The 278,414-nt window shown below is 50.7% G+C and overlaps 9 protein-coding genes, 2 long non-coding RNA genes and 2 other non-coding genes across 40 annotated transcripts in view; 9 read left to right on the top strand and 4 right to left on the bottom strand.

Moving 5' to 3' along the window:
- LOC109689469 (death domain-containing membrane protein NRADD) overlaps positions 1–539 on the bottom strand; it is a 2,973-nt gene extending 2,434 nt beyond the window's left edge. Inside the window, exon 1 of the mRNA XM_020168340.2 lies at positions 1–539. This exon is cut by the window's left edge and continues 751 nt beyond it. The gene's annotated coding sequence lies outside the window, so the exon portion shown is untranslated.
- An 807-nt stretch (positions 540–1,346) lies between these two features.
- On the bottom strand, positions 1,347–30,313 carry Nbeal2 (neurobeachin like 2). Of its 8 annotated transcripts, none has more exons than XM_020168333.2 (54): positions 30,018–30,312; positions 21,850–21,938; positions 21,637–21,765; positions 21,463–21,544; positions 21,249–21,373; positions 21,012–21,094; positions 19,110–19,195; positions 18,726–19,008; positions 18,489–18,595; positions 17,934–18,014; positions 16,493–16,576; positions 16,035–16,133; positions 15,090–15,691; positions 14,877–15,009; positions 14,674–14,793; positions 14,145–14,451; positions 13,861–13,943; positions 13,651–13,743; positions 13,275–13,449; positions 13,016–13,149; positions 12,584–12,743; positions 12,292–12,394; positions 11,996–12,149; positions 11,743–11,901; positions 11,426–11,585; positions 11,209–11,294; positions 10,532–11,041; positions 9,451–9,629; positions 9,202–9,361; positions 8,742–8,879; positions 8,298–8,657; positions 8,065–8,214; positions 7,778–7,935; positions 7,501–7,625; positions 7,290–7,425; positions 6,677–6,837; positions 6,261–6,577; positions 6,063–6,158; positions 5,588–5,712; positions 5,361–5,501; positions 5,088–5,218; positions 4,866–4,975; positions 4,647–4,764; positions 4,456–4,553; positions 4,269–4,385; positions 3,604–3,693; positions 3,408–3,517; positions 3,051–3,223; positions 2,841–2,935; positions 2,494–2,610; positions 2,239–2,397; positions 2,009–2,157; positions 1,575–1,710; positions 1,347–1,482 (listed from the first exon to the last, which is right to left on the bottom strand). In XM_020168333.2, the coding sequence occupies exons 1-54, from the start codon at positions 30,066–30,068 to the stop codon at positions 1,381–1,383; spliced, it is 8,229 nt and encodes a 2,742-aa protein (XP_020023922.2). In that variant the 5' UTR covers positions 30,069–30,312; the 3' UTR covers positions 1,347–1,380. The 8 variants fall into 8 exon arrangements, with proteins under 8 accessions (XP_020023922.2, XP_073915552.1, XP_020023924.2 ...); XM_074059451.1 differs by having other exon boundaries at positions 4,647–4,701; XM_020168335.2 differs by lacking the exon at positions 30,018–30,312 and adding an exon at positions 22,516–22,602.
- On the top strand, positions 5,125–9,353 carry LOC141418547 (uncharacterized). The gene is made up of 3 exons (XR_012443179.1): positions 5,125–5,241; positions 8,757–8,945; positions 9,217–9,353. It is a non-coding gene; the product is annotated as an uncharacterized lncRNA (long non-coding RNA).
- Positions 26,448–28,151, top strand: LOC141418546 (uncharacterized). 2 transcript variants are annotated; one of them, XR_012443178.1, is made up of 3 exons: positions 26,448–26,821; positions 27,309–27,380; positions 27,842–28,151. It is a non-coding gene; the product is annotated as an uncharacterized lncRNA (long non-coding RNA). The 2 variants fall into 2 exon arrangements; XR_012443177.1 differs by having other exon boundaries at positions 27,294–27,380.
- A 2,457-nt stretch (positions 30,314–32,770) lies between the features above and the next one.
- Ccdc12 (coiled-coil domain containing 12) lies at positions 32,771–82,642 on the top strand. The gene is made up of 7 exons (XM_020177941.2): positions 32,771–32,931; positions 64,109–64,176; positions 79,586–79,665; positions 80,921–80,982; positions 81,206–81,240; positions 82,126–82,202; positions 82,296–82,642. The coding sequence occupies exons 1-7, from the start codon at positions 32,836–32,838 to the stop codon at positions 82,376–82,378; spliced, it is 501 nt and encodes a 166-aa protein (XP_020033530.1). The 5' UTR covers positions 32,771–32,835; the 3' UTR covers positions 82,379–82,642.
- A 12,452-nt stretch (positions 82,643–95,094) lies between these two features.
- Pth1r (parathyroid hormone 1 receptor) lies at positions 95,095–119,738 on the bottom strand. Of its 8 annotated transcripts, none has more exons than XM_074059458.1 (17): positions 119,582–119,738; positions 116,973–117,029; positions 114,537–114,656; positions 104,445–104,547; positions 102,236–102,370; positions 100,670–100,780; positions 100,443–100,561; positions 100,171–100,265; positions 99,752–99,947; positions 99,267–99,420; positions 98,633–98,731; positions 97,847–97,907; positions 97,472–97,538; positions 97,111–97,205; positions 96,329–96,470; positions 96,199–96,240; positions 95,095–95,724 (listed from the first exon to the last, which is right to left on the bottom strand). In XM_074059458.1, the coding sequence occupies exons 3-17, from the start codon at positions 114,609–114,611 to the stop codon at positions 95,341–95,343; spliced, it is 1,878 nt and encodes a 625-aa protein (XP_073915559.1). In that variant the 5' UTR covers positions 114,612–114,656; positions 116,973–117,029; positions 119,582–119,738; the 3' UTR covers positions 95,095–95,340. The 8 variants fall into 8 exon arrangements, with proteins under 8 accessions (XP_073915559.1, XP_073915562.1, XP_073915560.1 ...); XM_074059461.1 differs by having other exon boundaries at positions 97,496–97,538; XM_074059459.1 differs by lacking the exon at positions 119,582–119,738 and adding an exon at positions 117,286–117,548.
- LOC141418730 (small Cajal body-specific RNA 3) lies at positions 110,945–111,085 on the top strand. The gene has a single exon (XR_012443376.1).
- A 15,265-nt stretch (positions 119,739–135,003) lies between the features above and the next one.
- Myl3 (myosin light chain 3) lies at positions 135,004–139,957 on the top strand. 3 transcript variants are annotated; one of them, XM_020186458.2, is made up of 7 exons: positions 135,004–135,224; positions 137,192–137,219; positions 137,313–137,354; positions 138,121–138,294; positions 139,390–139,467; positions 139,573–139,611; positions 139,731–139,957. In XM_020186458.2, the coding sequence occupies exons 1-6, from the start codon at positions 135,084–135,086 to the stop codon at positions 139,599–139,601; spliced, it is 492 nt and encodes a 163-aa protein (XP_020042047.1). In that variant the 5' UTR covers positions 135,004–135,083; the 3' UTR covers positions 139,602–139,611; positions 139,731–139,957. The 3 variants fall into 3 exon arrangements, with proteins under 3 accessions (XP_020042047.1, XP_020042046.1, XP_020042045.1); XM_020186457.2 differs by having other exon boundaries at positions 135,006–135,224; positions 137,313–137,462; positions 139,716–139,957; XM_020186456.2 differs by having other exon boundaries at positions 135,008–135,224; positions 137,313–137,462.
- A 7,834-nt stretch (positions 139,958–147,791) lies between these two features.
- On the top strand, positions 147,792–223,709 carry Prss46 (Putative serine protease 46). Of its 9 annotated transcripts, none has more exons than XM_074060303.1 (13): positions 147,792–148,660; positions 189,165–189,321; positions 189,685–189,950; positions 193,946–194,296; positions 196,227–196,253; positions 199,822–199,972; positions 200,468–200,742; positions 201,578–201,741; positions 202,002–202,101; positions 209,257–209,434; positions 209,633–209,892; positions 210,670–210,833; positions 223,455–223,709. In XM_074060303.1, the coding sequence occupies exons 1-13, from the start codon at positions 148,588–148,590 to the stop codon at positions 223,707–223,709; spliced, it is 2,421 nt and encodes an 806-aa protein (XP_073916404.1). In that variant the 5' UTR covers positions 147,792–148,587. The 9 variants fall into 9 exon arrangements, with proteins under 9 accessions (XP_073916404.1, XP_073916406.1, XP_073916410.1 ...); XM_074060305.1 differs by lacking the exon at positions 223,455–223,709 and adding an exon at positions 215,774–215,974 and having other exon boundaries at positions 147,793–148,660; XM_074060307.1 differs by lacking the exons at positions 147,792–148,660; positions 189,165–189,321 and adding an exon at positions 191,422–191,535 and having other exon boundaries at positions 189,817–189,950.
- Positions 223,710–225,422: 1,713 nt separating this feature from the next.
- Positions 225,423–231,353, top strand: LOC141418627 (probable threonine protease PRSS50). Its single transcript, XM_074060312.1, has 6 exons — positions 225,423–225,578; positions 225,689–225,844; positions 227,323–227,485; positions 228,455–228,735; positions 230,034–230,194; positions 230,597–231,353. The coding sequence occupies exons 1-6, from the start codon at positions 225,449–225,451 to the stop codon at positions 230,831–230,833; spliced, it is 1,128 nt and encodes a 375-aa protein (XP_073916413.1). The 5' UTR covers positions 225,423–225,448; the 3' UTR covers positions 230,834–231,353.
- Positions 231,354–232,062: 709 nt separating this feature from the next.
- Tmie (transmembrane inner ear) lies at positions 232,063–240,946 on the bottom strand. The gene is made up of 4 exons (XM_020186461.2): positions 240,488–240,946; positions 236,786–236,903; positions 233,554–233,703; positions 232,063–233,229 (listed from the first exon to the last, which is right to left on the bottom strand). The coding sequence occupies exons 1-4, from the start codon at positions 240,710–240,712 to the stop codon at positions 233,129–233,131; spliced, it is 594 nt and encodes a 197-aa protein (XP_020042050.2). The 5' UTR covers positions 240,713–240,946; the 3' UTR covers positions 232,063–233,128.
- Positions 240,947–246,524: 5,578 nt separating this feature from the next.
- Als2cl (ALS2 C-terminal like) lies at positions 246,525–268,543 on the top strand. Of its 3 annotated transcripts, XM_074060157.1 has the most exons (27): positions 246,545–246,613; positions 247,739–247,820; positions 249,884–250,012; positions 250,605–250,803; positions 251,140–251,205; positions 251,610–251,775; positions 252,277–252,408; positions 253,028–253,147; positions 254,374–254,432; positions 254,563–254,629; positions 256,671–256,867; positions 257,824–257,889; positions 258,205–258,303; positions 258,400–258,561; positions 259,109–259,220; positions 260,288–260,365; positions 261,103–261,233; positions 262,427–262,600; positions 262,695–262,788; positions 263,049–263,206; positions 263,697–263,762; positions 264,517–264,690; positions 265,555–265,597; positions 266,598–266,659; positions 266,763–266,912; positions 267,219–267,315; positions 267,700–268,543. In XM_074060157.1, exons 3-27 carry the CDS (start codon positions 249,910–249,912, stop codon positions 267,775–267,777), a joined length of 2,853 nt encoding a protein of 950 aa, XP_073916258.1. In that variant the 5' UTR covers positions 246,545–246,613; positions 247,739–247,820; positions 249,884–249,909; the 3' UTR covers positions 267,778–268,543. The 3 variants fall into 3 exon arrangements, 2 of the variants coding, with proteins under 2 accessions (XP_073916257.1, XP_073916258.1); XR_012443266.1 differs by lacking the exon at positions 247,739–247,820 and having other exon boundaries at positions 246,525–246,613; positions 266,746–266,912; XM_074060156.1 differs by lacking the exon at positions 247,739–247,820 and having other exon boundaries at positions 246,525–246,613.
- A 7,060-nt stretch (positions 268,544–275,603) lies between these two features.
- On the top strand, positions 275,604–275,679 carry Trnaa-agc (transfer RNA alanine (anticodon AGC)). The gene has a single exon. It is a non-coding gene; the product is annotated as a tRNA-Ala (tRNA).
- The last annotated feature ends 2,735 nt before the right edge of the window (positions 275,680–278,414 follow it).

The raw sequence follows: 278,414 nt of genomic DNA, 5'->3' as shown, positions 1-278,414 counted from the left end.
GACCTACTTCCTGTAGGCTCTGAGAGGTCCCAGGTTGGGGCTGAGGGCCAATCTTGCCTGGAGCTAAGGAATGAAAAGACCCATGAGAAAGCTTGCAAATCACCATATATGCACCACATAACTGGAGGGTCTACCAAACCCTGTGCAGGTGGTGCAGTTGTTAGCAATCCAGTGCAGTGGCCAAGCAGGTCTGAGACTTGAGCTGTGGTGGCCCTTGCCACGTGTTGGGTGTGTAGGGTTTTATGTCACTTACATTCTGGGAGTGGGGGAGAGCCTTCCGAGTTCCTGGTTGGTGGGTGGGCCTGAAAACGGCACAGGCTTGGCATTCACTATGAGCTGCTGGATTGGAACCTCTCTCAGCCTCCCCACCCTTCTGTAAGCCCACAAAATTCGCATAAGGCAACAACCGCACGCCCACACCACCCTGACTTCTCACACACACCGACGCTGGTACACATGGCTCACGGGGCCCCACAGTGGAGCACAGGGACAGCTCTAGCTCCCTGGGCCCAGAAAGTCCTCGGCTCTGACCCTCCCCCCCACCCTCCACTCCTGACCTGCGGTGGCCGCCTCTGAAAGAGGGCCAGAATCCACTCAGTTGGGCAGGACAGGGGCCTCTGAGGCCACGGGGACTGCCCTGGATTCGCAGAGAAGGCGACGGGAAATCCCTTGGAGAGGCTTGGTTCTGGTCCACCCGCTCTTAGAAGAGCAGCACAAGCACCGGCCCGGTGGAGGGGGTCCGGGAAAGGGGGGGGCAGGACAATGAGGAGGCGGAGCTGAGCTCCAGGGCGCGGTCTCGCCCCCGCCCTGCGCAGGAGCGTGCACCAGCGCCATCGGCATTGGCCTGGCTGGCAGCAGTGGGCGGATGGCATGCGAAGGAGATTCCGAAGAACTACGAGCTGGGAGATGGCGGACAGAAGGGACCCCGAAGGGCTGGGGAAACTGAGGCCCCACGTTAGACTCGGAGGCCAGACCTGGGGACAACGATCCTAGGATCTTGGCCATAGCAGGCTGAGACGCGGGGGCGCACCAATACACAGAGGAGCATCTACAAAACTAGGCCAGGTTTATTGCTGAGAATGGGCGGGCGAGGGCCACCTTTGGGGATTAAGGCCATGGGCGGTCCGTGCGCTCCGCCGGGACGTGGGGCTTGGGAGCCTGGGACCCCCGCCCCAGTCTGTGCAAACTGTACTGCAGCGGCCACAGAGGCCGGTGCTGGATCTCACTGCCCCTCAGCCGGCAAGGGGTGGGACTTCCTGGTGACGCCATCCGCCAATCCCTGAGCTGGGGGCTGGGCCCCGCCCACCCCCTGGTGCAGACGACTCCTGGGCGGGGCCTCCGTTCCGGGGGGGCAGGGCCTGATGGGCGGGGCAGCCCAGGTCAGCGAGCCTCGCCAGGGTTGTATTCGGTCTCTCCAGACGACACCTGGGAGATGCGTCTGGAGGACCGCCACAGCTTCCGCGCGAACTGGCTGCTGCGCACCTGGAGGGAGCAGCAGTGGGGTAGGGTAGGGTAGGGTAAGTCGGGGCCACCGCTCTCCGCCGGGTTGGAGGCCTACCTGTCCCCATGCTTACCTCAGAGGGCTGCCCTGCGCCCACTACGATCAGCTTGCCGTCCTCCAGGCCTACCAGCACATGGCTACGTTCCTTGGTCACGGCGACACTGCAGACCGGCACTTTCATGGGCAGGGGAGGCACGGCCGGGCACAGTCTGGAGCAAGGGAAGGGACACTTGCAACTGCGGGGGGCTTTGCATCTACAGATGTGTGTCTCTTCATTATTCCACATACCCTCTCTGTCCTCATTTTAAGGATGGCTAAATTGAGACCCAGGCTCATAAAGGCAATGTATATAATTGTTGCTGAGGGAGGCCCAGGTCAAGATCTCCCCATGGGGAATTGAGGTGATAGGTAACACACCTAGAAGAGAATGTGCCCAGCAACATATACAGTGTAAGACTTGACAAGGGGGCACTGCCGATAACCATGAACTCATATAGTGGGGCTCACCTGTTCAGGTGGAGGATGTGCAGCGCACATTGAGCAGTGCCCAGTAAAACAAAGTCCTCTGTCACTGCCAGGGCTGTAGGTTGCTCTGCCAGGGGTAGTGAAGCCCGCAACCTCCCATTCACCGAGTACAGGTGCAAGGAGTAGGTGACCTAGAAGAAGCAGGGAATGTCAAAACCTCCCCAACTGTCCCAACTGTGCTACTGTCTTTCCTGAGATGTCTTTCCTCATACCTGGGCCCCAGGGCGCTCCCATGCTGAGCTCTGTACCACAATCTGGCCTTCAGACCCTAATGCCAGGTGGAACACAGGTCCAGGTAACATGGCACCTGGAGGCCGTAGTGCTGCCACAAACTGGCCTCGGCGTACAGTGTGTATGATCACAGTTCCATCCTGCAGAAAGGCAGCTTAGGATACTGGACAGGGGTTTGAGGGTTCCAGGGGCAGTGCATAGCCAACAGCCTCCCTGGGGCACACGCTCACACGCACCTCGGATCCAGACACAGCCATATCGAGTTCTGTGTTGATGGCCACACAGCTCACTGCAGCCTCGTGCCCAAATAGGACCTGTACAGGCTTCGATGCTAGCCCTACGGACAAACCACCCTGTGGGGAGGCGGGGCTTGCTTAGGACTGGCCCCTGGATGAGAAGGCCCAGGTTCAGGAAAGTGAAGGCCTTCCAAGCCCAGCGCATTGGAAGGTCATGAAGCAAGACTTGCTCCTAGTAATGGGGGGGGAAGGAGATGGCAGGAGACAGGACTGGAGGCTCCCTGGGGGGTAGATGGGCTGGCAAGTGAGGGCTTTAGGAACCCCACACAGCTGCCTTTCAGGCATACCTGCTGCAGAAGTCGCCACACCAAGCACGTGGTGTCCCGGGAGCCTGAAATGAGGTAGATGCCAAAGGTGTCCAGCGCAAGGCAGGTCACTACGTCTGTACCAGGAAGGGAGGACACAGGCAGAACAGAATTGTCACACCCTCCTAGGCCAGCCTCAGAACCATACCCCACACCTGCCTGTCTCCTCCCTGGTGCCAAGGCTGCTCATACCAAGGTGGCGGTTTAACTGGTTCAACAGCTTGCCTCGGGGTAGCGCAGTCACTCGCAGGCTGCCATCCCAGTAGCCACCGCTGAAGAGCAGTTTCCCATCAGGGGCCACTGCCAGTACTTGCCCACTCACGCCACTGCCAGGCACCCATGGGCCACTCAGCAGTCTCTGCATCCTGACCCAGTGAGGAAGGCAGTAAGTGAGGCTGGGCCACAGAGGAGAGACCCAGGCCCTCAGGGATCTTGGCCAGCCCTCTCCCTTGCAGCCGGCCCACATCCTGCTTGGTGGGGGGAAGTGACTCCAGGTATAAGGCACTTATGCCTCCCCTCCTTCCCGCCCCCGCCAGCCTCCTGTCCTACTTGGGGCTGCCTATTGTGGTGTCTTTGCTGAAGCTGAAGTAGTTGTTTATGTTTCGGTCGTAGGGCAACCAGCTGTGGGTGCCCAGCAGCCCACTGGCACTCACGGTCACCTGTGGGCAGGAGGGGACAGAAGTTGGCTTGGAGCAGAGCTGGGGGTGGTGGGGAAGCTAAGATGGGGCCCTGCCCATGTACATACCAAAAGGTCTGAGGAACCCTGGATGATGAAGGAGTGGGGCTGCCGGTGGGGGACCAGGGCCAGCACCAGGGGCACACCATCACTGATAACCTGTGGGGAAAAGTGTGTGGCTGGCAATGCTGAATGACAGCTCGAGCCCCAACTACATAATCTGCTCCCTGGGTACCATCCCCTCCTGTGACCCCAGGCCCCCAGGGGTCATAGAGTAGGTGCCATAGACACAGAGGTCCCTCCTAGAAAAAGGCACAAGATCAGTGAGCAAGCAAGAGGACATCTCAGAAAGTGAGTAAGAAGCTGGAGTGGTCACAGAAGATCCTTCCAAAGTATCAACCTTGGTTCTCCCAGCCCAATGACAGGAGGAGGGATGCCTAAAAGAAAGCTTGGAGGCGACATTTGAAGGTACAGGCAGGAAGGGGTCCAAGGCCAGATTCCCTCCATCCTGACCAGCCTGAGGTTTTCAGAGATTGTTCGGACCTTATCTGGCCCTCACAGAAAAGGCACTGCTCCCATCCCCGTACTCCTCCCATTTTTTGTTCAATTTCCAAGGTGCCTTGAAATCAGTGACCTTGATTTAGGATTTGCCCTCTACCCCAAGAGGCTGGGGAGGATAGAGGAGTCAAACCCATTTCACAGACTAGAAAGTCAAGGCCTTGCCCTCCTCTCACCTCTGCAAAGAAGGCCTTGAGCTGGTCCAGGTGCTGGAAGATGCTCGGTGAAGTAGCGTCCGTACGTGCAAGGCGATGGGCTGCTTCCTCAGCTGAGAGCCGGGATGGATGTGGCTCCTGTGGGCAGGTGGCTGGTAAACACCATGGTGTGGGTATCCTTGACCGCTGTCCTCTAAGCTGTTCTTACCTTCAGCAGCTGACAGGGAGTCTGCCCAAAGTTGCTGATAATGCCCTCCAGAGCCTTCCGTTCCCGTTCATCAGCTACATGGTCCAGGTCCACAGCCCCTGGGAGGGAAGCGGGCCAGTCAGGATTCCCTGTGCCCCCTGTACCATCCTCTGTCTACACCCTGGCCCCGACACGTGCAGCATACTGCTCACCCTCATAGGTGCAGTAATAGAAGACATTGAGGGCCTCCTCGGCTGCTGGCCCCCGCTGCTTGTAACCAAAAATGAGATCAATCCACTCATGCAGGTGAGCAGAAACATACTCTGACTCCTGACAGTAGGGAGGGGACAAGGTCAGTTCAGGGACAGCTGACTCCCACCATGGCCCGCAGCCCTGGCTGCCCGCCTGTCTGTGTGTGGTCACCTCCTCACCAGAGCCCGGCGGTGCTGCTGGATGAAGTCCTCAGGAGAGCTTGCCCACGGGGGCAGCACCACATCGCCCACCTTCTCGTTGGTCAGCTGGAGGCAGCCCAGGTCAAATCCTGGCAGAGGACCAGGTCAGCTGTGTCCCTGTGCAGCCTCACCACCCCTGGACACCCATCTGTATGCTTGCCTCCAGGCCCCCACTCCCACAGCCAGCGCTTCGTGTGCTACCATTCTGGTTCTCCAGGAAGTCAGGGAAGTAGAAGAACTCTGGAATGAGCTCCTTCACATCGGCGGGGCTCTCCAGGCGCGCCTGCCAGGCTGCTGCCACTGAGTGGAACTGCCGGTCAGAGCAGTCGAAGCTGGTGGAGGGGCACAGACCAAGGTAAGGTGATGGGGAGGGAGAAGATGTGACTGGAGGGACAAAGGGAGCCAGATGCAGGCTCAGGAGGGCCTGCCTCCTTCCTTTGTGTCTCTCCACGTGTCCCCCACCCCTGAGCGCACCGGCCACTCTGCAGCTGGACATGCAGGGAGGTAAAAGGCTCCACTCGAATGAGGTAATGCATCACGCCCGCTGCATTGGAATAGTGGGTGCCATAGTGGAACTTGTCGATAGTGCCTGCCGGGTCCTCAAAGCTCTCATACCTGAGGTCACAGGGAGGGCAAGTCAACAGAAGCCCTCCCCTTGCTCACATGCAGCCCACCAAATCCTACCCTGCCCAAATGCTTACTTCTCCCTCACAAGCTGGGCATGCTTGGGGTTCACCACACCGATGGGTTTGGAAAGGTCCCGGAAAACAGCCGGGTTGCTGAGGTCCAGGGTTGGTGACACATAATCCTGCAAGACCCAGGGGAACTGGCCACCCACCCAGGGAAAGAGCTGCATGAGGGCCCTGATGGCTGGCTGGCCCACTATGCCCCGCTGTTAACCCTCAGTAAGATAGGCAAAGACCCCGTTCGCAGGCTGGGGGAGGCACCACTCGGAGGGACTACCGGGGAGTAGGACAGACTAGCCAAGACAGACATTCCTATCGGGGAGAACAAGGGCCAGAAGGGGAGGGGCGATGGCTAGAGGGCGTGACAGGGTGGCAGGGAACAGAGGCCAGGTCTTAGTCAGAAGCACACTACCAAGGACCAAGCTCAGGCTTTGCCCACTGTCATGTTCCTACACTTGGGAGAACCGAGGACTGGGAGAGGAGTCCTCACCACAGGGTACTGAGACAGGTCATTGTAGGTCCGCCCCGCAATGGTATTGAGCTGCATCAAGTACTCGAAGTTAGATATCTCCCGCTGTACCCATTTCTGTGGAGCAGGGATAGGCAAGAGGTGAGCCGGTGGGCTGTCCAGCACTTTCCTACTCTTAGGACTCATGTCCTCCCACCACCTCACACTTAGGACTCTCACCTGGGTAAGGCCTGAAGCACGCAGCATCTCCTGAGGGGAGCGGCTGCTTAGGTAGCCTTGGGTGGGTGGCCGCAGGCGCAGAAGCCACGAGTACACTTGGTTCCGTACCTGAGTATGGGGAGGGATGGGGTAGGGCTGGGGCCTGGGAGCCTGGCAAGGAGAAGAGGCTGAGGGCCCAGCCACCTTGCATGGGAAGTTGAGGAAGTAGTTAGACTGATCAATGAAGAAGAGCTCAAGGGCTGAACGGCGTAGGTTGAAACGCCGCAGGTGGACCTCACGCAGCTGGGCCAGAGGGCGCCGGAAGTCATGCCCAATGCCTGCAAGACCGACAGTGGACGTGGGAGTTACTGGCCCCAGTCCCATCCCAGCCTCAGTCATTCCCTGTAATCCCTCCAACCTGCTCCATCAGGACACACCCTCCTCAGTTTCCACACGCTCAGTACTGCCATCATAGAAGTACACATGCTGCGTGGTGACCTCCAGCAGTCCTGGGACCACAGCCACCACTGTGACCAGCTGGCACTCAGCTGACAGCACCAGCTTCTCATGCTGCTCATCCAGTTCTGCTGCTTCCATCCTGTGGGCCAACACACGTATCAGCTAGGGACTGGCACCCCCTTCCTGACAAGCTCAAGGGCCATAGGTTCTGAGGTACAGGAGCTGCCCAGGGTCCATTACCCACTGCTCTCCCTATCCCTATGCTTCTGCGTATCTTGCCAGGACACCAACCCCTATCCTCTGCTTCTCTTCCCACAGCCCCTGCCCGCTTGCTGGGCCCCCCTCCTGCTCTTGTTTGTCTCAGCCCTGCTCTGGGATGCCTCTGCCTCGCTATTAAATACTAGCTATCAGCCCTTCCCAATGACTCTTCCAAGCCCCCACTTGGTTTGGGACAGTCCTTTCTGGGAGCAGAAGAGGGTACAGGCTCCAGAAGTCAATCCCATAGCAGGCATGTACATAGTGGAGTAGATGCCTTGCCTACCACCCCAGTCAGCTCTCCAGGGCCCTAGAGCCCCCCTGCCACCCACTCACGGAGCCTCCAGCACAGCCAGCTCATCCTCGCCTAGCTGGTCGTCCTGTAGCTCCTCATGCGGGGTGCTGACTTTGGCCTCTTTGGTCACTGCCAAAGGCAGCGAGGCCTCCTCGGTGGGTGTCAGGGGGACCTCACCTGCAAGAGGCCAAGGAGATTCAGCCAGAGTGAGACAAGATGGGAACTACCAGTTTCGTGGACACAGCCTCTCACCCAGATTGTCACGTAGGGCACTGGCTTCCAAGTGAGGGTCGAAGTGATGGTTGGGTACCAGCTTCAGTCGCATGCGCGAGTATGTCTCAGCGCTGGACAGCTTCCAGTGGGGAGTTGGAGGGTCCCTGTAGATATGCCCCCACAGGTGGTCACGGTTGGGCAGAAGGCTGCAGATCGCCCCCCCATTCCTCCCAGGCTCTCACACCAAAGGCAACGTGGCACTCCATTTTGCTTCCTCCCCACCAAGTCCTACCCTTCCACCCTGAGTCCAGCCCACCTTAGGGCCCAAGCCCCACAGGGGCTAGAGAGCTGGTGCCACAGTGCCTCCCAATGCAGCAGGGCCGTCGAGTGCTGGGCTGCCTGCTGCTTGAGTGCTGCTGCATAGCGCAGCCCCTCCAGGCGTGCCCGCCGCTGCACAGGTTCCAGCACCAGCTCCTGCAGTGGGGGCAATGGGTCAGTCCCTCTGGCTGTTGCCTTTCCTGCCCGTTTGTCCACTCTGCCCTGCCAGCCGTCCCCAAGGCACAATGTAGAACAGCTCCCTGTCCCCCACCATGGGCTGTGCACCTGGAAGGCCCGTCGACTCTGGGTGCGTTCCTGCTGGTGCCGCTGCCCGCTGCTCATGAGCGTGTCGTAGCAGGCATTCCAGAAGCCTGACATGAGGTCATGGCTCTTAGCATATGTGTCCATTTCAAACTGTGACATAGTGGGCTGCACCTGGAGGACCAGCAGAGAGAAGAGACCAGTGCTCAGTGTGTCCCAGCCCCCACTCCTCTTCTTGGGTAACCGCCTCCAGCTACCTGTTTGTCGATGAAGTGGCGCCATTCCGGTGTGGCACAAAAAGCCTGGAAGTCCTCAAAGAACGTAGGGCTGCCGTTGGTGGGCGGCAGGGAGGGCAGCCCCCACTGCAGCCCCAGTGGCCCATAGGCTCGGTCCAGCAGCGTGCGCACCAGCGGTACCAGCCACGAGCAGCGCTCTGAGGCTGCTGCAGGCATGGATGTGGGCTGTGCGTGCTCAGTGGCCGTCTCAGAGGAAGAGGCATTCAGTGCCCGGCTGAGTGCGGCCTCCAGCTTGGAGAGTACATAGCAGGCCTCTTCGCGGCGAACTGGCACTGCGGTCTGCAGTAGCATGTGCAGCTTCACGTAGGCCTGGGCATGCAGCTGTGGGAGCAAAGGAAGTGAGGGTGGCACTCAGCTGCTCCTACCTGCCATACCTGTCCCCACCTTGCCCACTCCCGTGCTCACCTGTGGGTCCTCCAGCAGGATGTAGCCGAGCACAAGACGAAGACCTATCTGCGCCATTTCACGGAGATCAGCTGTGCTGTTGGCCAGATGCGGCCATGCGCCCAGGCGATCCAGCAGGCTGCACACACCTTCAAATATCTGTCACACAACACAATACTGAGAGATGTCACCATACAAGGCCAGGGTCTCCAGGGAGGGAGCAAGGTAAAGTTTGGGCTGGGAGGCCAGGAGGGTTTATGCAAGGTCCCTGCCCTGCTGCCTAACATAGTCTGCAAGGTACACCTGGCACACCCCTGCCCCTGGTATCCACCCCAACCCTTGGCCAGACAAGTCATGCTCACAGACACCCAGGCTGATGTGCTCAGGCCTGTGGTTATACTCATCCACCCTCCAGACAAGATGCCCACGGACTCATATGAACACAAGTGCTCACTGGCTTGTGCCCCTCTGAGCCTCGCACCTTCTCACTCCATAGCTCCTGGTTCCCATGACCCTCAGCGCACAGGAAGTCCTGCAGCAGACGGAGCAGCCAAAGCGCCTGCTGGGTGAGGCTGGCCAGGACCCCAGTGGGGGCCTCCTTAATGTCGGTCAGGGCTGACTCCAGCATCATCTCCAAGAGGCTGGGGAAGTGAGGAACTGGGTGTCTGCCTGATGGCCTTTTGCCCCCAGGCTCTTCGAGACCCTTCACCCTGCCAAGCTGCCCTCTCACCTGCGTTTGATGCAGTCTGGCGGGCGCACCAGTGTGGCTGAGGCCCCCAGCTGCGTGAGTACTGAGAAGACCTGGCCTCGTTCCCGCCAGGCAGACTCGTCACTGCCCTCTACGCCCCGCCACGTCACTGAGAACAGCACATTGGTGAGCAGGTTGCACAGTTCCTCCTCAGGGGTTTGCTGTGGGCACAGACGGGTGGTGTGGGCTGGGAAGGGAGGGCATTGGATCAAACCCCCAATCCCTGCTCAGCATCCCTGTCTACCAGCTAGTAGGCATGGCAGGAAGGAGAGCATTCAACTACAAGTCACTGTCTGAACTCGGGAGAAACCTGTGATCTTACTGGACTCTTGAAAGGAGATGAGCCATTCAAACATATTAACCCACAGTCCTCAAGACTGTTAGCCCAGTGTGGTGACTCATGCCTGTAATCCCAGCTACTCAGGAGGTGAACACCAGAAGGAATGGAGTTCCATGACAGCCCAGGAAAAAAGTTGGTGAGACTCCAATCTCAACCAACTGGGTGTAGTGGCGTGCTCCTGTTATCCCGGCTATGCAAGAGGCATAGATAAGGAGGATCACAGTCCAAGGCCAGCTCTGGGCAAAAAAATGCAGAGTCCCTATCTGAAAAATAACTAAAGCAAAATAAGGGCTGGGTGCATAGTTCAAGTGACAGAGCACCTGCCTACCAAACGTGAGGTCAAGTTCAAACCCCAGTTCAAACAAACAAAAAAATAAAAGACTATCTAAGAATTCTATAGCAGAATGCCCTGGATGAGCAGAGGCTCATCCCCAAACCAAAAGTGCAAGTAAGACCCTCGGAGCTATGCTGCCCTATAAAGCCCCTGCTCTCTGGAGGTCCCACCAAAAGCTGGCTGGTGTCCCTTGTTCTGGCTCAACACAACTCAACCTGTTTTAGGACACCCTGGGCACACAAGTGCAGATGAGAATTACAAGGGGAAGTACCAGGCCTAACTGGTGGCTGCAGCCCCAGTGTCAGAAAGTCATAAGCTTTGGAGAGGCCACACTGCCAGCTCTGTGTCCCAGAAGCGTCAGCCCCAGGGAACCATGCAGGGCACCTCACCTGAGGGTTGCTGGTGTTAGAAGTGTCATCCCCACTGACGCCTGGGAGGCTACCGTCCTCCAGCACGTTGGAGAGACTGGAGCTGTGGCGACCATGGGGAGCAGGGAAGGGCCGCGGCCCATCCAGTGGGGAAGGTGTGCCAGGCTGGCTGGCTGGGGTAACGGTCCCGCTGTTGCTACCACCACCTACAGTGTTGCCTGAACCCACACTGGCCCGCTCCAGGCCCAGGTCAAAGGGCGTGCAGAATGGGGATAGGGCATGATAAAAGGAATCTGGGTCAGAACAGGGGGCCTCTGAGGGCAGGAAGACGTCTGAAGGCTCAGGAGGCGACTCAGTAGGTGGTGGGGACAGGGCTGGATCCAGGGAGGTGGGTGGCTCTGGAGGAAAGGGTGGGGGACCACTCGCTGTGGGGGCTTCCAGGACATACAGCCGGGTCAGCACATCCTGCCAGCCGGCCTGTCGGGCCAGTAGTCGCACTGTGTCTGGCTGTCCATAGATGAGGTGGAAGAGCTGCCGGACCAAGGCATGGCAAGTGAGAGGTCAATCACTGCCTGCTCCAGACCCTTGTCTTGGGGCATTTGCAATGGGGCCTCCAGACACCCTCATCACAAGTCAGGCAAAATGAACTCCAGAGGGTAGACGCCATCTCTCTGTCCCAATACTTTTAACTCACTAACCTGGCGACAAATGTCTAGACGGATGCTGAGGTCAGCCTGGAGGGACAGCTGCACCACAGCCAATAGGTCTGAGAGGTTCAGGCAATCTGGGGAGAAAGCCAGAGGGGGCCTGAGGGACTGACTCCAGTAGGAGAGGCCGGCTCAGTCCTGGCCCTGTTTTCCTGAAACATTGCCCACCCACACCTGGCCTGACTCTTGACCCCCAACTAGGTCCTACCTGCCCCAAGGAACAGCTTATAGAGGCCCTGGCAGAGCTGGGGGGAGATGGCCCCCTCAGGCAGGCAGGCGACCAGACCCTGAAGACCGCTGTCCCTCAGCCGGAGCCGCTGACGGCTCCGCTCCGGTAACCGCTCGTTCTGCTGCAGCTTGCGCAGGATCTGTGTGCAGCCAATTGGGGGGCTGTCGTCATGGGGAAGTCAGCACACAGGCATGTGGCTCATTAGAGGCCTGTGAAGGTGGTGCAAGGCCTCCCTGGACTCCAGACAGGGGCCCTAGTGAATGTCAGGGATAGGGCCAGGGATAGGCTGGGTGTACCTTGCAGACTCGGTCAGGCAGCAGGGGCAGGGACCTTGGCCGCAACAGCAGAGCGTGCAGCACCTCGAGGTTTCCTGGCTCCAACAGGAAGACAGCCAAGGACTCCTGAGCCGGGGAGCCCTGAAGCAGGGCCAGCAGCAGGTCCAGTGCGCCCACCGCCTTGGAGAGACAAAGTCTCATTCTGGGCTAGGCTTCCCACCCTGTCCACATACCTCTCCCACCCATGCTTCTCCCTCCACAACCTCTAGCATACCTGGCCATCATCACTAGTGGCTGCCAAAAAACTCAGCACAACCTGCAAGTCATCAGCAGAGAAGCTTCGTACCAGGAACTCCCGAGCCAAGCCCAGGAGGGAAGTCTGCACTGTGTGGAGGTCGTCGGCCGCAAGGGGGCGCTCCCGCTGTGGGCTGGCCAGTACAGCAGGCATAGCCAGCAGGTCCAGCCAGGAGGAGAGAAATCAGGAAGAGTGGGCAGGTGAGCTGGGGCCTGTCCCCAAGGCTAGGGGATGCTCTATCAGCCTTCTGCTGCCCCTGCTCTCACTAGCCTCACCTGTAGTGGGTGCGCAGAGCATCAAGGATGAACTGGACCCCATACTTCTTCCGTAGCCGCTGTCTGTGTTCACGAACTATGCTGGACATGTACTGGATGTGGCCTGAGTGGACATTGGCAGAGGCTCCTTTAAGTCCTCCAGGGAAGGGCCATGCCCCTGCTAGATCTCCCACGGTAGGGTCATATCCCTTAAGACACTCCAGGGCAGGACCCCTGTCAGGTATGTCCCCTCAGATCACCAAGAGGAGGGCTCTAACTCCTCACCCCCACCAGCTCTGCAGCCAGCCCCTACCAAGGCGCACAGCGAAATCACTGAGGGTCCAGAGGTGAAAGTTGAAGAGCAAATGCTGGTAGAGCAGGTATAGGAGGGGCCCACTGTTCTCAGCTGCCACCTGCTCCATTAGCAGTTGGGCAGACATGAGCACATTCATGTCCATAGCCCAGCTGGGGACCTAGGGTGGGAGAAGGACCTGGGCTAAAACAGTGGGCCCTGCCCACCTGCTATTCTAGTCACTCAGCTCCTACCCTTCCCAGCATAGGCATGACAGACACAAACATGACCATCCTGCTCAAAACCCTACATCTCTGAAGCCCAAGTCCCCAGCCTGGGCCGGTCCCAGCCTGGGGTGCCCTTTCCCCACCTTCCCTCAGCCAAACACTGCCCAGCTTCTCAGCCCTCACCCAGATGCCACTCTCCAGGAGGTTTCACCTCTTGGCTCCCCACCTTGTGCAAGAGAGCCCCAATGATGGCAGGCCCCTGGCACTGCACCAGGCTTTCCTGGTTCACAGTGTGGCCCTGCAGGAAGTTCCGCACCATCAGCAGAAAGGCAGCCACTGCATTCCGTTCCATCCGCTCCTCTGTTGGCCACCAAGAAGGGGACAGATGTGGGTGAAGGGCCTGCTGGTGGCCACCACCACCTCAAACTCCAGTCCCTCGTCACACAAAGCTTCTCTCCCTCAACTCAGGTCCCAGAGATGCTTACCTGAAGACTTGCCCAGTGGGAGAAGCAGGCCCTGGGTGTTGTGGCCTGAAGTCAGTTCAGGCCCCACAAGGTCATGTGTTTCGGCTGGACCTGCCTCGGCCTCTTGGGGCTGCGTGGCCACTTGCTCCAACAGGGGCATCAGGGCACCCATGCCCCCCACGCAGTTCAGCACATCCTGGAGGAGGGCATGGTGGTAAAGAACGGCTCGGGGACAACATGCTGTTCCACTTCACCCCAGCAGACTGTCCAGTCTAGGAGCCTGGGTCCTGGGTATTTAGTTCTCTTGATCAGGTCTCCCCAAACCCTTCTAGCCCACCCCATTACACCTGTGCCCGACACCCATGCTGCAGCATACTGTCCATATGTGCACACACACCTTCACGTCCCATGTCTCTACCCTGTGGCCCGTCAGACGGCCATCCAGCCCCTGCCCAGGGGACAGGTCCAGGCAGATGTTGTTCTTACAGGCCTAGGGGGAAGGAGATGAGCAAGCAGCATGGGTTAGCTGTAGGAAGGGATGGCAGACAGAGTGGGGAGCCAGGAGGAGGTAGTACAGTGGAGCCACCCACTCCCCTCCCCCGAATACCTGAGGTGAGTAATGAAGGAGGAGTTTGGCCCCAAGCTCATATAGTTCTCCCTCAGGTTTGAAGGGTGCCGGCTCATTGGGCCCTAGGTGAAGTGAGGGCAGGCTTTCAGATGTTGCCTAGTCTCCTCCCAAACCCCATTCTGAGCCTGCTTCCTCCCTGCCTGTCCAAAGGACTGACTACCAGAGTTTCCTTCTGCCCTCTTGGCCCCTAATCGCTGGCCTGAGCACTTTATAAACCCCTGGGACACGGGAGGGGGCTGGAACTGTGGGAGTGCACTACATACCCAGTGTGCTCAGACTGCGCAGGGCAGGTGCCTGCAGAGCTTCATGGAAGATGGCCACAGCGCCCAGCTCACCCTCCAGGGATGTGGGGCTGCCCCACTGAGTGTCCTGGGTTCCTGCAAGGGTGGAGCTGATGCTGCCCTCCTGCAGGGGGGCCACCAGCCCAGACCCCCAGCCCAGCCCTGTGGAGGCTGGAACCGACTGGGAGCGGGTGAGGGAGGGGTGAGTGGGGACTGGTGGCGCAGGCAGTCCTGTGGTGGTGGTCGTTGTGCGGTGCCCAGCAGAGCCAATACAACAGGAGGAGAAAGGCTGCAGAGTTGGGGTTGGGGGATTGGTCAGATCACAGCACAGCCTGGAACCTCACATACATCCAGTTCCTCATGGAGACCCCCTATGGCTGCACAGACCCCAGAGGCTGAAGTCTGAGGCCTAGGGGAGTAAAGGGCACACAGGAGCTCCAGGCCCCACCCCATTTACAGTGCTCCTAGTCCCCCCACTGATCCAAGGCCTCCCACACCTTGCCTGACACACCTCACTGAGGGAGGGACAACGAAGGGGAGCGGTTTTGACCAGATGGCCATCTTTGTAGACATGGACTAGGTTCTGGCTGAAGGGCCGGCGCCCAGGCACATGGACGATGGCCACACAATGCTGGAACAGAAGTCACAGCATTAGACCATACTTGGGATTTGGTACCTTCTCAGCTGGGCTGTGTAAGAAAGAGGGGGGCTCACCCATGCAGAGTCAGCAAAGGACACTTCAGGCAAGCTCATGGTCATGTACTCCTTCCGTGTGCACACAGCCACCACCAGGGTCCCAGCTGCAGTGAAGAAGGCCTCAAATCCCGAGCCACTGCTGGTGAAGAAGCTGGGGACAGGCAAGCCGGTTATGCCTGATTCTTCCCGATCACTCTGGCAGTGGGTCCCTGGCCCCTGGCAGTCACCCACCTGTACAGCTGTTTTCGCTGGAAAGGCCGGGTGGGAGCAGAGGCAGGGGCTGCATCCATGGAGTGCAGACAAAGCCAGGCATGGAAGGTGAAGCCAGGTCCTGGCCATCGCTGCACAGGGGGCACCATGATGCCTGCCATGCTGGGTGTGAGGTCAAAGTAGCGCAGGGCACGTGTACGACCCTGATGCCGGGCCATTCCTGACAGTGCTCGGATGATGGCACCTGCATGTCGAGCCTTCTGAGCCTCAGTTCTGCCTGACCCTGAGTCCAGCCCTGGTGGGGGGTGCAGCAGGCGACGTAGCTCCGAGGGCCTTAGTGACACACGGCCCAGAGCTTGCAGCAATGCCAACAGTTGCTCCTGGCAGCGAGCCCCCAGGGCTATCCCTGTGCCAAGGGCTTCCAGTAGGTAGTCCACCAGACCTGCTTGCACACAGGTGGCACGGCTGGCAGGGCGGCTGCCACAGAGCCACCAAAGGCGTTGTGCTAAGAATAGGCGCAGCTCAGTCGTGGGCAATGCTGGCAGCCACTGCATCAGCACCAGCACCGGCTGCTCGTTGCAGATTGGTGGAGGCGGGCATAGGCTGTGGTCACCCTCCACAGCCTGCGGGTGAAGAGAATGTGACAGTTCCTGGTCAACTATGGCACCCTGCCAATCATGGGACTTCCTGTCTTGGTTTACTTGCCTACAGTATGAGAAAGTCACATGTGCTCACAGAGTCAGAGGTATATGGGTAACCATGACCATTATCAATCCTTCAGCACGGTCAACCTCCCTGTCTCCAACTGCCCATTCCCAAGCTGATCCTGGGGATGGCTAACACAGCAGCTTCTAAAGCCCCACCACCCAGAAGCCTCACCCCAGGGACACAAACATGTGGCTGGCCCACAAGGCCCTAACTCAGTCGGCCAGCTTTGAGAGCCTGGCCCCCCAGCCTTGCCCTCACCATGTTGAGCAGCTCTTGCAATAGCCGGTGGGTGGGGGTCCCATGGCTCTGCAGGACCTCTTGCAGGTGCTGGTAGCCAATGCGTTCCTTGAACACCTCCTGTGCAGCAGTGAGGAGAAAGTGAGTACATATGCTGGCCCCAGGGGAGACTCACCCATAGGAACCATGGTGGCATTGTATTTCCAGAGTCCCTTGTCTAAGTCACAATGCTTGTAGGGACAAGGGGCAGTGGAGAGACAGGGGACCCTGCATTCACCTCAGAAGGCTGGGAAGTCAGTCTATCCCTGACCAGAACATCCAGCTCGTAAGACAGACTAATGACTACCCCCACTCAGTGTACTGTGCTGCACCCCAGAAGGCAGTGTGGTCACTTGCTCTGCTCCAGGGAGAATTCTTACAGGCCAGTTCTGGGGCTATGTGGCCAACTATACCTCAGACTCCTATGGAGGCATCCTTACCTTGGCTGAAGGGGAGCCACTCATGATGCAAGTCAGCACCCTGACCACATGGACTGCAATGGCATCTGTGTCCTGGTCCAGTACCTTGGGGTGGGGAGGGGCAGTCAGGAGAGGCAGGTGCCATATGTTGCAGCTGGCAGCACCCTGCAGTAAAAAGGGTGCAGGGCCAGGCACCCTAGAATATATAGCATGTGTTTGATCAGCAATCCTGTCTGGAGACCAGCCCTCTAGTTGCCCCAACTGCGTGAGCCTACCCTGAACCTGGGCTTTCTCTGAGCAGCTCGGCAAGACCTGCTCTGCCAAAGAGGCCTGAGAAGAAACCAAGGCTGGGAAGGGCCTCACTGGGGCAGATCGACAGGAGATTCTCCCACTGCTTTACACACCCATGCATTCTCTGGTGGACTTACAGGTCCCAGCCTCTTACATTCCCACCCAAGCCGAACACACATGTGCAAGCAGGCCAGCAAGTGCCCCATCACCCATGATGATTGACAGAGGGTTGAAGAATACAGGGACAATCAATCACAGGATGTTAGCGCCAGAAGAACCTTCGAGACCTTGAAGTCCTAGCCTATCCCTCCCCGCTAGATCCAGGTGGGGACACTGGCTCAGTCTGTCTGAACCTGACAGCCAAAGGCATGCTGCTCATTCCTCCTGCCCCAGCCTGAAAAGGATTAGACTTTATCAGAGGTACTAAGTCATATTTTGGCCCCAGCTCTGCCCAACTTCCCAAGTGCAACCTCAAGCAATCTCCTTCCCCTCTCCAGACCTGTTTCCTTATCTATGAGAACAAAGAGAAAAGTTACCTTCCCCTGCCTACTTTGTACCTGAATGGACACATAGGCTCTCAGAAAATGACCATGTGCAATGGGCACAAGTTGTCTCATGAAGACCAAGTCAGGGTAAAGTCTCTGGAGGTTGGGACCCAGAATGGAGCCCCCAGGTGACCCCCTGCAGCTTCCTACAGCGTTCCTCCTCCATGCAAAGTGAGGCACGGTGAGCGGGGTGGGGCCCTGGAAAACTCCCAGTGACCTGTTTACGTGGGCATAAGGGGCCATGAAAAGAAATGGCCCCCTGTGGAGGACCTCTGCCTCTGTGAGTGACTACAGCCAAATCCCTGAGTATCTGGGTTTGTTTCCCTTTCCAAGAAATGAAGGTGGGTGACTGAGTTTCGAAGGTTCCTTCCAGCTTGGCAGAGCCACAACCCAGCATCTGATTCTAATACCAGGCAGGCAATAGAAGACTTCCTGCCCCAGTCTCTAGGATGGGAACTTGGAAGGGTTAAGACAGCATAGGTGACCCACCCCTACTGTCAGGCCATGCCAGGCCTCACATATCTACTCATGCCCCCTGCCAGAGTGCAGGAAAGGATCAAAGAAGGAACCCGGTGGATGATGACCCAGGGAGGTGGTGCCTAAGCTGATTAATCCCAGGATGGTACCTTCTGAACATCGGGCTCGGTCAGTAACCGGGTAGCCAGGTCACTGTCCCCCTCAGGGGGCGCCCGGGCCTGCAGGTATAGCTGTGGGGTAGGGGGACACAAGGTGGAGGAGGCAAAGGAGAAAAGAGGAGGAAGAGGGGAGATGGGGTTAGACCAGGACCAGGAATAGCTGCTAGGGCTCTGCCCCAGAGGGAAGTGGCACCCTGAGTCCCAGGCAAAGTAACCCCACCAGACCCTAGGGAAGAATGAGCCAACCAGGCTCTGCTAAGATGAGTGAGTGGGGCAGACACTGCATCCAGAAGTAGCTGAGCCCCTTCAACTCTGGTGCTGGGACCTGGGTAGCTCCCATAACACTCCCCTCCTGTGGGGCACAGAGCCATTCTGAACCTCAGGCTAGCCCTATAGAAGCCCAGGAAGGCAGACCTTGTCCATGTCCCATTGCCTCCCACTGAATACAGATCATGGCTATGTTGGCTCAGCCACAACCTGGCACCTCCACATAGTTCTCCCACCTCTGGATTCCAGGCCCTCTACCGCCAGCCTCAGCCCACCAACCTTGCTGTTTTGGATGAGGCGAATGAGGTGTTCAAAGCAATTGTTGCTGAGGAAGGTAGCTTGCAGCACTGGCCGGTCCTCACATGCCAGCATCATGGGGATGGCATCTGCAAGGGCCAAGGTCAGGCTCTACCTGACCCCCCTCCAGGCGGCCTTAAACCTTCTTCCCCCTGCTGCCCAGCCCAGCCTTTCCATCATTGCTGCCCCCTCCCCAAGAATCTGGGAGCCCATACCCACCGAGCATGCTGACCCGCAGGGTGACAAGGGCCTCTTCAGGGCCTGAGCTTGGACTAGCTGGCCAGTCAGCATTAAGGACTCGGAAGTAGCCCTCCAGGAGGGCACGGAGTTCTGGCCCACGGGGAGGTGCGCGGCTGGCGTGTAGGACATGCACTGCACCCACCAGTGCCTCCAGGGCCAGTGGTACAACGCGGGAGTCCTGGGGTGGCCCATGGCCCCAGCCCCACACCACACCCAGCAGGCCCTGCACAGAGCCGGCACTCACAGCCATCTGCCCATTCTCCTGCAGGTAAGGGCAGAGAGGGGCAGTGGGTAGAAGGCTCACCCAGCAGCAAGGCCCTGAGACACCCACCCCCTGGCCCACAGGTTCACCTCCCAGCCTACCTTTCCTCCTGCAAGGACAGCACCAAAGAGGTGGATGAGCCGCAACAGTAGCACCGTGGGCAAGTGGTCTGCATCCTGCAGGCTCTCTGGGTGGTGAGCAGGACAGAACAATGTCACCAAGGTGACTCTACAAGAGGTAGGTGTCCCAGCATGTGGTGTGGGGTGGGAGCTGGGCTAAGTAAGACCTGAGAGAGAACCCTGCCCTGATGGTCTAGGGGGCTGGGAGGGACACAGCTGGATTTGAGGGGCACATGGCCCAACCCTGAGGACCTGGGAAGGTCCCTAGCTCCTTAACCCCAAAGTAGGGGCCCAGGGTGAGCACATAGCCCCTTTACTCCCCATGACAACCCAGAGTTTAGTTTCGCAGATTAAATCTGCTCCCATTGATGCAACCCCTTCTGCGTCCTGCTCTGGGGACGCTGCTGTATCTATTACAGGCAATGTCCTCCCACTTGGGACTTCTAGGGGCTTTCACAGCCTCTTACGTGGGAGGCCCACCTGGCCCTGGCTGGACCATGGACTGAAACCCAGAGAGCAAAAAGGCCAGTCCTGGGTCACATGTAGGGGAGGAGGGCTGGTGTGATTCAGGCAGGCTGGGGTGGAGGCTTCCCTGAAAGGGGCTACTAACATTCTAGGAATAAGGGAACAGGAGTGGATCTGGGGAGCAGGCTGTGAGGAGCAGTGGGACTCAATCCTGAGGGCACGAGGCTACCTCCCAGGGGTCTATGGCAGGAGGATCATAGTGGGAGGGTCTAAGAGAAGCACCTAGGTTAGGTGCATATGCCTCTAATCCCAGATACTTGGGAGGTGGAGGCAAGAGGATCACAAGTTCAAGGTCAAACCAACAAAGTTAATCAGATCTTGTCTCTAAAAAAACCAAATACAAACAAAAGGGCTGGGGGTGTGGCTTGCCTATCAAGGAGCCCCTGGGTTCAATTCCTAGTACTGCCCAAAAAAAGAAAAAAGAGAAAGAAAGGAAAAGGAAGGGAAAGGAAGGGCAGGTCAGGGAAGGGAAGAAAAAGTACCTAGGTTGTGGGAATGGAGGCAGGGAGCAATCCAGGGCCCTCCTCTCCTGGAGTTGCTGACCCCTCTCCAAACCTAGGCCCACAGCTCCAAGGGCATCACAGAGATACTGACACACTGAATACACCAAAAGACTTTATCTTCCCACAGCCAGTCCTGCCTGCCTCTGCTCAGGCCACTTCCTGCCCTGAACCCATCTCAAGTGCTAGTAAATGTCTCTTCAATGAGAGGAGAGAGGAGGTTACCAAGGAGAAGAGGTAGCTGAAGGTGTCCTGGGCACCACTCTGCCAGGAGAGAAGGAACAAATGGAGACAGCTAGTGTAGCCAGAGTCTTGAGGAGGGGGTAGAGACAAGATGGAGGTTACAGGGACCAGGGAGTTTTCAGGCTGACTAGATCAGAGCAGGGGTATAAGTGACTGAGAGGACCCAGGAGGGAAGGAAATTGGGAAATCCAGGGGGCAGGTCAACCCCCTGCCTAAGAAAGAAATTACTTTATTTTTTCAGTCCTGGGGTTTGAACTCAAGGCCTACACCTTGAGCCACTCCACCAGCCCTTTTTTTGTGAAGGGTTTTTTTCAAGAAATGGTCTCACAGACTGTTTGCCCGGGCTGGCTTTGAACCACGAGCCTCCTGATCTCTGCCTCCTGAGTAGCTAGGATTACAGACATGAACCACTAGTGCCCGGCTAGAAGAAATTACTTTGCTGAGACGTGCCTTTTCTTTTTTCTCTGCCCCTGAACATCTATCTACTTGGTCTTTAGACATGTGTGGCTCTCCCAGGCTTGCAAGCAGCCACCAGTCTAGTGCATGGGATCAGTGAACTGCAGGAGGGGAACTAGGTTTGGGGGTGGGGCCAGGTAGGGCAGGGGCTGAGCCTGACCTTGGAAGAAGGCGCTGAATTCAGAAGGCAAAGTTGAAGGAGGGAACTTGTATTTGCTCTTCTCCTTGGAGCTGATGACTTCCCTGTGGGATGGGGAGGTGAGGCCAGGCACTGGGCTCCATAGCTTATACACAGGCCCAGTCCCATCCACCTCCACACCTTTGCCATAGGACTTTAGCCCAAAGCCCATCTTCTCCCCAGTTCCCTCTGGGTCCCTGCCTGAGGGCTGGCTCTCACCCACTGTGCTGGCGTCGCCAGGTCTGGTAGGGGTCAAAAAGGCTCTCACAGAGGAGCAGGGCATGCAGGGCCACATTCTCCAGCTGGGTCCCACGGTCCTCCTGTGGTGGTGGAGGTCCTTTCAGCTGCAGTGTGGGGAGGAGGGAGAAGGAGGGTTAGCCTTGCCACAGACACAGCTATTGCTTACCCCTTCACCCAAGGGGGCCCACCTCACCTCAGCCACCAGCCCAGTGAGCAGCGCCAATACACGAGGTACCAGCACCTGGCCCCAGCCTGCCTCTACATTGTCCAGGTTCCTGGGGGCAAGAAGGATGGGAGAAGTCACACCAATGTGCCATACCACCTACTCCTCCCAGGCCCACATGGGACAGACACGGAGAGGGAGCACCTGCATAGAATAATGAAGAGCTTGAGCACCAACAAGGCTTGCTCCAGGTCCCCCTGGTCCAGCTGCTCGGCCAGCACATGCAGGGCATCCAGTGGTAGCAGGGGAACCTCTGCACCCGCCTCCTCTGGCCTGCAGAGAGGGAGAGTCACTGGGGAGCTGAAGACCCTTCTGCCTCCCTGCATGGCTCTGCCCTCTGTACAGATTCAGCCTCACCTTTGTGGCTCCAAGGAGGACAGTAAGATGCTCTTCTCGAAAGCTCCCACGAAAGCCTTCAGCCACTGCTGCAGGTAGCCTAGGTCCTTCTGTAGGCAAAGGATTTGGGGGGGTTGGGGGGCAGAGGCATACAGTGAGCAGAAGAGAGACAAGATGTTGACAGGTGGAGAACAGAGGATGGAAAGGTTACAAGCAAAACAGTGGGGGTGAAGAGGAGGGAAGGGTAGGGTGGGGGAGACAGGAAGTTGGAAGGTCAGCACCAGAGGGTTGTAGTAGGTTAACCACTCTTGCAGGACCCCATCTGCTTTTCTCAGCCCCACCCCCAGTCTCTGCCTCCACCTCCCTATTCTTTGGCCACCCAGAAAGGACTGACAGACAGGGGAGGGACTTAGGTGGGTGTGGCTGTGGCCCACAGTGGTGCTGGGGCAGGAGGTCTCCCACCCACCAGCTTCCCCCTACCCTCACCCTTGAGCTGGGTCCTGCACTGCCACCTTCTCTCAACTCTGCAGCCACCACTTCCAAGAACCCTCCTCCACTGTGGATCCTAGGGCACATGTGCACTGTTGGGAAGGCACCCCGAGCATACCCACACTACTACAGGCTAGCATCCCTGCTGTAGAAGGCCCCTCCTTGCCCTGGGAACCTCCTCCCACCCTTGCTGGTTACCTGGACCCCGGGCCCCAGAGCTGGTTCCATGGACAAGGGGGACAGCGGCTGAGCCCGAGTATGGGCGCCACCAGGGAAACTTTGGTGTGAACGGGGAAACTGTCTCCTCCCGCCCGGCAGGGGCAGGAAGCGCAGAGTCACGGTGGGGGAAGGGGCCTCTTCCTCCCGGCAGACCGCAGGGATGTGGGGCGGGCGGGAGCCCGGTGCACCCAGGGCCCCCGCCCAAAAGGCAGCTGGGGACCAGGCAGGCGCTGGGGGCGGTGCCTGGAGTACTGAGGGGCGTGGTCACTCTAGCCTGGGTGGGGCTAATTTTGCAAGCAGTCTGAGTTTGGGTTCCCATACCTGCTGTTAAGGTACCCTTCATGCAAAGTTCCCACAACTCCTCAGCCTGGACATAAGGCCTCAGGCCCAGGGGCTAAAGGGAGGATTCACCTAGACCTTTGACCCCTCCCATGCCCTGACCACTTCCATGCTCTGAACTCCAAAGGTCTGTGCTCTGAGACACAGCTGGGTAAATCCTAGCCTGCTACTAATCTCTGCTAACCTAAGGCCACTTGCAGGGCAAGGAGGTAGGTCCTGACCTCTACACTAGCCCCTCCCTTATTCCCCTCCCTGCTGGCCCCACCCAGGGATCCCAACCACTTGAGTCCAGAAAGCAACCTGTGAGGTGTATCGAGGCCTGAACTGGAAAAGGATGCGGGGGCAAGGCACCCATCACGGTCAGCACCCACCAGGCCTAAGGCTCTCCCAGGAGCCATGCACCATACAACCAAGGTCTCCCTTTGGATGGATGGCTTGCTTTTCCTGCCTGTAGTCCCCATACACAGGGCCAGACCTGGATGGACCACAGTGGACCTGGGGCAGGCCCACAAAAAACCTAGGCAGAACAGCCGTCCACTCTGTGGTTGGGTCCCTTCCTTGTGCATTGTAGCACAAACCCAAATGTCAGGCAACCCAAAAAGGGACCATGATCACCAAAGAGCAGGCCCACATCGCTGCAACTTTTTGTCTCTCGGTTACCTTTGTTGACCTCTGCACCCCCTGCTGCTGACAGCCTCCCTCCCCAGTTCCTGAAACACCAGAGGAGGCCAGATGTTATGGTTTGGATCTGGAATATCCCCTAAAAGCTCACGTGTTGACAGCTTGGTCCCCGATGCAGCAAATGTTTAGAGGTTGGGTTTTGGAACATGAGGGTTCTGACCTCACCAACAGATGAATCCATCAATGGCTTCATAATTTGATGGGCCACTGGGAGGTAACAAAAACTTAGGAGGTGGGACCTAGTTGAAGGGAGTGGGTATGGGGGCGTGCCCTTGAGGCCTATGTCGTATCCCTAACCCCTTCCCTTCTCTCCCCCCTCCTCCTCCTTTCTCTGCTTCCAGAGATTGCCATCAGGTGAGCAGCTTTCCTCTGCTGTGCCCTTCCACCATGATGCTTCCGTCATGCCACAGTCCTAAAAGCAAGGAGTCAGCTGACCATGGACTGAAACCTCTGAAACTGTAAGCCAAAGTAAAACTTTCCTTATTAATTAATTAATCATTGGCAGTACTGGAGTTTGAACTCAGCGTCATGCGCTCTACCCCTCGAGCCATGCCCCCAGACTTTTTTGCCTTAATTTCACGTAGGTTCTCATGTTTTGCCCAGGGCCAGCAATCCTCCTACTTACTGCCTCTTTGTAGCTGGGTTCAAAGGCATATACCACCATGCCCAGCTTATTAATTAAGATGGGGTTCTCACTTTTTTCCTGGGCTGGCCTCAAACCATGATCCTCTTGAGTAGCTGAGATACAGGTGTGAGCCACTGCAGTGGGCCAAACTTTTCTCCTTTAAGTTGATTCTGTCTCAGCAATGGAAAGCTAATAGGCCAGGGCTCCTGAACCATTTCCTCTGAACCTTCCCATTACAGGTAGGTACATGGGAGACCCCAGAGGGGCTTCAGTGTACCTTTCAGGATGCTAGAAACCAGACCTTTGTTCGAGGCCAGGACCGCTCAAAGATGCTAGTCAGTCTAAGCTAACTGTGTGATCCGTGACCTCTACAGCTCAATGCCTTTAAAAAATGTTCCAACAGGGGCTAGCCTAGCAACAAAGTGCTCGCCTAGCAAAGGTGAGGCCCTGAGTTCAAACTCTAGTCCTGCAAAATAAATAAAAAGTCCTACACTGTCTTCCCTCTTCTACCCCAAGCCACTCCCAGTTAAGCCAGTCCTTTGGGCCTTTTTGCCACCACAGCTCTGTCCCTGCCTCCAGAATAAACACTCACAACTGCTGAGCCTGACACTCCGAGGCCTCCTGTCCAGCCTCTGCCCATCCTCTTGTTCAGGCCTCTGCATGCCCTACCCTCACTGCCATGGTGACTTGGGCTTTGGGTACTTAAGCAGGAAGGAACCTGCCACCCTCTTCATGGGCATCACCTGGGTAGGTCTTCCCAGATCAAGGCAGGTCCCTGTCCCTTTGCACACTCCTTTCTGTCCTGGAGCCACATCCTTGCTCTGTCCAGTCCTGTAAACTTCCAGCAAATAGAAGCTGAGCTGGGTTCAGAACTGGGGTACTCAAGACAGCCTTCGTGGGCTCTTGGGGAAACATGAGAGGGTCTCTAAAGCATAGAGCTAAGCAGCAACGTAGTAAATACCTGTCCCACCTCTCTGGGTCTCACCTCACCTTAAGAGGCCATCTCTGACCTGGTCTCTGTGTCTTAAGGCTGCAGCGCTAGAGTCCCTGCAGGAGACAGAGCAAGGTGGAGCACGGGAAGGATGGCCTTGCTGCATGTGAGGGTCCAGATCCTAGACGGTGCAGCTGTGGTGCCTGGGTTCCTTGTGCTCCTCTCAGGACCTCTGCCTAGTTGGTCCCTCCTACCCTGTCTAGCTCTGAGAAGGAATATGGATACCAACCCAACGCCCCACTGGGCTCAATCCTCAACCCTGCCCCTTGTCTGAAACACTAAGGTAACCCAGGAAAGGGCAGGTGGCCGTGGCATGGGGGGAAGTTGGCTGTCTGCCAGAGGGACAGTGCCTACTAAGCCGCCTGGCACAATGTTGTCCCTGGACTCTATTTGACCTAGTCCAAGCCCAGCACACAGAGGGCCTCCAAAAGACATCAGTCACCCTCACAGGGTGGCTGTCCACAGCGTTCCCTCACATCCAAGGCACTGCATGGGTGGTGTCTCTTCATCTCCAGCCTAGTACCTCAAACCCACTGAATGCCCTAGTCCAAATGCATTACTTGGTCTGCCCAAGCTTTTTCCTCCATGTTAACTCTGCTGAAACACCAGGGCCAGCAGTCTTCCAAATGCCACCTCATTTGGGGCCTCAGAGGCTGAGTTACTAACAGAATCAGTGCTGACGGAATAGGTTCTGGAGTCCAGTCCCTGCTCAATTACCAGGCAGCTGTTAAGTTAATGTGAACCTCTCAGAGCCTCAACTGCCTCTTTAAAACAATTCTCATTGGGTGCCTGTGGCTCATGCCTGTAATCCTAGTTACTCAGGAGACAAAGAGCAAGAGGATCGCAGGTTGAAGCCAGCCCCAGCACATGGTTCTCGATACCCTATCTTGAAAAAAACCCATTACAAAAAAGGGCTGGTAGAGTGGCTCAAGGTGTAGGTCCCGAGTTCAAACCTTGCAAAAAAAAAAAAAAAGGTAAATAAATTTTTTAAATCCCCTTTGGGGCTGGGGATGGGGCTCAAATAGAGCACTGGCTTAGCAAGTCCAAGACTCTGAGTTCAAACCTCAGTATTGCCAAACAAAAAACCCAATCCCCCTTGGAGCTGGGGGCATGGTTCAAGTGGTGGAATGTTAGCAAGCATGCAAGGCCAAATTATTTTTTTAATTAAAAATAAAATAAGCCGGATGCTGGTGGCTCACATCTGTAATTCTAGCTACTTGGGAGGCTGAGATTGGGAGGATCATAGTCTGAGGCCAGCCTGGGCAAATAGTTCTCGAGACCCCCACGCCAAAATAACCAGAACAAAATGGACTGTTGCTGTGGTTCATGCAGCACAGCACCTGCTTTGCAAGCACAAAGCCCAGTCCCACCACCACCAAACAAATAAATAAATAAAACAAAACAATCCCTTTGTTCACTGCTCTTCAGCCACACCCACCCAGCACAGCATGGGGGTGGAGCAACCAGGAGTTCCTCCTCACTGTCTGAGGCCTTCTGGGTTCTCCCAGGTAGCTGCTTTAGGTAGAGGAAGTAGAATGCTTGTGGGTCCTAAGAAAGAGCTTGGAACAATCACGCTCAACAGGGGTCAGTGCTGCCTGGGTGGTACTGAGTGCCCCATCTCCAGGGACAGAGAAGCAGAAACGGGACAGGTGAGACGGATCTGTTCAGGCCTAGGGGCACTCACCCAGCATCATGGGGGCAGGGAAAAATCAAGCCAAAGGAAGCTTCTGGTTACCTCACAAGGACTGGAGACCAGGCTTGGAAGACTTCAGGCCATGGGATGCAGCAGGAAAATGGGAACTTTACCATGGGCAGGCACGAGTGAGGACAGCGGTCTAAGTGCCTGTGTGGCTGGGCCAATTTCTGGCCCTTATCTGGAGAAGGGTGCTAAAAGGTGTTCTGATCCCAATAACACCTCCTCCCCACCCCCCAGACTTAACCATCCCCTGTCTTATCACTATGGAAACTGGGAATTTCCTTCCAGGGTGCCCATAGCAACTGACCCTGTTTCCATGGGGACGCTACACTTCCCCATCAGCTCCTCAGTTGCCATAACAACTCCAAGGATTACCAGCTTCTCCTCCAACCCTAGGCTCTGTGCTAATCTCCCCATTACCTCAGTCCCTCCCTCTTCAGTTACCTTGGCAACAGAGGCAGGAAGAAACCAGTTACCACTCTGGAGTATGAAGGGGACCAAGTATACAGAAGGTGAGTCCACCTCCCCTTTGCCCATTTCAAGAAGGTAAACTGAGATCCAGGAAGAAACTGGACCCAGCTAAGAACCCAAGGCAGCGGAGGACCTGACCAGGTTTCCATGAGGTGATGGAGCCCATGGTCAGGGACTGGAGTGAGGGGTGGTGCAGGGCAAGGTCAACTCCTGCTCTGACCTGACCTCCTGGAACCCTGAGTCTTCAATGGTATAACTGGAGAGTTCAGCATGGACTTCCCACCTGGATCCTGAGTGTTTGTCCTGCCCTGGACCCTGAGTGCCCCTTCGCTCTTGGTACTCCCCCTCTCACTGGGGGACAGCACCATTGCTCCAGCCTGCAAAGGGGCTGCTCATTTGCATGCTATTTTGCATTAACTTGTACATGCTGCCCAACTGCCAGCCTGTTAGGTGCTGTCCCAGTCCCCTTGTCCTCTCATGTCCTTCCTTATGCCCTCTCTAGGGATGCCTGCTGGGTTCCAAGTCTGCAGGATGTGTCTTCACCCATCCACCAGGTGTTCTGGGCTACCTCTGCCCTGCCACCTGCTCCTGACAACTTGCTTCTTGTATTTCCCACTGCCATGTGCTTGCTCCTGCTGATCCTGTCCCTTTATCCCTTGACACTCCAACTCTGGGATAACTTCCTTGATTGGTCACTACTGTGGGGACCATCATCTCCTCATTCACTAAGCTAATGTCCAAGGAGTACTTACTAAATCTGAGGTGCCAGAAAGCAAGGAGAAATAGCCTGTGCTGTCGCAGGTTAAGACCCACCCGAGGTTTCCTGCCCACAGACTAAACTTTTTCAGGCTAAATAAAACTCTTCTTGATCTTGGTATGACCCTACTTTTGTTTTTCCACCAGAGCCCTGATAAGTTCCAGTGGTGTCCAGGGCACTTTGACACTCCCTCTCTTTCCTTCACTCCATTGCTTCCCATAGCCCCCAGGACAGCAAGGTCCACTGGAGTAAGGCAGACCCAAATGTGGGGTCTTTAAAGGGAGAGGAAGGGTGGCGGGTTGGGCAGGCACTAGATCTAGGTTCTGTCCTCAACCAAACCCACAACTGGGGAAACAGGTTTGCCAGCTGATGTCAGCTTTCACTGCTGAAGGGAGGGGCAAGGTGAAGCTGGCTGGGTGGCCATAGCCACCAACAGAGGGTCTCTTAAAACCCTGTATCAGCTCCACCCTGAACTTTCACCCCCCCTTCCTAAGCACAAGCACACGAGGGCACGTGCTCACGCGCGCGCGGGCACACACACACACACACACACACACACACGTCCTTAGCAGGGTTCAAAACTGCTGTCCCTCTCTGGGAGTCCAGCACACAGGGGTGGGCTGGTGTCCCAGAAGCAGGAACTGGCGGGCAGGAAGGTAGTACAGGGAGGCTGGCCGGGCTTCCTCTCCCCAGGAAGACTGGCCCCACCTAGCACCCTGGTTTGCTCTCACATCCTGGATTTGTTGGCCTGGCCCCAGGCTGCCCTCTGGCTGCCCAGGCTTTCAAGACTACCAGCAGCCCAGCGAGGTGAGGAGCTTGGGCGAGATGGGGGGGGGGGGATCCAGCACAGATACAAGTGCTAAACAAATCAATCATGATGGGGTAGAGGGTGACCATAAGCAGAGCTCAGCTGAAGGGCATTGGGAGGTAACCCTGCTGGAGGTCCAGTTCCGGGAGGCTGTACCAAGACCTGAGTGGAGTAAAGAGGCAATGTGTGGCCCTGTGGCTTGCACTCTAGGTCCCCAGGAGACATCAGTCAGTCTCTTCACAGGGGGCCAGCTGGTGTGAGCATGAACTTCCCCCAGTGACAAGCTGTTCAGGGGCACACAATGGTCCATTGTGCCCAGGGCACACCTGAGCCAGGAGCACACCACGGTGCCAGGCAGGTGCAGAGAGGGAGTTACCCTGGGATCCCCCCTCCAGCTGCCAGTGCAGAAGGAAAGTGGGGCTTATGCGTGTTTGGGGGACACCAGATCAGAAACACCAGGGGCAGAGTCACTCCCCTCACCTTCTGAAGTCCCTGAGATAGTCTCTGAAACAGGAGTGGGGACTCAAGAGGAAATGACCTCCCTCCATCCCTTTCAGGCTCACCCTACACGCACCCTGCCCACTCCAGAGTCGAGCTGGGGCTGCCTCAAGTACAGGAGGAGCTCATCTCTGCCACTTCTGGGATGGGGGAAGGGGGGATTCTGAAGTGAATTAAGTCAGACCTGCAGGAGGAACCCAGCCTGCGGCAACCTCCAGCCCATTCAGACACGACCACATAATCAGGCTGTGCTCACAGTCGAGGCAGCTCACATGCAAACTGAGTCCCTCTCTCCTTTTCCACTTAGTCGGTCTCTCTCCAAGCCTCAGTTTCCCCAACTGTAAAAGGGGGAAGTGCCCGGTCAGCACGACTCAGGCTGTGCGGTTCCTCTAGAGGGCTTGCCGTGAAGGGCGCACCCGCAAGCGATGTCCCCCAAGTTATAAGTGCCTAAGGCACCCGACGGGCCGGTGGACACACGTGTGTGCAGAGCCGGGGCTCTGTGCGCGCGCTTGTACGCGGCCCGCGCGCGGCAGCGCGGGGCGCAGGTGCAGCAGGCACACGGCGCGCAGCGCTGGGGGCGCGGGGACGCGGGGGCGCCGGGCGGGGCGGGCTCACCTGAGCGTAGTAGAGCAGCCACAACTCGTACAGCCGCTCCGAGGCGGCCATGGCCTGACCCGGCTCTGGCCCTGCTGTGCGCCACCTGTCGCCGCCTCCTCCGCGCCGCCCGCCGGTTGCCTCCGGCCAGGCCCATGGGCGGAGGGCGTCACTCCGGGGCGGAGCGGCGCAGTAGTGCTGGGGGGAAGTCCGCGGCTCCGGCCCCAGCCGCACTGAGCTACCAAAGTCTACAACGCTCCTCCTCCTCCCGACCGGCCGCCGCCCGGCTTCCTGCACTCCGCTGCCGCCGCCGCCGCCGCCGCCGCTGCCGCCCCGCCTCTCCTGGACCGTGCAGAGGGCGGGGAGCTGGGCGGGAGGAGGAGCCTGAGGTCAGGGCGGCCCTGGAGGTCGTCCTGCCGTCCCGCCCCCAGCAGGCCGCGCCCCACCAGCGCCTCTGCAAGGGTCATTCAGCTTCCCCGGCCGGGGTTGGGGGTAGCGGTCATGGCTTCCTTGGGTCTGGATCTGCCGGGTGCACAACACTCCTGGCCTGAAATTACTGCCATTCTGGGAAGGGGCTGCAGGCCGCGTGGAAATGGTCAGGGTCCTTGAGATGTAATAACCACCACCCTGATGACCACCTGCAGTGCTAACCACGTGCCAGCTGCTCTTCTAAGCGCTTTGTGGGAGGATCCATCTTTGATTCTTTAACCTCATGAGCTGGATGCCTCATGGCATTTTCCAGGTGGAGAAACTGAAGCCCAGACGGGCCAAATGAGGACCATAAGAGCTGTAGGGACAGGAACCAAGACTTGACTGAGTCTCTGTTGGGCCATTGTCACCATCACCCTGGGTCCCCTTCCCTGTGCCCAGTCTGCTTGTGAAGTGAGGGGCCCCCTGGTGTTAGGCCGGGATCAGGCCCTTTGGAGGGGGGAGTTTGCCAGGCCAAGAGAGGTGCCATTTTCCCCTAGGAACTGACCAGTCTAGAGTCCCCTAGACTTTGGGTGGCCAAGAGAAGAAAGACCTGTTCCTATCCCTGACCTGTTTTGTCCTCATGGTTTGGGTGGCCCTTTCAGTCATGCTTTTTCTCCTCTCCATCCATCCTAGTTCTGAGCTGAAATTTCCTCAACATCTAAAACCTGCATGTCAGGCCCTGGCAGGGCACCCTACCCACTGATGGAGAGGGCCTAGACAGAAGCGGGTGAGTGGGGTCAAGAGAGTGGTCAGGGGTATGTGGCATTTGGACTTCTCTGAAGGGATTTGGGAAGAGGAGGAGTGGGCATCCACTTGCCCATTTGCAGCCAGTCTGATAAGGGAGGCCCAGGCAGAGAACATTCTTGCAAAGAGGCTAGTCATCCTTTGGAAAGGGGAGTGGGGGGAGGAGGAAAGGGAGGCCTGGCCTAATCTCTGGCGTGGGCATGGCTTTGGGGACCTCCACACACTGATAGAAGAACATGACTTCAGCCCAGGTGTTTTGTTTATCAAGACGTGCTGATTTAATGCAGGAAACAAGACCTTGACTTTTTGGGGTGTGGGAAGAGGCATACACTGTGACCACCTGCAGCAGTGCAGGCCAAACCAACTCTTCCTGGGCTGGAGGCATGGCTCAAGTGATAAATTACCTGCCTGGTAAGTGCAAGGCCCTGAGTTCAAATGCCAGTATCGCCAAACCAAACAAGAACAAAATACACAAACCAACTCTTCCTAAACTGGGAGGAGGGAGTTGTTCCTTTGGGCCCACTTGGCATAGGTTGGCTTTTGCTCTTCTGCAGGGCAGGGAACCTGACTCTGAGTACTTTAACGGTCCAGGAAGGGCTGGGGACAAGAGAAGATGGTCTGGCGACAAGAGAAGAGGGTCTGGCTTATAAACCAGAGGAAAATGACTATACTGCCAGATCCCACACTGTGCAGGCTTTGTATGAGCTAAGGGTAGACAAAGAGGGGAGCACTTGGTCAGGTAAATTTGAGGATCCCTGACAGCTGTATAGGAGGGGAGAGGCAGACCTCATATCGGATCCTCAAGTGGGATCAGAGCAGAGAGCCAGGGAAGGTTTCTGTTTAAAAAAAACAAAAACAAACAAAAAACAGAGTCTTGCAAGGTGCCTGTGGCTCATGGTTGTAATCCTAGCTACGCAGGAGGCAGAGATCTAATTGCGGATTGAAGCCAGCCCTAGGCAAATAGTTTGTGAGGCCCTATCTCAAAAATACCCAACACAAAAAACGGCTGGTGGAGTGACTCAAGTGGTAGAGGGCATGCCTAGTAAGTGTGAAGCCTTGAATTCAAACCTCAATACCGCCAAAACAAAAACACAAACCAAAACAAACAAACCTGGATCTTAACTATATAGTCCAGGCTGGCCTGAAACTCCCAGGCTGACCTCGAACTCTCGATCCTCCTGCCTCAGCCTCCCAAGTGCTGAATTACAAGCATGGCCACCATACCCGGGAGTTCAGAGATTTCTTAAAAGCATTCGCGCTTCTGGACAGTGAGTAAGGATGGGTCAGGGCATTCTAAGAGTCCGGAAGAGACAGAGCCGAGATTAAGGCTTAGCCAAACCTGAGTTATCGATGCACAATATTCTCTTTCTCTAAGGTCTGATTGCTCTTGCAGCTTTCTCTCCCCCTCTGCCCCCCTCCCCCTCTTGCCTCTCTTTTTTTTTTTTTTGCTGGGTCCACACTAGCGTTGCCAGTAGTCCAAGAGCAAAAGGGCGGGCCTCCTACAGCAAGTCATCACTCATTGGCTCTGGGGCTTCCTGCTCTCCTATTCTCGTCCTTGGATTGGCTGAGACATCTTTCTATTCCTGCGTGACGCCTGACGAGAGAAAAGGGGGTCGCAGGCAAGATGGAGGCTGCTACGGCCGGTGTGGGCCGCCTAGAGGAAGAGGCGCTGCGCCGAAAGGAACGGCTGAAGGCCCTACGGGAGAAAACCGGGCGCAAGGTGAGGAACGCAGGGTGACGGCTACAACCAAGGTAGTCTGCGTAACGAGTTAGGGGACTGCGGGAGGGCTGGGGACTACTAGGGAACGAAAGCTGCCGAGACGCGCATGCGTAGGCGGCCAGAGCGCATGCGCGAGGTGACGGCACCCGCCCCCCACTCCAGATTTGCCTCTGCGCGTGCGTGCAGGCATGGCCGTGCAGCGGCGCGTTAGCCTCCTTTCTGTCAGGGTTGTTGCTAGCTCCACTTCTAGTTTCAGATGCCTCTTGGGCTAGGCGTGATTTGTTCCGTTTCTTGGTGTCCCCGTCGACTTTTCACTCCCCCCCAGCTAGATTTTCTGAGTCTGGCAGATCCTTCCCTGTCTACCTGTGTCTGGTCTGGGCGCCCAGCAGGAGTCTTTGAAAATGCAAAAGAGGGATTGTTGAATGGAGCAAAGTAAAGTATCCCCACAGCGGGGACACGTGAAGAAGTCCTTTGAACATCAACTCAAATATTAATAATGAAAGACAGGACTGTAAAATAGGTACAGTGTGTGTTTGGGGGGTTACTAGTGAGAGAGGGGAGGGTGAATGAAGGAGGCTAAGGTGAGGGTATATGGTTGATTAATTTCATGTACTTACATGAAATACAACAAAGAAACCTTTTGCAATTGCTTTAAGTGGGGCAGGGAGTGGGTTGAGGAGCAGAGAAATGGGGTGATCTAACCAATGTGCACCTAATCGGAACTGTCATTATGAATTCCCCCCGTATGATGAGTATATCCTAGTAAAATTCTATTTATAATAATAAGAAAAGAAAATGCAAAACAAAAAATGTGTGTGGGGGTGGGGAGTTGCTGCAGGGAAAGAAGATATGCTTATTTCTTCCACAGACTGTTTCTCTGGCAGTGGGTTTAGTAGTCCTATTAGTTGCCAGATTCGTGAGCACTTCACTTTCCCTTGCTTTCGTTTGCCGCCCAAATAGTCTGAATCTGCTTTTACTTTCCAAAGTAATGGCGTAGAAGGACAACTCTGAAGTTCACTGCCAGTGCGCAGACCATGAACTTGGGACAAGTTGCTTCATGACCCTGAGTCTGGGTTTCTTCGTGTCTCTAGTGGGGAAGAAAAACCCCTACACATTCATTTTCACTTTTTTTTTTTTGAGATCTAATTGGATAAGCTATATTGAAAGGGCACTAGAGACCACAGAGAGTGGAGGTTGTTGGCTTTGTCGTTGGATGCACAAAAGCTGTGTCCTTCGCTCTAGGAAGTACAAAGAATATTCAATATCTAGGGGTGGCAGAGGTGAGGGAAAACAAGGAGTCCCTCCCATCTTGAGCTTCAAAAAAGAGAAGCGGGCCCTTGAGTGTCAGTCTGGCCTGTTTTCCTTTCTGCTTAGCTGTCTGATGTAGTGTGGGAAGGAGAAAGAGGAAGCAATAGTGAGAGCTGGCCAGATTGGCTTCTGCTTTTCTTGGCAGCCTGTGGAACCCATCAGACAGTTATCCCCCAAACTGCCTGCCCCAGGGAAGCTCAGGCTCCGCTTTTCAAACAGTAACTAGTCCACTGGAGCTGTTTGGATTCAGGGCTCAGTTATTGGGGTAGGGTTTTAGGTCCCAATACAAGAAACAAGGTAGTGTCCTCAAAGCCATTGCCTGGGTGTGCCAGGCCCTCTGGAGAACTGACCTTTAAAGGAATTTTTGGGCTGAGGGTGTGGCTCAAGTGGTAGAGCACCTGTGTAGCAAGTTCAAGGCCCTGAGTTCAAACCCCAGTACTATTTAAGGAAAAAAAAAAAAAAAGGAATTCTTCTCAATGAACTAGAAGTAAGGCTTGTTATTTTTTTCTCTGTATTTTTTTAAAATTATGGTCAAATATATAAAATTTATAATTAAAAATCTTTTTTTTTTCTACAGACATTCTCACTTATGTAGTCCAGGCTGGCCTTTAATTCATATCTTCTTGCCTCAGCTTCCAGTGTGTTGGGATTACAGGTGTGCACTACTGTGCCCAGTTTTTTTTGTTGTTGTTGTTGTTTTAAGTGGGAACTCAGGGCTTCAAACTTGCAAAGCAGGAGCTCTACCACTTGAGCCACACCTCTGGTCCATTTTGCTCTGGCTCTTTTGGAGATTGGGTTCTCACAAACTGTTTGCCTGGTCTGGCCTTGAACCAAGATCCTCCTGGTCTTGGCCTCCCAAGTAGCTATAATTGCAGGCCGGAGCCACTGGCGCCTAGTTTAGTGTGCAGTTTAGTAGCATCAAGTATGTCCACAGTGTTATGTAACCACAGCACAGTTTATTTCCAGAATTTTTTCATCATCTCAAATAGAAACTATACATTAGACAGTAATTCATCATCTCTCTTTCCTCTCAGACCCTGGAAACTCCACCATTCTACTTTCTGTAGGTACCTTATGTAAGTAGAATAATAGAGAATTTCATTTAGCATGGCTTCTTCAAGGTTCATACATGTTGTAGCATGTGTCAGGATTCCTTTTGAAGCCGAATGATACTCTGTTGTGTGTTTATTCCACATTTTGTCTATCCATCTTTTTTTTTTTTTTAAAGATAGGGTCTCGATGTAGCCCAGACTGGCATTGAACTGGATTTTCCTGCCTCTTCCTTGACTTACAAGTGCTATAATTACAGACCTGTGCCACCACATCCCCTCTGTGTTTTCACTTTTTGAGGAACCACCATCAGCTGCACAATTTTACATTTCCAGCAGCAGTGGGCAGATTGCAATTTCTCCACATCCTCCCGAACACTTGTTCTTTTCTTTTCTTTTTCTTTGTGGTACTGGGGATTGAACTCAAGATCTCATACTTGCTAAGCAGGCAGTCTACCACTTGAGCCACTCCACCAGCCCTCCTTTTTTCTTTCTTTTTTGATGGGATTGAGGTTTGAACTCAGGACTTCATGCTTGCAAAACAGGTACTCTACCCCTTGAGCCATACCTCTAGCCCTTTTCTTTTTTTTAAATTACAGCCTGTTTTTGTTGTTGTGGTGGTGGTTTGTTTGGTTAGTTGTGTTTTTTTGAGACCTGTTCTTGCTATGTCAGCCTTGCTGTGTTGCTAGGCTGACCTTGGACTCATGATCCTCTGGTCTTGGGATTCTAGGGCATATGAGCCCCTGGTTCTCTTTACCTACCTTTTAAATTTAGTTGTGATAAACTTTTTGTTTTTGTTGTTCAATTGTGAGAATTCTTCATATATTCTGGATATTTACCCCTTATCAGATACATTGTTTGCAAGTCTTTTCATTTTCCTAATGATATCCTTTAATACATGAAATTTTTATTTATTTATTTATTTTGACAGTACCAGGGCTTGAACTTAGGGCCTACACCTTGAGCCATTCTTCATTGTGATGGGTTCTTTTGAGATAGGGTCTTGAGAACTATTTGCTCAGGCTGGCTTTGAACCACGATCCTCCTGATCTCTGCCTCCTGAGTAGCTAGGATTACAGGCATGAGCCAGTGGCACCTGGCTGAAATTTTAAATTTTGACAGTCTAATTTACGTATTCTTTTGTTGATTCTGCTTTTGGTGACATACCTAAAGAAACCATTACCAAATCCAAGATCATGAAGCTGTCCCTCTTTTTTTTTGATACTGGGATTTGAACTCAGGGCTTACACCTTGAGCCACTCTACCAGCCCTTTTTTTGTGGTGGGTTTTTTTGAGATAGGGTCTCATAAACTGTTTCCCCGTGCTGGCTGAACTCTGCCTCCTGAGTAGCTAGGATTATATGCGTGAGCCACTGGTGTCCAGTTCCCTCTGTTTTCTTTCTTATGAGAGTTTTAGCTCCTGTACTTATGCTTTTGATCCATTTTGCTAGGTAAGCACTTCTTCACTGAACTATATCCCTGGCCTTTTTTTTGTTTTTTTGTTTTTTTTCTTTTTGAGACAGAGTCTCATTATGTAGTCCAAGCTGGACTGGAGCTTGTAATTCTCCTGCCTTGGCAGGAGTGCTGGGCCACATAGTTTTCTTATAATGTCTTTTTCTGGCTTTTGGTAGGACACTTGAACAGCCCTTTTCTGTGTTGGGTATTTTCTAGGTAGGGTCTCAAGAACTATTGCCTGGGCTGGCTTTGAACCATGGTCCGCCTGATCTCTGCCTCCTGAGTAGCTAGGAATTACAGGTATGAGCCACCTGCACCTGGCTTCCAGGGGCTCTTGATTTTGCCACTCTTTTTAGTCTTTTTCCTGATTAGTAAAGGGAAGTTAGCATATTTTTCTTGACCCTTCAGTTTCTAAGCTCTGAAGTCATGTTGTTTGGCAAACTGTTGTTTGGTTTGGTTCAAAATGGGTTATTGGAGCTGGTGACTCATTCCTTTTACAGTTGTATATTGAGTACCTGCTGTATGCAAGCATTCAGGTGCTGGAGGTCCAGCATTGAGCAGACAGCCTGCCCCAAGTAACTTCCATTTAATTGAGAAGACAGTAGTCAAGCAAACTATGTCTAGTGTTAAGATGGAGATAGCCCACGAAGGAAAGGGAGGTGGGAGTCCTGTTTTTCTCTGTAGCTCTAAGGACTTAATTTTCTTTGTTAAAGCCACCAAGCATTTTCAGAGTTAGCATGGTGAATGATATCACCTTCCTGGCTTGTCTGGTCTTATTGATGACAACCCTGATAAGTAGGTAGGGCAAAGGTTTTTCTGTTCATTTATAGGGAGAAGCACCCAGGCCAGGATTTGCCCATAGTCACATGACTAGGCGAGTGTTAGGGGCAGAGAGAAACCATGAGAACAGGTGGTAACTCTTCTGCACACTGAGTTGAAGTGGTTGCTAAGATGCAGGTGGGATTGGGTTGAGAAGCTCCTCATGATAGGCTTTTTTTTTTATCTTTCTTTTTGTTTTAGGGTGGGGGGTGGAGTGGGTGGGCAATGATGACTTGAGCCCAGTCATCTTGTGCATGCTTTGCAAACACTACCGCTGAATTACATGCCTAGCCACTATGTGCTTGGGTTTTGTGAATTATCTGCTCAAAAAAAAACAGTCCCCAATTTACAATGGTTCCACTTTGGTTTTTTTTTTTCCCTTGGTTCTGGGGTTTGAACTCAGGGGCTACTCCACTAGCCCTTTTTTGTGAAAGCTTTTTCCAGAGAGGGTCTCACCAAGTATTTGCCCAGGCTGGCTTCAAATCACAATCCTCCTGATCTCTGCCTCCTGTGTAACTAGGATTATAGGCATGAACCACCAGTGCCTAGCACTTTTGGCTGTACTGGGATTTGAACTCAGGGCCTCACACTTGCTAGACAGGCGCTCTACCACTTGAGCCACTCAGCCAGCCCTTCACTTCGAATTTTTTACTTTACCATGGTGTAAAAGTGACATAAATTCTGTCGACGTACTTTAAATTTGAATTCAGATCATTTCCTGGGTTAGCTGTGTGTAGTCCAATCCTCTATTAATGCTGGGCAGCTCAGTGAGCCACAGCTCCCGCTCAGCCAGGTGGTCAGAAGGGAAACAACTGATGTCCTCCATGGTATTGTGTTGCCAGTGGTTTTTGGCTACAGGTATTTGGTAAATTCCATGAGTTACCCAGTACTTTATTATAGAATAGGCTTTGTGTTAGATGCTTTTTTGCCCAGAGTAGGCTATTACAACATGTTCAAAGTAGATTAGGCTAAACTTTAATACTCAGTAATAAGGTGTATTAAATGCGGCTTTTTTGTCTTTTTTTTTTTGGTGGAACTGGGGTTTTAAATACATTTTGACTTAATGATATTTTTAACTTATGATGGGGTTTTGTTGGGGATAAATCCCATCATAAATTCAAGGAGAATCTATATAGAAAATGCCCCAGTATAAGCTGCCTGATCCTTTGAATTGTTTTCTTGCCCTCCGTCCACTGATAAGGATGACTGCAGTCTTGCAGTTTCTGTGTTCCCTCCCCCCACCTTCTGTCTGTCTCACATTTGTTTTTACTCTACCATTTTTTTTGGGCGAGAGGGTGCTGTGGATTGAACCTCCAGGCTCAGACATGCTAGGCAAGCACTTTACCACTGAGCTACATCCCCAGCCTCTGTTTCACTTTTTGAGGAACCACCAAACTGCCATAACACCTATACCTTTTTATATTCCCATCAGCGATGCTCAGGATTCCAATTTCTCCCCATCCTTTTCAACTTGTTACTTCCCTCCTCTCCCACTTTTTTTTTTTTTGTTTTGTTTTGATTTTAAAATTATACTAGCTGGGCGCAGGTGGCACACACCCGTAATCCTAGCTACTTAGGAGACAGAGATCAGGAGGATCACGGTTCAAAGCCAGCCCAGGCTGGTGGAGTGGCTCAAGATGTTCGACCTAAGTTCAAGCCCCAGTACCGCAAAATAAAATAATACTCATCCTACTAGGTGAGAATTTCCTGGTTTGTTTTTCCCTGGTAATTAGTGATGTTGAGTATCTTTCCACATGCTTATTTGCCATTTGTGTATTGTCTTTAGAGAAGTGTCTATTCAGGTTCTTTACCTTCTTTTGCAGGCACTCTACCACTTGAGCTGTACATACCTCCAGTCCATTTTCATTTTGGTCTAGTCATTTTGGAGATGGGGTCTCTTGAACTATTTGCCCGGGCTGGCCATGAACTTTGATCCTCCCAATGTGAGCCTCCCTAGTAGTTAGGACTATAGGCGTGAGCTACCTGCACCCAACTAACTTTCTCTTTCTGTTTTTTTTTTTTTTTTTTTTTGAACTGGGGTTTGAATTCAGGGATTCACACTTGCTAGGCAGGCACTGTACTACTTGAGCCATGCTACCATATGCCTATTTTGCTATAGGTATTTTTTGTATAGGGTCTTGCTTTTATGCCTGGGCCAGCCTGGACTGTGATTCTCCTATTTATGCTTCTTGCATAGCTGGGATAGTTGGGATGACAGATGTGCCCCACCACACCCAGTTTTGTTTTCTTTTTTTAAATTGGTTGAGATTGAGTCTTGCTAATTGCTTACCCACTCAAGCTGGCCTCTAACTGTGATCCTCCTGATCTCTGCTTCCCAAATAGCTAGGATTATAGGCTTGAACCACCATGGCTGGCCTTTTTTCTTCTCCTTTTTGTTTTCCACACATGCTAGGTAAATGCTCTGCCACAGCCTTCAGTCTTTAAGTGACTTTATAAAAGTAAATGCCTGCTGAACGATAAGCAAGGGTTTAAATTAGTCTGAGTTAATTTTCCGGCCCACCGTGGCTTCTTGCTGAACAAGTAAGTGGGAAGTCTGGGGAGGAAGTGTGAGCTGCCTGCTGTGGCAGATAAGACCCTGGGAGCCTCCTCCCTCAGGAAGGAAGTGCTCCACGTTTTTTAGTTCAGTCTTTTGATGTGACAACAAAGTCCAGGGTTGAGCACTGTCTTGACCTGTACAGTGGAACCCCTGTTTGCCCTGTGGGTTCTGCTCCTTGCTGGTCCCCTAGCACTCAGTGGCAGGTCCTTCTCTGAGTTCTTTAGTTTTGCTGGGGACCTCAGGATTTTGGGTGTGGAATCAGTCTCCCTCACAGTTTTATCTTCCTCTCCACCTCCACCAGACTATAAAATCATGATTTAGTGGCATTCTAGATGAGTCAGAGTCCTGAGATTGTGGCTGAGGCAGAGAGGCAAGATGAGGGGCCGCACTATTTCTGTGTATCATTCAACATAAAGCTGTGGTAGTCACACAAATCTGCCATTTTACAAAGCACTTCCCTTCAGCCCACCTGTGAGGGGAGCAGGCAAGAGGCTCAGAGGTGCTGGGAGGCCTGGGCTCCTGGAGGGGAAGTCAGTGACATCTGGAATTCTACAGAATTCCCCTTCTCAAGGGGTTGGTTGCTCTGCCTGAACCAGCGTGTGTGGTTTGGTCAGCCAGCCCTGGGGGACAGGTGGAGAGACTGTATAGTATTAGACTGCTGCTGGGGCTCGCTGCTTGGGAAGCCAGGTCAGGTTTGGGGAGCTTCATGGGAACTTGAGCTCAGCCAGAGGGCAGGGGTGAGGGAGCTGGAAAGGAAAGTGTTCTAGGAGAGCAGTTCAGAGGTGAGAACATTCAGGGGCACAGGTGACAATGGAGATGCTGCAGGGGGGTTGACAGCAGGCGCTTGGCAGGATTGGGGCCAGGGCACAGTCTGAAAGTGCAGGTCTAGGTTTTTTCGTGGCCAAGTTCCACAGAAGCCAGTTCCGCAGGGTTTCTGGCCAGGAGAAGGCCAGCCTAGGCACACTTTCTGTATTGTGTTTGAAATACTTTTTCTGATGTTCTTCCAGATGTTCCAAGCTGAGTGAGTAGGTGAGCTATTCTGAGGCTGTGTGGATGAAGCTCTGTGGCATCTCTTTCTAATGCTGTTCAGCAGGGCAGCGTGAGGCCACTTTGTCCTTCTTTTACCTCTTTCTTTCTCAGTGGCCAAATGGAGGCGCTCTAAATGTGATTAATTTGGCACAGCCACCCTTTGGCTGCTGACTTTCTGGAGCATTTGGCTGCCTTGAGGTGGAAAGAGAGGCCAACCTTCTGGCTGACCAGCCCCTCAGGGTTGGACGTGACTTCAGAGCCGAGAGCTGGTTGTCAGCTTTCAGGTTCAGCAGCAATTCCTGAATTTCACCAGCGAGAGACTAAAGCAGGGCTGTGCAGTAGAACTTTGTGCAGAAATGGGTTTCTGTAATCTATACTGCCCAGCAGTAACCACAAGCCACATGTGGCTTTTGAGCCCTTAAAATGTGGCTAATATGACATTTAATTTTAATTAACTTATACTTAAACAGCCACATGGCTACTTTATTGGACAGTGCTCCCCTTGCCTGACTCCTGGGAAACCATGTCTCTACCTGAATCTCATTTATTGAGAGCTGAGAAGAGAGAGTGGTTGGAGATCCAGAAGGCCATCAGACCAGCCTTGGGAACCTGGGGTTAGAAGTCTGACTTCATGGCTGCCTCCAGCAGATGATGATTCCGGGCCTCCTGTGTGTGTACCCTGTGGAGTGGAGTGCTGTAGTTGGGGTCTGCACACTTAGGAGATGTGCAGCATGGAGAATGGAGCAGTGCGAAAGTAGAGGGCACACACTAGTTAGTACTGTCTGATGGGGACACCAGGTCCCTGGCCAGTGTGGGGGAGGGCAAAAGGAGCCAACGGGAGAGCCAGAAAGTGTTGGATGAAGGAGGGAGGGCCATGGTGAGAGGGAAGGGGGCTGTGGAGAACAGCTTAGTGTTCTGGGTGAGGAGTTAGACTTATCCCTGGCCTGCCTGTGCCTCAGGAAGTTGTGTCCGTCCCCACTCTGCCTGACCACATCCCCATGCACAATAGCATGGTTGCAAAGTCAACCCAGGAGGTCACCACATACTGACCTGGGAGCCTATTGCAGGTCAGCAGTCCTGACACTTGCATGGCCATTTGAGGCAGAATCTCACTCTGTGTTCACTCCAAAGCAGCTCTTTGAGGTTGGTATTAGGTTACTCCTGTTTGTTTGTTTGTTTGCTAGCTAGGGTTTAAACTTAGGGCTTACACCTTGAGCCATTCCACCAGCCCTTTTTTGTGAAGGGTTTTTTTGAGATAGGGTCTCACAAACTGTTAGCAGGCTGGCTTCAAACCTCAGTCCTCCTGATCTCTGCCTCCTGAATAGCTAGGATTACAGGCATGAGCCACCGGTACCTGGCTAGTTCACCCCTGTTTAATAGAACTGGAAACACGGGCTGAAGAAACCTGCAGTGATGCTTTGAGTTGTCTCTGACCCTGGATTGTTTCTGAGGGCCTGATCTTCACCTCCAGGTGCTTGGGAATAAGTCTACAGGAAGAGACTTCCTTCCATTATACACAGATTGCCATCAGAATACAGGCCTGGGGTGTAATGGAGAGAGCTTGGGCTTTGGAGTCAGGCAGATCTGGTTTAAACCTCAGATCCATGCATCATATCTGGGAACCTGGAGCAATCTTTAAAGGTCTAAGCCTCCTCTGCTTATCTGTAGAGTTGAAATTTGGCTTATGACCTCATTATTAGCTGTTAGATAGAGAAGAATATATAGCAATATGTGATGTGTCTAGCACAATGACCTTCTATGGTCATGGATTTCTGTCTTTTCTGCTTCACCCTCTCAAAAGTGGGGCAGTCCTCTAGCCTTTTCTGCTGGGTGAGAGGGAGTAGAGCTGGCCCCGGTTCTGCAGGGAACAAAGCTGAGATCCTCCTGGATCCTGGCTTTACTTACCCTAGCCCTGGTTCTTTGAAGGTGGAGTTCATTTTTAGGGCAAAGTGTTACATTAAGAAGAAAGTAGATTTGCAGAGCTGCAGCCAAGATGGGATATGTAGTCCCTATCCTTGGTAAGACTGGCTTCTTCTCAGGTTCTCAGATCCAGATCTTGGAGGCAGTGAGAGAGAACCTTGTGGGTGGCAGGTTTGGGGCCCCCAACCCAGACACCTGTTTATGAGTCAGTGTTGAAACCTTGGGTAGAGGGCCTCCACATATGCATGTGTGAAATGAAGATATTAACTGACTCAGAGGTTCTCAGACCTACCTGTGTGTCATGATCATCTGGGGAGACAAATTGAAATCCCTCTCTGGCCCTTCCTCACACTTAACTGTCAGGTCCTGGTAACACAGCCTGAAAATGTATTTTTAAAAGTTGCCCAGGTGACCCCAGTATTGCATTTTTCTGGGACTCTCTGGCCATAGCCTGACATTCTTACTGGAAGTAGACCACATTAGTTCCCTGGAGCAGTGCTATCTATCCTCAACAGCAGCCAGCCACCAAACAGGTATTTATTGAACACCAGCTGTGTGCCAGACCCTGGGGATATAGCCATAAACAACATGGCCTCCCTACCTCAAGGGCATCTGTGGGAGGCATGGGCAGATAGTGAGAACAGGGAAGATAATGTCAGGAACTTGGGTAGGGGGAGGTTTTATGGAATGGATTGCACAGCTGCCCAAGGCTGAGCAAACCTCTCTGAGTAGCAGATTTGAGGCAGGGATGTGGGAGGAGGGGTGAGATGCCAAGATCTAGGGAGGAACATTACAAGCTGAGCAAAAACTAGTTTGGCTTGTTGCAGGGGCAGAAAGAATCCCTGGAGGGGCAGGGGTGGAGTGGGCAATGGGAGGTGGGTAAGGACTGAGGGAGAGAGGTTCACCCTTCAAGGAGACCAGTGTTTCTTCCCAGGGCATCAGACCAAGCCAAAGGCCCATTCTATTTCTTGTAGCTCAGACTGGCCTTGAACTCTTGAACCTTCTGAATGCTGCGGAGCCCCTCCAGCACAACTCTGAGTAGGGCCAGCACCGGTTCCACCCCAGATTCAGCCAGGAGGTAGGCTGCCATCTTTGGAAGGATGAGTGTGGTCAGAGAATGGGAGTAGGTCCTGTGTGTGTGTGTGTGACTCTACACTATCCCTTGCGTCTCCGGATTTCAGCTATGCCATCTATAGTAAAGGAGTAAAATAGAAAGACAGCAGAGAGAACAGATACACTTCAACACACTCCCCATCTCTCAACTTCCTTCTGTACACACCATCTCACTTCATCTCTACCCTGGGGCATTGCTACTGTGGCCATCTTCCAGCTGAAGAAGTGCAAGTCTGAGGACAAGATGAGACTTATCTACTTATCTATGGGCCCAGAGTTATCATAGTGGCTGAACAAGGTGGCAAAAGCAACACCTAGTCTCTGGTGAGAGACTGGAGAATCAGTGAATCAGCCAGCTAGCTGACTGAGAGGCAGAGCACAGCACGTGACTGGCACAGCCCTTGGGGGGTCTGCCCTCCTTCAGAGACTGGGACAGAGCAGTAAGTAATCTGAAAATCTGGGAGTGAGCCACTCCTGGGCACCAGCAGGAAGGCTCCTAGTACTGCAACACTGGGTGAGCCCAGAGTCAGGCTGGAGTCCCTGAATCAGTGGAAGAGAGCCTCTATTCTTAGTGGGTCAGTGGCTGCCATTCTGCACTGAAATCTTTTATATCTGCATTCTTTTGCCCACCATATTTGTGAGTTGTTAGCAGTGGCATTCTTAGTGCTGTACAGTATTCATTGTATGCTGGGTTTTTAGGCTGGAACTGTTAGGAATTATGCTGCTATTCTGAAACTTGTGTATACATGCAGTAGTAAGCACATGTATGTCTATGTGCGCACACACACACACACACACACACAGTGTATGTGTATGTATTGGGCATATGTGATCAGTCTCTCATACTAGCCGTGCCAGAGGAGGTGTAGTAGTATCCCTTCGTGGTTGAAGCTTGCATTTATCTTCCTAAATAATGAAGTTGAGTATCTTTTTCAAATGTTCATGTGAAAGCCAAGTCTTTTGCCTCTCCCTTTTTTTATTGGGTTGCCTGGTCCTTTTTTCTATTGATTTCTTGAAATTTGGGAGTTGGTGGGGGAGGACATTGGTGGGGATTGAACCCAGGGCCTCTTGCATGTAGGCACTTAAGTACTCTACTTAACTTAGGAATTGTTTATGAGTCCTTGTTCATGTGTTTATATATATTGTGACTGCCTCTTCTCCTGCTCTGGATGTTGACTTTTCAGCTTTTGATTGTATTCTTTGATAAGCAAAAATTCTTAATTTAAGTATTGTCTAATCTATTAATTTTTACACTGATACCTTTGGTGGCCTGTGTAAGGAAATGATTGTATATACCTAGGTCATGATGATTTTCTCTCATGTTATGTTCTAGAAATTGTATCTCTTTACCTTTCACTTTTAACTCTCCAGTCCATCCAGAATTTAGTTATTTTTGTGTGGTGTGAGGCTGAGATTTTTTTTTTCTCATGTGTATAACAGCAACCCAGCACTATTTATTACTATTTATTAATTGACTTTTTTTAAGAAAGAGAACCCTTTCCTTGTGAATGGTTATCATGCAGTATTCCTTTTTTTTTTTTTTTAATTCTCTTTCTCATTTTTTCTTTTTTGGTGGTACTGGAGTTTGAACTCAGGGCTTTCACTTATAAAGCAGGTGCTCTACTGCTTGAGCCATGCCTCCAGTCGTAGCATACAGTATTCCTGATACTGCTACTTGCCTCTCATAACATCTTGATAATAATTGCAGGATTTATTTATTTATTTATTTATTTATTTATTTATTTATTTTTTGGCTGTACTAGAGTTTTAATTCAGGGCCTCATGCTTGTTAGATAGGTGCTCTACCACTTGAACCACTCCACCAGCCCTTTTTTGTAAAGGGTTTTTTTGAGATAGGGTCTCTCAGACTGTTTGCCTGGGCTGGCTTTAAACCTTGGTCCTCCTGATTTCTGCTTCCTGAGTAACTGGATTACAGGGTATGAGCCACAAGAGCCAAGCTGAAGAAAAGCTGCTTTTTTTTTTTTTTTTTTTTTTTGGTGTTGGGATTTGAACTCAGGGTCTCACACTTGCTAGGCAGGCTACTCTGCTAGCCTTGTTTTGTTTGAGTAGGGACTTCAATATGTTACCTAGTCTGGGCTTGAACTTGAGATCATCCCTGCCTCAGCCACCAAAGCAGCTGGGATTGTGTGTACCACCACTCCTGGTCACAGTATAGTAGTAGTAGGAGGAGGAGGAGGAGGAGTAGCAACTGCTTTTTTTTGGAGGGGGTAAGGGAAGGAAGGTGCTGGGGTTTGAACTCAGGGACTTGTGCTTGGTAGGCAAGCACTCTGTCATTTGAGCCACACCCCCAACCCTTTTTGCTTTGGTTTTTTAGGTGGGGTCTGGTATTTTTGCCCAAGGTCAGGTCTCAGACTGTAGCCCTCCTACCTCCCATGTAACTGGAATCAGAAACACATGCCACCATGCCTTGGTTGTTCTTTGCTGTAGGGTTTTGCTAACTTTTTGCCTGGGCTGGCCTCAAATCATGATCCTCCCTCTTGTCTCCCAAGTAACTGGGATTACAGGCGTGAGCCCCTATGCCTGGCTATTTTTCTTTTTAATATTACTAAGTCCCAGTTCATGCCAGCTCCTCAGAAGATAGGGAGCTCCTTATAAGCGGGGACAACTCTGAAACTTGAAATGTTTAGGCCCCATGGCAGTGGCACTGTACTGGGTATGCCATATCCATTACTTCTGAACCTCTAGGTTTTGTGCACCAGAGGAAGGACTCTAAGGGAGGACAGGGACCTGCTAAACCAGCTCCCCAGAACTGCTTTCCTGACCTGCCATTCGTATTCTGTCCAAGCTCTGGATCCACTGACCAGGAGTTCTGACTAGAAACAAGTTGGTTCTAGGTCATTTGTTTCAGACTTTCGCAATTTTGTCTGTCTGTCTGTTTTCTGAGACAGGGTTAGCTACACAGGGTTGCTGTGTAGCAACTCACCCTCCTCCCTGCCCCATTCTCCTCAGTGCTTGGCTCAGGCAGTGTGTTTTAAATGCTTATGGCTTTTTGTTGACCCCTGAAGACATTTGGACCAGGATGTGGTTGATGTGTGAACAGGCACTGAGAAAGATAGTATGGAATTGAAATGCCATTTATGTAATTCATTGTTTCCAGGGAAGATGTGTTCCATTTATCATCTTGGGTTACTGAGGAATACCTCCTCCCAGCCTACCACACATATTTTTGCACAAACCTCCAGCAGCACACCCAACCCACCTCCCACACATGTATACATACACATTCAACATGTGTTCCCCACAACCTCCAGTCCATACCCTTCCCTCACTGCCTCCCAGACCTCACTCTTTCCCACCCCCACAACAGGACTGAACGCCCCCAGCTCCCTACCCAAAACAGCGCCTCCCACCTCTTAGACTACCTTCACTCCCTGTATACCCACAATACCCTAACCCACACCTACGCCCAACCCCCACAAGCTCCATCCATATCTCTACTCCCTCCCTAAGCAGCTGAGAGGGACTGATCTGGGGTCAGAGTTCTACAAGACCCACAGCAGTGCTGATGTGGTTCTGTTGTGGGTGGCCCTTCTCCTTCCTTCATGGCCTTACCCTTGACCCCAGTGCCCTGACTTGTCCCAGATTTTGTTTTGGAGGGAAGCAACACTTGTACTCTTGAAAGAATTCCAAGAGGAAAAACAGTTGCTGTGGTGACAAAGCCCTGTGGGGAATAGAATTTCCATGCCAGAGCTGTTTCAGTTCAGAGTCTGAAGAGCTGGTCTGTGGAGAGAAAATGTGAGGCTGGAGCAGGATGCATTGGTGCTTTCAAGGAGAGCCCCTGGCCCCCATTGTCTTGGGTGAGATTTCCTGCAGGAGAATTCTAATCCTAAGGAAATAACACCTGTGTTTGATGCCTGGGCCAGGCTTTTCTGCCCTTGGTCCTAGAGTTGTGACTCTGGCAAATCCTTTCATGATAGGGATTTGAGTGAGTGCTGGGGTCACTCTTATGAGGCTCCCATTTGCTGTCATCACTGTCACTGTTGAGTGCCACTGTGTACTGGGCCTGGAAATGAGGTCAGGCTGGTCCCCATGGGGAGGTTGGCTTGTGTGCCCCCAGTTATAATACAGTCCACTTTCTGGCACAGTGGTGGTTTATGTGAGTGCTGTCAGTGTCCTAATGTGGGTGCTTGCTGCAGGGTGTGGGGGTGACATGTGCATGCAGTGGCTGAACCACCATGGTTGGGTGTACCCACTTTTTCTCATTGTTTGACTTAGGGGTCATGTCCCCTTTTGAGTTGTGTGTCCCAGGCTGTGTAGTTCACAGAAACTGACCTGGCCAAGGGACAAGAAGACACTTGAGGGATTGCATGGAGGGCATGAGGAGGAGGAGGAGTTTCAGTGTGAGGAGGGCAGGAGCAGAGCAGGCAGGGCTGAAGGAGCTCCGGAATTAGGAGACCATCTGTGGATGACCCCCGCCCGCCTCTCTGGTCCCTGCACACTGTGAGTAGCCTTTTCAGAATTGGACTCAAGTTCTCCACATGCAGGAAGGATCCGCCCTTCTGATCTGCCGTTAGCTCCATGACAAGGATGGGTCTTCCTCCCAGTGACCCTGGTGGCTACCCTGATGGATGAGGCATGAATTAGAGGAGCTGTTATGTGACCCTTGTGAAGAAAGTGGGAGGGCAAGAATGTCACCCTCCCTCCACTGTCAACCATCCTGGTGGTTGGTGCCCCCGACTGCGGGCATACTTTGTGTCAGACACAGTGCAGGGCTGTTGCTTCATAGACATTTCCTCACTTATGCCACTGTGCAGTTGGAGAATCTAAAAGACTTGCCCAGAGTCTCACAGCAAGCACTTAGCAGAGTTGAGTTGATCTCCCTTAACCTTTCAGTGGACTTAAAGAAGAAAAAAACCACTTTGCTTCCCAAGGCATAGTGTGTAGGTGAGGATTATAAGACCTTGTCTAAGCAGTGCTCCCCAAATAAATGTGCAAGTTCTGGCTTGTGGTTTAAATTTGGTTTTTTTTTAATCACTTGTAGATCACACCAGAGAGGAGACAACTGTCTTAGCTTTACTTCTACTCAGAGTTCTGACACTGCGAGAAGCAGCTGATCAGAGGTTGAAATAGCTCCTAGGAGACTAGGAGCTTCAGCACACTTTTGTTGCTGTTAACCTCTGACTTGCCTGGAAATTGGCTTGTAAAGAGGCTTGCTTTTCAAACTTGAGTGCTGATGTTGGAGCCCATAGATTTCCTACTCAGCTCTGTGTTGGATGGAGGAGATGGAAAGGTGGTCCACAGGCCAGGTAAGGGCCTTGGCTAGCTTGCAGCAGCACGGACCTTTGTGGTGGTTGTGAGACTCGGGGAGCTTGTAGGGACCAAGTGCACACAATACTTAACATCCTGAGCTTCAGCTTCTCCATCTGCAAAGTGGGCATTTTAAAAGAAAACAATTACGTATATATGTTTTAAAAAAGAGAGAGCCAGTTTTGGAGACACATGGCCAGAAAAAAAACTCGGCATTCATAGGAAGGATGAAAAATGCTTGAAGAGGAAACCATTAGTGCCTTCAAGTACTGAACTCTGCAACTTACTGTGCTGCTTCTGTGCCCTGGAACCAGTCTTGAATCGATCTTCTTGGGGCTGCTACCAGAGAGAAGTCTGTGCCCCACTTCCCTCTAGGACACCATTCACCACCCCAAGCCTCCTGTAGGTGTATTCAATCAGTAGGGTCAGAGTGAGTGTGGCTGGGGCACTTTAGGTTTCTATAAGATGGGTGCTTTCTCCCTGAAGGATCAAGGTAGTGCCTGCCCAAGTGCAGGGCTCAGCATTGGTTACCCTGTAGAATAATTTGGAAGCCCAGGGTCCAGTCCTTCTCCTCTATCACTTCAGACAGCATGGTAAAGTGGGCAGACCAGTAAACTTGAGGCCCAGAGACATGAGGTCTAACCTTATTTCTCCTCTAGTTGCACACCTTACCTACATCCCTGTGGCCCTTGAAACTACATTAGAAGAGTGGTTTCTCTGTTTGTTGTCATCCTGTCTGCCTGGTGTCCAGAGCCCACTCTGGTAACCATAGTAGCCTGCAGCTATCCACTTCCTCCTCTGGGTCAGCCTCTTGAAAAGGAGGGAGGCACTCTGACTCAGAGGCTCTTCAGCTGGGCCATGCGTTAGTGATCCATTGAACACTTAGATCCCCAGCTGTTAGCGAGGGAGGTTTTGAGTTGGTAGGTACTATTTATAACATGTTCCCCTGGCCACTACATCTAGTTCACCCTACACCAGATGATATCTGAGGCCTTTGTAGCCCTAATAGTTTATGGATTTCTTATTTTTCTCATTTGGCCCAAGAATGGATATAGTTATGTTTCTGGATATTGTGCAGAAAAATATCCAAACCTTGGGGCTATTTATCTGAAAGAGTTTTTTTTTTTGAAGCGGTGCTTTTTTTGTTTGTTTTTGTTGTATTGGTGTTTGAACTCAGGGCCTCATGCTTGCTAGGCAGGTGCTCTACCACTTGAGAAATTCCTCCAGCCTGATTTTTTATTTTTTGAGACAGGTTCTCATAGCCTAGGCTGGCCTTGAACCCATAGTCTTTCTTCCCTCGTTTCCCAAGTGCTGGATTACAGGCATGAATTACCAGCCTAGAAGATGAAATAGTTTTGAAAGCATCTTGCAGTCAGGAAACCTAGTTTACATACTGATCCATCTTTTATTAGCTATGAGTCATGAGTTAAGTCCTTAGTTGTCCTGAACCTGATTGTTTAGATAGGAGATAGTACCTGATGCCAGGTAGGTGTAGGAGCCAGTGGCCCTGGTGTACCCACCAGTGAGGTGTGAGGAGGTGTGTGAGCTATATCCCACACTGTGTGGCTGGAAGGGGCCTTCCATCCCAACAGACTTGAGACAGCTCTTTCTGCTGTCCTTGGGTAAGAAGGTACCTCTGCCAAACCACATCCGGCTCGTTCTTTAAGTGGCTTTAACCAGTGACCTTTGCCCTTTCCTTTCTGGCCTTTCCTAATGCTCCTTATAAATAGTACTCTAGTCACATTGTTGCTATCTGCCTACCTGACTTCCCACTTCTGCTGCACCCCACTGCATCTAGATTTTGCTGGCTTCTCAGTACTGGTGGGGCCAAGTGCAGGCTATGCAGGCCCTACCCACTGTGCCAGTGCCCTTGGATGTCATCGCACTGTCTGCCTGGACACTGGACTCAGCCTTGTCACATCTGCTTCTTCCTGTGACCCCAGAACTCCTGGCCCTGCCCACCTGGCCTGGATGTTCCTTCTTCCCTCCCTGGCAGCCTTCCTGCCCACCAGGTGGGAACAGGTTCCATCTTTTCCTTGGATCCCCACCACACCCATTCACTGTCTCCTTCCCCTAACCTGTCCCCAGACTCCCAAGGGCAACAGGTTGCCTAAGTCACCTTTCTGCCTGCCACATGACAAGACTCAGAAGCATCTAGCCAGTGCATGAATTTAGGAGTTGGCTGAGCTATGATTTTTCTCAGGGTAAAGCAGACTTGCCCTTTGGACAAGTCCAGAGGCATATTAAAAAGTCTGCAGGCTGCAGTAATGTCAGCAGAGCAAGATGAGCTCCACGGAGGACTGTGAAGTTAGGCAGTTAGGGATCCACAGTCTGTGGCTCAGGCATGGACCGGGGGCTTTGGCAGTTGTCCACATGGAAGACAACTGGACATTTTAATTAGTCCCAGGCTTTAAATAAGCTGGTAGTGTGGTATGGATGCTCTCACATGGTCCTAGCTATAGTGTTGGCTGGGAAATACCTATCCTTTTAGTAAATGTTAGCCCTTACTATCTATCCCTTGACCCACCCCATTCAAAAGTGATTCTACCCAGGTTGCAAATGCTGTGGAGGTTGGTGCCTATGTTGCCAGACATGAGAAAAGGCTTTTGGCAGCTATCAGGGGACTGTTTGGAGGGACCCAGAATTAGTGTAAGCAGACACATATGGCTTGGTTGTGTGTGGGAAGCAGAAGGGTGTTTTTTGCAGGCCACTTACTGGGGTTTTCAGATCCTTGCTTGCTGTTTGCATAGGATTCCAGGATGGTGAACACTGTAGATGGGCCCCTCTTCCCTCCCTCCTGTCTGAGCCTCTGAATCCAGCCACCAGCCATAGCTTGGGGAGAAAAAGTAAAGCCTGATTACTCTCTAGCCTGACACATCTGGAGAGAATCAGATACCAGCTCATGTCCTTAGGAACAAAAATTCTGGGTGGCTGCTTCAGTCCCCAGAACTGACCAGCTGCCCCTACCTGATGACCCTAGCTGTCCACTATGAGGCCTGGGGCGGGAGTGTTGCAAACTGCAGCTGCGAGGCCCTCCTCAGAACCTTTGTGACTGGCTCACTCATGCTTCAGCTGAGAATTTAGTGGGTGAGGAAATTCTGGTGGCTGAGTTCTGCCTTGTGGTGGCAGTGGTTTTTCCCTTCCAAGAAAAGGGAAATGGTGGGGTAGGTAAGAGGGTTGGGGGGTGACCTTGTTGCTTAGCATCAGTTAATTTCTAAACTGAAATTTTTTAGCCCTGCATGGTGGAGATGTTTGTCCCCATTTAGGGGACCTGACCTGCAATGTGGCTGCTGGGTTTGCTGCTATGTGTAGTCCCAGGCTGAAAAGGGATGCTGATATGTGCAGGCCTCAGTTGACCCTCTTCTTGTGCCCCAGCAATGCTGGTCTCTTTGGGTGGTGGTGGTTGTTGTTTTACAGTGCTGGGGACTGAAACCAGGGCCTTGCTCATGCAGGCAAGCACTATGCTAATGAGCTACATTCCCAGCCTTCGGTTTTTTGAGATAGTCTGGCTGTGCAGTCCAGGTTGGCCTGGAACTTGCAGTCCTCCTGCTTCAGCCTGCTGGTTGCTTTTGTTTATTAGTAAATCATTTTGACAACAGCATTAAAATGGAAAAAGATACTACCCACAGTTGTGTTGGGTGAGCTTGTGAAGTATCCAACCATTTGTAAGCATGGTGTTGCCATCATGGTTCTGCAGTGTGGGACTGTGCTGCCCTCTCATTCCTGTGTGTCTGTTTCATGAGCTACTCTCAGGTTGATATTTTAATGACTTCTCTGCCCTTTAACTGAGTGGCTGGCCTTCCCAGCTGTGCCCAGCAGGGTAGACACACTGCATAGTTCTTTTCTCTGTCAGGAGAAACACAGTTCTGAACACCTTCACAGGCATTTCTTTGTGATTTTTTTTGAGATTGGAGTTTCCAGCCCAGAAATAGCCATGTCTGGGGTTCTTGGTGGTTGGATCATTTCTCTCTGGAAAGACACCAAGAAGAGCATTCAACCCTTTAATGTGGTGCACAGGTGCTGTAGACACCAGTAGACTACCTAGTGTGCCGGGTAGGCGCTAGAGTCAGTCCACATCAAAGGATGGGGATCCAGAGGGGAGCTGCTGAGGTTTGAAGGCCATCCTTCCATTTGGCAGCCCCAGTCTGTGTGACTCTGAGTGGACTACTAAACTGTTCTGGGCCTCCATTGTTCTTGTCTGTGAAAGCAGAAAGACATGTGTGCGGTGCTTATTTGAATACTGATTATATTCAACAATATCACTGGTATTCAGTTAGTTAAGTAATAAGTTGCTCGATGTTGTTATCACTCAATGATAGCTTAGTTATTGTAGGAAATCCACTAGAATAGACATGATGACATTTGGATCTGGCTGCCCTCTCTGAGCTCACCTTTTAATGGGATGTCTTCCAATGTAATGGATCTAGTTAGATTTTATCCTTAGTACACACCCAGGAAGGGGGCAGGGTTACTTTTGTAGGAGAGAAGCAGAAGAGAAGACAGAAGAGACAGCTACAGGATGAATGAGCAGATATGTGTGGTAGAGTGTTGGGACAGAGATACCTAGAAAGGCCCAGTTCCCTGTCCCCAGTCTGCCTTGAGCTCTGTGATGGGAAGGGTGGGGATCTGGCATTCCCAGACTTGTCTCGGAGCCTCAGTTCTCCATCTGAGCAACAAGGCTAAAGCATGGGCACCACCAGGAAGGTGATAAAACCCCATGATGGCAAATCCAGGTAAAATCAAATGCCCAGGATGGTAATCCCAGCACTCAGGAGGTTCAGGTAAGAGGACTACAAATTTGTGGCCAGTCTGAGAGACCCTGCCTCAAAAAAAGACAAATAATATTTGTCTATGTTTATGGGATATACACACCATATATATAAGTGTGTGTCTATATATGTATACGTATATATACATATATATACACTACAGGCAGATTTAAGTTAAGCTAATTAACATTAATTGTCATACTGACCTTTTTGTGATACATTTAAAATCTTTTTAAGCAATTTTGAAACATGTTAACTGTGGTTACCATGGCGTGCACAGGTCTCTAAAAACTCATTCTTCTCATGTTAACTGGAACTTTATACCCTTATCTCCCCCTCCTCCCCCCTTGCTTGGCTTATTTCACTTTGCATAATGTCCTCTTTATTTATCTGTATCATTGCAAGTGACAGGATTTCTTCCTTTTTCAGTACTGAATAGTATTCTGTTGCGTATGTATTTGTGTGTATGTATGACGTGTACACAACCCACATTTTCTTTATCCATTTGTCTGTTTATGGATACTTAGGTGATTTCTATTTGAGCCCCAATTTTAATGAGTAAAAGGACACATCTATAGAAATGGTGCCCAATGAGAAACGGGTAATGAGTTGCATTCGTGTGAATGTTCGCAGTGTGACTGTTAAGCCGTGGCAGGTGTGTATCAGTTTCTCTGCTGCTTGGTGTGACAGTACCCAGCCTTCCGCCTTTGCCAAGGATCTGAACAGGAGTCTTGGGTGCTTACTAAGTCCGTTGTGGCTCCTGAAGCCCAGGTGACTGCTTTCTTGGGTTTTCTTCTCAGGGCTGTGGGTGGGTGAGAACAAGGGAACTCCCCATTCCCTGGGAAGGATGTAATAGCCAGGGTATAAGCCAGGCCCATCACTGTACGACAGCAGGATTTGGAATATCCCAGGGTGCAGGCAGGCTGCTTGTTTCCCCCAGTTGGCATCATGTGTGGAATTGCACCAGGTTACTTTATTTACTCCTCAGGCCCCTCCTGAAGTAGCTCCAGCCCCAGTATAACGGGACAAAGGCTGAGAGATGAGCAATTTGCCCACTGTCCCACCACGGGTAAGCACTGGCATCATGATTTCCCTACTCCCTGCCCAGACAAGGCCTATAGGCCAGCTCCCTCTATACCATGGGCTTCAGTACTGCAGAGCTTCCTACCAGGAGGGCCTAGTGGGGAGTTGGAACTTTTTGAAGCATCTGGCTGCCCAGAGGAACTGGTCCAGTTTGGTTACATGTGAAGGAAAAGGGGGGGACTGGTTTTTGCTCTGCCCTCTGCTGGACCTTCCAAGGAGTTATTTTCTGCCAGGGACTGGTGGCTTTGAAGCCCTGGGCATTGGGAAGAGCCTGTGCTTCCTCCACAGTGCTCAGATGTTCCCTGTGTTGTTCTCCCCCTACCCTTACCATTCATTCTTCACAAAATAGGACAGGTGAGGCATTCTGCAGAGACCCTCCCCAGCCACCCAAAGAGCTACCACCCTTCCAGCCATGCTTTCAACATCATTCCTTTCCCCTGAGTCCTTTGAGCCCTTGAAAATCCAAACATCTTTGGATTTTTATGCCAGAACTGCACCTTCTCACACCTGGCCTGTGAACGCGTTTGGTCGGTGACCCTAGAGTCTGTCCAGGTACCCAGGCAGAACTCCCCACCTTGCTTTGTGAACATTCAGTGCCTGTTTGTTCTTTTTCTCCTCAGCTTCCAGCTTGCAGTACCTAGCATGAGGGAGTGGTCAGTATTTGTGCTAATAAGGAAAAATTGCTAATAAAGGAGGGGTTATGTCTACCTCTCTGGATCATTGGTGGCAGGTTGCCTGGTTGTACCTGTAGCAAGAATAGGAGCAGACTTGGTCTGATGCAAGCACCCTGCATCCTGACACTAGGACCTCAGTGGTCCTGGGGCACGGACCTGCATTGGCTCGGGGACCCTCAGAGGAGTGGTCCTCTTTTCTGCTGCTAAGGATGTCCTGACAAGGCACTGGCCCTTTGTCCCTTGTCTGCACTGGCCTTGTCAGACTCTAAACACCAGGCCTCAACCCCAGTCTGCCTAAAAACACCACACCCTTTTTCTTTGTCCCTTTAACATCACCACCTCTTTTGTCAAAGGCGCCTTCTTTCTCCCAGTGAGTCACCAGTAGAATCTCAGTCCGAGCTGGCTCCTCCCTGTCTCCCCACAGCCTTGTCCTGTCCCACCACCTGACCTAGTTCCGCCTCTTATCTCAGAGCCTTATCTCCAGTGTCCCAGCTCCTGGGGAGCTTTGTTCTTCCTCATTCACAAGCGCCTAGGGAATGACTGCACCCCAGGAGAGCTGAGGCTCTTAGCTGGCCTCAGCCTCATGGGTGGTGGTCTACCCTTCCCCTGCCACTTTCTGAACCTGGCTGTCTACAAAGCCCTGAATGAGGAGTCACAAGTCCACCAACGGACTCAGCTTCTCACGCCTTGGGGAGGCAGACGTTAGAATAGGGTCCTATGAGCTCACAGGATCACTGAAAGTATGGGAAGAGAAGATGGAATGAAAGCCCACCTTGACCCCTATAGAGGCATGATGTCTGGACCTGTGGCCCACTGCTGTTTCTGCTTCCCTGGCCGGGTTCTCCCTGCTTACCCAAGCTGAAGGCTTTTCTCCTTCCTCTTTCATCTTTTCCTTCTTTGTAATAGTGTTGTGACATCACTGTGATGGTTCTTGTTTTTTATAGATGAGGAAACTTGAGACCAGGTAGGTGGTATAACCTGCCCAAGGCTATACAGCAGAATGAGATGGGGCCGGATTTCCTGTCAGGTTCTGACCTAGGGCCTCTGTGCATGTGTGTTCTATCACTGTGCTCTATTCGTAGAGCACTTGGTGTCAGGCCTGTGGTGCAGATGGTTAAGACAAGCATCTGCCTCTAAGGAACTTTGGAGTCAGTGGATGCTCAGCCAGGAAATCCTAGCAGCAGGTTGAATGCTGGGATCTTGTGTATGGAGCCCTACAGCCTAATGGGATCTCGGTCTGCTTGAGAAAATCAGAACCCACTGTCATCACCCCAACCCCTCTCCACAGTCCCTGGGTAGTATAGAGCCTGCAGTTTCTGGTCCCGGGCATGTTCAGCCCAGAGCTTATCCTTTCATCTTCAGGGTGAGTCAGGCTCTGGGTGGCTGCCTTACCTCCTAAGTGCCCTCGGAGCCCTTCTCCCAGGGCCACCGCACCCGATGGGAAGTCCCTCCACCCAAGCATGGGGCTGTATGGCTTTGAGGATGGGCAACAGGGTGAGGTTGTGGAACCTGCCAGGTTTGCCCCAGCACTGTCAGTCTCTTTCTGCCCCTCCTCAGGTACTTCATGCCCATCTCTCTCTGACTTCTTCCTCACCCAGGACTCAAGTCAGAACTAGAAAGGCTCACACTGTCACCTCTTCTAGGGTAGTGGGGTTTGGGGCCTTATTTCTCTTGATTGTTGCACAAAGGGCTGATTCCCAGGGAACTTAGAGGAGGCCTGTTCAGACGCAGCAAGGTTGTCCATCTGAGCGTTGGGAAGTGTTTTACACCTAGAGTTCCTGTTGGGTCTCAGCTGTTTCAGGAATGGTCTAAGGGTAGGTGGCACTCCATCAGCAGTTGGAATATCTGTGTCCTCACCTTACCTGCCTCTCTTCCTCCCTTCTGGAAGGGAGAGCTCCAGGCTTCTAAACACTGAGTCCTTGGAAAGTCTTAGGATGCAAGTAGGGCTTGTTCCTTGTCCCCTGACTCAAGCCTCCCTCTTTGGTACACTTGGCCATGAGCACAGTTGCCAGACCTCACTTTAACCTCAACCACCCTCCAAACACATACCACAAGTCCAGGCTGGGGGGCGGAGATCGCGCCTGACTGGTTCCCACTCTCCTCCAGTCATGCTGTGTGCAGAGTGCTGCCTTGAGGGACTCCACCCTTCACAGTCCCTGTCGCGCCTCCACCCTTTCCCTACCTCCATCTGCCTCACTGGGTCAGCCTTGGGTCTGCTCTGTAGACCCTGACAGTGCTCTGACTCTGTTCATGTCTTTGCCAAGCTGCTGCTACTCTCAGGAATGTTTTGCCTTCTTTAGCCACATGGTAACCCTGCTCCTTCCCCCCTCCTAACATCTAGACTTGAGTTTAAGGGTTACCTCCCTCCCTGACAACACTTGCCAGGTCCCTGGATACACAGAACACTCGATAAAGCTTTCCTCGCCACTCACAGCACAGTTAAGTTCTCTTAAGTCTGCTTCTTTGACTGGGGGGTCTTTGAAGGCAGGGCTCTTGTTTCCTTATGCCTAAGCCCAAGGCTGACCCAGCACAAACAGGAAACTGGGGGTGCAAGGAAAGAGGGACAGCAGGAAGAGACACAGCAACCTTCTTCTCCCTTCCTCTCTGTGTGTGGTTGAGGATTGAGCTTGTATTCAGGCAGCATTGTAAATAGATGCTGCCACCACCTGCCTGTGCCACCCAGGGACAGGACTACCCAGCTAGTGAGGGCTCCTTCCAGAAGGGGAGGCTGAGGAGCAACCCATTGTCAAATAACAAGTCTGAGGAGATGAGATGGAAGCACGTCCTAAGATTGATAATCCTCCAGCTGTCTAATAAAGAAAGAGAAAGTGAGGGAGAGGTGGCCCAAAGAAGTAAATGTAAAAATTACAAAATAAAAAAAGAGAGAGATAAGAATCTGGGTGTGGTGGTGCATGCCTGTAATCCCAATACTGGGGAGGCTGAGGTAGGAGAATCTTGAGTTCAAGGTCATCTTGGGCTACATAGCAAGACCCTGTCCCAAACAAAACAACCAAAAAGTTGGGTACAACGCCATATACCTATTAATCCCAGCTATCAGGAGGTGAATATAGGAATCTCTGTTTGAGGACAACCCAGGCAAAAAGTTAATAAGTTAACCCTATCTCAAAAACAAAATGGGCGTGGTGACACAGGTCTATAATCCCATCTACTCCAAAACAGAAGTGTCTTGGTCCAAGGATGGCCCAGCCAAAAGTACAAGACTCTAAAGCAAACCTAAAAGTGAAAGATCAAAGGCAAAAAAATTAACTTAAGTGGTAGATGACTTGCCTACCAAGCCTGAGAGCCTAGTTCAATCCTCAGTACCCAGCCCCCACCCCCCACCCCCAAAAAAAAGGAAAAGAAAGAGAAAAAAAAAAAACAAATTTTCAACATCCGTGGACATCACTACAGGTCTCACAGGTGCTAAAAGGACAATAAAGGAATATTGCAGTCTATTTTTTGCCAGCAAATGCAATAACTTAGATGAAATGGATATTCCAGGGAAGACACAAATTAACAATACTGACTCAAGAAGAAATAGAAAATCTGTTTGTTCCTATTAAAATCTTCTCATCAAAAAAAAAAAAAAAAAGGAAAGAAAAATTTCAGGTCAAGATGGCTTCCCAGAATCTAATAACATTTACGGAAGAATTAATACCAGTCCTATACAACTCTACTTTTTAAAAATAATTTTTGGCTTATTTTGGTGCTGGATTCAGTCCAGGGCTTTGCACGTGCTAACTACGTTCTTTACTCCTGACTATACCCTCAGTCCAACAACTCATATGGATGGATGGATGAAGATAGCATCTCTCTGTGTAGCCCAGATCCTCCAGGCTGGTGTCAAACTCCGAGCTCAAATGATCCTTTTGCCTCAGTAGCTGGGATTGCAGGTGGGTTGAGACTTCAGATGGGTTGGGATTACAGATTGGTACCACCATGGATTGATGGCAAAATGGTGTTTTCAGGAGACCTTGGTCCTTGCGTTTCCGTGTGGAAGAATCCAAGCAGAATGGGGTATATTAAAAGTTAGGAAAGGAAATACAAAGGGGAGCATGGTGGGGCATAGGTGGAGTCCACCAGCAGAGAGAACAAGCTTTTCTTTTTCATGTGCTTTTAAAACCTACACTAACCCATGGGGAGGGCAGATCCAGGAGATTCCCACCCAGTAATGAATGAGTGGGGAGAGGCATGGGTGGTTTCCAGCCAGCTGAGGGTAATCTGGGCCATCCCCAGGCAACCTACATGATCCCCAAACTTTTCCTGCTTCTAGCCTGCCTCACATGCACAGCTCAACAATTCTATGTTAATTATAGAAGTTTTGTCTCTTGTAGAAGGATTTCGGCTGAGTATGGTAGCCTGTGCCTGTAATCCCAGCACTTGGGAGGTAGAGGCTGGGAGGATCTTGAGATCAAGGCCAGCCCCTGTCTCCACAAAAAGAGAGAGAGAGGGAAAGAGAGAGAAGAGAAGAGAATTTCAAACATTAGGAAGTGGGCCTGTCAAGCTCTATTGGGACAAAAGCCTTCCTGTTGTGAGATCCCCCTGAAGTCCTATATCTGAAGCTCCTGCAAGCTGTAAGGAAGGTGAGGGCAGGGGTGCAAGGCCTAGTTGGGAGTACCTCTAGAAACAGGCAAGAGGGCTTTGGGGAGTGCTTCATCCAGGCCATGACTCCTGCCCTCCTGCCACCACTGAGTTTGACTTTTGGAGTTGATGGAGTTAAACTGGTGAAGAATGGAGGAGGGTTGTCTAGTCCAGGCTCTGGACTGGGCCTCAGGGTACCCCAGGAAATGCACTGCACTGGATTGGACTTGGGGAAGGGGCAACAGGGCCATGACTGAATAGGAATAGCCACTAGCCTGTGTTCTGGGCCTAGAATTAGGGCCCAGAATAAGAAGGCCCTATGCTTGCAAATCTGAGGGCTGCTTCTAGTACTAGCCAGGCTGTGGATTATCAGAGTGGACATGTCAGACACTGAGACAGAAGGATGGGTGTCAGGGTGTTTTGGACAAAGACCAGTGTGAATCAGGTGCAGAATGAGTGATGGTGCCTTGGGACACTGCATCTCCTCACCAGGTGGATGGGGCTCTTGTCCTGGGTGAAGGGCAGTGAGAGCTTTGAGCAGAGGTTCAGTGTGATTTGACTTGCATGTTTGAAGAGGAAGCCAGCGATGTGGAGAAAGGAGGGGGAAGTGTATGAGACAGCTGCATTGTCTAGAGAGCCCTGTGCGTGGTGGTAAGGATCTGACGAGGTGGGCAGGAGAGGGGAAAGAGACTCCTGGTGGTAAGGATCTGACGAGGTGGGCAGGAGAGGGGAAAGAGACTAGGCGTTGGGAAGAGGGAAAAGGGGTGAGAGACTTGGGGACCGTGCAGGGGTTAGGCACTGCCTGCTCTCCTGTTGGGTGGCCTGGTTGGGCTGCACATGTGGCCTATCTGAACCATGTGGAGAGACAGAAAAGGCTGGTGAGGTTAGAGCCATTTCTAGAAAGTTGGTGCACTCTTGATTAGGTAGGTGTCTGTTGTCTCCTTGGTGAGAACTCAGGCAGGACCAGGAGGACCTTGATCCAGACCTGCAGCAAACATGGACAGGCTCTGTGACTTTGGACAAATCTTTGCCTAAAAAGGCAAAGGCCTTTCTGACAGCCATTTCTGGTTTTCTTCCTAAGTTGAATTGAGGACCTGGGACACACCATCCTGTGAATCCTTGAGTTTTGAGCTCTTTGAATGTCTTGAGCTGGGCTGGGCTTCCAGGCTGGTGTACACCTCCTTCCAGCATTCCAGGCTGGGGTTAGGGGTCATGCCTTGTGACCTACCTAGGCCACGATGACCCGAAAGATCATCCTTCTCATGAATGCTCACTGTCCTACATGAGAGTCATGTTTTAATAGGAAGGCTGGCGTATACCTCACCCTCCACCTGTGTGGCCTAGTCATCTGTTCACCAGCTCCTGCTCTGCCTAGATGGCAGTCTTAACCTGGCGCTCTCTTTAAAGCCAGTGCTGTGTCTGCCCACCAGAGGGCTGGTGGTTTTTGAATGTTATTTAGTTACTTGGGTATTTTCTCACTTATTAATGAATAACTTGGCCTTTGCCAAGGCACTTGAGTGTCTGGGGCCTCCCTGGGAGGGAGGCAGCTGTGCAGGCAGGCAGGAGGTGTGACCTTGCCCCAGGGAAGGGGTGGGGTGTTGGCAAAGCACTCCTCCCAGAGGCTGATACCTTCCCCTAGTCCACCCCCTTTGGCCAGGTGTGCAGAGCCCCTCCTAAGAGAAGCTTGGCTTCCTGTGGAATGGGGGAGGGGCTTTGTCCTACCAGCCCATGATGGGGTAGGACATCATTCTGCTCTTCCTCCTCTGTCTTAACCAAGGACAGGCATCTCTGGGCCTTAAAGAATTCCATATCAGAAGCTCTTTGTTTGAATATCCAGGCTTCTGGATGGAGCACCAGGTCCAGCAGCTCATGAGCCACTCAAGAATGCCAACTTACTTCCCACGTGTTTATACTCCACTCTTTGTTCCCTCTCTGGTTATCATCAGGCCACACCTCTCCACTTGCCTGGCAGAGATTGGGGGCCCTCCCAGATCCCTTTGATTCCATACCTTAGAATACTGGCCAAGCCCTCTGCAATTGACCTCCATCTACCACCAGCCTTCACCTTCCCCTTCCCTCACTGCTACTGCAACCCTCTGTGTGTTCTTTGGATCACACCTTTACTGTGCTCCCCCCACTCCCAGAAATGCCATTCCTGCTCCTGCCTCCCCATCATGAGATACCCATGTTCTACCCATCCCTCAGTAGGAAGTTCTTCACCCACCCCTCACAGACCATGTTGACCTTGTTAGTGACATTCACTTGTTAGTGACACTTGCTGCTGTCACTTAGGGTTTTGCTCCTGCTTCTTCATCCCCAAGAGACTGAGCTGCCTTGGATTGAGACAGGGAGGGGACATTTTGCCCATATGAAAGCCTTTTTCTGGGCCAGGCCTTCAGCCTGACTTTGACCGTTTCTTCCCCTGTAGTTTGTGTGGCCAAGGAATGCTGGGGTCTGGTCTTCACCCTCAAGATCTCCAAATGAACACTGGCAGGAAGTGACTCATGAAGCAAATGCCACCCTGGGAAGGCACTTGTCAGCGTCAGTGGCATACACAAACTTGTAGAAGTAGTTTAGTACTTACAATTTAATGTCAACTCCAGATATCCCAGTAGCTGTCACAACAGATCCCTGGTGGAAGGACCTTTCAGGTATCTCCTGAGATCACTGCTCCAACCAAAGTCAAAGGCAAGTTGCCGCTGGTAACAAAGTGAGCTTGACTCCTGGCATGCAGGGCTCCATCCTGGGCCTTTCAGTCCATGCCCTGGGCCTGTGCATGGTCAAGTGTATTTGCTCCTGCATGCATACACCTACGGGTCAGTTTGTCTACAGAGCCGGCTTATCCAACAGCAGTAATGACAGAAAGCAAGAGCCCAGGAGCGCTTTCCCCTGTTCCAGGTAGAAGCAGCATGGCTGTGGTCTTGTCTTGTGACCATCAGGGCACCTAGAACACAAGCATACTGTGTCAAGGTTGAGATGAATATGACTTCTCTAAACTAAAAGGGAGGTGGGGGGAGGCATAAGACCCAAATCCAGAAGAAATTTTTCCCATAGAAATAGCAAACAAATTCTCCTTACCTCTGTCCTTCTGAGCATGTCACCCATGTGGGCAGCAAGTCTTGTGCCAAGTTAGGTTATTCCTAAAGAGAACCAAAGAGGTATTTCTGGAGAGGCCTCTGAACTGCAAGGGGAGTCCAGAGGCCTAAGATGTCCTGTTATTGTTGCTGGTGACCATTCTTCCCTCAGTCTGTCCCTCCCATGGCACTGACCATCTCCATTCTCACCACCAAAAACCTGCCAGCTCTTCCTGCTCACCTTTGAGGGCCATATGCCTGGGACCGGGCTCAGGTCATAGTTTTTTTTTAATTCTTCCCAGGCAGTGAGGGGAGCGAGGCTCCAGCATTGCACCCATCAGAAGCCAGAGGGCCAAGCTGGTCCTTGCCAAGCTCTCTGGCTCCTGAGAGGCATTCTGTTCTTCATTAGCTCCCTGAACAGCATGGACCTGAAGTAGAAGTGTTCATCTGAGCAGGGGACTTTCTCCCTTTCTTTGCAGGACAAGGAAGATGGGGAGCCAAACACCAAGCAGCTCAGAGAAGAGGAGGAGGAAGGCGAGAAGCACAGGTAGTGCCCACGTGCAGCGCGCTCTTCCCTGCTCTCTTCGACAACACTCATTGTTCTCTAGGTCTCCACATCCTTCCAGTCTTATGTCCAGTGGCTCTACCCTCCCGCTGTCTCCACCCTGTGGCTGCCTTGCTTAGATCTGAAATTCTCAACCCTCCCACTAGTCAAGGCCTTCCCCTCACCCTTTCTCTGTCTACTCCGAGGCTCTTAGCATTTTCCTTTCCAGCCTCATGTGACTTCTTTTCACTCTTTCCACATATCTTTCATGTTTTCTACATCACCTGCAAAATTGGGTCCCACTTCTTTACCTGTGTGTAAGGTCTGCCTGGGCCACGCGGCTTTGTCCAACCTCATCTGGCTACTTGGCAATTCCTGAACAGTGTGTGTCCCTTCATTGCTCACACCACCTTCTCGCCCTGGATTCCTCTCATCTCTTCACCTTTGACACTAGTCTTCATGTGCAGTTCAGCTTAGAGGCCACCTCTTCTTTCTCTTTGGCCATGCTCCTTCCGGCCTCCAGCTGTGCTCCCCTCTGTAGTTCATTAAAGAGTGTTCATCTTTTCCCCCCCAATAACTGGGATTTGAACTCAGGGCCTCATGCTTGCTTGCAAGCATAAAGTCTTTACCTTACCTTGTGGTTGAGTCAACTTAAGTTTCCTAAGCAGAGCACATGTGAGGGGCTCCAGCATTCTTCCTTCATGGTGGCAAGCACGAGGTATTCCCCTGACCCTATCCCCTGTCTTGAGGGTACTTCTACAGAGCTTCCCATGTGTCATTGTATCAAAAAAACCTGGGAACCACGTGGGTTGGGGAAGAGCTGTACAGCTGACCTTATGAGCCAGGGAGAGCCTGAAGTCCCAGAGGTCTCAAGGTCTCTGTGTCCTGTCTGCCCCCTGAGCTGAGGCATACTGGATGGGATCAGACTTTGCATCTTTATGGACAGGTGGCCTTGATTTCCTCTTGTCCTGAGCAGCTTCCTTCAGGCACAGGGCCTATTTAGAGGGAGATCTTGAGGGTACAGTGGACAGTGCTCTTGGGGTGGGAGACAGCAAGAGGGGAGGGGAGGCAGAGCTCTCCAGAGAAAGCTGAGTAGGCACCCAGAGCCTTCCTATGCCTCAGCCTTTATCACCTTCACCAGTGGGAAGTAACATCCCCAAGAGCAGGCCCTTCTTAATCAGTGACAGATCTCGAACTCTATTTGCAAAGTGCTTTCACACCATCCTCTCAGCAACCCTGCATGTGACAACAGCTCTATTCTAATAGGCTTCTTTTTTTTTTTGAGACAGGATCTCACTGTGCAGCCCAGGCTAGCCTTGAACTTGTGATTCTCTTGCCTCAACCTCCCTTGTGCTGGGATTATGTAAAGGCATGTGCCATCTCACCTGCTCCAAGAGGACGGGGGAATGAGTACTCTGCCACTGGACTCTGTGCCTCCAGCATATCAGGGTCCCTGGCTGGTGATAGAAGGATGAAAGCCAGGTAGTTGCTCCCTGACCAAGTGACCCCAGATTTGTGACTTAGGGGTGTGTGCCTGCACAGTCACCCTCATTCTGTGGTAACTACTTAGAAGCCCTTTTGTTTTCTTCTGGCTTGTTTTTAGAATCTCAGTTGCTGGTTAGAACCTTGAGTTCCAGTTTTTAAGCTATACTTGATTTGCTGGATGTTCTCTTCTGGTCCTCCTTCCCCTTGCTGAGAAAGAAGAGTCATTGGTTATCAGTGTTGGAAACTTAAATGTTCAGCCATCTGGTTAAATATCAAACATGGTGCTGAGTGAAGGAAAAATTACAGATATTACAATTGAGACATGTAAGCAGGAATATCTATATCAAATTTAGAAACACAAAATGATATTATATGTACACTATTCAGTCAACAAGTAGCACTTCACTGGTTGTTTGCTCTGTGCAGGACACCTCCCTGGGAGGTAGCAGTGGACAGTCCCTACCCTCAGGAAGCCGGCATTTTCTAGAGGGAGCAGACTGTTTACAAGAGGAAGTGTGATGTTAGGTGCCACAAGAAAGTGAAAGTGAAGTGAGAATGTGGGGAGCCAGTGGCATTAGATTAATACACGGGAAACAGGGAGGAAACTGATTGGGGAGGCTTTAACTGTCTGTAATGTGTGATTATTAAAAAAAAAAAAAAGACAAACCAGTCTCAATATGTAACTCTTGGAACTGTCCTGTGTGCCCAAGATAGTTCATAATAAAAACTGTAAGAAAGAAAATGAAGGAGATGTCAGTTCCAAGTTCCTGGTGAGCTCTGGATAAAGAAGGGTCCACTGTGTGAGGCCCATGCCAAGGCCCTGTACTCATGTAGGTCCTAATGGATCATGTGTGACAGAGCACGGGGCCGCTGTTCTTTTCTTACAGCAGCCTGGGGACCAGGCCTGCTGGTCAGCTTGTCGCTTTCTCTAAGTTGACCTCTTTTGAGGCAGTGGAATGTGGTAGAATGGATCTGGCCTGGGAGTCGGGAGCAGCCTTAGCCAGCAATTGTGCCTGCATTTGTAACCCCTACAGAAAAGCAGGCTTTTCTGACTTGAACCCAGAAGGTTACTCAGGAAGGCAGGTCTGAGCCTTGGTTGCTGTAACATGGGGCCAGAGCTGTTGGCCTTGACAGCTGCAGGGTCTAGGACTTGAGCTTTTCAGGAAGAGCAAGATGCAGCAGAGGGAAAGAAGAGAATCTCTCTCCTCATCTCTACTGCAAGTCTGGAAAGGGACTCAGACAAAATGCTGTGAACTGGCAGCAGACCCCAGAGGGCCCCTGGGCCACAGCCCATTTTACTGCTGGGGAGAAAGGGTAACCTTCCAGCTCTACTGGAGACATGGCCTCTGAGGCTGGACATCAGTGAGCATCTTGACTTCCTGAGCTCTTAGGGGATGAGAACAGCTTGCTCAGTCAAGGTCAGCCCGAGTTGAGCCCAGGTGCCAAGTGGGAAGCCCTGGGGGTGACAACCCTTCTGAAGTGTTGTGAGGAGTGCAGTGCCTCCTCTGGGCTGCCTTTGACTGGGGCAACAGAACAAGGCCTTATGGAGAACGTGCCTTTTGAGTTAGATCTAGAAACCAGAAGGTAAGATTTGGGTAGCAAAGGTCCAGAGGTCTGAGTCTGCAGTATAAAAGTGTGGGTGCTACAACCCTTGCTGGGAAGGCATATACAGACATCACTCTAGTCCCCTGGCCTTCACTCATAAATCCAAACCCTCTTCCCTTCTTCCCCCGTTTCTTTTATGCCCTGACCTGGAGGTCCCCTTGAGTCATCCCATCCTACACTGCTACCTGCTCTGAAATCTAACCACTGGATGACCCTGGGTTGTCTCTGAGTATCTAGCTACTGAAGAGAGCAGAATCTACCTACCCAGTCACCCTGCAGGTCACTTGGTGTCCTTGCAGAGCCCTGATGGCCTTGTAGGCACTGCACAGACACTTGGCTGGTGGCCAGTTCCATGGATTGGTATAGCTAGTTCATCATGCACTTTTTTTTTCCTAAGGAGTTAGGGAAATGTTGGGGCAGTTGGTTCAGCAGCAGGTGCTACGTAGCAGGAACTATGCAGATGTAGTGAGCTCAGGATTCGGAAGGAGCTTCCTCCCAGGTTTGAGGTCAGGCCCTGCCAATTATCTCTCTGACCCTGGGCACATTGCCTCAGTGAGCTTCTTGATCTTCAACTGAAAGATGGGGAGAAAAAAAACTTGCTTCACCTGATGTGGAGGAAGTGGGACTATCCAGCAGGATTGGAGGTAGCACCCCAGGACCCTCAGTCATGCTTAGGTCACCTACCTTCCTCCCAGCCCAGGCTCTTGCCCCACTGCTCAAGGAGTCTTTTTCCAGAATTGTTTTATTTTAGTTCCTTTGTCTTTCCTTATCAATTTTACAATCAGCTTGTTAATATCTACTAAAAAAAGAACTTGCTGGCTTTTTTTTTTTTTTGTCTTTTTTATTTCATTTTTTTTGATGGGGCTTGAGTTTGAACTCAGGGCTTTGTGCTTGCAAAGCAGATGCTCTACCGCTTGAGCCACACCTCTAGTCCACTTGCTGGCTTGATTCAGATTGCTTTGACTCTATAGATAGAATTCCTTTTTAGGTGGCTCATGCCTATAATCCCAGCTACTCACTCAGGAGGTGGAGGTAGGAGGATTAAGGTCCAAGGATGGTCCCAAGCAACACTGTGAGTCCCTATCTGAAAAACTAAAGCCAAAAGGGCTAGGGTCATGGTCGGGTATTACTGTGTTGGCCAAGTAAGCGCAAGACCCTGAGTTCAAACCTCAGTACCTAAAAAAAATTCCTTTTTGTAATTTTTATTTCTGTCCTAGAATTTTTCCTGTCCCATCCCCATGCAGTCAAAATCCCATCAGGTGAGAGTGAGTACCAGCAGTCAACCAGCCTAGGCCAGGTCTGTAGGGAGGAACCACACATCCCAGAGGGGCCCCTGCTTCTCCCCTGGGCTGCATGTTCCTTGTCCCATCCAACCTTCTTCTGGCTACCTTTGTCCCGGCAGCAGTGACTCAAGGACTTGTGACTCATCTCAAATGCAGCTCCCTTCCTTATCCCCTGCTTGTTGCCAAGATAAGAGGTGCCCTGGAAAGCTGGCCTGCAGAAAGGGGCGTTCTTGCCAGCTGATTTGCTTTTGCCCTCAGTCATTTCCTGATGGCAGGTCACTGATAGGTGCCTGGAGGGCACTTGGCTTGAATCCAGAGGTGAGAGGAAAAGGGAGGCATTGCATATCCTGTCTGGCATAGGAGAAAGGGGTGTCTTATTAAGTAACTGAATAAGCAAATTCCAAACCCCCAGCTTGCCAACTCTAGCCTCCCTGGCTTTGGACTTAGCAGTTGTTCACCATCGGGGACATCAGTGTGTCATCACATCACATCACATCATATGACATCACATCAGTGATGTGCCTGGGATGGGTGTCTGGTATTAAAAGAAACTGGGCTGGGCTCAGTGGCTCATGCCTGTAATCCTAGCTACTGAGGAAGTGAGATTGAGGTTTGAGGCTAGCCTGGGCAAAAAGTTAGCAAGACTCCATCTTAACCAATAATCTGGGCAGTGGTGATTCATGCCTGTGATTCCAGCTACCAAAAGGTGTAGGTAAGGAGGATTGCTGTCTGAGGCTGGTGTGTTGGTATCTGTAAGTAACAAGCAAAAAAATGGCAGGGGCATAGCTCAAGTAGAGCACCTGCCTAGCAAGTACAAGGTTCTGAGTTCAAACGTCATTATCACCACAAAACAAAGCAAAACAAACTAGATCCCTGACGTTCCTTTTTGTTGTTGTTTCCTGGTGGGACTGAGGTTTGAATCTGGCTGCGTGCCACACCTCCAGTCCATTTTGCTCTGGTTTTTTTGTTGTTGTTTCAGTACTGGGGTTTGAACTCAGGGCCTACACCTTGAGACACTCCACCCACCCTTTTTTGTGATTTTTTTTCTAGAAGTAAGTTCTCACAAACTGTTTGCCTGGGGTTGGATTTGAACCGTGATGCTCCTGATCTCTGCCTCCTGAGTAGCATGAGCCACCAGCGCCCGGTCTGACCTTCCTTCTTGAGTGATTGGAAAACCTATTCTCCAGCCTGACATTCATGACCCTCTTATAGAGAGTGGTCCCACCCAGCTGAGGCCTGTTGCCCAGGCTGTCTCTCCCCTGTGGGTTGGGTACTGTCTCAAGGATGGTGTCCAAGGTCATGTTACAAATCCATGACATCAGCTTGATTCAGCACAAGTTGCTCCAGTCTAGTGGTGACTACCGGGGTGGTGTCTACCCCCGCCTCTTCCAGTCATGGCAGTGGGATGGGCTCTGACTCCTTTCTCTAGCTGAATGCAGCTTGAGCCATTTTTCCTAACTTGTTTCTCAGGAACAGGCCTGGGAATGTGGGAGAATGAATGAAGAAAGGACTGGTTTAAGGAAGATGGTGAAGCCAATTCACCATGTGACTGGGCACTGGGTATGTCCATACGTAGGAGGAGGGGTGGGAGCACAGTTGTGCCTTTCTGGGTGAAAGAGGTCATGATAGCTTGTGTGTCTTCATTGCTCCTGAAATCACACCTTCTCTGGGCTTGGTGTGTGTAGGTGAGGAAACTGCACTTAAGGCAGGTGAAGTCACTCAGCTAATATTTCCCAGCTAAAAAGGGGTGGAGCTGGCACCCCTCCCTCGATCCTGTCTGATCTGCAGCCAGGTGGGAACAGTGAGCTCATGCAGACTTCTCTGTCACAGATGGGGAAATGACATTCCTACCTTCTGCCTGTGAGGTCCTAGGCCAGGCGGGGCTCTGCTCCAACCCTTTGATCCTGGTGTTTCCCCCAGATGGGGAGGTGCTATGGCCTCTGTTCCCCAGGCCCTCTTGGCTCAGGCCAGAGGTGGGGGATGTTAGGGATCTGGGCACCTGTGTGGTGAGCAAGTTTGTCTCCCTGGCAATCTATAATCCAGAGCAGCCTGATGGGGTAAAGCACTACCAATTTCCCCAAGTGGCCTGTGGGGTAGGTGACCCCAGAAGTGGTCAGTGAGGGACAGTGGGCTGTGCAGGCTCCTTGCTGTACCTTCACCATATGGGCCCTAAATAATCAACAGCCACCCCAGCTCTCATCCCTGAGGCCTTTGGGATTCACCTCAGCTGCTATAAACCTTTATTTTTCCTTTTAAATTTAAATTGATATTAAGCTTTTAGGTTTTGTGGGGGTTTTTGGTGGTACTGGGGTTTGAATTCATGGCCTCATACTTGCTAGACAGGTGCTCTACCACTTGAGCCACTCTGCCAGTCCCTAAATTAATATTTAAAGTACATATAGATTTATTTTTTTGGTGTACAGGGATTTGAATTTAGGACCTCATGCTTGCCAGGCAAGCACACTACCACTCAAGCTACTCCACCACCTCTATGTAGATCTTTTTTTAATCGTAGGAAAGTGTAAAAAATACAGATTAATGGGCAATTTATACTCTGTCTCAAAATTTTTTTTATAAAGGGCTGGGCATCTGGCTCAGCGGTGGAGAAACTCCGTAGCATGCAGTAGTACTTGGACTCCACCCCCAGCCCCGCAAAAAATCAAAAGAGATGCAGAGTATCGTATCTGTTTTGTAACCTTTTTTACATACTATATCAGGTTCTTTTTTTTTTTTTCTTTTTTTGGTGTGGGACTGGTGTTTGAACTCAGCGGTTTCATGCTTGCAAAGCAGGTGCTCTACCACTTGAGCCATATCTCCAGTCCTCATGTCCATTTTTGATAAACACTAAAAACTGTTCATGGCTACTTAATATTTCTGATACCATGATGTACTTGTTAGCCCCTGCTTTGGGAGTAGAGTAGCACTAGGGTTTAAAACCAAGGCCTTGCACTCTACCATCTGAGCATGCTTCCAGCTCTTTTTTGCTTTAGTTATTTTTGCTTACTTTTGCATGAGGCCAGCATCCAATAGGATCCTTTTACCTATGCCTTCCTTGAAACCTGTTTCTAATTCTTCCTGCTTCTTTTGTGGGACTGGGGTTTGAACTCAAGGCCTTGTGCTTGCTAGGCAGGTGCTCTACTACTTGACCATGTCCCCAGCCTGTTTCTAATTCTTTAAGTATCCATTAACTATGGATTTTCAGATGAGATGGATGCAGAATTCCACTTGTGGATGAGAGAAGGTTGGATTCTTCAGTGTCCCAGATGAGAGTGGGGCAGGCAGTGTGCCCCACATGTGTAATTCCTGTGGGCAGGGGTCTTATCAAATCAGTGCCTAGGCTGGGCCTTCCCTGGATCAGCAGCTGGCTGTTTATAAACCATCCCTCAGAGCCAGTGTTTGAGACCAGCCCAGGCTATGTAATGGTACCCTATCTCAAAAAATAAATTAATAAATAAGTCATCCCTCAGGGGTCCTTCGGTGGGCCTTGCAGCTGACACAGTTGGTTGAACTTGGGTGGCTATGGTTCTTGATCTGTTATGGCAGGTCTCCCATGTGGATCCCACTCCCAGCCCAATGCCTCTTCTAGGTTCCCCCCAACACCCGCCTTTAGCCATGCTAGGGATGAAACCCAGGGCATTGTACGCGCTAGGTAAGTATTCTACCACAGAGCCACCCCAGCCCAGGCCCATGTTATTGCTAAGCCGTTTCTCCCTTTCACAGATGTTGCCCACTATGATTTTTAAGGGCTAAGAAAGGGTTCTGATAACTGGGAGAACTGAGGGGAGGGGCATCGTGGACAGAGGAAGAAATTCCAAGATGGTGGTGAAGGGGACATGGCAGGACTCTCTCGAGGGATGTTGAGTGCCCAGAACCCTGACTGAGCCACCTGCCACCCTGGACAGGGCCCCCAGTTGAACAGCTTACTCCTCTCCAGTGATAGCTGGTTGGAAGAAGCTGGGGGAGGTTCACCTCAGGGCAGAGACTTGGCTTTGGATTCTGACTCCAGCTCTTCCCTCTACTTGGGCATATCTGTGAATCTCTGAATTTTTTCCCACATGTGCAAAATGTCAGTAACAGCCTCTCCCTGTGTTGAAGGGTGGTCCTGAGAGGCAGTGTGGGAAGTGCTCGTGCCAAGTAGGAGGACTTATCTTGTTCCTTATGGCCTGTAATTTGAAGGGTACCCTCTTTCCTAAAACCCTCCGAGGCAGCATTTACAGAGGTTGCCTGGGAGCCTCTGTCCACCTCCTTAGGCTGTGATGTGACCTGTCCTGCACATGGTTCTTTGGTTCTGTGCTATGTGCTCCAGTTGACTTCTTGGGTCTTTTTTTTTTTTGGCAGCACTAGGGATTAAACTCAGGTCCTCATGCTTACTAGGAAGGCACTCTTACTGCTTAAGCTATAGCCCTTTTTTTGTGATGGGTTTTTTTTAGATAGGGTCTTGTGCTACTTTCCCAGGGCTGGCTTCAAACCACAATCCTCCTGATCTCTGTCTCCTTAGTTGCTACCAGGCGTATACCACTGGTAGCCAGCTGACCTGGGTCTTTATGTGAGCAGAAAGACAGGAGGCCTGGGGTAGGCTGGATAGGAAAAGGCAGGAGCTTTTAGTTTTGTTTTGTAACAGGGTCTTACTATATAGGCCAGGCCAGCCTCATTTGTAATCCTCCTGCCTGCTGAGATTATAGCCATGTACCACCACATCTGGCAAAGGAGGAAACTTTTATTGCCTTGTACCTTCCTTGTCCTCAGTGGTCCCAGAGTAGCCTTGCTGGGGAACAACTCAGAGTCTCCTCTGCCTAAGAGTGAAGACACCACTGGGCTCTTTAAAAGTTTCATTGGCTGCTAAGCCAACCATTTAATGTCCTGAAGGAAAATGTTAAGCAACCACCAAACAAAAACATTCCGCTCCCTTCCACCAGCCTGTCACTTTCCAGTGTCCAGGTTCTGTTCTAACTTTGTACTTTACCTACACCGATTTTTTTTTTTTTTTTTTTGCTCTCATGGCAAGGCACTGTGATTGCACTGTTCTGAATTGGTTCTGTCCTCTGGAAGGGTGCTAGGGGGCTCTTCCTCACAGCTGTCACTTTTTATGGTGCCAGAAACATTTGCATGAATTGACCAGCTCAGCCTCTGGAGTGCCATTTGAGATCATTGCCTCTCCCCTTGTTTTCATGGTTCTCTGGGGTATGGCTGCTGGCCATAGCCAGCAAGGCCTCATTATTTATTTACATTAGGAACAAGGGGTAAGTCTCCATGTGTAGAGCCTTGAGCAAACAGGATCATTATTGTGTGTGTGTGTGTATGCTTTGGTGTCTCTGAACACTGGACACCAATGGCTCGGGCCTTTAATCCTACCTACTTGGGAGGCAGAGATCAGGAAGATCATGGTTCAAGGCCAGCCCAGGCAAATAGTCTGTGAGCTCCTATCTCAAAAATACCCAACACAAAAAAAGGGCTGGCTGAGCGGGCTCAAGTGGGAGAGTATCTGTGTGGCAAGCATTGAGGCCCTGAGTTCAAACTCTGGTACAGCCAAAAAAAAAAAAAAAAAGATTTTAGGGCTGGGTGTGGTGGCTCATACCTGTCATCCCAGCTTCTCAGGTGGAGAAGAGAGGATTGCAGTTCCAGGCCAGCTTGGGCAAAAGCACAAGACCGTATCTGAAAAAACAAACTAAACAAAAAGGGATAGGGGTGTGGCTGAAGTGGTAGAGAGTACCTGCCTGGCAAGTGCAAGGCCTGGAGTTCAAACCCCAGTACCTAAAAAAAAAAAAAAAAAAAGCTGATCTGTCTGGCTAGTGCTGGCCCTTGGAATCATGCAGGCTCATTTTGGGTAGGGCTGGGTGGCCAGCAGGTACCAATGTGGCCAGCTGGGGAGAGCTGTCATTGGGAGCTGGCCATGTGGCTGGTCCCCGTCCAGTCTTCTCTCTGCCTTTCTGCCAAGGTGCATGGTAAAGGGTAAATGTGGAGTGTGAGAAGAGAGGTTAATGCCCAAGGGTAAGGCAGGAAGCAGGAATGTAAATAGTACACATCAGCAGTGATGAGGTTGGATCAGATACATAATCTCGGAATTTCCTTTCACTTCTTGAAAAACTTCCAGGTTGTATAGTTTACAGAGAATATCAACTTCCTCCACCCCCTTCCCTTCAGTGGCACAGAGGAAGGTGTGAATAAAAACACTTAAAGGTGATTTCCCCTGAGCCTCCCCAGCCAGCCCATGCTGGGGGCCCTTGCCACTGGCTTTGAGGAAGACCTCAGTGGTCCCCAAGCCTGCTGCATCACCAGGCAGGTCTTCCTAGACACTGGCAGAGGGAGCAGAGTAGCGAAATGGATAAGATTGTTGTCCGCTTTAGGTTAAGTTCAATAGAATGTGAACTTGACCAACCCCTTGTTGCTGTGCCTTAAAGACCATGGAAATCACTCACAAGTGGGCTGGCCAACCCAGCCACATTCCTGCCCTCTGTGCCTGCAGGGCTCAACTTCTTTGCTTCCTTCCTGTTGTCTTCCCAAGTCATTAAAAGGCTCTGAAAGCCACAAGCTACCCATAAAACTTTTCCCTAAGCGCTCCTTAAATTGCTTTCTCCAGCCTGAGGCAAATATATGCTGAGCGCTGGACTAGGTCTCCTGAAGCTGTAGTGCAGAGCTAAAGGACCCACACAGCCTCCCAAGACCACAGTCATGGAGTGTGAATGTGCTGGGGAGGGAGGACAGAACAAATGGGACAAAGAGGAGGGTGGTCATTGGGGCCTTGGGGTGGGGGAGAATGTTAGGGGAGGGGTTGCCTGCATTGCTGTCTCCGTGAGCTAACTTGTGAAGCCAGGAAAGTGTGTAACAGGGCTGGAGGGGGAGGGAGGAGGACACGACACAGCATTTGTTGAGCGATCAGGCTGTGGGGCCAGGCCCATGCATGTGAAGAAGCTTAAACTTGTTTTGGGAACACTGGGGTCCCTAGGCCACAGAGAGTGGAGGCACTGAGGTGGCTGCTGTGTCTATGGAGAGATATCAAGGTTCAAATGCTGCCACTGTAGAGGGGACTTTGACAGTCTCACCATTGCAACAGTCAATGTCCTAGACGTCTTTGGGCTCCCCAGCCTGCCCTCCTTTCTGTAGGCTTCAGGGAAAGAATCCCCAAAAACATGGACTGTTCTCTACTTCCCTTTGGTCAGGAGACAGCCGGGCCCTAGGCCAAGAGACTGGGGGCCCCAGGAGCTCAGCTGCTGGGGCTGCCTGATGCAGAGCTCTACCACAGTCCTCTGTCCCTGATGTCAACCTCACTTATGCCCCTTCCTCCTGTTTCCCCTGTATGTTTCCTTTTGTCCACTTGGTTGGTTCTTTGTATTAATCAGACTCCTGATTACTTTAGAAATTCTGGAAATGACAGAAAATCAAAGAAGAAAGTAAAATTCACTCTTATTAGAGATAATCACTGTCAGTGTTTTTTCCTGTGCATTTTCTGTTAACATTTTCAGAACAGTCTTTGCAAGATTATTTTCAGTGGTTGTACAGTGGTCCAGCTGATGGCTGTAACTATTTGGGTACATCTATTTAAAATGTATTCAAAGTATCTTCCTGCCTCAGCCTCTCAAGTGCTGGAATTGCAGGTATGCACCACCGTGCCTTCCTTGCCCTCCATTGTCTTGTTTTCATACTTCCAGCTGAGAAGTCAGCTGTCAGTTTTAATTTGTTCTTTGAAAGTTGGGTGTTTTTAATTTGTTTCACTAGTAATTTGGCAGTGATTAGCCTAAATATGCTTTTCTTGTTTTTCTCTTTTTTTTTTTTTTTTTTCTGGATTGAACCCAGGGCCTCATCTATGGTAGGCAAGGACTCTACCACGTGAGCCATGCTCCCAGCCCCTTTATATTTTGTTTTTGAGATAAAATCTCACTAACTTTACCCAGACTGGCCTCGAACTCAAGATCGTCCTTCCTCTGGCTCCCAAGTAGCTGGAATTACAGGTGTGCACCACCACAGCTGACTTTTTCTTTGAGGTTCATAGTTTAATTTATGGTTTTATGATTATTTCATTCATCCTATACAATTCATTATTTCTATAAATATTTCAGTCATTACCTCTTTTAAGTATTGCTTCTGGCACTCTTTACATACTTAGGTCTTTTCATCATATTCCATATGTCTCATGTATTTTTCAATTTTACTCCTCTGTGCCTCAATCTGGGTATCTTTTGGTATATCTGAAAGGTCATTATTCCTTTTTTAGCTGTATCTAATCTGCCATTAAACTCTTTTATTGAGTTCTAAATTTTGGTTATACGTTTCAGTTGTAGAATTTTCATGTGATTCATATTTATAGTTTCCAGTTCTCTGCTGAAATTATCTTTGGTCTACTTTCCTGGATTTTATTAATTGGAATTATTAAGAATTTCTAATAATTCCAATATGTTGATCTCTTATGCGTATATATATATTTTTTCTCATGGTTTTGATTGAATCCTGGATGTTATATATGTTGTGGAGCTATCAAAAAAAAAGTTGTGGAGCTAATTTAAGGTTCTGGGTAATTTATTTTCCTCCAGAGAGAATGTCTACTCCTAGCAGGCAGTGGGGTTGGGGGTTCCCTGACCCACCCTTTCAGGGCTGGCTCTAACCCTGCTGAAGGGCGGGCCAGTCATCCATTGCGTGGTACAGGCTGTTTCCATCCTTGGGAAGAGAATCTGTTGTAGGTTCACCCCTGCTTTTAGCATGGAAAGCCCGGGGGGCTTTGCCAGGGCTAGACTCTCTCCAGCTGCATGAGATTGCAGGAAGCTCAGCTTTCCAGCCACTGCTCATAAAGAGACAGATGTTCAAGGGAAAGAGGCGCCAATGTCAGGCTCATGTTATTACACTTCTATTATCTCTGTGCTTGCAGCCCTTGAAATCCTTGTTGCCTTGGCACCTCTCCAAGGCCAATAAATAGAGGTTTAAAATATGTCTGTGGTCAGCTTGTTAAGTTGTTTGTAGAAGGGGAGTTAAATCTTGGACTCCTTTTGGGAAGGCCAGGCCCCTGAGCAGAACCCAGGGTTCCTTCCGCAGAGACGCCTGCCCTCTGACAGTTGGCTGGGGGCAGTTAGTTGGGTGTTATAAAGGGTGAGTCAGAAGAGGGCTTGAACCTAGCTTGATAGAGCTGGGCACTCCCTGCATAGCCTCTGTGTTCACAGATGTGGAAACTGAGGCCCTGAATGGGGCCATTGTTCAGCAGGGGGCACCGGATTGCTGCTCTCCTGTTCTGGCCTCCCCCTTCCCCTATGGGTTTTCCCTCATTCCGGGTTCTTCTGAAACCCTGGGTGACCTGGGGCTGTAGCATGGGGACTCTCCTCCCTCCTGCTGATTTCTCACAGAACCTAGAGCCAGGCTTTTAAAATTTTTTTGTTCTCGCTAATCCCTGCAGTTTTCTTCCCACACCCAGCTTCTCTTCCTCTTTTCTCCCCACCCTGTTATGAACAAAAGTCATTGCAGCAAGTTAGACCCACTTTCTCACCCTGTGCCTCAGTGACCTAATGTTTACCCCCAGGCCTGGGGCAGGTATTGTGGGCTGGGGACAGGATGGGGTGTCCCTGCTTCTTAGAGGAAGCAAGCTCCAGGAGTGTGGGGTGGCCTTCAACCACTCAGCCATGCTGCTACTCTCCCAGGCACAGCTGCTCAGCCCAGGGCTCTCAGGCATCAAAGGCCCTGGCAGGAGGGAAGGCGATGGTATGTTGGTATGTGAGCAGGTGGAGCTCCAAGTTCAAAGCACTGCCACTTGCTTGCTAGCTGTGTGAACACAGGCACCAGTTGCCTTGCCTCTGGGAAGGGTTGCCCTCCCTGGGGCTAAAGGAAGTCAGCAGTACTCTTACCTGGCCCAGGCAAAGGGTTCCTAGGTGACAACCTTGGGAGGCCTTCTTTGTGGAAGCCGAGGACTTTCAGAGGGGCCAGTGGTCAAGGACCCAAAAGAGGTGGGGGGATGTAGAGGGGTTACCCCTTCACCTCCTGGGGTCTAGAGGTCTGTCCAGCATTTCTGCCTTGCTTTATTTAGTTCAGCAGCTCCCAGAACTCTTACCTTGCTGCCTTGAGGAAAAACCAGGACCACCCTTCTTCCCCAGGACAACCGTGTGTATATGGGCGGGGGGTGGGGGAGGTTGATGAGAGCTGCTGAGCCAGGGAGGCCCCCAGTGTGCTCTGCCAGCCTGCCTGAGAAGACTATGATAAGAGGCCACAGCTCCTACTGTGTGTTTTTGGCCCCTGCCTCCCTTTCATGGAAGTTTGGGATCTGTCCTGGTCTCCTTCTTAAGATCTCATTCTGAGGCATGGACCATGCAGTTCCTATCACTGTCCAGCTGGTCCGTGGCTTACTGTTTTACACATGGTTACACAGGTTTCCAAATCCCTCCAGGGCCACTTCTCCCCTGTGTGGGTGGGGGTCAGCCTCTTGTGTGCTTTGTGCCTTAGTCCTGTCCACTATAGCCTCAGGCCTGGATGCCATCTTCTCCCAGAGTCCTTGGCATTCCTCACCACACGCCCTTGACCTACCACACTCAGGCCCCTTCCATTAGTAATTGAGAGACTATGTGACATTGGCCCCAGGACATAATGATCTGGGGAGGAGGTCTGGGCTTGGGGACCTAGTGGAGAGGTAGATTTTCTTTTTTGAGTGACTTAGCCTAAGAGCTCTGGCTCTGATTGGGAGTCATACCTAGGCTTAGTATCAAGTGTGCAGTCACTGCTGTGTGATTCATGATAGTAGTACAGTTTCTCCGATCTTCAGCTCCTGCACCTGTCACATAGAAAGAATCCAAGAGAGACAGAGTCAAGTGAATGCTCCCAGTCACCCTCTCAGCTCTAGGGAATCTGACTCCTTCAGTGAAGGCAGGCCTTGGGTGAGCTGCAAGTCTGGCTGCATAGAGGGAGGGCCTGGAGACCTGTCCCAGTGATGCTTCTGTTCTGTGCTTCCCTACCCACCTGGCCATCTCCAGAGAGCTTGGCCTGGGTAGACTCATATCATCTGGACGTGCAAGAGGTGAATGAGACAGTGTCCCACACTTGACTCTTTGTTTGCACATTCTCTGCTCTCACAGGGAACTCAGACTGCGGAACTATGTCCCTGAGGATGAGGACTTGAAGAGAAGGAGAGTGCCCCAGGCCAAACCTGTTGCAGGTAGGTAGGCCTCCTCTCTCCACCTCTGCTCCCTGTCACTGCCAGTCACCCTCCACTTTGGCAGGTGTTGCCGTCTCTTGAGGAATAACTGCCAGTGCTGGGCAGAGATAGGACCCTCTGTCACCATCCCATGACAGGTGCACAGATAATCTTCAGGACAGGAAAGAGGCTGCTGCTCATGCTCAGCTCAGCTCACCTCCTGCGGTGGGGGCAACCCAGGGACCTACCAGGGGTCCTGGAAGGGGCCACACATCCTCACGGGACCCCTGGATTGAGAGGTGTGGGGCCCTTGGATAGCAGGGTGGGGTGACAGTTCCTATGGGCACCAGGGTGAGAGACCCTGATGAAGGGCTGAGCATGTGAGCACTCAGCAGTGGGCAGGCAACCCACAAACCAGAGAGAGGCCTGACCTGGGTTTTCTTGCCTTTTTATGGTATAGGAACAGCACAGCAGACATGCACATGCTGGGAGCCTGCTGGGCATAGGGTCCAGATCCCTGCTCCCTGGCCTGGAGCATCTTAGTCTTTATTCTTTAGTTTTTGTTACCAATTTTTAATTGTACAAATAATCATCTTGTAAAAAAGTCAAGTTCACTCCCAGTCTGCTTCCCCACCTCTTCACTCCCTAAAAGCCAGACCCTTCCCATATGACTTGGGCCACAACTGTATACCACCTGATGGGACAGTGGCAGGGTCTGGGTGGAGTGCATAAAGCAGGACAGGGAGCTGGTCCCCTGCCGCAGGGCAAGGCCCATGGCCCCTGATGGCAGTTGTTGGAGGCAGCCCATAGAGCCTATGGTTGTTACTGCTTCTGGTACCTGTCCCCACCCAGAGGCAGAGAGTGTCTGTTAGCACATGTCTGAGGAGGGGTAAAAGAAAAGCCACCTACGGCTCTGGCCAGGCCAAGACCCAGACGACATCCTCAGAGCCTTTTCCAAAACCACACTTCCCACGTATCCAGGAAACCCTCTCATTTGATAGCTGGGGAGACAGACACCAAGGTTAGCATGCATGCTCTCTGACTAGAGGTCTGTCTACTTCAGCCGATGGATTCCTGCTGCCTCTTTCTAACTCCTGGGGCATTCTGGGAAACCCAGGTCTCTCAGAGATGCCTTTACAGGGGCTTCACCTCTGACTGATTGGGGGCCAAGGAGAAAGGAACCTGGGGTTCCTCCCCCTCCCTGGGGCCACCAAGGCTGTTGTCACTGCAGTAGCAGCTCCAGCCACACAGGCCTGTGTTCTCTTGCACCCTCTAGTGGAAGAAAAGGTGAAGGAGCAGCTGGAGGCTGCCAAGCCAGAACCTGTCATTGAGGAAGTGGTGAGTGTCAGGGCGGCAGCTTTTTCCTCTCCCACGCCCACTCTCACCCTGCCCTCTTCCTTCTCTTCACGTAATTATTCCCTTTTCCCTTTCTACCTCCTTACTTGCCCTTGTCCCCTCCTTCCTCCTCCCTTTCTTCCATTTCCCCACCTGTGTTTCCTGTCTCCCCACATCCCCTGGGGCTGGACCTTCCAGCCCTGATGAGTGTTTCCTCCCTCCCTAGGACCTGGCCAACCTGGCACCCCGGAAACCTGATTGGTGAGTATTGCCTGCGCAGGTTGGTGCAGACCAATGGGGGCCCTTGGTGCCGGGCATGGGCCTCGGGCTGGACCCTGCCCAGAGTAAGAGACAGATAATACAGACATAGAACTGCATGAGACAGTCAGAAGTAAAGACTGAGCAGGACTTGAACAAGGGACAAGAGAGAGTGCTAGGGAGGGGTCCAGGGTGGGGGAATAGAAGTCCCCTAGAGAAGCCCCATCTAGAGGGTGAGAACCCACTCTGCTCTAGAGCATTCTATTTGACCAAAGACGTCCTTTGCCCTTGGGATCAGAGTTCTGTCCATGTTTTCCTCTGGCCCCAGTTTCTCATCTGTGGCATGGGAGGCTCCTCCTTTTCCGAGCGCCCCAGCCACTGTGGGCCAGGAGGAATGTGTCTCTCTCTACCTTGGGCCAGGGATAGGGGCCATATCCCTAGTACCTGCGTCAGGTGCTTTAATTTGATGGAACTAAGCTTGAAGCATGTGTTCTAGGAACCCCAGAGCCAGGGAGAGCAGGCTAAGCTCATGTCTGCAAGCTTCAGGGGTCAGGGTGAGCCTTTAGCCAGAGGAGGAGATGGGCACACAGGGGGCTAGGGCAAGTCACTCCCTGATGGTGACCCAGTGGGATCTGACCAGGATATGCCCACCTTTGTATGCCTTGGCTCAGTCCCCCACATTGGTGGGTCTGTGGTGTCATCATTGTGTCTCTGGGATTAGGAAGGATGTCTAGATTTCAGAGGATGCAGAGAGAGAGCAGAAGCCAGCCTCTCAATAAGCAGCTGAGTGTGATTTCTAATGCCAGACAGTGGTTACAGGAGGGAGCCCAGGGCCACAACAGGAAAGCCTTTAGCACCCTCCCCACCTCTCCCTCCTTCCTGCTCTAGGGACCTCAAGAGAGATGTGGCCAAGAAGCTGGAGAAGCTAGAAAAGCGGACCCAGAGGGCCATTGCTGAGCTGATCCGTAAGTGCAGCCTTAGCAAGCTGGGTCCTGCCTGCTGGGTGGTGGCCCAAGCACAGGGTGCTTCTCCAACCTGCCTGTCTGTTCTCGCTCCAGGTGAGCGGCTGAAAGGCCAGGAGGACAGCCTGGCCTCTGCAGTGGATGCCACCACAGAACAAGAGGCCTGTGACTCCGACTAGGTGCATCTGGTGTGCTATCTTCTTGCCAGGCCTGTCCTGAGGGAAGATGGTCCATGTCTTTTTGAAAACTAAGCCAGCCCTTGTGAGTCTGAACCTCCATGGGGTGAGGTCAGTTCTTGTCTTCTGAGGGTCCCTACCACAGAGTGGAGCAGGGCAAGCAACAGCTCTGTGCACATGCCTGTGTCTGTACATATGTAAATATTTTGAACTTTTTTTTTAAATCTCTGGAAATGGAGACAAGTAAACCCCTTTGTGTGTGTAGCAGAAACTTGTCAAATGTTTCTTGGCTCCTGGGGTGCTGTGGGTTTGGACTCCCAAGACAGGGTAACACAGGAGTGGTGCTCAATGTGAATTACCTGTGATAGGCCAGACATGTTGAGGCTGGAGGGGTGGAGAAGGCCTGGGCTGACCTTCTGGGTCTGAGTCCTGTCCCCATTCATGGCCAGCAGTGATCATCTCAAACCCTTGGATAACAGAGACTGTCTGAGATAGGCCTAGGCTAGACAACTGGAAAGACTCCCATGCTGGTCCTCTGCGGGCCTCCTCACAGTATGGAGAGAGGAGGAAACTGGGCCTTGGCAAGCCTCCATGGAGGCCACTCCAGATCTGAGGACCCTGCACTGTGCTCCTGACTCTGCCCAGCCCCAGCAGCCTCTCTCCCTACTCTACCATTCAGACTGGACTCTGGCTCCCCAGCACAGGGCCCCCAACATAAGGGAGAGGGGACCATTCTGATAGAGACTAGATGTGGTAGCTGAGTATCTGGTGTGGTCTTGGGCCCTGGGCCTCCAAGATCCTGGCTGGAGGACACTGACCCTCCTCTATGGAGATGACTCTCCAGGATGACTGACTGATCACATTAGCTCTGACTCTAGGTACTTCCAGAAAGGTTATCTTCAGAACTTCACCTTGAGCCTCTTTCCCCTGGTCCTAGTCAGCCACTGTGTTCTTCCCGAAACTCAGTGGCCCAGCTCTGGCAGTCAGTGCTAAAGACTTGAGTCATGGAGGTGGAGCATGTGTGTATACAGAGACCAGGGTAACCATAAAATAAAATAATATCCTTTAAATGAAAATTAGGCAGAACTATTTAGCCAGAACTGGCCTTGAACTGGTAAGCTTCCTGCCTCCTCCTAAGTGCTGATGTTATAAGCATGTACCACCATGCCCTGCCAAACTGTAGGTACTGGGGTTCCAACTAAGGGCTTTCACACTTGCTAAATAGGAGTTCTACTGCTTGAGCCATGCCTCCATCCCAAATTGTACATTTTAAATGAATGAACTGTATTCAGTAAGACTTTAAAAAAAAAAAGACATGAACTTTCTTCTTTAGACTGACGTGCTACCTACTACACTAATGAGGCTCCCTAAACTTTCTTCTTTAAAAAAAAAAAATCTGCAGGGTGCCAGTGATGCACGCCTGTAAACCTAGCTATTCAGGAGCCAGAGATTAGGAGGATCTCAATTCGAAGCCAACTCCTGGCAAATAATTCATGAGACCCCCATCTCAGAAAAACCCTATCACAAAAAAAGGGCTGGTAGAGTGGCTTAAGGTGTAGGCCCTGAGCTCAAACCTGAGTACCTCAAAACAAAAAACAAAAAAGTCTGCTGGGTGCCAGTGGCTCACGCCTATAATCCTAACTACTCAGGAGGCAGAGATCAGGAGGATTTTGGTTCCAAGCCAGCCTGGGCAAATTGTTCTGTGAGACCCTATCTAAAAGAAAAAAAAAAAAAAAAAAATCACAAAAAGGGGCTGGTGGAGTGGCTCAAGGTGAAGGCCCTGAGTTCAAACCCCAGTACCAGGGATAAAAAAAATCTAAAGGGTGTCTTCAGAGTGAAGAGACACAATCCCAAATGAAAAGTCTTAAGGCATAAGAAGGAATGCGGAGGAGTCTTTGCTCCCATTTCTTGTGTTGGGAACAGGAAATGTTTCTCTCTTTTTCTCTCCCCCACCCGCTTGTCTATACTTTATCCTGTATACTAAAATAAATCCTTGCTAAAACTTTCAAAAACAAACAAAAAAAGGAAATGAAGAGAAAGAATTAAAATTTTAATAGGCATTGATCTTACAAAAAAAAAAAAAAAAGTCCCTCCCTCCCTCCCTTCTTTCCTCCTTTACTCCCCTTCTCTCCCCCTTACCCACTTTAGATTCCAGGGTTCCCAGCCCACTAGGGAGCTGTAAGTCCAGAATGGGAGGTGGTTGGGGTGGTCCTCTAAGAAGCTTGACAGGAAGAAGGATAAGACTGGTGTACAGATAGACATTTTAAAGGTAACCTGGTGTAAGCCCTGAGTTTGAGCTCCAATACCAGAAGGAAGGAAAGGGAAGGAGGCAGAGATTAAGGAGGGAAGGAAAGGAAGATGAGGGGAAGGTGCTGGAAATGTGAAACAAGTGGTAGAGTACCTGCCTAGCAAGCAGAAGGCTCCAAATTTGAACACCAGTAGCACAAAAAATAAAAACCTGAACAGCAAGATTGAAAGTAAAGGGACTGAAGAAAAAAAACTTCAGCAGAGAATCAGCAAAAGAAAGCAGAGGTTGCTGGAGTACTGTCAGGCAAGGGAGACTTGCAGAGCCAAGTGTTCTTAGCTGTGCTGGTATGCTGTGGGACATGGGATCTCACCCATCGCCCAAGGCGGTGGTCAGTGAGGCATCCATTTTACAAACATCGCGCCATGTGCTCACCCTGTGCCCTGGAGAACTTGCACACACACCAGGAGACAGGCCAGGAATGCTTGTAGAGTCTTCATTCGTGATAGCACGCACACACAAAACCAAAGCCAGGATGTGGTCATAAATTACGCTTCTTAAAATGGAATATTCTACGCTGTGAAATGAGCTACAGCCCCGTGCAACAACTTGGACAGATCTTGGAAGAAGCTATCCAGGCAAGAAACAGTAGGAGCCATTTGTGTGACTGAGGACAAGCAGGGTGAGACAGTGAGCTCGAAGGATACACAGGATACAGCCTCAGGCTTGTGGTCAGTTCTGCAGGCAGCTGTCTGAGGTGTCGATAATGTTCTTTTGCTTTGCTTGAGTGATGGAAATTCATTTTACTCTCTAAACATACATTTTATGCCCTCTAGTATATATGCTATATTTCACACACAGGTTTTTAAGAGCAGTTTTACCACATTGGCAGTTTCACTACAGTATCTAGATCAGAACATTGAAGGTAAAGAATATAAGCTATATGTGAAAAAAAAAAACGGCTGGATATGGTGATTCACACCTGTAATCTCAGCTGTTTCAGAAGCTGAGATCTGGAGGATTGTGGTTTGAGGCCAGCCAGGCAAAAAATTAGCAAGACCCCATCTCAACCAACAAGCTGGGCCTATTGTGGAACACCTGTGATCCCAGCTATGCAGGAGGCATTAGGTAGGAGGATCGTGGTCCAGACCAGTCCCAGGCAAAAATGTGAGACCCTATTCAAAAAAATAAGGCAAAAAGGGCTGAAGGCGTGGCTCAAGTAGCAGAGTGCCTAGCAATTGCAAGGCCCTGAGTTCAAAGCCCAGTACTGAAATTTAAGGAAAAAAAAAAAAAAGTGCAACTCATTCCTTTGTAGGTAATCAGTCTGTCCTCCATTGCCGATTGGCCATCACTGTGTCAGAGGGTCATCCTGAGCTGCAAAGATGTGAGGGGAGTAAGGGTGATTGAAGCTGGCCACACTGCCACCCTGACTGAGATTCTCTGATAAGGGAGGAAGGGTAGAGAATTCTGGGAAGGCGGCCAACAGTGTCTGCTGCAACACGCAGAGTGAGCAGGAACTGGCAAACGGAAATATCCATAAAATTGGCTAATGTCTAGCAAAACTGACAAGACAGATCATGAACACCTGAAATGAAGTAAGGGTATCATAATTCACAGACATCAAGATAAAAAATTAACACATATCATAGATCTAAAAGTAAAATGTGAACCGTAAAACTTTTAGGAGAAAGCCTTCAGGATCTAGGGCTTGGTGAAGAGTTCTTATAGCTAAGACTAAAACCACAGTTTTGGAAAGGAAAACATGATACATTTGACTTAAAGGCTTCTGTCTAAAAACGACCCTGCTAAGAGAGCAAACAGCAGGTGCTGATGGCTCACTCCTATAATCCCAGCTACCTGGGAGGCCAAGATCAGGAGGATTGTGGTTTAAGGCCAGCCCAGGTAAATAGTTAACAAGACCCCATCAACAAAATAACCAGAGCAAAAAGGACTGGAGGTGGGTGTAGCTCAAGAGCAGCATACCTATTTGGCAAGAGTGATGTTCTTGAGTTCAAACCTCAGTCTCATGGAAAAAAAAAAAAAATCTGGACTTTGTCACCATTACTGCTTTTGTGTGGGGGTAATGGAGGTGTGGCTCAAGTGGTAGAGTGCCTGCCTAGCATGAGACCCTAGGTTCAATCCCCAGTACAGAAAAAGGAAAAAGAAAAACTACAGGCTAGAAACATACTTGCTAACCTTTATAAAATGACTTGTGGATTACATAAAGAAATGTGAATTAAGATCACAATATCATTATATACCTATTTGCACAAAACAAATCGTGATAATATTGAATGCTGGCAGGGAGGCTGAGAAACTGGATCTCTTGCACATTGTTGTTGGGAATGTAAAATGCTGTAAACACTCAGGAAAAGTTTGACACTTTCTTAAAAAAACAACATATGCTTATCATATAGCCTTATATTCCTGTGTACTTTTCCCAGAGAAAGCAAAACCTACATGTACACAGAAACCTGCATACATGTTCATAGCAGTTTTATTTGTAGTTGCCAAGAGCCAGGTTGGAAACTATCTCTCAGTGGTGACTAGTTAAACCATGGTACATCTAAACCATGGAGTACTACTCAGCAATTTAAAAGGAGCAAAGAATTATTATATGCAACAGCTTGGGTGGATCTCAAGGTCATTGTGTTGAGTTTTAAGTTATCAAATTAACCATGTGTGGTGGTACTTGTCTATAATCCTGGCATTCGGGAGGCTAAGGCAGGAGGATTGTGATTTTGAGGTCAACCTGGGCTATGGAGTGAGACCCTGTTTCAACAAAACAAACAAAAAAATAGGTATCAAATGGTCACGTAGTATGTATTCCACTGGTGTGACTTCTTTTTTTTTTTGGTATTACTGGGTATTGAATTCAGGACCTCACTTTTGTTAGGCAGAAGCTCTACCACTTGAGCTACTCTACCAGCCCTTTTTTTGTGTTGGGCATTTTCAAGATAGGGTCTCAAACTATTTGCCCAGACTGTCCTTGAACCGTTATCCTCCTGATCTCTGCCTCCCAAGTAGCTAGGATTACAGGCATGAGCCACTTGGTGACCAGCCTGGTACGACTTTCTTGAAATGATGAAGTTACAGAGATGGAGAACAAATTGGTGGTTGTGAGGGTTAGGGATGGTGAGGATGCATATGACTGTAAGGGGGGCGGCTCTGAGATGTTTGAGGTAGTTGTGGTGATGGGTTCTGTATCTTGATTGTGGTGGTGGTTACATGAACCTACTTGCATGATAAAATGAAATTAACTATAGACACACATACCAATGTCACATTCCTGATTTTGATGCTGTACTGTAGCTGTGGAAGATACTATGGGGAAAATGTTACATGGGATCCTCTGTACTATATTTTTAAGTTCCTATGAATCTATAAAGTAAAAATATTTTAAAATATAAATGGTGGGGCCATGCATGGTGTTGCACACCTGTAATCTCAGTTACTCGAGAGGCAGAAGTAGGGGGATCTCAGTCCGAGGCTGGTCCTGGCAAAAGCTCAAGACCCTCTCTGAAAAACTAAAAAGCAAGGACTAGGGGCATGGCCTAGTAAGTGTGAAGCTCTGAGTTAGGTCAGTCCTCAGGACTGCCAAAAATATTTAAAGTCTGTGTGTGTGAGTGTGTGTGTGTGTGTGTGTGTGTGTGTGTGTGTGTGTGTGTGTTGAGCAAAGAAACTGACCAAAAAAAGATGTACTGTGGTTTGGATTTTTTTTTTCCACTGCTGGAGATCATCTCCAGGACCTCACGAATGCTAGGCAAGTGCTATACCACTGAGCCACGCCCTCTGCTCTTGGATCTTTTTGTTTTGTTTTTGGGGAGAAAGGCAGTACTGGGGTTTGAACTCAGAGCCTTGCTCACTTTATGCCCAGGCCAGCCTGGACCGTGATCCTCCTCCTTACACCTCCTGTGTTGCTGGGATGACAGGCATCCTCAGCCACCACACTTACCTTTTATTGGTTAAGGTGGGGGTCTCATGAAATTTTTCCCAGGCTGGCCTCAGACAGCTAGGATTACAAGCTTGAGCCTATACCTGATCCACCTCTTAGATCTTGAATGTCCCGTAGAGGCCCACGTGCTGAAAACTGGGTTCCCAGCCTGTGGCACTGTTAGAGGTTGCAGAACCTTTAGGAGATGGGGCCTAGTGAAGGAAGTTAGGTTATTGAGGCATGCCCCTGAAGGAGATATTGTGGCCCAGACCTAGCCTTTATCTCTTAGCCTTCTGGCATAGGTAGAGAGGGGCTTCCAGTCCCAGCAGCCCCTTTGTTGTGGGGCTTGAGGAAATGGACTAGCAAGTAGCAGTGCCACTTCTGGGGATGGAACCTTGGTGTGCCTGCCTCTGCCCTTCAGGACACTTGGCCTCTTCCTGTTGGGAGAGGCATCAACACATGGCTGCCCCTTCCCTGGCAGAGGACTAGAGAACACCCTGTTGGCCTGGAGACTCAGGCTTTGAGCCTCTGAGCAAGAGGGGAGGAAGGAAGAGGGGTGGGAGGAAGGGGCTGGTGTGTAGCTCAGTGGTAGCGCACTCAACTTGTCTGGCATGCACAAGGTCCTGGGTTCCATTACTAGCACCAAAAAGAAGAGAGGAGAGTGGGACCTGGGATGGTAGGGGTGTGTTTCCAGGAGTCTGGTGGACATTTGGCCAGTGCAAGGCCTTGTGGCCACAGTGAGGAATAGTGGACTTGGGATTGGCCCTGAAAGTTACCATCCAGCCCACGCCCATGCCTCTGGGGGGCTCTGTGCTGCCACTCTCTGTGAGGACCCATTATGTGAGATGCCCCCGGCAACCTTTTCCAAGGGCTTTAAGCCTTGTCCAGGGCCTGCTCACCCCTAAGAGAGCTGGGAGGAGGGGTCCATCCCTGATTCACATGTTCCTGAGGGCCTACCATGTGCTGGGCACCCACTCAGTTGCTGACAGCTCTGCCTTCCAGGACATGATTTCTCAGGAAGTCTCCGTATCTGTGCTGGGAGCCAAGCCTTTCCCCACAAATCAGTCTGAAGTACCTTACTTCCCCCAGAACCATCTAGCGGAGCACATCACCTGATGCCTAAGAGGCAAGAGCATGGAGGAGACTCCGTCCTGCAGGGATCTTTATTTCCCTGCAGTCCTCACATGGCCACTAGGGGGCAGCAAAAGATGCCAACCAGATTAGTGCTGCCTGCTCTTCCCAGTAGATCTGGTCTTCAGCAGTGCCTGTCATTGTCACCCTACTCCATGAAGCACTCCTCCCTCTCCTACAGGCCTGCATCTGTTAAGTAACTTGTCACCGGAGATGATCCAGAGAGTGGGGTCCGTTCAAACTGAAACTCAGAACAGTGGTGGCCATGCCCTGGGGAGAGCAGGTGGTAGGCCCTTCAGGGTGGGTCGGGTGTGGGTGTGGTGTATCTTAGGTGCCTTCCCAACCCTGAAAACAGACCCAGCCCTGCCGGGTCACCACAGTCTCACCCTTTATGGAGCTGTGGGATGGTGTACTTGTGGGGAAGGCATGCATGCACAGATTACCTGAGGATCTGGATCCACTGCAGCCTGAGATGACGTCCCCTGAACCTGCCTCTAACACCTGCTACTTGGCTCCAAGTTCTCTAGATGCCCAGTATCAACCCAGGGACCCACATGGGTGGAGCTTAGACGGGCACAAGTGGGTGTGCATGCTGGATCTCAGGTTACTTCCTTTCTGGATTCCGGCTGGCCTTGGTCTCTGGCAGCTGTGGGCTGGGCAGGGGTGTCTAGGCTGAGTTTCCCAGCCAGCCTGCCCTTTCTGTATGTATTTACAGGTTTTCTTTAAATGTTCCCATTACTCAGGCCTCCAGTGGGCACCGAGACAGAAATAAATCCCACAAGGCAGCCCAGCCAGAAGCCGGGAATCCGATTCCCCCTCAAAGTCCGGAAGAGGCCCCAGTGCAGAGCATGCCAGACCACAGTGGCCCACACACTCCACCGGGCCACAAATACAGCCACACCCCCACGCACACGCATACCTTTACAGGCACACTCCTCCCATGCAGACTTCACACGTGAGCACATGCAGGCAACTCATGTACATGCTAACATGTTAAGATTTGCCACCTGTGCATACTTGCCTCACACACACATGCACACATTCACACACGTGCAGAGGTATTCTGTGCACATGCCTGTGTACACACACACACTGTCTCACATCCAGTCTGGGTCCCAAACACAGCCATCCTTAAGGCCCTGGTGAGTAAGAGAAGTGGATGAGACTACAGAAGGTGAAAACCATGCTGGGGGCATGGTTCAAGGAGTAGAACTCTTGCCTAGCAAGGCAAGACTCCGGTTCAATCGCAAATACTGCAAGGGGAAAAAAAATCAGGAAGGTAGAAGGATGAGACCAGCCCTGCACAACTTGGGAGGAGAGTGGCCTCATGGGAATGCTGGTCTACAGCTGCCAGGGCTTCTGAATTTTTAAGAGAAGCTGGAAAGCTGAATTTTTATGTGAAATATCCTGATTTTTAAATTTTGGCTCAAGATGTTGAAAATACTGTGAGGGCCAAACCAAACATTTCTGGAAGCCAACTTCCACCCACAGGCGGCATTCACAGACCACGGGGTCCACACACAGACACACACGCACACAAATAGACACACACATACACAGACACACATACAAACAAAAATAGACACACTGGTGCACACACAGTCACACACAGAGACACACTAAAGGCTACAGATACAAACGGACACACAGACATACACAAACATACTATATAAATATACACAGGCATGCGAACAAACATAAACCCAGGTCTACATATGAATAGAATCACAAACAGACACAAATACAAACACACAAGTGCATACATTCCTACAAACACACATAGAAACTCGAGCACAATGCACCCTCTATCTTGCTGATGTAAGTGAGCTTGTTGGGGACAGGTAGTGTGACAGTGTGGCCTTCAGGCAAGGGCCAGGGTGTGGGGCATGCCCTGACTTACAAATGCCAGAAGGGCTCAGGAGAAGCTGTCTTGGGCTGACCAAGCACAGCATGGTGGAGAGGAGCCAGCAACTGGCCTCATACGCCAGGCAGTGGGGGGTAAGGGAGTTGGGGAGAGCTACTGGATCCACAGGGGCTGAGAAAGGGGCCTAGGAGTTCAGGAGCCCTTCCTCTCATGCCCCAGAAACCTGTCCTCCAGCCTGGTCTTGGCCCCTCCCTCCTGTCACTGGGAAGTAAAGCCAGTAGGAACCCCAGGAGACCTGGGGGTGATCCCTAGCCACAATGGTCTGTCTACTTACCATCTGGGAGAACTGAATGAAAACCATGAAGCCTTGCAATCAGCCCCCCAAAAGCCCAAGGCTGAGAGTGGGGGAAGGGCATGAAGATACAGGACCACGAAGAGGCTTTGTCTACCCCACCCTCCCCACAGGGAGGCTAAGGCCAGGAAGGACAGCTCCAGGTCTAGACTCCTGGTCTCCTGCTTCCCAGACACTGGACTCTTTCCTAACCAGAGCCATCCCGGGAGAGGTGGCTGGCCCTCAGGTCCCTGGACTAGTAGCATCTGTATAGAATCTATACCCACCATCTTGGCCTCACCGGCAGACTCACCTCCCAAGCTGCCTGGGTGACCATGATGCTGAAGAAGGGGGAACCTGGAAAAGTCTTGGCCTTGAGCCTGAGGACCTCAAGTCTGCCCAAGTGAAGGATGGGCACCCTGAGTAGCTAAAACCTTGGGGAGTGATGTAGGGTTGTGAGCCCACTCAAATCAGGAGGCCTGAGCACTGGCCTGACCTCTGAGGGGAAGCTGAGGCTCAGAGAGGGTAGACAGTTTACAAGGGTCAGACAGCATACACACTGAGCCAGCCAGGACCCAGGACCCTGCCTGGCTTTGGAGTCCCTTACCCCTCTGCCTCTCATGGTCAGCAGGACAGACACACCTCAGCCAAGGCTTGTTTCTGTTGGCCATGGTAGCCTCAGGCTGGGATCTTTCTCAGCCTTGAGCTGGCTGAGGGTGCTTTGGGCAGGGAGGGAGCTGGACCCAACCCAGCTTATGTGCAGAGCTGCACAGCAAACCCCATACCCTGAGTTCCCCAACTGGGTCCCCACAGCCACACCTCCCTTCTGACAGCCAGAGCAGAGCCAGCGTACACTCAGCCTCCTCCTGTCTTCTGTCCTCTTGAGGACTGAAGTGTGTGGACTTATCAGCCTGTCCACTCCAAGCTGGGGCCAGCTCCATTCTTGCTCTTGATAGAGGCTGCAGGCTGAGGGTGGACACAGCGACCCCCACTCTGGGCTGAGAGGGTGACTCGGCCAGTGACCCCTTGAGGCCAGGCCTATGTTCTAGGACTGGACAGGGGCGCCCAGGAGGTGCATTCCTTCCAGGGGTCTTTGGAGGTCCTCCTGGCCTAGGCTGAGGGAGATGGGCCAGAGAGGGGCAGGGCCTACCCACATGCCCAAGACAGGTGAGAGCAGCCCAAGTCCAACCTCCAGTTGGACTTGGAGTCGAGGGCAGTTTGAAAGGTGCCTGGACACCGTACCAAGGAGGCTGTGAGGTGGGGTTCTCAGCACCTTCCTGCCTACCTCCCCACTACCCGGCTCGGCTGGTGTTTACGTGTTCCCTGTGGCTTGGCTGGGCTATGAGGCCTTGAAGGGAGAAGTGACCACCTGGCTCCAGCTGACGCTGAAGGCAAACAGGGTCCTGACCGTCTGCCAGGCCTGCTGAGGGCTCCCACTTCCTCTGCCAACACCTGGACAGCCCAGGCAGGACTCCGGGGGCCTCTCTGAGTGGAAGCCAGACCAGGCCCAGGCCCAGGCCCAGGGGCTCCCGGTCCAAGGCAGGAGAACTGGTCCTGGGCTAGGGTCTTCCTTTGAATGATGTGAAAGGTCCAGTCCTATTCTGAACATCCAGTCAGGGGGAAATGGTACCCAGTTTAAAGGGGGGACCTGGACCTGTCTTGGGTACAAACATTCTGAGAAGAAGAATCAGTCCTCATCCAGAAGGTATCCAACCAGAGGTGGGGGTTTCTGACCTTGCCTGGGGACACCAAACACGAGATGGAGTCCAGGGCATATTTAATCCAAAGCAGAATAGCCCTATATTGTGGTGGTGGAGGGAAGGGGTGGCTCTAGCTAAAGGGAAGGTGATGAGGCTGGGGGCGGGGAGGGGAAGACCCAGCCCTGTCTTGGGGATGCTCAGTCTGAGTGTTTCAGGGTGAGTGAGTCTTCTGACAGAGTCTGAATTGGGACATGGGGCTCTGAGACCCAGACAACTCAGGTCAATCCCAGTGACCCTGCCTGTGGGGTGGGCAGGATGAGATACCTGAAAGACCCAGTAGTCTGAGGCTCTGTAGCTCTGAGCTGAGCTGACAGGCCAGTCCAGACCCTGGACAGGAACAATAGATATCCCTGGGGAAGGGAATGGGGTCTGTCCTGCTGAAGTCTCCTTCCCCCAGCCAGTGCCTCACCCAGGGTCCTTCATGACAACAGCACCTTCTGTCACAATCTTCCCCCCTGACCCCCGTGCAGCCTCCTCTGGCTGCCACATTGAAGCAAGGACTCTTCTAAATGTTACTCAGACTTACAGGTCTAAGCTCTGCCTCTAAAACTTGCAGTGGCTCCCAGTATCCATGAGTGTTTGATGCTCAGCCTTAGTGGCCCTTCAGGACCTGGCCTGTGCCTCTCCTTCTATTCCAAGCAAATCACATCACACAGTGCTCCATAGCTGTACCAGATCTTCAAAAGGGCAGGCAGAGCCAGGCACAGTGTGTCATAAGCTAGCTGATGTCAGAGACATGACAATCCCTCACTTATCTCCCAGTGTATGGGTTTGGGGCTGTAGGGGGGAAGAGGCTCTCCTGGATGCTGGGTACCTGGGGAAAGGCAAGGCCATTTGAGCTGGGATAGGGAGGGAGGGGGAGGTAGGTGCACTGTCTGTGCAAAAGCCTGGAAGCAGGGCTGCCTGCGCAAGTAACACGCTCATTCTGGCCAGAGCCCAGGGAGGGCATGTAGTTGGGTCAGTCCAGGTTGCCAGGCTGAGGAGCTGAGCCATTCTGGGGCCCATGTATGGCTCAAAATAGGGGTAGGTAGGGTTCAGGTGGTGGGTGGGTGTCCGGTGGAAATACATGGCAATTGTCCTTGGTGCATAATGAGTGGATGTGTCCAGACTTGCAGATTTGCACCACAGCCAGCCCTCTGGGCTCCCCTCAATCCCTGAGCCAGAGCAGAGATCGCAGCCCACATTCTACCTGCTGTCCTGGGTACTCCCCTAGCAGCTGCTGATGCTGGAGGTGGGTCAGCTCCAGTGTGAGGACAGCAGTCATGTATGAAGGGGAAGGTTTATGCCAGACTACCCCATAGTTCCATCAAGCCACTGTGTGACTCCTGCCAACTTGAGCCTTTCTGGGCCTTGACAGCATTGTCTCCCAGGCTCTTTCTGCAGGACTATGCTGAGCACACCCCCCTCCAGGCCTGTCCATCCTAGGTCATGAGAACCAAGGCCTTCACTCTTGGGGGGAACTCTCCCAAACTCCCATAGCTCCCAGACCCTTCCCTCCTTGAGTGAATCCCTAGTTGAGACCACAGGAAGCCACACACTGCTTCCTTTTCTTTCCTTTTTTTTTTTTTCTTTTTTCTTTTTTTTTTTTTCCCCTCTGGTTTTCCTCCTGGTGCAGCCCTGAATGGGCAACCAACCAACCGCCACTCTCTTGGTCCATCTGTCCATTCACCTATGTCAGCAGTCCAGCCCCTGGTGTTCAGTCACATAACTGTCTCCCACTCTTCGGGCAGCAGTGGGGGTGGCCGTGCAGGCCCAGAGGCCTCCTCATCCAGGCCTGAGCAGGAGCCATTGAGGAATCCATCCTCCTTAGGTACAGCCATGGTAACTGGTGTGGTCTCAGTCTCAATGGCTGGGGCCCCTGGCTTGGCATGTCCAGGCAGCTGGGCATGGCCATTGGTGGTGGCAGCAGGCAGCAGGCGGGGACTGAGGGGCAGGCCGAGTCCTGCACGGGGACCTACGTTGGTCACACTGGTATGAGACACCATTGGACCATAGCTGTAGCTGCTGCTCCCGCTGCGTGCCTTGCGTTTGAAGTCCAATGCCAGTGTCCAGCGGCTCCAAGATTTCTTGATCTCAGCCTGTACCTTGGGGAGGTAGAAGGGTGGAAGTTGAATGTGCTCCTGACCCCTCTTCCCCATGTCCCCACAACCCCAGCAGTACCCCATCTCTGATCTTCAATGCCCACCCAACACTGAATGAATAGGGCACTACTGGAAAATTCTAAGATCAAGTCAAGTCCCATCATCCTCAGAACGTGGTGTTCAGCTGCAGACACATTTCACACCCAGAATCCACAAGGCTCAAATGGCCCCAAAGGTGGCTGTGCCCTTCAGCCTGGGTTTCAGAGAATTCACTCTGGGTTTGGGAAGACACTGGCTGTGCCAGAGACAGAAGAGCCCACAAATCCTAGCACATCCTGAGCCTGAGTCATCTCAGCCTTAAGAACGTTCTGAACCTCAGGGAGGTTCTCGGAGGAACAAAGAAAGAACAAGGAAGAAGAACAGAGGAACAAGACTTGAGGAACCCCTGGCATCTTTCCCTGCCCTGCCCCTGCTTACCTCGCCATTGCAGAAACAGTATATGATGGCAACAAAAAATCCCTGTGGAGAGAGGTACTCAGGGTCAGGTCCAGCTCCCCCTCTACCCCATCCACTACCACCCCCAGTGGCCTTGGGCTGGGCTGTGCACCTGGAAAGAGTTGAAGAGCATCTCATAGTGCATCTGGATTTGCCAGAGCGTCCCTGAGACCTCGGTGTAGGGCAAGGCCATGAAGACGGTGTAGTGGACGCCAAACAGTGGCATGAGCACCAGCGTGGACTTGAGCAGCTTCCTGGCCAATAGGGCAGACAGGTCAGGCCACACCCCTTCCCCTCAACAAACACTGCCCCCACCCTGCCACCACTCCTCCACCCTGCCACCATACCCCTTCAATCCCAGTCTCCGGAAGCTACAGAGAGGCCTGAGGCTCTGGCCACTGTGGGAGGACAACCCAGTTCACCCAGGATGGCTACTGCCAGGAGGCAAAATGTCACCTGGGCTCTTTGGTTCCGAGAAGTGTCCTGGAGTGGACCACAAATTACAGTCCCCCTGTCCTTGGACCCTTTGCATGTGCTGGTCCCTCAGCTGGCATGCAATGCCCTCCCCCATGGCCCCTGCCTCATGTTTCACTGAGCTTTTGGAGCCAACCACTGTCCACCCCACTGTTCCTTGGCAACCAGCTCTTTGAGGGGAGGTCTGGGTTTATTTCACCCTATAAGACCCCAGCTCCAGCACAGGAGGTCCCATGTGGGATCTGGCAGGGCAGGACCCATCACTGCTGGGCAGGGAGGGCCTGGGTGGGCCAGGGTGGGGTCAGCCAGGGAGCCAAGAGCTGGAGCTTCCCCTGGCTCCCCTTGCATGCATGGTGCTGGCACTCAATGACAAACTCCACCCCAACTCTGAGGAGCCAGGGTATGGTGGGCAAGACTCACCGGTACTGCTGCCGTGTGTCACACCGGCCAGCATTGGTCTCTCGCAGTTTGGTGGCAAGCACCCGGATGATGTTGATGAAAAGAATAAAGTTGAGCTGTGGGAGGGTGGGAGGCTGCATCTTAAGGCTGCACCCTAGCAGGGTGGGGCAAGGATGGGCCCTGCCACAGGCCCTACTTTGCCACTGCATTTCCAGGTGGCTTCTTGGGCCCTCAGTTTCCCCACGTGGCCCAGAGTGTGAATCAACTGGTCCTCAAGTCTTTGGGGCTCTGGTGCCTAGGGTCCAGGATAGCCTCTACATATGTCCGTGTTAGGAGCTGGACACTAGGGCTCATGCCCACACCACCACCCACCCCTGCTCACCACAACAGAGGCCAAGATGGGCACCTGGATGATCCACTTCTTGTGGCCAGAGCTCAAGTCCCAGCACCTGGGTAAAATTGAGACATTAGCCACTGGTCCCTCCTGTGCCCACACTCAGCCCATAGAGGTCCCAGAATTGTTCTGTTTTGACATTATCTGTTGAGGACACAGGACAGGGATGTTGTACGTGGCCAAGTCTGAGGCCACCCTCACAGGCCTCTTTGGAAGTAGTCTCCTGTGACTTTGAGGGAGTTTCTGGACTGAGAACTCTTGGGGCCACCAGGGCTAGGATACAGGGGGCCTCCCCATGCTTCATGGAAGAGAAGGGAACCAGGATATTTCTGGTCTGTCAGAGCCCCTGGCAGCTGAACCTACCCAGTGTTGGCCAGAGTAGCTCGGACACCGACCCACACAGCCACGAAGATGGCAGGTACACCTGTGGGCACGGGGGAGGGGGGGCAGTGTGTGAGGGGTTGTGTATGCTGCCCCTCCATGTTGTGCCCCTCATCCCTGATGCCCCCAGCTCACTGCCCCAACCCTCATCATGGAACATCATCAAGGAACACGGGTTCCTTGGTGACAGCCACACTCCAGCATGAATTGCCCTAATACCCTCCCCTGGGCTCTGGTCCATAGAGCCCAGTTTGGCCCTTTGTCTCCTTCCATGTCAGTGCCATTCTGGGCTTGAAGCTCCATGAGGAGGGAGCCTATGACAAGCATTTTTCTGTCTCCACCCCCCCCCCTCCCAAAAAAATGGTTTAAAAGGTCCTGGTTGTCACCTCAGGCTGGGCAGAGGGCATAGGGGAGTCTCCAAGTATTCTGGCCTGAGTGGCTCCAATGGCACACTGTACCTCTGAGTGAGCTGTGCCTCTGGGAAGGAAGCCCAGCCTCCCCTCCCACAACTTGATTCTAGACCTGGTATACTTTGGAGAGACAGGGAGTGACCTGGGTTTATGGTAAGAAAAAGCTGTGACACTTCTGGGCCATAGAGTTCTGTGTGCTACCTGATCCATACGTTTCCAGGCCACCTGGACATCTCCTAGTCCTAGAGTTTATGTCGGTTCCTGGAACCAGGCCCAGGCCTCTCCAGTTCTGGGACCTGCCATGGTGAGGTCAGAGGTAGGATGTGTGCCAAGGGCCAGGGAGGCTGTGGCTATTGACCTGAGGGCTTCTGGGTGCTGAATGCAAGAAGGGCTCCAGCCACCAGCCCACTCCTCTGCAGTCTGGCCAGTTGCCCCGGAGCCCAGCCAAGCTCCGGAGCTGCCAACAATAATGGACAATTATCGGTAACTGGATCCCAGAGCCAGTGGGGGTGGGAGGAGAGCTGAGTCCCAGGAACCCATTCTGCAGAGGGGCTGCTGTAGCCCAGTGTTGCTGAGCCTCTGGCCCTGGAGACTGGGACCATGGACCCACCTCCTGGTGGGGTAAACTACACCTGCCTGGTAACAGATGTTGGCCCAGCCTGGAGGACTTGGTAGAAGGGTCCAGACTCCAACTCCAGCCCTAGGCTGACCTGTGACAAGATCCCACTCTGATCTGGAGCAGAATCCTAACCTGAAAGTGCCTCCTCCCCATCCTCTGGCTGAGCCTCAACCCCTGGTACATCTGACCCTAGGTGACCCAACACCAGATGAACCCTGTCCCCGTGCCAAGCCATGTTCCCTGAACTTGCAATGGGGTCAGAGTAACAGCAGGTTGGGCAGGTCTCCCTCCTGCAGCCATATGTCAGGGACAGTACATGTGCCTTCCCACAGCGCAGCACTCCCACCCTGCCCACCACACCTGGCCTGCGTACCCCAGCCAAAGACGGTGAAGCCCCACAGGTATTTCTTCTCTGAGAAGAAGGCCATGAAGATGAGGCTGTGCAAGTACAGCCCCTCCACCAGAATCCAGTAGTAGTTGGTGGCCAGGAAGTAAAGGAAGAAGGTCACAGCTACGCGACAGCCGGCCTAGGAGACCACCTGGTGTTAGCCAGAGGGCAGGGCCTGCATCCAGCAAGTCTAACTGCGCTGGGGGGTGGGAGAGGGGCAGGCTTGGGCTGGGGCCCTGGGAGGCGGTGGGGTGTTGTAAGCGGCAGGTGGCACAGGGGCAAAGTGGAGTGGTTGAAAACGGCTGCGCTGAGGCAGGAGTGTGGGAGCTGCAAGCAGAGTGGAGCAGTGCAAAGGTCCCTGGAAGATGGATTTGGTGGCCTGAAGCTAGTGGCGGTAGCAGCAGACCGGCAGGAGGGCCGGGCTGGAGGTGCAGGGGCGCGGTGGGACCGGCGGTCGAAGGGGCACTCACGTAGCCCACGGCGGAGGCGGCGGGTGGCGGGGGCGCCTGCGCGATGATGTGCAGCTCCTCCTCGGTGAGGCGCTCGGCCTCATCGAGCGTGAAGCCAGAGTAGAGCACCGCGTCCTTCACGAAGATGCTCGCGGCGCGCAGCATGAAGGACAGGAACATGTGCATGTGGATGTAGTTGCGTGTGCAGTGCAGCCGCCTGCGGGGTGTGCGACACCACCGTGGGTGAGGGCACGGGGACGCACGGGCGGTGGGCAGAAAGCGAGGCTGTGCGCGGTAGGTAGGGACACCCCGCAGAGGGGAGAGGTGCTGTGAAGGAGAATAAGGGAGCCACCTACCCCGACCGGTCCTGACCCCCCCCCCCCCGGACCACGCCCCCACCACGTCTCACCCGGCTTCGCCCCGCCCCTCGCCCCGCCCACCTAAAGTAGGCCAGGATGAGCACAGCCACAGTGAGGGAGGCCAGGGACATGGAGTAGCCCACGGTGTAGATCATGCCCAGGCGGTCAAATACCTCCTGTGCAGGTGGGAGACACAGTCAGAGAACTGGGACTCAGGGTGGGTGCTAGGGTAAGAGGGGTCAGGTTAAGGTTGCTGGAGGAGTGAAGGGCAGGAGTCGGGGCTAGGTCAGGGGTTGCCAATAGGGTGGAGTGGCCTTACTGGGGTTCAGAGTGGGAAGGGGGAAGGTTCGCACCCGTTCCCGAGTCTCATTGGTCATGAACTTAAGGCACTCGCTGTAGTTGGCCCAGGTCCGGTTGTGCCCAGGCACTACTTCCCAGCTGCCATTGCGGTCACAGCGTCGGTAGGCATGGCCTGTAGGTCCGTGGGAGGATCAGGGCAGGCAGAGGTCTGTCACTGAATCCTGAACTCCAAGTTCTGGTATCCCTGTGTTCTCCACCCTCCTCCAGCCAGTCTTCTTACCTTTGTGATTGAAGTCATATATGTAGTCTGGACAGGGCACACCTACAACCTCACCTGGTGCCCCCAGTGGCCAACATACGATGTTGTCCCACTCCGGCAAGCAGGGACGTCCTGTGCAGGTAGACAGATAAGTCAGGGTAGGGGATACCAAGGGACAATCAAATCCATGGGTTAGACCCAGAGACATGAACACCCCTGTGGTTATACGCACCCCCCCCCAAGACTAGAAACTTCTGGTTTGGAGCATTCTAGAGAGAATATATTGAGTCCTTCCTATGCCCTGAACCCATCTAACTTAACAGAATTTACTACAGCCCCATGACACAGGTATTGGCGTAGGCCTCATTTTTCAGATGGTCTGGAAAAGGCCAAGAGAAGTGAATAACTTGGTGAGGTCATGTATCACAGGCCATTGGCCTAAGGGCTCCCTCAGGCCTCACTCCTTTCTCTCTGTTCTTGGTACCACCGTCAAGGTGTCTCCCAAGAAGGGCAGTCTCTCAGACTAACTCTCCCCCAGCTTGGAAGTTCCCTATGTGACCCTTTGCTAGGGACAATGAACAGCAGGCAGGAAGTTTAGTTTCTAGTGCTAGCTGGACTCCCAAAGACACAGGTGTCTCTGCATTTCGGGTTCCTCATTGGGAAGTTGAGATTGGCTATATCAGTCTGAGCTCCTACCACCATCTAGGCCTGCCCTGAGTACCTGCTGTGAGATTCCCATAGGAGGAGAAGATGCCCCCAAATCTAAGTGCTACTGATGAGATTGAAAGCAAGGTGATACATCTCACTATGGAGCCCCAACCTCACTGCAGAAATGCTAAGTGATCTTGGGGTCCCCAGCCCCTGGATCTTCCCCATTTCGCCTCCGGCTCACAGCCGGCTTCTCTCCCCTTGCAGGGCTCCAACCACAGGCCTCTCTAGCCTCCCTGGAAGGCTGCCTTGAGGACTGGACCCGCCCAGCTTGGTGAAAGGCTCTCTGTCCTGGGCGCCATATTCCCAGCCCCACCCGGCCAGGCCCACAATTCCCTCTAGTCCCTGGGGAGCCACAGGGTGACCACAGGCTCCCAGATGTGGCCCATCTGGAATCCACTGCCCACCCGGCCAGTTCTAACCGGCCCTGTGGCCACAGCCTGGGCTCTGTGCTTGTCTCTTCTCACCTCCCTAAGGGACAAGGCAACCCTACTTCTCTCTTCCTCTTTCCTCTTCTCTACTCCTTGTCCCACTGTTTTTGTCCCCACATCTCTGCAGCTATCCTGCTCTCTTTCTCTGGCCCTCACTACTGTGTCTCTCTCTATACCTCCTCTGACAAACTAAGTCCCCAACCTCCTGGTCCCTTCTGTCTCTATGCCTCTCCCTACTTCTCTGTCTCTGTCCTTCTCCATGCCTCCCTTTCTCTCCATGGATCCTAGGTGTCCTGTAGCCTTGGGTCCATCCAGCTCACCTGTCCCCTCCTCATGCTGCCCCCTTCTGCTGTCACCTCCCAGTGCTGTGGCCTCACAGGAACTCATGTGACGGGAACAGAGCATTGGGGCAGGTGGGTCAGATGGATGCATGGGAGCACAGGCGTACCTTGGTGCCTGCTGCCAGGAGGAACCTCCTTGTTCTCCTTAGATTCAGGGTAGAGCTTTCCAGATTCTTTTTCTTTCCTGGGCTTCCCTGATGTAGATGCAGATGTCCATCCCTTGTCTGATTCCATTATGTTAGCTGGAGAAATCAGGGGAATTACAGCTATCAGCTGTGCTACAACAGTAGACCCAGGGCACTCCCCCCTTGCCTCAGTCTCCCCACTTTGTACAAATGGGGGTTTGACCCTGCCCAGGCTGCCGATACCCAGGCTGCTGTGAGATCTGAGACAAGGGGCAAAGAAATACTTCACAAACTGAATTGTGCTTGTTAGGTGAAGAAAAAAATCAGAAGATGGAGCCAGTCAGCAAGGTTGAATCAAATGGCAAGGAATGCCAAGTGAGTGTGGAATGAGTTAAGGGGCCCAGCAGTAAATGTGGGCAACCCAGAGCAGTCCAGAGCAGGAGTGGTAGCCTCCCACCCAGGAGATGGAGCCGTGCAGAAGTGAAGGGTCCACCAGGGGGCGCATGGCCAAAGTAGACAGGGGAGATAGGGCCGAGACTTCATGCCCTGAAAACGAAGCCAGGCCAGAGTGCTATGCAGGTGAGGAAGCTGGTGGTGAAGATGATAAGAGCAGGGGTGCAGTTTGTCAAGAGTGGACAGCCAAATCCACATATCCCTGCCCTGTCCTAGGATACCTGAATAAGAGGTTTCAACCCCTACAAGTGACCCTGGAGACACCACCTAAGCTGACGCCTGGCCTTTCTCTTCATTAGAGAGATACTGGAGGTCTCTCTTCCTAGCTGCAAAATCCTCATTATCTGACTTGTGTACCTTTAGCTACAGCCGAAGCCAGGACCCCTGGCCCTCCCATGTCAGGCTCTATGGAGAGCTGAATCCAGGCAACCTGGATGCCATGTGAATGGCTGTGACTGTTTTCCTATTTCCACCTTTAGGTATTGGTTGTGGGGGAGCAAGATGGGGCAAAGTGGGAAGAAAGGGGCTCCATGGCAGACGGGAAGGGGGCAGAGGGAGGAGCTCCCCAAGCACTCACAACTAGGAGGAAGACCAAGTTTAGGGTCAAGTAAGAGAGGGCTCACTTGCTCCTCACACCTTGATGTGACTGGGAGCTGCAGGTGGGGCTGTGACAGCAAAGACCTTACGAGTCTACGAGTATGAGCAAAGTTCACTGGTCCAAAGTAGATGTATCACTGTGTGCTTGAGTTCTGGGTGTGCCCCCAGCAGCCTAAGGATCAGCTTTGTGGAGGAAGCTGCTCTGAGGTAAGTCAGTAAGGGTCTGGGCCTTTTCAGGTTGATGAGATCAGCCAGACACAGATAGACATCAAAGACCTGGATGAGTGCCACTGAGGCCCCATCTCCGCTTCCAGGAAATGGATTCAAAGAAGGGGGCAGGGAGGGGATAGCTTGAGAGGGGGTTCAGGAACTAGAGACTGGGCAGTACCTCCTTTCCTCATGGTAAAGGTCTCATAGAGATGCAGTGTGGGTGGGAGGGTCAAGTCCCCCCTTCCCAGTGAATATTGCTGATGGGTGGACTCACAGAACCCATCCCTACCCCTCTATTCACCTCTCTCCATCCAGCCCCAAGGACCCCCAGTTCTCTCCAGCCTGGACCCTCTGCCTTGAGCCTTGTCCAGGTGGTGTCTTTCAAAGTCTTCCCCAACACTTCAGGACTTGGCTTGACTATCTCTTCCTTAAGGAAACTGGACCTGCTCACCTTTCAGGGGCCTGTCATCCTCCTCAGAGCTCCTGGTTCTGACTCCCCTCTTTGAATCTAAGCCCACTGCAGGCAATGTGGCCTGCAGCTGCCTTCATACCACCCTACCCCCACCTGGAGAGGTGAGGTCCATGCGTATTTTAGCCAATCCTGCCAAAGGCTCTACACACACACACACACACACACACACACACACACACACACACACACACGTCTTCCTTAGCGTAGCGTGAGGGTGTCTCAGAGTCTGAGGGCTAGTGGTAGGCAGGCAACACAGGGACCTGAGCCCAGGACTTATACCAAAGGCCACCTAAACATGTTGCCTGACCCTTCCCATTTTGGGTCCTCACTTTGACCTGGCCCTCCCTTTACTAGGCCCACCCTTTCCTAGCGCTTTCAACCCCTTGAGCAGCTTCTCTCCTGGGCTCCCACAAGCCCGCCCCCTATTTGACCCCGCCCACTCATTTGGCCCCACCCCACCTGCTGTGCGCAGGACTTCCTTGAGCAGCTTGTCGCACTGGGCCTGGGCGCGGTGAAGTAGGAAAATCTGTTCTTCCTTGGTAAAGACGTCATCTGCGTCCACCTGCCAAGCCAAAGGTCAGACTGCAGGCAGCACTTCCAGGTGCAGCAGTTGGTCCCCAAGCCATCCAATCTCCCTAGGGATTTCTCTCTTTTCCCAAAATTCTCACTCTAGAGGGAATATGGAAAGTCTGCGGAAAATTTGCCTTGGAGTTCCCATTTGACAAATGGGAAATTGTGGCTCCGGGGCCAGGGCTGTCCCGACTGTCCACCAGTAACCCTGCAGGCTGCTGCTACTGACATTCTCGTCCAGTCCAAGAATGGGAATAGAAGGAGTGTCCCAAGACTGACCCTGCTGGGGACCTGGGTAGGGAGGTGGGGTGGTTTAGAAGTGGTGAACTCTTGAGGAGACAAACCCAGCCTGGATTCCCTCAAGTCCTGTGGGATTTTAGGACTCATCAATTTCCAACTTGGCCCAGCATCTCAGTCAGTGCTGTCCCCAGTGAAGGGTGACACCCTTCCCCTCCCTGCTTAGGGTCTCGGGTGGCTGGGACTGGACCTGGCACCACTGCGCAGGACCCGCGTGAGGTGGGAGGCCCTTATCCCACTGGAAGCTCAACAGGTGCTTCTGATGATCTCTCTGTAGGAGTGTCCTCATTGCCTCCTCCCTGCACATCCACTGGGACCCAGTCATTTTAATGGAGGAAAGGAAAACCCCATGGGGATCAGTTGCGGGACTCTGCCTGAGCTGCTGGAGAGGATCTGTGCCTCTGTCCCCTGGCTTGGGAGGAAGGTACAGAGCAGCATCCTGCCTGGGAAGATTCACACCCCCAACAATGTGATCCATAAGGGGTTAGTGCATCCCCTGAGACCACCCAGGATAGGACTGTGATGCCCTACAACGTCCCTACCCCCAAGTCAGGGCCGTGTCTCCTCAGACCTCAGCGCAGTGCTGTGGCCCCTGCGGCTCCCTGGAGAAGGATGTATCTGCTTGGACTCCTCTGAACACACAGCCGTATCCCCTTAGACCTTCAAGGAGCTGAGCTGCGTGCCGTCAGCCACACCAAAACAGGCGACCCTTGGGGCTGAGCAGAGCCGTCGGGGCGGGAGAGCCAGAAGGCAGGGAAGGAAGGAGGCGGGTCGGGGAAGAGGCGGGCCCGTCGGGAGGGCGGGCAGGCCGGTCAGGGAGCCTGGCTGCAGGGAGAAGTTAATTGACCGCGTCTCTTGGCGGCAGCAGCGAGGGCTTCCAGGCCAAAGAGTCTCCAATTGGCTCCGCCGGGCTTGGGCTCTGCTGGTTTCACTTAGCGGAGAAGCGCGCGCATCTTTGCGCGTGCGCGGGCGAGTGGCCGCGCACATGCTGTCTGGCCAGTGTGTGCACTTGTGTGTGCCCCATTCTGCGAGACCTCACGTGGGGACTGCCCAACATATGAATTTGGGACTGAAGCCTGATATGTTTGTGAATGTGCGCTTGTGTGCTCCCTAACGTTCACGTCTCTGAGTGCCTATTGTTCTGCCTCTGGAGGCTGAGGGGGACCCTCAGATCTCAGCTGGATCCAATGCCCATGTGCCCCAGGAAGGATCCTGGCAGATTCCCACGTGCTGGCTGCTGGCCCCTCAGCTCCTCTATCTTTCCCACTGTCCCCACCACAACTATGGCTGAGCTTGTGGCAGGATGATGGCGATGAGGAAGGAGAAGTTGGCTGGCCAGGATGTGGGAGCATCTAAGACTAACCTAAAGTTCTCCTGTGCCTCTGACACTGGGGATCCAGGCTGCTGAGGGGTCTGATCTCTGCCCACCCCACCCCATTCACTACCATTTCCATCCCTGAAACGAATATGTCTATCAATAACCACAATCACCACCAACACAGTCATCATCAACCTCTCCCAATATCACTGGCACCATCAATGGCAGCACCATTCCCACCAGGAACACTGCTGTTGCCATCAACATAACCACCATTACCACCATCAGCACCCTCACAACTGGTACAACACCAGGATTCCCACAAGCACCATCACTACCACCTCCATTATCACCACTTACCATCAACCTCATCACCACCATCACCACCACCTCCATTATCACCACTTACCATCAACCTCATCACCACCATCACCACCACCTCCATTATCACCACTTACCATCAACCTCATCACCACCATCACCACCAGCACCGTAACCAATGTTACCATTTGCCCATAGCCACTGTCCATACCACCTCTGCCATCTTCTTGTCCTTACTCCCTCCCCACACCTTCTTTCTCCATTTGCCCGCCTCCATCCCTGCCAAGACAGATAATGGACCCTATATTCCCCAGCTCATGGAGCACCCTGAGTGACCCATCAGTCCACAAAGACTTGCTAACACATAGCCTCCTAACAGATTGACTGACCACTGATGCACTGGGGGTCTCAGCTGATGGTCTAGACCTGAGGCACACAGTCATGGGTTAAAAACTGACTGACCAGCAGACTGACGACTAGAAACGAACCGAAACACTCTCTCCATTGCCAGGAGAGTCACAGCCCCCTTTCCAGAGTCATGTCTCCAGGAGAGGGAAAGTCCATGTGCTCCCAGCTCCCTGTGGCCCCAAATATTTTCTTTCATCCACAGGGATGGTGACCCTGCCTCTGGCCTCCCTGAGCTTTTGGACCTACTTCTTCTCAGTTACCTAATCAGAGCAGTGCTGCCATGCAACAAGCACACAGATGAGAATAAGAGAGCACATTCCCAAAGGGAGGAGGCAGCCCCACACCAAAGCCAAGTGCTTCCCCCCTGCAAGCCTCAGACCACAGCTCCCTCACCCCACCTACCCCTCCCTCAGCAGCATCCTTCCCATCCCAAGAGATTCTGCCACCAGCAGGGAGTTTAAATCCTACCTCTACCACTGGGCCAGCTTTGTGTTTTTGGAGAAGTTGCTTAACCCCTGTGCTCAGGTTTTCTGTGAAGTCAGGATAACAGGGCTGTTGTGAGGATAAAGCCAGGCAGGGACAGGGCACAGGGAAGGCTGGGTGTTATCACTGCTACTGTTATCAGCGACAGCAGCAAGTCTTTCATCTGTTCCCATGGACCCCTGCTTCCAGGACACATGGGTGCCACCAGGACAGGGACCCAGGGTTAGGGGGGAGAGTCTGGGGATATGACTGAGTCTAGGGGGCCATAGTGAGGGAAGATGGGTTATAGGACCAACAGGAGAACGGAAGGTAAGGAATATAGGGAGCCTCCTGGGTAAGGTGTGCCTGGCTAGCTTTCAGGGTGGAAGGACATCCCCCAGTGGCTCCCTGAGTGTTTAGATCCATCCTGGACTCACCTAGGATTCACAGTTATTACCAGCCCCTTAAATTTGGGCTTAGGAGCAAGAGGGCCCCTCCTCTGCTTCTGGCCTGGCTGAGGAGGTCCTATCTCCGGGGGATGAAGAGAAAAGCGCTGACAGCTCTGACTGGCCTCCCAGCCTGGCGTTCCCCTGTCTGCTGCTTTTTCCCCTCACCCAGTCACCTCCTCCCCCTAGAAGAGTCTTCTTGGCCCAGCTCCAGGTACGGAGAACTCTGACTCGCATCCTCTTAGATCCAGAATTTGCACATCTTGAGTCTCAGGGTCAAGGTCAGGGGTAACTTAGTCCATACCCACCTCTGATGGAGCCACTATCCGATCAAACCCCCCCCACCCCACCCCACCCCCCGTCCCATGTTCTTGGATTAGGGCTAAGTGACTTCCTCTGATCCACCCATCACAGGGCTGGGCTTCAGTATTCCCCTCTGCAGTGCACTTTGGCCATTCAGCCTTCCAAGATGGAGCCTTCCTGTGTGTGCATATACAGAGCATGTGAACCTGCAGGGGTGACCTGACCTAATCTTAACCCTGAGCTGGCAGAACAGGGAGGGGTGTCTGTGGGGCTCCAAGCAGGGTACAGGTGGGGGACGGAAGTTGGTATGTTACTTACAAACACAGAAGCTGCTGTCTCAGGGATACACTATGTGTGGTCAAGGGGCCCAGATGTGTTTTATCATTTCCTGAGTTCAGAAGCCCAGAGAAGAAAAGCTATTTGCTCACTCCCCATCGCTCCAACATCCCTCTAACACCCTTCCCCGTGGACCAGATGCTGCTTCTTTGTTTTTCTGTTTGTTTGAGTCAGGATCTTACTTCGTAGCCCACGCTGACCTTGAATTTAAGATCCTCCTGCCTCAGCCTCCCAAGTGCTGGGATTATAGGCATGTGCCACCCCACCTGAATAAGCTGCTCCTTCTAACTTAGCTCCCAGGAAAATGCCACCAAAAATGATATAGAAGCTGGGGATGGTGGTGATGGTGGCAGAGGGGTTAAAGGTAAAGACAGTGAGGTAGCATGTCAAGGCTAGTGACCATGACAGTAGAGAGAGCCAGGTCCATCCATCATCCAAAGAGGGTCACTTCTCTCCCTTTCTCTTCTCCCTGCCAAATTCTACATTTGCTGTCCCTAGGGGAGAGGGCACATTGCTTCCTTGCCCACCTTTGGAGAACAGATCTGCCTGGTGTTTATCCCTGGATGAGGCCCATGAGAGCTGGCTGGCACCTGCTCTTCCCCAGGGGACTTACCCACTTCTCCTCTACTTCCCACCACATCCCTATTTTCCAGAAGGGGACACTGAGGCTAAGAGAACAGTTACAAAGAGAGGGCCAAGAATGGAGAAGATGTGTACTATACACTGAAGCAGCAGCCCTAGAGGAAAGGAAAGAAGAAACATCAAGCCACACAGGTCCCCTGGCACCAGTCACAAAATCTTTCCACAGTCCTCCTGGATCATGTCTTTTGTTACCGGTCAGCAGTGGAGGTGGTCAGAGGTGATGGTGGCAATGGTGTTGGGGATGGCCACTTGTCCCCAGCTCTAACTGGACAGAGGAAAATTGGGCCCTGGTGTTAGAGCAAAGAGACTGATGGTTCCAGAGAAGCCAGAGGAGAAATCCTTGGCTGACAGAAGACCTTCTCACGACCTGTAGCCTTCCTGCACCCCTTGTCCAGGTCCTACTGCTGGGACCTGTGCTGGCACCCTTGATGTCCGTCATGCCAGCTGGCTGGGACAGCTCCCTCGCCCCTTGCTGCCCTCTATCTGTCTGGCTGGCCAAGCAGGCTGGGATGGGCTCCTCGTCCTGCTCCGCCACCGGCACCGGCACCGTTGACAAGTGCTGACTTTTCCTCCGGCTTGCCAGGCCTTCCTGAACAGGCTGCCTGTGTTTGGGGCTGGGAGGGGTTGGTGGGGGGAGCAATGTGATGCCTGCCTCTCATCCAGGCCAGCCAGCGTGGCTGCCTTTGGACAGGCAATGGGTCTTCACAGGCGGCCTCTACCTGGCCAGGGGAGACCAAGGCCCCGAAGGATGGGATGGTCTAACCTAACCCTAGCCTGGTCAGCAAAATGGGTTTCCATCAGGTCTCACCTTAGGCACAAGGCTGGCCCTACAGTTAGGGTTCTAGAGGGGTGGGAGGTCTCCAATGTCTTTGTGAGCCTGGGCAAAACTTTGCACTCTCTCCTAGTCACACTCTGCAGACAATTTCAAGGGTCTGCAAAAGCCCTACCCTACCTTTTATTTTTCCTGGGTCTCTCTCTCTCTGAAATAGCTGCCTTCCTGATGTGGTGGCTGGACCAGGGAGTGTCCCCAGAAGGCCCACGACAGGAATCTGGAGGAGGTTGCTTGACGCCTCATTAAAACATTCCGAAGAAAACCCAAGTTCCAGGGAGGGCTTGCCACCCCCACCCCCACCAACTGCTCTGTCCATAGGCAGTTCTGGGAGTTGGGGGTGGGGAGGAGGAGGATGTGTTTAAGGGCAGGTGATATAAAAAGCTTCAACAAATCAATACCAACAAGATAAATAACCCACAGAAAGATGGTAATGGCTCTGAGCAAAGCTCTCTTAGAAGATGGATAATAAACAAGTATACTGTCCAAAAATCCTTGGCAATCGCTAAATTAAAATGATGAGACACCATTTTCACCTTTTCAGAAAGCAAAGGTGAAACAAAAGGCCCCTTAATAACATCCTATGTCACAGAGGACATCATCTTGGGAGAGGGGCCCTTGCGGTCAGTCTTGGTCAGTATAAACCAGCACAGCTTTTTAAAGGACAATTTGGCCATGTCTATTAAAATTTTAAAAATGTGCATATTCTCAGATCCAATAAAGACAAAATCTAGAAATATCCTACTGGGAAATAGTCACATGGGGACATAAGAGAGCATCTCAAGGAGCTTCCCTGCCACCACCTGGAACCTCTCCCACATGCACATGTGTGTGCCCACACGTGCACACACAGAGGAAAATTATGGAGAAACAAGGTGAATGTATATTCCCAGAGACTGCTTAATGAATCTCACATTTTGGAATACCATTCAGTGTTAAAAAAAAAAAAAAGACAGACTTATATTTACTATCAGGAAGCTGTCCAAGACATGCCTTTAAGTAGAAAAATGCCTGTGGCAGAGCTCTATCTAAAAACTGATACCATTTACTTAAAAACAATCAAACAAAATACCTTTTGTCTACAGAAAGCAGCGATCCTACATAAACGAGGAGGTCTCTGTGTGACTTAGAACAGCTGGCTAAGTGGGATCGTTCCCTTCCACACACTTAAAAAAATAAAAATAAAAACAAACAAACAGAAAAATAACAAAACAAAGCTCCTTGGGCAGGGATGTAGCTCAGTGGTAAAGTGCTCACCTAGCATGCAGGAGGCCCTGAGTTTGATCCCAACACCAAAAAAAGAAAAGACGAAAAAATAAAATAAGCTCTCTCACTCTCTCCTTGATATGTACACAAAGAGAAAGGTGTGGGGACCCTCCCCAGACTGTTAAAAATGTTTTTTTCTAGAAGGGGAAATAGGGCTTGTTAGTGACCAAGGAAGACTTCTGTTTCATCTCTATCACTTGACTCTTTTATAAGAGAGAACATATAGCCAAGCGCTGGTGGTTCATGATCCTAGTTTCTTGGGAGGCTGAGTTGGGAGGATCACGGTTTGAGGGCAGTCCAGGCAAATAGCTTAAGAGACCTCCATCTCCAAAATGACCAAAGAAAAATGTACTGGAGGTGTGGCTCAAGCACTAAAACATCTGTTTTCAAGTGCAAAGCTCTGAGTTCAAACCCCAATCCTGCCAAAAAAAAAAAAAGAAGAAAAAGAACATATTCATGTATTAGTCATGAAATTAAAAAATAAGAAAATAAAAGTAAAATAACAGGAGGGATCTATTTTTTGAAAAAGAAGAAAAACGGAAAGACGACCCAGAGTGAGACATGAGAATCTCTTCAAAGCAAGCTTTTGCCCTTCTTTGGAGGAAGGAGCTCAGTGCAGAAGACCTGAGTTCAAATCTCACCTCTGCCAGACTCACTGTGTGAACCTCAGGGGCCTTTCCCATAAAATGCCTGAATGAACTGACAGAATGGGAAAACATTTGTGAGAGATTCTAGCTCAGAATTTGCAGCTAGCCACTGCTTCATATATGTTCGTTCCATGCTGCCTTTAAAAGCAAGCACGGCAGGCTGGGAGGGGGTCCTCTGCACAACCAGTCCGTGAGGCCACCCCAGTCTCTGCTGAGTCCTACCCAGGGGTTGCATCTCACGCCCATGTAAGCTTTAGCTTCTCTTGCTGTAGCTTCTTCTTCCCATGCCTACGTGGTGAGGGCGTCCTTAGGGCGAGGCATCTCCACGGACAAGACCTCTCTTTTACTTCCTCACAATCTGCAGGCCCATTCCTTCCTCTAAACTTCACTCCCTCTGACCCCCACCTCCCAGTTACTTTTCCTTGTAAGGCACAAGATGGACCTGCTGAGTCCAGCTGTGGTCAGTGTTCTCCCACTGAGACGCTCTTTGGCCCAAGGTCACTGGAGAAGTGAGCTTGGTCTTGGTGCCAGCTGGGCAGATAGCATACAGGTCTGGTGACAGCTGAGGTTGGTGGGCCTGGATGGAGCAGTAGTTCCTGGGCTTAGGAGAGGGACCTGACAGGCTCCCAGCCTCTTGCAGGCTCCAGCTGAGCCCAGGGGGCCCACGGGCATTGGATGGGAGGGTAGGCTGTGTCCCTGCCCCTTGGGACATAATCTTTAGCCCTGAAGTCAGAAAAGGTTCAGTGCACTCACATGCTCCAACAAGGTCCAGAGCAGACCTACACTGGTCATCCCTCCTCCTACCCTACCTTCAGCGTTGGGCCAGTGCCAAGTCAGGGAAATTCTTGGCATATATGTCAGCTTCCCGCAGAGTAGTATGGGGCCCTGAAGACCCACACTGTCACACATAAGAGTGGCACAGGGCTTGGCACTTGTTTCGTGTGAGATAAATAATAGTCACTGTGGTTGTGTGAATGGGGTCAGTTAAAAAATGGGGACAGGGGCTGGTGGAGGGGCTCAAGTGGCAGAGTCCCAATTTAGCAAGTGCAAGACCCTGAGTTCAAGCCCCAGTACCTCAAGAAAAAAAAAAAAAGGACAGTACCTTTCTTAGTGAGTTGGTGGAAAGATTAAACTAGCTAATCTGTGTAAAGAGCTTAGAACAATGTCTGCAAGTCAGACACACTTGTTAAATACGAATAAAAACCAAGAGACCTGGGTACACACATACATACACAACTGTGCCTCTGCAAGTCATGTCCCCAGTTTCAGACGCACATGGACTCACACGTGGACTCAGACATATAATCCCACACACCCAGATGAGCCATGTCTGGAGTTCCAAAAAGCCCTGATCCAAAGGACCCACAGGCGTGTGTACTCTCAGGATACCCACATCCAACAGCGTGTCTACCCCATGCATAGGTGTGCGTGTACATAAAGTTCACTGAGGGCCGAGTGTGGAAATCCCTCCATTCCCTGTCATTCACCAGTGCTCGAGCACCTCTGCATAGGTTGGCCAGCGCCTTTGAACTTCATTTTCCCCATCTACAAGTCCTAGTATGGGACAAAGTCTTTGAGTTTTGGGGGGCCTCTCCTGGACCCAGAATTGTGAGGATATGGGCAGTGGTAAATGGGGAGTACTGAGCACCACAGAGGAAGAGTTAGACAAATGTTTCTTTCGTACTCTTTTTTTCAGACGGGGCAACTGAGGTGTGCAGAAAGACAACCCAAGGTCACACAGGCACGAAGTCCGAGCCTCTGGGTGCAGGGTCCTGTCCTGTGCAAGGAGCTATTGTTGGTCAGGACCTGTCCACCTTCTCTAGAATTCAAATGCCCCAATAGGGGCTTTAAAGTCAAACACACAGGCTGGCAGCCTCCTCAGGAATGGGCTCAACCCCTAGGACATGGTTGCTGTGGAATCTAAGGGGATGGGAGTTTCCCTCCTCCCCAAGAAATGGCTCCCAGACCCCAGCCCGAAATGGGGCCATGTCTCAGGCTCTCTGCTCTGTCTGTCTTTTCCCATTTGTCTTCCTGTTCTGGATCCGTCCAACCCTCCTGCTCTGGGAAGCTCTCATCCCACTCTTTGTGTGTGTCTCTCTCTAGCTTTCTCTGCCATTCACTCTTGGTCTCCACTCTCAGGAGAGTGCATGGTTTTTCCAAAGGAATTCCTCACTAGCATATCTCTCCTGCAGGGATGTATTGTGAACAGGGGACCTCCTTGCCACAGCACACCCGCCTCCCTGGGCAAAAGCTTCCACTCTGGGTAAAGCTGCATGCATGTGTGTGTCTGTGTGATCATGAGACCCCCTTGCCTGGGCGACTCTGACCTCAGACCCACAGCTTTGGGTACAGGATGCAAACAAAACGTTGCAGTTGGTAGCCCCCAGAACCAGAGCCCTAATCGCACAGGGCTTTCTGCTGGATGGCACTGTCACTTCCTATGCTCATAGACGCAAAGGGTATGGAAACTCCAACCTCAGATTTTCAGACCTGGGACCTCACGCCCAGGCTTCAGAAACAGAGAATTCAGCCATCTGGACCCTACTGTCCAAACACCCTAGAGAGAGCAGGCACCAAGACTCTTGGGTCAGAGAGGGCCCCATGCAAAGTTCGGGAGCACCCAAAACTGCTCCCGCAGACCCGCCCCAGGGACCCCAGAGCAACTCCGGGACTCCTGTCCTGGAGTGTGGCGGGCGAGGGACTTACCAGCGCGTATGCGGAGCTGAGCACCGGGCAGCAGAGCAGGAACGCCAGGCCGGGTGCGATCCGGGTGGCCCCCATCGCCACCGCCTAGGGCCGCGTCCCTCGGGGCAGCCGCCGCGGGCCCTGGTGGTAGTTGAGGGGTGCACAGCTGCGTCAGGCCGGGCCGCCCCGCCCACGTCCCGGCCTAAGGGACCCGGGCGTCCGGGCGGCCCGAGGCCCGGGAGCCCGGCGCGGGGCCCATGCGCCGAGGGCGAGCGAGCGCACAGGACAGAGGGAGGGAGGAGGGAGGGAGGGAGGCAGCCTGAGGCCGGGCGGGCGGCGGGCGGGCGCCGAGCGCTGCGGAGCGGCCCGTCTGCCTCGGAGCGGAGAAATCACATCCATATGGCCGGGCCCCCCGCCCCCGGCCCGCCCCCCGCTCCCCTCCCGCGCCGCCTTTTCTTTCTTTCTCTCTCTCTTTTTTTTTTTTCTTTGGGGGAACTGGGAGCTGTGGCTTCGCCCCACGCCCAGTGGGGGAGGGGCGGGGGAGGGGTCGGGGTCGCGGTCTGCTGGGGGCTAACAGAGCTGTTATTTTTAGCTCCGCGGCAGTCTGCAGTAAGGGAGTCGGGGCGGGGCAGGGGCGCGTTTTGAGCCGCACAGGGCGTGCAGCTAGGGGACGCGATCCCAACTTTGCAACGACACTGAGCCCTCCGGTTCCGACTGCCAGCTCCCGGCCTTTCGGTCTCTCGGTCCCCTCACACCCGCATCCGCTAGGCAGCCGCCTCCCGCACCTCCTCTCCATCCTCTGTGCGATCCCGCCTGCGCCCGCGCGGCATGAGCGCGCCGCGACACTCTGTCTGTCTGTCTGCCTGTCAGTCCGTCTCTAGCTCCCCCGGCCTTGGCCTCCGTTCTTCCAGCGGCCCCAAGCTCGGTTTCGGTCACTCCCTCGCTCCCTCCCTCCCCTCCCCCTTCTCTCTCTACGAAAACATTTGCAAGTTTCCAAAAAAGCCACCGAACTGAGCGGAGCGGGGCTGGCTGCTCCATCGTGCTCCGAGGAGGCGCCGCCGACTGACACCGAGACAGAGCAGCCTGGTGGCCTGGCCAGGCCCGGAGTCATTCCTGCCCAACTCCGGCCTCTTCCCCCTGGGCGCCCGCCCCCAGCCCCGACTTACTCCGAGCGCGCCGCCGCGGCCCCCGCCTTGCCATGGATGTCGGGGACCCCCCGACAGCCTCCCCAAGCCAGCGCCCCTTCGGCAGCCCCGGGGGTACTTCATGGAGCTCTCGGGATCCCCCCCTGGTCTGCCTGACTTCCAGCGCCCCCCGCCCGGCCGCTGCTCGGAGCCGCCGCCCGCCGCGCGCGTCCCTCGCCTTGGCGTCTGCCGCTCCCTTCCCCCCGCGGCCGGCGCCTCTTCCCTCCCCCGCGCCCTCCCCGGGCCTCCTCCACCTCTACTCCCCTCCGCCGCCTCCGAAGCGGGTTTGTGTGGGGCAGAGCCGAGCCTGCTGCCCCCAGCCCCCGGACATTTCTCTAAGGCCCGGTCTGGAGTCGTATGGCGGCGGGATGGATGAGTGTTTGGGGGACAGAATCTGGGGAGCTCTAACATAGGTGCCTGAGAATCGGGCCCGGGACGCTGCAGCCGCTTTATTCTCTCCTTCAGGATGGCAGACTTTTTTTTTACCCCCCTGATCGTCCCTGAATAGGGACCCTTAGCCGCGAAGCTGACCCACTTCGCGAGAGGATCCCCTGGAGAGTTCGCCCGGTATGCCGTGCGCCTCCGGCCGCTGTGCGGTCTGTACATCCGACCCGCTCCCGCTCGGGCTGGATTGGGGACCCAGGGGAGGCTCCGCCACCGGCGGCTGCGAGGCTGGCTAGGCTACTGACGCCCTTCATTCCCCGCCCTGCCCTGGCCTTGCCCCCCATCCTCCGTCCCATCCTTAAGGGGTAGATCTGCGGGACCCTGGACTCGCCCCGGCCCCTGCCGGGGTCTCCGGCCTCACGTCTGGCTCCCTCCCTGCCCGGTCTCTTTCCAGTCCGGGTCTGTTCGGACGCGACCCATTCGGCCACTGAACGGGCCTCTCCAGTTTGGCGCCTGGACCCAACCCGGGAGGCTCGAGGGGACTCATCCCGATCCCGAACACCCACCCTCGGGCTTCACCTCCTTCTCCACGCCCACCCCCAAACTCTGGAAGCCGATGGGGTCCGCAGGGGACCTTTGATTTGGGAAAAGTGAGGCGTCAGGGAGGAGTTTGCGGGGTCGGGCTTATGTGCTGGCAGGCAGGGGAGGGGACCTTGGATCCCAAGCCTGCTATCTCCCCAAGCACAAGATGGGGAATGGCGGGTGGAGGAAGGGGCTGCGGATGTCTGGAGTAGAGGGCTTGGAAGAAGCTAATGTAAGGATGGCTAGAGGAAAGTAATTTAAGTGTAGTGCTGTGGAAAATATCAGGCAGCCACGCTTGCCTACTTACCAATTGTGTGTCCTGGTTACTAGGACTCTGCTGATGTCTGGGCCCCAATTTCCTCATCTGTAAAATGGGAGAGTTGACCAACTTAGGAAGTCAAAGGGCCCTTTTTACTATTTAGTTCCCCTGAAGTTGTGTCTAGGCCTATGGGCTCCTCAGAGCCCCCAAACCTGCTCTCCATCTCAGGGGTACTCCCCTCCCCCCTTCTTCCTCCCCTCAGTGTAAATGGGTCTTCAAGTCCAGGCCTTAGGCCCTAGAATCCAGCCCTCTCTAGGCTCAAGCCCACAGCTGTATTCCCCATATATTTCTATGACCACACCTTTCTTTTGTGCCCACTGATCTAGAGTTTCTTGTCCTGGCATTCAAGAACTGCGCAGTTTGAGACATTTTCCTCCAAAGATGGTTCTTCCCAACAGTTGTCTGCTAGACTCCTGGTCTTCCCCAACACTCACTCCCTTGTCTCCTTGCTGTTTCCTCTGCCTGGGTGGCTCCTCAGCTTGGTGTGAAGGACACCCCTTTCTCCTTGTGTTCTCAGATCCTCCACTAGTGGGGTGCTGTGATTTCAGGGCTGGCTCAAATGGTGTGCATACTACTTGGGACTGGGGACTGAGGTTGAGGTGCCCAGAGGGGCACCCAAAGAAACACTCATAGCTTGTGTTTTATACACACACACACACACACACACACACACACACACATATGTTTTGACAGTACTAGGGTTTGAATTCAGCACTTGCTAGGCAAGCACTTTGCCACTTGAGCCATGTTCCCACCCTTTTTTTTTTTGCTTTAGTTGTTCTTGGCCTGCCAGGGGCAAGCCTTCCAGTAGCTGGAACCATAGGCTTGCACCACCACATCTGCCTATTGGCTGAGATGGGAATCTCTCTTGATAACTTTTTGCCCTGGGCTGGCCTCAAATTATGATCTTCCAGATCTCCACCTCCCAGGGAGCTGTGATTACAGCCACCACCCCCAATTTTAGTTTGTTTTTGAAACAGGGTCTCATACTTTTGCGTGGGCTGGCATTGAACTGCAATCCTCCTATCTCCATCTCCCAAGAAGCTGGGATTACAGTCTTGCGCCACCATACCTGGCCCTTTAGTTATATTTTGATAGTCTCAGCTTTATATCTCTGTTTCTAAGTCTTACAGGTCTGTGACCACTGACCCCTCCCTTGGTGATGAAAAAAGACATTCATGGAGGGATCAGAGGATTAAGAGGTAAATCTAGGGGCTGATAGTGCAGAGTCCTTCTTAGATTTGACACCAGAAAACTGGACTTGGAAACAAATAAGATTTGCACTTGAGAGGACAAGGGTGGGCTGTGGACAGGCTACAGAGAGGGGTGTGATGGGCTCTTGGCCCCTTAAAGTCATTCCCTTAACTATAACTCTTGTGTACCTCACCTGAGTTCTCTGCTGGACATTCCACAGCTGTGGGTGGAGCCACATATCCCCTAACTGGCCCCCAGGCCTCTGGTTAAAGTGCCACCATGGGGGTGGGGGATGGGGGTCACACATTAACTGGTAGCGCCCTAGCACCTGGCAGAGTCAGCCTTACCCTTTTGACAATCAGGCCTTAGGGCTCCAGAGTCAGTTTCTGGTCAGTTTCAGGTCAGTTTCAATGGCGTTTGGGTGGGGAGAAGCATAGCTAGGGGTGGGAGAGTGGGTCTGAGTCTCTCTCTGATCCAGGAACTGGAGGCCTAGCAGGATGAACTAAGGTGGCCACTGGAGCTCAGAACTGGAGCAGGGGCTGGACTCTGGCTCTACCCTTGCTGGTATGGCAGCCTCAGGCTGACAGGTCTCTGCTGCCACCACTATGAGTAGGGCTCTGGCCAAGGTACACAGACCCTGGGGCCAGGGTAGGCACCAAACTCAAATAAGAAAGAAAAAGTCTCAGGTCTACTCTGAGCTCTGCAGTCTGGCCTCACTCCCTCAGAAAACCTCTTGCTCCTGCCTGGGGGCTCTCTGGAACCAATGACCCACTGCTTCTGAGAATTACACACTTCCTCTCAACCCTAGTCCCAAAGTCACCTGTATCCTAAGAGATAAGCTCTGTTCCATGATGAACCCTGGCCCCAGGCTGCCCTTATCCCAGTTTGATCTCTAACCCCTGCCTGAACCCTGACCTCAGGCCAAGCATCTACCAGACCTCAACCCCAGACATCTTTCTGGTTACAGGCCCCTCTGGAAGCTTTTTGAGGCAAGGGGCCAGTATGAGAGGGGATGGCCAGGCTGTAAGTGAGGCGAGGTGCCACTTTTACAGCCATTTCGGCTGCTCATAAACACCCCCCACCTGGCTGAGTCACTGGAGGCCCCCATAGCAGCTGGCTGGGCAGCCCCCTCCCCTAGCAGCAGGCTTTCTCACCTCTCAGGAAGGGGAAGGGAGGGAAGATGGGGCTTAGGGAGCAAGGAGGCTCCAAAGGTGGTTGGGGGTATGGGCTTCCCCTTTGACTTATCTCATGGTCACAGGTTCCCTGCTGTCTTAATGCCAGGTCCACATGTTTTGTCTGCCCCATAGCACAGCACTGGTACAAAAACGCTCACACCATGGGAACCATAGCCTACCCCGTCCCAGCTGCACTCAAGTTCTGGAGCGCCCCTGGACCCCACTCACCGGGAGTCTGTAGACCTTCCAAACAGACCCCGAAGCTGTAGGACAGATTCAGGTTAGCCATGGGGAACATATGAATAGCTGTAGGGCAGCTTCTCTGGTTCAAGCCTGAGCGAGGATGTTGCTGTTGGGAACAGGGAAAGGCCTGAGTCAGAGCTTTCACTTGAAAAGAGAAATTAATTATTTTTTACCAAAACCTGCACTGGCCCAGGACTTTGTCCTGGACCCCAAGCATGCCAGTGTTGGGATGCCCTGAGCTAGGCCCTCCCCTCAACCCTCATAGGTCTATCTTCTGGGTACCAGGCCTGCTCAGTTTCCTGTGAGCTTGTGCCTATGGTGGTCTTTTCCTTGCCCTGCCCAGATTCTCTCTGACTGTCTGGGTCCCTGTGTAATCCTTCTGGCCTTTTCCACATCTCGGAAATACCAGGCTACCACCAGTTATGAGCATAGACTCTGTAAGTGAGTTCATTTAAGTTTCAGGCACCCTACAAAATCAGATGGGAGCAGGGCACCAGTGGCTGATGCTTGTAACTCTAGCTACTCAGGAGGCAGAGATCAGGAGGATCGCAGTTCAAAGCCAGGCTAGGCAAATAGTTTTTGAGACCCTATCTTGAAAAACCTATATAAAAAAAAAGGGGACTGGTGTTGTAATTCATCATCATCATCATCATCATCATCATCATCATCATAATAAAAGCTGGTTGATACCCACATCTAGGTAGGGAGTCTGAGACCTGGGCTGGGAATGTAGCTCAGTGGTAGAGCACTTGCCTAGCATGCACAAGGCCCTGGGTTTGACCACCAGCACCACAAAAAACCCCAAAAACAAACAAGGAAGAAGAGGAGGAGGAGGAGGAGAAGGGAAGGGAAGGGAAGGGAAGGGAAGAAAAAAAAGAAAAGAAAGAAAAAAGAAAACTGAGACCTCAAAAGTTCTGACCTCCCAGTACTAGGTACCCAGAGGCTCCCAGCTAGAAGAGGTATAGAGCCCCTCACTGTACCCCAGCCCTTGTCCTAATCCCTGCAGCTCCACAGCCACCCCTTATCTGACTCCTTGCCCACTGGAATGTGGGCTCCTGGTGCAAAGCCATCCAGGAAGCCCTCTCTGTCTGCCTCCTAGGCTCAGGGTCTGCTGATACACAGAGGCAGGAGACCGTGGACAGGACCATCCTCCTCTGTGGGTCTGTAGAATGAGCTGTGGCAGACCAGGGCGGGATAATGAGGATGAAGATATGGACAGACAAGGAAAAAGAAGCCACGCAAGATCCTGGAAACTTCAACCCAGGGTCCCCAGGGCCCAGTGACCCTGCTGGAGGCTGCCGTTCTGCCTGAGCCCAGCCTGAGCTGGTTTGTGTCTGAAGCCCAGGCTGGGCCTGATGAGGTGTAATGATTCACATGGCAGTGCCACTCAGCACTTTCCAGCCATAGCCTCCAATAGCCAGTACGGGACGAGGCTGGCCTCAAACCACCCTTCTGCCGCTGGGGCATGTTTCTAGGACCCCCATCTCCAGAAGCCGCCTCTCCCTTGGCCTTCCAGGCTCCTGGGAAAAGTTCCACACTTTGCAATTTCCAGTGTACTTTGTTTTGCTTTATTTGAGACAGGGTCTCACTTTGTAACCCAAGGTGGCCTCAATCTCCATTCTCCTATCTCAGGCTCCTAAGTGCTGAGATTACAGGTGTGTACCACCAGTCTGGCTTTCCAATGCACATTTTGGTTCATAAACTAGAAAAGGAGGCAGGGAGCTTGTTAATATCTAGCCTCCATGTTGGAGAAACTAATGTCCAGAAGGAAAAATGAATTGGCCAGAGCACATGGTAAGACCATGACAAACAGCATTTATGGGGTTCCTACCCCTGGTGCTGAGCTACTCCAAAGTGTGCCACTCAAGGCCTATTCTAGGAAGCAATGGCTTTTTTGTGGCCAGGGTCAGAAGGGCCCAGTTCCGTTGGACAGGTACATGGGCCGTGTGCCCAAAGGAGGAAGGACTCCCCTGCCGTCTGTCAAGTTTCCTTGCCACACCGACCCTCCACTTTAGAGTATCTCCCTCCCCTTGAGTTCACACACCCCTGCCATGCTTTTCCCACAATTCTCTACTCACTGGCCAAGGGGCAGGCGGCTGGGGACTGTTCTGCCCTGACCTGTGGGGCCTCAAGCCAGATGTCTTCTTGCTCCAGGCCTCAATTACCCATCTGCCATCAACAGATGGGCAGTTTAAGGCTTGAACAGGGCTCCATGAAATGCCCAAGCACTGTTCTTGGGTACAGGCAGCACTTTGAATCTGAGGGCTTCTTTACCCTCTAGCCTTGAGGCCGCCTGCCAGGCCAGCCTGTGCTCCTCCAGTGGGCCCCAGCCTAACTTTCTAAAGGGTGAGTCCGGCCCTCAGCCCAGGGACAGGAAGTCGTATTTTGGTCCTGGGTCCTGGGGAAAGAGGCAAGGGGAGAATGGCAGCTCAGACCCAGCCATGTTTACTCGGGCTGGGCCCCCTCAGAGCTCAACAGGCTCCCATTCATCGGGAGCCCCATAAACCCTTTGGGGCTCCCTGAGGTTCACAGTGCCTGGATGCCAAGCCTGGCTGCTGCCCCCAGATCCGCTGGGGACCATGGGTAGCAGGTAGGGCATGAGTGAGGCAGGACTGGGGATGATGGGTGGAGGTCCAGACACCTCTGCTTTTACATTTTTGCATTGGAGTAATGGTTCCGACCAACAGTCCATTGAGAAGCAGTTGGGAAGATCCAGGGAGGTGATGGAGGATGAAATGTTCCTGGCCAAGGCCTTCCGAACTGCTTTAGATCTGGCCTCTGAAGACAGAGCTGTGTCCCCTCAGACTAGACTCCTGACAGCATAGCCTCAACATGCATGACCTTCAAGGCAAGCTTGAGGCTGTAATGTCCCTGACACTGACTTCCTTGCTGAGACCCCACTGGGGAGTCCCTCGTATTCCCTGGCCCTGTCTTTCTCATTTGTTCAGTAGGAGACCCTTTTTTTTTTTTTTTGCAGTACTGGGGTTTGAACTCAGGGCCTATACCTTGAACCACTCCACCAGCCCTTTTTTTGTGTATGTTTGATGGGTTTTTTCAAGATAGGGTCTTGTGAACTATTTGCCTGGGCTGGCTTCAAACCAGGATCCTCCTGATCTCTGCCTCCTGAGTAGCTAGGATTATAGATAGCTACCAGCGCCCAGCAGGAGACCCTTTCAAAGCAGTAAAGGTGGGATTAGCTAGGTAATTGAGGGATGAAGCCTAGAGTCTGTTTACCACTCCATCCCACCCCCACCCCCACCCCCTGCCCCCTCCCCGGGTTGGGCACCTTCACAGTATCTTCAGTCTTCCAATTACACTTTCTTTGGATGTGTTACGGTCCCTTTGAATGGAGGGGAAACAGCAGCGGCATTTGATAGAAAGAACTGTGCCTTGGGGGTCTGAACCCTGTCCAGCTCTTCCATAACCTTGAAATAACCCCTCCCTACCCTGGTCTTCAAGTGCCCCAGCTGACTGAGCTTCCCTGCATGGCTGGGGAGTAGAAGAAAGCTTCTACCCACATCCCATCTTAGTAGTGCCCCCACATGCCCCCAGCAACCTGGTCAGGCACTGGGGACCCTAGTAGGAGATAGAAGGGGGTCTCGCTTCCCAGACGCCTTCCGGGTGGGGTGTGACTTTCCGCTCCAGTGCTTGTAAAATGCTCAGAAGCCTGGTGGGTCCCTAGAGTGCTGGGGGGGGGGGGTCTGTGCCTTGGAATACCCCCCTCCCAGGCGTGTTTGACACGTGTTTCCGCCTCTCCCGGCATGGGTTCCCGCAGCTGCTATTTATAACCTTTAAGAGCTCCTGCCGACTGCAAAGTTTTCTTAAACTCAAAATATCACCAAGGCCCCGGGCGCACGTTCCAGAGGCCACTGGGCCCTGTGGTTTGTAGGGAGGAGGGGCCAGGAAGGAGGAGGTGGTGGGGAGGGGGTTAGCTCAGACACTGGGTCCTTGGAGGGGAGAGGGCTGTGGCAGGGAGACGTTGAGTGGCGAACCCTAGTCTTGACACTCTGGCCCTGTTTAGCTTGAGAGACCCCCTATGTGGGTGGTCCTAGGTCATGCTCTCTTTGGGCCTCAGTTTCCTCTCATCCTGAATTCCTCAGTGAACACAGCTGGGACAAGGTGCACACTGGGAGCATCTCTGGAGCCAAAATCAGAGCTGCATGTAGCAGCTGGCCCAGAGGTGCCCACCATGGACATTGACTGAACTGACCAGAGAGAGGAAGCACTTTGGGAAAGTTTATAAAACTGTGCGTGACAGCAATGTCCAGAGAGGGCAAGGGCATGCCAGAGGTCACCCTGTTCATACAGACAGTGTTCCCAGGCATCTGGTAACCCTTTTGCCTTCTGAGGTTTCCGTTAGCTGTGAAAAGGGCTAAAGGGCCCTTCCTGGGGACAAGTAGGTCATTATGTTGTATGGGATTCCAGGGGTGACAGGGGAGTAGCTATGCATAGCTCAGATACCTCCCTGAAGCTGGAGGGGACATTGACAATCATTGGTCAGGCTCAACTAGGACAGGATGCTGCCCAAAGTCACATACCTGGCTCCTGCCTGCCCTGACCTCTTTATCCCTAGGGTCCTTCTGCCTCCCTAAGACTGGATGAAAGCCCATTTTCCCCTCAGTCATGTACTTCTTGGGGAGGCCATTGGCCTAGGCCTTCCCAGTCCTACTGCAATCCTTTCCTTCCCTGTCTTCCTGAGTGGGGGTAGGAGACACAAAGGCAGGGGCATTGGAACACTGACCTCTGGGTCATCCAGTATATTCTGTCCCCATGGGCAATACTCTCATCCTGCACAACTGGCTCTGAAAGCCATTTCCAGCCCAATGAACAGAGCCGGATTCAAGATGACTCCACATCAATCTTCTAGCTCAAACATAGTAGCCACAGAGGCCCCTTAGAGGAAGAGTGGGACCATGACGGATGACCCACTGCAGAAGAGAGGTAGGGGACAAGGCAATGCATTCTGAAAGCTCAACTGTCTCCTGTGGCTCATTGTGGTCCCATGAAGTCCCCTGGATCAGGGCGCTCATTCCCCAAACACTTGTAAACTTTCTGTGTCCTGGGCTGGGCTCAGAGACTCCAGGTTCCAAGAATGAGGCAGACATGGAGTTGCTGCCCTGCGTTCCCATTCTCTAAACTTTCCATGAGCCCTGGGCCTCTGTCCCTGCTTTGATCACTGTCTCACTTGCTTTTCCCTTCTCTGCCTGGGGTTTCTTGAATGCTCTTCAGATGTTCCCTCCTCTCGGAAGCTTTCCTAGGTCTGTAGCCCTCAACCCCCAGCAGTGAGATCTACAACTCCTGATCCTTAGCTAGGGAATTTATTCATTTTGTGGTGTTGGGGATTGAACCCAGGAGGTAAGCACACTCTACCACTCCTGGCCAGGGAATTTAGCACTTGGGATGATGTGTGGCTGTTTCTGTTCTAAGAGTCTGGGAGCTTGTGGAGCAGGGTCATCCCTGTGGCCCTTCTGAGAGTCCTCCATCTCCAGGAAGGGCACATGTATTGGTTGGAGCTTTGAACTCCGAAAACCCTGCACTCCTTACCTCTCATCTTTTAGTTGCTCTGGTGAGGGCCCTCCTCCTCCGAGCCTCAGTTTCCCCATGAGGAGAGAGCAGATCCAAGGATCTCAGGACTCTCCCCAGGCCTTTGGACTAGTCCCTGACGTAGAAAGTTCTCCTCCAGGATTCCCATGGGACTGGCTCTACCTGATGACATGTTCTTAGAAAATCAGGAAGAACCCCAGGTCAAGTTAGACTCATTCTAACTCAACCCTTAGATGGAAGACCAAGGCCTGGGAGCCCCTGGGGTTGGTAGAAGGACCCCTCCTAGTTCTTCAGCACAGACTAGGCAGCCAACTGTCCCTGCAGCTGCTGCTCTGTAGGGAGACTGGCAGGTCTTCTCTCTGGATCCCAAGGTCAGGCAAGGGGGACCTGGAAGTACCAGAGGCCCCTGACAGACACAATGATTCCTCCTTGTTTTCCTGAACTTCTTGTACAGTGATTCTGGCTAGGAGGGAGCCATGAGCATACTAGCTGAGGGGTGGGCTGGGGAACAGGTCTTGGCCATTCCCTGCTATACCCACCATAAGGCTCTCCTGCTTATCCCCTCAGTCCAGACTCCTGAAGGCAGGCCTCACTGTTCCCCAGGCTCTATCAACTTATCTGCAGCCTGGGAGGAACCCTTTGTTTATGTAGAATCCACACCCATTGTCCCTCTGTTGACAGGGCACTAAACTACAGCCCAGCCCCTCATTGAGAGCTGAGCAGGGGGCAAAGTTCAGGTCAGTGGGGAAGATTCAGGTCCAAGAATGCATGCGTCAATGGCATATCTGATAAACCACCCCAGTCCCCCAAGCATGAACACTGAGTACTCCAGAGGGGAAGGGGCTGTAAGAGTTAGTAGTGGGCTCCTGTCCCTAGCTGGCTTTGATCCTAGGCCCACATCCTAATCTATTTTGGATGTGGAGATTATGTTCCAGTGGCTTCTAACATTGTGACTGTCATCCTCAAACAGTTTATCCGTCCATCCAACCCAGCTTTCCACTGAGAACCCCTGACCTCAGTCCTGGCTCCTGGACTTCATGGGGCTCCCTGGAGCAGGGGGGTTCAAACCTTGGCACCATGGAGAGCTGGGTGCCTGACATCACTCCCTTCCATCTACCCACACTTTGGGGTTCATGGACTGTTATGAGGAGTCACTCCGCATTCCTGGGTATCTGTGAGTCTCTGAATCTGCTGTGGGCTCCCTACAGCCTCAAGGCTGGTCTGAAGGAAACTTGCCTGCCCCCAGCCATCTGCCTTTCCCTTTTGCCTTCCCTCTGCTTGCCCTGGGGTCCAAGATATGGGAAAGGAATGGGCCGGGAGCCTTCCAAAGAGTCCTTTCCCACGAGAGCCGAGCTCTGACCCCATCCTTATCTGGCCTGGATGTTCCAAGAACAACACAGATGCAGAGGCTCGCAAGCCCCGAACCCAGGGATGCTGACCTCCCCAGCCCAGCTGTTCTGCTTGGGCCTCTGTTTCCCCTTCTGTGAACAGGGTGGGGGTGGGGTGGCCTTCCAGAATGTATGGCAAGAGGCAGTGGAAAGTCCTCAAACACCTGCACACACACGTTCACACATGCCGAGGCTGAGCCAGATAGTGGATCCAATTCAGTGTGCCAAGCAGGGCACCCTGGTTTCTATTGCCTTCAGCCTTGTAACTCATTCTGTGTTGTGTCCAGCCAGAGTTCTTTCTGTACTTGTGAGTTCAAGTGCAGAGCATTAGGTGTGTGTGTGTGTGTGTGTGTGTATGTGTGTGTGTATGAGTGTGGATGTGTGTGTAAAGGCATATAAGCATGTATATACATGCATGCAAAAGTGTGTGTGTGCATGGGTCAGTGAACATACTTGCTAAGGCCTCTATCTAACATGAGGATATGTGTGCAAAGGTGTGTGCCAGCTCTTGGCACAAGCACCTGTGGGCCAGGGTTCCTGAGGATGGTGTACACAAAAACACTTCATCATGACTCCAGTTGGCCCCAGTGCTGGTAGAAAGCGACCAGAGAAGGTCACCCCAGGAAGGATGAGACTAGAGACACGTGTACACACAGCCTCTGAGCTCAGTTCCCAGCCAGTAAGAGGCAAATTCATTTGGGCAAAGGTGGAGTGGGGAGTGTCCAGGAGCCCCTGGGTATCTCCAGACACACACAGGTAGATTAGCCAGATTAGGGATCGTGTGTGTGTGTGTGTGTGTGTGTGTGTGTGTGTGTGTGCGCGCTTCAGATATAACCACACCAGATGGGTGAGGGTATATATTATAAATACCCACACAGGCAGGTACCGGAATCCACCTTAACTATTCCTGGCCGGGTGCTTGGGCCATTTTTAAAGCATCCTGAGCCACAGAGGATTTTTGTGTTGCCACTAGAGGCAAGGCCACAGCTGGTGTTGGGTGGAGCAAAGTGGGGACAGCTCTGGTTCTGGTGGGGCCACCACAGCTAGGAGGGGCATACAAGGGGACCGGAGGCCCTCCCAACCCACATTGCCCTTTCTGTTGGCATCACCACTGTTGTCCTCCTGTCACCCTCTTGACTTCACTTCCATCACTGCCATCCTTGTCCTCTGCTCTGCCTTCTTCTTTACCACTGTCCCCTCTGTCACAGCTGTGCATGCTCACCCTGCCCACCGTCTTTTCCTGTACCCTGGCTGGTACCTACTCCTTGCCCACTTGGCTGCTTGAGGGTGAGAGGTGGAATGAATTTGCCTCATGTGAGCTGGGAACTGAGCTTAGAAGTGACATCCTCTGTGTGTGTGAGCGCATGTGTCCCTAGATTCATCCTTCCCTCGGGTGATCTTTGTCCCTGGCCCACCTCAGCAACCCTTGCCACCTTGTTTCTAAATCTGCCCCTGTCTCTCCCTGCCTCTCTCTGTCCTCCTGTCTCTCTGTCCTCCTGTCTCTGCCTCTTTCTCTGCCATAATCCAGGGTCTGGTGTCTAGTTTCTCCATGATGGCTCTGGGGAGCTGGTTCCTCCTCCAGGCCAGTGTGAACTGTTTGCCTGAGACAGTCGGTCCATCCAGTCAAACAACCACTCAATTCAGACTCCTCGTCTGACTGACGGGTTTTTTTTTCCTCTGCTAAATTTACTTGCATTTTGGACTGAATTGGCCATTCAACAGAGGTTGTGTCCACATGGCCCCACCCCACCCATGCCAACAGATGAACAGGCTCACAGACAGACATGCACACAGAGCCAGGAGCACCCAGACCTACGCGTGATCACACCCTGGTGCCCACGGTGACCCATGTCAGCACACAAGACTGCATGATCCCACACAATCACACATGTGGCCCCACCCTTATGAGGATGGTCACACAAACCACACATACCATGCAATCACTCACACATTCACACTCTGTGAGGCAGTGTATGTATATATTCAGACCTGTTCTGAGTGGGGAAACTGAGACAAGGAGCAGGAAGAGCATGGCCTATGGTCCAGAGGTGCACAGAGCCTCAGCCCAGCAGCCTGGGGCAGCCACAGCCCTCTCCTCTAAGACCAGTTTACACCCTACTCTCCCTTCTCCTCCCTCAGCCTGTCTAGGGAGCTTTCTGGTCATCTCAGGCCGCTACTGGGTCCCTGAAAACCTTAATAGCAGCTTCCAGATCCTGATCCTAAAAGGGGACTCTCTTTTTTTCTTCCAAGGACAATAAATATTTGCTCTTTGGGAGACTGCTGGTGGGAGAGTACAAGGTTTGGCCCAGTGGCAGGGAATGTCCAGGGCAGTGCAGGGAGGCCACAGGCCATAATGGGGGTGGGGCCAGGTCCCATCCAGAAGCTGAACCAACTGGTAGGGGTAGGGAGCTGGGGCTCAGAGTTACAGCTCCTTCCATTCCCTCAGCCCCCAACCCAGGCTATTTTCTTAGTGCTTTCACCAGCATGCTGCTACCTGTCCTCCATACCCTCCTACCCTAGGCCTCACCCTTCGGAACCCCTTTTCTGCTTCATTCCCCCCGACAGTCCCCTACTGCTTCTCACGTACTCAGAGTACATGGTCCCAGCTCGCATTCTGACTCTCTGGAGTAAATAAGGGGTTCTACTGAACCTACTTTCCATCTGGTCCCCCAGGCCAGGTCCCTGAAACAAACCATTTCCCTGAAGGCAGAGCTGTGCCTTTCTTCCATAATGGGCCAGGCCTGGTCCAATACAGCCCCATGCTGTCCCCCATGAAGCCCTAGGCCCTGGAGGCTCCTGCCTGCCCACCCCTCCTTCATGCTGAGTTGGGCTCCCAAATATAGCAGCATGGCCACAGCTGGCCAGGACACCACAGCCCCAAGCGTCAGTCCTGGGCCGGGATCAGAGGGCCAGTAGCTGATTATAGGTCCCTGGGCCAAACCCAGGCCTTGCCTGCCAGCCCGCTGAGCCCTGCCACCCCCACCCCCCAGAACCACAAGGTTGGAGCATCTGGTCCCTGTCAGCACAGTGGGCAGAGGGAGGGGCCTGAGAATTGTGTTGGCCTGAGGACAGAGTTGTCTGTGTGTGGTGTGGGGGCTGCGAAGATGGGTTGGGACTCAGGATCAGAAACTACCCTCTAAACCCTCCTTGCCCCCACCATTGCCCATTGTATAGGTAGGGAAACTGAGGCCAGAAGGAAGGAGGACCGGCCTGGGTCTTAAGAGTATGGACTTTTCTGCCTCCCCCTTAGGCACTCTTTCCCATCTTTCAAAGCCGGGGGCTGTGCCTCCAGGACACAGGCCACATCCTGTTGGTGGCAGAGCAGCCCTGCTGGGAAGTCCTCCTTGGAGTCAGACTTTCAGCCAAGGTTCCAGGGCCATGGGATGGCGCAGACATTCATTCATAATCCATCTCCTTCTCCTGGTCCTTCTGTCTGCTTTGTGACACCTCTAGCCAGAATTGCTGGGCAGCCTTCGCCCCCAACCGGGGTCACGAACCCCCATCAGTGCAACTGAGAAGTGACCCCAGTAGGGGTCTGTATTCATGACTACCCAGCCCATGGTGGTAAGTTCATGTCTCTGCGGACATACGCACATGCATGGTGGGCGAGCTGCAGCCTGTGGGCCTTCCTACACAGGACAGGATCCCCAGGACCTGCTACACAGGAACATCTGACCTACTTCTAAGGCCCTGGGTCTGGCCCAGGCCGCATTCTCGACTCCTCTGACTCCTCCGGGAAGTGTGGGCCTGTGTCCCAGCCCAGAGGCTGGACGCCAGAAGGGGCGGGACTGGGCGGGCCAGAATGCCTGCCTGCGGCTGGGGGACAAAAGCACGTGGAGAGCTTTACTCTTCTTTCCTGACTATGGCTCTTCGGCCCAGGGGATAGCCATCCCCCTTCCCCAGTGTGGCCATCCTACCCTGAGCTCCCCAAGTTGGCTCCGATGGGACAAGAGACATTCACTGTAACTTTTGAGTGCTACCAGAGAGGTCTGCCAAGCACCCACCACTGCTGTTTGCCAAGAGCTGACCCTGCCCCTCTCCACTCTGGGTAGCATCTGCAAAGCCATCAGCCCTGTCCTGAGATCTGGGGTCTGGGTTGAAGGTCTGTGTTTGGCATCCTGCATTTTGGAGTTTTAGGTTCAAGGTTTAAGTGCCAAGACCTGGGTCTGGGTCCTCAGTGTGGAGTTTAGTTTTGGATTCTGGGTTCTGAGTTTTGGGTTCAGGTTGTGAGTCCTGAGTCTGGGCTCTAAGTTTGGGGTTCCAGGTTTCAGGTTTGGGATCTGGGTTAGGATCCAGGGCTCTGGGCTTTGGGTTTGGGGACTGAAGGTCAGTTCCCATCCCTTCTACGCCCCCTACTGGCTGGTCATCATGGTCGCGTGTCTGCGCATACTATGTGGGTCCCACTTACCTCCAGAGGCTCTTGAGAGAGTGTCAGCCAGTGGATGGAGAGTAATGTGAGGAGCAGGCTTGAATAAGGGGGGCCAAGGAGGTGACTGGTGGACTTGGGGGCAACCACCAGATACATTTCTGTCCTGGAGGGCTCTGGCAGTCACCAAAGCTCCTGTCAGTCATCTGGCAACCCCCACTGCCTCTCACCCCACTCCAGGGAATGGCTTGGGAGAGGTTTTAATCCCCCTGTGAGAGGTGGGTAAACTGAGAAATTTGAGACCTTTGTTCATTCAACATTTATTGAGTGTCTACTGTGTACCAGGCTCTGGTACACAGTAAATATCTCAGGATATATAGCTGTGAAAGATCTAAAGTTCCTGCTGAATAAAACAAATAAAATAAATTTTAAAAAAGAAAAGAAAAAGGAAAGGGGGGTTGAAGTCAGGGCCTCATGCTTGCTAGGCAGGTGCTCTGCTGCTTGAACCACTCTACCAGCCTGTTTTGTGTTGGGTATTTTCCAGATAGGGTCTCTAAACTATTTGCCTGGTCTGGCTTCCAACCGTGATCCTCCTGATCTCTGCCTCCTGGGTAGCTAGGATTACAGGTGCGTCACCGTGCCTAGCTAAAAACAAAGTTCTTGCCGTGACTTCTGACACAGCAGGGAGGGCACACCTCGGAGATAAGATAACAAAGAAATAAGACCAGGGCTGGAGATCTAGCTCAGTGGTTGAATGTTTGCCTAGCATGCTGAGGCGCTGAGTTCGATCCCTAGTACCATAAAAACAAAACAAAACAAAACAACCCAAACAAACAAAAAGCAAAGAAACAAACCCAAGTTGGGGTGTGCAGAGATAAGGAGGAAGAGTAGGGAGACAGGGGAGAGGGAGCAGGGTGGTCTGAGGAGGAGGCTTCTCAAAGGAATTGACATCTCACTGAGACCAGTGGGTGTCAAGGAACAAGTGGTGGCTTCAGTCCCAGACAGGGGAACGAGGGGAAGAAAGAGCCTGTGCAAAGGCTTAGGGGGACTGGAAAGAACCCAGAAGGCCACTGTGGCTGGAGCTGTCCTGCCTCAATCCACAGGCCCTTCAGAAATCTGCCTCTACCCTCTGCATTCCTCTTGGCATGGGGCAGAGGGAGATAAGGTGGCTGCCCTGAGAGAGGCTCTGGAACATGGTGTGTGTGAGTCTGCATCTGACTGGGCCACAACCAATCTCTATATCAGAGCTGGGGGAGCCAGAGGGGAAGAAACCAGACCCTGGCCCTCTGACTCTTCAGGTCGCTCAGGCCCTGGCAAGATCTTGCCAGCTTATCTATCCTTCCTGAAGGGCATGAGGCTTAGGCTAGGAGAGAGAGGTGAGCACTGAGCCTTGGTGTGACCTGTCCTTGTTACCCACTATGGGACTACTGCCTGCCTATCTGCCCACTGACTTGCTCCAGACATTTGACAGCCAATCCTGCTGCTAGTGGAAAGGGTAGGCACTAGGAGGGCTCCTGAGCAGGTTTGAGGGTGTTCCTGCGGGTGAGCCCTGGGTACTTGTTCCAGGAGCCAGCAAAAGCAAGTTAAGAGTCAGAATTCAGCCAGGCGCCCGTGGCTCATGCCTGTAATTCTAGCTACTCAGGAGGCAGAGATCAGGAGGATCATGATTTGAAGCCAGCCCTAGCAAAGAGTTCACGAGACCCTATCTCGAAAAAACCCATCACAGAAATAGGCCTGGTAGAGTGGTTCGAGGTGTAGGTCCAATACCACAAAAAAAAAAAAAAAAAAGTCGGAATTCAGTCGAAAGTTCAGCCCCAGTCTCCATTTGAGCACTGGTGAGGGAGTGAGATTGGCTCTGTGCACCCTGTCCCCACTGCAAGACTACACCTGTCCAGTGTATGGGGGAAGGGACCAAGACACTTTCTCCCTCTCTCCACTCACATGCAAGGAAGATGGCGTTGTGAGGCTCTGGCTGGCTGCGTGAGCCTGCCCAGCTGGGCCACAGACCTGGACACCCAGGTCACTCATGTACCCCTTTTTGAGCCAATGTTGGGTAGTTTCCAAGGGATGGCACTTGTGTGAGGATGAAAGAAATGGGGCAGGGAGTCTGGGCGGCCCTGTGTATATGTCTCCTGGTTTTGCCCTGATAAACGAAGGGATTGAGTAGTGTCTTGTTGGCTGTGCCTGTGGGTGGCTGGGGCCACTGTGGGATGTGGGATGCCCAGAGTCAGCTGTCCTGAGGGTCAGCAGGCCTGGATGATGGGGCTGCCCAGAGGTCTCTTTCTGTGGGTCCCCTTCGGGCTGTTGTCTCCTTTTGTGGTATTTCTGGCTGTCTCTGAGGACCTTCCCCCCACCCCCCACCTCTTTCTTTCTCAATACTATTGCCAAACATCTGGAAGAAAAGTGAAAAACTTGTCCCCCACCCCAGCCCCGGATGTTGTCAGATTTCCAGATGTGGGGTGTTCTGCCCTCCAGATGAAGGGAGGAATGTGTTCCATCCGGGGGGAGGGGCCCAGCCCTGGACGGCTGTTCTTTTAATGTCAGGCTGAGTGACTGGATGAGAGGGACCTAGGCTCAGCAGGAAGACAGTGGGGACACCCCAGGTAGAGGCCTGGTGCATCCTCCTCTCAGGCTTGAGCTACACCGGTCCTCTCTACTCCTTGGAAATCCCTTGAGGCTTGGGGGTGGGAGCGGTGCCTCTGAAGTTTCTATCAAAGGCTTCAGGCACTTAAAAATAACCAGGAACACCCCCTTCCCACCCTCCAGGCACAGACATTGGGCAGGGAACAGAGCCCAATGTGCTAGCAAGATGTCCCCCACTCTGTGCCTTGTGCTGGAAGGCTCTCATGCCACCTCAGCCGCCTTCCCATCTCCCCCAAATGGTGGCCCCACCAGACTGTGCTGTCACTGCCATCTGTGGAGGGCTGGACACCAAGGAGTAGCTCCAGGGCTAGGCACTCTAGGCAAGCCCTGGGGTGCAGGAGGTGGGCACTAGGAATGGGCATTGTGGGTAGGAACTTGGGTGAGTGAGCAAAACCTCCCCAGCACCTTGGGTCCCGCAGAAAGGCAGACCGTCTTGGGGCCCCCACCAAAAGTGAGCAGAGGGAAATGTGGGGAGATGGAAACTGCACCAGGTACTTTAGAAAGAGGGGCAGTGGGGCTGAGCCTCACCTGTGTCAAACACAAGAGGGCCAGGGCATTTGGGAGGAGGGTACAGTGGGTACTGTGGTCTAGAGCCAGGCCCTGGGGTGTGCAGGGAAGGTGGGGGGCTGGGAGCTGCAGGGAGAGCCAGTAGGAAGCCAGGAAATGAAACCTGAGACATTGGCCTCAGGGTCAGGCAGCTGGCCAGGGGGCTGTTGAAGTGGCCTGGATGACAGTCCCCATTCCACTGGTGCTTGTAGGGTTTCTAAAGACCCTTGGATGCAGCTGCCTACCATGGTCAGACACTCACTCATAGGCACATATAAACACCCAGACATAAACACACAGAGGCGGCACCACAGACACGCTTACATAGACCCACACAGACTTGCACGCCTGCGAACACCCAGAAGCAGAGACAATACCCAAAGACACACTGACCCTGCCCCAGACAGAAACGCGGCACCCTCAGACCTGCCACAAAGACGTTCAAGCAACAAACACAGATACAGAGACCCCCACCACATCCAGACACAGAGACCCCCACACAGAGACGCATGCTGACCTCCTCTTCCCCTGCACCCGTGTATACATGGACACAGGGGATTCCATGTTCAGGTGTGAAGTTCAAAGTACCCTTAGGTAGTCCAGGTCCTAACACAGAACACAGCATATGCTTGGTCCAACCTTCTCTACTTATTCAATTTACTGGCCTGCCAAAGGGCAGCAGGGCTGTGTGCGCATGTCTGGGCTGAGGGTAGCCTCTGTCTCCCTCCCCCTCCCTCTCCCCAACAGGTGATCAAAAGGAATGGAGAGCCCTCCCTTCTCCCCCGCCCATTCCTGGGCCTGAACAATGCCCTCCCCAGGCCCCAAAATAGCCCCTGAGCAGAGCCAATGCCCTTTTATGGCCCTGTCCCTATTGTGCACGGTGGGGGTGGGGCTGGGGTCATGAGGTGTCCAGGCAGGATAAAGGCCCCTGGGTGCAGAGGGCTCCCCTATCCTGCTCTCTGCATCCTTCTGTCCTCATTCCTTTGTGCTTACAGCTCCCATGGCCCCCAAGAAGCCAGAGCCCAAGAAGGAGGATGCCAAGGCAGGCTCCAAGGCAGCTCCAGCTCCAGCCCCTGCCCCTGCCCCTGCTCCTGCCCCTGAGCGCCCCAAGGAGGTGGAGTTTGATGCCTCCAAGATTAAGGTGGGTAAGGGAGCTGGATTGTGGCAGGAGGGCCATGGCAGGTGAGTGGATCCCAGACTGGACCTACCCATTGGCAGGTTCCAGAAGCAAGCACTGAGCTGAAACTGGTAGTCTCTGTGCAGAGGTCAGATAGCCCTGCCTGCTTCAGGCATTTGGAGGGTTGTAGCAGGAGGGGTGGTGGTCAGATGACTGGCAGAACTCATGCTGCTGAGAGCCCCGTGCACTTTAAGGGCGGAGTCTGGACTGGGGTTTGAGGGTATGTCTTTTTGGTGGTTTTGGAAGCAGACTCTCCCTTGCTCTTCTCCTGGAGTCAACTCTCCTCCAACCCTAAGACCTCAGTATTAGGTAGTGATCATTCTTGTCTGGCTGGGGTTCCCAAGTCCACACCAAGTCTCCTTGAAATGGGTAGTAGGGGGAAGCAGGGCTGCCACTCACCCCTGCCAAGATCACTGGGGCAACTGAGGCACAGGTTGGGAAGGGAAATCTGGAAAGTCATGCAGGAAGCTAGTTGTGGTGCTGTGATCAGGAGTCCCAGGAACCCCTCCTGACTGGCTGGGAATTCTTCCTCAGAGTCTAAACTTGGAGGCAAAGCCATGACTGCCACTTGTGGCATCCACATAGCAGCACGCAGCCTGCACCCTGCCTGTTCTCTCTTCTTGGCTGGCCATCAGCCTCTGCTGCCCTGGCTGTCTCCTGAGGGGTCTGGGGAGCCCTCTCCACCTCCATATGTGCAGCAAAACTTGCTCCCATCTCTACAGGGCCTCCTCCATGTCATGAACCCTTCCCATAGGCACCACCGACCCCTAGAGACATGGGTTGACATCCCAGCTCTGTTCCATCTGTGTCACCAAGCTCCTTCCCAGCTCTGAGGCTTGTTTTCTTCAGCTGTGAAATTGGACCATAAGCACCGCCTTGCAGGGCTACAGGAGACCAGGCAGAGCAGTTAGCAACCTGTTCCCCTGCCAGCCTCAGGCCCCAGGCTTGTATCCTGTAGGCCCCCTTCAGACCCATGGTGGCACTGTCCAGCCTCAGTAGGTCTGAGGTTGGCACAGATCCACCTCCCCATGAGATGGGGATAATGAGGTCCTTCTGTGTCCCCTTTACCCCAGTCTCACCAGGTCTCCTGGTGGAGAGAGCTCTCTGAGGAACAGGAATGACAACGTGTTCTTACCAACATTGGGTTGAGCCAGAAGCCAGGAGGGACACCTGGGCAGGGTGGCAGGGACACGGTGTTCCTTTGCACTGGTGTGCCTATGGAGGTTGCTGGTGCTCTGAGGGAGCCACAGTGGAGAGGCACCAGTCATGTCCCCGTCCCCCAAGCTCCTTTCCCTGGTGTGACCTTGACCTTGAGGAGAATGACTACAGTGATAAAAATAGATCTGGAATCAGGTGAGGAGGGGGACACTGGGTCCCAGGAGGCCTCCTGACCTCAGGGTGGCCCCACTGTGGCCTCAGAAACCATTCAGCAGCATAGCCCTGGGAGGGCTGCCCAGGAGCCCACAGACAGGGTGTGTGAGGGCAGTGTGGGTAACAGTGTTCAGGCTTGAGGGGCCCAAGGGGTAGACACACATATGTGAACACACATGCTTACTCCTTTGCCACGGTACCTCCTGTTTCACTCTCATTGACTGTCCTGCCCACCAAGACCCAGACTTGTGGCATTAGGCACATCAGGCTAGAACCAGAGCATCCAGGAAGGTCTGGTGTGGGCTGGGGCCTCAGGGAACCAGGCCTTCATCCTCATTGCCCCTGACTGGGGCCATCTGCATCTGGGTACATACAGATCAGGGGTAGTGGGGAAGCAGGGTGGTGTCAAGGTAGACAGCAGAAGGTCTTGGATGGTAAAGGCTTGAATGCTGAAGTAGGGACAGGCTGGGACAGCCTGAGACCTGGCTACCTCTGAGCAACCAGGAGGAGGTCTGGCCCTACCTTTGAGCTAGGTGCTCAGAGTCTTTACCTCTTTTCAGATCGAGTTCACACCGGAGCAGATTGAAGGTGAGCAGAGTCCTGGAGGGTTCAACAGTGACATGGGGGAGGAGGGTGGGCTCTCTGGGCGAGTGCCCACAGCTCACTGCTCTCTTCTGGCAGAGTTCAAGGAAGCCTTCATGCTGTTTGACCGCACACCCAAGGGTGAGATGAAGATCACGTATGGGCAGTGTGGGGACGTCCTGCGGGCCCTGGGCCAGAACCCCACGCAGGCTGAGGTGCTCCGTGTCCTGGGGAAGCCAAAACAGGAAGGTAGTAACCCTACCTGGGAGCCGCCATTAATACCAGCTCCAGGGAGACTTCAGGGTGGGCTGCCATCAGTGGTTGACACAGCATGACACTCCCTGCCCTCCCATTGTCTGGATGAGGACATGGAGACTGGCTGCAGGGCCGTGCTTACAGGGTCACAAGGAGGATAGTTTGTTGGACCATATGGCCTCATGGAGACTGAGCCCATTGCCAGCTGGCTTTCGTGACTGACAGGAGGACAGGGTACTGGCCTTGGGCCTCAGCTTCTTCTCCTGGTCTGTGCACACCTTTGTGGGTCATCATCACCTTGGCCACTTGCTTTGCCCTGGAGGAGCAAAAGCCTCCATCCCAGGTCCAGGGAAGGACTCATCCATCAAAGCGGGCGGAGAGGGAGGGCTGTGAGAAAACGACACCAGCAGAGGACAGAGCCCGCTGTGGGGTGCCCAGCAGCATCCCGTCCTTGTGGTCAGCAAAGGGCTACATAAACCGAAAACTTCTTAGTAGACTGTAAAGTGCCTTGTGATGATGACGTGCTTTGCAAATGGCAAACTCTAGGCTCTTTGGGAACTCTGGGAGAGGGGATTGTTCCTTGCTAAGACGCGGCATAAGGGTGTACCCATATCACCCCTCAAAGTCGGGACTTGGTTCCATCTCTCTGCAGAGCTTAACTCTAAGATGATGGACTTTGAAACGTTCTTGCCCATGCTTCAGCACATCTCCAAGAATAAGGACACGGGCACCTACGAGGACTTTGTGGAGGGGCTGCGGGTCTTTGACAAGGAGGGCAATGGCACCGTCATGGGTGCTGAGCTCCGTCATGTGCTGGCTACTCTGGGTGAGAACAGCCTCCTCCTTCCCCCTCACTCCGTTTCCAGGGGCGTTCTGGGAGAAAATACTAGTAGTCTGCAGCCAGGTCTGTATCTCATCTGTGAAATGGACAGAGTGACAAAGTGCCTCAATGGCAGGCACCAGAGATGTCATTTAGGTGGTGAATAAAGAAAGCCTGTTGCACAGCTTCACAGAACTGAAGGGGGCCAGAGACTGCTTCAGGGACAGGGAAGGCCTGGAAGATGCACGAGGATCAGCTTGTCCTGGTGTTCATTGCTCTAAGTGGCTAAGAAGGTCATCTGCCTGTTCTTGGTGGACTGGGTGGGGCCTCCTGACCTCTGTGGGCTCTGTGTACCTCCTACTTAACATCCCTACCATCTGGTGCCCTCGCCAACTCCTCAAGGTGCTTTTTCCTGCAGCAAACATTTACTGAGTGCCTGCTGTGTTCATCCCTGTGCTGGTCTCTGGGGTTGTGTGTGGGGTGGCGGGGGAGGGGGGTTCTAAGGGAGGTTGATGAACAGGGAAGCTGAAGTTGGCACTCTGACAAGGAACCAGAACAGCACATAAGAATGTAGAGTTAAGAAAGTGCTAGACTTGTCTGTGGAGCAGTGGGTGGCCCCTTGGTTCCCTCCACAATTATCCCCCACGGTCCTCAGCGACTACCCATGAGCTCTATCCTCAAAGGGTGTCTTCAAGAGAGGCGGGGGCCCTGGCCTCCTACTGATGGAGGGGAAGCCCTGCCAGCCTATTGGGACAGAGGATAGTAAGTATTGGTCATTTGTACACCAAGATGCCCAGACTCAGAGAAGACACCAGGCCTGAACCCCAGGACCTGCCCATTTTTTGGAGACAGGGTCTTGCTATGTAGCTCAGGCTGGCCTGGAGCTTTCAATCCTCTGCCTCTGCTTCCCTAGTACTGGGATTACAAGTAGGAGCCACCACACCTGGGCCAGGCCCCACCCTTCTTGACTTGCCACTGGCTCTTCTGGACTTGTGGGAACACTGGAGGGCAGACCCACGACCCAGAGGGATCCAGTGGGCTCCCCTCCCACCCCCATGCCCTGTCACACCTCTGAGTAGTGCTGACTTAGTCTTCTACCAGGCGAGAGACTGACAGAGGACGAGGTGGAGAAGTTGATGGCGGGACAAGAGGACTCCAATGGCTGTATCAACTATGAAGGTGGGTTCAGCGGGGTGGGGCTTTTCTAGGAGAGGTCACGGGTGCCCAGCTCCACCCTTGGCTGCCTGGCAAGAGCCCCTGCCACTCACTCTCCCTTCTTTCCAGCATTTGTGAAGCACATCATGGCAAGCTGAGCCCTCACAGGTGAGAGCCTTGCTCCCTTTTGTGCCAGTTGCTGCTGCCTCCCCACCTCTAGCAAGTCCTACTCTTGGGGCATCCTGCTGTCTCCATTCTCTGTTAACTTGCAGCTGCCTTTGCTTCAGGGAGCCCGGGGAGGACAAGCTGGGGACATCTCATCTCCTGTCTATGATGCTGACACCGGTGGCCTGGAGCTGCAGAAAGGAGGGTTGTGGACCAGATTTCTGCACACGTCCTCAGACCTCTCTACGTGGCGTGGCTGTCATCTCTGGTCCCCGTTGGGTTGTGTTTGCCTGTCACTGGTTTTCTGTCTCATCCCATGGGCCTCATAAATAAATGGCTTCTTCCTTTCTTTCTTCCCTCCCTTCCTTCCTTTCTTCTTCTCTTCCTTCCTTCCTCCCTCCCTTCTTTCTTTCCCTTCTGATTTCTTTCCTCTCATTGGCCCTCTGGCTGACAGCTATCTATTCTATGACTGGACTGGGTCCCAGGCTAAGGTAAAGGAGGCGTGGGTCCCCTTCCTTTGCTCTTGCCCTCCCTTCCACCTTCTAGAGAGGGCAGCCATGCTGGGGTCCTAACACAGAACTGCCCCTGGGAGCCTGACAGCATTGTATGAGCAATCAGGCAACCATGGGCCAGGGCCTAAAGCCACCCGTGTCATCGAGGCCCAGTATAGGAAACGATCTTGCCTGAGAGACACTGGGAATGGGTGGCAGGGCAGGAGCTGACTTTGTCCCCAGGCTGTCAGAGTTGAAGGACACTTTAGCACAAGGCCAGTCCCAGATGAAGAAACTGATGTGCACTGCCTGCAGCATGGCTCTAGAAAGAGGTGTGGGCCTTGCTGGGGTGGCGCTGGGTCCACCAGAAGGTTCCTTGGCCCAGGGTTCTCAGAAGAAGTCAGGGTCTGAAGCCCAATGGGAGCTGCATGATTAAGATTATGCAGGCTTAATGGGGAGGAAAAGCCAAACCTTGCTGAGAGGCCCTGGAGATAGAGAGTGTGGGAGAAATAGAGGGCTCAGAGGGAGAGTGGGCCACACAGGGCAGGGAACAGCTCACAGATCAGGGGGACCCAGGAGGTGAAGGAAACCTCCTTCAGGGTTCATTCCCATGTCTCTTGTGTATGCAAGTACGCCTGCTTGTGAAGTGGGGATAGGTGTGCAGGAGTCAGCTTGAAGGCCAGCATGGGCCAGGTTGCCTGAGGGTGTTGGTGTGGTGTGGGGAGACGGTGAGTACATGTGTGAGTGTCAGAGTTGTGAGAGTGTGTGTGGCTGTGAGTGTGGGAGGGATCAGGGTGTCATAGGACTCTGTTGCTTCTTCCTTTTATCCTCTCTACATTTACTGAGCATCTGCTGTGTGCCAGGCTCTGGTCCAGGTGCTGGGAACATGGCAGTGGAGGCCACAAAATCACAAAATGCAGGCACATTGTCATGGGTCAACTAGTGAGGGGGGTTGAGGAGGACCTGGAAACCAGGAAGGGACTGGGAGTGTAGTGTAGTGTGTTTGTATGTGTGTATGTTGAAAATAGGGCCTCAAACATGTATTTGTACACCCATGTTCATTGCAGCATTATCACAATAATCAAAGATAGAAACCACCTAAATGTTCATTGATGGACAAAAAGTAGTATGTACACACAGTGTACTCCACTGCATATTCAGTGCTGAGGACTGAACCCAGAGCCTCACACAATGGAATGTTATTCAGCCTTAAAAGGGAACAAAATTATGACACATGGATGACCCTGTATGAACTGGATGGTCTCAGCATCTCCTTCTGGGGATGCCATCTTGGGCTGGAGTCCTGAGCAGGGTTAGAAGCTGCTCTCAATCACTCTCCAGGCAGGAAGTGGCCCTGTCCCCATGTTCACGTGCCTCAGTCCCCAGGGCGTTTGTGTCCTGCTCTGTCAAGAATGTCTGCTCCTCCTCTGTTATTCCCAGCTTTCTGTCAAAGACCCATCCGCCCTTTTGCAGGCTCCCCTAGTTCCTGGGAGTTACCATCTGACTGAGGTTGGCTCAGTGGTGGAAGGGACATCCCATACATGCCCCCATGACACTCTGTGGCCCCCACATACCCATCTCCTTGTATAGCCCAGGAGGGGGCAGGTTGAGTGGCTGTGGAGGGCAGGGTCAGGGTGGTTGTGTCTTATGAGCCTTGCTTGGGTAATTAGGTCCCACGCTCTGAGGCTCAGCTCCATCCAGAATGTGTCTCTGTCCCTGCTATGGCCACAGTGCCATGCTGGCGACTCTACTGATCATGCGTCATTCTTGGGCTTGGGTCACTGACTGTGGGTGCCTGTGCCAGAGTAGATGGGTGGAGGCACCTAGAAGTAGCACTCAGTTGCCAAGGTGAGCCTTGCCTTGCTCAGCCTCCTCCCACATGCCTGGGGGGGGTAATATGTGTGCATTTCTGCGTGTTCCTGTGTGCTGTGTCCACAAGTGTGCAATGTATCTATGAGTGAGCGTGTGTTCCTGCTTGTATGTGTGCTGCGCATCTGTGTCCAAGTCTGTGCATGTGTAGTTATATATGTGCTCATTTATCTGTGCACATGTACATGTGTGTTTGCTGCTGTGTGTGCATGAATGTACATGTCTGCGTGCATATGTGCTGGGGGGCTCTGCTGAGTCAGCGCTGGTGCTGGGCGGGCAGCACTGCCAGCCCAGCTGTGGCCTCCCCACAGTTGCATAAACACTGGTCCCAGCTCCCTCCTCAAGCAGGGTGGTCCTGCTGCTGGTGGGAAGGGATGGGAAGGGGTAAAGGGTTTGTTATATACTAGCCTGGTCCCCTCTGGGGCTCAGGTACTGGGTCATGAGCACCGTACAGCTCAGGTCTTTCTGCCTCCCTTCCCTCACCTGGCCTAAGCCTGCCTCTGAGTTCTCCCCAAGGTGGCAGAAATAGCTGCCTCTCCACTCCTGGTTCATGTTGAAATGGAGGATCAGTGGGGGAAGGCCAAGGGTAAGGCTCAGTCTCGGGATCCAAGACAGTGCCAGACGGTCTCCCTGAAGCTGAAGAACCTAACTCAGGAGGTCCAGTGACATTGTGGGGCAAAGATATTCCAATGGACCTTCAGAACTTACTGCTTTAGGGCAGTAAGCTTGGAGTCTGGAACTTGAACACACAGGACAGAGAACTGTGGGAGTTGGGCCTGTGATGAGTCCAGAACAAATTGTCCCTCTGCTGCTCTGATGTCCTGCATGGCCACCCATGGCTCTTGGCAGCCTCCCTTACATCCTGTGTCCTCTCTTCCAGACATTATTCCCAGGGACTCTGGAGTCACCAAGGGGACATGGATAGACCAGAAATTCAGGCTGAAGTGGAATGAAGTCAGCAGGGTCTTGAGGAAGTCAGGCACTGGAGGGAAATTTTATCAGGCTATAGGAAGAACAGAAATGAGACAGCAGCTCTAAGAAATTAGCCCATGAGGCTCAAAGCACTCAGCAAAGAGGGGCTGACAGAAAGCTCAGGAAGGCCGTGGGAGAAACCAGGGCACGGAGAAAAAGGATCCAAACAAAGGAATGTATGAAATTGGGAGGAGGGAAGAGGAGGGGCCAAGGGGAATTTGCAGGACCTGATAGGCAGCCACTCCTGTTGCATAAGGGGGTGCTTGGGCTGTTGTGCTGTGCTTTTGGTCCTGAGGCCTTAGGTGGTGGTGAGGGCTGTGGGGAGGGAACAGACTCAGCCCCACCCTGGGAGTACTGACCTAATCACCTCAGAGGACAGCCAGAGAACCCAGGCCTTGAACCCATGACTGGCACAGAAGTGGCTCCCTGGCATTCTCCCGAATCCCTTCAACCAGCCCCAGTCCCGCCCTCACTCAAGTTTGGGGGTTATTTGTTTCCCCGCCTTCCCAAAGCCACACAATCCTGGTTTACCCAAACGCTGACAGAGCACAATCGGAATGTGGAGTGTGTGTGAGAGTGTGCACACAGGGCTCCCCCAGGCCCAACCGCCCAGCAGGCCCCTCCGCTCTCAGCAGCAAGGGTCCCATGGACAGAGAAGGCCCTAGAATGTCAGGGCTGCAGAGGCCCCTGCCCCTCCCCTCCTCTTGAATGCCTGTGGTTCCACCATTTTCTTCCAATCTCCACTCCATTTTCTGGTGTGGGGTGCAGGTACCTCAGGTATACACTGAGGCCTTGGTGAGAATTCATGTCCCCTTTCCTCTCCACTCCTATGTCCTAGGTCTGGGATCCTCTGCCTTCCTTCCCCTCAACGCTGCTGCCACCTCACTCCAATCCTAGTCTCTTCCCCCCCATCCCACAAAAGGCTTAGAAGCCATTTAAAGGTGTTGTAGAATGACTGCTCCAGCTTCCAGGCCAACTGGGAGAGGTAGTGAGCATGTAGTCCCAAGGTTATGCAAGCACAGGGGACTCAACTCCAACCAGGAAGGCTGCAAACGAGGTTCTTGCCCTGTGGGAATCAGAAGCACTTGGGCATCCCCAAGCTTTAGGACGTGACCTGTCATCATACCCAAGAACAAGTTTTCATGAGAGGAAAGAAGTCTCATGTTGTATGTTTCCAATGAAGTTCAATTTGGGCATCTTCAAGGTCTGTCTTTCTTTTCTTGCAAGATCACATCCTGCCTAATTTTTTTTTTCTTTGAAAATACCTTTTGGTTACAAAACAATAGTAATGACTGCTGGTAGCTGTTGTTTCTCATGTCTTTACTTTGTAAAATGAAACTTTTGAAAGCCACTTTTTAAGTTTTAAGGAAATTTGGATAGAGACCCTTGAAGTAAGTAGTTCTGTTCCAGGCACAAGGCTTCTTTGAATCAACCCATCGATTGATCCATCCATCCATCCATCATCCATCCATCCATCCATCCATCCATCCATCCATCCACCCGTCCATCCATCCATCCATCCATCTCTCTATCCACCGATGCTGATTAGCAGAAGGCTGGCCCTGCCAGTGGGAGGGTATGGGGTGGGGGCCTGGCAGGGACAGTGCAGGTGAGCCCCCACAGGCTCAGGTGAGGCTGGGGCTGAGGAGGGCTGGGCTCATGAGAGAAGACACCTCAACTCCCTATATTGGAGTATCTGGGACCCTGAGATTCTGAGTGTTCCCAAACCTCTGGACACCTGTTCCTATTTCGACCTCTGGAGCCTGCAGCTGGAGCTGGTGGCGGCACAGGTTGATGGCAGTATAGATTGATGGCAGTTGTGGCAGGAAAGCACATATTCAGTGGCTTGTAGTCCAAGGAAAGGAGGGTGCTCAGTGACAAGGGACTGAAGAGGTAGTTGGGTTCCCCCTGTATGGCCTGGCCTAGTGGAAGGACTCTGGGCTGGGAGCCCTAATAGAGTGACATGGTCAGTCACCATATCTCTAGGCTGAGATAGCTCTATTCCTGGAGAAGGAGGGAGCGGTCCACTGTGAGGGACCATTGGTGGCTGTTTCTCAAGACCGAAGACTCTGTGCAGTCTACCCTCCGAGGGTCACCTCCTCATGGTCAGCAGGTCCCTGGGTGAGTTCTGGGTAGGGTTTTTTTTTTTTTTTTGGTGGTATTGGGGATTGAACTCAGGGCCTTAAGCGTGTTTAGGCAAGTGCTCTACCACTTGATCCTTGCCCCCAGCTCTGTCCTGCTATATTCTAGGAGCACTTGCTCCAGGATGGGCCTTGCCCTCCCTAAGGTCAAGGACTCAGTGGGGGCTCAGTTTGCTAGGGCTGAGATGAGGGCGGGGACCCTGAGAATTGTCTTAGCACACACTCCAGGAGGGGGATGCCCAGGCTGGCTCTGCGTTATAGAGGGGTCACTGAGTTCCCCTGTGCGAAAAGTGAACCAGAGAGGGGTGGGTAGAAGCAATGGAGGCAGTATGGTGGTGTTGACTGGGGTGCATAGCAGGGGATAAATTCAGGTGCAGACTGTTGAGGGAAGTCCTTGCTGGTCACTGTACAGGGCTCTACCCATCCCATCTCTGGGACTTAGTTTCCCTGCTGCGGGGGACTGAAGGTGTTGGGAACTCTGGTGTTGGAGTTCCTCTGAAGAGGCCCCTTCTGGCCTCTGAGCTTAGGGCTGGGGGCGGTTGGGGGAGGCAACAGCTGCTTTGAAATGTGGAGAATAATAAAGCCAGGAATGTCTGAGCTCAGGGGAAAAAATAACCCCACCCCGCCTGCTGGGCCTCCTACCCAGCTGGGTGTAATGAATTAAGTACAGGGAGGCACGTTTCATGTGGGGGTGTGGGCTGGGGAAGCGAGAAGGCTCCTAATGAGAAACAGGGTCCTGGGTGGAACCCCTGGGAGCTGGGGGTTCTGGACCATCTGACCTGACCCCTTGGCCTGCCCCTGGCTCCTTGGAGGTCTCCCCTCAATCGTCCCTGGGTATACATGTGTGAAGGAATCCGATGCTGTCCCAACCTGTGCTGCCATCTGACCCTGTGCTACACCCTGGCACTAACAGGCCAGAAAGGGGAGAAGGTGTGGTGCACTTGGAGGGACCCTATCTTCTCATCCTCACCTTTCAACAAGCATTTATTGAGCACTGGCTGGGTGCCTCCTCTATACAGGGTGATGGAGCCAACGCTGACCTCTGCTGGGCTGATTGAACCTGCAGCCTTGCCCACGAGCCCCTGGGGTGCAAACCCCAAGGTCCTGACACCTGCTTCCAGTCTCTGCAGCTTATCTTTCCCCTGGTCAGTTCTTCTATATTCCTCTGCTCTATGTGGGGTCAACCTCCCTTCTTCCCTTATGTCTCTGGTTTCAGCTAGCACTCTCTGCCCCAGTTTTCCAGGGGGCTTGGATATCAGTGGCTCCCAGATCTAGCTCTGCCTTTCCAGTCTGCCAGTCTTTGGGGAGCTGACTTTTCCATGGATTTCCTGCCTTCCCTCTCTCCTTCCCCCAATAAACTTAATGTTCCCCCACAATGCCTCCCAATCTCAGCTCCTCAGTCATGCTACTTCCTCTCCCTTATCTGTCTGCTGGACTCCAGTCACCTACCCCAAGGGCTGCTTACTGAAAGCCCACCATCCCTGGAGCAGCAATGGGGAGGGGAAGGGGAGACAGCAGGCAAGTGAGTTAGCTGTTAGCAAAAGGGCAAATTCTCAGTAAGGGAGCTTGAGAGGGAGGAGGCACATGAGGCTGTTTCTGGGGCTCTCCAAGGATTCTCACCTCCCAGCCTCTGACAGTTTGGGGTAAGACTCCCACTTTATTTTTAAGAAGTCTGGCCCAGGATTTGGAGATGCTTTATTCTCCCCCATCATCCTTCTCTCCCCACCCACTTTAATTAAAACCATTGTTTTTCAAGCACATGTTAATTAAAAAGCAAACATGTTTTGCTAAGTAATTTGGAAGCTCTGGTTATGCAAACCATAGCCATTCCAGTTTTTTTTTTTTTTATTTTTTTAATCCATCACCCAGCTTTCCCCAGTGTCTTGGGAGCTGAGGACCTCTATGTCTACTGTGGATGGATAGCTTTTATAGTTTATATTCACCCTGTGGTGGTCAGTGTGTCCTCTGTGTCTCACACGTGGGGACGTGGAGGACCAGAGCTCTCAGCCAGCTCAGCACTACACTCTGCTATAGTGTGTGTTGAGCCCCAGGTAAAGGTGATGGATTCATGGACCCCATCCTGTAGGTAGGGACATTGTCTCAGAGTCCAGCTGTGAAGGGAGAAGGATGGAGGCGTGACAAGTCTGTGAGCCCAGGAAGGAAGGCTGGCAGTTGCCTGGATGTCTAGGGCTGCCTCCCCAGGGTCTTCAGTGCATCTGGGACTTGTGTAACCAATGCTGAGACCATAGGTCCTGTTGTGAGGGCTCAAGGCTGGCCTGATAGGTGCACAGAGCCCTGGATGGTCAGAGACACCAACTCAGCTCCCCATACTGTACCCATAGTGCCCATATTCCCACCTTGGCTCCTGGCCCTGGAAGTCCTGGGGCCTTTGAGATCCTTCACACCCTGGAGAGCACCATCAGGGCCCATGGCAAGGACCTGAGACCTCCGAAGTGCAGGGGCCAGTGATCTCTTGCTTCCTCTATTCCCTGGCCCTGACAGGACAGCTTGCCAATGGGTCCTTTCCATGTCTCGTCAATCTACCTGTCGGCCTTTCCAACTCGAATTCCTAGAATAGGCGGCTTCCTGCCTCGGTGTGCCTCTACAGAGGAATTCAGGTGTGTATCTTTCCTCCTGCGGTCTGTTGATAGCATCAGTGATGGCAGTGACCTTGGTGTGATCAGAAGGGGAAGATTGTTTGAGGTCTATGGGGGTGGTGGAGGAGGGTCCCCTGAGGCTGTAACCAGAAGAGTATGTATGGGTCCGCGGAGGTGAGTGCTGGGCACTGAGGGACAACTAGGTCGGCCGGGACATCTGCCTTTACGCAGGGCCACAGGCTCAGGGCGGCAAGCTGAGCTCCAGCCTTATGCACCTAGCCAACCTCCTCTCCTCTGGCCTTGGCCGCCTATTCTGTAAAAGGAAGAGCACGTGCCGGAGGAGCTGTGCAGCGATCCTAAGCGCAGTGCTTCCTCCGTGACACACACACACACACACAGCCAGCCCACGACCCACGGTGACAGCAGCGACACATGCTGGCGGCCGGCGCGTAGGGCTCTGCCTGGCTGGGCCAGCGCCAGCGCTCCACACTGCCTCTCTCTGGTTCACACCCACATCCCGGAGGAGCGGCTGCACGGCCGCGCTCCCCCGGCCCGGCCCTCCGCGCGGCGCTTCTGTGTTCTGTGCGCTCGCAGCCGCGTGGAAACCGCAGCGGGGCGGGCGGGGCCGGGATGAGCTCACGCCGCCGCCCGCCCGCCAGGCCGCCCAGTCCCTAACTGGCTCCAGATGCCGCCGCGGGCGGGCGGACAGGAAGGTGCGGCCCTCTAGCGCCCCCTGCAGGGCATCCGGGCGTGAGCTGCGCGCCCTAGGAGGGAGCTGCACCCCAGAAGAGCACGACCTGGTGGCCTCGCCGCTGTTTCTTAGGTCTGCCAGCCGCCTGAGTTCTAGCCCCCGCACTGCAGCTGGGGAGATCAAAGTCAAGACCCCTTCCTGGTTGGTTCGTCCTCCCTATGCTGGTGATCCGTCCTCCCGGGGCCCGGGAGCACCCCGATGCTCCGCGCAGCGCCAGGAACGCCGGAGCAGGTACTGCAGCTCAAGCCTCCCGCCTCGGGCCCTGGATCGGCCCTCCCTCCTCTTGTTCCTCTTGGAACAAACACCCCAGCTTCTACTGGGAAAGCAGCGGGGGCCTGACCACCGCCTGGTTTTAATAAGGAGCTGGTATTTCCCCGAAATCGCCGGCCCTGGCTGACCTCATGGGGATGACAACTGGCCGCGCGCCAGGGGGCGGGAGGCGCTCCCGGGTGAGCCCTTGACGCCCGACCTGGCAGAGACTTGGCAGGGAGGAGGGGCTCTGGGTTCCAGTCCTGGCCCAGCTGCTGGCGTATCCAGCGATCTGTCTGTTTATTTGTCTACTGTGTGTGCCCTGGGCCAATAGCCCTGCTTCTCAGTCCAGCTTCTGGATTCAAGATCCGCTTTACTCCTGCCTCGTGGGATCCTGGCAAACTGCTTAACCTTTCGCCTCTCATTTCCTCCACTGTAGGATGGGATTTGGGATTAGACAGGAGACCAGCGTGGGGGAGATTAGATGGGCCCGGCAACGTTTCCCGAAGGCAGGAGGAGAGGCCTGTCAGGAGCTAAAGGGCCAGAAATCAGGATTAGGTTTCCCCGTGGGAGAAATTCGTGGGAGGAATTGCCATCTGCGGGTGACGTAGTGACAACACGGTGTCCGAAGGAGTGCTTAGTGAAGGATCAGCTCCCGGGCTGTGGGAACCCAGAGGTTGGGGAGAGCGTGAGGGAAGGCTTTCCAGCAGAGGGACACTTAGCAGAGAGGTGGGGAGCCAGAGTCTTTCTACAGGTGAAAGGGTGGGCTGCAGGTTGGAATGGAACAGAGTGGGCCCAGGCACTGAAGTCCTGGGTATCCAGGAGGATGCTGCCTGAGGCACTGCTGGGAGCGAGGACACTGGTAGCTCATCTACAAGGAGGGACAAAGCCTGAGAGCCACACAGGGACACAGAGTCCAGGGGGGAGGGGTGAAGGAGCAGGGAAACAGAGAGAGGAGAGGGAGCAGGCAGAGAGCCAGGCAACTGGATGTTTCTGGTGGCTGGAAGATTATGTTCTCTCTGGTGCCTGTGCCTTCCAGATGCCTGGGGCCCCTCCCGACAGTAACAATGACAAAATAACAGTGACTAATACTTAGTGAGCACTTAGTACTGGTAAGTATTTATATATTCTATCTTCACCACAATTCTATTCATTCATCTGCTCATTCATTTACCCAACAGACGTACACTGAGTGACTACTGAGTGTCAGGCATATTACAGGTGCTGGAGATACAGCAATGAGCAAGTTGGACAAAAACCACTCATCCACATAAAGTTTACAGGAGGGGGAGGAGTTTTTGGAACAGGAAGACAGCTAATACATGAGTTAATAAAAAAAATATATATAGTATATCAGATTATGAGAAGTATTATAAGGAAAATTAGGGGGCGACAAGGTGATTGGAAGGGCAGTATGGGGGAATGCATTTTTTTTTTTTTGTGGGATTGCGGTTTGAACTCGGCTCCACATTTGCAAAGTAGGCTCTCTACCACTTTCCTCCAGTCCATTTTGCTCTGGTTACTTTGGAGATGAGGGTATCCTGAATTATTTGCCCAGGTTGGCCTTGAACCTTGATTCTCCTCATCTCAGCTTCCCAAGCAGCTAGGATTACAGGCATGAGCGACCAGTGCCTGGCTGGGACATAGTTATTGAGAGTGCCCAGGGAAGGTCTCATTGAAGAGGTTAACATTTGGGTCTAGATCAAACATGGCCCTGGTGCTGCTTAGTTGAGAATGGTTTTTACATAACATTTGCAATCAATTTCATGATAGGGAACACTAACTTTGATGTTATCCCCTGAAAGAAGAATTCCATTCTTCTTAGGAGACCTGGAGTAAAAAAAAAATCCAAGGCACCATAGAGGGTATCTTAGCCCAGTACTTGGGAGGCTGAGATAGGAGGATCACTTAAATCCAGAAGTTGGACACCAGCATGGGAAACATACCATAAAAAAAAAAGTACTTAATTCTTATTATACTTTTCATTAGTAAAAGTTTTGTGGAAAATTGTTTTTTCTCTTGTTCTTTAAGAGCCTACATAATTGCCTTATTGTCTCTTGGCACACAAAACCTAAAATATTTACTATCTGGCCTTTTCCAAAAAAAGTTTGCAGATTGTGGCATAGATCCAGGAGGACAGGAAATGAGTTGCATGCTATCTGGGCCAAAAGGAGCAACCAGTGTAAGGACCTGCAGGCAGGAGCCAGTGAGGCCCACTAAGGAGGCCAGCGAGGCTGGGTCCTGTGATTGAGGAGAGTGGTTAAGACAGGGTGAGAGGAGCCCAGCCAGGTGGCAAAAGGCCTGCTACTGATTGCTGGGTGTTTTAAAAGGAGTGTGTGGCTATCATTAATGGAATATTTTTTCTATTATTTTTTCTAATTTGTTATTGCCACTGAGTAGTAAGTAATTTGGTTGTATGCTTATCTGTTCCCCCAGTTCTCTTAGTTTATTCTACCATTATTTTAATTTTTCTTGGCAGTATTGGGGTTTGAATTCAGGGCCTCGTAAATGCTAGTCAGGTGCTCTACCACTTGAGCCCTTTGAATAGGGTCTCATGTTTATGCCTAGGCTGCCTTGGGTAGCAGTCCTGTTTATATTCCCTGAGTAGCTGGGATGACAGGCATGCACCACACACTCAGCTTTTTTTTAGTTGAGATGGGGGGAGGTGTCTCTTGAGCTTTTTGCCCAGGCTGGCCTCAAACTGAGACCTCCCAATCTTGCTTCCTGAGTAGCTAGGATTACAGGCATGAGCCATTGGTACCCGGCCTCTATTATTATTATTATTATTATTTTTAAATTTTTATTGTTTTATTATTCATATGTGTATACAATGCTTGGGTCATTTCACCCCCCTGCCCCCACCCCCTCCCTTACCACCCACTCCGCCCTCTCCCTCTCCCCCCTACCCACTCGATACTGGGCAGAAACTATTTTGCCCTTATCTCTAATTTTGTTGAAGAGAGAGTATAAACAATAATAGGAAGGAACAAGGGTTTTTGCTAGTTGAGATAAGGATAGCTATACAGGGAGTTGATTCACATTAATTTCCTGTGCATGTGTGTTAACTTCTAGGTTAATTCTTTTTGACCTAATCTTTTCTCTAGTTCCTGGTCCCCTTTTCCTATTGGCCTCTGTTGCTTTTAAGGTATCTGCTTTAGTTTCTCTGCGTTGAGGGCAACAAATGCTAGCTAATTTTTTAGGTGTCTTATCTATCCTCATATCTCCCTTGTGTGCTCTCGCTTTTATCATGTGCTCAAAGTCCAATCCCCTTGTGTTTGCCCTTGATCTAATGTCCGCATATGAGGGAGAACATACGATTTTTGGTCTTTTGGGCCAGACTAACCTCACTCAGAATGATGTTCTCCAATTCCATCCATTTACCAGCAAATGATAACATTTTGTTCTTCTTCATGGCTGCATAAAATTCCATTGTGTATAGATACCACATTTTCTTAATCCATTCATCAGTGGTGGGGCATCTTGGCTGTTTCCATAACTTGGCTATTGTGAATAGTGCCGCAATAAACATGGGTGTGCAGGTGCCTCTGGAGAAACCTGTGTCACAGTCTTTTGGGTATATCCCCAAGAGTGGTATTGCTGGATCAAATGGTAGATCAATGTTTAGCTTTTTAAGTAGCCTCCAAATTTTTTTCCAGAGTGGTTGCACTAGTTTGCATTCCCACCAACAGTGTAAGAGGGTTCCTTTTTCCACCCATCCTCGTCAACACCTGTTGGTGGTGGTGTTGCTAATGATGGCTGTTCCAACGGGTGAGATGGAATCTTAGTGTGGTTTTAATTTGCATTTCCTTTGTAGCTAGAGATGGTGAGCATTTTTTCATGTGTTTTTTAGCCATTTGAATTTCTTCTTTTGAGAAAGTTCTGTTTAGTTCACTTGCCCATTTCTTTATTGGTTCATTAGTTTTGGGAGAATTTAGTTTTTTAAGTTCCCTATATATTCTGGTTATCAGTCCTTTGTCTGAAGTGTAGCTGGCAAATATTTTCTCCCACTCTGTGGGTGTTCTCTTCAGTTTAGAGACCATTTCTTTTGATGAACAGAAGCTTTTTAGTTTTATGAAGTCCCATTTATCTATGCTGTCTCTTAGTTGCTGTGCTGCTGGGGTTCCATTCAGAAAGTTCTTACCTATACCTACTAACTACAGAGTATTTCCTACTCTTTAGAGTTAAGTGGTCTGATACTAAGATCCTTGATCCATTTTGAGTTAATATTGGTATAGGGTGATATACATGGATCTAGTTTCAGTTTTTTTATTATTTTTTTTTGATTGGTTTATTTGCATTTGTGTTAGAAGGTGACTGGGTCTTCTGTAAGTGATGTATTTTGTGTCTTCCTGTTTTATAAACCTCAGTGTCTTCCTTTCTTTCCCTTTCTCTACTCTCCCTCTCTTTACCTCTCTATTCTCATCACCTTCCTCTCCTCGCCTTCCCTGCCCTTCTTCCTCTGCCTTCTCTCACTCCTTCCCTCTTCCATCTTTCTTCCCTTCTTCTCCACTCTTCTCCTTTTCTGTTCTCTCCTCACTCCTGTCTTCATCATGAACCTTTGTTGGCCTTCCTGGGGTAGGAGACAGAAGTTTAGGCCCCTGACTGGGTGTGGGGGCTCATAGTGAATGCTTGTGTCAATCAGAAGATGCTCTGTTATGAGGAACAAAATTCTAATGTCAAGCAACTCCAAGGGTAAGGGGGACCAGTGGATGGTGTCCCAGGGTGGTCCATGGGTCAGGCAACTTCCATGAGTAATCCATAGTGTCTATTTCAGTCCTCTGAGCTCTGTGGTCCTCAGTGTCAATGCTGTCACAGGCTGTCTCCTCCTTGCAAGAGGCCTGCACCACCCCAGAGAGCCCACAAAATTTCATCCACTTCCTCCCTATCGCCCTCACCCCTTCCCTCCCTCTCTCCCTCCCTCTTTCCTTTCCCCTCTCCTTCTCTCCTTCTCTCCCTCTGTCTCCCTCTTATATTGGGACTTGAACTCAGAGCCTTGAGTTTGCTAGGCAGACGCTCTAACACTTGAGCCACACCCCCAGTCCTTTTCACTTTTAGTGTTTTTCAGATAAGTTGTGGAGTTTTTGCGCCAGCAGGCCTTAATTTTTGTTTCCCCTGTAGCTGGGATTACAGGTGTACACCACCATGCCCAGTTTATTTTTGAGATGGGATCTTTCTGACTTTTGCCCTGGCTGGCCTCAAACAGCGATCCTTCTGTCTCTGCTTCCCAAGTAGCTGGGATTACAAGCATGTTAGAGACTTCCCAAAAAGAAAGAGGAAGTCTCTTCTGAGGTCTCAGTAAACTTTCCTGGATCCTATGGACTGGCACTAGGTCACCTGCTGTTCCTGACAGTTATGGCCTGAGATGGGATACTGATGGCTGCTTCTACAGTTGGGCAGTTGGTATTTGTGATACTCAGGGCCTCCCAGAGACCTATAGAGGCCACCTTATAGAGACAAGTGGTTACAGAAAGGACTCTGTCAGGGGCTGGAGCCACTGTCAATCACTGAACTCTCAGGGAATTTCTGCTGGTCCAAATGGGATCACACTTCAAACATCATCCCCCCATTTTTTTTGGTGGGGGAGACTGAGGTTTGAACTCATGGCTTCATGCTTACAAAGCAGGCACTCTACTGCTTGAGCCAACCTCCAGTCCATTTTGCTCTGGTTATTTTGGAGATGGGAGTCTCATGAACTAGTTCCTTGGGCTGGCCTCGACCTGCAATCCTTCTGATCTCAGTCTCCCAAGTAGTTAGGATATAGATGTAAGCCTCAGGAGTGAGGAGTGCCTGACTCATATAACGTTCTTCATTTTGCATTTTTTCCTTGTTTGCCTTTAAGGTCATTCTATTTCAACATGGGTTGCTCTATTGTGTCCTTTGAACTGCTTTAGCATTTTCTCAGTATGACAATGTTTGTTAGTTTTCTACTGGGCTGTAACAAGTCAGTACCAAGTCAGTGGCTTGAAACAATGATTTTTCTCTTACAGTTCTGTAGATCAGAAGTCTGAAATGAGTCTGGTTTTTTTTTCAGTACTGAACTCAGGGCCTACACCTTGGGCCACGCCACCAGCCATTTTTGGTGATTTTTTTTTTTTTTTTTTTGAGATAGGGTCAATGTGAACTATTTGCCTGTGTTGGCTTCAAACCACAATCCTCCTGATCTCTGCATCCTGAGTATCTAGCATTACAGACGTGAGGCACTGGTGCCCGGCTGAAATGAGTCTTAGAGGGATAAAATTCAGGTGTTGGTAGGGTCTGGTTTTGGGACCACCATGTTTCTTGGTTTGCTCCAGCTTCTAGGGGTTCCTTGCATTCCTTGGCTTATCCACTCCCCCCCCACCGCCCCGCCCCGCCTCTTCTACCTTCAAAGCAAGGAGCTCTGCCTTTCTCTTGGTGGTCATGGCTCCATCTGCATACAGCCAGGACAGTTTCTTCACTTTGAAGGACTCTTGTGATTAGACCGGGTTCACCCAGATAATCCAGTATAATACCTCATCTCAAGGTCCTTAACTTAATCGTGTCAGCAAAGTTCCTTGAACAATGTAAGATAATATAATCACAGGTTTTGGGGGTATGAACACAGGTGTACAAGGATCTGTTTGAGTCCCTGTCTTCAGTTCGTTTGGGTGTCTGCCTAAAGTGGAACTCCTGGATCATATGGTAATTCTGTTTAACTCTTAAGGAACTGTTACACTGTCTTCCATAGATGCTGTTACCATTTTACATTCTCCTCAGCAAGGCTCAGCGTCCCAATTCCTTCATATCTTTTGTTATTATTTTTTTTTCTTTAAAAAGGTGTAGCCTGGGGTCAGGGCAGAGGGGGGAGGTGGCCCAAACAATGTATACACATGTAAGTAAATGCAAAAAATGATAATAATTAAAAAAGATGTAGACTACAAGCCGAATGGCAATGGCTCATATCTGTAATCCTAGGTACTTGGGAGGTTGAGCTCAGAAGGACTGTGGTTGAAGGCTAGCCTGGGCAAATAGTTCTGGAGACCCCATCTCCAAAATAACCAAAGCCAAATGGACTGGAGGTGTGGCTTAGCTGTAGAGCTCCTGCTTTGCAATCACAAAGCCCTGAGTTCAAACCACAGTCCTACCAAAAAAAAAAAAAAAATAAATAAAAAATGTAGCATACAAATTACCTACTGATTTTTTCACAAGGTATATTTTTCTAAAGTTTTCTTTAAAACCAGGTGTGGTGATACACACCTACAATCCCATTCTCAGGAGATCAAGATAGGAAGATTGTGAGTTCAAGGCCAGCCTGGGCTACATAGTGAAAACTTGTTTAAAATAAAACAAAATAAAACAAAGTAACCCCTATTCCCCCAAACCCCAACCTTCCCATTTGGGACAACCATAAAGTGAAAAAAATATTTCCTCATAGGTTAGAAAAAGTGAACGATTATAAAAAACATTAAGATTGTAGATATTTTCATCTAAACAATATTGATAAAGGCCTTGATGTCAAAGATGAACCTATTACCCCTCCAACAGACTTTTGTTCATTTCAATTTTATCCACTTGCAAAGTTTTTGAAATTTAAATTATCCATATTATCATAACTCACACAGATGTTTCAGATGATGGACATGATGAAACAAAGTGATATGATGAAAGAGAGCCACCTGAGAGTTCTTGGTTTGTCTAGCCCAGGGAGAACTTTCTCAGTGGTAATACTGAACCAAGACAGGAAGGTTCTTAAGATGCTGATGCTGCAAAGACCTGAGTGAGGTGTGTCTCCACATACAGCGGTTTGTGTCAAATACCGAGAAAAATGTGATCTTCACTTGAGCAATTACAAATATTCGCTGCAGAAAATTGCGTATTAAATATATCTATTTGGCAGCATTAGGGGTTGAATGCAGGGCCTCCCGCTTGCTTGGCGGGCACTCCACCACTTGAGCCACACCCCTGGCCTTTTTTGATTTGGTTATTTTGAGATGGGGTCTTGCCTGGGCTGGCTTGGACTGCTGTTCTCCTATTTATGCTTCCTGGATAGCCAAGATGATGGGCACACAGTCGTACCCAGCTTTGATTGGTTGGGATGAGGTCTTGTGAACTTTTTTTGCCAGGGGGATCCTCCTGATCTTTACCTCCCAAGTAGCTAGGATTACAGGTGTGAGCCATTGTGCCTGGCTTCATATTAAATATTTAAAACACATTTATACACACACACACACACACACACACACACACACACACCTTCTCTACCACCCGAGCCACACCTCCAGTCCTCCTCTTGTATTTATTAAGGTCTCTGTTTCAGAGGTTCCTATTATCCTGTGCTGAATTATGTTTGCTAGTCCTATTTAATTAGTATCATCCCAATTAAATCTTTTTCCTTCCAACTCTATATTCTATGATTATCAAGGTCTTCCTTTTAAGTTGTAAACTTTATTTCAAGAATATACTCTATTGTTTGCAGTTTCTACTTATCCTCAGGAAAGATATTTTGTTCTGCAATTTTCTTTTTCTATGTAGTTTGTGTTTTCACCATCTCATATTTGAAACTCTTTGTATCTAATGAATATATTCCTAGAAAGTGTCTGTGGGTATTTCCTTCTATTTTGGAATTATAATTTCTTCTTGAATGGATATTTTCTATCTTTCTGTGCTGTTTTTTGTTTGTTTTTTATTGTTTTCTGTGCATTAGTTCCATTCCCTTTCCTTGTGTTTTACTTATACTTTGGTTCAGATGTTCTATTTGGCATCTTTCCACTCCATCTGAGAACTGTTTGTTATACCCTTCACAGTTGTGGTTTGAACACTGGGCATTTTGTGTTCTTTTTTTTAAAAAAATAGCTTTATTGGGATATAATTCACATATCGCACAATTCACTCATTTCAAGCGTACATTCCAGTGGTTTTTGTATGTTCACAGAATTATGCAACTATCACCACAATAAATTTTAGAACATTTTCATCACCCAAGAACAAAAGTCTATAACCATTAGTAGTCATTCTCAATTTCCCTTCCTTCTCACTCCACCATCTACCCTATACCCCTCGTTCCCCCATTCATCACGTATCTACTTTTTGTCTCCATGTCTTTTCCTATTCTGGATTTCCCCTGCTATCTAACTGTAATTATAAATCCTTTGACCAACATCCCCTCACCCCAGCTACCCATGTCTGTTATAACCATCAATTTATTTTGTCCTTCTAGGAGATAGCTTTTTAAATTTAAATTTAATTTTTTATGATCCTACATATAAGTGAAATCATGCCATATTCATGTTTCTTTCTTGTGTGTATGTGTGTGTGTAACCCAGGATTTGTGCATGCTAACCACATGCTCTACCATTGAGCTACATCTCCAGCTCCCATATTTGTCTTTCTGTGCCTGGCTTATTTCAGTTAACATAATCTTCTCTAGACTCATTCATCTTGTTGCAAATAGGATTTCATTCCTTTTTTTAAATTATCAAATAGTATTCTATTGAGTCTATATGCCACATCTTCTTTATCTGTTCATATACTAATGGACACCTAGGTATTTTTCCATGTCTTGGCTATTGTGACTAATACTGCAATAATCGTAGGAATGAGGATGTCTTTTTTTTTTCCTTAAATAGGGCCTCATGACTGGACTTGTGACTTAAGCAGTAGAGTACCTGCTTTGCAAGCATGAATCCCTGAGTTGTCCCACCAAAACAAACAAACAAGCAAGCAAACAAACCTATCACCACCAACAACAAAATAGAACTTCACTATGTAACCCAGGCTGGCCTAGAGTTTGAGATCCACCTGCCTGTGCCTCCTGAGTGCTGGAATTATAGCCATGTACCATCAGGCCTGCAAAGTTATCTTTTGAAATACTAATTTCTTTTCCTTTATATATAAATATATTCCTTTGTATATATATACTATAAACTATTTATATACATATGTATATATATAATTTGCAATACTGGGGCTTGAACTCAGGGCCTACACCTTGAACCACTCCAACCAGCCCTTTTTTGTGATGGGTTTTTTTGAGATAGGGTCATGCGAACTCTTTGCCCAAGCTGGCTTCAAAACGAGATCCTCTTGATCTCTGCCTCCTGAGTCGTAGGATTACAAGCATGAGCACTGGCGCCCAGCTCCTTTACATTCATACCCAGTAGTTGGATTGCTGGCTCATGTAGTAGTTCTATATTTAATAGTTTGGGAGGACCTCCACACTGTATAATAGTCATACTAATTTTCATTCCCACCAACAGTGTGTAAAGAGTCCCTTTTCCCCACATCCTCACTAACACTTGTTATCTTTTGTCTTTTTGATAATAGTCATTCTAACAGGTGTAAGGTGATATCTCATTGTGACTGATTTATATTTCCCTGATAATTAGTGATGTTGAACATTTTTATTATATTTGTTAGCCATGTTTATGTCTTCTTTTGAGAAATGTGTGTTAAGGTATTTTGCCATTTTTTTGTGTGTGTATGGTACTGGGGTTTGAACTCAGTTCCTTCACCAATCCTATTTTTATGATGGTTTTTTTTTTCTCTATTTTGCACACTTTATTTTATTTTAATTTTTATTTTTTAATTATTCATATGTGCATACAATGCTTGGGTCATTTCTCCCCCTGCCCCCACCCCCTCCCTTACTACCCACTCCGCCCCCTCCCTCTTCCCCCCACCCCCTGATACCTGGCAGAAACTATTTTGTCCTTATCTCTAATTTTGTTGAAGAGAGAGTATAAGCAATAATAGGAAGGAACAAGGGGTTTTGCTAGTTGAGATAAGGATAGCTATACAGGGAGTTGACTCACATTAATTTCCTGTGCATGTGTGTTACCTTCTAGGTTAATTCTTTTTGACCTAATCTTTTCTCTAGTTCCTGGTCCCCTTCTCCTATTGGCCTCAGTTGCTTTTAAGGTATCTGCTTTAGTTTCTCTGCGTTGAGGGCAACAAATGCTAGCTAATTTTTTAGGTGTCTTACCTATCCTTATATCTCCCTTGTGTGCTCTCGCTTTTATCTTGTGCTCAAAGTCCAATCCCCTTGTTGTGTTTGCCCTTGATCTAATGTCCGCATATGAGGGAGAACCTACGATTTTTGGTCTTTTGGGTCAGGCTAACCTCACTCAGAATGATGTTCTCCAATTCCATCCATTTACCAGCGAATGATAACATTTCGTTCTTCTTCATGGCTGCATAAAATTCCATTGTGTATAGATACCACATTTTCTTGATCCATTTGACAGTAGTGGGGCATATGATGGGTTTTTTTAAGATAGGGTCTTGCAAACTATTTGCTTGGGCTGGCTTTGAACCATGATCCTCCTGATCTCTGCCAACTGAGTAACTAGGATTACAGGTATCAGCCATTGGCACCTGGTTAATTTCTAAGTATTTTATTTAATTGAAAGATATTGTGGGTGGAGAGAGAAATAGGAGGGGTTTAATTCAAGTGTGATATATTTGATACATTGTAAGAACTTTGGTAAATGTCAAAATGTAACCCCAACCCAGAATTTTATTATTAAAAAAATAAAAAAAGAAAGGCATTGTGAATAGGTTTGTTTTTTATGGTATGTGGGCCTTACTATGTGGCATTGTGTTTTAAAATTTCTTTTTTCAGATAGTTTTGCTATTGGTGTATATACATATTATAATTTTTATATGTTGATTTTTTTTTATCCTAAAGCTTTACTAATTTGTTTATTAGAGCCAATGGTTTTTTTTTTGATGAAAGTTTTCTACATATTTATATTCCTATATATTCTATATCTATATGTGTCATATGTAGGGGGAATTTAACTTCTTCCTTTCCAATTTGGATAGCTTTTATTTCTCTCTCTTGTCTAATTGCTCTGGTTAGGATTTCCAGTCCTATGTTAAGTAGAGGTGCTGAAAGGGGGCATTCTTGTTTTGTTTCAATTGTAAGGGAAAAAGCTTTCAGCCTTTTCCTATTCAGTCTGATGTTAGCTGTGGGTCTGTATATCTGGACTTTATTATGCTGAGATACATTTGTCAAGAGTTTTTATCATGAGTTTATGTTGAATTTTGTCAAATGCTTTCTGTATTTATTGAAATGCTCATATGATTTTTCCCCTTTCTGTTATTGTGATGTGTGAAGTTTATTGCTTTGTGTATGCTGAACCATCCTTGCACTCCTGTGATGGATCATTTGATTATGATCTTTTTAATGTACTGTTGAATTCTGTTTGCTGGAATTTTGTTAAAAGGATTTCTTACTAGGCGGGCACGCTACTGCTTGAGTCATGCCCCAGCTCTAGTTTTCTTTTTTTCATTGTCCTTGTCTGGTTTTGGTAGCAGGATAATGCAGGGTAATGCAAACTCATAGAATGAGTTTGGAAGTATTCTCTTTAATATTGAAAATAATTGATATTTTAAAATCAATTTAGTTCTTTAAGTGGTAGGATGCAGCAGAAAAACCTCAATTTCTTTTCCCCTTCCTCCCACTTCCTCCTTCTCATCCCCCTTCCTCTTCCTCTTCCTCTTCTTTCCTCTTTTTATAGGGTCTTGCTATGTATCTAGGTTGGTCCTGAACTAGAAACGCTCCTGCTTCAGCCTCTCAAGTGCTAGGATTCACCACGCTATCTGGCTGGGCTTTCCTTTGATAGAAGACTTTTTGTTACTGTTTCAATTTCCTCACCTGTTACTGGTTTGTTCAGATTTTCTATTTCTTCTTAATTCAGTCTTGGCAGGTTTTATATTCCCAGGAATTGATTCAGTTGGTTAACCAATTTCATGGGCTATAATTGTTCATAAAAGTCTCTTCTCCTTTGTGTTTCTGTGATGTCAGGTGTAACATCTCCTTTTCTCATCTCTGATTTTATTTATTTGACTCTTCTATTTTTCTTAGTCTAGCTAAAGACTTGTCAATTTTGTTTATCTTTTTAAAAAAAACAACTCTTCATTTCATTGCTCTTTTGCATTTTTTTAGTCTCTATTTCATTTACATCTGTTTTGGTTTCCTTCCTTTTACTAATTTTGAGTTGAGTTTGTTCTTGTTTTTCTAGTTCCTTAAAGTGAAATGTTAAGTTGTTTATTTGAAATCTTTCTTTTTGTTTGCTGTAGGTGTTTAGAGCTATAAACTTCCCTCTTAGAACTGATTTTGCTGTATCTCATATTATTGATATATTGTACTTCCATTTTCATTCGTCTCAAGAAAAATTTTAACTTCCCTTTTACTTTCTTCAAATTAAAAACAACAATTGGTTATCCAGAAGCATGTTGCTTAATTTCCATGTATTTTTGAATTTCTGAAGTTCATTCAGAACTTCATGGTGGTACTGGGAATGGAACTCAGGGCCTGAAGCTTAAGTGTTCTATTATTTGAGTCACACCACCAGTCCTTTTTCTTTTAGTTTGTTTTTCAGATAGGGTCTTGAGAACCTTGCCCCAGCCAGCCTTGAACTACAATCCCTCTGTCTCAGTAGAGTAGCCGGGATTACAGATGTATACTACCATGCCAGGCCTTGCTACTGATTTTTATTTTATTTTTTTTTTGGTACTGGAGTTTGAACTCAGGGTCTTACAGTTGCTAGGTAGACACTCTACCATTTGAGCTACCTTCCAGCTCTTTTTACTCTGGTTATTTTGGAAACAGGGTCTCTCTTTTTGACTGAGATTCTCTTGTTTTAGGCTTCCTGCCTTAGATGGGATGACAGGTATATACCACAACACCCAGTTTTCTTCCATTGAGATGGGGTTCTCATTAACTTTTTTTTTGCCTGGGCTGGCTTTGAACTGTGATCCTTCCAGTCTCAGATTTGGGATGACAGGTGCCCACCACTGTGCCCAGCTTTGGTTGAGCTGGGGTCTCACGAATTGTTTGCCTGGGCTGGCCCTGAACCATGATCTTCTGAATCTCAGCCTCCCAAGTAGCTAGAATTACAGGTGTGAGCCACCGACACCTGGCACAGTTTAACTTTTGTCACATACAAATACTCCAGACTTTACCTTCCTCTCCTCAATTTATATTTTGTTGCCTTAATTTACATTATTTTTTATGTTGTGTGTTCATTAACAACTTATTGTAGCTATGGTATTTTTGACCATTCTGACTTTTAACCCTCATACTTAATACTTGGAAGAGTTATGTCATCATCATAGTCACATAGTAATTTGTATTTGATTATGAATTTATGTCTGTCAGTGAGGTTTATACTTTCATGTTTTCATGGTAGTAATTGCCATTTTTGCACTTTCTTCCCTTAAGTAGTTCTCTTTTTTTTCCTTGTTGAGACATCTCATTTTGCAGCACAGGTTGACCTGGAACTCATGATTCTCCTGTCTCAGGCAGTAGTACTGGGATCACAGCTATGCACCACTGCACCTAGCTCCCTTGAGTATTTCTTGTTAGCCAGGCCTAGTGGTGATAAGTGAGTCCCCCCAGCTTTTGCTTATCCAGAAAAGACTATTTCTCTTTCCTTTCTTAAATTAGCTTTGGTGGCTATGGTATCCTTAGCTGGCAGTTTTTTCTTTCAGCACTTGGGATATATTAACCTATTCTCTCTTGGCCTGCAAGGTTTTTTCTGAGAAATCTGCTGATAGTCAAAGGGAAATCCCTGATATGTGACTTGATGCTTTTCTCTTGCTATTTTAGAACTTTTTTATTTATTTATTTTTTTTTGAGACAGGAATGTGTTATATGGCCAAGACTTGTCTGGAACTCAGTATGTAGCCTAGGAGTCACAATCTTCCTGTCTCAGCCTCCTAAGTGATGGGATTACAGGCATGTACCACCATGCCTGGCTTGTCTTTGACAGTTCATATTATTGGAGCATATTATTCATTCTTCAGAATGAATTTGGGGTCTTTTGAACTTCCTGTATCAGGATGTCCATATCTCTGCTAAGATTTGGGACATTTTCAGCTATTCTTCTATTACACAAGCTTTCTGTGCCTTTTTCATCTCTTCTTCCTCTAAACTCCCATAAAGTGAATACTTGTTCACTTAACAGTGTTCTATAAGCCCTATAGAATCCTATATAAATTTTCATTCTTCACTGAGGTTTGAACTCTGAGTGATATACTGCTTGAGCCATATCTCCAGTCCATTTTGCTTTATTTTGCAGCTGGTATCTTTTTGCAAATTATTATTACAGACATGATGAGCCACCAGCTTCCTTTTTTTTTTTTTTTTCTTTTTGCTCCCTGTTATTTCAGAAGACCTTTCTTTGAAATTCTCCTGCTGGACCCGATGTGCTGGTGAAGTTCTCTTGTATTTTTTATTTCATCATTGAGTTTTTCAGATCCAAATTTCCATTTGGTTCATTTTTATATCTATCTCTGCTGAATTTCTCATTCAGATAATGAATTGTTTTTCTGATTTCACTGAATTGTCTGTCTGTATTCTCTTACATCTTACTGAAATTCCTTAAGGTCATTTTTTAAATTTTGAATTCCTTTTCAGGCAATTCATAACTTTCTCTTTCTTTGGGGTCAGTTACTGGGGAATCATTGTGTTGCTTTGGTGACATCATGTTTGACTTTTCATTTCTTTTTTTTCCTTGACTTTTCATGTTTTTGTGTTTCTACACTTATATTGCACTTCTGGTGGAACAACTGCCTCTTCTTCTTCCTCTTTTTTTTTTTTTTGCAGCACTAAGGTTTGAACTCAGAGCCTTGTGCTTGCTAAGCAGGTGCTCTACCACTTCACCATGCCCCCAAGCCTTTTTTGACTTTGGTTATTTTTCAAATAGGGTATTGTGTTATTGTTCAGGGCTGCCTTGGACTACTTACACCTCTTGCCATAACTGGGATTACAGATACACACCACCATGCCAGCTTTATTTGTTAAGATAGAGTCTCACTGACTTTTTTGCCTGGGCTGCCCTCAAATTAAGATCCTTTTTATCTCCACCTCCCAAGTAGCTGGGATTATAGGCATGCACCACCATGCCTACACCCCCTCTTCTGTTTCATAGAGTGATTTTTGTAGGGACTTTCACTTGCTGATGGGTCTTAGGATATTGGTTTGGGTGGGTTACATTTACTTTGGTTCCAGGTAATGTAGTCTTTGAGCATTTTCTTTAGCTATAATCTACATCATTAGTACCTGCAACTACCTACATGACTTAGGCTGCAGGACTCTGGTGGTGCTGGTGCTGAGGGGTAGGGTGATGGTTTGCATGTTGAGGCAGTGCAGGGTGGGCCCCCCAGCAGTCCCAGTTTTGTTGGGAGGCAAGTTATTGGTCTGGTTTGAACACCAAGGGGATACATAGGCTCAAGAGGTACACAGACTTGGCTTCCCTGCTGTATCTGTGTTCTTTGGTAAGGGAGGAAGGGGTCAGGGTCCCTCATGGGCTCTGGGGCCAGGGTTATAGCTGTTCCACTGGGCCTAGGCTCTGCAGCCACTTATGTGAGTGTGGTGCAATGGTGACAGCACCTCATACATGGGAAGATTTCACTGCTAATGGCTCCTGAATGGAATGCCTTCTGGCTCTGGTTTCAGGACGGCATTGTGCAGTAGCAGCTTGGGTCACTGCAGTGGGGAGAAACAACATGGCCTCTGAAGCAGCGCTGCTATGTGAATTACAGACAGCTTCCTAAACTGGCTCAGGGTCTGTGAGGATTGCATGATTCTCCCGCATTAAAGACTTGGAGTGTCCATGGCAGCAATGCAGGCTGCTATGGGGGCTCCTGCTTATCTTTTCCCTACAGGGAGCGGTCCCTCCTGGTTCTAAGTCATCTTGAATAAGGTGTTTTGTTCCCTTCTCTATGCAGCCATTCTGAGTGTCTGTACTCCACTAGGTTTCTGTCACCCTTTGCTGTACTCCAGTACTCCTCTTGATTTATTTATTTTTTTTGGTAGGACTGGAGTTTGAACTCAGGGCTTCGTGCAGTACTTTCCTTTAGGTTCTAGTGGAAATATAGCTGTTTATTTATTGTTTTGGTTGTTTTGTGAGTGGTGGTGGGGAGACAAGCACTAGGTAACTTTAGGAACCTCTAGTTAACCATCTTGCTGATGTTACTCTATTTCATTTTTGTGTTACTGGAGTTAGAACTGAGGTCTTTGTGCTTACTATTCAGGCACTCTACTGCTTGAACCATACCTCTAGCCCTATTTCCTATTCCCACTCCTTTTCTTTCTTTCTTTTCTTATTTTGAATATGGGTCTTATGTTACCTGGGTTGGTCTTGAAATCGTGAGCTCAAGTAATCTTCTTGCCTCAGACTTCTAAGTAGCCAAGACTATAGGCTTACCATGTTTGTTAACTATCTTTATTAATGGGCATGAAATGGTTGTGGATTTGATTTGTATTTCCCTAATAATGTTGAACAACCTTTCATGTGCTTACTGGTCATTTCTGTATCTTCTTTGAGGGAAGCGTCTATTTAATTTCTTTTTCCATTTTAAAATTGAGTTTGTTCTATTTGTTGAGTGTGGGAGTTCTTTATATATTATGAATATTAATCTCTTATCAGGCATATTATTTCAAGTATTTTATCCCATTCCATGGGCTATCTTTTCATTCTCTTGACAGTGTCCTTTGTGGCACAAAACTTATTAATCTATTTTTGAGACAAGGTCTTGCTCTGAAGCCCAGGTTAGCTTCAAACTCACAATCCTGCTGCCTCTGCCTCCTGTGGGTTGGGATTACATGCATGTACTACCACATCCAGCCCAAAACTTACTAATTTTTATTGAGTCTAATTTATCTTTTGTGCCTATGCTTTTCATGGCACACCCAAGAAATGATTGCCAAACCCAATGTCCTGGAGATAGTCTACAGTGGTTTCTTCTAAGAATTTTATAGTTTACCTCTTTCATGCAGTTTTTGATCTATTTTGAATTAATTTTTTTTCAGTACTGGGGTTTGAATTCAGGGCCTATACCTTTGAGCCACTTCACCAGCCCTTTTTTCAAGATAGGGTCTCAAGAACTATTTTCCCGGGCTGGCTTCGAACCTCGATCCTCCTGATCTCTGCCTCCTGAGTAGCTAGGATTACAGGCATTAGCCACCAGTGTCTGGCTTTGAGTTAATTTTTATATATGGTCTAAGGGTCTAATTTTATTCTTTTGCATGTGAATATCCAATTTTCCCAGCTCTAGTTTTTAAAATGACTTTCCTCACTGAACGCTCTTAGCATCCTTATTGAAAATTATTTGACCATATGTAACAGGATTTATTTCTGGACTTTCTAGTCCATTCCATTGGTATATGTCTGCCATTTTGTCAAAACCACACTATTTTTGTAGTGTAGCTTCATTGTAAGTTTTTAAATAAAAAGTAAGAATATTCCAATTTTGTTCCCCTTTTCAAGATTTTAGCTATTTGTGGTGCTTGAAATTTCATATAAAAGTTAGAATGAGTTTTTCTATTTCTACAGAAAAGTCAGTGGGATTTTGATAGTGTTACATCAAATCTATAGATTGCTTTGGATATTATTGCTGTTAACTATTAACTCCCCCAACCCATCAACATAGGATGTATTTTCATTTAGGTCTTATTTAATTTCTTTAGGTAATGTTTTATAGTTTACAGTGTACAATTATTTCACATCCTTGGTTAAATTTAGTTTTGTGCTAGTCAGACTTTTCATCACTGTGATAAATACCTAAGAGAAATGGTTTGAGGAAATGTTTATTTTGGCTTACTGTTTCAGAGGTTTCAGTCCATGGTCACTTGGCTCCATCACTGTAAACCTGTGGGAGACAGAGTATCCTGGTGGAGAGGGTAAAGTGAGGCAGAGCTGCTCACCTCATGATGGGACAGAGAGAGAGAGATAGAGAGAGAGAGAGAGAAGGTGGGCGGGGCAGAGCAGAGCAAGGTATACTCTTCACAGACATCGGCCCAAGGTGACTTACTTCTTCCAGCCAGGCCCCCACCTCCTAAAAGTCCTTTCGGTATGAATTTACCAATGGATTAACCTAGTGAATGAAGTTAGCACCCTCATGATCCATTCACCTCTGAATGATTGGACTGGATCCACTAGCTGGGGACCAAGCTTCAGTAGATGAGCCTTTTGGGGGACATTCATAGACAAATCATAACACTTTTCAATGCTACTGGAGGTGGAATTATTTTAATTTCCTTCTTGATTATTCACTGTTGGAGTACAGAAATGCAACTCATTTTTGCATGTTGATTTTGTATTCTGTAACACTTTTGCATTTATTAGCTCAATAAATTCAGAAAATTTGTATAGAATACAAATTTTGTATGGAATTTTTACATGTAAGGTCATGTCAGCCGAAAACAGATAGTTTTCTTCCTTTCCATGTTGGATGTCCCCTCCCTCCCTCCCTCTTTTCCTTCCTTCTTCCTTAAGCCAGGACAAGCACTCCACCACTGGGCTGCCCTCCCAGTCCTCGGCATGCCTTTTCTTTAGGGAGAAGCATTGAGACAACCAAGTCAGCTTTTGCTGTTGCTATGGTTACCCTCAATAAGGTTTCAAATTCTTCTAGTGTTATTTTTTGCTTGAGTGATGGCTGGAAAGTTGGAGGGTTTTGCTCAGTCTGTTCTATTCTCAGTTATTGGTCTCCTCTTCTTGCCTATGCCTCAGAGAGGATGTCTCTCCACAGTTTTACCCTCAATTCCAGCAGTAGACTGCCATTGCTTGTTCTTGGACACTTGTTAGCTTGCTAGTTTTGGTTCGGCCTCACTCTAAGGAAGGTGTGTGCTGGCTTTCAAGGATAGGGCCTTCTCAGTGGCCTTGTCTCCCTCCCCGGCATACATCTTTGAAAGTCTAGTTCAGGACAGGGTCTTGCTCCTACCAGGGGTAATAGTTATTTTATGTTTTTTTCACCCATCTATAATGACTTTGACCTGTGCCTTGAAAGTGACAGAGTTTTCTGCTTCTCCTTCCTCCTGGCACAAGGATTTTTGTTTTGTTTTTGGAGTGGGGGTGGGGTGTTGAGAAACAAAGTAGAAGGATCCAGGCCTGACTTCATGCCTTTCTCATCTTCCTTGGCTCTTTGCCTCCCCAAAGGTTGCACTCTGAGCAAGGCTTTCATTGGTTTCTTGCCCTGCCTCTAATTTTTTTCGTGAACACCTGATGGAAGTTTGTGGAGAAGGAGCTGTGAGGGGGTACACTACAAGTTCTAAAGTCTTATACTAGGCCACACTCTGTCTTTTTCACATATTAAAAGACAACATACTGCCAGAATAGATGTTATTGAAGAAATGAAGAATATAAGGGCTGTAGAGAGGGTTGGTTGTTTATTATTGTTTATTATTTTAAAGAAAAAGGCAAACTCAAGTTTTAGTTTCTTCAATTAGAAAAGCTTCTATGATTTCCCTGAAATAATTTCATATTGTAATTGCAGGGCTGATACAGTATGCAATAAAACATAGTATCTGATCTTTTGGCTTGCTAACAGATTCAATGAAATTCTTACACAAAAATTAGGATGCTGACTGGGAAAGAGTTAGAGCCTGACAATTTAAATGGGGGACATTTGGATAGATTTAGGATCTCCTGACCCCTCAGCCATATTTTGAACCTTTCTTTGTAACAGAGGCAGTGCCTCCCACTTGATAAGTCTGGTCCTCCCTACAATGTCATCTGAGAAAGTTACAAAGGCATGCCAAATCTCTTCCTATATCCCCTCAACCAGTCTTGACTGTCTTTAGATGTACAAATAGCTAGGGTCAGATCTCAGTATGCTTTAGAGCAGGTGCAAAGTATGATCTGGGAAGAGAAGACTTCTGTATGGGAAGAACTGCAAAATTTTGCTAATATATTAGTTTTGAGGATTTTGGATTAGGTAGGCTTGGGCCCAAATTTACTGAGGGGTAAATTATCAGAAATTCTGAATTTGATGAGTTGGTTTCAGGTGGTTGAGGCTGATTGTACACATTTATCTGGTTGTTTTAAACCTGAGTTGAATGGTGGCCCACACTTGGCCACCAAATGTGATAGGTCATAAATTTCTTGTTAATGTAGGGAAAGAAATGCAAATAGCTGGGGCGCCCGTATCGGAACGGATTTGTGATGTATGACCTGCTTGCCCACTCTGATCTCCAAGAGGATCTTAGAGAATGCCCCCTTTACCAAGGCATTGACAAATAAATTGGTGAGGGGAGTGTCCTTGAAGAACACTGTAATGGCTGTCCTCTGTCAACCAGGAAAAAGTGGGAAGTATAGCAATGTAAAAGTTGTCATTGTCGTCTCCCGATTCCACCTCAAGGGGGATGACGACGCTTAGAGAGGCAGAGGCCTTGTAGAAGCAACAAAGGCAAAAGCATGAGCTACCACAGTGGACATCAGGACACAGCAAGATTGGGTAGGCCTGCAGGTATCTTCGGCGGTGGCGACATTTTTAAGACGCTCCCTATCCCCAATCTAGTTCTGGTGAACCAAGCCCTGTTTGAGCCGCCGCGGTTGTGGAGAACTAGGGCGCCTCACCTCATTCCCAGACGCCATACCGGAAGCGGCAGGGCGTCAGTCAGGAAGCGCAGGTCTCCATCGACGACGACGGTTACCTCAGAAGGTTTCCCAAACCCGTGGTCCAAGGCCCATGGTCTGCAGCAAAGATCTGCGTGAAACTGAGAACGCGACATTTCCCACCCAGGCAGGGAGCTTCGCCACGCCATGTCCCGCCATCGCTGTCCTCAGACCACCCGCAGGCGCGGCCCCACCCCCGTCTCTTCTCCCCCCGCCCCCACCGCCGAGCGCGCGGAGCCCGTTTCCCGCCAGAACCGAGAGCGCCTGAGAAGCGTGGAGGCCGCGGGCGCCGCCATGGCGTTCGCGTGGGGTAGCTCCCTGGGACTCGTGGTCTGGCTCCTGTTGCTTCAGCCCCAGCTCGGCAAAGCCCAGGCGACGCCACTGTCCCCGGCTCCTCACCCCTCAGGTGGCGGGCAAGAGTCGCCACCACCTACAGGGGTGCCGGGGTCCCCTGTGAAGGGCGGCACTTTCTCTCCCCATTTGTTGGAGTTTGCCTCAGGTGACTTTGCGTTTGGCGTCTGGACGGAGGCGTCGGGATGCCCGCAAGAGAGGCTGGGGAGTGGGCTCTTCCCAGCGCCCCTGGGGTTCAGGAGGTCATGGCCTTCTTGACTGTCCTTGGGGCATCGTGGCACCCGTGGCGGGTGAGGGAGGCAGGGCCTGACTCGGAGTTCTTCCTACACTGCCCTCATCTAGTGTGCGGCCGACCCATCCTGAAGATCGTGGGAGGAAGCAAGGCAGAGGAAGGGAAGTGGCCCTGGCAGGTGAGCGTGAGGATCAGACACATGCACGTCTGCGGAGGGTCCCTCATCACGTCGCAGTGGGTGCTGACTGCGGCCCACTGCATTTACAGGTGAGGGGTGACAGGTAGAGAGGGGAGAGTTCTGGAGTCCTCCCTGCCCTTCACAAACATCCCCCAAGTTCCATTGCCCGGGAAAATTGGTAAAATAAATAAACAAACAAAATAAAAGAAAGGGAGGAGGTTCTGCATTGATCATCTTTGTTGCTAAAAGTATTTAAGGTGGGTGGGGAGGCCAGACAATTTGGAGGGATCAGTAGAGGTAGGGTGATAGAGTGGCAAGGAAGGTTGAGGGGCACATTGGGAAACATCTGAAATGGTGTGTGTGTGGGGGGAGAAGGTCACAAAGGATGCTTACCAGGGTCTCTATAAAGGACATGACCTCTTTCCTGCAGCCACCTCCAGTACAATGTCAAGATGGGAGATCGAAGTATCTATAAGACAAACGCAAGTCTGGTGGTTCCCATCCAGAACATCATTGTCCACCCTCAGTTCTCAACATCTGTGACTGTTGAAAATGATCTTGCCCTTCTCCATCTCCTCCACCCTGTGAATTTTACCGCTACCATCCACCCTGTCTGTGTTCCTGCAGACACATTCCAGGTGGAAGCTGGGACCAGGTGCTGGGTGACCGGATGGGGCAAAACTGCAGAAGGCGGTAAGACAACCTCAAGCAAACTCAGGACAAGAAGAGAGGCACCCTTATCCCTGGAGTAGGAAGGAAGGCTAAAGGGAGGGACAAAGAGGGAGAGAGACTGCCTGGCACATGGGGAAAAGGGAATTGTTCCAGGTTGGCTTGGATGACCTAAGAAATTGTGTTGAGGTCTTTTGTTTCAACACAAACATTTGATGGCAGTCAATCAAGAAAAGAAACATATGGGCCAAGTCTCCTTTTGTCCATTTGTAGGGCACTATGCTGGGCTGTTTTGGGGGTGTTTTTATGTTCTCTGGGGATAGAGCCAGATGCTATGGAGTTCTCGCCAGGGTGAATTTCTGCTCAGGGGATGATGAGCTCCCTACCAGTAAGAGCTGCTTCTCACTGGAAGTTACCTGTGTTGGTGGGTAGGGAGCTTCTTGTCCCTGGAGACAGAGACAGAACCAGAAGACCCATGTTGGTGAGGCCTTTATTCATGGGAAGAGGTTGGATTAGGCACATTTGGGTCAGTACCTGTCTGAGAACCTGTGATTCTGTTCTAGAAAATAGATGCTTGGCTGGATGTGGTGGTTCATTCCTGAATCCCAGCATTCAGAAGACTGAGGCAGGAGGATCATGGGTTCGAGGCCAACCTGGGCTACTTAGTGAGACCTTGTCTCAAAAAAGAAAGAAAGGAAGGAAGGAAAGGAAAAGAAAGGGAAGGAAGGAAGGAAGGGAGGGTGGGTAAAGATGCTTTACTAATGCACAGGATACCCATCACTACTGACATCAGAATGACACACACTTGGTTGTCATTTCTTGGGCTGTTAAGGCCTTGCCTCTCCCTCTTCTGAAATACTCTTCCCTTCTCCTGTCTTGATTTTGCCTCTTACCCCACCCTCTCTCTTTGTTAGCTTTAGGCTTCTGTTTCCTCCTTCATCAAGGGGAGACAATAAGCAATGTCCTGCCTTCTTTTAGGAGCATTCTAGGTGCTGGAGGCCTTGCTGCCTGCTTGTGTAGATCCTCAGACACTGATCTCTCTTCATTATTGGCAGGCGTTCTGGCAGAAACTCTCCAGGAGGTAGACCAAGAGATCATCCATTATAAAGAATGTAATAGGATGATGCAGGCGGCCTTGTCATCTGTTAAAAATCTAGTCCTGAAAGGAATGGTCTGTGGCTATAAAAGCAGAGGAAAAGATTCTTGTCAGGTAAGTTCATGGGCCCTACCCCCAGTTCAGGTGGCAGGGCTTGAGTTATCTGCTACTTCCTCCATCACCTCTTCCTTGAGTTAAGGAGATTTTTGAGAGAGACCCCCATCTTTCCCACATGGTGTCCCTAGCTGGGCTAGCCTGTTCCTTGTAAAGGCAGCAGCCATCACTGTCTGGGGGCTGCTAGGGTGTTGAAAGTTGCATGGGGTAGATGATGCTAATAATGTGTTGATTTTAATTGAGTTCTCCTTCGTGGCACTCGCTGTGCCAGTGGGTGCATTACCCAGGTCATTTCAGTAAATCCACATCCCAACCCTGCAACATAGACTCCATACCTCTTATACAGATGTGGAAGGTAAAATCCAAAGACATGAATTCGAGGTCCTCCTGTGAGTACCTGTAGGACTCCCAGGCCCAGGATCTTCCCTCTTGCATCAAGCTGTGTTCTCGAAGTGTGGACCTTTGGGCCAGGTCTTAGCAGATAAGTATTTGGATTTCTTGGAAAGAGAAGAATGGCATTGTAGGGATAGGGCACAGCATGGACAGGGGCTCAGAGGTCTGAGGGCACTTCTTACATTTAAGGAATAGGTTACACATTTGGACCAATGCGGTAGCAAACATACCCAGCGAAGTGGGTCAGAGTCACTGTATGTGCTGCTGGGAGTGCTGTGCCAAATTTCTATAGTAGTCCAGCACGATCAGATTTGCCTTTCACATAAAGGACTCCTGTGTTGTGTGGTGTCTGGACTGGAGTGTGAGAACTTGTTTCATCATCTAGGAAAAGCCATGGAGTCCTGAGTGAGGCAGGGCAGGAGGTGAGGCTGGGAGTGAGGGATAGGCTCAGGAAGTCCTGTGTTTCTCATTGAGGTGATTGGTGGTGGGGTTACTGGAGCAGGTTTGAGAAAGGACATGCAGAGTTCTGGTTGAACTGGGGTGTATGTGGGATGTGTGAGAATGGAACTTAAATGCAGGGAAGCTCCAGAGACAGTTCAAACTAAATGTGAGGAACGGGGACTGCTACCCAGAGGTGATATTTGAACTCCATAATGAACACTGTGGCTGGGGAAATGACCATAATGACCTCAGAGAATACTAACATTTTGCCATTAACTTTTCACTGACCTTACTCATGTATCCAATTTTCATATTCACAGAAGTCTAGGCCTGGCTGAGCCTTTGGGGTGCCTGAGGAAGCCCCAGGCATGCCTGTCTCCCAGTGCCTTGTAGGGCACTCAGCCTACTGTGACATGAATCAATTCCATTCCTGCAGTTTGTCTATTTCTTTCTCCAGGGAGATTCTGGGGGTCCCCTGTCCTGTGAATTTAATGAGACATGGGTACAGATAGGAATCGTGAGCTGGGGTGTTGGCTGTGCTCGGAGAGGACATCCTGGAGTTTATACAGATCTTGGCTTCTACAGCAAGTGGCTCACTGCAGTGGTGAACCGGACTTCCTCTTTGTATCCAGTGGTGTTCATCTTACTCTTGTGTCTGCTGACCTTGTGACATCCTAAGGACACCATGATCACCTGGGCCCACTCCCTCCTGTTTCTGAGTCTCCCACTAGGCCTCTCCTCCGACCTCCCTTTCCTTCTCAATGCCCTTCTTCAAATTCCAGTTGGGATCCATTGCCCTGGAGAGATCCACAGTGGAGCATGGCAGGGGGACTGGGCCCTGCAAAGTGTCCTGGCCTGCTGGTCTGGTCACCCGTTGCAGGCATACCTGGGTTGTGGTCTGCCTGGTGAGAAGGGAGGGGTGAACTGACCCCAGCCAGAGGGACAGCTGGTCTGCCAGGTGGAGCACGATGCTCATGGTGGCTTCTTGGGAAGCATCTGCAGAGGATAGACATCATCAGCAGTGGAATGAGTGCTAGACCTGGCTCTGGTTTCAGGGCTCTCACCTGAGACTCTGTCACACCAACCAACTAGGTGACTACTCAGATTGAGAGAGAAGGAGGCACTGCCAGCTCCTTGCAGAGGTGCAGAGGTCGGCACTTCCACATCTTGCTCAGTGTCTGGGACTGACGGAAAATGCCCTGTACCCAGAGTGGAATCATCCTCTGGGAGTGCACAGCCTGTGGCATGCAGGCTTCCAACCCAGTCTGGCACCCCTTCCTCAGTGCCCTAGTGGCCACATCCAGGGACACCCCAAGTTGTATTGAGGCAGTTTTGGAGTGTGAAGATTTCAGACATGAACTGAATAAATGTTTCGAGAGTGTCCTGTGTGTTCGGCATCTGAATGGGCCTGGGGTATCTGAACACTACAAAGAATCTTCCTCTCATTAAGTTTAGGAAGATGTTAAGAGCGAGACTGATGGTTTTAGCTGGTTGGAGTCTGCTGCCTGTGCTCTTCATTGCCATCAGTATTTCTGCTTCAGTCTTAATAACTGAGTTTGCTAGTTCAATCCAGAAATAAAGCTCTCTAAGATGACCTATTGAGTTAGTTACAATGAGGTTTTTCAATGAGTAACTGAGACCCAAGATGATGGTGAGTTAATTAAAAGTGAAGCTTACTTCTCTGTTGGGTAAAGGGCTATAGTGGCAGCTCAACAAATCACATTTCCTGGAAACTGTTGCTCTATATTCTTAGCATGTCCACTGTTGTGATTACTGTCAGATTAGGTTTGCATGTTGCTGAACCCCAGATTTGTAATAGAATCATACAAATAAGTATTCTTTTGTGACTAGCTTCTTACCTTCCACAGATAGGAAATTCATCCATATTGCTATGTGTATCATTAATTCATCCTTTTAAATATTTTTTTTCTTTTTGCTGTACTGGGGGTTGAATTCAGGGCCTTGCACTTGCTCTAGGCAGGGAGCTATGCCCCCAGTTCTTTTGCTTTTATTATTTTTATGTATTTTTTGCCATTCTGGGAGTTGAACTCAGGGCATCATGCTTGCTAGGGAGACACTCTACCACTTGAGCTGTGCTTCCAGCCTTTTTGCTCTGTGTTTTTTTTTTTTTTTTTGGAGATAGGATCTCATTTTTTGCATGGACTGAGCTGATCTTTCTGAAGCGGCTAGAATGAGAGGAATGCCACCACTACTCCCAACTTTTTCTGTTGAGATGGGTCTCATGAACTTTTTGCCCAAGGTGTTCTGGAACATTGATCTTCCTGATCTCAGCCTCCTGAGTAGCTAGTATTACAGGCCTGGGCCACTGGTGCCAGCTTATTTTGTTTTTGAGATAGTGTCTTGCTAATTTTGCCTGGGCTGGCCTTGAACTTGGGATCCTCCTGCTTTACCTTTTGAGTGTCTGAGATTGCAGGTATGTACCACCATGCTCATTCTTTTTATTGCAGAATAATAATCCAATGCATGAATAGTTTTTGTGTTGTCTGTTCTCCTGTTGGTGATGAACATTGGGTTTTTGCAGTTTGAAGAGCTGCTAATAAACATTGTAATGTATATTTTATGCATATATACTTTCACTTTTGGGGATAAACTTAAGGGTAGAATGCTGGTTCATAGATGTTTATTTAGCTTTATTTCCAAAGAATTTTTCAAATTGATTATACCACTTTATACCAGCGATTTATGAAGATTTATGCCAGCAATAAATGAAGGCTTCAGGTGATGCGTACTTTTACTTGCCCAATCAGTACTTTTACTTGCCCAATTTGAATAAATATGGAGTGGTGTCTCATTGAAGTTTTAATTTGCATTTCCCTGTCACTAATGATACCGGACACTTTTTATGTGCTATTGATCATTTATATATCTTTTTTTTTGTGAAGAGCCTCTTAAAGTCTTTTGCCATTTTTAATTGGGATGCCTTTTATTGCTGATTTGTAAATATTATTCACATATTCTGAGTAGAGCCTTAAATCTGTGACTCGATTTGTTTGCTTTCTTCATGGGGAGTTGCAGAGTTTTGATTTTTTTTCTATAAGCTTTATAATTTTATTTTATTTTCAAAATTTTTATTGTTTTTACATTTACTTACATGTGTATTTATTATTTGGGCAACCTCCCCCCCACATTGTTTGCTGTGTAGGATATCAGGAGACATGTTTTACTACTAGCACCATTTGCTACAACAACATACTTAATTATCTGCATTGTGAAAAGAGTTTTGTATCCAATTTCAATATTTCAAATCTCTGCTGGGGTGTTGGCCACATTGCCATCAAATACGTTTTGTGATGACAGTGGAATGAAACAAATTACACAGCTATCCTGAACATCTCCAAATATGTAGAAATGAAAATATTCTTCTAAATTACCTATGTATCAAAAATCACTAGGGAAATGAAGAAATAGATATATTTGAGACATTGGGGTTTGAACTCAGGGCCTACACCTTGAGCCACTCCATCAGCCCTTTTTTGCGATGGGTTTTTTTCCAGATAGAGTCTCTTGAACTATTTGCCTGGGCTGGCTTTGAACTGCAATCATCCTGATCTCTGCCTCCTGAGTAGCTAGGATTATAGGCATGAGCCACCAGCATCTGGCATGAAGAAATATTTTGAACCGTATTATAAGGAAATCTTAACATCAAATTTTGCAGCTGGATGTCGTTAAAGCAGTGTTCAAGATATAAATAACTTGAAAGGCATACCTAGAAAAGACTTTAATTTCATCATCCAAGCTTACACTTTAAGAAGATAAAGATAATTATTCTCAACTGAACAGAGGAAAGAAATAAAAGATAGTAGTGAAAAATCAATGAAACAGTTAATGAAGGAAGAAAATAGAAAAGAAGTTCTCAAGCATTTTGGTTTCAGCATCACTTTATGCTCTCAGGAATTATTTAGGCTGGTGGAGTAGCTCAAGTGGTAGAGCACCTGCCTAGGAAGTATGAGGCCCTCAGTTCAAATCCCAGTGCTGCCAAAAAAAAAATCGAGAATTATTTAGAATCGGGGCCTGGGTTAGCTCAGTGGTAGGGTACTTGCATAGTATGCACAAGGCATGGATTCTACCTCCAGGACCCACCCCCCCAAAAAAAATTAGTGAGAGTCTTAGAATCTGGTGTATGAGTTTTATATCTAACAATTTACTGCATCAGAAATTTAAACAGCTGGGCATGGTGGTGTATGCCTGCAATCCCAGCACTCAGGAGGCTGAAGCAGGATTGTGAGTTGAAGGCCAGCCTAGGCTGCATAGTAAGTCCCTGTTTCACACACACACACACACACACACACACACACACACACAAAGAGAAAACAAATTAAAAACATAGTTTATTAAAAAAAAAACAAAACCCTGCAAGTCAACAACAATTACATCTTAATGGAAAAACCTGTCTTTCCTAAAAGAAAAAAATAGCGTGAAGAGTGGCATCATTTTATAATTTCCCAAGTTTCTTTGATGTCAAGCTTAATAGAATACAGCTACTTATATTCTATGCATTAAAATTTTAAATTTTTGTTGAAGTATATGAAGAGAACTCAACCTCAGATAGATGCACAGTTGGAAAGTGGAGTATTTTCATAGCACTTAAAAAGTAATGATATTATCGTATTGGTCAAAAGTAATGGCTGCTGTGTATATTACACCAAAGCTTGACAAGTAGTAGTTTCTTGCAATGTGGAATATTACATATTTTGTGTTCATTACATTGAAATCCATTGGTCCTTACTTCACTTTGAATGGTTCTCTTACCCATGCATAACTTTATAAAATCATAGGAAAATACTGACTCACTCAGTTATGCAGACTTTCCAAATGCTGAGACATTTCTTTTCTTTTTTTTAACCAAATCCAGGGCCTTGCGCCTGCTAGGCCAGGACTCTACCCCTTGAGTTATGCCCTCATTTATGTTTTTATTTGTTTATTTTTCACTTTTTAGCTATTTTCCAGATAGGGTCTTGCACTTTTGCCTGAGACTTGCCTGGGAATTAGATCCTCCTACTTATGCTTCCTATGTAACTGGGATTACAGCCATGTATCACCACATTAATTTATTTGTTGATATTGGGTCTCACTAAGTTTTAGTCCAGCCTGGTCTTCAATTGTGATCCTCCTGATCTTTGTCTCCCAACTAGTTGGGATTATAGATGTGAGCTACCATGCCTGGCTACACATTTCATTATATATTATAGAAAAAGGAATCGCAACCACTCATATTTTTGTTGTTCTTTTCTTTTGTTTGTTTGAGGCAGGGTCTCACTATGCAGCCCAGGCTAGCAATGGACAACTTATGTAGCAAAGGTTGGCCTTGAACTTAAAATCTTCCTGCCTTGAGATAGGAGTGTTGGAATTACAGCTGTGAGCTACTACACCCATTTTCACTCACTCGTATGACCACTGTTACTGGAAATTTTTAATAATTAGAAAGCTGTTGAGTTCACCATGGCAAATAAAAAATCCCAAAATTCAAATTTTCTCTTGAATGCTCAAATTGTATCATTGATAATAAGCCAGTTTCTCTTGAAGTGTCGGATTCTAACTTTTTATTTTTGAGAAAATGTCTGCCAAACACATAAATCTAAATAACTGGTTTGATTACTAGTCATCCTTTTTAAGTAAAAACGATGTCCATGATAAAATGATGCCCCAGGAAGAGAGAATGTTTCATGATAGCTGAACTCACAAATCAGCAATTGCAACAAGCTTTCCTGAGTCAACATCGCACTTCTGTATGTAACAAAAGTGCTTGGTGCATCACACAAATATTAAGTACTTGTAAATTTAAGGGAGAATATTTAATAAAACTAAAGCTTTTGGCAAGATCCCATTAAAGAAGTGTGTGTGTGTTTCAATACAACATGTTATGTGCCAGTTTGAAGTTTTGCAGGCCAGTATCAAGGGTCCTTGCCTTCACAGCCCAGAGAACTGGCTTGTGAGGCAGTTGATTGATTTGCGAGCCAAAGCTGGTATACAAAGTAGGATTTATTAGAGAGAAAGGAAAGGCTACAGCTGGAGCAGTGCAGTGGAGCCCGGAAACCGGTAGCTCACTGCTCAGGTGAAGGGTGGGGCTTTTGTGGGCGTTTTAACTCTGGGTTTTGGGTAAGGGTTAGGTGGGCTCTTTTTATTGGCGGTGGATTCGCAGGCTTTCTTAGATGAACTGGTCTGTCTGCCTCTTATTGGAGGAGGGGAAACAATCTTGAGAGCATTTTTCCCATCAGCCCTGTGGCAGATCTATCAGACCCTGTAGCTCCTCTTCAGGGTGCAGAAATGCAGGTTTACAACTCCTTCTCAGGATGCAGGAATCATAGTGCTGTCCATGGGGGCATGGGATACTCACTCATCTGCCCTGTAGGTCTCCAGACCCAACAAGTCCCCCTCTAAGACAAGTACCCAACTGCTGTTGGAGAGAGGAGTGATGACTCATCTAAGCTGATTCATGCTGACAATGGGGTGACAGGGGGATGGGGAGGTGGTACTTGTCTCAGGGGTTGACCCATGTAGTCTCTAGGGGCCCCCAATAGAATGGGATGGAGGGCTCATGCGTAGGCAGAGGTGAGTATTCCTTGACTAAGAGCTGGAGTTTGATCCATTGGACCTGTTGAGATATGAATCTGGAGAGAGCATTTATTATGCATTATGTATTAGTAGGAGCATAAAAGGGAGTGTGGCAAGGGCTGCATATCTAGGGATTCAGATTCTGCAAAATCCTGTAACTCCCAAGAAAGCTCCAAGCTGCTTTGTGGTCTAGGGGAGTGGGAAATGGAGGATTGGGTAGATTCCCTCATGACTCAGGGAGTGAGTCTGTCCCTTTAAGACCACACCTAGATATGTGACCTGAGGGAGGCATAATTGAGCCTTGTCCTTAGAGATTTTGTATCCCCAGGAGGCCAGAATGTTTAAAAAGGACTCAGTCGCCCTGGAGATGAGGGGCTGTGTGGCTCTTCTGGAGATGACGGAAGTAGGTCATCAACATATTGAAGAAGGGTGGCCTCCAGGTAGTGTCAATCTAATAAGTCTCTGGTTAGGGCCTGTCCAAAAAGATCGGGGCTGTCCCTAAACCCTTGTAGCAAACTGTCCAAGTCAGTTGCTGTGAAGGTTTTTGTGGGATCTTCAAAGGCAAACGGGCTGACTGTCAGGATACAGAGGAATGCAAAAGAAAGGATCCTTTAAATCTAGTACAGAGTAATATTGGGCTTTTGAGGGTATTTGAGCCACTAGAGTAGAGGAATTGGGAACAATTGGGTGGAGGGGAATGACTGCTTCATTAGTGAGCCAGAGGTATTGAACCAACCTCCATTTGTTTGGCCTCTTTTGGACAGCAAGAATAGGAGTATTGCAGGGGCTGGAGCAACTAATTAGTAGCCCTTTTTCTTTTCTTTTTTTTTTTTTTTTTTTTAAGGAATTTATGATATGTAAGAGGCCTCATTGTCCCTCAGGCTTGAGGGGGTACTACTGTTTTTGATGTGAAAACTATGAGGGATCTTTGAGTTTTATTTGAATTGGGAGGGCCATTTTGGTTTGCCCTACAGTCATTCCATTCAGTCCACACTGTGGGATCTACTTGTTCCTGAAGAAGAGGGCAGAGAGGTAGTCACCTGGTAGGAGTAGAATTTGAGCCTTTAGTTGAGATAGTAAATCCCATCCCAGCAGGGGCACTGGAGTCTCAGGGACTATGAGAAAAGAATGACAGAAGTGGACGTCTCCCTAAGAGCAGGCCAGAGGTCAGGTAAAATAGCGCTCTAGGGGCTGGCCAGATATGCCTCGAACGATTACCTTGTTATTGGACCAGGGACGGGGAGAGAAAGGTAAGACAGAGAAATGGGCTCCACTGTCTAGGAGGAAAATGACCTTTCACTTCTCTACCATTATGGCTCCTCAACATTGATGCTAAGAAGTGGAGTCTGGACAAGAGGCCTGGGACCCATCAATCCATAGGAGGTGGCACCCCACCTTCCATCTGGAGATGGGGGCATGTAGACCTCCAGTGGTTACCTTTGCAGAGGGGGCAGGGTCCTGGTGGGGGCTGGGGCTGTCTTCTGGGCTGTCCCCCTTTTGGGCATTCTCTGCAGAAGTGCCCCTCCTGTCCACAATGGTAGCAGGCTTGGGATGTAGGCCTCGTCAGGTGGGGCACTCCCTGAGAGCTATGATGGAGTCATGGTGTTTCTTTGTCTTTTTCTCTCTTTTTAGTAACATCCCAGTTATAGTATACAGACATGGCTAGCTGCATTAATTGGTCCAATGATTTTTCTCCTTCAGCCACAGACTTGGAGTTTTCTACAGATATCTGGGGCTGACTGAATTAGAAATTTATCTTTGAGGAGAACTCCCACCTGTGACTCTGGGTCCACTGTGGTATGCTTTCTGATAGCGTCCTTACACTGTAGAAAAGTAAGGGGGGTTTCTTCAGGGCCTTGTACTACAGTCACCTGGGAATAGTTTAGAGGTTTGACTTTGGCAATTTTTAGCCCTTCCACTATAAGATGGATAAAGTGGCATCAACACTATTCATTCTCCTCACTGTTTTGATCCCAATGTGGATCTGCCAAGGGGACTGCCTGTGCCCCTGTGGGTATGGGCATATTCATTCCCTCATTTCTAGGTGCCTTGGGTATTGGGGCTAGTTGTAGATGGAAATTGTCTCTAACTTGTGGGGCTCTGGCCAGGACCCACTGCTTTTCTAATGAGGAAAGGGTCTGGTCTAGTAGACGCATAATATCCTTCCATGCCAATTCAAAGGTTTGGATCACAGAGATAAAGGCTTGGATGTATTGGACTGGGGCATCAGTATAGCTACCCAGATCTTTAAAAATCTCCCTTAGATCTGATAACTGGAAGGGACATAGAGTCACCCTCTTCCTACCACTGCCTGTTGAAGTGGGAAGCATCATTAGGAGGTTCTGAATATTGGGGTGGCTAAGAAAGTAGAGCAGAGGGTGGATCAGTAGGGACGGGGACTTGTCATTGGTAAGGGGCTTTTCTGGTCCTCCTTCCCCATGTTTATCCTGTGGCTACAAAGAATGGCCAGTATTTGAATATCTAGATAGCAATTATGGAACCATTCTGGGTGGTCTCAGAGATAAGAGAAAAGTTGTATGTAGGGGATCTCAGTCCACTTTTCCTCCCTTTTACAGAAAAAGTCTAATTGGAGTATGGTATTATAATTTTAGAAACCCTGTGAAGGCCACTTCTCTTGGTCACCCAAGGGATATTGAGGTCAGGCCTCAGTACAAAGAAAATGAGGATTTTTTTTTCTAGAGATTAATAGGGTCAAGATCCTTCCAGTGTTTCAGTAGACATGCCAGTAGAGACTGCTTGGGTACCAAGGCCAGAAGACTGGAAGGGGCATGTTCCATCTACATGGACTTGTCAGACTCCCCTTTTATCAGCATCCTGACTGGGGATCAGACCTAACTAATGAGAACAGGTGTCCCAGTCTCGTGACTTCCTTTGCCACCCATGACCAGGACTGAAGGAAGTGACTGTGTTGGAATAGGCCACCTGACCGACTGACGCAGTGAGAGAAAAACTCTAGGATCCTGTCTTTTAGCCCAAAGCAGGAAGCCTCTTTAACAAAGGGATTCATCACCTGGAGAGATGCCTGTAAGGTTAGAGAAGTGTACTCAGAGGGGGTCCCAGGGCAATCACAGTGCCACAAGGGACAACTAGTGTTAATATTTGGAGGAAAAATTTTTATGCTGAGGCCAAAAGTGTAGGAAATTTTAAATGAGAAGCATAGCAATGCCCATTTTGCTGTTCCTGGAAGGTTACATTAGTGCTTTTTTTATTTTATTTTATTTTATTTTTTTTCCTTTTTCTTTTATTATTCATATGTGCATACAAGGCTTGGTTCATTTCTCCCCCCTGCCCCCACCCCCTCCTTTACCACCCACTCCGCCCCCTCCCTCTCCCCCCCCAATACCCAGCAGAAACTATTTTGCCCTTATTTCTAATTTTGTTGTAGAGAGAGTATAAGCAATAACAGGAAGGGACCATAACCTTGAGATAAGAATTGGCTTCCAAGGACTGGGTAGGTCAGGCTCGAGGTGTGAGGTGGGGCTGGGAATGGGGCCTGCACAAAGTGCTGCTGCCTTCCACCACACCCGGGATGTCCCTTTGTGTGGTTGCCAAAATGTTATGTGCCGGTTTGAAGTTCTGCGGGCTGGTGTCGAGGGTCCTTGCCTTCACAGGCCAGAGAACTGGCTCGTGAGGTAGCTGATTGATTTGTGAGTGAAAGCCAGTATATGAAGTAGGATTTATTAGAGAGAAAGGAAAGGCTACAGCTGGAGCAGTGCAGGGGCGCCTGGAAATCGGTAGCTCACTGCTCAGGTGAAGGGCGGGGCTTTTGTGGGCGTTTTAACTCTGGGTTAGGTGGATTGGCAGTGGATTCGCAGGCTTTCTTAGATGAACTGGTCTGTCTGCCCCTTACTGGGGAGGGAGGAAACAATCTTGAGAGCATTTTGGGGAGGGGGGAAAACAATCTTGAGAGCATTTTGCCCATCAGCCCTGTGGCAGATCTATCAGACCCTGTAGCTCCTCTTCAGGGTGCAGAAATGCAGGTTTACAACTCCTTCTCAGGATGCAGGAAGCATAGCACTGTCCATGGGGCATGGGCTACTCACTCATCTGCCCTTTAGGTCTCCAGACCCAACATTCATGACCTGCAATCCCAAAGAGATTACTTCGGTGGAATGACGGATTGCTGTTGTGTCCAGTTGAATTTATGATTTGGCAGGTCTGACTAACTGCCTTATGGTAGGAAGCACCATTCTCCTTGTCACTTAATGCTGTGTGATCTGGCACACAGTTGCTTGTAGAGTTCAGTAGTATACAGGAGCTACTTTTCTTTTCTTTCCTTTTTTCCTTTGGGAGCACTGGGGTTTGAATTTAGGTTCTCATGCTGCTCAGCAGGCATTCTTATTGTACTGTTTGAGCCACTCCTCCAGCCGGGAGCAACTTTTCATTGTGTATAAGTATTTTGCTGCAGACAGGGTGGTCTAGTTCCAGAACTGTAGAGATCTACCACTTTGACTCTTTGGTTAGGATATATCAGAAACATCTTATAGGTTTTTTTTTTCTTTTTTGGTGGTACTGGAGTTTGAACTCAGGGTCTACATCTTGAGCCCTTTTTTTGTAATGCGTTTTTTTGGGTCTCGTGAACTATTTGCCTGGGCTGGCTTAGAACTGCGATTCTCCTGAACTCTGCCTCTGGAGCAGCTAGGAGTACAGGTGTGAGCCACTGGCACCCTTTTTATTTTTTGAGGGACTGGGACTTGAACTCAGGGCCTCACACTTGCTGTGCTTGCTAGGCAGCTCTATCACCTGAGCCACTCCAACAGCCCCTAAATTTAAATACATATTTTTTATGGTACAGGTATTTGAACTCAGGGTCTTGCACTTGCAAGGCCGGTGCTCTACCACTTGAGCCAGTCGACCAGCTCAGTGTTTTTATTTTACCACAACAAACTCTAGCACCATGAGATTTGCCAAGTCATATAGCTCAAGTAACAAGGCTTCTACCTGCAGTTCTCTCTGTCTTTCTCTCTCTCTGGTATGGGGTTTAAACTCAGGACTTCATGCTTGTTAGGAAAGCACTCTAGCCCTTGAATCACACCTTCAGCCATTTTTGTTTTAATTTTTTTTCAGATAAGGTCTTGCTTTCTTCCCAGGCCTGGCCTCAGATTGCTATCCTCTTATCTACGCCTCCAGTAGCTGGGATTACTGGCATGTACCACCATGCCCAACCTTGGTATGCTCTCTTCAAGGAATTCTATATATAATAAATTGCCTGCAGGGAATTTATCAGAGAATATTTAAAATTTTAATAGTTGCTGAAAATTGGTTTTCCAAAGATATCTAACATCATATCTCCTTGAAGAAACTTATCACACTATATTGTGAGCATTGGACAATATAATCATCCACCTATGAAAAGATGAAATTGCAGCTTCCCGGTGGTTCTGGTGGAAAGTGTATTCCTTAACATTGCTGTGACTTGCTGGAAGTCATCAACTGTAAAGGAAGGAAGCAGCTGAGATTGTGAAAAGTGTTATTTGGCATGGCTTAATGTTTAGAACGTGGATGGTGAGATCAGACTGCAGTGAAGGGTGTTTCTTCTTCAAGGAGAGAATTTAGAATTCACAAGGAGCATTCTAGTAAGTTTTGAGATAAACAAAGTTTGCATCAGTATACTTAAAGATGAAAGAAAAGATGGCAAATTGGACTCTGATATTGAGTTTTCACTTGTAATTTTTAAAGAATTATATTTTGGGGAATGGTGCTGCATGCCTGTAATCTCAGCTACTCAGGAAGTAGAGGCAGGAAGATTGTGAGTTTGAGACTATCTTAGACAAAATTACTGAGGCCAGTTACTTGGACCAAAGTTATTGAAACAAGCTGGGTGTTGTGGTACATGCCTATCATCCCAGCTACTCTGAGAGATAGAGTTAGGATTATGGTTTGAGGTCAGACCAGGCAAAGTTAGCTCAAGACCCTCTCTGAAAAAAAGAACTAAAAGCAAAAAGGAACAGGGGTATGGCTCAAGTAGTAGAGTGCTTTCCTAGCAAGTGCAAGTCCCAGAATTCAATCCCCACTTCCTTAAAGTTGCACATACACACAAAGGGCTGGGTTGTTCAAGCAAGCATGGCTCAAGCCATAGAGCACTTGCCTAGCATGCATGAGGCCCTGGTTTCAGTACATAGTACTGTCCAAACCAAAACAAATATTTATGTATGTGTGTGTGTTTGCTGACAGACTATATTGTTACATGAAAAAGTGGAATCCAAAAATACTTGTTAACTTAAAAGATAATGATATCCTCTTCCTTTTGCTTATCTGTGTTTTCTTATTTTTCCACACTGAAAATAATTTGCTCTAATAATAATAATAATAATAATAATAATATATTGCCATATACTTTCAGTAGGTAGGCTATACTTGGCTGTTAAGACAAGATTCTAGGGTCAAAATTAGATAACAGAAATGCATACACTAAAGCTTTATGACCGGGTGTATTACTTTTCAAGGTATTTTTAAATTTTGAGATAAAAGATTCACATGCAATTATAGGAAATAATGCAGAGAGGTCCCTATACCTTTTATCCAGTTTCCCCCATGGTAGTATCCTTAAAAACTCTAGCACCATATCATAATCAGAATATCGACATTCTCTTATTCAGACTTCTCAAATTTTCTTTTCACTAATTTGTGAGGCTGTGTATATAGTGCTACACAATTTTATCACATGTGTAGGTATTTATCAAAACAGTTTCATTATCAGAATATGCTCTGTGTTGTCCTCTCAAATCCATTCCTTACCTCTCTACCTCTGGGCAGCCACTAATCTCCCTTCCCTCCCTTCCCCTCCTCACCCTTCCCCTCCCCTCCCTTCTTTCTTTCTTTCTTTCTTTTTTTTTTTTTTGAGACCAGGTATTGCTATGTGTCTTGGACTAGCTTCAAATTCTCTATTCTCTTACCTCTTCAGTGCTGAGATTACAGGCATGTACCATCATGCCTGACACTAATCTGTTTATATTTCTAAAATTTTGTCTTTTCACAAACATTATGTAAATGTAATAATGCAGCATGTAACCTTTTAGGACTGACTTTTTCCATTCAACACAATTTCCTGGAATTTCATCTGAGTTGTTGCATGTTTTGATAGTTCATTCTTTCTTCTTGATAGTAGTATTCTGTAATACGAATGCACTAGTGCTAGTGTTTAACCATTTACACATTGAAGGCTATCTAGACTCTGTAGATCTCTAGACTCTGTAACAGTAACAATTTACCACAAATTAGGTGACCTAAAACAACCCAAACTTATTATTTTGCAGTTCTGGAAGTCAGAAGTCCTAATATAAGGTAGGTTGCCTATGTTCCTTCTGGAGGCCCTAGGGGGAGAATCTGTTTGCTTGCTCTTTGCAGTTTTGAGAGGCCACCTGCATTCCTAGGCTTTGTGGCCCTTTCTTCCATCTTCAAAGCCAGTAGTAAAACATCTTCAAATCTCTTTTTCCTCTGCCTTTCACATTGCATCTCATTCTCTGATTTCAGTCCTCTTGTCCTGGACATATAAGAAATCCTGTGATTACAAGGGGCCCACGTGGATAATCCAGATAACCTTTCTCGTTTCAAGAGCCTTTATTTAATCACATTTTTTGGCCATGTAAGGTAACATTTCGAGGCTTTCAGGGATTAGAATGTATACATTTTTGGGAGACAAAGCTTTCTACCACAGGGTTGTTTCCAGAAATTGGCTATTATGAATAAAAAATATAAGCTGGGCTCCAATGACTCACACCTGTAATCCTAGCTACTCAGGAGGCAGAGATCAGGAGGATCGTGGTTCGAACCCAGCCTGGGCAAATAGTTCTCCAGAGCCTATCTTGAAAATACTCAACACAAAACAGGTCTGGTGGAGTGGCTCAAGAGGTAGAGAACAAGCCTAGCATGAGGCCCTGAGTTCAACCCCCCTAAACCCCAAAAGACAAAAATATAAAGAAAGGAAGAAAGATACTATAAACACTTGCACAGGCTAATATGTTTGTGTGTGAGAATGTAAATCCTTATTTCTCTGGGATAAATACTCAGAAATTTAAAAACTGCCAATCTGTTTTCCAGAGTGGCTATATTATTTTACATTTCCACCACATGTCTGCGATGTCCAACGCCTCTGCCTCCCGTGGGTATGTGGAGTGGTTACTATTTATTTTAGGCAGTCTGACAGGCTTGTTGCCGCATCTCATTTCGGTTTTGATTGCATTTTGCTAATGGCTAACGATCTTGAGCATCTTTCCTTGTGGATGTCGACTCTCGAAAAAGATAGCAGTGCCACCTCTAAGGCAGATCTTAGAAATGTCAACCACGGAGAGGCCTGGAGTCCACGGCGCCACTTCCACGTGGCCAAAGCGGAGGCCGGCGCCGGGGCCCAGAGGGATGAGAGGCCACGCCCCCGGCCACGCCCCCGGCCACGCCCCCCCGCGCGGAGCCCGTTTGCGGCCAGAACCGAGGGCAGTCGGGAGCCGCCGCGAGGGGGCGCCACTGAAGGGGCGAAGGCCGCGGGCGGCGCCATGGCGTCTGCGCGGGGCGGCTCCCTGGGCCTCGTGGTCTGGCTCCTGCTGCTTCAGCCCGGGCTCGGCGAAGCCCGGGTGGCCCCGCTGTCCCTGGCTCCTCTCCCTTCAAGAGGAGGCGGCGAGGAGCCCGGAGCAAGAGGGCAGGAGTCGCCATCTACGGGGGCGCCGTCACCTGTGGGGTCGCCGGCGGGTCCTCCGTCCGGGGGCATGGCGGTGTCCCTTGATGCGGTGGGATATACTCCAGGTGACTCTTGTTTCTACGAGGCTCTGTCACAGAAGCCATCATCAACAACATGGACCACAAGGACTATGAAAACTCCAGGGGAAGTTTCTGGGCCACGTTCTGCCAGAGAAATGGCCTGGTTTTGAGGGGGATGGGAGCCTGCCGTGTAGGGGGATCCCAGGGGGACACGGTCCTTGGGTACGGGGTGCTGACGCCGCCCAGCCCCAAGGATCAGGACCCGGACCTGCCCCGGGGGGTCTGCGGGTCCTGAGGATCCGGCTGTGGTGCTGGAGTCGCGCCAGCTGTACTCTCAGCCCCTACCCTTCACTGACCTGTTCCAGCGTGTGGCCACAGAAGTTCGAGGATAGTCGGTGGACGGCCAGCCGCAGAGAGGAAGTGGCCCTGGCAGGTGAGCCTGCAGATCAGAAATGAGCACATCTGTGGAGGCTCTCTCATCTCCAATCGGTGGGTGCTGACTGCTGCCCACTGCATATATGGGTGAGTGTTTGGGGCTCCAAGCCTGGGCCCCTGACCAGCCTATGTGACCTGAAACCAGCCCTATCCCCTCCTTGAGCTTCCTCTTCATCTGAAAATGGGAGTGACAGCCCCAGGGTTTTTATTCAGGCAGGTGTGTGGGGTGGGGGGTGGGAGTGAGACCTGAGTATTTGCATTTCCCAGGTGATAACTAGTCTGGGGACCACATTTGGGGAACCACCGGCTATGGTGGTCAGGGGTCCTGGAGGGGATGTGGTTTGGAGGGAGGGAGTTGGCTGATGACTGGCATAGAAATACGGGGCCAGGCTGGGAAGCACTTGGAATTGTGGAAGGGAGGTGTGTAGACCTTTCAGGATCTCTCTGCAGCCACTTGGAGTACATTGTGAAGCTGGGAGACATAGAGGTCCATCACAAAGCCAAAACAGCAGCCGCGGTCCCAGTTCTAGACATTGTTATCCACCAGGATTACTCTTCTTCCGGATCAACCTCAAATGACATTGCTCTTGCTCTGCTGGCCTTCCCTGTGAATTACTCCACCCACATCCAGCCTGTGTGCCTCCCTGAAAAGACTTTCATGGTACAATCTGATACTAAATGCTGGGTGACCGGATGGGGCAAACTGAGTGAAGAAGGTGAGACTATGAATCAAGGTTCCAGCAATCTTAGGCCAGGGAAGAGGCTACCTAATGACCTAGGTTGATCTATGAGCTAAAGGGAGGGGTGGGTAGAAGATGCTGCCAGGGAATAATTTAGCAACTGTTTATGAATTTCTGCTGGTTCATCAGGTCTTGGGGACTTGGATACCAAGCATGATGGGTTCTCTCCAGGGTGGATTTTAGCTCAGGGGATGATAGGCAGTCCACCAATTTAAGTTGTCCCTGTTCCTGGAAGCAACTGCCTTGGTAGATAGCTTAATGTTTGTGAGAAGAGGCCAGAAAACTCAGTATGGGTGCAGGGTATCCTCTTGGGAAGAGGCTGGATTTGGTACCTGTGGGGCACTACCTGTCTGAGACGCTATGATCCAGTCCTAGAAAATCAATGCTTTACTGATGCATAGGACACCCTCTCACTGCAACTAGTGATACTTTGAATGACAGATGCTTGGTTGTCATTTTTCAGGCTGACAGGACTTTGCCTTCTCTCTCCTGGGCTGTTCTTGCTTCATTGCCTTGGTTTGGATCTTAATCTCCTATACTCACGTCAGTGTTGGGCCTCATTTCCTCCAGTATCAAATGGGGAAAAACAGCTCATGCCTAAGAGGATACCTGTGTGTTAACGCACTGTATAGAGAACAAGAGGTGGTACCAGCCACTCCTGCCTTGTTCATCCACTTATGCATGTGCACTCACTCTTAAATTATCTCTTGGTAGATCCAGAAGATTTAGCACCAGCTAAGCTTCAGGAGGCTGAGCAAAGCATTATTCGTTATGAGAGATGTAATGAGGTACTCAAGGAAAAGTTGTCAACCAAGACTAACTTGGTCAAGGAAGGGGCAGTCTGTGGCTATAATAAGGAAGGAAAGGATTCTTGCCAGGTCAGTTCATGGGCTCCTTGCTGCTCTGCATTACAGTTGTCTCCTTAAAAATTTCTCATCTTCAGGCAGTAGGTTTTGGGGTGTTCCCCAGTCCATCCATTCATCCTTATTCAAGTTAATGGACAAACCACCAAGCTTGTCCTTGTGCCAGGACAAAACATCATGGCTTCCTGGGCTAGCCTGGTAAAATCCTTCAGGAGAGAGCAGCTGATGCTGCCTGGAGGAGGTAGGGGATGATCCAGGCAGGTAGCAATATGAGTTCTGGGTTTTGAGCCCCTTTTATGTGACATGCAGTGTGTTCGAACAATTTACTCACTATTTCCTCATAAAAAGTATATTATCTTGGCTTACATTAAGTTTTTAGGAATGCAGTTTTTGAATAAGTAGAAAATATTTGTTGAAAAATTACAATTCTAAAATTTCAGATCTAAATATTCACAAAACTAGAGCTGATAGGTGCCTGAGGAAGTCCCATTGTGCCTTTATCCCCAACACTTTGCAGGGGCACTCAGCCTGCTGTGACGTGGATCAATTCTATTGCTGCAATTTGTTTCTTTCTCTTTCTCCAGGGAGATTCTGGGGGACCCCTGGTCTGTGAATTGAATGAAACATGGATGCAAGTGGGGATTGTGAGCTGGGGCATTGGCTGCGGTCGCAAAGGATTCCCTGGAGTTTATACAGAAGTTAGTTTCTACAAGGACTGGGTCATTAGACAACTGAGTCAGGCTTCATGTTGGGACTCGGCAGGCTTCCTCATCTTTAGCCTGTGTCTAGTGCTGCACCTGGGCATCCTGGTGACCCCATGATCACCTCAGCCCATTCCTCTCCTGTTTCTGAGTCTCCCACTAGGCCTCTCCTCCGACCTCCCTTTCCTTCTCAATGCCCTTCTTCAAATTCCAGTTGGGATCCATTGCCCTGGAGAGATCCACAGTGGAGCATGACAGGGGGACTGGGCCCTGCAAAGTGTCCTGGCCTGCTGGTCTGGTCACCCGTTGCAGGCATACCTGGGTTGTGGTCTGCCTGGTGAGAAGGGAGGGGTGAACTGACCCCAGCCAGAGGGACAGCTGGTCTGCCAGGTGGAGCACGATGCTCATGGTGGCTTCTTGGGAAGCATCTGCAGAGGATAGACATCATCAGCAGTGGAATGAGTGCTAGACCTGGCTCTGGTTTCAGGGCTCTCACCTGAGACTCTGTCACACCAACCAACTAGGTGACTACTCAGATTGAGAGAGAAGGAGGCACTGCCAGCTCCTTGCAGAGGTGCAGAGGTCGGCACTTCCACATCTTGCTCAGTGTCTGGGACTGATGGAAAATGCCCTGTACCCAGAGTGGATCCGTCTGGGAGTGCACAGCCTGTGGCATGCAGGCTTCCAACCCAGTCTGGCACCCCTTCCTCAGTACCCTAGTGGCCACATCCAGGGACACCCCAAGTTGTATTGAGGCAGTTTTGGAGTATGGAGATTTCAGACATGAACTGAATAAATGTTTCGAGAGTGTCCTGCGTGTTCTGAAGCTCTGCTCATCTTGGGTGTTTGGTTGCACGTAACATACTCTGTAGAGAACCAGGTCCTCATTTAGCTGAGGAAGTCACTTACCGTTCTTATTAGAAGAGGTGAGTCCTGTGGAGGGTTTTGTTAGGTGGGTACTGCTCCTTGTATGCCTGGCATGGTTACCAGCGTCTTTGCAGGGGCTCTGTAGTTGGGTTTAATGGCTTTGCAGCTAGGGACAGGGGATCAGAAAAAACTGCACGGGGAAGTAGGAATGAAGCTGAGGTATGAGAAATATTCTTGTCTTACTGCTTCTTTTTGCTGCTTACCCCACTTTGCTGCCAAAGATCTGTACTCCTGCAGGGAGGGAGAGAGGCTGTTACACAGGGTTTTCACCTCATGCAGAGCCTGGTGTCTCCGAGTTTCTCTGTCAGTCTGCTGAACAGTCCCTCCTAATCTCCTGCTCTTTGCCAAGCTAAGGGTCAATGTTTCACACGCAGTGTGTTCAGTGGGCATCTGTCTCTGCTGCCTGAGGTTGGGTGGGATTGAGAGACAGAGCTTACATCAAACCCTGTCTCTTAATGAATATAACACCAACTGCTTTAAGAAACCACGGAGCATTCATGGATTAACAAAATGAAATTTAACTTCTTTTGACTAGAACACATTTTTTTACTAGAACAATCAGGTGTTCTTCATGAGCAGGTGGCTCTTCTCCATTGTATGCTCCCCCCACTTTTAGCCTTGTGGTTCATGCTTTACCTGTGTAAGAAGCCCCTGAAGGCTTATTAAAATTCACATTACTGGAAGTTTTCAGTCTTGTAGGGCTGGGCTGGGCTTGAGAATGCACTTCTTTTTGGCGGTACAGAGGTTTAAGCTCAGTGCCTTGTGCTTGCTAGGGAGGTGCTGTACCACTTGAGTCATGCTCCCAGCCCTTTTTGCTTTGGTTTTGAGATAGGGTCTTGCGTTGGTCTAGGCCAGCCTTCTATTTACACTTCCTGCTTAGCTGGAATGAGAGGGACATCATCTTCCCCTTCACACACCAGCTTTTATTGGTTGAGATGATGGGGGGGGGGTCTCAGGAACTTTTTGCCTGGGCTGGCTTCAAACTGCCATCCTCCCAAGTGGCTAGGATCAGAAGCATAAGCCACCTGGTCCAGCTGCTGGTGCTGCTGCTCTAGAGACCTCACTCTGAGTAGCAGATGTTCAGCCGTAAGAAGAGGAGAAAGGCAACCTTCTCTTGAATGCATTGGCATTGGAATGGCACACATAGCCTCTACTTATGTGAACCCAGTTAAACACCAGGTTGGGTGAGCAGGTCCCCAGAGTCCATCTGGATACCAGGCACTACACAAGGGAAATGGGAATCTTGGTGGTTATCTCCCAATCTCTGCCAGGCCCAGTGTATGCTTCTGCTAAAAGCCTGTTAAAGGTGGTACCAGTCATCACTCCCTTCAGCTGCAACGACCTGATCTTACTGGCTGCCTGTAGAAGAGGCTGAATGAACGCCTTTGTTTTTTCAGGTCTCCCCCAGGACTCCTTTAGTCTTAGATCCAGCACAGTGCATCTTCCTTAGCCTTCTTGTTTCTTTCCCCTTTTTTTCCAGGTTCTCAAATCACAAAGGAGTTGTCAGGGGCTGGACAACAAGGTGCCAGGCACTCCCAAGCATCTGAGGCCGGTGATAGGGGTGCGAGGGCTGCCAGTCCGCGCAGGGGCGTGGTCAGGACTTCTCGCGTCATCACGTACCGTAGCACCTCACGTGCTCACGTGCTGAGACGCCCCATGTGCTGGTGTGCGGGCTGCATAGGTCTACGAGGCCACCAGGTGGGGCTCCACCCTGCCAGCCTCATGACCACCTCAGGGTGCAGCCTGGACGCTGGGTCCAGACCCTCGAGGTCGTGGGTCCTGAGTTGCCCCGTGCTGCTGCTTCTCCTGCTGACACCTCCGCCAAACTCTGGTAAGGCAGATGTTTCATAGGCTGTCTTTCCTCTCTTCGCCTCCAGGCGGTCCCTTCTCCTAGTCAGGCTCAGCAGTAGTCAGCTACTAGGGCCATCAGGGTCTTTTGTATGCCCCATCCCCAGCTTATGGTTCCCTTTCCTCTTCTCCTTCCTCCCCGCACCTTAAGCTCCTGTCCACTGTGGCCTCTTCCCACAGCCACACCTGCACTCCAGCCTCCCGGGGACCAGCAGGGCAGACCACCCCTGCCTTCTCTTCTCTACAGCCAGCCATCTTCCTGCCAGTCTGGACACTGTGGCTAATGTCCAGCCCTCCCAATCCACCCTCTTCCCCCACACCTTCAGAGCCCTCACGCTCCTCCCTCCCACCCCGGGCTCTGCTGTTCCCAGGTGGCTGGGCACCCTTCTGCAGGCTCCACTCTGGCATGCACTTTGTCCCAGATATGTTCCTGGGACATCCACTCAAAGGAATAGTCTACAACTCGCTGTCTTCCAACCAGGAGAAAACACAGGCCCTTAGGTGCTGTCTTTCTTGACTCTCCTCCAGTTCCAGTGGTTCTCTCCAAACCTGACTGTGTCCAACACCTCACCCACTTCTTTAGGAATCAGAGACATGCTGCCTGTGCTGGGTAAGCCTGGAGTAGGGTCTCCCTGTGCTGTGATCCTTGTCATCCCTTCTCATCCATCTGTCTTCCTCTCCTCTCCTGTTTGTTCTCTGATCACTGCCAGCCTTCTCAAAAGAATCAGTCTCTTCCCAGTACTTCATTTCCCACTTAATCTACTCCTGGCATGTCTTTGTCTGTTTCTCCTGGATCTTTCTACTGCTTCTTCTTTTTCATTTCTTGTGGCTTCCTGAATCTCTTCTAAACCCCTGTCTCCTCTGTGTTTACCCAGGCCACCCAAGGTCTGATCATCCTTGACATGCTAGTGTTTCCCAAGGTGCTGCCTGGTTTCCTTCCCTTCTCTCTTCAATGCTTCCTGGATAAAGTCATTTGCCCTGGCTGTTGGGCTGCCATTTATGTGATGGTGTTACATTAAGCAGTGGGTCTGGATGTGCAGCCATCTGCTGGATGTCTCCTCCCAAATGACCTAGAAACATCTCAACTCTTTGGAGTTCAAAACAGACCCACATCTTCCTACAAACTGGCTTCTTCTCTTTCTCTCTTTTCTAACTCAGTGGTTGGCAGCCAATTTTTTCCATATCCAGACACCAAAGTCATCGTAGGCTAACCCATGTCCCTAAGTCTTACATCCAGCTGACCATGTCTGCTCTCACAGCCACTCCCTCCTTTAGACTTCACTGCTTGTCTGGGTTCTGCAGAGCCTCTAGTGGGAATCTCACTTCCTTCTGTCTTGCCACCTTCTTGTCCATTCTCCCTGCCGCCTTCACAATACAAGCCTGACCCTGCCACACCTCCATTGACCTCCCAAAGCTTCTTGACCACCCCAGCTTCTTGGCCTGGCTCATGAAGCCCTTAGAGGTTGACCTCTGTTTTTCTTCCCATCTCTTTTCTTGCCACCATAGACTCTGTGTTCATCCTCTGGAGACTCCAGCATGCACTATGATAATGACATACAAGGGATGTCATTGTCACTTTTCATTTCTGGAAGACAGCCTGGTAATGCTTCTCTCAGAAGTCTCTTCTATCCACTACCTTTTCTGGACTCCCTGACACCTCTGGCCCTATCTGCACTGATCCCACATGGATGATCATGTATTTAATGTTTGTCTCCCCTGCAGGGCAGTGTGTTCCAGGCTCTGTCTGGTATGCCTGCCACTTGCCCCAGCCTCTAGCTCCAGCTGGAGACAGAGTGGGAGATTAGGAAATGTTTGGTGAATGAATGAATGAACTAACTAATGGGAAATGTACCTCTTTGCTGCCATCCTGTCATCAGCTCTTTCATCATCTCTGTCCCTCTTTTCTCTTCCAGGTTTTGAAGAGGATGAAACCAAAGTAGGTGGGTCAGTGGGTCCCTGCTGTAGGAAAAGTTGCCACTCCTGGAAGGATATGTTCTGAATGGCATCACATAGAAAGCATTTCTGGGTCAGTAGGGAGCAGGAATTTGTTCTAACAGGTCTGCTTTCTAAAGACCAGCCTGTGGTTGCCAGGGTATACAGACCTAATGGTCCAGAAGAAAGAGTAGCTGGCCCTCCTGTGGAAATGCAGTCTTTTTGAATTCAGCCCAGGCTGCATCTCCTCAGGGGACACATCCAGCAAGTTGATGTACACTTTCCTGGGGTTCTATACTATTCAGTTGCAAATGGAGCCTCCTGGCCCTGGGGCACTGTCTATAGAGCCTGGCTCTTGGGGTCTCTTGTCTTTTTCCCTAGATCTTGGCGGGGGGTGGACCATTGGGTTGCTTCTGTCCTTGGGTTCATGGATCTGTTGTCCCAGGTCCTGCCAGGATGACACTCTGACTTATTATCAGATGTTTGGTTGATTATGTTACTCCTGCTTCTGTGCATGCCCCAGTCCTGTTCCTCTTCTCTCTCCTCCAACTTTTCTTATATGTTCATTGTGTTCTTGTAAAAATACATACTGCTGTTGTGTGTGTATATTTTTCATTTACATAAACAGTATATATGCTAGATTTCTATTGTTTCTTCTTTTTACTCAGCCACATTTAAAGATTTTTTATTTGGGAATAATTTTAAATGTACAAAATACAAGAAAGGCCAGATGCCAATGGCTCACATCTGTAATCCTAGCTACTTGGAGAGGCAGAGATCTGGAGGATCGTGGTTTGAGGCCAGCCCCTGGCAAATAGTTCTCAAGACCCTGTCTTGAAAAAACCCATCACAAAAAAGGGCTAACCCCAGTGCTGCCAAAAAAAACACTGCAAAAATACAGGTAGTGCAATGAACTGACACACATATATTTTTTTTTTGGAGTCAGCTGAGGGTAGCATACAACATGGCTTTTTATTGCTGAATACTTTGGTATGTGTCTTCTGAGAAAATGCTCTTGCATAACCACATATAACCACAGTATACTTAACGGCTTCAAAGGTTTACTTTGATACCATACTTTACCCATTATCCAGACTCTTACTTGGTCAGCCTGTTGATCTCTGATCGGTGGTATGTGAGGATATTTTTGTTGCCATGGACCTGCCAACTCTTGATTCACCTCTTACTTTTTTTTTTTTTTGCCAATCTACTAAGTAAACCATGACTTCTTAGTGTAATTTGTATTTTGCTGAGTTCAAACATGCCTGTGCTGTTAGCCCCTTGAGGTTCCTTTTTGGACAAATTGCCTGATCCTATCCTTTGCATATTATCTATTCTTTCCCATTGATGTCCTAGAGTTCCTTATATATTCCTAGTAAAAGTCTCATATTGATTTTAGATGTTGCAATCTGTCCTATGTTAACTTTGTTAACCGAGGTCAGAACTCCTTGATTTTGATGTAATTCAGTTCGTTGATAACTAATGAATTAGCATAAAGTTTTATGGTATACAGTTTGTGTTTTGAGGCTTTGTTTGTTTGACATGAGTCCTTCTTACCTCATGTCACATGGTCTGTTAACTTTTGTTTTGCCTTTCACCTTTAGGCCAAGTGCTATTAGCAAGGAATCCAGCTTTGTTTTTCATGTTGTAATCCAGTTTTCCCATCACCATGTACTCTACAGTTCTTTATGCAGTGATTGTGGTGATCCCTTTATTTACATCAAATTCCTGTATTACTTGGATAAGTCCAGAGCTCTCTGCCCTTTCTCATTGGTCTGTTTGCCTGTCCTTGGGTCAGTACTACACTGTTTTTGTTTCTGTGGCTTTCATGTGACTTAATATCTGACAGCACAAGGAGTTGTTCTTTGTTGTGCTTTTCCAAATACTGAGCTTTTCATAGACCTTTGTTTGTTTTTTTTTTTTCTTTTGATAGCACTGGGGTTTGAACACAGGGCCTCATGCTTGATAGGCAGGGACTCTACCACTTGAGCTACTCTGCCAGCACTTTTGGTGTTGGGTATTTTTGAGATAGGCTCTCTTGAACTATTTGCCAGGGGCTGGCTTCAAACCCCGATCCTTCTGATCTCTGCCTTCTCAGTAGTTAGGATTACAGACAGGAGCCACTGGCACCTGGATACCTTTGTTTTTCAATTTCAATTTTAGAGTAAGGTTATCAAGTCTCTTAAAAATTCTAACACGGAAAGTGAATTTATAGATTAAACCTGGAAAAATTGCATCTAAAATATTTAGTGATTAAACAGCAAGGACTGTCTTTCCATTATTTTCTGTGTCTTTTATAAGAGTTTTAAATTTATCACCACACAAGACTTGTGTACTGTTAGGCTGGTTGATTTCTATGAATTTTAAATATTTTGCAAATGAAAATGTGTCTTGAATATATTTTCTAGTTGGATGTGCTGGAATAGAGAAGTGTTAGTGATGTTAAAAGTACATTGTTTCACTTAAGTATTATATGCCTACAAAAAATTAGAAAAAACAAACAAACAAAAAAATTCACACACTCTACCAGTCTACTAGCCCTAGGAATTATTACACTGTGAACACACCTGTGTCCTCACCACCCAGATTAAAAGGTGGGTCAGTACAGCACCCAAAAGCTCCTTAGGCTCTCTCAATCCCTTCCTTTTCCCTCCTCCTACAAAGTGCCATTCTGGCTTGTAACAGTGAAGATTTTTTCTGTCTGTTCTTGAATGCTAGATAATATTTGCTGTAGTTTGGTGGTGTATAACTTTTATAAAGTTAAGGATGCTCTTCCTCTGTCTAGTTTGCATTTTTTAAAAGTCATTAGCATGTGTGGAATTTTTTGAATGCCTTTTTCTGTGTCTATTGAGAAAAGCAATGATCTTTGTCCTTCTAGGTTGTTAGACTGTGTGGAGAATGTACTGGAACTCTTCCAGTGTGGGACCACCCTAGCATTCTGGAACAATCCCTTCGTGATCTTGGCACATTGTTTTTCAAAATATGATGTTGGTTAATATTATATTTGGAGTCTTGCATTTGTGTTCACTCAAACGTTCATACAGTCATCCAACTTGACTGGTTTAAGGACATGCAGAGTAATAAGAGTGTGTGAGCTGTGAGTGGGGCCCTCTGTGGGTTCTAGGCTGCTTAATGTGAAGACTGCCAACAGAGAAGGTGGGAGCTTTCCTTGACTCTGAGCAAAGTGGGGACCTTTTTTAGGATGCAGCAAGCATTATAGCTTTGTAAGAGTGTGACCCAGATTCAAGAGCTGCATTTCTCATCTTGGGCCTTCTGCTCTGCGCCTGCCCTGTTTTGAGGTTCTGTACTGATTTCTCCCCGTGAATCTCATCTCTCCTGCTGTGATGTCTCTGTGTGTCTGTCTTGTTGCTTTTATCCCTGTCATTGTCACTTTCTGTCCTACTCAGTGCCTTTTGGCAGACTACTGCCTTTCTTTCACCTCAGTCTCCCCCAATTTGAAATGGGGACGAGTCCCTGACATTATAGCTTTGTGCAAATTGACCCTGTAGGACAACTCAGTCATTTTCAGCCTCTTCTATGTGGTCCCTGTCCTCTCTGGCATGCTTGTTCCTAAAGTTTGTGGTGAGCCCTGGTGGTCAGAGGATTTGGAAGAGACCCACCGCCATTGGCCCTGGGAGGTGAGCCTCCAGACAGAATACCAGCATGTGTGTGGAGGGGCGCTCATCGAACCCAGCTGGGTGGTGACTGCTGCCCACTGCATCCAAGGGTGAGTGTGGCCCATGTGGTCAGGGCCTGGAGACCCAGAGCTATAATGGGCCCAGCCAAGAGTCCCATCCCTCCATGAAACAGTGTCAGAGGAGGGGTTGGGGAGGAGTGAAAGGGGTGTCTAGAACAGGGAAGTCATGAGGATCTCACAGGAGTCCAGGAACTGAGTCAGAGCAGGAGCCCCAAGCAACAAAGACTGTATTCCAAGATGAACAGCAGGAAAACTCAGAGCAGCCCACCAACCCCTGAGAACATCCAGGGGTACCAATACGCATGCACCTGCTGCACAACGGGTGGACCAGGCCACCTTGAAGTATTGTGAACTGTGGATTCAGAGGCAGGCAGAGCTCTGACCCTGAGGGCCCCCAGGCTAGATTAGGCCAGATGGGGGTGGATAGAGCAAGTCAGGCAGGACTCTCTGGTCCTTGGAGGAAGTGGGCAGGTAGTTGTGTGCAAAGCTGGGTGTCTAGGAGTTGGGCTTCTGTGTCTCTTGTAGCACCAAAGAGTACTCAGTGATGCTCGGCACTGCCCAGCTGCAGCCTGTGAACTCCACCAGCGCCCTGTGGATCTCTGTGAAGGACATCATTATGCACCCCAAGTACTGGGGCCAGACCTTCATCACAGGCAATGTCGCCCTTCTCCATCTCCACACTCCTGTCACGTTCAGCAAGTATGTGCAGCCCATCTGCCTCCCAGAGCCCAGCTTCCACTTGAAGGTTGGGACACAGTGCTGGGTGACTGGCTGGGGCCAGGCTAAGCAGCGCTTCTCAGGTGAGCCGGATGCGGGTGGGGGTAGGGATGGAAGCCCAGAGAGTGCACGTGTTTCCTCCCAGGGCTTTTCCTGATGACCCCTCATGGTGCCTTTCAGGAGGCTGTGGTCATTGCCTCTGGCTCCTGTGGCTAGAATGAGTTAGGACCACTCCTCACATGCTGACCATTGTCATTGTCACAGTTTACACAGGTACCTCATTCACACTAGCAGTGCCTGGGCTGCGCCTCTTACAGAAACTCATAGTCAGGGGTTCCTCAATTCACTTCCTGCCTCATTCCCTCACTTGCCACATTGGAGCATCTGCAAAACACTGAGTCCTTGGCATTGGAAATGCATGCTCTACCAGGAAGGAAGTGGCAGCTTGAGTGTAGAGAGGTAGGGCACATGTTGACAAGGAAGGAGGCAAAGACCTTGTCAGGGGATTTCGAGATCAAGCCCAGAGATCTGGGGCTGGGCTCTGGGCACAGGGGCTGCCTGAGATGCCCAAAAGAGGAGTAGGTATTAATCAAGAGGAGTAGGAGACATCCAGGGCAAACCATGTTCAGTCTGAAGAGAAGCACCATTGGTTGGGGTTCCAGCTTGTAAGTGGCTGCATTGGAACTTGGCGGTGGCCTGGTTCAAAAGGAAAAGAAGGGGACCCTGAACCAACACTCAGAGGGTGAGGGGCTTGCCAGACAGGGTACACAATGCATAGGGAGGGACCCAGTGAAGGGGGGTTCATAGGTGTGTCAAAATGGGGCTTGGGTGACCTCAAGGCTAGAGGTGACAAGACCCTGGACAGTCAGGGCTGAGTGGATCTGGGGGTCATTGCCCACCCCCTGGGCTCTTCCACAGCCAACTCCACACTGACCCCAGCGCTGCAGGAGACTGAGGTGTTTATCATGGACAACAAGAGGTGTGACCGTATATACCACAAGAGGTCCAGATTCCCCCACATCATCCCCCTTGTCCTGAGGGACATGATCTGTGCCACTAATTATGAAGAAAACTTGTGTCATGTGAGTTTCTGGGTGGGGGCCCAGGGGCAGGGTACTTGGCTTACTTCTTTGTTACCATCATCACCTCTTCTCTTACCTTCCTTTCTCTGTCACTTTGACTTTGGGTGCTCTTCTGGGGTGAGGAGCCTACCTGAGGAGCCACAGGGAGCCCCCACTGGTGAGACCCTTGAGGAAGTGACTTGTCCAAGTAGAACTCAGAGGGCAGTCATTATGGGTCCCCTAGGCCCAGCAGAACCTCCATCACTCCTCTCTCTCTCCAGGAGGATGCTGGGGGGCCACTAGCTTGTGAAGTGGACGGCAGATGGATCCTGGCTGGGGTGTTGTCCTGGGAGAAGGCCTGTGCCAAACCACAGAATCCAGGTGTGTACAGCCGTGTCACCAGATACACCAGCTGGATCAAGAAGCAGCTGAGCAATGGAGCACCCTCAGGCCTCTGCCTCTCCTCCTGGCTTCTCTTCCTGTTCTGGCTGCTGTAGTCCTTGATGGGCCTGTGACTTTTCTACCCTTCCTCTCCCTGCTTTGCCTCTTGTGAATGGTGCCAAATGGGGGTTTGACCAACAAACAAGAGTCTGGGTAGCCCCAGGAGACTGGGTCCTGGTTTGGTATCCTAGCAGGAAGGGATGTGGCAGATGACTAGGCCATTGGTGACCAAGAGGAGAGAGTGGCCTAGAAAGGTTCTGGAATCTGAGATGAGGATAGCAGGGATTAAATTTGTGCAAATGTGAGCTGGCTGTTTTCTCTGCTCAGTTTTCGGGTGCCCCTGGGTGTTGGCATGGATGGGAGGGTTAATTCTGCCAAGGGTGTTGGCATGGATGGGAGTTAATTCTGCCAAGGGCTGAGGGGTTTTTCTGTATCTAGTGCTAGAGCATAGGAAAAGGGCCTGGGCCTGCAACCTCAGTTTGCAGCATTGTCAGGAGCAGTTAAACATATCCTATAGGCTGATGGTAGGAACAACCCACAGACAGCACTGCAAGCTCAGCTTTTCTTCTTTTCTCTCTTCTTTAAACTGATTACAAAATCATTATACGTTCATTGTAGCAAGTTAGAAAACACAGTAAAGCCTAGTATTTGGTCAGTCTTAGTGAGTGTTTCACGTGCATTTAAAACAAAAGTGTATGTTTGGGAACAAAGTGTGAGCTAAAATTGGTTGGCCCAGGCTTGGTAATTGTGTTACTCAAATGGTCTTAGCACCCCACATGTTCTATGTCTATATAATCTGTTGATTTCTGAGGTTTATACAAGAATAAGAATTTGTCTATTTCTTCCTATAGTCCTTACATTCTTGTTTGATGTGTTTCAAAGCTGTGTTGTTAGGAGTGCAAGGCTAGCGTCTGCTATATAGTGTGGGTTACACACATGATCAATTGAAAAATACAGCTTTTAGGCTCAGTGGCTCATACCTGTAATCCCAGCTACTCAGGAGAAGCTCAGGAGGATCAAGGTTCAAGGCCAGCCTGGCAAAAAAGTTAGTGAGACTACCCCCCCCCCCCATCTCAACCAACAATCTGGGAATGGTGAAGCATGCCTGTCAGCCTAGCTACTGAGGAGGCCAGAGGTAGGAGGATCTCAGGCTGAGGCTAGCCCAGGCAAAGTTTGGGACTCTACCTGAAAAATAGCTAAAGTAAGAAAGGACTGGGATGCCTGCCTAAGTGTGAGGCCCTGAGTTAAAACCCTAGTACTGTCAATAAAATAAAATGAAGTAAAGTACACCTTTGTCTCACTTAATAGTACTTTTTTTTAAAAAAGATCCAGATTAAATAGAGTTCGTTCTTCATTCTGAATGTTTTTCTAATTGATTAAGGTATCATTTTACATTTTGTACTTATTTCCTGAAGCTTTTGCTTGGGTTTATTTTGGACTTTTGTACTTGATTTGAGTAATTCATTCGTTTTCATCCGTTGTTATTCAATAATAAATGCTTTTATGGTTATGAATTTGCCTTAGACATACTTAGTAAGGGTCTTTAAAAATGTATTGCCTTAATTATTAGACTTTTCTAAGTAATGTGTAGCATGTCATTTATTTTCTCAAAATAATTTGATAAGGCTTACTTTGTAGTTTTATTTCTTATTTGGAGCCAGGAATTGAACTCGGTCTCACAAATGTAAGCACATGCTCTACACTGAGTTACACCCCCAATCCCAATGGAATTTGTTTTTTAAACTTTCAAATGACTTTCTCTCTCTCTTTCCTTCTCCTCCTTCCCTCTGTTTTGGTGGTACTGGGTTTGAATGCAGGGCGTTGTACTTGCCAGATAGGTGCTCTTCCAGTTGAGTTACCTCCCCAACCCTCATTTACTGTCTTATTATTAAATCTTTGTTTCTCTGAATCTTGGTAAAAGATGTGGCCCATTATTCGTTCAGCATTTAGGGAAGTCATGGTTTTGTTACTACAGGGCAGTTGTTTTTTATAGCTGTTCTATTCCTCAAAGACAGAATTGAAGGAGGATCTCCCAGCACAAGTGAAGGTTTTCAGCTTCTCATGTGTTGCTGATGACTTTTGTCTGATGGTATTTTATTGGTGGACAGAACTTTATGTCAATACCTATTCACTGTAATTTATGTTTTCTCAACATAGAATAACTCTGTTTAAAGCTTCTGTCCAGAATCTTTTTGTAGTGATTAACATTTCCATGTTTACTTACATCTATTTAATATATTTTTGCCCATCTTTTTACTTTTAACTTTTTCATGTGGCTGTTTTAGGCACATCTCTAATAAGTAACATGTGAATGAATTTTTTTCTTGCCCAAAAAATAAGTCCTTATCTTTTAAAAGTAAAATTTTACACATTTACCTTGATTGTGATAAACATTATGTTTGTTTTATTAACTGACCGCCAAAGTATTATTTTCCACAGAGGCAGAAGAGTGGACAGGGGTTCTCTTATCTGGAATTTCTCATTTTCTTTCTCCTTTCTTGTTTCTCTGACTTTCCATGTTGAGGGCATCTGATTGTAGAGTTACCATTTCCTTGATTTTCTACCATACATCCCTGGACATAGTTTGTTGTACTTGTCTTTTGGTAGGACTGGGGTTTGAAATCAGGGCTTCACACTTGCAAATCAGGCTCTCTACTGCTTGAGCCACACCTCCAGTCCATTTTGCTATGGTTATTTTGGAGATGGGATCTCTTGAACTATCTGCCTGGGTCGGCCTGCAACCATGATCCTCCTGATCTCAGCCTCCCAAGTAGCTAGGATTACAGGTGTGAGCCACTGGTGCCTGGCTCAGGCACTTGTTCCTGGCTCAGGAACATCATACAGCAGGTTCCCTTCTGTACTTGACTTAGTTCACTCAGTGTGTTTTTAGGATTCGCCACATAGAAACATGCAGCTGCATATCACTTGTTCCTGGTGCCAGGAGTGATTGGTGTGTCTGTCCCTCCCCAGCTGCATGGGGGCATTTCCAGCTGAGACGTTCCCTAGTGGCCCTCTGTGAAGAGCCTTGCGTATCTTCCCTGTAGCCCCTGTGCTGTAGGGAGTGAAGCTGTGGGTTGTGGGGTTAGCATAATTTCTGCTGGGCCAAGCAGTTTTTCCCAGGTGTGGTGCCAGTTCATGTCCCTCAGCTCCCTGTGGACATGATCACCTCATGTCCTCACCAGCCCTGGCAGCAGGGTGTAGAAGAAAAGTGAGCTGTCCTGTGGATAGTGTAAAGAAATGGGGTCCTTAGGGAAGAAGGGACCTTAGTGCACTGCTGGAGAGTTGTCCCAAGATAACATTTGTTCTGCTGACTCATGGAGACTCCACCCTGCAAGCTTCTTCCTCTCAGAAAGCCACTGTCTTTGATCAAACACACCTAGCCTCCCTCTACCAAGGAGAATTCTTTTGAAAATACAGACGCTGAAGGAAAAAGGAAATCTCCATTTCACCTCAATCCCACACTACAGGAAGAAGTCGTGCCTTAGTTTCCACACCTCCAGGGGCTTATCAGAAGGGCTTCATTAAAGGAAGCTGAGCACTGAGGGTGCTACATAGACCATATGCCAGGTGCTTGTCACAAGTCAGATGATACCTGGTGCTATCACAAGCCAGACATGGGACACCATTATAGGTTCAGAGCTAGGCCTGAGAGGGTGAGGGCACCATTGAGGCCAAGGCTGGGCATCAAGTACACTGCTGAGAGCTGAGCGTGGGTGCACTGTCGTGAATGAGGCATAATCATAGGCTCTTGTCCCAGGGACCTCCCTGACAGCAGCATCAACTCATGGCCCTGGCAGGGCCTCGAAGCTGCTATAGTGGGTAAGTTCCCAACCCTGGGGCAGACACAGGCATTCTGCTGTCCTGAATAAACCACTGTGAGTTCTAGAATCCTTGCACAATGGGGATGCCTCGCCTACCCTGCCCCCACATTCCACCATAAGGAGCAGAGGGCTGGAGACCTACTTGCCATGGCATGCAGACCAGGAGATGTTCAGGACCTTCTTAACTCCCCACTTCCTTCTGCCAGAGTTGATCCCTATGTGGAAGGTAGGACTTCAGAACAGGCAGGGGCAGGAGGAGTCTGTCTGCCAGAGTGCCTGTGTTAGTTGTCCTCATGCCTGAAGGGTCTCCTGGGATGGGGATGGGTGTGACCTTATAAGGACCCCTTCAACCCGTATGAACCATATGATTTAGGGCAGTTCCAGTTTTCAAGGCAATCATGGACACAGAGGACAAAATAGGGGGAAACAGACGTGCTTGATTGGGAGGATGCACAATGACACTGACACCACACCAGGCCCCGGTGAGGCAGCTTACGCCTCGATAACCTGTGGCGGGGGTGGGCATGGGCGTGCCACATCCCAGCAGGAAACCCAGGCCATGAGAGCTTTAGAGGCTTGGGAGTGGCAGAACCCTCGTCGGAGGTGAAAAGTTTGGGTAGCAGAGGGTCTCCACGCTGCCACCTTGATTATGCAGGTGGTTTTTTGGTGGTAGCCTTGCCTTGGGTCACCTTCTAGCTGTCCATTTTGTGCTTGGCAGGGAACTAAAGGGTGGTGACTGTGAGCAGGACATGCTCCTCAAATCAGGGACTGTCTTTTCCATCACTGTGTGGCTCCCTCTCTTTAGACTATTGCCTCATTGAGTGAGTGAGTGTGAGTGGATGAGTGGTCTTTTACTCTGAACTACACTGTGCCACTCTCAGGCATTTGTGATGTTTTGGGGTGGTATGGATGTGTGCAGCCCCACGTAGCCGGTTGCTGTGTCTTTGATGATGGGAGTGAGGTGGGTGTAGGCTATGACCTTACAGGGTTGGAGATCACAAGGCCAATACACGTCTTCTGATGGCCATGTGTGACTGTAGGAAAGCCCATGACATTCCTGCTTGTAAGTGGTTTGTGCTGACTCTGGGACTCCAACAAAGGGTAGAGACCAAGGTCTGTACTAGAATTTGTTTGAGCTGCTGAGTGCTGCATATGCAATGGTGACATTGTGCCCAAGACAAGGTTGATCTGTGATACCTTGCACCCCCAAATAATCCATCATGGTTCCCTCCAGATCATCATCCATACTTGGTGCTGGTACCTCCTGCTGGCATCTCCAGGTGGAATCCTGTTAGTCCTGTGTAAGATTTGGGGGAAGGGGATGGGATTGGTGTCGTCCTGGACATGAGTTCTGAGAAGTGCTGTTCTTTGAGAGCTGATGAGCCTGCTGAGGCTGAGGTCACTGAGGCACTGAGGCACTGAGGCAAAGGTCACCACCGCCCCCTAGAGCTGTCACTGTGTAAGTGGTAAAGCTCTTTTTTGCAGAACCCTTGCTCTGTTGGGCCTCAGCTTTATGAGAAAAGAAAGAGCAAGCTTCTAGAAGCCCTTCCCTTTCCCTGGACGTGGGACAGTCTTCACTGGGGCAGACTGTAATCAGAGAAGGTAGTCACAAACTCTCCTTGGTGTACCAGGAGGGCCACAATTATGGCTCCCCCTGGGGGAGACAGAAAATAGGACAGTCAGTGGGAAGGGTAGTGGACCAGGGTTAAGCAGCGAGCAGGTGAGACAGCACTCCATGGAGATTAGGGAATTCACAAAGTGCCTATGGATTCCTGTGGAAAGTCACTGGTTGAGGTAAAAGCATCCAGTCATGGAAGTCAGGGATCAGTGGCCATTTACATTTGAGAGTAGCAAGAGCCTCAGGACACATGTTATGAATGAGTTCAAATATTAGCAGGTCTATGTATTAGTCAATGTTGTGTTATTACAATGAAGTATCTGAGACAGTCTACTTACGAAGTAGAGGGGTGTGTTTAGCTCACAGTTTTCAGGTGTCAAAGTCCAGGATCTGTCATGTGGGGTAGGGAGGGGTAGGGACAGAACCCTCTGCTGAGGGCAACAACTGTGTGTTGGAGGAGTGGTACTCACATCTCAAACCAGGACGCCGAGAGGGAGCGGGGGAGGATGGAGGGTCCCATGGTCTCCTTTGAGGGCATGCCCCCAGTGACTTCAGGACCTCCCATTAGGCCTCACCTCTTAACAATTCATAAAATTTCCCAGTGTTACCTGGGGACCAAGCCTTTACACTTGAACCTTCAGCAGGGGGGGCACAAATCACACTCAAACAATAGTGATGTCAATGAGGCAGGGCCCTGCAGATGCATCTGCTAATGTGTACAGTTCGCCAGAGAAAGGTGTATTTCTTCTCCTCACCACTACACCAAGGGTGTCCCTGAGGCCAGGCTCAGCTGTGGCTACTGCCGCTGAGTCCTGACCCTTTGCATGGCATTGTGTGGGCTGCTGAGGGACACAGGCTTCCTGTAACGATGACCGCTTGTAAGTGTGTCCAGCGTCACTTCTGTGAAGAGAGACCCATGGCATCAACCCAGACTCGGCAGCAGACTATAAATAAGAAACCTGCTCATTTTTCTTCGACAACCCTTGCTTATAGAATCTTTCTCCTTTTCTCCTTTATGATAGACAGTTATTATTGTTGAAGTTTTCATGAAGAATTATCAAATACCAGTCCAGGCTGGTCTTGTTTAAAATCTCAGTCTGTCATCCAGTTCAGTGCAGCCTCCTGTCCTCCCACTCCTGCTCTGGGGACCAGTGGGAGGTAAAAAGGGATTAGGCAAACATCTTTATCCACTTTCTTATATGGTCACAAGGACCACACACCTCCAGGGCGTGGTCCCTGGGCTAGAGTTATACAGTGTGACATCACTGACCCCTGCTTTTTGGCCCACTTGTGCCCTGTCACTTACCCCTTGGTTGACAACTCACCCTTCTGATGGTTTTCTCTTCCTCTTCACATCCCCCCATCATTTGTTTGTATAAACTATAAGCAGGGATGAGTCCTGGAGTGATGGCTTGAAACAATCCCCAAAAGGTTCATCTGGTCCCCCTTGTTCAGGAGTTTTAAAATGTGGAGTGCCTGCTGCCTCTGGGTCTGTGGTTGACAGTTTTGAGGTCATGGGGTCAGTCCCTTCCTACTGCAGATGGCAGTGGCTGCTTGTGTTCAGGCTGGGAGGCAGCTCCCTCTGCTTTGACAGTTTCCCATGGCCAGCAGTGTGAGCTCTGCTTTTTGTAGCCCCTTCTCCGCCTGTTTCCTCAGGGTCATGGTTACAGGCCTGCGGTCAGACCAACATAACCTGCAAGGTGGTGAAGGGTAAAGTGGAGGAGGTAGGCAAGTGGCCATGGCAGGTGAGTATCTTCTTTCTGGGAATGTACACCTGCAGTGGCTCCCTCATCCACCGCCAGTGGATCCTCACTGCTGCACATTGCTTACAAAGGTCAGTCCCTTGGGTCACCTATGTCCAGGGTGTTTGCTTTCTGGCCTGGGGAGTGGGGGTGGGGGGCTGGTGAATTTGGGTATCTGGGACTAGGGGGCTTGGCTGGGTGATCCAGTGCTCAGCCCCTGTCTCCCCAACCATGGGTGGCCCTATTGCTCCTCACTGCTCCTGTGATCTGCCTTCTCCCTGGGCCTGCAGATCCAAGGACCCCACCCATTACTCCGTGGTGTTAGGAGCCCAGCGCATCCCAGACAACAGCACTCAGCTCCTGCTCACAAACCTCGTGATTCATGACCATTTCAACAATAGGATGTCCAATGACATCGCCCTCCTGAAGCTCAGAGACCCTATCTTCTGGTCCCCCCTCATCCAACCCATCTGCCTCCCTACCAACAATTTCAAGCCAATCATAGGCAGCATATGCTGGGTCATCGGGTGGGGACACAAAGGGAGAAAAGGTGAGTGCAGGGAGCCGAGATCTGTCTCTGCAGTACACAACCCCATCATGAGGTCACTCATTCATCTTTTTATTCATTGTCTGTAAACATTTCTGAGCACCTGCACAGGCTGCATCCTGTCCTGACCTGACCCCTTATACAAAGACATGCACAGTATTGTAGGGGAAAAGAGACAGTGGCCTGAGTAGACCTCAATTCCCAACGTTAAATCCACTGCCAAGCCCTTAGCCTTGGCATGGTAGGAAATACAGCCTTGGCTGTTATTGGGGTTTTGTGTGTACAAGGTGGCACAGGGACCATGACGTCTGGGGAGGTCCTAAAACATTGAGGGGGACCTTTCTGGTTACTGTGCACACTGGTTACCTTGAGGCACCCATAATTCCCAAAGGTCTGGCCCTGTTGGTGCTCACTGGCATCCTAGTATCTGGGAACCTTCTTGTAGTCCTGCCTTCCAGGTGGTGTCATATCTGGACTCTAGGGTCATGCCACCTTGATGGTGGCTATAGAGCAATGCTTGCTATTACAGAATCTTTATTATCAGGGTACTCTCTCCCTGTCCTCATTCAGTGCCTTCCTGTTGCTCCAAGGTCCTCAGGAGACCTTTGTTTAATTTTCTTCATGAGCTGGGACCCTTTTGAAAGTCAAATTGTGGGCTGAGGCCTTTATAAAGCCACCATCCCAGGCAATGCCCTGCCTCTCACATAAGCAAACACAGACAACTCTGGGCTGGAAATATGCTAAGAAGTCAAAGAGACCACAAGATCTCTCTTTCCTCAGAGACCTCAGAGAGCCCCTACAATGTCCAGGATTTGTCTGTCAGGATAATAAACAATGACATCTGTAATCACCGGTACCAGTTCCTCCTGTCAATGAACCAGAAGCAGTTCATCGGCAATGACATGCTGTGCGTCAACCCAGAATTGGGCTCTGACACTTGTAAGGTGTGGAGAATGTGGGTGGGGGAGGGAGGAGGCTTCCAGAGGTCCCACTTTCCTTTACACATGGCCCTGGGGGACCCGCTAATAAATCTCCTTCCCCTGAGTTTCAGTTTCCCAGTCTGTAAGGCAGGGGTGAAATGGAGATACTGGTAATATTTCATAGGTCATTTTAATTCTTCTGAACATCCGCTCCAATTGTTTTGGAGATAGATCCCTCTTGATACATGAGGCTCCATGTCATTCGTTAATAGCTCCATAATATTTTCTTTTGTGACTCTGCCACAATTTATCCATTCTATGGTTTAAAACAATTGAGGGCTGGGCACAGTGGCTCACATCTGTAATTTCAGCCACTGAGGAGGCTGATTTTGAGGGAACACAGTTCAAGGCCAGCCTAGACAAAAAAGTTAGCGAGACAACCACCTCAGTAACACAAGCCAGGTGTAATGGTGCACACCAGCTATTTGGGAGGGCCATAGGTAAGAGGATCACAGTCTAAGCCAGCCCAGTCAAAAACTTGAGGTCCTATCTGAAAAATAACTAAAGCAAAAAGGGCTGGGGGTAAGGTGGGTGGAGTGGCTCAATTGGCAAAGCACCTGCCTTGCAAGCACAAAGCCCTGAATTCAAAGTCCAGTACCACAAAAGAAAAAAATATTGAGGGAATTTCCAGTTCTTTCATATCAGAAACTCTAGCACTCTGAATATCCTCACACACAACTGCCCATTTGCATGTCCAGAATTTCTCAACAGGGTGTATCCTGAGTTGGATGTGATGGGTCGCGGGTTGTATTAGGTTGCATTATCTTCATGGTCGTTGTCTAAAGTTACTGTGTTAACCTATATTTTTACAGCAGTGTTTGGGAGTTCCACTACTTCCTATCCTTGCTAGCTTTTGGTAATGGCGGATTATAAAACGTTTTCCGTTATGATGGGTGGGACATAGTAACCCATTGTGGTTGTAAAGTACGAGACCCCAATTACTAGTGGCTCTGTGCATCTTTTCTATTTATTCACTCTTCAAAATTCTTCTTCTATGATTTTCTTACTCACAGAGGCTGTACATTTTTCTCTTTGTCTTTTTATCATTTTTAAATATTCTGGATACGAATTCTATGTTCATTAGCTCCCAGATTTCCATTTATCTTTTCCTTTGTTGAACAGCAATTTGGATTTTATTTATAGAGTATATTGTGTTTCTAGCTTATGCTTTTTTGTGTGTCTTATTTTAGAATTCCTTCCTTGCTGGGTGCCGGTGGCTCATGCCTAGCTACTCTGGAGGCAGAGATTAGGAGGATCCAGGTTCGAAGCCAGCCCAGGAAAATAGTTTGCAAGATCCTATCTTGAAAAAACCCTTCACAAAAATAGGGCTGGTGGAGAGGCTCAAAGTGTAGGCCCTGAGTTCAAAACCCAGTACCACACACACACACACACACACACACACACACACACACACACAAAATTCCTTCCTTTGCTCGAGGTACATAAAGACATTCCATATTTTGTTATGAAAACTTTGGACATTTTGGTTTTCTACATTTTGAATGCACATGACATTCATTTTGTGAATGATGAGAGAGGAATCTTTTCTCATTTTTCTCATGTGGGCTGCCAGTTTTCCCATCTCCTCCACCGAAGGTACCACCTCTCCGAGATCAATCTTCTATACACAGCGGGTTAATTTCTGGAGTTGGACATCTTAGATCATTTTCTTCTTTTTTTGTGGTACTGGAGTTTAAACTCAGGGCCCAGAGTTTGCTAGGCCATGCTCTACCACTGGGCCACACCTCTGCCTTTTTTTGCTTTATGTTATTTTTCCAGATAGAGTCTCTTCTTTTTGCCCAGAACTGACCTCAGACCAAATCCTTCCCCTATGTCTACCATGTGGCTGGGATTACAGGGTGTGCCACCAAGCCTGGTGGGTGAATAATTTATTGTTATCTTCCTTCTATTGCTTTAGCTTTAAGCTGCAAACTTTCATATGTAGCATTTTATTGTTATCCAATCTTAAATGTTTTATATCATTTTCACTTGGGTTTCATTTTAACCTATGAGGATTTTTTGCTCTTGCTGATTTCAAGCAGTGTCCCAGTAGTCATAAAAACAGTTCCATAGTGGAACAGTTATATGGGATATATGGAATCTTCTTAAGTTGCCTGGTTGTGGTTGTGTGTGTGTGTGTGTGTGTGTGTGTATTTGTTTGGTGGTACTGAGTTTGAATTGAAGGCCTCACGCTTGCTAGGCAGGCGCTGTACCACTTGAGCCAGCCCAATTTTTTTTTATTGTTTTATTATTCATATGTGCATACAAGGCTTGGGTCATTTCTCCCCCCTGCCATCACCCCCCCCCTTACCCCCCATTCTGCCCCCTCCCTCTCCCCCCCACCCCTTCAATACCCAGCAGAAACTATTTTGCCCTTATCTCTAATTTTGTTGAAGAGAGAGTATAAGCCATAATAGGAAGGAACAAGTGTTCCTGGTTGAGATAAGGATAGCTATACAGGGAGTTGACTCATTAATTTCCTGTACGTGTGTGTTACCTTCTAGGTTAATTCTTTTTGATCTAACCTTTTCTCTAGTTCCTGGTCCCCTTTTCCTATTGGCCTCAGTTGCTTTTAAGATATCTACTTTAGTTTCTCTGTGTTAAGGGCAACAAATGCTAGCTAATTTTTTAGGTGCCTTACCTATCCTCACCCCTCCCTTGTGTGCTCTCGCTTTTATCATGTGCTCAAAGTCCAATCCCCTTGTTGTGTTTGCCCTTGATCTAATGTCCACATATGAGGGAGAACATACGATTTTTGGTCTTTTGCAGCCCAATTTTTTTAAATGTATATTTCATCATTTTCAAGTTCTATTAATTTGTCTGATTTCCTTGGTCTCAATTTGGCTTTGTTTTTTATGTCATCTTGAACAGAAATGTATATTCTTTCTAGTTTTGTGTTTAAAACACTTAAACTCATAAGATCACCTTTGATTTGAACTTTGAATTCAACTCTTGAATTTCATACTGCTGTGATACCATCATCATTATTTTATGTTAAAATATATTTTGTGATTTGGAAGGAAATGTACACATTTTGTTAAAAAAAAAGTAATGCATACATGCAAAAATTAGATGAGACTTTCCCATAGTCAAACTATCTAGAAAATTCCACTTTAAATTGCTTAGTTTATAAAGCAGATACCTTAAAGCAACTGAGGCCAATAGGAAAAGGGGACCAGGAACTAGAGAAAAGGTTAGATCAAAAAGAATTAACCTAGAAGGTAACACCCACACACAGGAAATCAATGTGAGTCAATGCCCTGTATAGCTATCCTTATCTCAACCAGCAAAACCCCTTGTTCCTTCCTATTATTGCTTATACTCTCTCTACAACAAAATTAGAGATAAGGGCAAAATAGTTTCTGCTGGGTATTGAGGGGGGGAGCGGGAGGGGGCGGAGTGGGTGGTAAGGGAGGGGGTGGGGGCAGGGGGGAGAAATGAACCAAGCCTTGTATGCACATATGAATAATAAAAGAAAAATGAAAAAGAAAAAAAAAAAATAAATTGCTTAGTTTATATCCCTGCTGTGGGTGTAGTTCAGTGGTAGAGCACTTGTCTAGCATGCTTAAGGTTCAATCCCCAGTGCCATAAGAAAAAAAAAGTATATATGAATCCCTAACATCATTTGTCTCTGTACATAAGAACCTCAAATACGTTTGGGATTTTTTCTGGTTTTTATTTTATTTTGGCAGTACTGGGGTTTGAACACTTGTTAGGCAGTTGCGCTACTACTTGAGCCGTCCATGTCCCCAGCCCTTTCTTGCTTTAGTTATCTTTTGGGTAGGATCTCTCATTTTGCCTGAGGCTGGCCTCTGACCACAATCCTTCTACTCATTCTTCCCTAGTAGCTGAAATCACAGGTACATGCCCCCATGCCTGGCTTGTGGAGTCTCACGGGCTCTCTCTGCAACTGAGATCCTCTCAATTTCTGCCTCCTGAGTACTTGGGATTGCAGGTGTGAGCCACCATACCCATCCCTTGATTTTGGTTTTAACAAGTCTGTTATATAATTTTATTTCTCAACTTTTAAATTTTCACTTAAAATATATCTTAGATTCTTTTCCATGTCTATATATTAAATATATTCCATTCTCCTTGACTACTGCATATTAATTTTCTCATATGGCCACACACAGTCTACTTAAGATTCTCCTATTGATAGACATTTGAGCTCATTTCAATATTTTTTTTACCATACCAGAGTAAAAGTCTTTGTTCATTTTAAAATTTAGTAGTTGTTGACAGATTAGCCTCCTCATTAATCATTTGTATTAACATCAGCAGTGGATGAGCACCATGGTCTCACTTTATCACTAGCATTAGCATTATTTTGACTTTGTTTTTGCCCTTCTGAGGATTGAACCCAGGGCCTCATGCATGCTAAGCACAAACTCTATCACTGAGCTACACTGCCTCTTTTAACTTTTGTCCTTTTGGTAGACTGAAATTTACATGTGGATTTAATTTCATGAAGTGGAGCTCCTGTACCCAGATATTAAATAGTGAGTTTCAACAAAGGTGTCAAAAACACAATTGGTACAGCATTCAAAGAGAGCTGTGTGACTATAAGTACTACTATAGGTGTGGACACGGGGAGGTGTGAGAGGTGATGTTGGGAGGAGGATTTCATGGAACGAACTGCTCTGATCTCATCCCTCCGTCTTTGAGGGATTGGGGGGGTGGTGTACCTGTCCCATCCTTCAATTCTGCTGGGGGTTGTGGCACAGGGTTCTTTAAAGCGTGGAATGTGAGCCCCAGAAACTAGGCAGAGAGTCAGCTGTAAATCCCCTCGAGGCCAGAGCGCACAGTGGGCTTGCGGGGTTCAGATGCCCCTGCTGCGGGGAAGAAGGGAGCTGATGGCAAGGCAGGGGAGGGCTCAGAGCTCCTTTCTTTTTCCTTCCCAGGCTTCCTGTTGGCAGAGCCCCAGCATCGGGAAGTTTTACTGTACACCAAGCTTAGCAGTGTGATGTTTCTCAGAAGTGGATGTTTTGATTTCTGCACTGAGATGTTTATGGGACAATGCAATCATAGCGACCATGATTGCATTCATCACCGTGAGCGGCAAGCTCTGATTCTGCTCCAGTTTTTTTTTAACCCAGGATGGGGGAAAGGAGTCATCTTCTAAATAAAATGGAAAGGGACAAAAGGAGTCCAAATAAAATGCTCACGTTTTTAGTGTACCCTTTACACGTTTCCCTTCCTGTGATCCTCAATGTACTTTTGTTTCTACTGAGTTATAAAAACTCTGGATGTTACATTTTTGTAGTAGTTAATAGTGAAGGAGCTTTATGTTTTCTTTAACATCATTTCAAATGGTTCATAGCCATTTGTATACACACACACACACACACACACACACACACACACACGGTGGTGGTGGGGGGGTTAAGGTTTGAACTCCGGGCCTTGCACTTGCTAGGCAAGTACTCTTGCACTTGAACCATGTCTTCAGCCCTTTTTTGCTTTGGTTGTCTTTCAGATAGGATCTCATGTTTTTTGCTTGGGGCAGGTCTTGGACCACGATCCTCCTATCTATGTCTCCTGAGTAGCTGGGATTATAGATGTACACTGCCACACCTGGCAACCATTTATTATATTTTGTGTATGTGTGTGTAAGGAGAGAGAATATAAAGCAAACACAGCAAACTTTGATAATTAGTGAATCTGGGTAAAATATTAAACTGTGGCTTTTCTGTAAGTATCAAATTACTTGAAAATAAAAAATTATCAAAAAATCTGTGGGTAGGGTTGGCAGAATGGCTCAGGTGATAGAGTGCCTGACTAGCAAGTGTGAGGCCCTGAGTTCAACTCCCAGTACTGCCAAAAAAAAAGACTAGGCAAATGCTTTGTAATATTTTACTCTATTTGTCTTTTTTTGGTGTGGGTTTTTTTTAGTCATATAAAATTTTTATGTTTTCATATTTATATTATTTCCCATGATAATTTTAGTTTTCTATCTGTGCTTGACAATTCCTTTTGTTCCCTAGGGTGGTGCTATTAGGAGGTAGGGAACAGTTTGGGAGGTAGAGCCTGGTGGGAGGTCTTTAGGTCACTTGAGTTCTCACAAGACAGTTGTTAAGCTGGGCACCAGTGGCTCACACCTGTAATCCTAGCTACTCAGGAGGCAGAGATCAGGAGGATCACAGTTAGAAGCCAGCCAGGGCAAATAGTTCATGAGACCCTATCTTGAAAATTCCCATCACAAAAATAGGGCTGGTGGAGTGGCTCAAAGTGAAGGCCCTGAGTTCAAACCCCATACAGCAAAGATAAAGAAAAAAAAAAAAACCCACAAAAGACAACAACAAAAAAAGACTATTGTGAAGAGAGGAACAAGCTGGCCCCAGTTCTGTCTCTGCTTCCCAGCTGATGGGAGATGTGACCCCTTCTGCTGGCATGCACTGTCACCATTGCCATCTGCCATTTGCCATGGAGCCCTCACCAGAACTGAGCTGATACAGGCACCATGCTTGTGAACCTCCAAAACAGTGAGCTAAATAAACCTTTTTTTCTTCATAAGTAACCTGTGTCAGGGATTTATTATAGTAACAAAAAGCTGACTAGTATATCACTGTATATTTTCCACACACTTATTTAAAATTGAGTTAACACCAAGAATTAACCAACATCTCCAGGCTTCTTAGCAAGGTCAGAACTTTGTGCACCTTCACAGTCCTCATTCCCATCCTCCAGACTCCCCGTCTTGTTGGAAACTACCCAGAGCTCAGCTTATGGGACTCTTACTATATCTGAGTTTTTGCTGGGTTCCCTCTGGCTTCCCAGGACTTCAGTCAACTGAGCTGCCTTTGGTGGGGACTTCAGCCACTTCCTTGGTTTTTATGGTTTGCATTGGGGGGGTCCTTTCCCCCAAACATCCTGGAACCACAGCTTTGCTTCTGTTTGTTGCTGACCTTCATGGAAGTGCTTCTCATATGTCACCATGAAGTACCTGTTGGTGCTAACCTGGTGTTTAACAGGAGGAGAGAGCTGTTCCTTTCTGTTGTACTTTGGCACTTTGTTTCTGGAATGAATGTTCTCTCCTATCAACATGTTTTCTGTAGCTACTAAGGTGACAGTATGCTTCAAGTCAGGTCATGTCCATTCACCTTGCACTCCAGGATCATTCCTCTTTGTTCATGGTATACTTTTGTTTTTTTTTCATCTGTTGAATTTGGATTCATTTCCTTTTTAGAGCATGTTCTAATTAATTTCTGCTTTAAAATCCTCATCTTGAATACAAAAAAATGGAAGTCCTCTAGGTTATAATAGAGTTCTTTATGTGCAAATACTATTTTTACAAGTAAAAAAATTAATACCTCTTGGAATAAAGGCTTATATGGTAGAGCCAAGCATGTTGGTACACATCTATAATCTCAGCTACTCAGGAGGTAGAGGCAGAAGGATTGTGAGTTTGAAGGCAGTCCAGGCCAAGGTAGCAGAAGAGACCATGTCTCAAAAACAAAATAAAAGCAAACAGGACTGGGGGCATAGCTCAAATGATAGAGTGCTTGCCCAGTATGTGCAAGGCCCTGGGTTCAATCCCCAGCACTGCAAAGAAAAAAAAAAAAGCCACATGCTAATAGGTGTCATAAAATGTAGAGATCGAATATATGACAAAATACCTGTGCAAAGAAACAAATGTATGAATACCTTACTGCCGCATTAAAGCCATATGAAAAGAACACACAGAAGTGTCAGTGAAGCAACAGTCTGGGGTTCTAGCTTTACCTTAGCCAGCATCGCACAGGATAGTTCATGTAGGTTTCTCAAGACTAGAAAAACAGCTAGCCCAGTTGAATTCATTTATATCCAACAGACACTGTGTGCCAGGCCCTGGGGCTATGTCAGGCCCAAGAGGCATCCTGGCCTCAGGGAGCACAGTCCTATACAGCACAGACCACATGGCCCTTTTTCTGTGTGAGGCTGGGCTCCACTGTACAGGGGGTAGAGCAAGTCATTCCCTTTGCCAGCTTACAACATCAGGACTGTGCACGCCCCACTTGCAAAATATTTGCCCACGGTCTGGAACATCCGAAATAGCATAAACAGTTCTCCTTTTTTAAAATTTTTTTCCTTTTTCTTTTATTATTCATATGTGCATACAAGGCTTGGTTCATTTCTCCCCCCTGCCCCCACCCCCTCCCTTACCACCCACTCCACCCCCTCCCTCTTCCCCCCCCCCAATACCCAGCAGAAACTATTTTGCCCTTATTTCTAATTTTGTTGTAGAGAGAGTATAAGCAATAACAGGAAGGGACAAGGGGTTTTGCTGGTTGAGATAAGGATAGCTATACAGGGCATTGACTCACATTGATTTCCTGTGCGTGGGTGTTACCTTCTAGGTTAATTCTTTTTGATCTAACCTTTTCTCTAGTTCCTGGTCCCCTTTTCCTATTGGCCTCAGTTGCTTTAAGGTATCTGCTTTAGTTTCTCTGCATTAAGGGCAACAAATGCTAGCTAGTTTTTTAGGTGTCTTACCTATCCTCACCCCTCCCTTGTGTGCTCTCGCTTTTATCATGTGCTCATAGTCCAATCCCCTTGTTGTGTTTGCCCATGATCTAATGTCCGCATATGAGGGAGAACATACGATTTTTGGTCTTTTGGGCCAGGCTAACCTCACTCAGAATGATGTTCTCCAATTCCGTCCATTTACCAGTGAATGATAACATTTCAATCTTCTTCATGGCTGCATAAAATTCCATTGTGTATAGATACCACATTTTCTTGATCCATTCGTCAGTGGTGGGGCATCTTGGCTCTTTCCATAACTTGGCTAAACAATTTTCCTTCTTGAACATCATATGAAGCTGCCTGCGAGACACAGCCATATTTTCCTTTGAGGCACTGTTCTTGGTCACCATTTTAGGTGCTTTTGTGTGTAGTTATGGAACTTGTCAGGCTTCCTATGACTGTTGAAATGGCTTTCAATTTGCATTTTCCTGGAAAGTATTCATTTCATCCAGGATTTAAATCCACAAAAGAGGAAGTTGTAAACTGTCTTGAGATTCTGAGAAATTTCGATTTTCCCTGAGTGTGGTTCTAGTCTATATTCTTACTCAAATCGGATATTTTGCATTTTATACATTTGTGTGTGTGTGTGTGTGTGTGTGTTGACACATACAAGTTACTTCTCTGGTTTTTAAAATATAAGTTATTAAGCTGGTGGAGTGGCTCAAGTGGTAAAGCACCTGCCTAGCAAGCACCGTGAGGCCCTGAGTTCAAACCCCAGAACTGGCAGGAAAAAAAAAAAAAAGAATGAGTTATTGGTTTCATTTCCCAAGTCTGATTTTTCTGCTTTCTAAAACATCAGTTATTCCCGCTCTATCTTTATTCTTTTTCAAGTGTCTTGAGCTGAATTTGCAGTGATAAAAAATTGTTGATAATTAATAACAAATAATTTGTTTCCATTTTCTCTTGTCTGATATGAAAAATGTTATAAACCAGAGCCAAACTGCATGCAGTTTGGGTCCACATTCCATAGACTTTGCAATATACTGTGTACTCATGTCACTACGTTCTAATTATAGATTTTAGTTCTTTTACTTTGACATTTTTGAAAGTCAACTTTTGTTTTGCATTGATGGAGTAGCTCACATTTTGTTATTCAGTTCTGGTTTTATTTTGCTATGGTAAAGAGGGTCCACACACAGCAGATGTCTCTTCTCTCTTCTCTTCCCTCTTTTCTGGGTTCTGTCTTTCCCTGGGCCTCTAGGGCCAGGACTCCCCTTGAGACAACTGTCAGCTTGATTATTAAGGATTTGATTTTCTCCTTTATCTTTCTTTCAAAAGGTAATTTATCTAGTCAAATCTATTCAACACATGTCCTTAAAGGTGTTCATGTCTTGTACAGGAAAGCAACACGAGTCAACTCCCTGTATAGCTATCCTTATCTCAACTAGCAAAAACCCTTGTTCCTTCCTATTATTGCTTATACTCTCTCTTCAACAAAATTAGAGATAAGGGCAAAGTAGTTTCTGCCCGGTATTGAGGGGGTGGGGGGGAGAGGGAGGGGGTGGGGTGGTTAAGGGAGGGGGCGGGGGGCAGGGGGGAGAAATGACCCAAGCATTGTATGCACATATGAATAAAAAAAAAAAGATGTTCATGTCTTTAAAACTTCTGTGGTAGTGAAACATAACTGATATCCCTCCCATGTTTTTCTTATTGCTTTTGATTTTTGAAGCAAGGTCTCACTGTGTATCCCAGGCTGGCCTCAAACTCACTATAGAGCCCAGGGTGGCCTCAAACTTGTAATTCTCCTGTCTTGGCTGCCTGAGTGTTGGGATTGCAGGCAAGCACCACCACATCTGGCTACTCCTGTCATTTTTACTGAGAAAGCTCAATTTGTTAGGATATTCACACTAAACAGGTTTGTGTTTTGAAGTCATTGCCCCACTGCCCTATCATCAAATCCTCCTTCCTTTCCTAAACATCATTTTGCTTTTACTTTTTTTTTGGGGATGAGGGTGGCACTGGGATTTGAACTCAGGGCCTCACACCTGCTAGGCAGGCTCTCAGCCAGCCCCTTAACCATCGTTTTGAGCAAAGTTCATAATTTTCAGTCACTTTCAAGTACTGTATTTGGGTTTTTTTGTTGTTGTTTGTTTTGTTTTTTTGAGATGTGATCTCACTATGTAGCCTAGGCTAGCCTTGAACTCTATCCTCCTGCCTCAGCTTCCCAAATGCTGAGATTGCATGTGTGAGCCACCAGGGTTGACTCACTTTCAATTACTAAATGCCCTATCCCATTAAAAGTCTCAACTTAAGAATCAATTTGATTTCACTTTATACCCCATCCCATCGCCATCCTCTGCCTCGTCTAGTGGTCAAACCTCCCCAACTCTTTCTCCGCTTGTCATTTCCACAGGTTCCTTAGATTTGCTAAATTTGGCCTCTGGTTGAGTTTTTTTTTTTTTTTTTTTAGAGGAGGACTGTACTGGGGTTTGAACTCTGGGTCTCACACTTGCTAGGCAGATGCTTTACCATGTGAGCTACCCCTCCGACCCTTTCTGCTTTGGTTATTTATTTTTTTATTTATTTGCAGTACTGGGGTTTGAACTCGGGGCCTACACCTTGTGCCACTTTGTCAGACCTTTGTGTATGTGTGTGTGTGTGTGTGAGATGGGTTTTTTGAGACAGAGTCTCATGAACTATTTGCCTGGGCTGGCTTTGAACCTCAATCCTCCTGATCTCTGCCTCCTAAGAAGTAGGATTATAGGTGTGAGCCACTGGTGCCCGACTTGCTTTAGTTATTTTTGAGATATGGTTTCTCATGTATGCCTGGGCCAGCCTGGCCTTCAATCCTCTTAGTTACACTTCCTGTACAACTTGAATGACAGGATTGCACCACCACAAGCAGCTTTTATTGGTTGAGATGAGGTCTCAGGGACTTTTCACATGAGCTGCAAACTAAGATCCTCCCAATCTCTGCTTCCAGAGTAGCTAGGATTACAGGCATGAGCCACTGTGCCCTGGCTTTTGTTGGTTTTAGACAGAGCCTTATCTTAATTCATCACTTATCTTTGATGATGTTTGGTGTATTTCACTTTTGATGTGATGAAATTGAACACATTTTCCTTCTTCAGGTTTGTGGGTTTTGAATCTTTTTTTTTTTTTTGTACTACTTGAGTTTGAACTCAGGGCCTCGTATTTACTAGGTAAATGACCTACCACTTGAGCCATACTCTTTGCATCAGTTTATTTTTCAGAAGGTCTCATGGTTTTCCCAAGAACCAAACTTGAACCACAATCTTCCTACCTCTGCCTCCTGGGTAGCTGGGATTACAGGCATGTACCATCATGCCGGCCTTGAATCTTTTTAAAAATATACTTCATTTTAAGTCATAAAGATGTGTCCCTATATGTTTTTAACTAATTTTGACTTTTTTTTAGTTTTTACATTTGCAGTTTTTCTCTAGAGTGTGGTATAGTGAGATCCAGTTACATTTTTCTCTGTCTGATGAGTCAGTCTGCACCATCTACTACAGAGTTCTCCATTTCCACAGACTTCATGCTGTCTCTAACATGTGCCAAGTCCCTGTGTGTGCAGGCACCAGGCCGTGGGCTCTCCAGTGCCACATTAGTCTATTTTTCTGTTTGTTTGCCTGTCCTGTGATTTTATCATTATAAGCTTTGAAATATATCTAGACAGAGATATCTAGTTGGTCAAATCTGCCCCCAGCCTGACACTTCCAGTTTTCTCAAAACTGTCCTATAAGCCAGGTATGGTGGTTCATGCTTGTAATCCTAGCACTCAGAAGGCCGAAGCAGGAGGATCTCGAGTTCTAGGTCAGACTGGGCTACATAGTGTCTCAACAAACAAACAAATAAAAAACCCTATCATATAATTCATGGACTATTGTCCTTCAATGTCACTGTAAAATCAGATTGTCCCATTCTTCATTCAAATGCTTGATCTTCAGAGATTACATAAGAATTGGCACAGTTAAGCATGGCCTTGAACTTGGGCCACAGTGTAGAACTAAGCATCACAGAGCAGGTTCATAGCTAGGTCTCATCCCCGGGACAGCCCAGGCTTAGTCCACTCATGCTGCTGCCGCCATCTGAGACCTGCCCCTCCCTTCCCTGCAGGACACCTCTGGCAGTTCCCTCGCCTGCAAAGTGAACAACACCTGGATCCAGATGGGGGTGGTGAGCTGGAGCTTTGGCTGTGGCCAGCGCCGGTTCCCCAGCATCTACACCAGCACCTCTTCCTTCACCCATTGGATCAAGAAGCAGGTCACCGACTTGAGGTTCACCAGTAGGGCTGGCCCTTCCTTCCTGAGCCCAGTCATTCTCACTGGCTACATTCTGCTGGTCTCCTTGGGCTCCCTGTGGCTCCTGTGAGCCATGAGTCCAGGACGGTCATTCCTGGAGGCTGCTTCTCCCTCCTCTCTGGCTCTGCCTTCAGGAGAACTGGAGTGCAGAGTTTGCACAGGACATCAGGACAGAGTGACATCGAGGGAAGGTCCTAGATCCACAATTGTTTTGTTTTCATTGTTCAATGGAGATGTTCTTGAATCTTAAGCCCCTGAAGTCTTTTTCTTGACTTTGACCCAAGCCCTTTGGAACCTCTTTCACCCCGCCAGGCCTGGTTGTCCTCTGAAGCTGGCTTTCCCAGATAGTCTGACCCATATATGTCTCGGGCCTGTTGTATGATCTTGTATCTGGGCTGCAGTGTCCTGCTGAATAGGGATCGAAGTCTCTGCTTAGTCATGGCAGCACCTCTGCAAACCTCAGGTCCCCAGGGCCCTCCCTGAGTGAACATTTTCCCTTATGCCATCTGGAAAACTCACAATGGCCAGATCAGACCTGTGTTTGTGTCCATGTTCTGGGACCCTGGCTTTCCCAACTCCTTATCTCCCCCTAAAGGTCTGCAGATTCTGACCCAGTTCTTCCACCCTCCCTGGCAGGGGTGGGTGATGTGGGTGCAGGGCAGAGTGCCTACTTGGATGAGTGTGAGGTGACTGTACCCTGGGCTCCTGGATTGCCTCAGGGACTTCCACAGACTCCAGACAGCAGGGAAGCCTGGCCCAAACTAGCCAGTCTGACAGACAGAACCCTGCTCCCTGTGTGTGGGAGCAAGGGGCCCTCTGTCCTGACTGGCCTCAGGTGTCAAGCAGCAGTCAGCATGGCTTTTCAGAGAATGGACCACTGAATTGCTGGCACCAGTGTCTCCCAAGTTCACAGGCCTTGACAAATGCTAGTATGTCCTGGATTGATTCAACTTACTCCCCCCCCTTTTTTTTTTTAATCAGGCTGGAATTTTCTGGCCGCTTTCAACCAAAGTTTCTTGTAGGACTTCCCCAGCCTTTTTTTTTTTTTTTTTTTTGTGTGTGATGGGTTTTTTGAAATAGGGTTTCCCAATTTCTTTGCCCGGGCTGGCTTTGAACTATGATCCTCCCAATCTTTGCCTCCTGAGTAGCTAGGATTATAGGTGTAAGCCATCAGCACCAGGACCTAGGCTGCTTTTTAAATATATTATCTATCTGTATCGATGCGCACCAAATCGTTCCCCAAACGCCGACATGCAAGTGCCTTCCTGCTCCCACAGTGGCCTGACGATGGCCGTCACTCTTCCTCTGTGGAGGGACCCTTGACCTGGGCTGTCTTCCTCAGTAGATGCATCTGGAAGCAGGGGCATTGCTGAACCGAGGGAGGTGGAGATCATTGTTTAAAATGATTGTTTAAAAAAAATCATTATTTACAACCTGTTAATCTGCTTAATTTCAGTGCATTGCTGTTACCAGGCTGGAGGGAAGGTGGGGCCACTTGGAGATCCGGGAATAGGAAACATTTTGGCTTGGTCTTCATGTTCCTCCAGGAGAGGGGACAGCATGCAGAGGTCCAGGCACTGGCTAGGTTAGGGCCAGAGACTCTTAAGCTGCTGCTCCAAGTGCAGTGCGAGAAGCAGAAGGGGCAGATGAGAGCGCAGGTGGTGCACGCCTCGCCGTCGAGGTCCGACGCTAGGGGGCGCCCTCTCGGGCCACACGGCTGGAGCGCCCGGCGGGCGGCCATTGGGGGGCGCTGTCGTGGGGGCGGCAACAGGAGCTTGGTTGCTGCGGTCCCTCCGTCCATCCGTCTGGATGGAGCCCTGGTGCTGGACACGGGCCCGCGGGCAGGGTCCCCAGGGTCCCAGAGCGTCCGCGCCCTCCCACGCCCGCGTACTTCTCCTCCTCTTCCTCTTGCTGCTGCTGCTGCTGCGGAGGCCGGCTGGTGAGTCCCCAGCCCAACCCGACCCGACTCGACGGGACTGGACCCCGACTCGACGGGACTGGACCGCCCCCCTCACCGGCCACCTCTGATCTGCTCGTGTCCTTCCACAGGCGAACTCCAGGGGGCGCTGTCCACTGCTGCCCCTGGTGTCCCCTGCGCCCCTAGAGCCACCTTTCCCTGGGGTGGGCCTCGCTTTCCCCGGCAGGCGGAGGCCACAGAGACAGAAACGACGCCTGTTTCTACAGCCAAACCCACCTTGATACCCGGTGAGTACTGTGCAGTCTGAGGGGCAGGAGGGTGTCACAGAAGGCGTATGGGCCTTTGATCCCTCGGCAGAGGGACAGGGGAGCAAGGGCCCCCAAGAGGAGTGGGGTGGAAGAGACCGTCTTTCTACAAGCGCTGATTGCGCACTCACTGTAGGCCACACCTTCTTCTAGTCCTGGTGACACAGAGGGTGAGGAGAGGCAAGGAGCCCTGGGGTGGGGTAGTGTGCTGTCCCTGTGCGCTGAGCTGGCTGTGCGGCAGAGGCCTGTCCCCCTGCTGCAGGCGCTGACCTGGCTTGCTCTTGACTCCGGATCCTAGTGAGAAACTAAGCACAGCTCTAGGAGGGCTGTGAGAGCCTAACTGTGATGCCCTTAGGCACACCTGTACACTTGCTTGAGCAGTGGACTTTACTTAAGACCCACCTGAGAAGTACTATCCTCGGACCCAGTGCAGAAGATCACTTGAACTGTCTCAAAAAGTTAGTGCCCAGCTCTAACTCCAGCTACATGGAAGGCATAGGTAGAAGAATCAGGTCCAGGCCAGCTGGGGCAAAAATGCAAGACCCTATCTCAAAAATTAAAAAAAAAAAAAGAGGTATGACTCAAGCAGTGGAGAGCCTGCCTGGCAACTGAGAAGCCCTGAGTTCAAATGCCAGTACTGCTAAAAACCAAACCAAAATAACAACAAAAACCCACCCTAGTCAGGGCTGGGGATGTAGCTCAGTGGTAGAGTATTGCATAGCATGAACCAGGCCCTGGGTTCCATCTCCAGCACCAAAAATAACAAATAAATAACTATGCTGGTTGAAGCCCACCTACTTGATTTCATGATCCACTGATCTGTGTGGAAAACATGTAGGATTGGGACTCTTGGGATGCTGGATGTGTACATCTTCAATTTTAAGAAGTTTTCCAAATTGGCAATAGAACCTGGTGCTCCCCCAGCAGTGGGGGAGTGTTCTGCGGCAAGAATCCTCCCAACACTCAGTGTCATAGACAGTTTTTGCCAGGTAGGAACGAGCCTTTGTGTCCCCAAGCACCAGGAAGGTTGAGCAGCTTCTGTGGCATCTACCACTGGGCTTTCTTTCTCTTTAGGATTTGCCTGTCAGTGCTCATCACCCACACTTGTTGTTCACCTTTCTCTACATGAGTCACAGGAGGGGGTTCCCAGAGAAGGGAGAGGCTCCACCTTGGCCGAAATAGGGGCACAGTGAAGGTAGAGTCAGATGGAAACATGGATGAGTTTGTGAAGTCCTGGCTGGATATAAGGAGTACACCAGGCTGGTTGGCAGGGTGCTCCAGGGCCCTGGCTGTAGGAATAGTGTGGCTGGAGATGCCAGACCACACATGGGTGGCTTCATTCTGTGATGATGGGTAGGTACAGGTCAGTGGCTAGAGAGGCTGAGGGGAGAACAGGGACAGGGCCACTGGCTGTGAGCGGGTGGGCCTCTCCGTCATCAAGCTCTCTCTTTCCTCCTCAGCCTGTGGTTTCTCCTATGAACGGGACCCTACCCTCAGGGACCCAGAGGCCATGACTCGGAGGTGGCCGTGGATGGTCAGCGTGCAGGCCAATGGCGTACACATCTGTGCAGGCACCCTCATTGCCTCCCAGTGGGTGCTGGCTGTGGCGCACTGCCTGACCCAGTGAGTTGGGGCCCAGGTGGGGTGAGTGGAGAGGCATTTGGAGTGCTGGAGACCTAGTCACCTGCCCAGTGACCTGTGGTCTTTTGTGGAGCCCACAGTCCTAGCCTCACCCTAACTCTCAGCAGGTGGGGGCTGAGTTCGCCAGATTCCCTCCTGGGACTGGTCTTTGGAATGTGCCCACCCTTTGCCCACTTGCCTGCTCTTCAGCCCTGTGTGGTCATTCCTCAGATAGGGAATGAAAGCTGCGAGCCATTTGTTTGGCTGTTTCCTTCTTTCCACAGGAAGCAGGTCCTGGGTCTTTCACTGCGACCTCTTTGCCCGCACCTGGGTCCTCGGTCTTTCGCACTCCTTTGAGCCTGGCCCTGACTTGGGCACTGAGCTCAGAGGGGAGGAGTCATTCCTTTTAGGCCGGTGAGGAGACAGAGTTAGTACCTCTGTGTGGTAGATGCGCCCAGAAGAGTCTGATCAGTGGGGAGAAAAATGAGTGGGAATGCCAATGTTCTGGGGCCTGGAGAGCAGCCTGAGGACATCTGTGTTGACTGTGCGAGCTGGCCAGGGAGGCGTTTTCCAGGCCTAATGGCCAACATAGGAATTTCAAGGGGTATGCCACAGAAGGTAGCATTACACAGGGCTTCTGTCATCTGTCAGCGTGCAGCATAAAATGCTTAGAAGAATCCAGAGTTTGGAAAACTCATCCCAGCTCCACCACTTCTTAGCTGTGCAGCCCTGGGCAAGTCACCGGGCTTCTCTGGGCCTTAGGTTTCCCCTTCCATAAAACGAAGGGGACCACACAGTGTGCGTGCAAGGCCCTGTTCACATCTGTGTGAGGAATAGGCTCAGGGTGCTTGAAGCAGGAGGTTGCCTGCCTGGATTTGCTCCGAGAGCAACCAACAGTGGGGTGGAAAGCAGGCTTGGAGCCTGGGGCAGATGCCTGGTGCTGATGGCAGACTCCCTTCACGGTTTTCCTAGGCCCCGTGTTAACTATACAGTGAGGGTGGGGAGTCCATGGATTGACCAGATGACAAAGACCAGCTCTGACATCGCAGTGCTCCAGGTCATTGTGCATAGCAGGTACCGGTCCGAGCGGTACTGGTCCTGGGTCGGCCGGGCCAACGACATTGGCCTCCTCAAGCTCCAGCAGGTGCTGCAGTACAGCAAGTATGTGTGGCCTGTCTGCCTGCCTGGTCTGGAGTATGAGGTGCAGGATGGCTCCATCTGCACTGTGACGGGCTGGGGATCTTCCAAGGATGGTGAGTCACAGCCTCCCCAGACCAGGGGCTGGTGGGAGAGAGGATGTAAGTGCAGGCTAGGCCCCCTGGATGTACATTCCTGGGGCATCTTCCCCAAGGAGCCCACTGCCCTCAGGACAAGTTCTCATATCTGCACTCTCCTTCCCCCTGATAGTGTCAGTAGTGAACCCATCAGGGGTTCACTCAGGGGACTCTGATTGCCCTTGAACCCTCAGGTGTAGGCCAGAGCACGTAAGCAGAACTTCTTGAAGGTAGGGAGAGCACAGAGTAATAGCTTGTGGTCTACACACAACCCCAGGGTGTCTACATCCAAGCAGACCACCCAAGGAGAGAGGAACAGGGTCCTGTGGGCTCTCAGAAGACCCCATGTGGAGGGAGTATGCAGCTGGAGGTTAGGAGTCACTCAGGGTCCACTCATAGTCCTCCCTTCCCTCAGTGGCTCTTAATCACTTGTCATTCCAATACAGGATCAAGATATGTCTCCAAAGCAGGCATATTTTCTACCACCCAATCCATGCTTCCAGCTCTTTTTTTGCTTTTTAGTTATTTTTTTGGATAGGGTCTTGAGAGTTTTGGATAGGCCTGAGTTGGCCTTTGACTGCAATCTTCCCATTTCTGCCTCCTCCATAGCTAGGATTAGGAACATGCACCAACACACCTGGCTCATGGGACCATTTTCTGATGGACCCTAGGGACGTCCACTCCCTCCTGGGATCCCCCAACCCACAAGAGAGATATCCTTCCCCATGGCCTCAAGGAGCCAACTAACCTCCATCCAGCCCGTGCTATGGCCTGTCTGGGGAATGACTGGAACAGTTAGAAGTGTCCTCTTTCACAGGAGCTCAGGCCAGGGAGAGACACACCAGGGGGCTGGGAAAGGGTGGACAGTGTCAGGGATCCATGGGGAAGGTTGGTGTGGAAGAGGACCCTAGGGAAGGCTTGAAAAGGTAGGCTTTAGTCCTGAGGGTACTCAAATTCAGCAGGCATTTGGGAGAGAAAGACTGGCAGAGCTAAGAGGCTGAGGGGGGATGGAGGACATGTGAGCTTGGTGTGTTGGATTCTGCAGGAAGCAAAGGCAGATCGCAGGGACAGCCCGTTCCAGGGCCCTGTATGGAGGTGCTATTAGGAAGTGTTGGCTAGAGGGGGAGATGAGCCATGCTTAGAGAGACCTCTGTGGCCACCGTGTGGAATGCAGAAGAGGCTGGGGTGGAAGTGGCGGGGCAAAGAGAGATAGAGACAGAGTTGGTGCCCATGGGCAGCAGCAATGCAGCCGAGCCTGAATGGGACCTGTCCCACAGGCTTCCAGTTCCAGACCCTTCAGGAGAAGGAAGTCTCCATCCTGAAAAACAGGGAGTGTGAGGACTTCTACCATAGGTCCTCCAGAATCCCCTCTCTGGTTCGGATCATGACCTCACAGATGGTTTGTGCCTCGGATACCAGCAGGGAGCAGTTCTGCTATGTGAGCACCTCTGCCTCTTGCTCACTCATCCCAAGGGCCAGGAGGTGGCAGGGCATGGGAGGCAAAGGGGAGGAGGTGGGCAGGGATAAATGGGGAAGGGTGGGAACGTGGTAGAGAAGAGATGGGGACTATAGTTAGGGTAGAGACTGGGAGGAAGGAGATGAGGGTTGGGTGGGGGTGGAGGTTGGAGGTGAGAGAGGAGTAGGGGTGGTGGGGAGGTGAAGGGTGGGTGTCCATTGAGGAGGATCCCTTAGGTCTGGGGAACCCAGTTTTATTGACACTGGGGGGCTGTGGAGAGGACCTGTTGGGAGACACCCTGAGCTGGGTTCCTGAGCTGGGCCGTGTCTCTCTCAGGCCCTCACCTGGCTTTCCTGACCCTTGTTACTCTCCCACTCTCCACAGGAGATGACTGGTGAGCCTTTGGTCTGCTCTTCAGAGAATGTGTGGTACCTGGTAGGAATGGTGAGCTGGGGTGCAGGCTGCAAGAAGAGCGAGGCCCCGCCCATCTTCCTGAAAGTCTCCTCGTACCAGCCCTGGATCTGGGACCACCTCAATGGTCAGTCCCTGGCTCTGCCAGCCCCATCCAGGGCTCTACTGCTGGCTCTCTCACTGCCCCTCAGCCTCCTTGCTGCTCTTTGACACTCTGTGTGCATCCTGGGATACATCTTTGCCCTGAACCCCGCTTCCCCTCCAAGTCCAGAATGCTGCAAGTGTGACTGTCAGCCTGCAAGGCAGAGCAAAGACCAGGTGGTCAATTAAACACTTCTTTTTCCCTTGTCTCCTTCCCAGGCCCCAGGGGCACCTTACTTCCTGGGTCTGCTCTAGTGGGGGAAAGTGTACCACAGTGGGTGGGGAGGTGACTCTTGGGAGTTTATACTGAAAATTTTAGAGCTCCCAAAGGTCTGAGGTGGCTCCTGCAGAGAGTAGAGGCAGTGTGGAGGTGTCATGTGATGGAGGGCTTAAAATGTACTGCCGAAGGCTGACACTGGGACTGCAAGGAACCCACCTGGGGTGAGATGTCCCTCTGTCTGGTCTGGGAGGTGCTGTGTTCTTTCTGTGAGACTTCAGTAAGAGTCAGGCTTTCTTTGACTTGGCTACCTAACCATACCATTAATTTGCCTGGAATAGCCATAGTGCACTTAGACCCTCTAGCTCTGCCCCTGCCTGGAGACTGGGATGGGTTCCCATGGGATCAACATTATCCCCATCAATGGCCATGCCTGCCTGAAAAGGGTTAATGGGGGGCTCCAGGTCAGAGGTAGGATAAGTGCACTTCCCCCAGGTTTCATCACTTGCTGCTCTGTGTGACCGTGAGTGTCCTTGGCCCCTCTGGACTTGCACTGCCTTGCCACACAGGGCATTCTGGCCTGGATGGGGAGCATAACTCTTTCCAACTCTGTATATGAGACGCTGCTAGGCTGGACCCTAAAGGCAGAAGCCAGCCAACTGCTTTCACCATGTGCAGAGTACTCGGCGTTCATGGTGGGGCCTTCTGCTGTCCCTCTGCCCCTTCACTGCTCCTGAGACACCAGGTTCATGTTAGCAAGGATCACTCTCCAAATTGTGGGATGATGATCTGACTCCAGGTCAGGAGCCAGTCTGAACTTTGTGAGTCCCCAGCAGGCTCAGACCATCAGAGGCCAGTTGAGAGCATGGGGTAGAGTGGAGGTGAGTCGAGAGTGGCTTTGTCAACACAGAGCCTGGCAGAGCATAGTTTCCCTCCCCAGTTATGAGGCCAGCCTCCAGGGGAGGACCTGGGTGGCTGCAGGTACCCCTCAAACTCTGGGCCATCTTCTCTCTATCTCACCCTAATTCAAGCTGGGACAAGAGTCAGTCACCCATCACATAAATGCTCCAAGGGCAGACCATCCCATGGAGCCATCTCAGGGCAGGTCTAGGCGCCTGGACCTGAGATGGCACTCAGCTTTATTTGCACATCTCTGCAAGCTGTTTTTCCAGCAGGCCTCCCAGCTCAGAAATCATCCCTGGTGTCTTCTTAGTCTCCAGACTCAGGTCTGAGAGCCTCAGTCTGATGTGTGATGTCATGTGGAAGCCCCTTGTGCATCTCCCTTCCCCAAGGAGTCAGCCTCCAGGTGGGGTTTGTCTCCTGGCAAGAGATGCTTCTTTTAGTAGTGGGACCTGGTGAAAAGGAAGCTGTGTGCTACTACTTTCAGGAGGTAGAAAGCTGGTTGTGCTCCTTGCCATGACTGCCATAGTCTGAGGCCTCCCTTGGCATCTTAAATATTTCCCAAGAGGGGGATGAGACCCCAGATTTCTTCCCAGCTCCCTCTGGCCACTGGCCTCAGTGCTCTGCCCTGTAGCCCCAGCCCCTGGGCCTCATGCCAACCTCTCAGCAGCCCCAGCTCCATCACAAGGTATAAAGCAAGTGTATCCTGTTGTTTTGAACCTGACATCTGCTGGCCCAGAGTTTCTCCTGTTTCTGGGGCCAGGAAAGAATACTGTCAGCCATGGGGCAGTCTCCTTATGGTCAAGACTGCTGCCTGGCCGGGGCCAAAAGCCTCTTGCAGTCCTGACTATCCTCTCCTTGCTTATGGCCTTGCGCCCAACCCATTCATGTCAGCCACCCCACAAGGAAACCTCCCTCCCTCATTTCTTCACGGCCACCACTGCCCCTGGTAGAAAGAGTTATATCTGGGTGGGGACAGCAGTGCCAGCCCACTCTGCAACTACGAGGGAAAGTGGCTCAAGGAAAATGCCATGTGGATGGGGTGAAAGGAACAGAATTCAGGCTGTGAGACTGGACACCTGTGCAGTCTTGTCCCTGCCCCTGAGGATGTGGGCATGGTCTTGGATTCCCCTCTGACCAGAGCCTCTGTGGTCCATGTTTGAGCTCAGAGTTCAGGTGCCTGGATCCTGTCCTGGGTTTGGGATAAAGGTCTGCCATCCTGAGGTGCCATGTCTGGGAAGCTTTCTTCATTTCTCTCCTTTCTTCTTCTTGGCCTCGTTCTTTTCATCCTCCTCTACCTTGATGGCCACCGTGTCTACACTGTCCTTCTTCTTCTTCTTCTTGTCCTCTGTGGGTAGAAGAAAAGGGCCATAGTGGTGAGACCAGGTCCTGGGCCTGGTGGTCTTGAGAGAAAGGACTCTGGAGCTTCCCACATTCTGCCCTTTCCTTCCTTCTTCCTTCCAGGCCTCTCCCTCCGGAGAATAGGCTCCTTGTTTTAGTTGCCTCACTCTGACCACTTTCTGTACTCTGGTTTCTTGGGACCAGGCCTGGTTCTGTGCCTGAGCCTGCTGCAGGTGGAGGGCAGGGACAGGGTGATGCAGGACTGGGGCACTGGATGGCTCAGAGGGTTGAGTGGTAGCTGGGGCTGGGTCTAGGACCAGGGCCTACTTACCTCCAGGGATTTCTGTGAGCTCATTAAGGGGCGGCACAGTTTCTAGCTTGTCTGTGTACATCTTAGCTGCTTTTCGCTGCAGGTACCGGGCCTCGATCTCTTTCCGGGTCCGTGGCACACGGCAGTTGAAGACACAGCACAGAGTGATGACTGTAGGGAAGGCAGAGCAGGCTTGACCGGGGCCAGACCCTGGCCATTCCAGGAATAGCACCCAAACATCAGGCTTGATACCATCCACCTATGTGTGCCTCATCCAAGAGACTGGGGCAGTTGACTTGGCAGCCACAAAAGGGCTGCAGGGTCAAGTGGTATTGCACCGGCCTAGCAAGTAAGAGGCCTTGAGTTCAAACTCCAGTATCTCTCTCCTCCCCCTCCAAAAAAACCCAGTGGGGCTCAGATTTCCAAGGTGGCTTCCTGAGCAGAACTGACTTCATACAATTGCCAAGGGTCCCGTACTTTGAAGGACCTCTGCTTGGCTTACTAATCTGTTGAATTCTTTTTGTTTTGCTTTATTTTTCAGATAGGGTCTTAAGATCTTGCCTGGGGCCAACCTCAGATCCCATCCTACTACCTATGCCTGCCATGTAGCTAGGACCACAGGCACACCACTCCTGGTCTTGCTGTTTGCCTGGGTTGGTCTTGAACCTTGAACCTCCCAATGTCTGCCTCCTGAGTAGATGGGATTACAGGCATGAATCACTGCACCTGGCCAGTTCTTAATAACTTGAACTAGGAGTCTTATATTTTAATTTCTCACTGGCCCCATAAATTATGTAGCCCACCTTGGCCCTGAGGGTCTTTGTGACTGCACTGGGTACTGGAAGGCAAGGTGGAAGGCTGCATCATGCCTCTCAGGCTTTTACTCAGGCTTCTGGGTTTCACCAAGTGCATCTGAGGTTTCCTGCCCAGGCTCCTGAGAGCAGAGCCAGAGCTGCCTCTGGCTCCCAAGGATGTGACTGTGTCCTCTTCAGCCTCCTTGAGGACAAGCCTGGGTCCCTCAGGCTGGAGAGGGAAGCAGACCCTGTCCTGGGATGTCTGCCTCAGGCGAAGTTATTCCAGGAGTGGTTTTCCGGCCAAGGACAGCTGCACCCACACCATTTGGGCCAAGGCATGGAGTTGGCCTGTCTAGTGTTGGGCAGGGCAGGTCGCAGCTGCCAGGACCTGGCTGGACTGAGTTTATTTTTCTAAGGCCCTGCAGTCTGACCACCTTGGCCCCAGCCCCAGGGGAGGGAATGGAGCTGGTTCCTGTTATAAATCAGATGACCAGACAATACTTCCTGGAAGACTTCTGGGGGGCAGAAGGGCCCACGCAGGATGAGCCAAGCCTATTTGGGGATATAGATCAGACCTATCTATGTACTTTGGGCTGGATCACCCTCTGGAGTCATCATGTGCAACCAAGGTAATATTCCTTCAGCCAGATATTGTGGTCCCACTGAGCTCTCTCGTAAGAGTGAGAGAGAAAAACAATGAACAAGTGAGAGGGTCCTAATGCCTGTGCTGCTGGGCCCAGGACTGGGCTCCAGAGTGAATGGATTGGGGAGTCCCACGCATCCTAGCACACACTGGGGGGTCCACTCTGATGGCTTGGGCCACTTCTCCTGGTCACCCCACAGGCACCTCCTCAGGACCCTGCCCACTCAGGCTCCATGAAGGTCAGTCCAGGCCCTGGGAGGTCTGGGCTTCAAAGGAAACTGAATAGGCAACTCTTGGCAGCCAAAGTAGGGTTCACTCAACTGCCCCTCATCACAGGCCTGCCCTATCTGCTTAGCCTGCTCATTCCTCATCAAAGAAGAGCAGCAGCAAGTGCTTTAAGTTGAATTCCAGGGCCCAGACAGGAGTTTGGGTACTCACCCAGCCCCAGGTCTTCTCCTGCAGGGCTCTAGGAGCAATGCGTCAGCAACAGCTGCTTGGGCCTGAGCGGATGTTTGGGGTGCCCCACAGCTGCTCCCTAGACTTGTACCCTAGCCTGCTCCTGGGCTCCTCAGGGCAGACACTTCTCCACCCTACCATGGGGCTTCTGCTGGATACCTGGGTGTGCTCTGGTTGCAGGTACACTTCCCTATCTTCACTAAGCCCCCTGACTTATTCTCTGCGTCTGCTGGGAGTGAAATCAGCCTCTTACTCAGATCAGGGAGGAGGGGATATTTTCTCTCTGGGAGACACTTTTGGTGCCAGGAGAAGCACATGCTAATCAGATGTCATATCTTCCTTGGAGCCCCTCACATCCGGATGGACCCTCTGTGGGCTGCCCTGCCCTCCGGGGAAAAGCATGGCTAGAATTTAAAATGCAGTTTTAGGCTCTCCATCCAGGGTACACTGGGTAGATGGCCCACAGGGTTTGTCTTAAGACCTGGTGTGGAGGCTGCGTTTCCTACCAGCCTCTGCTCACCCCCTTCCCCTCTGCCTGGAGTGCCTTCCAGTCGTCCACCTGGCACCATTTCCCCTTCCTGGCTTCCCTCTGATCTGCAGCTGGAGGATTTCTCCATGGCAGCCTTTGTTGGCCATGTCTTTGCAGGGGCCTCTCCCTTTACTGCCAGCAGCCCCCACCCTATTTGTTTGCCTTGTAAGAACCTCTGCTTTGTGCCCTGGTGGCCTCTCCCACCTGGCCTGTATTTCATGCAACTCTCTGTTCCTCTTCTCCAACTTCAGACCCCCATCCTGAGAGGAGGGCACATGCCACACCAGCTTGGCTTTGACTTTGCATCAAGCAGCACCCAGACCCCAGGAGAGAAAAGGGCCCCCTGCTTTGAATGGAGGCTGGTCTGAGTCATTCCTGGGAAATGGAATTTGATGAGGCAGGGTTCAAAGCCTAGGAGCCACATCTGCTAGGCGTCTGGGGAGACTCTGGTGGAGGGTGGCTTTGCCGGGGCCCCTGGGGCGTGGGCTCTTTAAACTGGCCAAACTTCAGGAAAAGCATCAGGAGGCCAGCCGTAGGGAAAAATGACACGTCCTGGATTCACTGGAGTTCCCTGTAATTACCATAATTGCTGTGTGGCTGCCTCCCTGGGTCCAGCAGAAATGTTCTGGTCACCACTGGCCCATCAACCCTCCACGGGGACTTTGTGTGGATCGGGAGGTGCCAGAAACCAGGGCGGGCCTCCTGTGGGTGCCTGACCTGCTTGTTCTGCCCGGAATTGCTGCGTGGGCCCCAGGGGTGGTGCTGGTGCCCGGGCGGGGGATGGGCGCTGCACTCCCTCTGCAGTGAGGGGGGGTGGGGAAGGCTACTCACTGATGCACAGCGCGAAGAGTGAGAAGATCCCCACCACGTGCCACAGGCGCATATCCCAGAATACTACTGTCTCCTTGGTCAGCGGGGGCGGCTTGGGCTTGGGCGGGGCTGTGCTGGGCTGCGGGTCAGGAAAGAGCGGAATGAGCCAGGCAGAGGCCCAGGTCTCAGCAAGGACTCAGCCCAAGCATTTCAGAATCTCCTACAGTCAAGAGTCTCAGGCATTCACAACCGATACCCTGGCCCTGGGGAAGTTCCACATTCAGAACGAGACAACTGAGCAGAGCCCCTGACCGTGGTGTCGGGCTTAGGGGTTTGGGGAAACCAAGGTCTGGAGTAGCAAGTGTGGGCAGCCTGTCCTGGCCGGGTTGATATCTCCTTAGAGCCCCTTAGATATCTCCTGCCGAGCCCCACACAGATGGGTTCTCAGGACCAAGGCCAGAGCCAAGGCAAGACCTGGGCTACACTGGAGGACTGGCTTTGCCCTCATGTCTCTCCAATGGAGCTGGGAGTCGGGGCTTTATTGCTTTGCCATCTGGCCAGATCCCCTGCCAGGTGGCCTCATATGGTCCTGTACCCTACTGGGAGTCATTCTGACCAGAGGCCAGGCCAGAGTACTCACAGGACAGGTCTAGGTATCAGAAGTTGCAATGCTCTAGCGACACCTGTAGGCTGAAAGATGCAAGTGCAGCTGTAGCAACAGCCAGAGAAGAGTCAACCACATTCCACCTTCCAGTGGGACACTGCCCTGCCCTGCCCTGGAGATCTGTGGGACATGACCCTTTCCAAGGCCTAGAGGAAAATGTCATGCTCTCAGTTTCTAGTGGACACAGTTCTGCCCCAGGACTGAGGGGACATATCTTGTCTAACAGCATGAAGGGATTACTGTCCTGCCTTGGGCTTCTAGAAGACACAGTCCTACCCCAAAGAACAACGATGAGCCTGTTCTGGGGCCTAAGGAACATGGCCTTGTCCTGGTGACTAGAAAACATGGCCCTTCCCTGGGTGTCTTCAAGAGACATGATCCTGTTCTGGGTGTCTTGGGGGTACATATGACTCTGTCCTGGTATCTTGAGAGTGTATGACCTTGTCCTGGGTGTCCTGGGGGTGGGGGGAGAACATGGCCCTGCTCAAGGTGTCTTGAGGGGATATCACCTTGTTCTGGGAGTGAGGGGACCCACCCCTGCACTGGGTATCTTGAGGAGACATGCCCCTGGCCTGGATGACATGGGAGATATGACTTTGTCTCAGGTGTCTAGAAGACATGGCCCTGCCTAATAGAATCTGAGCAAAACGTGTCCTGACCAGGAAGGGATGTGATCCCATCTCTGCCGCCAAGTTTGGCTGAATTGCAATGGTGGGAGTGAATGCTCAGACCTGGGACGTCTGTGTAATATGTTGTCACCTAATTGACCTAGTGAAGACAGACTCTAAGAATCCCTTCTGGCTCTCTGGGAATGAAAGGCAACCTAGTGCACAGCCATCACCCATTCTTTTCCCCCAGTCCACAAACACACATTGGGCACCTACCATGAGCCAGGTACTTTTTCTAAGGAACAAACACCACCCTTCTCTTTGCAGGGAGGGAGGATGCTCAGAGAGGATCAGCAGTCTGTGCCAGGCCACCACAGGTGCTACGGGCCTGGGATTAACACATGATTCCCTGGCTCTTTTCTTTTCACTGGGGTGGGAGCTTTCTTTTCTCTGGACCTCAGTTTTTTTCCACCAGTAATGGGATTTGGATAGTTCTAGGAGTCTCTGGGAGCTCTCTACCCAGACTGGTGGCAGAATTGACAAGAACACAGCACTTATCATCATATCCCCTGTATGTATGCGTGGGGTCAGACAGGTACTTGGGTAGGGGAACATGCAGAGGCAAGCAGGTGTATGAGCACAGGGTACATGTATAACTGGGATCACGGCTGTGGCATCAGGGCCAAGGTCTTGGCAGTGACTGTTGCCTATTTCTAAGGCCCAGCTTGTTGGCCTGGCTGGGTTGTATGACCAGAAGACTCTTGGGGCCGGAAGAAAGTTCCAAAATTCTGAGCTAAGACAACTGAGAGCTCACCTCCTACACATTCTTGCTCCAACTTTGATGTGGTGGAGCTGGGCCTCCTCCCTCACTCCTGATCAGGATCTTGGATGGAGAGTAGCAGGCAATAACCAGGCATCTCCTGGTGGGCCCTGCTGGGAGGTCTAAATTCTGAAGCTTGGAGGCCCTGCCTCCTTCAGAGCCCACAGTCTGGAGGGTGATGCCTGCAGGGCTGGGATGGGTGGTGACAGGATCCCAGTCCTGCCTGTTTCTCTCGTGCTCCTTGGAAGAATGGGTTAGGTCTTGCCCTGGCTGGCGGCAGATGGACACCAAATGAAATTTTCTTTGATGAGCTGGGAGAAAGATAAGTTCCTAGGGTTGGGGAGAAGAGTCCTGGGCTTAGAACTGACCTGACTCTCACCTCAGCCTTCTGTCTGCACCCAGGCCAGCTCAGTTTCTGCACCTAAGGCTTCAGGACAGCTTGTGAGAAGGGGCCCAAGTTCATCACACGGGACTTGAGCCAGCTTGGCTCCCCTTACCAGGACACTGGAGTTGACATCTGACTCCAGCAGCCTCCTGGTCACGCCTCCTGGTCATTGGCACCAGGGACAGGCTACCCTGGGGTATAGGGATCTGTCCCCATGTCTCCCTCAGACCTTCCGGTTCAAGGTGGTATCCCCTCAGTCCCCATAGAATAAGGCTCTGTCTTCCCCATCCCATCCTATTCCCTAGCAGCCACCTCTCAGGGACATCCCCTCTAAGACTCCCCCCACCCTACACACATCCTTTACTGCCTCTAGCATTTCCAACTCCCTGCTCCCTTCACTCTTCCCTGCCTGCCCAGCCTATATCCCTAACTTCTCACTGGCCCTGGCTCTTGGGCTTTCTCCCACAATCTGCCTCCTCTCACTGTGGCTCCCCTTTCACTCTCTCATGAGTGGGATACAGAACGGACCAGGGAGGCTACAGATGGCCCCAGCCAGGCTCATGAGCAAGCCATCCACGTGCTTTTGGGCTATCTCAGCAGCTCTCCCAACTGTGCACCTTCTCATTTATTCTCTTCCTTCCAAGCCAGAACTCCTCATGACTTGCTCCTGCTCAGAAACCTCCTATGGCTCCCGTTATCACCAGGACCCGGACCCTGGGTCCTGCCCTGGGCCCAGTGTTCCACGTTGCTGCTCCTAAAGGGTCTTTCATCTGTCAGTCTTACCCTCCATCTTGGAATGTTGGCCTCTCCTTTCCCAGGCTGACTTCCTTATTAGACAGGGATGCTGGAGATTTCTGGAGGCAGAGGCTGTTTCCTCCAGAGTGGCCTTAATTCAGGGTCTGAATTTGCCCCCCATCGTCAAGGCAACCAAGGGCCGAGCACCGCCACACCCATGAAACCAAAACTGATGACAGGGGCTGCGGCCCCCATCCGACTGGGCAAGACTGTGTCTCCAATTGGACTGGGAATCCCTTAGGTCAGCGTGAGTCTTTCCTAGAGACCCTAGAGTGAGCTCTGTCTCCCTCGGAGCCTGCAGCGCTGGGGACGGGAGGGGGGGGCAGGGCTGTGTCACCCCACTAGGCCGGGTGTCCTAGCACTAGTGGAAGGGATAAGGCCAGACCCTCCCCGCAACCCCAAGCCCCGGACGGTGACAGCCACCCGCGTCCTCCGCGATGCCCTGCCTCACCTCCACCAGCTGCGTGGCGACCCCCGCGAGGCAAGCCCCCAGCGCGGCGCCGCCCAGCGCCCAGAGCCGCCCCGCGCCTCGCCGCTGCCCGGCCATCTTCGCCCGCAACGCTGCGCGTTGCGCTGGAGGTCGTGGGAACCCTGGGGCGGACAGCGGGCGCTTGGTGGCCGTGGCAGGTGGTGGGTGGCGGCGAGCTCTGGCCAAGAGCGGGCGAGCGGGCATCATTTATTCATCGTCGGTGTCAGGTTCCTGGCCGCCGCCTGCACCATCTTTGAGGGATGCGGGGTGCAGGGGTGAGAGGCCCGCCCCTCCCAGGCGATCAGACTCCAAACCCCACCCTCCACCCTGCCCCAGGGACACTGAGGTGAGCGAGGGAGGGAGAGAGAAGCAGACAGGTTGGAGGCAGGTCCTTAAACACCAGGTCCTTCTCCCTTTCCCACTCGGGCCTCAGTTTCTCCATCTAGAACAAGGGAAGGGGCTGGAATCTGCTGATCTGGAAAGCCCTTCCCACTCTGACGTTCTGAATTGGAAAAAAAAAAGATACTTGACTGGTGTTGGGGGGGGGGGCAGAGCGGGCACGTTGCCATGGCGACAGGCGCTCAGGGATACCCTGGGCTTTATGGGCTGGCTTCTTGCCCAGAGGCAGCTCTGGTCACTCTGGACACCAGACTACAGAGAGGAGATGGAGAGCAGGGGATGGCATGGTCCGATCTGACCACTGCTGCCATCTATGGAAGGTTCCTGAAGGAGTCAGCATCTTCTCCTGCACAGGACAGGCTGGGCTGCCCCTGGAAGAGCTGGGGGGCCTTTTTCTGACCCTGCTGATCCTGAGCTTCTGCCCCAGACTAAGCCTTGACTCTGACTTTAGTCTAAGCCTTGAACCCAACCTTTCACTAAAGTAGGCTCACACTGCACCTGACCCCAGGCGAAATAAGCCTTGACAACCTAGTGGGGGAAGGGGGTTCTGAGCAGTTGAAGAGACCTGGGGGAGGAACCAAAGACTGAAGAGAGGAGTGGGGAGGCCTGGAATGAGGAAAGTCCGCTGGTACAAGTCCTCCTTGCTTCTTCCTTTCCATTCCCCCCTTAATGAAAGTTGGAGAAGCAGTCCAGCACCTATCACCAAGGACACCAGTGGAGACCCCCCACCGGCCCACAGGCCGGGGTTGGGCGTGGTTTCCCTCAGCAAGGCCCTCACAACTGAGGTTAATGGGCCCATATCCTCCTGGGGCTCTGGCCTGGAGGTGCCATAGATAGGCAAGGATGCAACAGGAAACAGATGACCAGCTGCAGACATCTGTAGATGACAGGGAAGGCAGGAAAATGGCAGTGCTATTGACAAGTCAGTTGGCCAAGAGTACTCATTAAGGAGACCTGGGAGGGATGGACCCCATCCAAACCAGGCAACCCCTGTCCAAACAGACCGAGACACCATTAAACACCAAAGCACTGGTTGCAGCTCTCAGCCTCCTCCCCTCATTTCCTTAAGCTGTTGGTCACAGGTCAGGCTAGGAAAAGCCACCCTGACCAGATAGAGAGGTCACCCTAAGGACATGGGGTCAGAGAGTCCAGATTGGGTTGGGATTAAGTGAGTCTGACTGTGGCATTGGGCTGATTGCCTCTTCTCTGCTTCTGTTTCTTGACCTATGGAATAAGGATGACAAGATCCATCCCAGAGCCCATGTGACTACTACATGGATTACTGAGTATGGTACACTGGCTGTTCTTTACTGCTCCTGGGGCTCCTGTTTGTTGGTTCTGTCCAGGGCGGGGCTGCTATGCACTGTTTTCTGTCCATCGAGATGTAGGGCAGGCCCAGGGAAGAAATCTGAAAGGGAACACGACCTTCACGTGTGTCCCACTTTTACTGAGATGGCACCACACCTGTGGTTCCACTTTTCTGCAGTCTTGACAGAGCTGAGATCTCACGGTGTATGAGCTCACGTTCCATTTGTACCCAGGGCTTTTATGCTTTTACCCAACCCAAGCACTGCAGCTCTCTCTCTCTCTCTCTCTCTCTCTCTCTCTCTCTCTCTCACACACACACACACACACACACACACACACACACACACACACACACCACAAGCTTGGAAGTCAAATTGACTCAGACTTAAAATCATAGCATTCCCAAAGTGTCTTACTGCTTTACTGCTGTTTTAAGCTTTAATAAGGTTATAAGTATAAGGTTGTAAGTTTGTAAGAAAGGTCATTTGAAAACTTAGTTACTTAAATTTCCTTTTTGGTTGGACGTACTTGCTTAGGTAATCCCAGCAGAGATCCAGAGGATGAGGTTGGAGGCCAGCCTGGGTAAAAAGTTAGCAAAACTCCATCTCAACAAAAAAGCTGGCTGTTGTGGCCATGCCTATCATCCCGACTATGAGGGAGGTATAGGTAGGCCCACCCTATCTGAAAACTAACTAACTCAAAAAGAACTGGGGGTGTGTCTTGTCTGGTTGAACCCCTGCTTATCAATCAAGAGGCCCTGAGTTCAAACTCCAGTATTGCAGAAAAAAAAAAAAAAAAAAAGCCCTTTTTTGGTATCTGAAGATGCAGGGCAAAATTTGACTAATAAAAACTTTAAAGTTATTCAGTATTTGCCAAAGTTAATTAGCATAAGGAACACTTAAATAATTAAAATTTCAAATTATGTTTCTTACAAATGTGTATCTTTATTCTTCATAACTTCTGAACTTATTAAAGCTTAAACTACACTAAGATTTCTGGGACATGTTCAGACTGACAGCTGTGAGGCCTCAGGAGGACCCCTGAACCACTCTGAGCTTCACCCCTTATCTGTAAAACAGGTATAACTACAGTTTCATGGCACCTGTCCTTACAACCCTTGTTAAATGCTACTTGTTATGGACTACTGTTGTAATTATTGTTGTATGCTATATAATATCCCACTGTAAAAAAAATCAGTGTCCTATTATTGAACATTTAGGTTGTTTGCAATTCTCTATTTTTTTTTTTTTTGGTGATACTGGAGTTTGAACAGAGGGCCTTGCACTTGGCAAGTACTCTACCACTTGAGTCATACCCCTAGACCTTTTTGCTTTAGTTTATTTTTCAGAGAGGGTCTCGTGCTTTTGCTTAGAGCTCAGTCCATAATCTTCCTACCTCCACCTCCCAAGTGGAATTACAGGTGTGCACCACCATGCCCTGCTCAATTCTCTAATATTAAGCACCACATGGAGACAAACATCCTGAAAAGCTAAACTCTTTGACATCTTTGACAGACTTTCAGCATTTGGTGTGACTCTGTCTCCCCTGTTTTCTTGTGAGTGATTAAGTCCAGAGAGGAGCTGTGCCTTGCCTAAGGTCACGCAGGAACTAGGGCCTCTAACTTGGTCTCCTCCAGCCCGGGGCTCTGCCCACCCTTCAGTATTGTTTCTCACAGGCCCCGATATGCTCCTGCACTCAACCCCCAGCTGTGTCCATCAAGTCTTGAGTGAGAGAGCTCTGAATTCCCAGGCCCCACAGCCTGACCCTCCAGAAGATAGTGTCCCCTTGCTGTATGCTGGCCTGCAAATGCTGCATGTCCCCCTTGTACTATTTTTAGCTCCTGTGGGTTTCCCGTAGGGACCCAATCCAGTCTTCCAGGGCCTCTGGGTTGGAAGCCCAGGGCAGAGGGCAGTGGCCAAGGGGAACCTGTGAACGCTTCTTTCCTGGAGGCTGAAAGCCTAAGACTCAAGGTTTAGCTCTGAGGAAACTGGGGGGCATGGAGGGGGGACCCCCCCTCCCAGTCACACAGACAGGGTGGAATTCAGGGCATCATGGACTCAGCCTGGAGCGGGGGTGGGAGCGGGATGGCCTATGACACATGGGCTAGGCCTGCTGGGGAGCTGGCTGTCCCTGAACTTGCTGGCCCCAGGCCCAGTCCAGAATAGCTCAGGGGCTGGCCTGGGCCTGGTCAGACCTGTGTGCGCATGAGCACGTGACACTGGTGTACATGGGAATGTATTACATTCTGCAGGAGGCTCTGAGTGTGTCTGGGTGTGAGTCTTTGTGTCTCAACACCATCAGTGTATTCATGTGCATCCTTTACAGCAGAGTGTGTGGGTCTGTGTCCCTACAGATTGACACATGATCTGCACAGGTGTGCCCATGCAAGGCTGCCAGGACAGAGCTTTGTGGCAGAGTTCCTGCCAGCTCGTTCAGTAGTGGAGCACCTATGTGACATACATGTCCACATTCCCTGGATGTGGAATTGCCTGTGATTACAGGGCATGTGCACATCTGTGAGATGCTGGGGCAATGGCCCTGTGTTGCAAAGGATCAAGCACAGGTGGACACACTAGAGGCTGTCCTTTGGGCACTATCCGGTACCCAGGAGACCCTGTCTGGTCCCCAGTCAAGGAGAAGCTGGGAGAGAGACTGGGCAGTCTTGCCCCATTTAGCAGATAATAAAACCCAGTTGTGATGCCTGTGAGGTTGCCCAGTGAGTGGGGGATCACTGGTCCCTAGTCCAGAACTCAGTCAGCCTTCCAATCCCCCTCGATGGGAGGAAACTGGAGAGCCCTTCTCTTCCTGGGTAAGCCAGGCAGCACAGCACTGCCTCCCCTCAGATACATGCACGCATGAGGAAACTGAGGCCCAGAGAGAGGAAGGGTTGGGCTCACAGCATCAGGCACAAAACCAGATCTGTCTTGCTCAGAGCCCTGCCCCACATGCCTCAGTATCACCCACTTCTCACGAGGTCATGACCACTCTCCAGAGACCCCTGCCTGCCTGCATCCATGTCGCAGAGGATCTAAGATCTGCTAAAACCCTACAGATTTTTGAAGGAGTCCTTCAAACCCACCATGTTCCCTTTGACAGAGTCCTACATAACTCTAGTGAAGGAGATGCAGGTATGACCAGTTTACAACAGGGGAACTGGACTCAGACAGTAGCACATTGCCCAGGGTCACACAGCAAGAGGATGGTAGCACAAGGCTCCCACACCAGGCCTCTTTCCAGAGCACTCTGACTCCCATTGCTTTACAGTCACATGGGGTCCCCGCAGAGAAGACTTTGGAGGCAGGTAACCCAGAGCAGGGGTCCAGGGCTGTAAACTCTCCAAGTCTGGGGATGTAAGACAGCTTGGCAGAACTCAAGCTCTCTCCAGGTGACATCCCTAGAGAGCCAGAGCCACTGAGGTTGCCAGGCCTCAGGCCATGGGTTAACTCCACCGGGGGGGTCTTTCTCCCACCTGGCAAGATTGAGGGGAGGGTGCCGGGTGCCACTGCCTTGGACTGGAGTTTGGGGCAGGTGGGCCACCCTTGCTGCTCTTTCATAGGCTTCCTCTGGACCTGGGGCCTCTTCCCAACCTCCTTAGTCCTGAAAGGAGCACAAGCTCAATAAGGATGGTCAGCCCCTGGAGCCTGGGTGCCACCAGAAGCGCTAAGTGGGGACCTGGCTGCACACAGCAGGCTTCTTTGTTACAGGTTTGAATCATGGTCCCTCCTCCTCTGGGAAGGTCATCTGGTACTAGTATTCAGATACCCTTTCCAAGGTCGCAGGCCTTGGCTCAGGAAGCTGGTTGGTTTCAGGCTGTACCAGGAGTGGGGGACAGGGGCCTTCCTCAAGGTCACACAGACAAGACCGGCTACCACCCTGGACGCCCAGCCCTGGGACCGTGGGCGTCTCGGTTGACCCCTCTCGGCTTCAAGTTTCACGAATTCACCCAGTGCTCGGCTAGGGCCGACAAGGTCAAGGCCCCTCCACTCTGGGGCCGCAGAGCGTCAGAATCAGTGAGAGAGGAAATCGAGGTCGCCTCCCGGACCCTGCCTGCTGTCCTCAGAGCCTGGCGGGGAAGGGACGGGGAGGGGCAAGCCAGGGTGTGAACGCGGGGTGCATGAGCGCGGCGAGCCCCGGTGCCACCTACTTCGGCCTCGCTCTGGCTCCCAGGAGCCTTGGGAGCCCGGCGGTGGCGAAAGACTGCGGGCCTCGCGCCCCGCCTACTCCGAGGAGCCCCCACCGGAGCAAGCCCCGGGGTGGGCGGGGCCTACCGAGAGGGGCGGGGCGGGGCGGGGCGGGGCGGGGCGGGGCGGGGCGGGGCGGCGCAGAGCCTTCGCGGCGGGGTGCGGGCAGCGGCTGCAGGGACCCGCTCGGGCTGTTTCTCCCCGGCGCCGCACCGCGCAGGTAAGGGAGTGCGCGGGTGGGCGCGGTCCGCTGCCCCAAGCTCCTGGCAGCCAGGTGGGGGCTTCGGTCTCCGCACCTCACGGCCGCCGAGACCGCACCGAGGTCCCCAGCGAACACTCCCGCCCGAGCCCGTCCAGAGTTTATCGGAGGATCCCCACGGTCCCAGCCGGGTTCCTGACATTGTCCTTCTTATCCCGTGGTCATCCGGCTCAGGTTTAGGAGCCGTGCGGGGAACAGCCCCACTACCTCGGGGTGGGGGGCGGTGCACATTGCGATCGCAGTGCCTAAGGGCCTGGCCTGGGCAGGGGTGAGATGGCCACGCACCGGGCCTCACACAGTCCCGTGGCGAGGCTGCCAGGAGGAGGTGACGCCGGCTGCTTGGGGCGGAAGGGCCGACAGAGAAGCGGAGAAGGTGGCGTGCCCGCCTGGGAGCGGCGTAGACAAATGCCTGGTGGCTGGGACAGACCCGAGAGTTTGGGAAAATCCGGTGGCTGTGCCCAGGCAGGCAGAGGAAGGGGAGCTGGGACACTCGCAGCTGTAGAGATGGGGAGGCTTCTAGGGCAAGAAGCTTGAAGCCCCCAGGGGCAGAGGAAGGGCGCTGTGGGGAGGCAGGAGCTGACTGTGAGGGGCAGGTATGACAACTCAACGCAGGTTCTGGGCAGTCCCACTCTCTGTTGTCCACTGGGCCAGGTGATTGAGGGGCCTCCAGGGCAGCCTAGGAAAAGGTCTCCACTGTAGTCCAGACCAGGAAATACCAGAGTGAGTGCCATGACAGGGTGTGGTTTGAGGGGCCAGCCTGGGATGGGGCAAGTGAGGCCCCAGTGACCCGACTCAAAAGCAACCTAATGTGGACAGAGGCCAGGAATGTAGAGGAGAGAGCAGGTCCAGCTACTAGTTAGAGGGCCACAGGGACAGTAGCTGACTCACCTGTGCAGGCCACAACTGGCCACTTCTGTCCTCACCCCACCCGATTGTGAATATGTCCGCCTGGGGATAAATTTGAGGCTGGGCCCTGCCAAGAACTCACTGTGTGCTTCCCTGAGTCACTCAGCCTCTCTGAGCCACCTAGTTCAGAAAGGACTAGGAGTCAGAGGCCTGAGACTGAGTCCTGCATGTGCTCTACAGATAGTGGGCCTCAGTTTCCCCATCCGTACATCTGTACAGACTGTCACTAAGGAACCTCCAGTGGATTGGAGGGAGGGAGAAGGTGAGGAGGACATGCCCTTGACCAGAGGGGTGTGGGGTAGGTAGTGGACTGGGGTTGGGGGGAGTGCTCCTGCTGGCCCCCTCATTTCAACATCTCCTTCTCTCTGAACACGCACAGACTCATGCAGACTCGTGTCTGGCCTCATGCTGCCTTTACACCCTCTATATCACTTTCAGGATGACCCCCCCAAACCCCAAGACTGGGAACAGGGCCCCTCCCTGAGGCTAGGAGTCTGGGCTGTCAAACCAGACTCCTAGCCTCACTGATTAAGCTTAACTTCTGCCCTTTTCTGTGGGCATTGTGACTCAGTTTCCCAGGGATGGGGATCACTTTGGGGTCACAGACCTGAGAGCCTCCAGAATTAGTGGCTGCCAACCTGGCTCAGTAGGACCCACTCTGAGATGTCCCAGGATGCTTTGGGGAAGGTGGGGAGGTCCCCTCCCTGAGAGGCTCCCCTCCACGGGTTATTCTTTTGAAGTGTGACTGATGGAGTTGATGCCTGTCTCATGAGGAGGAGACGGAGGCCCAGAGAGGAGCAGGGCTGAGAATGAGCTGGAGAATGGGGGGAGGGGGGTGATGTGTGGACTGTGCACTGAGATAGATCAAGTTTGTGGGGACAGACTTTCTACTCCATTAGTTTCTAGAAACATGGGTGAGGGTCAGGCAGGCCCAGGCTACACTTGTCACACACTAATCCTTTGGCTGGATGTCCAGCTGCTTCCCCTTCCTGCCTCTCCCTTCTGCAGCCTCACCCTCCCTAAGCAGCAGCAGAGGAAGCAGGAAAGGTGGGGCAGGAATGCCTGGGCTTGGGCCCTGGGCCAGAGTTCTATGGCATCTGCCCCACTTGGCTCCTGAGCCAATTCCTTAGGGAGTCATAGGCTCTGTCAGTGGCCTGTGATGCCCCATGCCTCCTTGGGGGTGAGTTGGGGACAGCTGAGACCTTCATGTTTGTCTTTTTGGGTCCACCTGTGTCACCAACCCATCATTGGCTGCCCTGATATCTCCCACTCCACCCAGGTCTGCTAATTCCAAAGCCTCAGAGTGTTAGGACCAGGGAGAGAGGCAATCTGAGACTCTTGGGCTAAAAGACCCCATCACTCTCCACCCTGGTGTGGTCATTTGGACAGATGAATTACTTTGCCAAGTGAGGACACCAAGGTCTGGTTGGAACAGGCTTTGTCTGAGGAGAGGCCGCAGCATGGCCACCTGGCAGGCTCAGTCAGATTGTGGAGGGCATGGAAGATCTGGACTCCTGCCTAGGCTGACCTTTCTCATTATCTGCAACTGTCACCAACTTCATTTCCCTGAGTGTGACTTTGGATTCCCACCGTTACCTTTTTAGCAGTCCTCTGTGGCACCCTATGGTTGACTGAGGCAAAGTCAAGCTCATATGTTGGCCAGTTAGGGTGCTGCTTGGTGAACCACCCTCAGAGTCTGCTCTGGCACTCCCATGAGCCTTTGCTCTCATGGTCCTCCACTGCATGCTGGGGTATCTCTTCCTCTTCATTTCTTGCACCTCCTTTATGGCACCAGCAGGAAATCTCCAGACTTCCTTCATTCCATCAGGTCTTTCCAGCTTTGTTCGGTGACAGGGAGTCCTAAGCCATGGCCTCAAGAACAAAGCTGGGTTCCTCTGACATGTCCCTTTCTCCAAAAAGACTGCCGAGTCCATGACCAGAGACTCAGTGGGAAGGCAGCTAGGTTGGAGCACGACCAGATAGTCCCCTGGGCACTTAGGATCCATGGCAGATGTTTGAGCAGTGGACCGAGCAGGCCAGATTTGCACTAGAGGAGCCATGTTCCCTTTTGGGTAGAGAAGAATGCTTCCCTTTGCAGTTCTGAGCCTTCTCCCACTTCTTCCAGCCCCCAGCAGTTGGCTAGGGCAGGGAACAGAGCAGGGGGCATTGACCAGTCCAGGAACTCTGCTTTGAGAAGACCCAGGCTCACTGCGCAGTTTTGATGTGGGTGGTCACAGGCTTTGCTTTCTGGGCACTCAGCCTGAGAGAATGGGCACTGCCCTGCTTAGACCAGTACTCTCTGTCTCTGATCTGTGTCCTACCCAGGAAGCCCTGGATCCCATACCCTGGCCATGGGCAGCCCTGAGGAAGCAGCCCTGCTGCGGCTGGAGGAGGTCTTCCTGGCCACCTTGGCCCGCATTGACAGTCTTATCCTCAAGCCCCTGCTCTTTGATGGTGAGTCTAAGTGCTTGGGGGTGGGGCAGGGCAGGGGACATAGGTGTGGTCCCAGTGACAAGAGTCCTCCTGTATTGGACCCTCTGAGCCATAGCTTTCTTAGCCAAGTGGGAGTGGTAACACTGGTACTACCAGCCCCCAGTTGCTGGCTACTCCCTTCCCAAAGGACCCTGAGGGGCACAGACTGGAGACAGTCCCCTGCCTCACTTCTCATCTTGCTTCCAACCGAGGCACCTAGACTAGCAGCAGGACACCTGGGTTTCCTTCCATCTGCGGTCTCACTTGTGAGTGACCTTGGGCAAGTTCATTTTTCTAAGGGCCGGTTTGTGCATCTATGAAGTGACCAAGGACCGACTAGTGACTCTGCAGATTCTGAGGGTTATAGGGGGAGCTAGCATACATGGTTCCCCAAACTTATCAAGGGTATCTGTGCTTAGTGAGGAGGTGCACACACACCCGTATTTACTCCTCAAAGACGCTGCCGCAGGTACAGCCTGCTTTCCCCGTGATGAGCTCTAGGGGGCGTTAATGCTGACCGGAGCATCTCAGCTTCATTGCCGTGATCCTGGCTCTGTGGCTGTGCTCTCTGCAGACTCGGAGCCCTCGGAGCCCCAGGGCAGAGAATGCCTGCGGCTTCTGCGCCAGCTGCACTGGAGCGCCCAGCAGCTGTGGCTGGTGACGGAGCAGAGCCTGCATTCGCTGCGGCAGAGGCTGCGCCACCCGTCCTCCACCAACCTGAAGGCCTTGCTGCTGCTGCGCAGGGCTAACCTGGTCCTGAAGGCACACATGGAGTAAGGCCACCCTCTGAGGAGGGCTGCTGCTCTACTGTGGTGTCAGAGCGCCACCTGGGGGTGGGCTCACCCGGGCTGGGGCGGGCTCACCTGGGCTGTGCGTTCACCTGGCTCAGACACTCAAGACCTGAATCTTGGGACTCCCCAGGGAACAAAGCCTTTGAGTTACAACTGTATCCTGGGGCAGGGCTTGAAGTCACCAGTGCTCAGAGCCGGGCTACCACCTGGCTGTCTGGGCTGTAGCTGCTCAGTGGGGTCATGGGAACCCCAGAAGGGCAGGGGCTTAGGTTGGAGGTGGGGGCTGGGCCTGCAGGGTGTCCCCTGTGCTGTCTGTAGGTACATCGACTCCTACACGAATTGCGTGGTGGCACAGGCCTTTCAGAGGGCAGCAAAGAGGAGGAGGTGAGCAGGGACTGCGGCCGGGAACCCATGAAGGGGCTGGGTGAGGTCTGGATGGGGGCGGGGCTGGGGAAGCTCCACCCCCAGAGCCGCAGGTGTCACAGCTGGAAGAGTGGGAGGGAGGGCCAGTGAGCCTGGAGCAGACTCCAGGCGTCCACCAGCTGGTGGCTCTGGGCGGAGTAGGAGGGTCATCCTACCCATTGGAGGGCATTTGTAGTCAGCCATCCCTTCCCTTCTAAGATACGATGCACTTCGAAACCTCCAAAAAGGCAACTCAGTACCGTGCTGGTCTGATAGGGAGGAGGGTTGGGATCTGGGGCTGGCCCTGGGAGCTGGGGGAGCAGTTAGGGTGGGTTTGGGCATGGGGGTGGGGGTGCGTGAAGGTGATGTGTACTCCCTACACGCAGCGAGTACTGGCGGAGCCAGCGGAAGGCGCTGCGGCAGCTCTTATCGGGCGTGAGCTCCGAGGGCTCTGTGGGCACCACGCTGGCCCAGGCCCTCCGCCAGCCTCTCACCCAGCACGTGCAGCAGTACGTGCTCCTCCTGCTGAGCCTCAGGGACCGCCTCGGGGAGGTGGGTACTGAGGCGGGGTGGGGGGGTGTGCAGATGAGGCAGCCTGTGGGAAACAAAGGGAGGAGAGAGGCTCAGGAAACCCAGCCAATATTCAGGAGGGACCCAGCCAAGCCAGGGTCACAGCACTGCCCTGGGGTGTGTGTGGAGGGGTCATAGCCGCGCCCTGGGGGAGGACTTAACTCTGACCTAAGGAATCTTAAGTACATGGGTGTGCCCTGGTGGAACAGTGGGGACCCACAAAGCAGGCATGTCCTGGGTGTAAGGACACAGGGTCTCAGGGCCACCCTGAAGGAGTCCCCAAATGGTCCTAACTTCTCCGAAAGTATCCCACTCCCCAACAGAAGAGGAGCTGTCAGAGAGAAAAGGGCAGACTTTGGCCTAGGTTTAGGCCTCCTGACCAGAGCTGAGGCCAGGCCACTGCCAGCACAGTTATCCCAGGGTGGGGGAAGGTTCCAGTCATGCCCTTGGATCCTCACCATCTGCCCCATCCTCCTCTCACAGGGGCATCCTGCCCAGGAGATGGTGATGCATGCAGTCACCCTGTTTGGGAACCTACAGTCCTTCATGGGGCAGGCGCTGGACCAGGCTGTGGCCACACAGGCTCTCTGGCACACCCTGAGCAGCAGGCTGAGGGTGAGTTGGAGCCTGGGGGGGTGGTCAGAGAAGGGGGTTCCATGTTGAACAGCCTGAGCTGCTGGCTATCAGTTCCTTGCCTCAGTTTCCCCAGCTGGAAGGGGGATTGGTGCTGAACCTGGTGACTATGAGCCATCTTCATCTGTCTGCTGAGACCAGCCCTGACTTGGCTTTGGGAAGGAGCAGTCAACAGAACTAATTTTCTTTCTGGGTGTGTCCTGCTGCCCCTGTAGGAAGGAGAGTCTCTGGGTCCTGAGAGGGAAAGATAGCTTTGGGCCCAGTGTAGAGCATTAGAAGAGCAGGTAGGGGTCAGAGTTGCTGTTGAGAGGCAGGAGCTGCAGAATCCCAGGTGAGGGGGTAGGGGCCTGCGGGCCCAGGTACAGGGTTGAGGTGTGCAGAGGACCCAGAGAAGCCTCCAGAGAGAGAAGCTGCACCATCCTGCTTTGCAAGGCCAGGAATGACCCCCATCTTGCAGTTTCAGCACCTGTCACTGACCTGGTGGTCACCACAGGCCCACTGGGGAGGCCTCTGGGAGGTGTCTGGGGCTCAGGGGACAGGGCATCCTGCAGCATGCAGGGCAGGGGTGCTTGAGTCCTGTGCCTCCCTCTTCCCCCACCAGGATGTGCTCTGCACCCCTGTTCACCGGCTCTTGTTGGACAGTCAGGACATCCCTGTGACAGTCACCCCACTGCGGGCTGATCGTGTGCTGCTGTTTGATGATGCCCTGGTCCTGCTGCAGGTGGAGTGGGGCTGATCCAAGATCTTAGGGACACCTTGGGGTTCTGGAGCCAAGTTGAAAAGACCATGGAAAAGGGACAGGGGTTTGAGAGCAGTGGCTAGCCAGCGGGAGCCGACTTGAGGGGGGGCGATGGGAAAAGGCCAAGGTGAGTTCAGGCTTCAGCCCATCCCAGCATGACTTCACTTTGAATGTCTTCACCTTGGCTTCCTCATCTCTCATCTAAAAATTAAGGTGATTGAGACTAAGTGTATCCTGCTTAGTTCCCTTAGAATCCCAGATGGAAAGTCTGGGCCTGGGGCAAGCAGGCTTCCAAGAAAAAGCACTTCACAGAAGCAGCACCATGCTCTCGGCATTACAAAGGCAGGAGGGAGCCAGATCTGGGGTTTGGGAGTTGTTACATGGCAAGTAACTTTGACCAAACTCCTATAGTCCTTGTGATGTCCACAGCACTGTGTCTGCCCTCAGAATGTCAGCCTGGAACTTCCTTCCGACAGGGCTGCTGCTTCCCAGCCCAGACCCTATATCCTGAAGCCTGGTGTGGGGTTTGTTCTGATTTAGTTTGAGGACCTTCTACTTCTGCCTTCACCTTCCATGCACTAGAGATGCTGTCCTTAACTGCTAGCCCTTTCCCACCCCTGGACCTTTGCACATGCTGTTGTACTGGGCTGTTATTCCTCATCTCATCTGTGGCTGGCAAACTCCTCAGGTTTGGGCCTCCTGCTTCTCTTTTTCTGGCTATGGAACACTGAGTGGCCTGCTTAGCCTGACTCTTCCCAGAGGAAGGGATGTGTCATCTGACTGTCAGAGCAGGGTGGCCTTCCAGGTAGAAAGAACAAAGGTTTGGAGTGAGGAGAGTTTGCAAGTTTAGGCAGGCACAGTGATGGAGTGGCCGTGACACTCTGGTGTAAGGGTGAGGGCTAGGGGCACACAAGCCCGTGGTGGCCTGTGGAGTCTCAGATGGCAGGCTCAGCAGTGGCTGTGTGGCCCTCCAGGCAAGAGGGGCCTGAGAGTTTTTCAGCAGGGACTGACTGGGCCAGCTGTGTTTCAAGATCATTCTGATAGCCACGTGGGGTGGGGGAGGCTGGTCCTGGGGCAGGAGAGGCAATGGAGAAACTATTCTAAGAGAGGAGTGGGCTGCAGTGGAAAGAGAACATGCTGAGGCCACCAGGGTCTGGGTTGGCCACCTGCATTGGGCTGTGATGACACCTGTGCCCATCTTTTTCTAGGGCCACAATGTCCACACCTTTGATCTGAAGCTGGTATGGGTGGATCCTGGGCAGGATGGGTGAGCAGCTCCCTTTGTGGATACCCCAGCCTCCCCTCCCCAACTCCCACAACCCCTGCCCACTCCCTAGGGTTCCCACCTGGACCCTCTGGCCAGAGCTGGGGCCTACTTGTCATCTCTGTCTGTCTAGGTGCACCCTCCATGTCATCACACCTGAAGAAGAGTTCTCCTTGCATGCCAGGGACTCCCAGAGCCAGGTGGGTGAGCTGTGAATAGGGGGAGTTGGGTCGGGGGCTGGGGGGCGGGCAGAGTGTCTATGTAGCCCTACCAGCCTCTGGGGTCAGGGTCAGAGGGTGCCAGGCATTGGAATGTCAGAGAGAGAGTAGGTGTTTTGCTCTATGAGAGCAGAATCAGGCCGAGTTGATCCCTGCCTGAGGTCTTGTCCCTTCCCTCCGAGCGGGCCATGAACCTGAGGACCAGGGTTTCAGGCTCGGGTGATGGCAGTGTGCTTGATGACAGAGCACGGTCAGGTGGAGGGGTGAGACCTTGAGTGCCCCAGAAGGCCTCTTTTTTTTTTTTTTCTATTTTAAATGCAATTTCAGATTTTTATTTATCATTTTTTTTTCATTTTTCTTTTATTATTCATATGTGCATACAAGGCTTGGTTTATTTCTCCCCCCTGCCCCCACCCCCTCCCTTACCACCCACTCCACCCCCTCCCGCTCCCCTCCTCAATACCCAGCAGAAACTATTTTGCCCTTATCTCTAATTTTGTTGTAGAGAGAGTATAAGCAATAATAGGAAGGAACAAGGGGTTTTGCTGGTTGAGATAAGGATAGCTATACAGGGCATTGACTCACATTGATTTCCTGTGCGTGGGTGTTACCTTCTAGGTTAATTCTTTTTAATCTAACCTTTTCTCTAGTTCCTGGTCCCCTTTTCCTATTGGCCTCAGTTGCTTTAAGGTATCTGCTTTAGTTTCTCTGCATTAAGGGCAACAAATGCTAGCTAGTTTTTTAGGTGTCTTACCTATCCTCACCCCTCCCTTGTGTGCTCTCGCTTTTATCATGTGCTCAAAGTCCAATCCCCTTGTTGTGTTTGCCCTTGATCTAATGTCCACATATGAGGGAGAACATACGATTTTTGGTCTTTTGAGCCAGGCTAACCTCACTCAGAATGATGTTCTCCAATTCCATCCATTTACCAGCGAATGATAACATTTCGTTCTTCTTCATGGCTGCATAAAATTCCATTGTGTATAGATACCACATTTTCTTAATCCATTCGTCTGTGCTGGGGTATCTTGGCTGTTTCCATAACTTGGCTATTGTGAATAGTGCCGCAATAAACATGGATGTGCAGGTGCCTCTGGAGTAACAGTCTTTTGGGTATATCCCCAAGAGTGGTATTGCTGGATCAAATGGTAGATCGATGTCCAGCTTTTTAAGTAGCCTCCAAATTTTTTTCCAGAGTGGTTGTACTAGTCTACATTCCCACCAACAGTGTAAGAGGGTTCCTTTTTCCCCGCATCCTCGCCAACACCTGTTGTTGGTGGTGTTGCTGATGATGGCTATTCTAACAGGGGTGAGGTGGAATCTTAGTGTGGTTTTAATTTGCATTTCCTTTATTGCTAGAGATGGTGAGCATTTTTTCATGTGTTTTTTGGCCATTTGAATTTCTTCTTTTGAGAAAGTTCTGTTTAGTTCACATGCCCATTTCTTTATTGGTTCATTAGTTTTGGGAGAATTTAGTTTTTTAAGTTCCCTGTATATTCTGGTTATCAGTCCTTTGTCTGATGTATAATTGGCAAATATTTTCTCCCACTCTGTGGGTGTTCTCTTCAGTTTAGAGACCATTTCTTTTGATGAACAGAAGCTTTTTAGTTTTATGAGGTCCCATTTATCTATGCTATCTCTTAGTTGCTGTGCTGCTGGGGTTTCATTGAGAAAGTTCTTACCTATACCTACTAACTCCAGAGTATTTCCTACTCTTTCTTGTATCAACTTAAGAGTTTGGGGTCTGATATTAAGATCCTTGATCCATTTTGAGTTAATCTTGGTATAGGGTGATATACATGGATCTAGTTTCAGTTTTTTGCAGACTGCTAACCAGTTTTCCCAGCAGTTTTTATTGAAGAGGCTGCTATTTCTCCATCGTATATTTTTAGCTCCTTTGTCAAAGATAAGTTGCTCATAGTTGTGTGGCTTCATATCTGGATCCTCTATTCTGTTCCACTGGTCTTCATGCCCAGAAGGCCTCTTTAAGGGATGCCTAGCCTGTGCTTCCCATCCCCATCAGGTGGTTTGGCAATGGAAGGTGACCCAGGCTGTGTGCCAGGCCCTCCGTGAGAAGAAGGACTTCCCTGTGCTGGGGGCAGGCCAGGAGCCATCCGTGCCTCCCGCCTGCCGCTGTGTGGCATATACCTTCCACCGAGAGGGCCGGTTCTGCCAGGCTACCTACGAGGGCGAGTGGTGCCGGGGCAAGCTACATGGCAAGTGAGTGACATTGACACTTAGCTGAGTTGGGCAGGACTCCTCCTAGGGATTCAAGGGACTGACAGGGCTAACATGGCCTCAGGGATCTCTGAAGTTCTCTGGGATGGGACCTGGCCCAGGTCTGTGCCAAATGAAAAAATCACAGTGGTGACTTTGGAGAGCAAGGGGCAGCTGCCAGGAGCTGGCCTGCAGGGCCTGCAGTCACTGTCCATTCGTAGGAGGGTGACAGAAGGATTCTGTTAGGTGTGGCGTTATCTGGCAGGGTGGAAGGCTCTGTGCACCTCTCTCTCTTGGTCCACACAAGCATCCCAGGGAGAAATGTTCTTACCCATTACACAGGTACAGAAACTGAGGCCTAGTGGTGTCTAGCTTGCTGTGCCCAAGGCCCAGGGCAGGTTCCAGGTGAGGTCTGTGTGACCCCACAAGCAGGCTGGCCTTTAAAGAACATGTGGCCCAGCCTGCGCTATAGCTGGGAAAACTGACCCACAGAGCAGAAGGAACTTGCAAGGTTATGCAATAGGGATATCTTGCCTATTTCCAGAAAGGGCTGGAGGGGGCTTGTGACCAAAAAGACTGAGAAAACAATGCCACATCGGAAGAAGGAAGGAGACTGGTAAAAATCTCTTTGACTAACAGTTAGCTTGAACTTGAAGTGTAGCTCTGAGCTTCCTGTTGGTCAAGGGAAAAAGAGAACGCAGATGTTTCTAAGACTTTCCCCATAGGGTGTGATGAGAGTGCCCCACAAGACTGCTAGCAAAGCTGTGCCAGTTGCAGAGAGGGCTAGGGGCTCTCTGTAAGGGATCTCAGTGCTCAGATGAGGGCTGGGTGAGGGCAGAGTCCAGCTGGAGGGAGATCCTGAGGGTGAGGGAAGGGAGGGCCTCTGAGAGCGTGTGTGGCTGAGGTGTGGAGGTGTGGATCTGGTGGACTGATGCCTTTGGACCTTACCTGTGTCCCAGGGGAACCCTGAAGTGGCCGGATGGCCGGAATCACGTTGGAGATTTCTGCTGGGGCCTGGAGCATGGGTAAGGCTGATGCTGGTGTGCGTGTGCATGTGTGTATCCTAAATAGGGGCGTGGGTCTCAGCTTGAGGTCCTGGAGGGAGTGCTGTAGAAGGTGCCCCAGGGTGTGTGGGGCCAAGGTGGAAGAAGGGGGTGTTCTGAAAGGGCCTTGGAAGAAGAGGGGGCTGAGACCTCTGAAACCTCCCTGTCATCTGAGAGGGTCCCTGGAGGCAGGGACACCTGGGAGGCATGGAGGGGACACTGTGGTGTACCAGGTCAGGACTGGGCTGGGAGGCGGCCCTGGCTCTCACTTCCCATCCCACCCAACCCCATGGTCAGCTTTGGCATCTGCCTGGTGCCCCAGGGCTCCGAGGACAAGTTTGACTGTTACAAGTGCCACTGGCGGGAAGGCAGCATGTGTGACTATGGTATCTGTGAGTAAGTGACCTCAGCTGGGGAGAGGGCTTGTGGGATGGCCATGTCCCCTGGGTCCAGTGCTGTGAGGTGGAGCCAGCCATTTGTGACCCTCTCCAGGTACGGCACTGACGAGGTGTACAAGGGCTACTTCCAGGAGGGCCTGCGGCATGGATTTGGGGTTCTAGACAGTGCGCCGCATGCCCCTCAGCCCTTCAGGTACACAGGTCATTGGGAGAGGGGCCAGAGGAGTGGCTATGGCATCGAGGATGATGGTGACAGGTGAGCATTCACAGAGAGGACCCTCCTGGGCCCAGCTGGCTCAGGGCCCAGGTTTGCCATCTGTCCCCACAGTCTCTCAAACCCCCGATTTCCTCTCACTCCCTCCTTACTGAGGCTCGAGCCAAGGGGGCTCCATTGTCCTGACTGTAGGTCCCCAAAGTCTGGTCCACCTCCATTGTCAGACAAGAGCTTCTGACCCCTGCTCCCATTTAAGGTCTGTGGGACAGCCACAGAGTGTCCTTGGCTGGTGTTCCATGCCTCCTCCTCTGACCTCACCCTGCCATACCTCCTGCGCACCCCTCAGCCTTCTGGACCACACACTGTCCCCCCAGATCTGTCTGTTGCCTCTCAGGGTGTCCTCCAGGCAGAACCCCTCCTCCTTCACGCTCTGTTCCTCTTGGGATCCAGCCATCACCCACTTCAATCTGAGCTGAGTGGATTCAGGTGTCCCTGTTCCTTATCTGTCCACCACTCCAGCCCCTGGCAGCTGAGCACTCGGAACACAGAAGGTGCCTGGGGACTATTCTGACTCACCTCTTTACCCCAGGGGGGAGCGATACATTGGCATGTGGCAGGCGGACCAACGACATGGCCCTGGAGTTGTGGTCACCCAGGCAGGGGTCTGCTACCAGGGCACCTTCCAGGTGGATAAGATGGTGGTGAGTGGGTGACCTGGGTGTCCTGAGCTCCTTCCCCTCTCCCTGCATCCCCTGCCCTGGGGACTCTAGAACTGTGCTGAGGTCAGGCAGGGTGGACAGGGAAGGGAGCTGGGTTCCTGAGGGTGGAAACTATGGGGAAACCCTAGCTCTGTTACCCATGTACCCCAGCCTAATCCAAACCCCAGCTCCTTCTACCCTCAGTTTCCCCATCAGCAACACAGGTTAGTGAATTAACAAGAATGAGGAATGTGGTAATGACACCACTGGCCTCAGTAGGCCATAGTCACCCATGCTGCCTTCCCCCACACAGAGTGCCTTGGCTCTGGCTCTGCCACCCCCACCCTCTAAGGCCCTCACGGGTGTCCTGCAGCAGAGGTCATTATTCCTTTGGTATGAATGGTAAAGGTGTGTGAATAACAGACCTGAGGGATCAGAAAACTGCCTGATGTCACATTCTGAGTGGCAGAGCTAAGATCAGACCCAGGTCCCCTAAGCCTGACCCCCCCAGCTCTTTCCTCCTGCCTCACCCTTTTGCCCAGTACTTGATGCACCATGGCACTCTGGCCCATGGCTGGCCTTGGGATCATTGCTTGTGTGTTTATGTTCTACTCTGTTCTGGAAAGGATTGAAGGAAGCCTACAAAGGAAGAGGAGTTTAAGGCATGAGTAGGCACAAAAAATAGAGTCAGAAATCTCTTGAGAGTAACCTATATCACGTTTGTCAATGAGTTTCCCGGCAGCCAATGGGAAAAGGGGGCTGATCCACCTTGGTGGCCCCCAGTCTGTGTTAGGGAAGCAGGCTCAGAAGCCCAGCCTCTCCTGAGTTCCCAGAGGCTTCCTGAAGAGGCTGCTTGTGGGGAGGAGCCAAGGACCAAAGCTGCTTAGAAAAACCCAGCCATGGGGTTGGGGCTCAACAGGCCAAAAATGAGGGTCCCACTTCAGCACAGTCTTGGGGAGGGGGTCACAGGACTCAGGGCCCCTCTCTCTGTAGTCAGTGTCCACTTCCCCTCCCCATCCCCAGTTTCCTGGCTCTCCCTCCCTTCCTACTCTCCTTGGCTTCCTTCCAAGGGCCCAGGCATCCTCCTGTCTGAAGATGACTCCCTGTACGAGGGCACCTTCACCAGGGACCTGACACTCACGGGGAAGGTGAGAGCCATGGAGACTGGGACTACATGGCTGAGGCCATGGCTGGTGTCTTGTCCTTCCCCTTGGGCCAGGTACAGGTGTGGAGCGTGGAGGGTGGAGCGGGGGTGGGGGTGGGGGTGGGGGCAGACGTGGCCACTTGATTCTGGAGCAGGCTGAGAGGGGACAGATGACTTGCCCCGTGTCCCTGCAATGGGCACCTAGTCCAGAATACACATCCACCCGCCACCATCACCACCAGAAAGCAGCCATCCCTAGAATCTCTGTCATTTGCATATTCCCATCTGAGGTGACTTGGCTAAGTCACCCAGTGGGGCTGTGCGGGGGCCTTTGGAGATGCTGGGTTGCTTGATTTGACAAGGATGAGGGGACCCTGCTGGCACACAATGGGTGGCCATCAAGGATGCTGTGCATGGGACACCCTCCAGGCCTCTCCCTATCTCTGCACCTGGCCCAGCCCGGCCCCATAGCAGCAGTGCTCCACTCTGCCCCAGGAGCCCCTTCTCCATCTCTCAGCCTGTGCCTTCCTGAGAGGTGGCCACAGCGGCTGGTGGGGCTCCTCAGGGGGCAGAGCTTCCTGAAGCCCTTGGGTGAGGCAGTGGGAATGGACAGTGAGAAGTATCATCAGTCTTTAGCCCCGCTGACCCCCCCTGCCAGTGGACAGGCATGAATCCTGGCGTGGTTAGACAGAAGGCCAGCTGGATGCACAGACATTCCTGCCTCTCTCTCCCCACTCCCAGGGCAAGGTCACCTTCCCCAATGGCTTCACCCTGGAGGGCTCGTTTGGCAGTGGGGCAGGGAAAGGACTGTACACACAGGGTGTGCTGGACACAGCCACTGTCCTGCCAGACCCGAGCAACACCCGCAAGAGGTAAGAGCTGGGCTTGCCTGACTTGGACCTTCTTGAGCATGCTGTGTATGTCCTTGTTCACCCCAAGGACTTGGGTCTCAGCAGAGAGGCTCAGCCCTACAGAGAGTTTAGAGATTTGGCATTGACCCTCTGGGCAGAGGCTCTTGGAGTCCAGAGCTGGGTGGAGATGATGCCATACTCTGTAAAACTGGGGAAAACATGTGACTTGTAGAATTTTCCTTGACCCTGCTTTTTTTTTTTTCCCTAGAAAGGATACAAGACAGTTTATAAGACAAACACACAAGAAAAAAATAGAAAATAAAATTGTGTGTTGACCTGAAATGAAAGGGGTAAGCAGAGGGGTCCTGCAATAGTTTTGGCTGAGCATTATTAGCCTGACTGAGTTCCCTGGCATCTAAGATGAAGAAGGAAACTTGCTAAGTGGAATCACTATTACTATCAAGCAGTATTTGAGAGGGGGCTAGTTGTTTTTTCCTATGAGGACAGAGTTATTTCTTGGAAAACTAATTCAAGCGGTGATTCTCATGTCTGTTTTGAAAGACTTGGTATGTGCAGGCAAGAGAATTTGTGTGGGTGGCAGTTCTAATGTGGAGTGGTCCCAGACAGCATTTCAGATGTAGGGAGTGGGGAGAGTTAACTAATTGCCCCTGCATGCTGCTTCTCCCTGAAAACAGGGAGAAAACATTCCCTAGAAGCCTGCCCCAATGGGGTGGGATGCAGATATTACAGGATAACCTTTGAATGTGGCACAGAAGGGCAGTGCTCTCTGCTAGACACTGTCCATTGGACACACACACAGCCAGGCCTCAGCCCCTGGCTTTGGGGAAGGGAAAAGCAGGGGTCTGGGCAGTGGGGGGATCCCTGACTTCTGGCACTGGTCTCTTTTGGTTCAAGTTCCATGGTCTGGACTTGACTTCCAGCTCTCCAGGTCTGCCACCTTCTGACTCCGTCTTTCCAGGACTCTGTGTGCCCTGTCTCTTCTCCATCGAAGAGTACTTCCTCTGTCCCCTCTCTGCTTCTTTTTCTCCTCCTGGAGCCTTGGAGGTCAGCCCTGTCTGCATGCCCCAATCCCTGCCCCAATCCTAGGCCTTGCCCTGGGCCAGGCTTGTACCACCACCCCTCCCAGGGCCTGGACAGGGTCCTGCCCCCTGCAGTTCTGTCTCTTCCCCTCCTTTCTCTGTTCCCCATCACAGGCAGCTGGGTCTGGGTGCCTTCCCCGTAGAGAACCGGTGGCAGGGAGTGTACAGGCCCTTCCGGGCCTTTGTGCATGCAGGATGCCCAGGGGACCGGCAGGAGGCCCTGCTGGGCTTCCATGTGCAGAGCTCACGGGAGCTACGCAGGTCCCAGGAGTACCTCTGCTGTGAGAGGTGAGCCCAGTGCCCTCCAGTGCGGGTCCTGCAGGCCAGAGAGGGCTGGGGAGGCTGCTGGGAGTGGTGAGGGACACTGTGCATGGTGTCCCAGCCACCCCAAGGACAGCACGGGGAGTATGGAGGACACCCTGGAAGAGTTGCTGCAGCACCGGGAGCCCAAGGCCTTGCGGGAATACCTCAGGAAGGTGAGGACCCAGGGCTGGGCACGCCTAGAAGGCAATGCTCTCACTGCCCTGCTGAGAAAGGGGGTCCTCACTGCTGGGGAAGGGGGTCCATTTCTCATAGCACAGTGTGGACTGGAAGGGACAGGCCTGGAGGCTCCTGGTCCTCAGAGGGACTCAGTGTTCCTGTCTATGAAGTGGGAGCAGTCTGGGAGGCTTGTCTGTGCATACTGTGCTCCAGACCCTGCTGCTGAGCGTTCCTGTTGCCCCCCCACATACACCAGGCCCTCAGCAACTCCCGGCACCCCCTGGGGAAGCTGCTACGGATGCTGATGCTGACTTTCCAGGCTACGTACGCGGGCATGGGGGCCAACAAGCATCTACAGGGTCTGGCCCAGGAGGAGGTGAAACAGCACGCCCAGGAGCTCTGGGCCACCTACAGGTGAGTGTCCCACCACCAGGCTTGTCCTTTCTAAGCCTCAGCTCTGCCTGGCGCCCTGTAGCTTTGGTGCCTTGACCTTAGTTCTCATGCGACATGGGACTGAGGGAAGTGAGTGTGTAGCTGTGATAAAAAGAGGTCAAAAATGACAGCCAGGGCTTGCTGCAGTCCCCGGTGAGAGACCAACCCTGCTATGAGATGATGGTGACCCACACTCAGGCCCCATCTCTTGTCCCAGGCTGAGCTGTGAGCCATGGAACCTTCCAGATAGGAACCTTGGCACTACAGTTCCTTCTGCTGCTGGGGTGGCAGGCCACTGTGGCCCATGTCATCTAAGCTCCGACCTTGGAGCTGCCTTGGCAAGGCCTGGCTCTGAAGGCCCCATGTCTGGGCCTGGGAAGTAGAGTCACCTGCTCTCCCCTTTGGTGATAGAAAAAGTGGAGCTCCTGTTCTGTGGGTAGCAGCCATGTCATTGCCTCTTGTTGGGTTGCAGGGGTCTGCTGAAGGTGGCCCTGGGGCTCAAGGGACAGGTCTTGGAGGAGGAAGATGCAGAGACAAGGTACTGGCCTGGCCTTTGCTCCTAGGCCTCCCTTGGGGGGAGGGCCTCTTCTGGGGGAAGTGCTGGGCACTCATGCTATTGACTGAGCATGGTTCATTGACCGTTTGTGCATCATGGTGACCCATGACCTCTATCCTGTGAGCAACCAGGGAGGGGCACTGCCACAATGCACAGAATCCATCTTTGTTCCAAATGTGTCATCCCAGCCTCACCTCTCAGGTGTGTGGAGGCTGAACAACTGTCTCAGCACCTTCCTCTTTCCTGCATACAGAGGGGAAACTGAGGCTGCTGGGGCTGAGCCTGAGGTCACACAATGCAGGAGTTATGACATTCAATCTGTGTCCACAGGCTTGGAGCAAATCTAACTTGCCTTCAGGTTGCTTTTGCTCAGAGAGGCCTTTCTGTCACCTTGTTGCAGGAGGCCTGGGGTGTGGGGTTACATGTCAAGTAGAACATTCCCTGTGTCTTGGAAGGCAGAGCAGGGCCAGCCTGGAAGGGCTGATGAGTGAGAGTTTTGCTGTATATTGCTTACCCTTCAAGGCCCTGATATTTGCTTTCAGTCAACTGGGGATAAAATCCTACCCCAGGTGCCATCTTGGTTCTCAAAGTCAAGTGAGGGAAACAGGTGCTCTCAGGTATGGATGGAGTGAGTGGTGTAGAGATGGTTTTTAGGGAGCCCCACTGTGGGACTAGGAGCTCCAGAGGTGCTTCAAAGGGCAGTAATGATGCCCCGCGACCTGTTCTGGCCTCTCAGGGACCTGCAGGTACATGGATTGATGCTACCCCTCGTGCTGCCCAGCTTCTACTCAGAGCTCTTCACGCTCTACCTGCTTCTTCATGAGAAAGAGGACAGTCTCTACAGCCAGGGCATCACCAACCTGAGCCTGTTTCCAGACACCAAGCTGCTGGAGTTCCTGGATGTGCAGAAGTAAGCCTCCCACACCACCAAGGCCAGTGCTCAAGTGTAGCAGATGATACATTCTTAATTCAGGCTGTCTGTCTTCAGCACAAAGTGGGGGTGGGCTAATTGGCTTATATACCATGAAGTTCTAGAATTAGGTATTCAGGTGTGGCTGGATCTAGGTGCTCAACCACCCCACAAAGGAAAGCACCTTCTCTCTTTCTTTGATTTTATTCTGGCTCCCCCTTCTGATGACAAACATGGCAGCAGCAACTCAAGGATGCCACTTTCCCAGCTCAGTCCTCTCTTTGTCCCCTCAGGGAACTGGCATTTCCTTCCCCATAGCTCCAGAATCCTTGGAGCTTCCCTGGTTTGGCATGGGTGTCAAGCCCACCCTGAATGCTGGCTATCATTGACCAGGGTCACCTGCCTGTCCACCATAAGGCTGGGCACATGCACTGAGAGTGGGGAAGGGCAGGTCCCCAAGGGGAAACTGAGTATTATTCTGGGTATGGATGGGCAGGTTTTCACCATAAAGAGCCCCTTTCTACCTTGATCCTCCAATGTCTCTAAAACATATTTTCTCCTTAGTGCTTCTCTAATATATGGATGACACCGGTGCTTGACCTCATTCCCGGTGGGCACTCAGCCACTCTCCTCCTGCACCCAGGTCCCCTTTGTCACACAGAGTGTGAGGGGCTCTTCCTCCAGAGCCCTCTGCCCTCCCCTTGCCTCAGGCTCCATGTGTGCATCTAGGGATATTATTGTGGACCCATTCCCTTCCCCTCACCTGCACTCAGCCCTCCTGGGTCATAGGGACAGCTCAGACTCTGAGCTCAACTCTGCTCCCTCAGACTGGCAAAGTCTCCTGTCTCACTTTTCCAATTTCAGGCACCTGTGGCCTCTCAAGGACCTCAAGCTGACAAGCAATCAGGTGAGAAGACAGCCACTGCCTGGCCCCAGGATGGAGAGCCTAAGCCCTGGGTCAGGCAGACGTGGGTGGGGCAGGAGGTGCCAGGCTTCCTGCGCTGTTCTTACTCCTCTGGTGGCCTGGCTCAAACACAGGCTCTGCCTCTCTCCTGGCTGCGTGACCATGAGAACGATACCTGAGCTCTGAGTTTCAGTTTCCTCCTGTGTAAAAGGATCCATACGCAACCCACCTCCTAGGAGAGCTGTGAGGGGGAAGGGCACCAGAGGCTGCTGTGCCATTCAGTGGACTCAGGACCATCTGGAACTTATTAGAAAAGCAAATTATTTATTTTAAAAAAAACCTTTCTTTTTTCTTTGCAGTATTAGGGTTTGAACTCAGGGCCTCTTGCTTGTTAGACAAAGGTTTTCCACTTAAGTCATGCCCCAGTAGAAAAGCAGATTCTTGCTGGGTGGGCATGGTGGTGCACACCTGTAATCCCAACTACTCTGAAGGTGGAGGTAGGAGGACTGCAGTTTGAGGCCAGCCTAGGCAAAAAGTTAGTGAGACCCCCATCTCAATAAACAAGCCAGATGGTGTGGTGGTACATCTCTATGATCCCAGCTACTCTGGAGGCATAAGTAGGAGGATTGAGATCTGAGGCTAGCCTTATGCAAAAAGCACAAGACCCTATCTGAAAAACAAACTGAAAGCAAAAGTGCTGGAAGCATGGCTCAAGTGCTAGAGAGCTTGCCTAACAAGCACAAGGCCCTGAGTTCAAACCCCAGTACTGCCTGAAAAAAAAAAAAAGAAAAGCAGATTGTTGGGCCACCCTACAACTGCTGAGTCAGAAGCCCAGGATGTGGGATCTGGAATCTATGTTTGCACAAGCTCTTGGGTAGGTCTGTGGAATTAGGCCACTCCCGGTCACTCAGCCGTCAGGGTAGAGCTGAAGTTAATGATGGGATGGTCTGGGTGGCCGGGGGCTCAGGGCCAGCCCAGCTTCACCCCTCATTACTCTCCACAGAGGTGCTCCCTGGTCAGGGACAAGTGCTTCCTGTCTGCCACTGAGTGCCTACAGAAGATCATGTGAGTCCCCACGCTGAGGGTGTGAGGCAGGATGCGGGAGCACTGGGACCCCCTGGCTGGGACTGAGCCCGAGGACCTTGACCTAGATCTACCCCTGCTGCAGCACCACGGTGGATCCACGGGAGAGGCTGGAGGTGCTGGAGAAGACTTATGGGGAAATCGAGGCCACTGTGGCGCGGGTGCTGGGCCGGGAGCACAAGCTGCCCATGGACGACCTGCTACCACTGCTCATCTATGTGGTGTCGCGGGCCCGGTGAGCCTGCTGGAGCTGGGGTGGATGCAGCCAGACCCGTTTCCACCCTGCCCACCCCAGTCTCATCGTCAATGAAGTCTGGAAACGTCAGGGCTACAGAGGCAGCTTTCTCAGGATGGATGGGGTGGGAGGTGGGGCTGAGGCCCAAAAAGGGGACTCCAAGGTCCTGTTGGCACCAGAGGCAGAGCAAGAGCCACACCTGAAGTGTCTAGCCCTTCAGCCAGGGATCCATCCCCAACTGCATGGTGCCTGTCCATGACAGCCCTTTCTCCTCTCTCTTGCTGTCGTGCTGGGGGTGTTTGCCAGGATTCAGCACCTGGGAGCTGAGATCCACCTGATCCGAGACATGATGGACCCTACCCACACAGGAGGCCTGTACGACTTCCTGCTCACAGCTCTGGAGGTGAGGGACGGGCTGTGGCAGAGATGGGAATACCCGGGTTCCTAGGACAGACCCATCCCGCCCCAGACACCATGAGCTCAGGTCTCGTTCCGTGCATATCTCCAGGGAGGAGGGTTCTCACCTTGCTCCCGGCACTGCCTTTGTTCAGAAGGGGCTGGGAGGGCTTCTGCAGTGACTCCATTTGTGGGGAGCTCCAGGCTGTACCCCCAAGCACAGTAGGAGATGGCAGATCTGTTTTCTTTGCAGAACATAGACAAAGACTGAGTAGGGGGCACAGAAATCCCAGGTTGGGGAGGTGGGCGCACTGGGCTTCAGGCTGGAGCCCGTGCGTGCGGCTAGGAGTAGGCAAGCCAGCTGGCCCCAGCCTTGTCTCTCTCCTCCCAGTCCTGTTATGAGCACATCCAGAAGGAAGACATGAGGCTGTACCGCCTGCCTTGCCGCTGGGTCAGAGAGCTGTGGTAACACGGCCACTCCTGGACAAAGTACAGCGCTGAGGGGCCTCATGGACTTCCCGGAGCAGGCACTACCCACCTGCTTCCCAAGTCAGGCCACTGAGGAGTGGCCCTTGGAGGTGACTCTTGGAGGAGATGGCATTTTGCTTTTCCCAGGGAGACACTGCTGCCACTGCCTTGACAGTGGTGAGGATGAGAGGTGGCCCTGGAGCTGGTGGCTTTCACTTGGCCATTGGTCCAGGCTGGGAAACTGCCTCTCCCTGAAGCAGCGTGGTGTGGGTGAGGAACCTTGGCTTCTGTCTGCTTGAGCCTTGCACCCAAATCACTGAGCCTCTTGGTGTTGCCTTCTGTATGGTGGCAGGGTGGTGGGGTGGGTAGTCCATAAAACACTTTCCATCCAGCCAGCTGAGTCCTGACATCTTTTCCAAGTCTGGCTTTAGTCCCCTGGGCTCAAATGGAAATTCTCATGTCACCATCAGTCTCTTTCTTCACTCGTGGTCAGAAGGCTCCAAGTTTCTTGGTTTTGGGGACTTTCTCCCATGAGGCTTCTTCTGGGGACCTGCCTCCTTCCCTGCTCTGCCTTAGTGCCACCCTGGCCTGTCTGGGCTGTGTGGCAGGAAAGTTCCAGCTCCTCGCCAAGCTGCTGGGTGGCTTCTGGCAGCCCTTGCTCATGTCCTAGTGTGCAGTAGAGGGGGTGGGCTCAGTTGTGAACTGCAGAGGCTCCTTAAATGTATTTTATTATTTTTTATTATGATATATTAATTGTACAAAGTGAAGAGTTTCATTGTGATATTTCCATGCATGCATATATGATGTAAACAGCAGGGACCACTAAGCCAACTTTGCCTGCCTCGGTGCCAGCAGGCCCAAGTGGCCCATGAATGACACGCCTGTAACCTCTGTGTGCCTGCCTGCAGAGGGACAGCGGGACTACATGAGGCTGGTCTGTGCTATGACTGAGACATGCCCCAAGCTCAGGACCCTGCAGCACTCAGGAACTTGGGCTTAATTTAAACAGTGGTTCTAGTGCAGGACCACCCAGTGCAGGAGCTGGGTCTCTGACAGCTTCAGCCCTACCTGGCCTCAGTTTCTCCCCCTCTCAGCAAGAAACTTGAGTCAGGTGACCTGCAGAGCCTTCTGCTGCCTAACAGGAGATGAGTGACAACAGGCAGCATGGCTGTGTTTCACAGTGGTGTAGGGGTGAGGATGGGCTTAGGCAGGGATGCAGTACTGGAGGGTGAGCTGGCCTTGCAGCTGGACCTAGTCCTGCTGCTGGGCCCTGGACCATGAGCAAATCTCGTCACTGACCCTGGCTCTGGTGTGCCTTTCATCATCAAAGCTTCTGATCTCAACCATGCAGAAAGGACTGAGGGAGGTGCTGAGAAGACCTCACTTACCTGAGGCTGGTGTTGAGCTCCCCAGGAGGGGGTGGAGCTACCCAGGACAGTGGCAGCTTGCTAGCACTTCAGACCTCTCCATTGTTACCCACTAGTTCCTGTACCCTGACCCCTCCCTCAAAGGTGGCTCTGAGTTCCTGCAATGCTGCAGAGACCCTCCCAGCCTCTTTTGGGATCAGCCAGCCTTGCTGCCGTGCAGAACAGTAAGGTCCTGCCAGCCACCCTCCTGCTAGGCCTCAGCTAGCACCAGCTAAACTGGGACCTCTGGACAGAGCCCCAGGGGCCACAGTGTTTAAGGAGTGTCCAAGGGCAGCCAAGACTGTAGCAGACCTTTCTGGAAAAACCCGTAGATCGTGTGTGTGTGTGTGTGTGTGGGGCGGGTGGTGGTGGGGGGTCAGGGAGGAGATTGACACCTGAGTTAGTGCTCCAGTACAGAAGCCAGGTGGCCTCCTATATGTGGTGTCTCAGGGAGACTATGGAGATGTTCACCTACAGCCAGGCCAGGGTCACACCTCAGTGATAACCTCTCCCAGCTGGATTCTTCCACAGGTGATGAGTGTGCATGGTCCTAGAATGTCTTCCATCCTTTGACGTCTGGGCCATGCCAGCAGACGGTGTTAGGAGTTGTCACGTTTATGGTCATCATCAATATCCATAACCCAGATCCAGCCAGCGTAGTCAGGAAGTAAGAGAAGCCGCACTCCTCACTCCACCCTGCCCCATCGGTTCCCCAAAGGTAGGCATAGGGAAGAGTGAGAAAGGCGAGCTCTGTGGTTAGGGTCTCTTACAGCTAGACTGGGCCTTTTCTCATTCCCCCTCCTGCCTCATAATTAAACATTTTTTTTAATATAAAGTGGGATTTATTAGAGAGAAAGGAAAGGCTACAGCTAGAGGAGTACAGCTTCCGGAGCCCGGAAGCCGGTAGCTCCCATAATTAAACATTTTATTTGAGTATTTGTTTTCAGGAGGAATTATCACAATTATTAGAGGCTACTTATTTCTTATCTTTTAAAAAAATCCTTTCATTTTTGCAGTGCTGGGGATTGAACCCAGAGCCTGATGTGCCAGTCAAGAGCTCTACTACTTGAGACACGTACCCAGTCCTTTCGTTTTAATTTTCTTTTTGAGACAATATCCCAATGCCTTTTTCCCTGGGGTGGCCTTGAATTCGAGATCCTCCTGAAGTAGCTGGGATTATAGGCATGCTCCATTGCGCTGGCCCCATTTCCTCTTTTAATGGTACATGTTGCCTGGGGATGACAGGACGCACGAAATGGCTCACAAATGTCCAGCTCACTGCTCTGTGCTGGTACTCTTGGCTACACAAAGGGCAACACTGCTGTGTTCAGAATTTGTACATTAGGAAGGCAGAGACCACCTTTACTGTAGGGGTTCCTCTTTACAAATAGAAATTGTCAACTGTAGTTGACACCCCATGTTACTCCTGGGAGGAGAGCAGGGGGTTACAGAGACTATATGCCAGCCTGGAATGTGTGTGGACCATGCATCCCGAAGTTCCTTTGTTGGAGCTGGTGGCCACCACTCACCACGCTTCCTGGACCTCAGTGCTATGTGGGACTTGGGCTCAGTCCCACACTGCAGCTGAATCGCCATGCCTGTGCAATGGTGTATCCAGGTGGCTGTGCTCCTCAGCTGGGCCATGCAGATTGGTCAGCTTGACGGTTCTGCTCATGTTCGTTGCCAAAGGCTCCTTTTTAAGGGAATCCCTGAGTGTCATGACAGGAGAGGATGGGCCTGTGCCATCTTCTGTCATATTGTTTGTTCCTGCCGGGGTTGGAACTGGATCACTCAGCTTCAGGTGCAGGCCACACTGTCAGCCGTTGGCTACTGGCTGCCAGATGGTAAAAATGTAACAACACATTTTGGAGGGAAAGGGTGTTTCTAGGGCAAGCACCGAAGTCTGCACCTCTGCTCATGGGGCAGAGTTTTTTCTTCATACACAGTTTTAAATGGTGTCCCTCTCTCCACTGCCCCCCATGGTTGCCCAGGCCCAGTGGGCCCTTTGACTTAGCTGATCTGTGACTCAGGCCCAGGCCTCCACACCAACTGTAATGTAGAGAGGTTTACAAGAAGTCCTGCACAGAACCCATGTCTGGGATAACTGTACAGAGAGAGAGAGAGAGAGAGAGAGTGTATGTGTGTGTGTGCGCGTGCGTGCATGTGTGTGTGTGCGCGTTTGGCGGTATTGGGGTTTGAATTTAGGGCCCCACGCTTGCTAGGCAGGCGCTCTACCATTTGAGCCATGCTGCCAGCCCTTGCTCCTTTTTTAGAGGCCTCATTTTCTTTTGAAGATAGATGTTTGCTGGGCGGTGCCCATTTTATGGGGTTTCTCCTCTTCTAATGGGAATGCCTAGGAGTAACAACACCCAGGTGGTTTCAGTGTCCACCAACACCCAGTTAAAAGCCAGCTATTGCCACCACAGTAGGGTGTAGAGCAGGGCTGGTCAGGCAATTGTTGCACTCAAAACACTAAGGAGTGCCTTTACTGACTGCCCACAGGCAGGGTCCTGCCACAAGTTCCATTAGGCGAAACACTGACACTAATTTGAAGTCTCGTAGGACTTTAGGGCTGGGTGGAGGCCTTCTTTTGACAATTTCCTTTGTTGCGCCTGCCTCTGTTAGTAGGTATAGTGTCCCCTTATTTCTATACTGCTCACTGCCACTGTGTGACTGGGCCAGGGGAGAGTGGTGGGCTCCCAGGTATGCACTTGGGGCCCCATTTTCACATCCTTACCCTCGCCTTTCCCTACTGGGAGCACCTCTTGCAGCCAGTAGCTGCTCTCTCCCTCTCTCACTCCCTTTGGCTCCCAATTTTACTCTCTGGCTGCCCAGCCCCAGTGGACCTTAATTTACCTGATGTGTGAAATAGTTTTCAGGAAAGATCCTTGAGCCCAAGAATGCGCTGGAGATCAGGATGGGTAGCATTCAGGTGGTTGGTTTCAATTCTGCTCTGCTGTGTACCCTGCAAACACTCCTTCATAGGTAGGACCCTCTTCCCTCCTCCTGCCTACCCTTGGGTGGCAGCAAGCCCCTCAGATCCTGGGGAAGCTTTTCACAGCCCTCAACTCAGCAGACTGTGTGGCCTTGTCTGTCTTTTCTCCAACAAGGTATTGTAACTTCACCAGTCCCATATTGAGTGCCAGTTTGTCAAGCAGTGACATAATGCCCAAGTGACAGCATGAAGGCTAATGCTACTACAAATGCTGGTGACAAGGCACACCTCCATGGACCCAGCTGGTAAGGGAATGATGAACACACACAGATCAAGGCAGTTTGTTATTTACAAATACAGCAGAAGCAAGGATGTTCAATGTCTACCCTCAAGACTGGTCCTACCACATGACATGAAACTAGAGGGACCAGATGACAGTGTGAGCAGTGGGTCACTCAGTCATTGAGGGGCTGCCTCCAAATTATCACAGTTTTGTAGTCTACTTTGTGCACTAAGTGGTGTGGTGTGGTGGTGGTGGGGATGGCAGTAGTGGTGGTGTGTGTGTTGGAAAGGCCTGCTCTCAACTGTAACTAGGAGTGTGGATGAGAAGGCTGAGTAGTTCCTTACAAAGCTTTTGGTCCCCCTTGCTCTAGGGGGATTGTAGGGCATTTGGCTGAGGTGCAGCTCAGACTGTAGTTCAGCCTTGCCTAGGTGGCTTATGTGAAGATGTGCGAGGTCTCCAGGGTGCCACACAGTCACAGTCCATTCTTCACCCCCTGCTTTCCAAACAGATAACTGACAATCCTCCTCATTCTGTCAATGGAGAAATGGACAAGATGAGAGAGAAAGGGGGAAATCTTTGGTTTGGCATCTCAATTCCCATGTGAATCATAATCCTTGAATTCTGTGTTGTAAAGCATGTTGAGGGAGTTCACAAAAAGTTTCACCAGGTGGCAATTTAACAAGGATTTATCATAGTACAGTGGCATAAAATAGGGAGAGATAGAAAGCAGAGAGAGGAGTACCCCCTAACATGCAGAAGGTGGGAACTTAAGGAGGCTCAAAATGGCAGTTCTTGTCCCAGTTGTATTTATACTATCTGAACTGGAGGACTCCATCTTGAATCCCCATCTAGACATGTGGTCATATCCTCTAGCAGCCCCTAATCATTCTGACAAGTTTCCAAGCATGGAGGTAATGGGTTTAGAGTGGGTCTGTTACCCAAAACATGACTAAGATGGATGGGTCTTAGCACTACTCAAACATGGAGATAATGTGTAAAATTTTGGGCTTCCCTATACTGGTCAAAGAACCCGTTCACCAGGCATGCCTGGGTCTCCCCATTGATTCACAGACAAAGTAACCGACTTAAAATATAGAAGAAGGGTTGGGGGAGCATTGGGAGGAATGTTTGTTGCTCTCAATAATTTTTCAGCTTTTTTTAGATTCAGCTTTTTTTTTAGATTCCTAAATCTGGTCTTTAAAAAAGTTTTTTTTGGTACCACTGGAGTTTGAACTCAGGGCCTCATGCTTGTTAGGCAGGTACTCTTACCATTTGAGCCACTCTGCCAGCCCTAAAACATTTTTTATTATTTTTAATTTCCTTGTCACCTCATTCTATCTCCAGAACATATTCTACCTCCAGAACCCAGCTTCTCTTCACCCCTGATCAGGACCAGAGGTCCCAAGAGATCTGTGGTTCCTGCCTGCCTGCACCCTGCTTGGTAGCACATACCAGCTCTGCGTCCAATGTGGGTCTCAAGCCATCTGCTTTCCTCCATGCCCACAGGCACCCCTTGTGCAGGCCACGGTCACTCACAGCAGATGCCTTCCCCAGCCCCATCCTGGTCTTCTGGGGTCTCTCCTGCTCCCACCTCAATCAGTTCTTCACATGGCTACTTGAAGGAGCTTGTGGAAACCAGCCCTATCTCCAGCCCTCCAGTGGCCTCTCAGTGTACCTGGAATCAAATCCTACCTCTTTGCCTTGACCCATGGGGCCTGTCTTGGGGTTGCTCTGAAATCTCTCTGCTGCCTCCTCATGACCCCTTGTAATTTGTTCTCTGTGCTCTGGCCTTTCCTGATTCCTGTTTAAATATTGCTGGAGTCTCCCACTTCATAGCTCCTGCATTTGTATCCTCTGCCTAGCTTCTAGTCTCCCCAGAGCAGGCTTCTTTTTTTTTTTGGAGGTGGTGGTGCTACTGGGGTTTGAACTCAAGACCTCACACTTGCTAAGCAGACACTCTCCCGCTTAAGCCACTCCACCAGTCCTCAGACTTATTCTGGTCAGGCAGGTTTCCAGTCTCCACATTGTTTCCTCCCAGAGCCTTCCCTGGTCAGTGTTTGCTGCACCTGCCCCCTCCCTCCATCCGGTTACTGTGTGTGTTTTGTCCTTATCATCACCATCTCCTGGCTCAATTTCCTACCCCTCTCTGGACTGGAAGCTTGGAGAGGACAGGGAGAGACTTTGTCTGTCTTGGTTACTACCTTATCGCCAGGGCCTTAACCTGTGATTTACACAAAGTCCATCAACTGAGAAAACAACAACAATGAAACTGCAGCTTCCCGAGCACCTTTTATAGTCCTCCATCTGACTCCCTATCCATGCAATCATCAATCAATTTTAGGGAATAAACAGCAAGGGGGTTTGCTCCACAGTGCGGTGCTTGTCTGAGATGAGAAGGGAGGGGGTCAGGTTGACTCCAGGATGGGGCACAAGCAGCCAAGGCTAGGAGCAATGTCCCTGTCTCCTCGAGGAACTTACTCTCTGTAATCAATGAGGGAGGGCAGGCAAAGAGAGTGACAACAAGGACTCCAGACCATCTTGCTGTGGAATTTCCCACTAGATGTGGGTGGGGGCAGGCCTTTCAGAGACTCTAAGATCAGTTTTCATGCTCTTTGCCCTGGCACCAGGGGCAGAAGGGTGTAAGGAGGGAAATCCTTTAACCTGACCATGACTAGGTCAAGAACCAGGGATGGAGGGATGGTAGAAGTAGACAAGAGCTGGAGGAAATGTGTGGCTTTTCCTGGAAGGAAGGGAACAGGAGTAGTGGGAACCCAACTAGCCTGTTGTACACTTAGCATTCTGCTTATAAATTATACACTTGACAATCAACAAATGTTACTTGAAACTGTCACTCTAGAATCCATCAGAAACTAGGCATGGTGGTGTGTGCCTCTAATCCCAGCACTTGGGAGGTAGAGGCAGGAGGATATCTAGTTTGAGGTCAGCCCAGCTGACATTAATGAGACTCTGCCTTAAAATATATCCTAGCTATTCAGGAGGAAGAGACTGGAAGGATCACAGTTTGAGGCCAGTCCTGACAAAAAGTTCATGAGACCCTCATCTCAACCAATAAAAGCTGGGTGTGGTGGTATGAGCCTGCTAACCTGGCTATCCAGGAAGTGTAAATAGAAAAATGAAGGTCCAGGCTGGCCCCAGCAGAAACATGAGACCCTGTTAGAAAAACAACAAATACATAAAGGGCCGGTGATGTGGCTTAAGTGGTAGAGCGCCTGCCTAGCAAGCAGGAGGCCCTGAGTTCAAATCCCAGCACCACAGACACACACACACACACATACACTGTGACACACACACACACACACAGACACACACCCACACCCACACACAAAATCAATTAGAAAAGCTCAGTAAATAAAATAGTCTACAAAAATAATGTCAACAAAGCACCAAGATTGCAGTCACAGGAAACTAATGAGCCAGGAGTGAAACCAGGTTACCTATCAGTGAGACACCTGTTCATAGGCAAATAGGACAACTTTTGACAGTTGGTTGCTTTTGATGTCAGAAAGCCCTAATAAATATGTAAATTATCTCATGATTGGATGAAATTCATCCCTGCTTAGTACAAGTGATGTAGCTTTTATTACTTATTTAGTACTCTTCTTTACTATCACACACCTCCCAGCTTGGATGATAAATTATATAGTTGCCAAACGCATAAGCCAAAGAAGAGTTCCAGTTCTGCAACCACCCTTTCTGTTTGTTTGCTTGTTTGGTGGGAATAGGGTTTGAACTCAGGGCTTTGCGCTTGCAAAGTAAGTACTCTACAGCTTGAATGACACCTTCAGTCCATTTTGCTCTGGTTGTTTTGGAGATGGGGGTCTCATGAACTATTTGCCTGACTGTCCTTGAACTTGAACTGCAATCCTCCTGATCTCAGCCTCGTAAGTAGCTAGGATTACAGGCGTGAGCCACCAGCACCCAGTGCAGAGTTGTTTTTGAGTGCTCTGAATTACAGGTGATTTATTACATCGTTCACATAATCTCAAGTTGTGTGGTCTGTTCTTTCCAGTTGTACATTTTATTTCCTGCTTCATTTCAGACCCTGAAACCTGCAGCACTGAGTTCATCCCTTTGCAATCTCCATCTTTATATCAGTGGTAGCTTGGAATTTAATTCCACTACACATTTGAAATTGCAAAGATGAAATAACAAAAGGCCCCTTGTGTAGAGTAATGTCAAGCAGGTGAGCGATCACAGTAAAAGCAATTCAGCAATGAGAATTTATCATTTCTGGTTAAGGCAGGGAAGAAGAGTGCTAATTTTTTTTTTTTTACAAGACCTGACCAGGGGATGGTACCAGTAGGAGGGAGGAGGGCATAGGAAAGGGTAAAGGAGGGCAAATATGGGAAGTACTCTGTATGTGTTCAATATATGAAATGGAACAAAGATCTATTAAAACTGTTCTAAGAAAGAGGGAGGGGATAAAGGAGAAAGATGGAGGGGGTGGATCTAACTATGATATGTGTAGGGTCTCCCTATGTAGCCAAGGCTGGCCTCAAACTCAGTATCAGCCTCCTGAGTGCTGCTGGGATTACAGGTGTATATCACCATACCTGGTTACATATTTGAATTTTAATTTTTTTGCAGAGCTAGGGATTGACCGCACAGCCTCACACAGGTAGAGCATTTTTAAATGAAATGTTTAGCAGTGGCAAATACTCAGAGCCTACCAATCAGATGTCAGGGTGCAACTGTACTAAATTCAACAGGTTCTACTCTTTGAATATCTGCGGTGTGCAGACTCCTTGCTAAGGTCTGGGCACATGAAAATATCCAATAGTGCCAAGCACTGAGACTTACATTTATAATCCCAGCCACTCAGAAGACAGGAATCAGAAAGATTGCTGTTTGAAGCCAGTCCAGGCAAAGAGTTAGTGAGATCCCACCTCTACCAACAAGTTGGGCGTGGTGGCAGGTGCCTGTGATTTTCCTGGCTATGCAGGAGGATCAAGCTCTGAGGCCGGCCTTGAGCAAAAATATGAGATCCTTCTGAAAAAAAAAAAAATCACAAAATAGGGCTGGTGGAGTGGCTCAAGTGACCTGCCTAGCAAGCATGATGTCCTGGGTTCAAACTCCATTACTATCAAAACAAAACAAAACAAAACAAAACAAAACAAAACAAAACAAAAAACCAGACGGAAATACCTCAATTTCCTGTCCACCTTCATAGCTGTGTAACTGAAACCAGCATTCTAAGCCCCAGGCCCAAACTCCAGGGGTTCAGTATGTCAGGTTTGGTCACTAGCCAGGTAAAGAGTTAAGTAACAGTGAAGGGCAGAGAGAGGAGGCTTATTACACAGCATGGGTAAGCCATGGGAAGAGGCAAAGGGAGCACTTCGATCCACCTTTGGGGTACAAATGTGAGCTGTAGGTTTACATAGGGAAAGAATTAGGGCAAAGGTTGAAAGGAATGCATAATTCTCAAATAGTCCTGGTCACAGCACGGCCTGTTGATCATTACTTGGGGGTTCCAGAGAAGTTGTTACCACTGTCAGTACTTGAGGGGAGCAATCTGGTCAAGACAAGCAAGTCATTGTTGCCTGGCAAGTGGTCTGTCCTGTGGAGGCTCTGTGGTTCCTTCCCCGGGGACAGTTTCCTCTGTCCCTCATTGTAGAGACATTATCAATGAGTTCTGTCCTTCCTGAATACGAAGGTCATTGCAAAGTGACTGCAGGAGAGAATGGCTTAGAGCAAAGAACACAGATACAAAATGGAGGCAGAGGTGCCAAGCTTGTCTCCTGCTTTTAGTTAATTCGTGGGTCCAAGTAAGGGGTCAGTGCTTTTCAGCAAAAGCAGTTTTGAAGTAGGTGTTGACTTGTTTTCATCTAGGCATGGGTTTTCAGGTATATGGCAAGAATGACCCCTAGTTCCCTGGGGGAGAGGAGGAGGGATTCACAGAAGAGAGGAAAGGGGGAGGCAGGAGGGCTCACAGGGCTGGTGGCAGGAGGAGGTCCACAGCAAAGACTTCAAGGAAATTTACAGACACCCAAGAA

Source organism: Castor canadensis, chromosome 17, assembly GCF_047511655.1.
Source record: "Castor canadensis chromosome 17, mCasCan1.hap1v2, whole genome shotgun sequence".
Lineage (NCBI taxonomy): Eukaryota > Metazoa > Chordata > Mammalia > Rodentia > Castoridae > Castor > Castor canadensis.
Note: the sequence above shows the minus strand (reverse complement) of the source record. Positions and strands in the feature narration are given on the sequence as shown.

Coding starts and splice junctions, on each gene's coding strand:
- Nbeal2 (XM_020168333.2), bottom strand. CDS start 30,068: ATGGCCGCCTCGGAGCGGCTGTACGAGTTGTGGCTGCTCTACTACGCT. Junction 5,502..5,587: donor GCCCAGCTTGTGAGGGAGAA/GTAAGCATTTGG, acceptor CTGTGACCTCAG/GTATGAGAGCTTTGAGGACC. Junction 4,386..4,455: donor CTCCCTGTCAGCTGCTGAAG/GTAAGAACAGCT, acceptor ACCTGCCCACAG/GAGCCACATCCATCCCGGCT.
- Ccdc12 (XM_020177941.2), top strand. CDS start 32,836: ATGGAGGCTGCTACGGCCGGTGTGGGCCGCCTAGAGGAAGAGGCGCTG. Junction 64,177..79,585: donor GAGGAAGGCGAGAAGCACAG/GTAGTGCCCACG, acceptor CTGCTCTCACAG/GGAACTCAGACTGCGGAACT. Junction 79,666..80,920: donor CCAGGCCAAACCTGTTGCAG/GTAGGTAGGCCT, acceptor TGCACCCTCTAG/TGGAAGAAAAGGTGAAGGAG.
- Pth1r (XM_074059458.1), bottom strand. CDS start 114,611: ATGGGGGCCACCCGGATCGCACCCGGCCTGGCGTTCCTGCTCTGCTGC. Junction 104,548..114,536: donor TCAGCTCCGCATACGCGCTG/GTAAGTCCCTCG, acceptor TTGGCTTGGCAG/GTGGACGCAGATGACGTCTT. Junction 99,948..100,170: donor CTCATCCTGGCCTACTTTAG/GTGGGCGGGGCG, acceptor CACACCCCGCAG/GCGGCTGCACTGCACACGCA.
- Myl3 (XM_020186457.2), top strand. CDS start 135,084: ATGGCCCCCAAGAAGCCAGAGCCCAAGAAGGAGGATGCCAAGGCAGGC. Junction 137,463..138,120: donor GGGGAAGCCAAAACAGGAAG/GTAGTAACCCTA, acceptor ATCTCTCTGCAG/AGCTTAACTCTAAGATGATG. Junction 139,468..139,572: donor TGGCTGTATCAACTATGAAG/GTGGGTTCAGCG, acceptor CCTTCTTTCCAG/CATTTGTGAAGCACATCATG.
- Prss46 (XM_074060303.1), top strand. CDS start 148,588: ATGCTGGTGATCCGTCCTCCCGGGGCCCGGGAGCACCCCGATGCTCCG. Junction 209,435..209,632: donor GCTGCACATTGCTTACAAAG/GTCAGTCCCTTG, acceptor CTGGGCCTGCAG/ATCCAAGGACCCCACCCATT. Junction 209,893..210,669: donor GGGACACAAAGGGAGAAAAG/GTGAGTGCAGGG, acceptor CTCTTTCCTCAG/AGACCTCAGAGAGCCCCTAC.
- LOC141418627 (XM_074060312.1), top strand. CDS start 225,449: ATGGAGCCCTGGTGCTGGACACGGGCCCGCGGGCAGGGTCCCCAGGGT. Junction 227,486..228,454: donor GTGGCGCACTGCCTGACCCA/GTGAGTTGGGGC, acceptor CGGTTTTCCTAG/GCCCCGTGTTAACTATACAG. Junction 228,736..230,033: donor CTGGGGATCTTCCAAGGATG/GTGAGTCACAGC, acceptor CCTGTCCCACAG/GCTTCCAGTTCCAGACCCTT.
- Tmie (XM_020186461.2), bottom strand. CDS start 240,712: ATGATGCCCGCTCGCCCGCTCTTGGCCAGAGCTCGCCGCCACCCACCA. Junction 233,704..236,785: donor ACTCTTCGCGCTGTGCATCA/GTGAGTAGCCTT, acceptor CCTTCCCTACAG/TCATCACTCTGTGCTGTGTC. Junction 233,230..233,553: donor GCTCACAGAAATCCCTGGAG/GTAAGTAGGCCC, acceptor TTCTACCCACAG/AGGACAAGAAGAAGAAGAAG.
- Als2cl (XM_074060156.1), top strand. CDS start 249,910: ATGGGCAGCCCTGAGGAAGCAGCCCTGCTGCGGCTGGAGGAGGTCTTC. Junction 258,304..258,399: donor TGTGACTATGGTATCTGTGA/GTAAGTGACCTC, acceptor GACCCTCTCCAG/GTACGGCACTGACGAGGTGT. Junction 261,234..262,426: donor CCGAGCAACACCCGCAAGAG/GTAAGAGCTGGG, acceptor TCCCCATCACAG/GCAGCTGGGTCTGGGTGCCT.